General features: G+C 38.5%; 4 protein-coding genes and 1 long non-coding RNA gene across 9 annotated transcripts; 2 read left to right on the forward strand and 3 right to left on the reverse strand.

The window, feature by feature from the left end:
* The first annotated feature begins 350 nt into the window (after nt 1-350).
* E2F1 (E2F transcription factor 1) lies at nt 351-27,875 on the forward strand. Its single transcript, XM_034414044.3, has 7 exons — nt 351-1,292; nt 12,532-12,622; nt 13,805-14,024; nt 16,280-16,432; nt 17,553-17,667; nt 18,891-19,095; nt 22,461-27,875. Exons 1-7 carry the CDS (start codon nt 1,065-1,067, stop codon nt 22,709-22,711), a joined length of 1,263 nt encoding a protein of 420 aa, XP_034269935.1. The 5' UTR covers nt 351-1,064; the 3' UTR covers nt 22,712-27,875.
* Nucleotides 27,876-58,903: 31,028 nt separating this feature from the next.
* Nucleotides 58,904-154,520, forward strand: NECAB3 (N-terminal EF-hand calcium binding protein 3). Of its 2 annotated transcripts, none has more exons than XM_034414046.3 (13): nt 58,904-59,207; nt 91,038-91,062; nt 95,056-95,164; nt 116,128-116,153; nt 119,291-119,388; nt 144,574-144,710; nt 145,797-145,918; nt 147,676-147,755; nt 148,617-148,670; nt 149,608-149,720; nt 151,747-151,824; nt 152,068-152,159; nt 152,589-154,520. In XM_034414046.3, exons 1-13 carry the CDS (start codon nt 59,091-59,093, stop codon nt 152,615-152,617), a joined length of 1,080 nt encoding a protein of 359 aa, XP_034269937.1. In that variant the 5' UTR covers nt 58,904-59,090; the 3' UTR covers nt 152,618-154,520. The 2 variants fall into 2 exon arrangements, with proteins under 2 accessions (XP_034269937.1, XP_034269936.1); XM_034414045.3 differs by having other exon boundaries at nt 154,392-154,520.
* LOC148114542 (uncharacterized) lies at nt 132,818-138,123 on the reverse strand. The gene is made up of 2 exons (XR_015733005.1): nt 137,903-138,123; nt 132,818-133,241 (listed from the first exon to the last, which is right to left on the reverse strand). It is a non-coding gene; the product is annotated as an uncharacterized LOC148114542 (long non-coding RNA).
* Nucleotides 154,521-162,086: 7,566 nt separating the features above from the next.
* LOC117663686 (BPI fold-containing family B member 4-like) lies at nt 162,087-181,529 on the reverse strand. The gene is made up of 15 exons (XM_034414048.3): nt 181,444-181,529; nt 179,192-179,378; nt 178,601-178,705; nt 177,115-177,261; nt 176,026-176,086; nt 175,414-175,477; nt 174,461-174,552; nt 173,439-173,606; nt 172,498-172,542; nt 171,389-171,544; nt 169,008-169,075; nt 164,717-164,759; nt 163,898-163,961; nt 162,408-162,484; nt 162,087-162,192 (listed from the first exon to the last, which is right to left on the reverse strand). Exons 2-15 carry the CDS (start codon nt 179,323-179,325, stop codon nt 162,169-162,171), a joined length of 1,248 nt encoding a protein of 415 aa, XP_034269939.3. The 5' UTR covers nt 179,326-179,378; nt 181,444-181,529; the 3' UTR covers nt 162,087-162,168.
* A 14,599-nt stretch (nt 181,530-196,128) lies between these two features.
* Nucleotides 196,129-278,099, reverse strand: CBFA2T2 (CBFA2/RUNX1 partner transcriptional co-repressor 2). 4 transcript variants are annotated; one of them, XM_034414050.3, is made up of 11 exons: nt 277,757-278,099; nt 217,854-217,997; nt 215,925-216,166; nt 214,019-214,108; nt 211,781-211,962; nt 209,168-209,418; nt 207,858-207,943; nt 206,745-206,940; nt 204,389-204,460; nt 201,009-201,196; nt 196,129-199,343 (listed from the first exon to the last, which is right to left on the reverse strand). In XM_034414050.3, exons 1-11 carry the CDS (start codon nt 277,782-277,784, stop codon nt 199,053-199,055), a joined length of 1,770 nt encoding a protein of 589 aa, XP_034269941.1. In that variant the 5' UTR covers nt 277,785-278,099; the 3' UTR covers nt 196,129-199,052. The 4 variants fall into 4 exon arrangements, with proteins under 4 accessions (XP_034269941.1, XP_034269940.1, XP_087745358.1 ...); XM_034414049.3 differs by having other exon boundaries at nt 201,009-201,199; XM_087889232.1 differs by having other exon boundaries at nt 277,521-277,860.
* Between the last annotated feature and the right edge of the window lie 10,259 nt (nt 278,100-288,358).

A 288,358-nucleotide genomic window follows, 5' to 3' on the forward strand; every position in this document is an offset into this window, starting at 1 on the left:
GACGATCAAGTAGCTAATAAATAACCCGCCACTTTCGCTGGGCAGCCAGGCGTCCTTGCGAGACCTCCCACGCCACAATAACGCCTCCTTCCTCACATGCTCCCCGCGTCTTCCCTCCGATTGGTCAGCCTCCTTCCCCCTCTTCCGCAACCCGGGCCGCCGTCATTGGAAGGCTGTCAGAAGGTTTTGAGCCGTCACCGCCGCGCTCCGGCGGCCGCCCGCTCGTAACCCAACGACAGGGCGGCGTAAGGTATCAATCTCGGAGCGGCGACCAATAAGGGGGCGACTCTCCCCTGAAGCCGAATGTTGATGTGGCTGACTCAGCCAATGGGAGCGACGGTAGCCTGCTCGTGCTGCTTTCGCGGCAAAAAGGATTTGGCGCGCAAACGTGTGCGAGGCCGGGACCAGCTGGGAACAATAACAGTGCCTGAGTTGAGCGCGAGCGGATCGGCTGAGCTCGCTGGTTGGAAAAGACGGGCGGGAAAAAAAAGAAAGCTTCCGTTGATTTTTGGCCGGGGAGGGAGAGACCCGAGTGGGAACAAGGCTGGGCAGCTGGGAAGTCGGCGCTGGCCCCGGAGAGCGTGGATGGAAGAGCCCCCCGCGATGTGCTGCTGTCTGTAACCCCCCCACCCCACCCTCCCTTCCCCTTCCCCTTCCCTCCCGAGCGGCGCCCAGACAGGACTCGCCGATGTCCTCCTGCACAGCCGCCCTGGCGCTCTCCCTCCTCGCTCTCGCCTTTCAACTTCGGGCCTTGGCTGGATGCGACTCCTCCGGACACCATTTCCCGGGCCTCTGCTCTTAAAAGAGGATGGGGCGTGTTCCATCCTACCAGCCTCTGCCATCCGGTGTCTCCCTCCACCGCAGCGGCCGGGACGATGGGATTAGTCCGCTGAGGCGACTTTGATTCCGGGGTGGGGGGACTCAAGACGGGGGGACGGTTCTGACTTCCTGCGGTGTGCGGAGAGGAGGGGGGCAACCCGGGCTCCCACCCCCCCACCCCCACCCCACCCCCACCCTGCCTTCCTCCCAAGTTCTCGGGCATGTGAGTCCCCGCGCTTTGTGCCATGTCTCTGGAGGGGCTGGAAGTAACTCAGAATGTGGCAGACCTGGAAGCCTTGCTGAGGGGAGCGGAGGCCATCCATGTGATGGAACAGCAGATCGTGATCATTTCCACGCCAGACCAGCTCCCCGCTTCCGAAGGAGACACCGACACCGAGCTGCTGCTCTTTGCCACTCCGCAGCCCGCCAGATTGGAGACCGTACCGCAGAGGCCTGCTCTGGAACGGCCACCGGTAATGCCACCGCTTTTTCCTGTCGCTGCCTTCCAGGAAACCAGGCGTTTGGCCAGGGGCGAAACGTGCTGCTCAGTGTGCAAAGTGTGTCACGCGTGTAGCATGAATGCATTGGCGTGTTCGTGAATGTGTGCTCTGAATGGTATAGAGAGGTGGGTGGGGGGTTGTTTCTTTTCGTGCTAGCCAAATAATGTGCAGGCCATTTGTTCAGCGCTGGGTGGGACCTGATTCTGGAGCATTTCTCGAGCAAAGCTGCAGGAGGGCCTTGGTGGTGCTGGGTGTAGAAAGATATAAATTATTCTATCGGGACCTTAAAAACTGCGTTGGACTAGACGTAATGGACGTTCGATCGTGATCAAATGAGGATTATGGTTATTTTTAAATCCTATGTTGAGAATCCAGTGGTCCTAAATCCCTCTTGTCTGTTGCCATGTATAAGATTCAGCTTGTTCCTTCTGTGTGAATCTGAGCAATGAGGGAAGAAGGGCCATTGTATTAGGTTAGACCTCTTTCATGAGTTTTAAAGTTAGAGAATAGCAGGATATGCTGGCGGTTGTATCTGTGAGATGATATAATTGTTTTTAAAACACACATGCCTTTGTCAAAAGACTTTCTGGATGGCTATAATTATAGGAGAGTTTTCAAACTTGTGACTGAAATACTGCTGCTTAAACGTGGCATATGCAGCAAACTTGCAGGAAGGGCAGAGTGCTCATGAAAACATGCAAAGAAATGATTAACTAAAAGGCCTAGGCCTCAAAAAGTGAAATTGTAGAACTTAATCCCGCAAGATATTCCTCTCTAACCTACATAGTTAATATGTTTTTTAGTCTGATAGTTAATTTTCTTATTTATAATTGTTTGCAAGTTAACTGAATTATAGTTGGCCTCTTTCTTTATAGAGCAATAGCCTGCAAATGTTGTTAATGAGGCAGCTTCACTTCCTGTTACAGGATGTTAAGGGCTGTGTTCTGTGCAATTTGTTCTTGCAGTAACAAAAGCAAATGTTTCGCTTTGGTTGTGCTATATGTTGCTTTCTGAAGAGCAGCATACTGCTTGATGTTATACAAAAGAGAAGGGAATTCCAAAAGCAATGAGCTTGCCATGGCATGCAGAGGAAATAAGTGGCTTCAGCAATGCAAGTCTCATTGCTATTCTGTTCTGGAATTAAAGTGTTTAAACTGGAAAAAAACCTAAGGATGTTCCAGTGTTATTCACATACAAAGCTATATACACATCTTTATACAAGCATATAGGTATAGAATTAATGTCAACATTAACTTTTGTCTAGTACCTTTATACATGGCTAATGGTGCTGTACATTTTTTTCTTTAAAATACTTTGGAAGAAAAAAAACAAACCTGAAAAACACAAGATTTAAAAATATTTGTGCATACTATTGTGCACATAATGTGTATATAAAGAAATAACCAGGTCTTTCAAGGGTGCTGGAGGGAGAAGGGTTTTATAATACTAATCACAACATGGGAGTAAGTGCCATCTGGATTTTAGATTTCTCTACCACAGACCGTCTAATTTAAATGTGTGGATCCTTTGGGTACAACTTCTGAGAAGTTAGACTAAACATTTCTGTTTTACTGGACCAGTACTAGCTCTGTTTAAAGCTAAGCACACTCTTCATGTCTGCAACATGTTTCGGCTGTGGCCCAATGGTAGAGTGCCTTGTTTGTGTGCAGAAGGGGTCAAAGTTTAGGAAAGGAAAGTGGAAAAAACACCTACTGCTTGGAATCTTCCTGAAAGAGACAGTATAAGGCAATTTCTTTGTTCCTTCATGCTTTTAACCACCTATGCTACTGGTGGTGTATCTGTGACCCCTTTGTTGAAATGATGAGAATTTTATTGTAAAGCCTAGCCAAAGATGCTGGTGAGGAGTGAGAGTTCTTGTTTGTAATTGAAATGAAGGAATGATGTGAAAAAATAATGTGCTTGGCATTGAAGTTGCCTGCACTTGTTTTAAAAATGTTATCTGGCAAACTATTTCAGTCATATTCTTCCACATATTATGGTGATGGAGAAAGGGACTGTGTGCATTAATTCTATCTTTAGCACCCACGTGTTTATTATTATGTTTGCAATGGAGTCAGCAGTGTGCATGTGCAAACATGGCACTGAATATGTAATGTCAGGTATGAGATTAGGGCTTCTGATAACATACTGTAGCAGAGTGATAATAAGTGTACATATGTATGCATCTTTCACATATACAACTATATTCTGAATGTGGATGCAAACCCTTCAGAATTATATATGACCACCTACTGTCCCTATCTGTAAGTTTTTACCAGCATTTCAATTTTATTTTTAGGACTAGTTCTAAACTTTTAATTTTGTAATTTTTTGTTTTATTTTGTCAGCTGCTTTGAGCTTCTGTTGACTAGAAATATGGGCTGTATACCTTGAATTTATAAATAGGTGTTCAGGGTAAAACTGGCAGAATGCTATCTCTCTCTTCCATGGATTGGTAGAGAAATGGAGAATGACTGAAAAGATTTCAAATGAATTTTCTTAAGTTATTTTATACAAAACAAAATCATTTCAGCAGATCAGTTCGCTTCCTACAAAAAGTGTAATTTAACTTTCCTCCATTAACTATATAAATGGTTTTTTTCTGCCTTTTCATAAAAGAATGTTACAGCTTCCAAATGCCACATTGTAGTCATTCGATTTTAGTAATATTGCTTCTGTTTCCATGTCTCTGTATTAAGAAATACTGTTCCTGTTGAACTTTGGTCCATTGTGTAGAAGGTAAAAATGGCATTATCTTTCCATAGAAGAAAATGGAAGCTCTCCTGTAGCTCGTTTCCCTGCTTTCTCAATCAAGCTATTTTATTTAGCATCAAGCTATTTTATTTAGCAAACTTGCAGTCGTTATTCTGTTAAAACTACCATTTGCTGTATTGCTTAGGATTCTCTTCCTTAGTGGTCCACTGCTGGTGAACTCAAGCTTTTGGAGTTTCCTTGTGCAAGAGTTTGATGGACCAGAGTAGCAGACATTGTTGCTCTTTCTCAGCAGGCGGAACAAGGGAGGTGATGCCCACAATGCTTTTTTGCTGGCTTGACATCCTCCTCCCACAGAGGCCCTTTCTGTCAAGGAGCCTACAGTACATGGAAGCTTTACAGTTGATTCTTTGTTTTAACTGTGGGGGTCTACTGTTTGGGTCAAGAATCTGTAATGAACTTTCACTCTGTTGTCTCATGGGGTGCCGGTTATTCAGAGAAGGATTTAAAATATCTGATTTATCCATCATGTAAGCCATCGAGTAGTGGGCTTGAGGGCTTGACCTATAAGGAATGGAGGATGCCAGTGTCCTAGAACATTATTTACATGACTCTGTGGTTGACAAGAAGTTATATGGAGAATAAGGAAGGAAGTTTTCTTAAAAAAACAAGAGTATTTTTGGATTAAATCTGGAAATATATTTCTTATTCTAAAGTATTCAGTTTAAAGTTTTGGCATGTTAGTATTAGCTTTTTAGTTAAAGCATGTTCCTGTTCTTTACATTATTAAATGCTTTCTTTACATTAAGAGGTATATGTAAAATTTCACTGATGTTTCTCCTTTATAATGGACCTGCAGTAGAGTTCAGCTTTACTGAACTCTACCGGCTTTACTGATTGTTTGACATAGTTTTCTGCTACCTTTTCCCCCCATGTGCTCAGCATGGCTCAAAAACTGGAGATGCCAGGTTATGTAACAGCATAGCCAAATATATAGTGAACCCTCTCAAATCCAGATTCTACCTGAATCTTTATTATTCAGATTACCCTTGATGTTTTCAATCAATTTAGTAATGTGTAATCATTCATTAACATAATTTTGGGGGGGTTGGACACTGTTTTTAATGTATAAAAACAGCATCAGTACACTTTTGTACTTCATTTGATAGAACGGGGATATGCTACTGGAAGCACCCAATCAAACACCATTCAACAACTCTTTCCTTATGTAGGGATAAATAGAGCCATAGTTCTACATTGAAGGCTCACCTGGGATTAAAGATACATGTCTCCTGATTTGTTGAATGATGTTCATTGGGTGAAAAATATCCTCTTTAGCAAGACTGGCCACAGTGCAATAGGACATGAGGTTATTCTCCTAGCCGGTGCATTTTTGGCCACCGTTCATTCCTTTAAAATGAAGATATTAATGTCTTTTTCTCATTTCTTTGCAGTGATGATGCAGTGCTTGTATTTTTCACACAGATGTACTACTGTTTTGTGCTGGTAGAAATGCCATGCCTCCTGCAAGCTAGGAAGGAAGAAGCTGGTTGCAACATTTTATGGCATAAATGTGACAGGAAAAGACAAGCTCATAGACAGATTGTTCATATTAAACAGTAATACTTTTCATGACTAAATTAAAAATTATTGTCTTATTCATTATATAGTTCATTAACCATAGTTTCAAACCTCACTCCCATTTAGAAGGCATTCTTGGCATCAGTTTTCCAGTATCCATATCTATTCTGCAGATCCAAACTGGTTTAATTACTGCAGCTTTTCACCCAGGGCCTCTAGAAATTCTGGTTTTATGATGATGTGAAGTGTTTTTAATTTATGCTGGGTTCATGATTCCTTTTATTGTGGGAACTGCCTGTTTTCTAAGGTTTCATTCAGACATGTGTATAATTACTCCCTGAAGTATTTTTGTAATGCTTTGAGATCCTCTGAAATAATTCTAATATATTGTGAAAAACATCTACCAGTCAGATGTATAAGAATACATTTTATTAATGTTAAACCAAACCAATTTGTCCAGTTTATCAGTTATTGTCTCTTATTTTAGCTGCCTGAATTGTTAGGATTCCAGGTGTGTTATACACAAAGCAAGTAGGCATAGATCAGGGGTCTGCAACCTTAAACACTCAGAGTCATTTGGACTGATTTCCCATAGAAAAGAAAACACCAGGAACCAAAAAACCTGGGTAGGCGTGGCCAACTCGACATCACTCACTCCCACTCAGTCACATGACACCCCCTAGCCACGCCTACCCACGCTCTACGTCATTAGAGCAAAGGACTGGTTGTTTAAAAACTTATTCTCCATCCCCCGCCATCGCCTTTACATTCTCAGGCCAAGTGAGGAGTGACTGGGAGGGGAGGGCAAGGGGCGGGACTAGCCAGTGATGGGATAGGGAGCCGCAGCAGAGGGCCCAAAGAGCCGCATGCAGCTCCGGAACCGCAGGTTGCCGACACTCAGTATAGATATTCAAAGGGCTGAAGGCTCTCCTCACAGATGGGAAGGATGAGATTTAGTTTCATTACTTACCTCTTTAATTAAGATACTTCTGTAATACTCAATATTGTAAAATGAAACCAATTTTGCAATCTTAAAATATAGAAACTGGGTTCAATCCCAGCAATACCAATGAGAATTCCAATACCAATGCCAGTTCAGGGAAACAATTACATCTTTCTCTCTTAGCAATTATTTTAAGAATGCTCTGTATTAACCATTCAGTTATGTCTGACTCTTGGCAACTTTGTAGGCTCTCCATGCTACCTGCCAAGCACAGCTTCTTTCAGTTGTTGGATGTCCATCTTTGTATCAGCTTTGATGGTATCAAGCCAGCGAGTTCTTTGCTTGCCCCTTCTTGATCCATTAACCATTCCTAGCATCATTGATTTCTCCAATGAAGTTGCATGCGTGACATGGCCAAAGTAAATCAGATGTAGTCTTGTGATTTTGGCTTCTAATGAGGTGTCTGATTTTATGCCATTCAGCACTTCTCTGTTGGTAGTTCTGGTTGTCCATGGTAAATGCAATAATTTATGCCAGCACCACAGTTCAGAGGCATCAATTCTTTGATCAGCCATTCTCAGTGTCTAACTCTCACACCCATACATTATGATAGAGAAGACTATTGCTCTAACTGCCCTGCTTTTTGTACTTACTGTATATTACTATCTCTGTTTTTCCAGATCTGTGTTTCATGTTAATAATCATTGCTGTGTGACCTAAGGTTATCCTGCGTTTGATTTCAGGTGTAAGACTGCCATCTTGAACAATTTTTGATCCAAGGAAGATAAATTCTTGAACTACTTCAATTTCCAACTTGTTGATTTTAAAGATCTCACATCCATCTGTTTTAAGAATATGATGTTTAAAAATAAGGGGGGGGGGAAATGATGGTTGGGACTGTTTGCAAAGTTAACAATATGGTGAAGACAGGGCTAAAGGCAATGACACTACTTTAAAATTCTGGAATTGGGAGTAGGTACTTTTCTCTTTGATTTATCTTCACCATCTCACTTCATCTTGATATAAGCTTTAAATACATTCCTTGTGCCCAGATAATGTCTTTAAGAGAGCAGGACAATGCAAACAAAAGAAAAGAAAGTATAGAAACAATAGCAGTGTTCCTAGATTGAACATTTTGATGGGTGTCATTGGTCAAGAGACTAAGTCAGCAGTAAAAAAGAATAATGCATATTCCCAGTGCTTACTCACTGTTAAGTTCATAGGCAAGCTTTGAGAACTGTGAATAGGAAGAATTTCAAACAATGCATTCTTAGATCAAATGGAGGTCAACCTTAGCTGAGCTCCATCTGAGAGACCTGATTTCGGTGTGTCTTAAGTGGTAAAAGGACAAAAAGGAATTAGGTTGTCCTTTTCTAAAAGCATGGGTGGTTATGAGTAAAGCAAGAGAAAAATGAAAAGAGAAGTTTCTTCTTAAAGTTACAGAAGCAAGATTAACACATAGTACAACAAAATGTAACAGAAATAGAAATACAAAATTTCCATATCACACACTACCTGTACTAACTGTGATGATCACACTGTATTTTAAAAATCTTATTATCTGGCTGGGCTTGTCAAATATACCTACCTGTTCTATACAGTGTGTATGTGTGAAAGAGATTTGCTTTCCTATAGAAGCAAAGATGTCTTTAAAAAACAGTATTTCCAGCTGGTGATGGCTTTGTTGGCCATGTGTTGTGGTTATTGCAGATACTGGCTTATAATGTATTTACATAGTTGAATGATTCAGAAGAAAGCCTATTTCAATTTTGTGGGAAATTATATAAGCAAGAAAAAATGAGATAGTTTGGAAGTAGACATATAATTTATGTCTAAAGACATCAAACTCCATTTCATTTCCAATGTACCAGTTTATCAACAATTTGCTACTTTCCTGAATTGTCCTAGCCTCTATTTGCTTCTATTATCTGGATCAAGGTTTCCCCCCCAATTTTGGTACATACCTACCAAAGGCCATTAATTTCTAATTTTGTTAGCTAGTAATTTCTTGTAATTGTCATAAGAAAACAAAGTATCTTGCAACAATATGGTAATTATGGAAATTAAATGTCTGAAAAATTAACAGGAAAGAATAAGGTGATTTTATCCTAAGCTATTATTTTCATTCAGCAAACTTCCATTAATTGATGTGATGCATTGAAACAAGTCCGGAACTGTATCTTACAAAGGATATTCATCTCTTGTTGTGCTTCCCCAGAAAGGGCAGGTTCACTATCTGGGAGCGTCCTGGAATCCTGGCTCTTGGTCAAGTAACAGATAGAAGCTCCAACCAGGAGAGCCTTTGTCCAGCTTCAGCTGGTATGCCAGTTGCACCCTAAGCTTTAGTAATAATTGCTATTGAAGTTTAAAAGTACAAAGATAAAAAATTAATACAAAATAAAAAAAATGCATAAAAAAGTGCAGAGAGAAAAAAGATATTTTTATATAAAATACATAAAAGACTTTTCACTTCATTGTAACAGCGTTGCTTTTCTGGAAACATTGTATTGCTAACTAGAGCTTAAAAAAATAGGCTAGACCAATCTTAGAGTACTGTTCAACTCTTTGGAATCCCTACCATATATCTGATATTAGTACAATTGAGCGGGTTCAAAAGTACTTTACGAGAAAGGTTTTGCACGCTTCTGTACATAATAAAATTCCCTATGCTACTAGGGTTGAAATTCTTGGTTTGGATAAGTTGGAACTGCGTTGCTTGTGGTCAGACTCAGGTATTGCATACAAAATTGTACGTAGTAATGTTTTACCTGTAAATGACTTTTTCTGTTTTAATCACAATAATACACATGCGAACAACCACTTTAAACTCAATGTAAATCGTTCTAAACTTGACTGTAAAAAATACGATTTTTGTAATAGAGTTGTCAAAAACTGGAATGCTCTACCTGATTCAGTTGTCTCAGCTACAAATTTTCATAGTTTTAGTCGCAAATTGACTTCCGTGGACCTCACTTCATACTTAAGAGGTCCGTAGAGGGGGCGTGCATAAGTGCACTAAGATGCCTATCGTCCCTGTCATTGTATTTTTATATTATTCCTGTTTTCGTTTATGTTTGACAAATTACAATAAATAAAATAAAATAAGACGTTTCACTTCATCAACGTAAGTACAAACAATTTCAGTAACCTATCACATCCATCTCATTTCAACCTAGAATCTCTTATATATAAATTTATATATAACGTATATATTGGCAAATTTAATATATATTAACCTTAGACAAGTAAATTTTCATATTCCTTTCATTTACTTTGTACAATAACTTACTCTTTTTACTAGAAATACAAATATCTTCTCCCCATGTTTTGGAGCTATAAAATCTTTAAAGCTTCATCATTCAAAGTTAATCAGAAAAGATTTCATTAAGAACTACCAGAAACATCAACATACTGAAATGTAATCCCATTAAATATTGTTCCACAAATTAAATTTCTTCTCTTCATCTCCTTCTAGAAACTCCTTTGCAAGTGTCCCTTTAAACATTTTCTTTCAATTTTAATACCATAGCTGATAACTTTCTCTAACAATATAAGAATTTTTTTCCCCCATATCTTTATCTTATTTTTATCACATCTTTCAAGCTTCCTCATTCAGTTCTTATCCCACTAAAAGCTGCTAGAAAAAATAATAATATAATTTTAACCTTAGTTGAATGAGCCAACTTTTTAAATCTTGTTATTTTTAAAAGCCTTTATGTTTATTCCTTTTAAGTAGTGTCCCAGAAAAAGGTTTCTTTTCATTCTCTCTTTATCTTTTCTCAGGAACTCCTTCATAGGTATAGCACATCTCTTTTGTAAGTTCAAAATAAAAAGTATCCAAGTCACTCTTCTGAATTGAAATTCACACATTGAAGTCTCTGCCAATGTGTTATTTGTGTGTGCCTTTTGCTACTAAAATATCACGACTTTCATTTTTAATCTTTTATATAACATCCTTGTCAATGTCATTCTTGTATGCTGTCAATTTTAAATCCATATCCAAAGCAGCCTGATTCTGAATTGTTTCTCTTTTGAACCCATTTTTATAGAAATGGACAATTGTAAAAGAACTACATTTTTGCAAAATATCCTGGAATTCTTCCAGAGTTAAAGAACTTTTCTCCATTCTATATTAATGGGTCTCCTCACTTAGACTGAATATTCTAAGGACAGTGATGCCCATATCATTTGCAAATTAGATTTACTCTGCAATTAATTTGATCTACATACAGTAGGGCTGCATTTTAAGATCACTAAACACTTCAATTGGCCAGCATGCAATGGCCCTCTTGCTTCCAGTTCAGTCCTGCAGCACTCATTGCCAATCTGTTTCCAAGTAAAATTCGAAATGTTAATTACTGACTTTAAAGCAGTGGTCCCCAATCTTTCTGGACCGGTGGGGGGCAGTGGCAGTGAGGGGGAGAGGGAATGGTTCTGTGCAAGTGGCATGCAAGTGTGCAAAGGCTCTATTTGTGCAAATGAAGATTTTGCGCATGAGCACATGTGCCCCCCGCTTGTGCAAATGGAGTTTCCTCCGCTTGCCTGCTGCTTGTGTGGCCCAATTTTCAATGGCCCGCAGCCTCAGGATTGGGGATCCCTGCTTTAAAGCACATATGCTTTCCACCCTGCTTACCTAAGACAATAAGACATTGGCTTTTCTCTATAAATTCTGTTTATCTGACCTGGATGGCTAGGGACTGTCTACCATGTGTACTTCCCCAACTAGCGCATGCTATAGGAGGTGGTTTGATGGTAGATGTTCTTGGTGGCAGCTTGCTTCCTATGGAACATCCTTTTCCTTAGATGAGAATGATCCTAGGGCATACTAAAACGAAATGGTGGGAATGGTTTGCCCCAGATAGAGACAATGAGAGGATGTAAAATAGATTATCCAGAAGGTCAGAAGCTAGAATTGGTCACTGCTGCCATTGTGCTGGTCAGGTGTTTGGCAGTCAGTGATGTGGCAGCAATGACAGAGATGGAATCAGCAGAAGTTCCAGAACCTCATGGTACTATTTGATGAGTGGAAATAGTTGCTCTGGGTGTCAAATGTGCTAGATACACCCTCGGAATGGCCCCCACTCTCTTGTAGAGAGAGTATTAAAGTGACTGGATAATATCAGTTAAACTTCATAGACAATCTTTATGATAGTCATCTAAGTTTATAATCCAACCACTAGTGCAACAGAGGAGGGATTCTGGTCAGAGTTTTATCATCAGGTTCAATCTGAAACTGATTGAACAGAAGCAAGATGAGCTGCCTGTAGGTGGAAACTGGAAAACCAAAGCTGCTGCTAATTTTTGCCCTTAATGTGTTTTAAAATTAAGGAAATTAACATACCGTATTTTTCGGTCTATAAGACACTCCAGAGTATAAAATGCACCTCGCTTTTGGGGAGGAAAACAAGGGGAAAAAATCTGCCTTTGCCTTCCAGCAATTTACCTCCTTACAGCAAACAGCCTGGTCGGCTTCAGCACAACCTGATTTAGCACAAGCAGCTGATTGGCGGTTGGATCGGTCTCCCGGAATTCAGCCTATCAGCTGTTCCAGGCTGAGGGGATCACCACTGCCTGTCGCCGCCATTGCCACCCATCGCTGCCATTGCTATTGCTGCCTCCACACACCCCATTTTCAGCCTCCGCACACTCCATTTTTGCCCGTTCCAGGCGGCAGGAATCGCTGCCACCGCCTATCCCCACCACCTGGAACTGGCAAAAAATGGGGTGCGCAGAAGCAAAAAATGGGGTGCACAGAGGCTGCAATAGGCGGCAGCAGCAATGGGCGGCAACGGGCAGTGGCAATCCCTGCAGCCTGGAACAGCTGATAGGCGGTATCCCAGGAGGCTGATCCAATAAAGGCAGCCCTTACTCAATAAAAGTAAGATGTGTAGATATGCTCCTAGTTTTGCATGATTGCTTTTTGTTTCACTAGAGCTTAAGTGGTGTGGTTATTTACGAATCTCACTTATTTTCCAGGTAAAACGGAAATTGAATTTGGAGACTGACCATCAATACATTGCAGAGAACGTTCAGGTGTCTCGAGGAAAAGCAAAAAATCCTATAAAAGGTACTAGTATATAGATGGGAACTCTCTACAATTATTGAAATACACTGAAATTGATCCAAAAAATCTCAGAAATGACTGCTAGTACTGGGACCACTGGAATATTGATGCTTTTTCAGGCTCTCTTTGCTTTTGAATTCATGAGGGAAATGGCTTTTGTTTCTGAAATGACATATATTAACATAAATGACATTATAAGAGCCTGGTGGCGCAGTGGACTAAGTGCTGTTAAGTAGCACTTAGTTGCCAGCTGCCTGCAATTACTGCAAGTTCAAATCTCACCAGGCTCAAAGTTGACTCAGCCTTCCATCCTTTCGAGGTAGGTAAAATGAGGATCCTGTTTGTGGGGGCAATAAGCTGACTTTGTATAAATATATACAAAAGTATGAAGGCTATTGCTTAACGCATTGTAAGCCGCCCTGAGACTCCAGAGAAGGGCGGCATATAAACCGAACAAATAAATAAATAAATAAATAAATAAATAAATAAATAAATAAATAAATAAATAAATAAATAAATAAATAAATAAATAAATAAATAAATAAATAAATATTGTGCAAAGTTGCTTGGGGGTTTCAGAATTTAGCACCCTAAAATCCAGAGATTTCGTTTTTTAAAAGGTTAATTTCCTTGAAACACAGGCATTTGTTTTAACTCATTGCCGAAGTTGAAAGTCTTATCTGAGTTCACAGTTGGGTTTGGCAAATGGTGCTATCTTATCCACAATTGCCATTCATTCATTCATTCATTCATTCATTCATTCATTCATTCATTCATTCATTCAATTTATTTGCTGCCCATCTCGCACTTCAAGGAAACTTTGGGCAGTTTACAATATACAATCCATCCAAAATGTCTAACCAGATTCAGTTCCTTTGGTAGTACAATCCATTTTTCATATCCCCACAATGTTATCTTGGCAACATACTTGGTCAGTGGTGGGAAAGGTGAGTGGTGGTTCTTCCTTTCTTTCTGTTTCTAGAGTAGTCATTGCAGTTTTCAGGCTAGATGAGACTCTGAGAATGATAGAAACTCTGAGCCAGATGCCTATCTCCAACAACATTGCTTTCTTTCTTATCAAATGAATAGTGCAAGCTGAGCAAATTGATGGTTTAAGTTTGAGATTTATTTAAGAAGAATTGCAGCTACTTTGCTAGTTGGAATTAAGCCCTGATTTATCCCCAGGTTTAAAGTCTCCTGGAGAGAAATCCCGTTATGAAACTTCTCTCAACTTGACCACCAAGCGCTTCTTAGAGCTATTGAGTCAGTCTCCTGATGGTGTTGTGGATCTCAACTGGGCTGCTGAAGTACTAAAGGTGCAGAAGAGGCGTATTTATGACATAACAAATGTCCTGGAGGGCATCCAGCTCATCACTAAGAAATCCAAGAACCATATCCAATGGCTGTAAGTAGAATGTCACCTGCCAATCTCCCAGCTTGATGTTCTGATGATGTTTGTTTGGCTCCGTTATATTGTAACCCATAAGTAGAGCACCGTTTGTATAATAGTTACATATTAAGTTGCCACAGTTTCCATTTATGTTATTGGTACATTTATTTAACTATTTATAAGTAGTTATAGATTCTTTGTATTGACCTTTTTAGTCACACTAGATGCTGTTTTAGGACCTCTTTCCAGAGCACGATACCATAGCCTCTTGAGACTGAAGGATGCCAATGAAGATTCTTTGTATGTCTATATGTGCTTTCAATTTATATGTGCTTTCAATCAAGAGAACTAGAACATGATAATCTGAATTATCTTAAAACAAAACTACAAATGGTATATGTCTGTAAGATTACTCTGTTACAACCTCTTAGATAACTCTGTGCATTTGTGGAAGTATATTTAAAAAAATATTTGTCATTCGTCTTTATTTTAAAGCAATACTGCAGGGAAGAAATTTATTGCAAGGAAAATCACATTAATAACATTAGACTAGTGAGAATATCATGAATAAAAATTCATTAATCTGTGCTCAATTTAGTTAAAGATAAGATAATAATTGTATATGAAAATTTAATCAATTGTGTAAATAATTTTAACCTATCAGTTTCTCCATGAACATATAATTGTTGCTTTATTGTAAAGTTATGTTCTGAGAATTTAGTTATTTTGCTGCTTATTATCAGATAGAAATAAATACTGTTAAATATGAAAACTGAAGCTTTATGGGTTGGTGGCTACCCTGTTATGACAGTAATTCAACATTGTTGCAAAATGACAATATTATTGATTCCACAGTTTATACTATTGGTACTATGGCTTGTAGATAAGAGACTCAGGGCATTTTTAAGTTTGCAGATGTACAAGAAAACTGGTCACTGACAATATGATGTGATGGTTAAAATATTGGATTACAACTAAACAGTACTCTTATAAGCCATGGAAGCTCACTGAATTATTTTGGTCAGACATTACCTCTTATCCCAGTATATCTTACAGCTTTGTTGTTACGAAAAAAAGTTGGTAGTAGGAGTGGAATGTAATTCATACCATAATGAGATCTTGAAAGAAAGACAGAATATAATTCTAATAAATAAATGAGAAGTGAGCATGCTTGGTGACCACTAAATGTCGATGAGAAGAGAATGGAATAATTAAGATGGGAAAGGAATGACTTTAGGCAAATTCCTGAAGTTTCCTGGTGATATTATACACTACCAGTTCCAGAACATTTTACAGACAGAAACTAAGAATATAAAAGCCAAGCCTCAAATACCTTAAAATCTCTCAGGATTTATTAGGCATGGTCAATGGGAAGAAGATTGTGGCTTGGGTCACTACTTTCCAGGCATTTCTCACCGAAAGGTCCTAAGCAGATCCACTACAAAGGTCAATCAGATATATTTGAGGAACATTCTCATAAATCAACACTGATATAGGCTTGGAAGCAAACAGATAAGCTATATTGTCTCTTAATGACTTCGTATGACAATCAGTTACCCTAACGGTAACCAAGAAGTTGAATTCTGCACTTGCTAAAGTCTCTGAACGGTTTTCAAAGGCAACCCCATAAAAACTGTATAATCTTTGTTCAAACATGGGATTATTAAGACAACGATCACTTGGTCCAGAAAAAAATTAAAGACTTTTAGTTACTGTGACACGTGGGTCTTCAGTTACAAAATGCATCGCTTGGAGTTATTCCTTAATCCATCTGCTGCTTTGAAGGAGCTCAGAATTATCTAGAATCACCTGTCTTCCTAATTCATAGGCTGGAACTCCTTCTCAACAACATTTCAGTCTTGTTAGGATTCAGTCACAGTTTATTGGTTCCCATCTAGCCACCTACTCTCCTAGAACATATCCTTCATAGGCTCTTATGCCTATTGATGATACCGTGGCTAAATCTCAGAATGATTTCTCCCCAATGGCTTTATATAGATATTAAAGATTAAAGGGGACAACATGGAATCCTATAGCAGGCATAGGATTAGAATAGTAAGTGGCAAGAATATTTTCTCTAGGTAATTTGTTGAACTTTCCCTTTAAAAATTAACTAATTTACTTAATTGAGCATTCATCTGTCTTTTGCTGTGTTATTCTGACAATGTGAAAGCTCACACAATGCAGTTTACTTCTCATCTACCTTAATGCTAAGACTTGCCAAGTTATTAGTCACAGAGTATTTCATCTTGCCTTATTCTTTTTTCTAGGGGGAACCGGACTTCTGTGGCAGGCACCAATAAGAGTCAAGCGTTAATGAAGGAACTACAGGATCTTCAAGCAGCAGAACAGCATCTGGACAGCCTCATCCAGATGTGTACTACTCAATTCAAGATCCTTACGGAGGAACCTGAAAACAAGCAATATCCTTCTCTTCAAGATGAATGGGGATTGGATGGCTTTATCCAATCATAGAGCACAAAATAGGTTCATAGGAGCAAATCTTCTGCAGTAACCAGTAGCAGTAAAGTACCATATTCCAAAGAGGCAGCTGCACTCCCGACATTCCTAGATTGGGTGTTGGTACTTTAATTTGTACTTCCACACCCTGTGAGTTAATGGAAAATCCCTACCTGGCTGTTGGCTAAGGCTCTGAATTGTCAGTGAGGTGTGGAGGTGTACATGTGTGTATATATCTCAGAAAGGAAGCAAAAGAAGGGTGGTGGTGCATCTGTCAGATGTTTCTTGTTGATTTTTGCCTGGCAGTTCTGTAGCTGAACCTGTTCCTGATAATGATATCTGCAATCCACCCTTTCTGGTAAATGAACAGTCTTTAACATATGCATGTGAGAGAAAACTGCAGCTATCCTTTCTTCTCCCCCACCCCCATTTTTTCCCTTTGCAATAACGTTCCAATAAAATAGGTGTGCAAGTTGCATATCACAGGTAAGAAATATGTAGTAAGGTCTTAAGTGTACTGAATGAAATTAGTTAGATTAATCTCTTCAACGCCTCACTACCACAGGATTAAACTAATGAGTGTGCTCATAATTTTGAATAATTGAAATCAATTTTCTGACACACTACAAACTTGTGGAGAATTTCACAGATCTCAGAAATTGCAAGTCAGAAAACTGAGAGTAACAGTTAACAACTGTTAACTGTTTTCCAGTTAAAAGTGTGTGTCCAGAACAGATTATTTATTACACAGAAATTGTAGAGGGAAATAATTAAAATTTGAAATAGACTGGCATTGAAATATTAAAAAGAAAGAAATAGAAACAGGCATACAGACATGGTTATTTTGAATGAGATTAAATCTTCATGGCCAGATTAATTGCATCCTGAAATTAAGGAAGTAGCTAGTCTAAAGCTATTGTAACTCTGAATGGTTGTTAAATGACCGTTCATAAATCAAGGACTTCTTGTATGCCTCTTTCCCAATAAGTAGTGATTTGGGCCCGACAGTTGTATATTGCTATTCTAGTTTTGTATCTTGAAACATATATTGTGATATTTCTGACAAAACTTGACTGATCATACTTCAGCTTATGTGACTTGTCAAGATCTACGCAACATTGCAGACCCCTCAGAGCAGCTGGTGATGGTCATCAAAGCCCCCCCTGAGACACAGATGCAAGTCTCTGATCCTGCAGAGGTAACCTTCCTCCTTCCAAAAATTACAGAGGCCATTTGGGGCCTGTCATGGAATACTTACACACTTAAGTTTCAGAATCCAAATCCAATTTACTATGTTTATCCTTTCCATTCCTCATTAGGTAGGAAAGGTTTATGCAAGTCCGTTTAAGTGTACGGACTTGCACACAGTATCATGACTGTGTTGAAACAGTATCATGACTGAGAAATCTTGCCACCAGTATGATAGATCCAAGGAAGCTTGGTTTTTAAATGCAAGATTCTGTATATGTGATTGCTGATCTATTCATCCATCCATCCATCCAATTTCTATAGCTGCCTAACTCAACCAAATGACTGTTTGACATATTGAGCTTAGTCTCTTTGAACACAGTTTAGCTGTATGTCATTGGACTTCATACACTGTGTAATATTTTACAATAATAAACTGGCACAAAGTGTTATATCCTAGATTAGTTAAATGGTGGATAAGAATGAAATCCTATCCACTTAGTGTGCTGCCCTGTAAGAAAATGTCCTTTTGTAGGATAAGCCACCTGAACCAATGTTTTGTGCCTGATCTATCAAATATAACTGGTGAGCTAAGGAGAGAGATTTGTTGACATAGTGAGGAAAGTTTGGGGCATGTGAAATAGAGGTTATACATCTTGGGTTAGTCTAATAGAATAAGTTACTGTCTATTTAGGGCCAAGAATGATGCACAGAATAAAGGCTTTTGCAGCCCTTTGTTACCTAAGCAGTTAATGTCTAGGTAGATGCAGTGTCTTGTTAACTCCTGAATAGCAATGTTAAACCAAGGTATAACAAAATAGAATGCTTCAAGTGGAATTTTTCCTTTCTCATTTTATTATTTTTGATTTAATACAATTTTTCTACAAAGCATTAAAACTATGAGCGGAGATCATTACAAAATATAATGTTTTTCACTCAGATACTGAGATTTACTGGGCTTCTCAAAAATTTCCTTGCAGAATTTAGGAACTGTCTATTGTTATGAGCAATAGTTATCCCAGGCAGTGAAATAAGCCAAAAGAGTTAGATTTTTCAATTTTCTTTTGTCATCTGGTCACAAAGAGATAAAATTTTGAAGATTTTATAAAACTGATGTTCCCAAAATATTCTTCATAGAAAAGAACTACAGAGGCTTACCACTACCACCCTCACAACAAATGTTTATGCAGTCTTCTATGTCTCCTCAAATGTTCTTTTTTCCATCTCTGTTAGGCTTTCCAGATTGCTGTGAAAAGTACTCAGGGCCCTGTTGATGTGTTCCTGTGCCCAGAAGAGAGCTCTGGTGTCTGTAGTCCCACCAAGAGTCCGTTGAAAGTGGCTCCTGAGGAACCTTCTTCAGAACCTTCACAAACAACACCCTCTGTGCTTCTACACCCTTCTCAGGATACAAGTTTGCCATTGTTGAGTGGAGACCAAGGTATGTCAATTGTTGCCTTAAGAATTAGCATCCAAGAGTAACTGAGGCCAGCAAGTCTTTTCAGTCGATAATTCTGTGTCAACCTTGTGTTTTGACTATTGTAGCTATGTATTTCCAAAAATGTGGCCTTTCAGTAGAGAGTGTACATAAAACTGGGAAGAACACAAAAGCATATTCATAATTGTTTTATCTACACTGTTTTGATTTTGTAGATATAATGCATCATGATATCTGAATAGTTTTTCTGAAGCCTTCATTACCACCCTATCAAGGGGGGAAAAAATCTTGATTTCTGATTCTTTTATTGTTGATTTGTTGTTATTAGTCGCAAAGTTGTGTTTGACCCATCGCTTAAAAAGCAAAAAATAAATAAATAAAAACCCACCACTTCAATATCATCATTGTCAATTTTAAGGCCGATTGCTGTACCTGTTGTTAGTTTTGTCTTCTTTACATTTGATCATAGCCCTGTTTTTTCCATTGAACTTTTAACTTTCATTACTAGGGCTTCCAGATCATTTGCATTTTAGCTGTCAGAGTAGTACAGTGTAGGTGATTGATGTTTCTTCCTCCAGTGTTAAAACCATGCTCATATTTTTTCCAATCCAGCCTCTCTCAGTATATATATTCAGAATGTGGGTTGAATAAATAAGAAGATAGTACAGGTAGTCCTCGACTTACAACCCCAATTGAGCCCAAGTGAAACTTGGTTAGGTGAGTTTTGCCCCATTTTGTGACCTTTCTTGCCACAGTTGTTGAGTGAATCACTTCAGTTGTTAAGTTAGTAATACAGTTGTTAAGTGAATCTGGCTTCCCCATTGACTTTGCTTGTCAGAAGTTCACAAATGGTGACCACATGACCCTGGGACACTGCAACTGTCATAAATATGAGTCAGTTGCCAAGTGTCTGAATATTGGTCATGTGACTGCAGGCATGTTACAATTATTATAAATGTTAAAAATGGTCATAAGTCCCTTTTTTCAGTGCCGCTGTAACTTCGAACTGTCACTAAATGAACTGTTGTAAGTCAAGGATTACCTGCAGTTTGTTTCACTGTATTGCATCCAGGCTGGGGCTTTCTGTCCTGACTGTAAGTTTCTCAAAGGATACTGAAATGTATTGGGACTTCCATTTTCCTCAAAATATTCCACAGGTTGCCATGGCGGACACCATCAAAGGCTTTTCTGTAATCAGTGAAACACATATCGACTTTTTCACTCTTTAGCTTTCTCTGTTATCCAGCATGCATCCGAAATAGTATCTCTTATTCTCTATTTTTTTTCCTAAAACCAACTTAAATGGCTGGTATCTCCCTTTTCATGTCTTGTTCTAATATGCAATTGGATGATCTTCAGCATTATTTGCTAGGATATGAAATTAGGGATATTGTCCAGTAGTTTGTGAACTCTAAGTCTCACTTTTGTTGTTATTGATATTTAGACTGATCCCCTTCAATCTGTTGTTACTCTCTCATTCTTCAAATTTGCTGGCATAGTTTTGTTCAGGCTGAGATAATACTGCCAAAATTGAGTTGGAAATGACTGTGCTAAGCCTCTGTTAGGCAAAACAAATTCAGCCTTCAAATCTGTCCAACTTCCAAAACAAATAATTTCGCTCGGTAACAGTTGTAAATGTAAATTATGGCCCTAGTTTGAAGAATCATGCCCGTTTTTATCTTAAAAGAAAGGAATTCCGGTATCAAAATGCCATAAGGGAGGACTTTCTATTCTGTGTTTTTATTTCATAGCATTTGCAATATAGAAAATATATTAGATACAGAAAGGCTTCCACGTCTGATCTTAAATTATGAGCCAAGAGCAAGCCAGATTTTCAAATACCCTGGCTCTAAAGCAAATACATCCTTTTGCAATATGTATGCGAGTTGTTGTTGGTCTTGCATTGTTGGTTCTGCACTTCCGTGGAGATGATTATTTTGAATCTTTTTGACAAAGATGTGGAATAAAGAGAGGAGGCATAGAAACAGTTGGCATTAGGGGAGATGATATAGGAGAAATCAGATAGGAAACGCTAAGAGCACATCATGAGAAGGGCGGGGCTAAATGAATCAAAAGTTGGAATTAAGATTGCCGGGAGAAATATCAACAACCTCAGATATGCAGATGATACCACTTTAATGGCAGAAAGCGAAGAGGAACTAAAGAGCCTCTTGATGCGGGTAAAGAAGGAGAGTGCAAAAGTTGGTTTGAAACTCAACATTAAGAAAACAAAGATCATGGCATCTGGCCCTATCAATTCCTGGCAAATAGATGGGGAAGAAATGGAGGTAGTGACAGATTTTATTTTCCTGGGCTCCAAGATCACCACAAATGGGGACTGCAGCCAAGAAATTAAAAGATGCTTGCTCCTGAGGAGGAAAGCTATAGCAAATCTAGACAGCATACTAAAAAGCAGAGACATCACCCTTCCAACAAAAGTGCGTATAGTCAAGTATGGTTTTCCCAGTTGCAATGTATGGCTGTGAAAGTTGGACTATAAGAAAGGCTAAGTGCCAAAGAATTGAGGCCTTTGAATTATGGTGCTGGAGAAGACTCCTGCGAGTCCCTTGGATTGCAAGGCGATCAAACTGGTCAGTCCTAGAGGAGATCAATCCTGACTGCTCTTTAGAAGGCCAGATCCTGAAGATGAAACTCAAATATTTTGGCCATCTAATGAGAAGGAAGGACTCACTGGAGAAGAGCCTAATGCTGGGAAAGATTGAGGGCAAAAGAAGAACGGGATGACAGAGAATGAGGTGGCTGGATGGAGTGACTGAAGCAGTAGGTGTGAGCTTAAATGGACTCCAGAAATGGTAGAGGACAGGAAGGCCTGGAGGAACGTTGTCCATGGAGTCGCGATGGGTCGGACACGACTTCGCAACTAACAACAACAACAAATACCAATCTAGTGGGGTAGAGAAGCACTGAGAAAGGTGATAAAGCTGTGTTTTTATTTAACATACTTCTACAAAGGCTCTATGTAGAAAGGCTTGATGGGGAAAAACTACAAATGAGAAAGAAAGGCAATGCATTTCTTGGTACATTTCTGTACCAAGTGAATTTCTCTCTCTTACGAGTTTTTCTAAGAAAAGGTTTTTTTTTACATTTTGTTTCAAATTATATGTAATTTATTCCTAATTTGTGAGAAGAGACCAAGTCAGATATTTTTGTAGTTACAGCTGAGCCATGAAAACTGTTTATTCAATTTCGGAAGAAACATTGTATATTATATATACACCGTAATTGGAAGATTAAGCAACTTTGTTTTTGTGTACAGACAAGGCTTTATTTGGGATACTCATTTGGGATTAAAGGCACGGGTATATCTATTATGCTGGTTACTTAGTCTCTCCTTTATCTCTTGGCAGAACCTTTGTTATCTGGAGAGACTACGCTGCCTCTGAAGTGTCCCGGGGATGATGTAAACCTCTCACCACTGGCTTCCGTGGATGCCTTGCTTTTGCAGGGCAAGGATGACTTCTCAAGTTTTCTGCCCTCTGAATTCATTGCACTTTCACCACCCCAGACTCAGGACTATCATTTTGGACTCGAGGAGGGTGAAGGCATCAGTGAGCTCTTTGACTGTGACTTTGGAGATTTCACCTCCTTGGATTTCTGAATATCCTCGGGTTGGGGAAAGGGGAGCGCCACCTGGTCAACTCTACCCCATCACAGGGGAATCTTTTTGCAGCTGACATCTGAATATAATTCCAGGGCTAGTTGTCATCTTCAGGGCCAGTGTGCTGTAAATCAGATGCCAGGAAAGGAAAATGGCAGAATGTGGTCTGGCATCAGTGACAGTGAGAGCACTCAGCTCCTGGAAGGGCTGCCTTTTGCTGGCCATCTCCCTATAATTGAGGGAGATGGCTGTGAAGCTAATTGCTGCTGTGAATGTTGCAAGCTTGTTTTTGTGACCTGATTGAGAGACAGCAGGCATCACCTCAAGCCTGCTGTGCCCAGGCCCAGAGTAGTAATAGTACTTAGGAATAGGTGAGTAGGGTCACCTTGATCCTCTGGTGCCATGTTTGGAATCTATAGGGATAGCTTTAGAGATGCTGTTGCAGCAGCCTAGTTATTCTTGTTGAACCACTCCTTTCCCTGAATTTCACTTTAGATAATACTTGGCTGTGGGCAGGCCCCCTTTTTATCAGGTGCTTAATTTTCTATGTTGTGAGCAATTTCTCAACCTTGGCTTAGAAAAACACGATGGTCAGAAGCTATCCGTAGAAGAGGGGGCCCCTCCATTCCTTTTTCAGCAAACTGTTTGGGTTTTGTGGCAGAAGCACTGAGCACATTATTGTGAGGGACACCTTTCTGCCAGGCAGCGGTGGGAGAAGGTGACCAGAATGGTACTTCTCAGAGCAGTCATTGATCTGTCCTCTTGCAGTCCATCTCTACCTGGTTGGCTGGCATTTTTACCTTTACCTAGGTCTGGGAAATTCGGAAATGCTGGCAAATGATAAACCAGTGATTTGCAACTCAGTAGTTAAACAATGGTCAAGTAGAAGAAAGAAAACCAACTGGATGGATAGGGTGGGCGATACAATGGGAGCCTTTTGTTAAACATGCTGCTTAAACTAGTGAAAGGTAATGGGTAATTGGATACGTTAGAAAAGTGGGTGGGCATTTTTTATTTTTTATTTTTTGCTCTTTTAAAAAAAATGTTCTGGTTGAAAAGGAGAAACTGGCTTTCAAATATGAGGCGCTAAGAATGGTGGGGTGAATTGTTTCTGGATGCCGACGCAAACATATTTTTTCTTTTTCCTCATAAGCCTCACCATAAAGCTTTAAGGAGGGTCCTGTACAGATTATTTATTTATTTTGGGTGTTCCTCACCTCCCACTATGGATATTATTTTGTGGAAAGTCCATTCCCTGGTAGAATACATCTATATCTATCTGGGGATGTGATGGGTTTTTATTATGGTGATTTTTTTTGTAATAGTGAGGTGCTCAGTCTGCTCAGCTGTCTTTAGGTTTAGAGCAGACAGCCAACAAGGCAGAGGGGACACTGCTTATAGTAGGAAATGAAGTTACTGGAACGTTTTGCTTTGGCAGGAGGAAAGGGAAGGTTGCTGGCTATTCTCCATGATAGTAAGGGAGGTTAGCCCTACACAGTATTGTGAGACAGCAACCAACCAATGCCTTTGTTTGCCCCTTTCCTGTGAAGTGAAGGGAAAAACACTGACTCTTTCTCCTTATTATCCCAATCCCCATGCTAAGCATAAAGTGCGTCCAGAAATCATGGATTCATATTATTTATTTATTATTTATGTGGCTCCATCCAGTGTTCCTGGAAGATAAAGGATAGTGTCAGAGGAATATGGGTGCATGAACTCAACATGTCCAGGTATGTGGAAAGAGACCCTTTAGGGATCTAATTAGAATTGCTGACCTAGCAAGTGGCAGCAGAGAACCTGGGAACAAGTAGGTTGTAGTCAGAGAGCCTTGAATAGCAAAGAGATTCAATGTCTCATCAATATGTTGAGAGAGTATGACTGGTCAAGACAAGTGAACTGAAATGCTATTTATTCATAGAGGATGGACAGCAGGTTCATCTTGTAGAGTAGTATTTCTCCACTTCAGTAATTTTAAGGTGTGCGGACTTCAACTCCCAGAATTCCTCAGCCATTCAGCGCTGGGAAATTGAAGTCCACGCATCTTAAAGTTGCTGAGGTTGAGAAACACTGCTGTAGGGAAATATGTTGGTATGTTGAAAGGGAGGGTGGGGGAGGGACACACACACTGTGCTAGGATAAGAGTTTGTGGAAGGAATAGTTTTATTCCAGGTTTATCCATTTTGAGAAGTAGCTTTAGTTGAAGGAATGGGGCTTTAGCAGCAGATAAGATGCCATCAGCTTGACTAGGAGTTGTTCCTAGTGCATCACAAAGCAGTAATTGGTGCTGTCCCTGAGGTGCCTTCTTAGTCCTTTTAAGTATTATTTACTGGAACTCACCAAAGTGTGCTCCTACATGTTAGGAGCGTATTTTGCTTTATGGAAAGGTAACCATGACTTGGTGTGTGGCTTTGGATGGAGGTTATTCATTAGTGTTCTTAACAGATAAGAGAACTACTAATGTAAAGCGTTGTGACACCTAGTCCCAAATAATTCAAATTTTATTGGAGAAGGGTTGTTTTTTTTTTTTGACAAAGCCTGAACAAAAGCATCTCTTAAGTGGGTCTTCTTCAGGTAACACATATAAATATGCTTCCTCAAATCAAAATTCATCAGGCAGCAGGTGGCTGTATAAACATATACACACCGTGATTCCCGTCCTCTCTCCTCACCTTTCAACTCTTTCTCAGGTTGCCGGTTCCTAAAACTGAATCAAGTTAAAATTTATCCCTGTGTTGCTAGGCTCTGCATAAGGAGAAACAGCTAACTCTCTCCAAACATTGCATTTTCCAACTTGGACATTTGCAACTAGATTGTTCTCAAGAAACTTAATGCTGTGTCCTCTTAGACTGCACTACTTCAGAATAATAGCTGGCACAACATGTTCTCTGTAACCAAGGTACACTTTATTTCTTGTTTCAGATACAAACAGGAGAACAATTTGATCATATTCAGATTCATTACTGATCTCTCTAAGTAAGTCTTATCTGGATGTAATATTAAATGTTAGCCAAGTTGGCTGGGGCTAATGGCAGTTTTAATTCAATTTATCTACAGAGCACCAGGGTTACAAATCTGGATGGCATTTCTGTACATAGGTCATCTTACTGTTCTGACATGTTTATCTTTTTGTAATGTGGATATCTCCCTCTGCAGCAAACAGTGACAATCTGTTCCAAAGGACTCATTGTTAGATTTATATCTTTTGATATATTCATTCTGAGCACATCTTGCTTTTACAAGGGAAGACAAGTGCTGCTTTGGCCAACCTCTTTCTGATGCCGCTCATACAAAAGTCACTGTAATATGCCAGATATTTTTTCTCTTTAGCTTACCTAGTGCAGGTTATTAGCCCCTCCCCCCTTCAGAAGAAAAAAGTCTAGCCAGAAAACAAGGGAACAGATTCTCTAAAGATCGTGTTGATATTTGTCTACTGGAGTATTCCAATACTTTCCTGAATTGATGTTCCATTCTTACTGGTTGGGAAAAAATAATGCTATAATGCCAGGGCCCAGTTTTTTGATATATCAAAGCAATTAACTATGCTGTATTATTTATATTTTAGATAATTCTTGAATGTATTTCCTTTTTGATAGTTATTTAGAATGTAAGGAGTACAGCATAATTATCTGTGGTAGAATGACAAACACCCCATAATTGTTACTACAACGTTATCCTGCAAAAGTCCCTGAAGAGGCTTCAGCAAAATGCAGTACACTGTATGGTTCAATAAGCTGAACAGTATTTCCATAATAACAAGTCAGGATTTGAACCCTGTTCTGCTGTCTGCTTGGGATTGGGGGCAAAATTATGCACGATTCCATAACAACTTCCTATGGACCTCTCAAGTTCAACAGATAAGATGGCCACTATCTTCCCTGATAATCTCAATTTTCACTTCTACATTAAAATGCTGTTTAATGTTTTCATCCTTCAGTTTTAGCATCACCTGCAACAGAAAGCTATTCCATAATTTTTCAAGTCACGTTCTTCACATCTCACATCTGCCTTCTTACCTTACCTCAGTGTGGGTAACCCTCTTGGCTCAGATATCAGGATGTTGTTTGAAAGAAGGACGACCTTCATGCTATTTGAGGAACTCCAGCCCCTCTATTTAAAGCAGTGGATTGGAAGATCCTAAATAAACTGATGAGCACCACTGATAGCTGAGAAAATGGCCAATGGTCAAAAGCTTCAGTCTAAGAAAAGCAATCTAGATTTATTTAAAAAAAAAAAAACACACAACTTGAGTTAAGGATGGAATGGAGAAGTATGTTGCAGGCTACCTATGAGAAGAGCATGATTTATGCAAGTTGGCCTTGCACAGCAAAATTGAACATTTTGTAACGGATTGGAATGGTGACCTCCAGATGTTTAGCAAGAATTTTCAAGCACTTAAGAATAAAGATCTGAGATCATTTGCTGCTGTTGTGATTAAAATGATTTTTGGAGAATCAGGTACATGTATGAACAAGAATGCCTGTTGCACCAGAAGCCTATTACAAGAAAACCCATCCACCTTGCCCCCTTTCTTCTAACAAGTTATCTTGATCCTGAACCATATGCACCCCAGATAATGTTGCTGCTATCGACCTAAGAACCAGGGAGGATTGGAGCCAGAGAGCTCTGGTACCTTAATCCGAATGGGAAGCACTTATTATAGCTCATAATGCAAATAGTTCTACAAAGCCTTAAAATCTATTGGATCAAAGAAATAAGCCTAGAGTGCACATGATACTCCTTTCAGCAGACTTCTTTTAGTGAGGAGCATGAGAAGTCCAGTTGGGCAAGTTCATTTATTAAAATTGAAAGCACAGCAGAAGAGAAGGTGCTGTACCTGTACCCCAGCAAGATAACTAAGAGTGTCCGGTGTACGTGATGTGGATTCAAAGCATTATCTGTAAAAGTTGGGGGATCTTGTTGAGGTGACTAAAGGTTGCTGAGATATTGTTATAGTTCTTAAGGATTGCAACTTCTTTGGTAAGTTTCCAGGACAGACACCCAAGATCCTTTGGCAACTGAGTGACCAAATGTGTTGCAAAACCTGCAGCATTTTCCAGGTGCCTGAACATTGAGGGAAGTGCACGTTTTGTCTGTGCCTATTTTTAATAACAAGCCTTGTTCATGATTTGTGCCTTTAGTTTTAATAAACATTTCTAATAATTTCCTCTTGATTTACTGTCTTTTGAATATTGCATATTTAAATAATGGTAAGCACTTTGGACTGGTAGGCACTTATTTTAAGCATGTCCTGAGACAAAGCTTCTGTATTCACTTCTTTGTAGATAACTATTTGACTATTGGTTGCCTAGCAGTTGGGGAATTTACACATCAAAGTAGTAATAACAGCATCAGTTACCTAAGGCAGATCAAGGCTATAGCAAGTGTGCTGCAAGATATCAAAACTACATAATCCATCATTGTTTCTTGGATCAGTTTCTACAAAGCCCACATACAGCATAGTTCTCTAGAATCTGGTATAAGAGGTGAAATTACAAGATCTATTTATTGAATTTATTCACCAATTTGCGTGGTTGTCCTTTCAAAACAAGGATATTCATGTGATATGGAGCCAAAACCAATGAAATCTGATTGGGCATTCTAGAGGTTATACATAACCTCCAAAGCACTTAAATCACATTGACAAAATTTAGTGATTTGGGGGCAATGCAATTTTTGTTAGGAAGGTAAGCAGGTTATGGATCTACTATCTTAGCCCCTTCCCTGCACCATGTCTTCAGGATGCAAAATCCTGGTAATGTCAACATTAAACCTTCCAAAATAGGAAAGCCTGGTTCAACAAATGTTGGTCTTGCTCTTGTAGTGTCACCAGAATGATTTATACAATCCAGTAGGAGGCCTGGAGAGATTAAGTAGTAGCCCTCAACTCAGAAGAACTATTTTCTACAATAAACATGTTCTGCAAGGATTGGGGAGAAAATACCAAAGCTTCATAGAAACACATTGTAATAGGTGTTACTGCACCCCAATCCCAATACCTACCCTTTCTACTCTTGACTGTCTTGTTGAAAAAGGGCAAAGATTTCTTGTCAAAGATACAAAGCCAAGGCAACTGATAAAGGTTCTGGATATCTTGGGGGGGGAGGGGAGAATGGGGGTACTAAGCAAAATATTTTTGAATTCATATACTCTCTAATATAGATAATGGAAGACTGGATTATTTAGATGCTAATTATCTGAACAAACTATCCACCAAGGACTTTCCTCAATGATTGAGATTAATCATAATTATAAATAATCCTGCAACACAATCTTACCATGGGGACCCTTTGCAGGGGGACCCACTTGTAGATGGAAGGGAGGAGGATCTGTCTCAAGTCTGAATCCTCAAGGGTCCAGGTGATTGTCTGAAACGGCCTATGGTGGTCCCCTGAGATAGTTCACTGAGGGCTAAAAATTATAATTTAGTGGTCCAACAGCTGCTTAAGCAACCACATTTAATAGTTCTAATTAATAATAGCTTAAAGGGAATTTCCAATGTGTTTAACATTTTAATAAATTGGATAAGGGTGTATAAGGAAATTTTAATCAAACTTAACAAATGTCACAAAGCTGGAAGGGGTGATTGGCATACGAGATGACTGAATCAAAAGTTCCACAGGCTGAGTTATAACTAATCCATATTCTCAATATGGCACATCTAATAAAATGATTTTTAAAATCCATTTTAATTTTATTATACCACAAATATCTATGCCCTCCAAACCTCAGGTTGTTATCTTCTAACTCCAAAAGCCTTCTATTTCTTAGCAACACTCACTCATACAGACCAAACAAGCTGCAAAATTAAATTTCAAACTTAATAACCCCAGTTCTCCTCTTTTGCCTTTTGTCAGACTTTATATTTAACTCATTTCCCCCCACCCCCTTGCCATAGAAGTGATTCTCAAATAGTTAAAAGCTGTTATGGGGAAGGTGAGAGTCCTCTGTTTTAGCAACGGAGCAGAAAATAGCAGAAGTTGGCTGCATATTAAAACAATTGCAACAATTTGAAGTAGACCCACTGGAGTTAGTGGGACACTTGTTTGCAGGGAGTATTGCAGAAGCAAGCAGAAAGTGGGAATGAATTAATGTGTTGGGATATTATTGCAGGAACTATTTTTTCAGGTAAAATATATAGTAATTGTTATACCCTTTTGCAATAGACCAATGGTAAAGGCATCAGTATACATAGGCTACGCGGAATTTATAAACTGGAGCCTCTGAAAACACTCGCTGACTGACTGACTTTGAAAACTGTTGTGCAATGTAAGCTTGGACCTGTTCAGTATTTGAATTGAACATCATCAGGAAATAACAGAGCAGCATGCTAGACCCAGCAAGTCAAACAAACGTCTCTGAAGAAAGCGAGAAATGAATATGCCTCTGAATGATGAGCAGCTGAGCTTGACTAAGGAGACTTGGTCTTACTAGTTTTCCCAAACAGGTCAAGACATTTTTCTGATCACCTTTCTGTTGAGAAGAGAAGGAATTGCACCCTCAGTATTTTGTCACTGTTAAAGTGCCTGTTAACCAAAAAGAAATGTAATTAATTGATTATTTTAATTATACCTCCTTTCTTCGCTTCCTGGATGGAGAGTTCAAAGTTTTGAATGAATTATCATTCAGCTGCCTGCAATTACTGCTAGTTCGAATCTCCCCAGGCTCAAGGTTGACTCAGCCTTCCATCCTTTCTAAGGTAGGTAAATTGAGGACCCAGTTTGTGGGGGCAATAAGCTGACTTTGTATAAATATACAAAAGTATGAAAGCTATTGCTTAACGCATTGTAAGCTGCCCTGAGTCTCCGGAGAAGGGCGGCATATAAATCAAATTAAAAAAAAAAAAAGTTCAGTTGCCTTTCAGGATGCAACCTGGCTGTAAAGAGAAAAGCTCATTAGAGGAAGGTCTGTGTCTCTATGAGAAAAAAGTGTCTATGCAGTGAGCAAATAGTGCAAACTGAAATCTTAACAGATCTTGCTTCCAGTCTGGTTCTGAAGATCATCTAGATCAGGGGTCTCCAACCTTGGCAAATTTAAGACTTGTGGACTTCAACTCTCAAGAGTTCCTCAGCTAGCTTTGCTGGCTGAGGAATTCTGGGAGTTGAAGTCCACAAGTCTTAAAGTTGTCAAGGTTGGAGACCCCTGATCTAGATAGTAGCCAAGGAATTAGCAGTTGTCTCCTAAACCAATCTTATATTAACAACACGTACAATCTGGTTAATCCATACTAAGAACAAGAAAAGGTTGAGTCTTCTTAGAATTTTGGTATTAATTTTGTGTAGAACATTTATAGGCAGTCCTTCATGGGCTATGATTTTGGGAGACTTCACAATGCAAAGTAGGAAAAAAACAGATACATATAAGTACAAATCGTTAAAAAGCATTAAAGTAATACTAAGATACGGTATGCTATATAATAAAATGATTACAAGTATATTATGAGTAATTAAAATGTGCCAGAGAATACAGAATCCCCCCCCATTCCTAAAATATATAACCAAAGACTGGTCAGGCTCTTTTTACAAGAAAAAAAAGTCATTCTGCTAACCATCAACTCTAAGAGTCAATGAAGGTGATAATGTCTATTGTGGCATTATCTGGTGATCTGGTATCCTTGAGTTGAGTTGAGTTCCCTAAAACCCAAACATTATGGTCAACCTTTAAGTATTATGGGAGATGTGGGTTTCCACAGGGAGGATGGGTCAAAAAAATGAAGAGACCTCATTAGGTTGCCTAGTTTTGTATTATAAGAAAGCAGACACATTCAGTAATTTGCACAACAGTTTTATTCTGGTGAGAGTGGCAGAGCTGAAGTAAATGGTTATTTAACGCCATATTATAGCAATGGAGGCTTTCATATACTGTATTGCCTAATCAGTCTCTCTCCTCTAGTAGCCTAATGGTGGTATGATATTGATCAAACAAAAACGAGAGAGCACTGTCTTCTAGAGCAGAGGTGGAGAACAAGGGCCCCTTTATGACTTGTGAACATGTCTGTCTTAGGAATTCTGGGAGTTGAAGTTCACAAGTCATTCCTGTTCTAGGGGGATCGTTTGAGGAAAAATGCAACAAGCAATTCATTTGTCATGGAACTAAAGGTTACAACTTGTGTTCTTTTTATGTTTGAATATTATAATGCATGTATCAGAAAAAGAGAAGGGGGAAAACATACACCAAACCAATAGTCATAATGTTGACTAAGTGTCTCTGTGTTTTTTTTCAGCAATAGATTTTTTTTTCTGCTCAATTTATTTATTCAAAGAAAAGAAATGCAGGATAGGTGTAATTCCAGCAGGTGGCAGAAGAAGGAAGCAAGGAAAAGTTTTTGAAGAAAGAGAACAAAGTATTCCCTAACCCTGATCCCAATATTTGCAAAGTGGATTCAAAGCTCTAGTTTAATGTTTTGCTTCTTTTAACAAAATCCCCTAATGCAAGTTTCCTGTGTTAATTTTGAAATGTAAGTTGGGTTATCCGTTTAGCTCTGTTTTATTGTTTTACTGTAGTAGTTCTGGCATCTGACTTAGAAATCTTTCCTCTCTCCAGCCAACTGATTCTTTGATCTACGCACATAAAAACAATATAAACTAGTGAATTGTTTTTCCAAACTTGGCAACTTTAAGATTTGTGGACTTTATGCTGACTGGGGAATTCTGGGAGTTGAAGCTCACACATTTTAAAGTTGCCAAGTTTGAAAAAAATACTGATCTAGTACTTTTCATGTGCACTAGAAAATGCATCAACAATTAAGGATGGGAGTTTGCCTTTAGGAAGTGAGAATTTTCTGTGAATCTAACATGGACTGGGGATTTGAGGGCTCAGTGCCTACCACCATTGGAATCACAACATAATTATCTCTATAGAATCTCTGCAGGAAATGAACCTGCCTATCACTAAAAATAAAGTAACGGTTTCCTCTGTCCAGTCCAAGTCTAGGGGTCAGTGCTGATCTCCATTTCTTAGCCAAGGGTTCCAGTGTTGTCCAAAGACATTTCCCTGGTCATGTGGCCAACATGATTATACACCGAGGTGCATGGAATGCAGTTACCTTCCCACTGAAGTGGTACCTATCTATCTACTTGCATTTGCATGCTTTTGAAATGCTAGGTGGGCAGGAGCTGGGGTGAGTGACAGGAGCTTTCACCTCATCGCGCAGTGCTTGGGTCTTGAACACTGTTCGTCAGCTTCCCAGCTGACAAGCTCAACATCTTTAACCACTGAGCTATCATGCCCCCTGCTTATCACCAGCAAATAACAAATAATGTAAATAAATAAACCTTCCATGTTTATATCAAATGCTATTTTAAAGAGGACAGGCGAACTAGAACAGAATAGGATTAACTATTGAAAGAGCCATGGTGGTGCACTGGTTAGAATGCAGTACTACAGGCTACTTCTGCTGACTGCCGGCTGCCTGCAATTTGGCAGTTTGAATCTCACCAGGCTCAGAGTTGACTCAGCTTTCCATCCTTCCGAGATTCGTAAATTGAGGACCCAGATTGTTGGGGGCAATATGCTGACTGTAAACCGCTTAGAGAGTGCTGTAAAGCACTGTGAAGCGGTATATAAGTCTAAGTGCTATTGCTATTGGAGTGATGGTTTATTACAAATATTTTCTACTCTTTTCTCTCTGTTGGTTTTATAGCTTTTTGATAGTGCCAGACAACAAACTAATAAAGTTTCTTGTTGTTAAATTTCTGCCAAGAGAAGAGCATGCATACCAGAATTATTCTTTAGCATTGTGATTGTAAGACTTTAACATTTCCTTCTTTCTGCCTCTGCCAAGTCAAAAGCTGGTGAGCTTAGCTACTGGTAAGAAAAAGATTGGAGGCTGCTAGGTTTTATGTCTTCAGAGCTAGGGGGAATCATTTGATTGGCCCCACAATAAATGAAATCTGGCAACAGTTGCATCTAATGACAACAAATCATTCAGTTTGTGAACACCTTTAGAATGAATCTAAATTAGAGAGCAGGTAGCTACAACATCAAATTCATTTTTGTATTGTTTTCTTTCCCATTTCCTGCTGTTTGGAAAATCTTACCTGATAATGATGTATTCTAGAGCAACAGTCCCCAAACTTTCTGGCTTGGTGGCCTGGCAGGGAAGAGAGAGGGGATAGTTCCCTGTGAATGGTAGGTGGGTGCATGCAAGGACGCACAGCTCGATTTGTGTAACCTGTGGACCTGCGTGACCACAGCTCACACAATGGGAGCGTTGTGCATGAGGCAAGCAGCTGCAGCTCACATGAGGGGAGCGTCACACACTCTTGCAAGTGACCACTACTTGCAGGAGGGAAGTGTTGCGCGCTCACGCAACCGGCCACCACTTGCGCGGGGGGAGTTTCACATATGCACATTGGCTCATCCACTGCTTGAGCAGCCCACTTCCGAACAGGCCACAGCCCGACCTGGAGGTTAGGAACCCCTCTTCTAGAGAACTCAAAAGATTCACAAGATCCTCTGTGTAATTTTAGTTGATCATAATGTTGCCCTGAGTTCTTTGATCTAGACATGCTAGAGATTGAAACAGCTGCAAAACATACATTTTACCACCAAGTTATAGTTCTTCCGTGCCTACACTTTACAGCTATGCAACCATTTAGTAGCATATCCAGTTATTAAATTATGGCCTTCTCAATTAATTCCTCCCCATTTCTTGGAAACGTCAAAATAAAGAAAAACCAATTAGTGTAATATTGCTTAGTGTGGAGATGCAGAGATGAATACAGCTTTCTTTAATTCCGTGGCCGTCAATGCGATTGCTCATTATTGTTATTGTATTATTTGGCAAATCAGTTTTCTTGCTATCTCCTGGCATACATTCATGGAACATAAATTGATCGTCTGTTTACTAAAAATGTCAGAAGGAATGGAGAAATTTTAAGATATGCAAATGCTGGTAGAAAGGTAGAAAGTAGGACATGATACGTTGTGAGGAAAAGTGGTTTTGAAAGAAGTAAAAATAACTGTGTAAAGGCATATTTCTGTCCATATTGTTATATGGAAAGAGAGTTGGGTAGGTCAGACGAAACATCAAAGAAAGTTGAATAGAGTAAGATTGGATACTTAAAAGTATATGTGGTAAAACAAAAAGAGGTAAATGTAAGAATGAATAGATGCTGAATGGATGTGGACTGAATACAAAAATGAGCAATTTTTGAAGTGAGCAAGTGAAAGTGAGCAATCAGTATGAAAGAAGAGTTTGTGATAGTTAGGTTATGTAGAGAGATTGAATAACAAATTGTGAAACAAATATAGAAAGGAAGTGTGGGTCAAGAGAAAAAAAAAATCAAGGATTTTTTCCTTGGGTGGTGATGATGAAATCCACAGAGAAAAAGGTGAGAAATAACTTGGTAGCTTTATTTAGCAGTTTTCATAACTTTTGGAACTAACACATCTTATTTTGAAGTACATAATTTTTTTTGAGCTAAAAGCCACATTAGTCTTTGATTGGCAAGTACAAATAACAGAATATGGGCAGAACAATGAAATATTAATTCATTCAAATTACCTAAATTCTGTACTTCTCATGTAGTTCTCAAGACTTCCTTCTCTTGTATTAAAATTGTTTAATATAATTTTGTAATTATTATTTTATGACACTTACAACTATAAATTACTAAGTTGCAGATGGGGTTGAATTGATGAAGGCCATATTTATATTCCAGTTTATTGAAATAAACCGTTCCATGAAATTTCGGACCAAGACACTCCTTTTGTCACATAATTAGAAGGAAAACAGTTGTTTACCTTTTTGCCTGCATCAATTAATTCTTATAGTGGCAATATCCTCTAAGATTAACTCTAATTTTACATTTCCTTTCCTCTTCCTCAGAAAACCAAGGCCTGTGAGTTAGTAGTTTCCTATGTTTTGTGCAATGATTTTTAAAGACAGATCCTGTGGTATGTTCAAAAGATGCACTATGAAATGCAACCATAAATAATGAATACTAAGAGACAGATGAGATGATGAATAAACCACGAGTACTTTGTGATGTACATTCTTTGCTTCACTGCTCTGTCTGATATGCAGAATTGGGAGGGAGACGGAAAGAGTTCTCTATTGTAAGCATGTAGATAGTTCCAAAGGTTCTGGAAATATTTAACTTTGCATAGGAATGGGCTCATTTTACTAAATGCATAATTTAGAATGAAAGACATTTATGATTTGTCCTGGCACTCTCACAAAGTGGTTGGGTTCATACACTGCAGTAAGCATGGTTTATTAAGTATGCTATAGTGATCTAATTCATACATAATTCTAGATCATAAACTCAAGGTTATAAAGCTTGAATATGTTGCTATATATACCAATATATATTAATTCACACTGCACATGAACAGTTAAAAATAAAGAATCTCCACTTAATAAAGTAACCCATATTCTTCCTTTCCTGATATATGCTTAGTGATGGAAATTCCAGTCCCAGTTATTGTCATAACTGGAGAACTACCAGTATCTGTAACTCATTCAACCTCTTCCCAGAGCCCTGTCATTTCCATAAGACCTGCTCAGTCAGGTCCACCTCTGTGTGAAGATGTTTTTATTTGGCAGGTGTCAAGAATATTCCTCATAGGGGTCCAAGAAAAGCCCCCCCTGCCCCAATCTCTCCAGACCCCTCCATTTGCAGAAGGGACTGGGTTATCCTAAACAGAGCCAATTTTGCAAGGAGAGTCTGTCATCTGGTTGAGTCTGGGACAGAAGCCCTAAAGAAAACCAAAGACTCATAAAAGCCAAATGAACTCATTTCAGAAAGGGGAAAACCTGCCCCAGCGTGTCCCAAGTGTTTTATGGTCCACTCATCCATAATCAAATCATAGAGGAAGTGCTGTTTACAGTTGGGTTGGGTTTTTGTTGTTGTTTTTGTTTTGGCCTAGTGAACTGATTGTCAAACCAAATCACATTATATTCCAAAAGACTCACAAAAGTTTGTTCAAATAAATAGGCTTGGGTCCAGTCAAAGAATCCAGAGGTATTTCACGGGAAGAGTACTCCACTCCTCTGCTCGCAGTATAATACCTTATGCCACCAGGCTTGAAATTTTGGACGTGGACAACCTAGAACTATGCCGCCTAAGATCTGACCTAACCTTAGTACACAAAATTGTCTGCTACAACATCCTACATGTCAATGACTACTTCAGCTTCAACTGCAATAATATACGGGCAAAAAATAGATACAAACTCAAAGTAAACCGCTCCAAACTCGATTGCAGAAAATACGACTTCAGTAATAGAGTGGTCAATACCTGGAATGCACTACCTGACTCTGTTGTTACATCCTCAAACACCCAAAACTTTAACCTTAAACTGTCTACCGTGGACCTCACCCCATTCCTAAGAGGTCTGTAAGGGGCGTGCATAAGCACACCAGCGTGCCTACCGTCCCTGTCTACTGCCCCCATTTATTCGAACTCATTTCATATGTTTATACTTATACCTGTTTATACTTACCCTGTTTCCCCTAAAATAAGACATCCCCTGATAATAAGCCCAATTGGGCTTTTGAGCGCATGCACTAAAATAAGCCCCCCTGAAAATAAGCCCTTCCTGAAAATATTTAACCACATGGGCAGCCCGTCCCCGCCATTTCCTCTGGTTATGGTTAGGGAGACAGAGCTGGAAATCAGGTAAAATGGCAAGAGGAGCCCTATCTTGCTCCATGCGCCTGAAAATAATAAGACATCCCCGAAAATAAGGCCAAGTGCTTATTTTAGGGTTCAAAAAAATACAAAACAGGATCTTAATTTCAGGGAAATATGGTATATGTTTATATGTTATATTCATATTTATACTTGTTTTCTCATATATGCTTGACAAACTAAAATAAATAAATAAACAAAATGCCCAGATTAGAATTCCAAAATAGAAGAAAGATAAAATACCTATTATTTGATAAGTATATGAATTAATATTTGTTACAGTATGTCTCTAATTGGTTTTATAGGTGGTAAACTTTATTCTGAAGAAGGCTATTAGAAAAAGGCTATGAATATCTGAACACCCTCCAGATGACAACAAAGACCTGTCATTTTCTTATTTATTTATTTTTTTGTTTCCATCCAGTGGTCATCTGGATATCTTGCAAGCTCTGTCTGGCAGTTCTCTTCCACTATATCTATGATGTGAAAATGGCCTGCTATTGGGAACATATGGCAAGGCATATGTTCCATTAATGACTAATTTATCACAGGTATTAGCTTTCATACAATGAGATGTTGCATCCTTATATGCTTGCTGTACTTTGACCAAAGGAGAATTCAGACAGAAGGTGTCTTATTTCAGTTCCAAATGTATTGTGTATTGTATATCTTTTGGACAGTCTGTGTTCTACCAAGTTATAAAGCATACTTTATTCAACAAACTATTTTAGCCACAATGTTTTTTTTACTAAAGATACTGTAGACCATTGCTCAACCCCTGTCAATTGTCACTCATTCAGTGTTCTTAAAACTACACTTCATGAGTTCACAATGGCTGGAAGAGAAGCCTTCAAATTATTCATGAAAGAATAGATTATCCTGCCCTGAAAAAAAGGTGTAAGACTTGTCCCTTTTTTCAGAGCAGGATAATTCATTCTTTCACAAATCATTTGGGGCTTCCCTTCAAGCCTTCATAAGAGAATTAACCACAATTTATTTTAGATCAAAGTTTAATGCAAAGATAAAACATTCAGTGAAATGTGTATACAATTAATTCTTCAAATTCCCCTGCAAATATGCATAAACATGAGAATGACTACTGAGAAAGAAAGTAGCTCCTATTCTAATATTCAGGGCTTATTCCTGACTAAATGCAAATAGGATCTCTGTGAGATATTTGGAGGCCATCAAGTCTTACCTATGTGCAATACTGAGCTAGCTCATCCGCCCACAGGTATGGTCCAATCTCTGCTTTGAAGAGAGAATATGCCTCTTCCTTAGGCTACATAGTTTAGTTCACATGAACTTCATTAGAGTAGCGAAGTTCATTTGGATTCACCTGCTCTACACCACATTGTTCTGCACCAGCATAAAAATAGACAGGAGTCAAACAATGGAGAGTTTGCTAAAATTAACTAGGTGTACAGAAGTTGAAATCCATTATCAGCCATGGAAATAATTGATCTTCCTTTCTACCCATATCTGCCGACAGGGTTGTTGTAAGGACAGTGCATTGTCCTGATATACTTGAAGAACAGTCAAAAACTGAAGGCAGTGTCATGCTGCACAATCTTTTTAATTCTTGTAATTTAGGCTACATTTGATACATTAAGCCTGAAACAACATTCTCATACTTGATCCCCATGGATCAAGAAAATAAGGCCAACTCAGAACAGAAGAAAGGCAATGAGAATAATTAAGGTCCAGAGTGAACATCAAAAATAGCACCTGCACAATCAGAGGAGCAAACACACAGGGCATCGAAGGACAACTTGAGGTCCAGGTGAGCAAGATAGATCAGAGTCTGGATGCCAAGAAAAACACTAGCTCAGAGATTCCCAAGTTCTTTGAAACTTTCATGCCTCTCCATTCAATATCCGTTTAACAAAATAACAGAGTTGGAAGGGACCTTGGAGGTCTTCTAGTCCAGCCTCCTGCTCAAGCAGAAGACCCTATACCTACTGTATATTCCTATAGGAGGCAAATGGCTGTCCAATCTCTTCTTAAAAACCTGCAGTGATGAAGCACCCACAATTTCTTCATTCCACTGGTTAATTGTTCTCACTGTCAGAACAGTTCTTCTTAGTTACAAAAGTTGTAGAATATTTAAAGGGGCTGCCACAAAGAAGAGGCACTCAACCTATTCTCCAAAGCAGAAGAAAGCAGAACAAGAAGCCATAGATAGAAAACCAGAATTTCCTGACAGTGAGAACAATTAATCAGTGGAATGACTTGCCTCCAGAAGTGTGGGTGCTCCAATACTGCAGATTTTTAAGAAGAAATGGGAAAAGCATTTCTTTGAAATGGTATAGCATTTCCTACTGAAGCAAGCGGTTAGACTAGAAGACCTCTAAGGCCCCTTCCAGATGTAATTCTGTTATAATAAAAGACATCCCTCTCTTTAATGTGAGTCACCCTGTAACAAGCTTGCCCTTGAACAACCCACTCAAATTGGTATATTTGCCTCCTTCCCTTCATTAATCCATCCATTACGTATCCATCTTCTCAGTCCAAAAGTTCTTCATTTGAAAATTGCTAAATTTTTAATGCTGATGAATTTTCTACAAAATGCACGTTCTAGTGTCTCCTTGGAATTTCAGATCAGAACAAATTTCATTACAGTTGGTCATCTGGGCAAACAAAAGAGAGAAAGAGAGAAAATGCAGCAAAATAACTATATACACATAAATGAAAAGTAGGTAAATTTAAAACAGCATAAAAAATTATAGGCATATAACCTGTAAATCTGTTGAGCTGATACAGTTAAATAAGCCTATAAAACTATTCTCTGTAAAATGTATCTGTTTTATTTGCTACTTTATGATCCTTAATTGGGTGTACATAAGAACAAGTTAAAATTAAGTGCAGGAAGTAAATAATTTTATGGCATGCAATATTAAGGAGGATTAAACATAAAAAGTCTTGGTTAGTCTGATGGTTTTTTTCTTATCCATAAAGCCTTATGCTTTTGCATAGCTTCAGAGGAAAATCTCCCAACTTGTGCTGAAATAATTGGGCTTGTATCCTTCAGCAATAGATGAAGATCAAATTCTGTGGACCACTCTTTAAATCTTTTAATAAGTGGAGTTCCCCTTTGTGTCTGGCTTGTTCATAGCAAAGCAGTTTAGATCCGTGATGACATTCTATGGTATGCATGCCAGAGGTAGCACGCAGAGCCCTCTCTACTGGCACGCGTGCTGTCACCCCAGGTCGGATCTCTGGGCATTTCTTTCTTGAGCTTCTGTTTCCCTGAAAACAATGAAACAGAAGCTCACGAAAGAAAAAGATCTTACCTTTTGCCGCTCTGCTGGTGTTGGGATGCTCCTCCTCCAAAGGTGAAATGTAAAATTTGTTCCTACTGGTTTTGTGGGCATGGGTTGGTAGGGGGGGAATGTGACTGGATGGGCGTGGCCAACTTTTTTTTTACTTTTAAAAGCATTTTTTAAAAACCTATTCAGGCGAATAGGTTGTAAAAAAATGCTTTTAAAAGGTAAAAAAAAGGCTCTGATGATCACAGCTGTGGCTCACAATTGTCAGAGCCTTTTTTTTCCTTTAAAAACTTTTTTTACAACCTATTCAGGTGAATAGTTTGTAAAAAAATGCTTTTAAAAGTAAAAAAAAGGGCATGCACGCACACAGTTTGGGCACTCGGTGTCTAAAAGGTTCGCCATCACTGGCTTAAATGCATACGAGCCTTGGAGTTTTTTCATTCTTTCTTCCTCCAAGTTGTGTATTCCTGAACTAGCTGTGTTGTTTCTACTATCTGAAATCCTTCAATCTCAAGTTTTTTTATGAAAAGGCTGCTGTTGATTCTATCTAAGCTTCATCCATATTTTCAAACTTTTCAGGAAGATCTGCTTAGAATAAAATCTGTCTCAACAATGTCTTTTCCCAAGGAATGCAGCCAAGGTCTTGCATCTCTGCACCATTCCAGCAACACTGGTCTCATGGGCTGGGGGTTGGTGGAATATTTTTAGAAAGGGGAATGAGAGGAGGGGAGTGCAAGTGTCAAAAAGATGGGAGGATGTGGTTCTTCTGTCTCTAAATGCCCAGGTGGTTCTGAGACCTCAGGTCACCGAGTCACCGAAAAGGTCAGGGCAGGAAAAATGTACTTTTCACTTCTAGAGATTTTCCTGCTAGGGATGCTTTTAGAATGTAAATCAGCCATCTGGAACAGCAAACCAAAATGATTTTCACTCTCCAGATTCTCTGCCTTTTTATGATTTTTGCAATGTAGCGCTCAGCATCACAATATGTATATAATTATCTATTTGGGGCAGCTAAAATGTGATTTTTAAATAATGTGATATTTGGGCTTTTTCTTAAAGCTCTCAGATAGATGAAAAATGTAATCAAAGAAACTAATGAATGGACCCAGTATTGTCAGAGGCTAAGAAAATGATGGAAATCTGCTTACTTCCATTCCCTGCTGATATTTTCAAAACAACCAAGGATATTTAAATTAATGCAATGGCATTCATCTCCTTCGGTTTGGAGGGAAAATTATTTATCATGAACTGTGCAAAAATGCCTGAATGCAAATCATAGATAGTAGCAGTCCCATTGCCTAATCACCACTCGATGCTCAGCATTTAAATAGGTTACATCCTGTCCTATTAAACTCTTTAATCTGTTGGCTTTTTTTTTTTTGCTTTAATTTATATGCCGCCCTTCTCCGGAGACTCAGGGCGGTTTACAATGCGTTAAGCAATAGCCTTCATACTTTTGAATATTTATACAAAGTCATCTTATTGCCCCCACAATCTGGGTCCTCATTTCACCTACCTTTGAAAGGATGGAAGGCTGAGTCAACCTTGAGCCTGGTGAGATTTGAACTTGCAGTAATTGCAAGCAGCAGATGTTAATAACTGTGCTTTAGTCCACTGTACTACAGGCTCTTCCTGGGCAGACCTTCTTGCCCAGGCTTCATCCTGGGCAGACCTTCTTGGATACAATTGGGAAACAACTCTGCAACAGGATAAAATCTGGAATCCAATTCTCGTGTTACAGCATGAAAATATATGACCTGAGGATTCAGTGCTTTATTTATATTTAGTATTTTTATTTTATTTATTAGACTTTAAGCCAGTGATGAAATTCAAATTTTTTTACTAATGGTTCTGTGGGGGTGGCTTGGTGGATGTGGCGTGGCTTGGTGGGTGTGGCAGGGGAAGGATATTGCAAAATCCCCATTCCCTCCCCACTCCTGGGGCCAGCCAGAGGTGATATTTGCTGGTTCTCCAAACTACTCAAAATTTCTGCTACCAGTTCTCCAGAACCTGTCAGAACCTGCTGAATAGCACCCCTGCTTTATACCTCCCTTTATTACTTTATAGGTAACTCAAGGTAGTGAACATACCTAATGCTCCCTCCTACTCCTGTTTTCCCCGCAACAACTAAGCAGGTTGGGCTGAGAAAGAGTGATTGGCCCAGCCACCCAACCATGTTTCATGTGGACTAGAATTTACAATCTCCTGGTTTCTAAGCCAACACCCTAACATTACACTAAACATTTCAAGTCTTTCATGGTGCCGGTCGATGACTGCGGTTTCTGGCCCTTCCCAGCTTTCGTGAGAGGGCAGCTGGTGTTAACATCTGGCCTCGAAGCGGCCTAAGACTCCATCCACTGCTGTGAGAGAGCAGTGGAGTTTACTGACTTGGAATTGATTGAATATCCCTTTCCAGACTTTGGACTATCTTGATTACCCCCAGGCCGTTGATTTTCCCCCGATTGATTGATTAATTAATTGATTGATTAGATGTATTCGCCAACAGAACTTCTTATTCTGCGAGACTCCCCCCTCTCGCAGGTGTGGCCCTCCACTTTATCAAGGGCCTACCTTTATGACGGGCTTTGGCACCCCGAGAGGTGGCATGCTGCAAAAAGGGGATTAAGGGGTTTTTTAGGGAAACTTTTTGATAGATTTTTAAGGGATTTTAAGGGGCGGGAGGGTTGTGTGGGTTTGGGGGTTAACCCATGGGGGGAGGGGTCCGGCCCAGCTGTTAGTGGGGCCACGGAGGGTGTAGATTCCGGGGGTAAGGGGGACATCAGAGTCCATTCTGTCGAGGGCTTTTCTATCAATGTGTTGAGTGGGAGGGGCAGATATGGTGGGAGCAGGGGGCCGCATCATGTAGTGGGGGCGCGCACTCGCTATCTTCGAGCGGTGGCACGCCCCAGTCCCCATAGCCCTTCTCGTATCCCAGGCTGTTCAGACTCTCAGGGCCCGAGCCTTCGGCTGCTGTTGTGCAATGCCAGGTCCGTGGTAAATAAAGCCCCCCTCATTTGCGATCTTATTCAGGAGGGGGGAGCGGACCTGGCAGGTATTACGGAGACCTGGTTGGGCCATGAGGGGGGGGGTTCCCCTCGTGGATATGTGCCCACCAGGTTTCCGAGCATTCCATCAGCCGAGAGCTCAGGGCAGGGGCGGGGGGGTGGCGGTTATTATAAAGGAAAGTCTTGATCCGAGGGAGACCACTGTTCCACAGATAGCCGGATGTGAGTCCCTTTTTGTGAGGTGGGGTCGTGGAGTACAGATGGGCTTGTTGATCACGTACCTGGCTCCCTGCCGCGTGGCAACGGCCCTGCTCGAGCTGCTCAACGTCATAGCTGAGGTGGCGGTTGGTACCCCCAGACTTCTAGTCATGGGGGATTTCAACCTGCCATCTGTCGGCGAAACGTCTGAGGTGGCTCGAGAGTTCATGGCTTCCATGACGGCCATGGACCTTACTCAGTTAATTCATGACCCCACTCACATGGGTGGACACACTCTGGACTTAGTTTTTGTCTCTGGTCAGTGGTTGAGTGGCCTTGATACAGGGGATATAGTCATCGAACCCTTGTCATGGTCTGACCACTCGCTCCTTCGACTGGACTTTCTAACCGCTGCACCCCGCCGCAGGGAGGCGGGACCGACCAGGTGGTTCCGCCCCAGGCGCCTGATGGACCCTGATAGGTTCCAGATGGAGCTTGGGCCATTTCCTGAGACTCTGGCTCATGACTCGACTGAGGACCTGGTGGCCGCCTGGGATAGTGCGGCTGCCGGGGCCTTGGACCGTGTCGTGCCTTTGCGGCCTCTGACCCGGCACCGAACTCACCTAGCTCCTTGGTTCTCCGAGGAGCTCAGGGAGATGAAGCGCCGGAAAAGACGCCTGGAGAGTAGTTGGAGGACCAGTCGCTCCGAATCCGACCGAACACTGGTGAGGTCTCATATTAAGACCTACCTAGTGGCGATAAAAGCGGCGAAATCTAGTTATTTTGCCGCTCTTATCGCGTCATCAGATAATCGCCCGGCCGCCCTGTTTAGGGTGACCCGCTCCCTCCTCCATCTGGAAGCGCGGGATGACCCCTTGCAGGGCCGAGCCGAGGACTTTGTGCAGTATCTGTATGACAAAATCGCTCAGATTCGGGAAGGACTGGCCTCTGACTGGGTATGTCCGGACGGGATGACTGAGGCAGGTCTTGAGAGTGTTATCTGGGGGGAGTTCGATCCTGTGGCTCCCGAGGACATGGACAGGGTCCTGGGACAGCTGAACGCGACCACATGTTTATTGGACCCGTGTCCCTCCTGGTTGGTACTGGCTTCCCGGGAGGTGACACGAGGCTGGCTCCAGAAGATTGTTAACGCTTCTTTGAGTGAGGGGGTCCTGCCGGCCGCTTTGAAAGAAGCGGTTGTGAGGCCCCTCCTCAAGAAGCCCTCTCTGGATCCGGCTGTTTTGGCTAACTATCGTCCAGTCTCCAACCTTCGCTTTGTTGCGAAAGTTGTTGAGAGTGTGGTGGCGCAACAGCTTCCCCGGTACCTGGATGAAGCTGTCTATCTAGACCCGCTCCAGTCCGGCTTCCGGCCTGGGTACAGCACGGAAACGGCATTGGTCGCGTTGGTGGATGATCTCTGGAGGGCTCGGGATAGGGGTTGCTCCTCTATCCTGGTCCTGTTAGACCTCTCAGCGGCTTTTGATACCATCGACCATGGTATCATGTTGCACCGATTGGCGGGGTTGGGGGTGGGGGGCACCGTTCTGCGGTGGTTCTCCTCCTACCTCTCTGACCGGTCGCAATCTGTGTTGACGGGGGGGCAGCGGTCGACCCCGAGGCACCTTGCTTGTGGGGTGCCACAAGGGTCGGTCCTCTCGCCCCTTCTGTTCAACATTTATGTAAAGCCACTGGGTGAGATCATCCGTGGCTTTGGGGTGGAGTTCCATCAGTACGCTGATGACACCCAGCTGTACATCTCCACCCCAGGCCACCCCAACGATGCCCTTGAAGTGATGTCCCAGTGTCTGGAGGCCGTGCGGGCCTGGATGGGGAGAAACAGGCTCCGACTCAACCCCTCCAAGACCGAGTGGCTGTGGCTTCCAGCGTCCCGATATAGCCAGCTGACGCCATCGCTGGCTATTGGGGGCGAATCACTCGCCCCCACGGAGAGGGCTCGCAACTTGGGCGTCCTCCTGGACGCACGGCTGTCTTTAGAAGATCATTTGACGGCCGTGGCCAGGGGGGCTTTTTATCAGGTTCGCCTGATACGCCAGCTGCGCCCCTTTCTAGATCGGGACTCTCTACGCACAGTCACTCAGGCACTAGTCATTTCCCGCCTGGACTACTGCAACGCTCTCTACATGGGGCTCCCCCTGGGGTGCACCCGGAGGCTCCAGCTGGTCCAGAACGCGGCCGCGCGGGGGATTATGGGGGCGACGAGGCGCTCCCATGTGACACCTCTCCTGCGCGAGCTGCACTGGCTCCCAGTGGTCTTCCGGGTGCGCTTCAAGGTGTTGGTGACCACCTTTAAAGCGCTCCATGGCTTAGGGCCGGGGTATTTACGAGACCACCTTCTGCCACCAATAGCCTCCCACCGGCCAGTACGCTCGCACAGAGTGGGCCTCCTCAGGGTGCCGTCCGCCAGACAATGTCGGCTGGCGACCCCCAGGGGGAGAGCCTTCTCTGTGACGGCGCCCACCCTCTGGAACAACCTTCCCCCAGAGTTACGTATAATAACAGACCTCCGGATTTTTCGTCGGGCCCTGAAAACCTATTTATTTCAACAAGCTGGACTGGCCTGAGTTAAATTTTAAATTGATTTTAAATTGGGTTATCTTAATTTCGGCCAAAATATTTAATTATTTTAATACTGTTCTTAAATTTTGTATGCTTTGCTTTTATCTTGGCTGTGCACCGCCCTGAGTCCTATTGGAGAAGGGCGGTATAGAAATTTAATAAATAAATAAATAAATAAATAAATAAATAAATAAACTGGCTGTCATATCCTGTTATAATCTGCCTTTCTTTTGGAAATTCAAGATGGAATCCTTGGAGTAGCTCCTTATTTTATCCTCACGCTAAAGAAGTTTGGAGCCATGGTAGTCAGTGTTTCAAACATCACTTGGGACAAGGGGCAAGGAAGTCTTTCAGATTCCATCCAGAAAGTTAACCACTGTGTTACACTGGCTTGTTAGGATAACAAACAAAAAGAAGCATCTTTTGCCTCTTTTGTTTCGTTGATGTGCTTTGCAGTTTAGCAAATTAGGCAAAATCAACCCAACAATGGTGCTTAAGCAAGCCATTATTTAGAAAGATACGCAAACCACTCATTCTTTCTTTGGATACTTCCATATTACTTCCAGTCTTACCTTTCTTATCTTTGCAGCAGCTTCACAGTGTTGGAACCAACAGCCTTCATTGAGAAGTCCCCACCTCCCATCCTATTGTTGGAAGAAACATCCTTCTAGGTTCTGCTCCAAGTGGGGAAAAAGACACTGGAAACATGGAGACTGCTTGGAAAGATGGTTTAATGGTGGACAGGATCACATGGCTTGAGTTCCTGAACAGAAAAGGGGCAGATACAGAAAATCCTCAGGTTTTTATGCTCTCTCTCTGGCATTTCTTGGGGCCCCGAAAGAGTATCCTGATTGGTTGTCAGACTTCCAGGCGGTGGGGGCCTTGCTGGCTGATGGTCACATGTGCTTCCCAGGTCACATGTGGTGAGTTTCTGCTGCTATTGTGTAGAGGGCTAATCCTATCTTTGTTGGATTTTTGGCAATTCCTACTATGGCTCTGCCTGAAGGCGGTAGATCTTTGTTATGTAGAATAGACTGGCCCAGGCCTTAATGGCCCATTGACAAAGGGTGGGGGCAGGAAGGTGGGAGCTGCTTTGTCTGTAAAATATGCTTCTCCATTTCTTATCCAGGGAAATATAATATTCTGCCTTTTTCATATTTCCTAAAATATTTCACTCTTCCAGGAAAGGGGTGGGTGCTAACTTCCTACACTATCTTGCCAGGTATTGTTCTTCCAGCTGCCTAATGGAAGCTTGAAAACCTGGCAGCCAGACTATTTTTTTCCCCAAATCATTGTTTCCTTCTGAGGCAAAATAAATAAACAAATAAAATCTGCCCAGCCATTGTCTAAGGGGAGTGGCAAAGCTACCCTTTGATGTGATGTGGTAAACGGAGGCAAGTCATGATGGCATTGTGCCTCTTGGAGGGCTGGGAGTGGGGAGAGAGGGATTTTTACCCATGGGCAGAGGTGGGTTTCAGCAGGTTCTGACCAGTTCTGGAGAACTGGTAGCGGAAATTTTGAGTAGTTCGGAGAAACGGTAAATACCACCTCTGACTGGCCCCGCCCCCATCTATTCTCTGCCTCCCGAGTCCCAGCTGATCAGGAGGGAATGGAGATTTTGCAGTAACCTTCCTCTGCCACGCCCACCAAGCCACGCCCACCAAGCCACACCCACAGAACCGGTAGTAAAAAAATTTGAAACCCACCACTGTTCATGGGAAAATCTTTTCCCTGTGGCTGCAGCTCCGCAAGAAATATTGTAGAACTGTTAATCAGCTCTGCTTTCTAAGCCCCTCAGAAGCCCTACAATATCTGGACATAAGGAGTGAAAACAATCTCAGTTGACCCAGCTCCTGAATCTTCAAAGTTAGGCATAGATTAGGGATGGAGTGTTTCACTGCTTTTTTCTGCATTAACTTTCTCAGAAAAAAACATTATCTCATTTAAGGGGGACATGACTATAAAAATTCTCCCCTTCCTTTCTTATACCGGGATATCTACGAGACCGCCTTCTGCCGGGGTAACTATGAGACCGCCTTCTGCTGCCAATAGCCTCCCACTGGCCAGTTTGCTCACACAGAGAGGGTGCCGTTGGCCAGACAATGTTGGCTGGTGACCCCCAGGGGGAGAGCCTTCTCTGTGGCGGCACCTGCCCTCTGGAACGACCTACCCCCAGAGATACGCACGATACCAGACCTCCGGACTTTTCGTCGGGCCCTGAAAACTCATTTATTTCATCTAGCCGGGCTGGCTTGATCCTATCCTTTCGGTTTTAATTTGAATTGGTTTTAACTGGGTTGTTTTAAATTGAAGGCCAAAATTATTTAATGTCTTTTAAACTGTTTTTTAAATTTTATATGTTATGTTTTATCTCGGCTGTTCACCGCCCTGAGTCCTGTTGGAGAAAGGCGGTATAAAAATCAAATAAAATGAATAAATAAATTAAAAAAATACAAGTTTAAAACTTTGTGAAATGCCACTCAAATAATTCCTCCTTTCTTCTCCCTGAAATTGCTACATTTCACAGTTTTGTTTATATATGATACTAACTCTTAGCCGCTCAGGCTCATGAATTTGAGTTGTTAGCATGTAAATTGGAAAAATAAATACATAAATAAATAAATAAATAAATAAATAAATAAATAAAAAATATACAGTACATAGTCAAGTGGAAGAAGCTGAACAGAAGCTTGCAGTTCTTCTGTAGACATGTCTCTTTAGAAGTACTATTTCACACATGCAATTCCTCATTTCCCTATAATGGGAAATCGCAGCAAACGTGCTACAGATTCTTGTTTTCATTAGGAGAGAGAAATATCTAGCAGTTGTATTATTTATTTTATGTAATATATTTTATATGCAACACTTAGACCCCTCTTTGTTGGACAAACACTTTCTGTACAGTATACAAAGGTATTTAGGGTTTCCACACCCAGGATAAGAGCAAAAGAAAATTTGTCCACACGTTCCTATCTCATAAAACCATAGTTCAGTAAGGCTTTCTCCATTGCTTCTTTTGTTTCTCCTTCTGCCTTTAATCTCTTTCGTTCTTTCTTTTCTCTGAATACTTTCTCACGTCAACTAAACCCTCCTCCAGCATGCAATAATAAAAGTTGTTAAAAAGCTTTTATTGACATAATGGAAGCTTTTTATAAAGATCTTATCCTACAAATATGATTGGGTGTTTGGTTGTGGGAGTGGGAGGAGAGTCACAGCATGTGATCTGGGGAGGATGAATCCCCAGTTTCTCTCCCAGCTTCTGAAAAACTATATTTGTGACAATTTCTCTTTTAATCCTCCTTCCATTTTTGTGATCTTGCTCTTCCCCAAATCTACCTGTCAGCTCTGTGGTTAGAAATAGATTTTATTGTCCACTCCTGGGTGTTAAAGCAGCATCAGATCTTTACAAAAGCCATAAATATGCCAGGCTGATTACATTTTTGTGAACAGCTGCATGTTATAAAGATAACTGAAAATGAAACAAATCTAAGATAATGTTCTTTTTCTTGACAAGAAGCATTTTTCATTTTTTTTTCTTTCAGGATCGATTCTGGGAAATTTTTCCACAACAATTAGAATTTATGCAGTTTCAGAACGGGCAGCCCTAATCAGGGATGGATTCTACTTACCTTTACTACCGGTTCACATCGCGCCCGCATGCATTCTTCTGTGCACGCACAGAAGCTTCTGTGCATGTGCAGATCACCTATGATGACGTCCAGGTCAGTGTCCAGGTCACCGGCCTCCTGCCGGTTTTATTACCGGTTCTTGCGAACCGGTCTTAACCAGGGGCAACCCACCACTGGCCCTATTACCTCTCACATATGAGTTTGCACTGCCAATGCATCAGATTCAAAAGCCCCAAGATACCTTCCATTGAGATATGCTTTGCCTAATGCCACAGCAAATGCTGTTAGTCATAGCAATCAAAGTGGTGATTGGATTTCACTGAATAATAGAGCAATGTGACACAGCACAGTACTCTATGACGGGTTAAAGTACACGCACCACCTTCCTTAAAATAGAGTTTCTGTTCTCTTGTTCTTTCATCACTTTTTTTTTTATTCTGCCACTTTTAGCTGCCATTTCGCTTTACCTTCTGTTCGCATAAAATCTTCAGAACGCAGAGTTCTTGTCCTCAGAACTTTGCTGTCACAACAACCAAACTGCAACACTTCACTACACGCAGGGTCCAAGAGGCCTTCTTGCTGCACCCATCGAAACTATCCAACTTGTCATCACCTATGGGGAATATAGAACTTGGGTGGAGGCAGTGGTGGGTTGCTCCCGGTTTGGACTGGTTCACAAGAACCGGTAGTAAAACTAGCGTGAGGCCCCGCCCACTGCCCCGGATGTCATCATCAGCGATCTATGCATGCGATCCCATTGCAAACCGGTAGTCAAGGTAAGGAGAACCCACCCCTGGTTGGAGGTCACCGAAGAAAATTAGTAAATAAGGGAATTAATCCTCTTTCTCCAACCTTGTGATACCTCCCTGTGTCACAGCTATTTTTAAGAGATATATAAGGGGCAAAAAGCAATGAAGCATTTTTCCTCTTCTCTGTATATTGGCTCTTCCTTGCAGATTCTTTTGGATCACAAATCAAATATATTAATATTTTTGTAACTGCAAAATTGTGCTGTGGTAAAAAAACTGGCATCTATGGTCAATGATATCACTTTTGGAGATTCTGAAGAGACCTTTAAGTGAAAAGGTTTCATTTATGCACCATCACCTATCTCCACAAAGTCTCATTTCCATAATAAGTTTCCCTTATTGACTTATTTAGGCTACAGCAATTGAAGAACTGGGATGACTAGAACTTGTTCCTTGTAACTTCGATATGATCCTAACCTCTTTTGGATGACAGTTTTAAAAATGATCTTGCAAAGTACTATTTATCTGATGGATATTGTAGGATGATTATGAATATTAACCAGGAGCCATTTATTTATACATTTTCTCACTCTGGTTTGTGCATGTAACAGCGCCTACAAACTTCTCATTTGCATGAAGCAAGTTTTTAACTGTGGGGGATGATTGTTTTAGATGATCACATTTTGTTATTGTTTTGTACATAGACCCATGGAATATAACAATTCATGGGCAATATGTACTTTATGAAAATAATGCTATAAAGAAATATTTTTGCAAGGTTAGTAACTAAAGCCCCCCAGGACTCTGTGGCCAAGGCATACAGTATGTGTGGATTTTTTAATTTTTTTTTTAAATTTGATTTATATGCCGCCCTTCTCCGGAGACTCAGGGCGGCTTACAATGCGTTAAGCAATAGCCTTCATTCTTTTGTATATTTTTATACAAAGTCAGCTTATTGCCCCCACAAACTGGATCCTCATTTCACCTACCTTAGAAAGGATGGAAGGCTGAGTCAACCTTGAGCCTTGGAGAGATTCGAACCAGCAGAAATTGCAGGCAGCTGTGTTAATAACAGGGTGCATTAAACCACTGTACTATCAAGGCTCAAGGAATTGAGCTCATATAGTCTTCACTGAAAATCTTCCACATTTTTGTGAGTTCCAGGTTGTTATTCTACTATATATTCCTCACATCAGTAAAGAACTTAGATAAGTAGAGGCTTGCAAAAAGTGATAAGAACCTGGAACATTACTGAAAATATTGTGGAAAGTAGGTATTTCCTATTATTTGACCCTTCTTAGGATAAAGTTCAGATGGGTTAATTAAAAAGTAGCTTAGTGCAGAGCATCTGATTTCTCCAGTTATCTGAATAGATAGCCTTTAGGTGGGTCGACATAGATACTAACATGATCAGGCAGTTTGTCTGGAAGATTGTTTTCTGTGTGTGCAATTCTCAGAAGGGGCAGTGAAAGTGAATCAAAAGATGCAACTGCTCTTGTTATTACACTGTTTGCATGATGGGCTGCTGTAGCAATAGCAATAGCATTTAGACTTATATACTGCTTCACAGTGCTTTACAGTCCTCTCTAAGTGGTTTACAGAGTCAGCCTATTGCTCCCAACAATCTGGGTCCTCATTTTACCGACCTTTGAATGATGGAAGGTTGAGTCAACCTTGAGCCAGGGAGACTCAAACTGCTGAACTGCTGGCAGCCGGCAATCAGCAGAAGTAGCCTGCAGTACTGCATTCTAACCACTGCGCCACCACGGCTCTGGGAGTTCCCTGGGAATGATACAAAGAGAACCAACCAAAGAAGTTTCTAGTAATTCAAAGATACCTTTCTAAAAAGTTGTGCCAAGATAATGCACTGCAGCAAAATGGAAAGTCAATTAGATATTCTCAGCGAGCATTGAACAATCTGCTCCTGGAGCTGCCCAGCAGACTTCACCTAAATAAACTGGATGTGGTGGACTCTGATCACTCTCCCAAAGAGAGTTCTTGTCAGCAATATGCTTTGATTCTTCTGGAAGTAATCACTAATGGTTACCAGTTGGTGTTTTATTAAAAAGTTATGGCAATCAGCACAGCTCCTTAGGGCCAGTTGTTTTCCTGGATAAGTGACTGTGGGGAGGAAAAATGGGTCAGCTCAGCTCTCCTGGCAAGACTGCAACTGATGAAGAGGATGCTGCCATTTCATGTGCTCCAAATATTTTTAGCGCTGTTTTACATAAGGAAGCACAGCTTTTCTAGTGAATTGTTTCCAGGACATTCAGAGTAAATCAGAGGAGTTGGGTTGAGATCTGTCAGTTGTACATTCAGGACAGTGATGACATTCAAATTTTTTCCTACCGGATTCTGTGGGCGTGGCTTGGTGGAGGGTGTCCTGTGACTGAGTGGGCATGACCCACTTGATGTCACTCATGCCCACGCCCACTCAGTCATATGAAACCCCAAGCCATGCCCACAGAACCCGGTAGGAAAAAATGTGTGTATGAGCACAAGAAGGGCTCATAGTGAATGCTGTGGCAGAGAATCTGAACTTTTCTCCCTCCATTCGCAGTGAAGCTGTTGCTCCCTTTATGGTCCTCCCTGGCCCCCTCCTTGCCGGGGGTCAAAGTACCTTAAAGGGACAGGCTGCAGCAGCTCCACTGTGAATGGAGGGAGAAAAGTTCAGATTCTCTCTGCTGCATTTAATGTTGAATTCTGTGGAATATTGAGCGGCCAGAAGGGCCCAGAGTGGCTGGAAGAGGTGAGTGGTGACCAGGCGAGCGGGTGAGCGGGCAGGTGTGGGTGGGGCCAACCGGGGTGATTTTTACTGGTTTGACGAACTGGTTCAAATCGTCCCTACCGGTTCGTCCAAGCCAGTCCGATCTGGTTGAATTTTACCCCTGATTCAGGAGCCACTCACATATCACTTAAGGTAAAGATAAAACATGGAAACAGCTTCTGAATTTTGTGCTTGATGTGGAAAAGAATGTAATTTTGACTTTGGGTTTTACAGATTAGACTGATAGATCTTTATAGAAATGACTTATTCATATTACTATGAAAAACAAAAAGCTGTAATTTGATGCTAATGCCTTAGATGCTAATGCAACAGAGAGAGTCAGACGTCAATGCTTCTTTTTCTTTTCTTTTCCCTATCTTTCCTCACTTCTCTTTTCCCTCCCCCCTCCCCCCTCACTGCTCTTTTATTTACTTTTGTATTTTGCATTTTATAATACTTAATAACTTAAATTAAAAAATGTTTTTTAAAAAAGGTAAAGCCAAGCCATGTTTTCAAGAAATCAAAAACCTCAAGGTGACAGCCACAACTACGCAAAGCCCTCTCCCCATTTTGTGCAGGTAAGAAAATGAGAATGTGTTTTGCACATCCAAGTTTCATAATGAACACAAATCTGCTCTTAAAGATGGTGAAACATCATAGTAACTGCTTTGCCCCGAATTTCATTCCTAGCAGCCATTTTTTTTTAATCAACTGCAATTCATAATCTGTTCCTTATTATTAAAGAAACACCAGAAAATATTTTACTGTCCTAAAGTAAGCTGCCACCTGGTCAAGATCTATTTCAGCTGTTCCCAGGAGCTCTGTAGCAACTTAACACATAATGTTTACTTAGGTTCCGGAATTTTTCTTTACTCTTGATCCTTAGCAGAACTTGCTCTTTCTTTTGCAATAGGAGCTGAATTGTCCTAATTTTCTTCACCCTCTTTTGAGCTTTGCAATGCAGAAAAGAGCAAGATGACAGTGTTTCAATCATGGCCTAGATATGAGATAAGGCAAACATCATGGAGAGCATCGAGGCTGCCAAGTCGCTTTGGTGTCCTATGAAGCCCTAATGACAAAAAGATTTACTTGGGTGTATCCTGCCTTTCTTCTAGGAATTGCAAGCAGCATTCCTAGTATTCCTTCTACCTTTTTCCCCACATAAGAAATATTTGGTACATTGGACTGAAAGTGACAGACCCTAAGTCACCTAGAAAGCTTCTGTAACTGAGGATGGACTTGAATTTGGCTATCCCTACATATTATTTATTTATTTATTTATTTATTTATTTATTTATTTATTTATTTATTTATTTATTTATTTATTTATTTATTATATTTCTATACCGCCTTTCTCCCATAGGACTCAAGGCGGTGTACAGTCAAGAAAAATATAGACACACAAACATCATAAAATTGCTAATTAAAATTATTACTTAGTTTGGTCAATTAAATAAAACCCAGAATTAGATAACATTTAAATTAGATAACATTATGGCCCTCCTTTGCTAGCACATAAAGTGGCATAAAATTAACAAAGACATTTTGGAGATATAATTCATCCCTGAGTAGTAATACTTTACTACAGCCTTCCCTAAAGGTAAAGGTAAAGGTAAAGGTTTCCCTCGCACATATGTGCTAGTTGTTCTTGACTCTAGGGGATGGTGCTCATCTCCGTTTCAAAGCCAAAGAGCTAGAACTGTCCGAAGACGTTTCCGTGATCATGTGGCCAACAACGCTGTTACCTTCCCATAAAAGGTGGTCCCTATTTTTCTACTTGCATTTTTTATGTCCTTTCAAACTGCTAGGTTGGCAGAAGCTGGGACAAGTAACGGGAGCTTACCCCGTTATGCGGCAGTAGAGATTCGAACTGCCGAACTGCCAACCTTTCAATCGACAAGCTCAGCATCTTAGCCACTGAGCCACAAGCAATTCAGAAATTTTAAACATCTAGAGGTGTGATGGAATGATGGAAAGACCTTGGGAGACTGGGCCCAGAAATGATGGCAAGAGAATGGCCAGATAGGAGCCAGTACAGCCTGCAATTGCATAGTGGACATGGTAAGAGACTCAGAAGGGACCCCCTCTAATATTCCAGGCTGTCAAGGCCAGTGGAAGGGTGGGTGGGTGGAGAGGAAGAACTGCACTTTCAGACTTGCAAGGTCATTTTATATTGACAGTTGTCAATATAATTTTATACTGACAATGACCTAACTCCCAGTGGTTGTTCCTTTCAGGCAGCTTTGACTATTTCCAGAATATCGAGTTTGGGGAAGGATCTGATTGATACACATAAATCTGTTTAGATCAGTGTTTCTCAACCTTGGAAGCTTGAAGATGGGTGGACTTCAACTCCCAGAATCCCCCAGCCACCCATCTTCAAGCTACCAAGGTTGAGAGACACTGGGTTAGATGCTTCCAGAAATACAAAATATTGAATATTCCAGTTTTATTGGAATTTGTAAGTAACAGCCAGGCCCCCTGGTGGTGAAATATTTTTGTTTTCTCTACATTACTGGTTAAATAATCATGCTCTCTGATGTCAGGGCATTAGCTGTTCAGTCAGAAATATATTTAAAGTAGTTTAAATCACCATCTCACTTTGATTTACATCATAAGGAACCTGCCAGAATTTGACTAATTGATGCATTATAAAAAGGCTGAGAGAGAAATGAGTGTAATTTGAGTCCAAGTTTGTTGTAGTGGTAAAGGTGCTAGCTAGGGGTGGGTTCCACTTACTACCAGTTCCCAGTGGGAGTGCATGTGCAGATCACCCATGATGACATCGTGGTGGGTGGGCGGAGCCTCCCACCGGTTTTACTACCAGTTCTATAGAACTGGACTGAACCAGGAGCAACCCACCACTGGTGCTAGCCTAGAACCAGGTGACCGTGAATCTACTCCCACCTTAGGCATAAAAGCTGGCTGGGTGACTTTGGGCCAGTCAGTCTCTCTTATCCCAAGCACTGCACTGGCTGTTGTGCGGAAAAAGAGGATGAGAAAGGAGTATTATATGCGTTTGCCATCTTGACTTAAGATAGGAATTTCTTAAAGGTAACTGTAGCATCACAGAATCATGCAGTTGGAAGAGGTCATATAACTGAGTCCAACCCATGTTTCCATAAAGGAATCAAAATAAAGTAGTCCTTACGCATGGTTATTAAGCCTACACTTTTCATTGGGCAGCACGCCATCTCACTAGGAACTTGGTTCAACTCTGGAATTCCATCTACAGTTCACTGGAATCACATCTGCATTCTTGATCGCTACTGACTGCTATCCCGATTTTATGTAATAAAAATATTTATTCTCAGCTACGAATCTGGAGAAAGAACAAAACTCCCGCTCACTCAGACATGCCATGTTGGTTTGATATATTATTGGCAGTCTCAGCAATGAAAGAATATAAAAACAGCACACTTATCTCATACTCTTAGATGACCAAAAGAACTTAGACTGTATTTCAGAAGGCATTGTCTCCAAGAATGAACTTCAAAGCTCACCCAAAAGCAAATGTTTGCTTATAAGGGCAACTTCCTGGCAAACACAGATGCTCATAGTCCCTAAGGTTTTTGCATCTTCCACAGGATATAATTTTTTAGGCTGTTTTTCTTCTGGCATTATTGATTAAATGGCCTTATCTCTGCAATAGAAAGTGAAGTTTGACAAATTCTGTGCTAAGTGATATTTACTAACCCTTCAAAGATTGACAGGACTGAGTAAGTGACTGGGTAGAGTTGGGACTATGGTCATAAAAACATGTTAAAAACAAGGCATTTATTCTGGGTGTGAGATAAAGCAGGTACACATTAGGGCAGTGATAGCGAACCTTTTCGGCAGTGAGTGCCCAAACCAGAACGTGCATGCGCCAGAACCCAAGAAGCTCAAAGAGCTCATCTTCTGGTTTCTGGCATGCACATGTGACCCGGCCAACTGGTCTTCGTGCATGCCGGAGCCCCAGAAATCCGAAGACCAGCTGGCCATGTGCATATGCGCACCAGTCACCTGGTCTTCTGGTTTCTGGGGCTCCAGCATGCGCAAAGATCAGCTGGCTGGCACACATGTGCACGCCAGAAATCAGAAGAGTAGCTGAGATGGCATGCATGCCTACAGAGAGGGCTCTGCGTGCCACCTCTGGCACATGTGCCATAGGTTCACCATCATGGCATTAGGGAAACCATCCCCATGAATGTCTGAACCCAGTCCATAGACTTGCTGTAGTGACAAAATATACTGGAAGAACTGTGAAAAGTGTGAAGTGTTGATGCAGAGTCTCTGCTATACAGTAAAAAAAATATGTCCATCTAGTAAAGCATTTTGTCTTCCTTTCTTTCCGTTAGGTACAGTTATCTCAGAAGGACTATACTGTATAATGCAAAATAAAAGGATTTCATACTTCTAAGCAGACTTGAAGGACTGTTTTTATTTTATCTATAGTACTGATCTTGGAAATGTTCCAAGATAGTTTAACCATTTGTGGGTTATTCCGTGAGTAGGAAATCCCTTTCTTACTATTTTTATGATTAAAATAGGATGTGCGTATGTTGTATACACATTACTATTCATAACGTGGTTCTTTTTATTCAGGGTAAAAACAACGACAGGAAACAAAAAAGAAATAAAACTATAATAAACTAATAAAATTTAACTTATGAGTTAGAAGAAAAGAAAAACATCAGATGGATATCAACATTGAACACATGCATACCTCATTGCTCTTCATGGGTTTGGTCAGTCGAAGAGTTCACATAATGCTTTGTTGGATAGAAAAGATATATTTAGGTTACCTGCATTAGTCCTAGATATGCCCCATGTGGCATTCCCTGTCTCAAATTTGGCCAATAGGACACATTATCCAGCTGCATAAATTGATCTTTGCACAAATAGCCTTATCAGACATATTAGGAAGTAACTGTTCAGGACATAGTAATTAGCATCATCAACACAAGTTGGTTGCACATCTGTTATTTCCCCCTTCCCACTTCTTGCCTTTGTCATCCTTTTGTGTCTATGAATCTCTTGGTGCAGCACCCTTAATTTTCTTTCATGCTCAGCTTATTCAGTCTTTCCTCTTTTATCTGGTGTATTTATATCTGCTGCATAAATTGTTCTTCTCCTAATCTTTTCCTCTTCAATACTTTTCCAGCCGATTGGTGTATATGGGCATAGGTCCATTGCAGCAAACAGAAGCTCAGCCTGTAAATCCTTACACTAAACCCTCCTCTCTCTAAGGAGGAATCTCTTGCCGAGACTGCTGCTCCAGAGTGATGATGAGATTCTAAGAGGAAACTTGCCCGTCAGAAATCCTGACCAATCAGCACAATCTAGGGGAGGGGTTTTAAGCATACGCTGAAAGTTGCCTGGAGGCTGGCAAGAGCATCTCTTCAGTGTTCAGTTAGTTGCTGTTTCCAGCTCTTGCACAGCAGCTTCAGCGGCTAACCATCACTGAATCCAGGGCAACCAGTGGGGCCAGGCAACTTTCTGGAGGAGGAGAGAGATCAGAAAGATCAGTGTCAGTGTGAAAGAGTTGACAAATCTGTAGCACGAAGATGATGGCATGTACAGAGATGCTGACAATGTGTTTGCTCTCTGCCAAACATGCTTACCACATGAAAGCTACAGAGACCCCGCAGCACTATGACAAGGGATTAGCAATTTTTCACGATGTAAGTAGTTGCATAGTGCATGCTTTCTATATTTTGTTCATAGAGTGGTTTTAGCTTGGGCTGTCAACAATATCTGTATATATGTATATTTGACCTGACGTTCTTCTCCCCAGTAGTTCCCATTTGAGTTTTCTGAAATGTTGTAGCATAAAACTTGATTTTTTTAAAAGAACTTATTAAGCATCAAGAAAGAAAGCAAACAAAACTCTTACATTTCTGCTTAGAAACTCTCCATTCTATACTTTTGCAGCGAAATGTGTATCTGTATACACAGCACAGAGATTACAAGCCAGGAAAGTCAGAAATTGAATGTTAAAAAAGGGAGGAAAAAGAACTTAGTTCCCATCTTCCCTATAAATATAGTCTATGATTTTGAGTAACTGGTGGTTGATAGGAGGGCTTTCCTTCCTAAAATGGGACTATGAGTGCTCTGTGTCTTTTAGGTCTGTCCTCCTGAAATATTTCAGCTCCATTCATTTTTGCCCCTCATTGTCCTGAAACTAATTTATATTTCTTTCTGACCCTAGTTTTAAAATAGAAATGCTAAATAAAATCAGATTTATGCATTTTCTTTTATGCTGTAGCCCAGTATTAATAAATGTGATTAATAAGAGAAAATGGATAGACGTTGATAGAAAGTCATGAAGTATTCAGGTTTCATTTTTGACAAGTGGGATTGCAATTACAGCAACCAAAATATGTAAATTAATAAAGCATTATATCTACTTATACAAAAGTTAGAAAATCCAGATGTTTTAGAGAACTCCCAACATCTGTTGGCTGGAGATGATGAGTTGAAGTCCAAAATCTATCAAGGATATCAGCTTTCCACCAGGTATCAGCATTATAGGCAATGTAGATCCAAAGAAATCATGGCATGACTCCTTGTAGGCATAGCCATGTTGCAGCAAAGAATTTTGAAGCATTTTGAAGAATGTTAATATTTGTCTGGATATAATAAAAACATGCACTTGTTAACACCTGATATAAACTGCAATAGATTGAGATGTATTTTTTTTTAACCTAGTAGTTTTTAATTAGCTAAATGAGAACTTTTTTTTCAGGAGATAAACAAGAAGAGGAAGCACTAATTACTATAAAATTATACAATTATCAGTAGCAAATTGTGTTTGTGTATTGGGGAGTCACTGAATGTACCCAAGGACTAAATCATATGTTATATGAATGAAGGATGAAGAAAGAGACTAGTAGGATTCAGACTATATCAGAAGTGAGCAAGGCAGGGAGCTTACGACAAAGGTGCAAGGTGCCACTTCACAAAGTTTCCTGTCTTCATTTAAGAATAAAACACATTTCATTGTCAGTGAAAGAATGGCCTTTCTAAGGGCTGACATTCCAAATTTTAGACCATTTAAGGGAGAGAAGGGCCTATAAGGTTTAATTTTCAAGACTAGAATTACCTCAACCACTGCAGATAATTAATACATTAAAATTCCTTTCGTTCTGGAAGTTTCTGGCACACAAATCTGTGTTGCCTTGAGGTTCCATCTCAGATGTTGGCCAGTTTTTTTTTTCTGCACATTTTATGATCATTTCTGTGAGCTCTTTCATCCCTAGAACTGCTGGCACAGAAAAGGCAATAAAGACTTCGTAAAGCTTTCCAAATGTTGGAAGTGCTTTATGTGATAAATAACCAAGATGCTGTATTCCTAGTATTTGTAAATCACTTTTTGGTTACAAATGCTAATCTAGGTTTATAGTATCAAGCTAGGGAAAGCCTGCAAAGTATGGCTTCTGAATTCTTTCCAACATCTTTACCTGCAGTGATCATACAAAGTGTTAGAATATATGAGAGTTTATGTTTTTACTCTATTCATATACTGTATCTGTGCACGCTGTGGGTAGGTGTGCACTGGGAAGGACAGAGCAGGTTGTCTACACTTTACTCTAGATCAAGGCTGTCTAATCTCAGCCACTTTAAGATCTGTGGACTTCAATTCCCAGAATTCCTCAGCCAGCATGGCATGGCATGGCAAGCGTGGCTAGGGAATTTTGGGAATTGAGGTCCACAAGATGACAAATTTAGCATGAAGATGATGGCATCTACAGAGGCTGAGTGGGGATATCTGAGAGTTGAAGTCCACAAGTCTTAAAGTGGCCAAGGTTGGACACCCCAATCTAGATCATGTGACTAAGAAGAAGAGGAAATAGCAGCAGCAATCTTAAGATGCAGCCCCGCTTCCAAGAAATGCAGAAGAATGTTTTTCTTACAGCTGCCAACCAGATTCCCACCCCCCTTCCCTTGCCATTTTCAGAGATTGTCTTTCTTTTGCTGGCTTAATTCCTGTGACGGGCAGACAGATGGACAACCTCTTTTACACAATTTCATTCCAATAGTTTGGAAAGAATAAAAATGTGCATTACGATAAACGTAAAAACTGAACAACTACAAATCACCAAGTAATAGCAATTGTTGTTCTGTACGATGCTTTCAAGTCTGAAATACTATTTGGGAAAATAATGTAATGTGTTTTAGTTATGTACTCTTTATATCATCATCATCATCATCATCATCATCATCATCATCATCATCATCATTGATGATGTTTCTATGCTTGTGTGTTGCCCAGAATCTGCAGGTTACAAAACTGTAAGATACATACAGAAATAATACAGGTAATCCTCAATTTACAACCATTCATTTAGTGACCATTCAAAGTTAAAATGGCACTGAAGAAAGTGACTTACACCAGTGGTGGGATTCAATTTTTTTTACTACTGGTTCTGTGGGCGTGGCTTGGTGGGCGTGGCTTGGTGGGCGTGGCAGGGGGAGGTTACTGCAAAATCCCCATTCCTGATCAGCTGGGACTCGGGAGGCAGAGAATAGAGGGAGGTGGGGGCAGTCAGAGGTGGTACTTACCGGTTCTCCGAACTACTCAAAATTTCCGCTACTGGTTCTCCAGAACTGGTCAGAACCTGCTGATACCACCTTTACTTATGACCATTTTTCATACTTACGACCATTGCAGCATCACTAGTCATGTGATCAAAATTTGGACACATGGCAACTGGCATGTATTTAACTTAATAACTGCAGTAATTCACTTAACTGTGACAAGAAAGATCATAAAATGGGGCAAAACCCACTTAACAACCGTCTTGGGCTCAATTGTGGTTGTAAATTGAGGACTACCTGTAGTTGTCATGTATGATAAAATGAATAATGAAGTAAAAGGCTTTTATGCAGTTGATACATTTGCTCCATAATAGTGTAAGGATGGCTTCTTTTCCTAGCCCAGATATAGAAGAGTCTGCCTGTATTTCCCCAAACTTTTCTCCTAGCCTGTTTTATCCTCGACATTCATGATCGAGTAGACATTTCTGAAAAGATCAACTTTTATTAAAATTTGCATGAATTCATTTACAGTTCCATCCAGAATCAGAATTCTGTAATTGTGTGGATGTTTAGCCAAAGCTGGTAAAAATTTCACCAGAGAACTTTAATGGGGAAGTATCACAAATTGGATGAGAAGAACATGGTGGCACCCTCCATTTTCTCTTCCTTTAATATGCCATATTGTAACTTTAGATGGGAGTTAAAATGTTAAAATAAGAGCTCATTCTTTCATCAGTTAGTGATAATTATTAGTTGGACGCCTGTGAGCTTTGCCTAGGGTGAAAAAAATACTTTTTGCTAGGTGTTTAATTTTAAGCTCCTAATAAAATAAGATAAAAGATGTAAGCTTTAAAATTCTTCTGCACTCATATTTTTTAAAAAATATGGTGAACATTTGACAAATACATTTGCAGCTAAGTTGTTCAATTTATCACTGCATTGTTAAATTATTATGTTTCAAACACTTAAGACATTTTTCTATATAAATAAATGTAGGCTTGAAATTTGGTGCATATTTATCTTGGAGTTACGCTTCCTGTATACAACCGGAATTGCTTTCCAAGGGAAAAGTTCTAGCATTATACTTTTAAGAATTACAAGAATGTAGTGATTCTGACAGTTCCAAACTTTTGTTAGTACAGTATCTTCCCTACTTGTGAGTACAAGCGGGAATCAGTTTTTTGTGTTTGATTCCATGGTACAGGTAATAGCTTAAAGCCTATAACTACATAAATGCAAAGCTGGTAAAAGTCAGACATTTTACTCTAGTTGCATCAATGCTGTGAAGAATTGCCAGTTTTATTTTAGAATCTCTCTCTTTTAGAGACTGATTTAACTTTATAATCAAGAGGTATCAGTTGCAAAAATGTTGCTACCCATTGAAGCAAGTATATCAGATTTTGGTATTTGGAGAAAATTAAACACAGATTTCTCTTTGAGAAAGTGCATAGAATAGTTTCTTCTTTCATATAAGTGATTTAAAAGTTGCCTATGACCATAAATACTAGGCAATATCTATTGGAAAGAACTTAAGAAATGGCTCAATTTTAAAAAGAAAATAATTTTAAGGAAGCATAATAACATACTATTAGGAACTATATGCACCCACAGATAAAAGAGGCAACAGTACAATAAGCTACTTAATAAATAATTATTATTTCACCAAGCAGTATCCCATTGCAACAAAATTTAAGCTAAACATTTTTAGATGTATAGCAAATGGTCCCTATTGAGCAGTTTCATATTCTAGAAATGTCAGGATTGGAAAATGAGTGTATAATTCTATACAAACGTAAATAGAAGTAAGTTATCTGAATACATAGACATATTCTTGTAAAACACATTAAATTATCTTACTTGGCTAGAAGCAGAAGTAAAGTAGTGGTTATTAGTAACTGTTAATATAGTAGTTGATGTAGCATTTAGGGACAGAAGGTATTTAAAAAGATTTAAAGAATTTAAAAATATATGGCATTTAAAAATTAAAGTAATTTAAGTATTAGCTCAAATACAAAAATTTCAATATCTCAAAGTTATATTTTCTATGGTATAGAAAGATCTTGCAAAAACGTAATATAAATAAACTAACAAAAAGTTCATATACAAATTAAAACAATAACAAACCATTAATAAATAAAATTAACAAAACACACTGAAGCATCAGTGATGAATAAAGGTATGCTGTTGAGTCAAATGGAAATAACTGAGTATTTTTTTAAAATGGAAGACAATTTCTATAGAAAGCTCTTTAAATTATCTATGAGAAAGAATGATCTTCATTGACATAATGGAAGGGGAGCCATGTAAGTCTATGGTGGCTAAAAAAACTGAAGGAATCTCGTTGTACCATTTCAGACCAACAAATGTTATTTAAAAAGTTTTTTTCTTTTCTTTCTTTTCTTCTTTTTTTCTTTCTCTTTCTTTTTAATGAGCTGCAGTTCACTTAATCAGAAACAGAGTAGCTAGACCAATGAAGGATTTAAATTAGGATGCCTAGAGATGGGCAAGAAAATAGGTTAACCAGCCTTTTAACTTTTCTTGTCATAGTGACTGTGAGAATGCATTGTACTAAGCCATAATGAGATTTATTTTGGGTTGGGACTTTTGGGAGTTTCAGTCCAATACAGTATATCAACAGAGAGTTAGGCTATTTTATTATCTAAAACTGAAGAGATAGTAATGGCTACCAGAGGGATATTGTCTCTTGGATTAGGACTAATTAATCCATTCTCTCCATGGTGATGTTTGTAAGATAACAAGATAATTAATGATAATGGGGTTATACATAGCTCCTTTGTTGAGGCAAAAGTATAAGCGGGATGAAAATTAATAGAATAGCAGAGAGTTTATGATGATTTTAGGGCTTATAAGAGGTGTGTTTCCAAATGTTTGCACTCTCCTACATAGAAGTTATGGAGAAGGGAAATTCACTAGCTGTATATGTGAATTTTCCTTGGAATGGGAAAACTTTTTTTTGTGGACAATTTGTTTTTAGAAAGGTCCAGAAGCTATTTCATGTTATCATGTTGTATGTTATCACAAGGAAAATTCAAATGCTGCTGAATTCATATCCATTTCCATGATGTTTTCTTGGCAGTAAAACAGATACAGTGTGCTTCCTTCCAGGATGTCTTCTTAATTCTAATCTATAGCTCTGAAATTTCTTATAGTGATTATCTAAGTTCAAAAGAAGTCCAAGCACACTTAATTTTGGGGTCATTTACTGAGATTAGTTAGATGCTACAAAGTAGATGGGAATATTCTTCAAAGATGACAGCCTCTCCTAATATGGCTTTATTAATCTATTTTAGCCATTTATCAATAGTTAAAAAGATTATAATATAAAACAGAACCAGTTTGGTCTAGTGGTTAAGGCATCAGGCTAGAAAGCAGGAGTGAATGAATTCAGGTTTTGCCTTAGCTATGAAAGCCAGCTGGGTGACCTTGGGCTAGTCACTCTCTCTGAACCTTACCAACCTCACAGGGTTGTTGTTGTGGGGAAAAATATGGGGAGGGAGGTGTGTTGGATATATTCAAAATAAGAAAATTATGATTTTAGTATATTGAACAAATATATTCAAGTAATTTATTTAGGAAACGATTTCTATTTTCTTTTAAATTGGAAAGATCAAGAAGACATGTTAGAATAACAAGTAAAATCACACTGTAGAAATTAGAAGTACAAAAGACAAACAGAAGAAAACATTTAAGCCCTGGCTAGGGTTCTTGTGTTTTTAGTGGGGTTTTTTAAAATTTGTTTTGCATAGCTATCATAAGAAGAATTTGCTAGATAAAGAATGGATTTGTGCAAAGTGGATGTGGGAACACAAAAGGTTTTTAAATTAAAGTGGAGAAAGAGCTCTAAAGGGATTCTTGAAGACCTTGAAGATTTATTTCCTGTATACAACAATTGGAGAGAAAGAGTCAACAACAGATAAAAAGAAATAAAATGCATGCACTCCTACTTGACAAGGAAATTGCTCTGAATGCATAGGGAAGCTTCAGAGGCACACATTTCTCTAGAGATAGAAGAGAGGGTTCAAAAGATTAGTTTTCCGAAGGATCCTGTTCAATCAGCTTCTTGGAGCACTATATGGCTCTGCGCAGTCTGTGAAACTACTAAGGCTTCCATAGAAGGGCGTTTTTGTGGCATCTTTCTCTGGGAAGCTGGAAGAAAATAGAAAACAGAGCTTTGATCTCTGGGGCATCCATTTCTATTTGTCTAAGAAGATGGATTTGCCCAAAGAGAATCAGTGGATGATCGTCCAAATTGCTGGACTTGAGTGACTGCAGTTATAGAACTCACAGCAAATTGCAGCACAGATTGACTGGCTTCAGTCCACCCAAATAATGCGCTAGAATAATCATGTCAGTGTTGGGGGGAACAGTATTAGCTAGAGGTACTTGACCGACCCATTAACTAAATATTTCACTTTTGATCAAATTAATGCATGCTCACTTATACTGAGGAAGATGATCTGGTAGGCTCAGGACCCTGTCATGGACACATATTCAACCCAAATAAACCATTGCTGAAAGAATATTTTAAAATATCATCCAAAATCAAGATTAGAGGATAATACTCCTTGCACAATGTACAGCTCTTGTCTTTTAGAATACAGATAGTCACCTGTACCTTTTTACTTTCCTTTTACAGATTCAGAATGAGGGCAGGGCAGACTTATTTTTAAATTTAGGTCCAATAGTTTTACATGGAAAGTTACATAGAATGTAACCTTCATCAAGTGAGTGCTCTGTGACAGTAAGTTTGGGATCGTATTTTGTTTAACATAAACATATTGGCCATATGCTTTAATGCATGCATCTCTTTTCCTTTTAAAATGTGTTCCAAGTCACATTCTTAATGTTTTATATAAAAGGGCAGCTACAAAGTCCTGATCAAGAATATAATGTAATCTGGGAACTTGTCTCGTACAGAAAGACACTCAAATGTTTATTGGAAACCACAAATTTGGAGCCAACAGTAGCTCATGAGAGCAGATTTTGGAAAGAAATTATTGTGAGGTTGTAGCCCATATCATCTTCCCTTTAAATGCTCTTTTTTCATAAGGAGCATGGCTTTCAGGTTACAGGTAATATCTAGCTCTATAGCAATAGCACTTAGATTTATATAATGCTTTACAGTCCTCTCTAAGCAGTTTACGGAGTCAGCATATTGCTCCCAACAATTTGGGTCCTCATTTTAACCACCTCGGAAGGATGGAAGGCTGAGTCAACCTTGAGCCTGGTGAGATTTGAACTGCCAAATTGCAAGCAGATGGCAGTCAGCAGAAGTAGCCTGCATTACTGCACTCTAACCACTGCATCACCGCGGCTCACATATATATACCTGTGAATAGGAGGAAATGCTAAAGGTAGTAGAGTTGAAGCTGGCAGAGGAATAATCCTATGGGGTTTGTAGGAAAAAGGAGCTATAAATTTAATGGTTCTGTGCACTTTCTTCCAAGACAGGCCAGCATGATTCTACCATGGCCTTTGCTATCAGCGCTCAACTTGACTTTTATCTGTTAAGAATAATCTAGATGGGGGGGAGGGATAAAAGAAAAGGGGGCAGGTGATCATTGAGTAAGTGCCAACTTTAAGGGAATGACCTGTTTGCCCATATTGCACAGCACGTGATACAACGGGACATTGGCACGGCAAGTCTAGGTGAAGCAGGAGAGGAAAAGGTGGAAGAGTTGACAGGAAGATGAATGCGAGTGCTGTCCAATTGCACCAGTGTGCATCAGCATGACTCTGGTTTAGTTAATGAAGCTTGTACAAAGGAAGCACATTACTTCGTTGCAATTAATCAGTCTACATGACTATCTTGCTAATTAGCGCTGAACATCTTGAATTTTGGCTAACATCCCCGCTATAATGCAAATTATGTTTGTTTCTTAAGCAGGTAGATTCTAGAAAAGTAAACTCTGCTTTTTAGATTAAATGAAGATGGGGAAAGGTCATACCCAACCTATTGCACACATGCAAACATACAAATATACATGCATGTGTACATGTTTATGTACATGTGTATACATACATACACACACCAGACACACACATCTCATACTTAATGGTATGATTTTGCTATATGAAGTACTTTATAACAAAAAAATATGTAACTGTTAAAATAAATTTCAGTTGCAAGAGTACCTCTGCCCAATATCAAAGCCAAAGAGCTCCACTAAGGTTCTGGAATGAATGAAAGTCCTTTGCCTACTACTGTATTCATGAAATTCTTAATGTGGGGCAGTAAATCAGTCCTTCAGAAGACTCTAGTAGAACCATCAGGAAACTAATATGAAAATAGAATTTTCCAATTTTTGCTATTACGGTATTTACGTTTGATTCAATCTATAGTAATGATAGATACCAAATTTGCATCTATTTTATGTATGCTAATGTGATACCACATTTATGGTATACTGAAATGGAAGAATACAAATAATAGTTATATAGCTGAGTCTGATTTGAAAGAAATGTAGCTATTTGTAATGCTCATATTAATTCTCATAAGTGATAAGTAAAGTGGGCTTTTTGTATTGCTTCAAAAGTCTGCAAAGACAGTTTGGGTAGAGGAGAAAAACAATTATTGTGACAATTATTGATTCAAATAGTATTATTTAGATACATGGTACTTACCTTAAAAATAATACTTGCACAGAAAAATAAATCATACATTTTCTGCATACCAGCTTAATATATCATTTTCATTCTTTTCCTGAAAACAGACCTTGTGAAATAGGAATTCTGATATGTTCTTAAGAAGCACTAAACCATTTTTAGATAATGGTTTTAAAATGATTGAAAATTTAAAAATGGGCCCACCTGCCCTCCCTCCCCAAAGCAAACAAACAAAAGAAAGAAAAAATAAAGATAACTTGCCTTGATAGAAAACAACTCGCTAGCCAAAAGGATGGTGGGGGAATTGAACATAACCTATAACGGTGATGGCGAACATTTTAGACACCCAGTGCCCAAACTGCGTGCACATGCATGCCCAAACTGAAAGGTGCATGCGTGTGTAAATGTGTTCATGCATGGACATGCATGGGCGCATGCGTGCATGGACATGTGCATGAGCATGCGCGGATATGCGTGCATGCAAGGATATGCACGCATGCACAGCAGAGACCCGAAGACCAACTGGCCGGCAGGAGGAAGGGTATCTCAACATCGGCGGCGCAGCAAGAGGTAAGATTTTTTTCTTTCGTGAGCTTCTGTTTTATCGTTTTCCAGGGAAACAGAAGCTCATGAAAGAAACACCATGGAGATCTGACCTGGGGCCATGATGCACGTGTCAGCAGAGAGGGCTCTGTGTTCAGTGGTGGATTTCAAAATTTTTTATTACCGGTTCTGTGGGCGTGGCTTGATGTGTGGCATGGCTTGGTGGGCATGGTTTGGTGGGCATGGCAGGGGAAGGATACTGTAAAATCTCCATTTCCCTCCCCACTCCAGGGGAAGGTTTCCTCCCTATCAGCTGGGACTCGGGAGGTAGAGAATAGATGGGGGCGGGACCAGTTTTACTACCGGTTCTCCGAACTACTCAAAATTTCCACTACTGGTTCTCCAGAACTGGTCAGAATCTGCTGCAACCCACCTCTGCTCTGTGTGCCACCTCTGGCACCCGTGCCATGGATTAGCCGTCACGGACCTATAACATATTCTTAAAATTTTAACTGTACCCACCAGCTCAAAAATGTTGGAAACACATGCTGTTAGCCCTGAAAAGATTCACATAAAAGAATTAATCTCACAACTGTTGTTTCACTAAGCTATTTAAAAGTCCAAAGAACCATGGTTTTTTTTTTCCCCAGAAGGGCCCTGGAAATCAGAGCCAGAGCAAAACATTTTTTTAGTTAAGGTAGAAGAGCAGAAGGAACTTCTTACCAATCTAAGGCAGAGTGCTCTGTAGCCGAAGTCAGCCAAATTACTGAGCGCATTGAGAGGAAAATATCACAGCAGAAATTCCAAAAAATAAATAATCATTTGACTTCTCAAGATATCCAGATCAATTACCTGAGACAGTTACCTCACTCTACCAAAGGTTCAGCCAGCCTTGCTGAGAAATAACTAAACTCTTGTTGCATGTGTTTAACGTGATTAGGACATTATGACCTGGTAAGAAATTGAGCTGCCATATTCAAATAAAATCATCTCAAATTTTCAAGAACTTCCAGATGCAGACCTATTCTCATTACATTAGATACTGGAAGATTCCAGATTACTGAAAGTGACTTGATTTTGAACTGTATCTGCATTCAAGGCATCTAGTTGTGGTTATGCAGTATGGACATCTTTTTTTAAAAAAAAAAGAGTAAAAATTTAAGGAAATTGGAAATTCAAAACTTTTAGAAGAATCAGATCTTCAGAAGCCCCTTCCAGATTGGCTTTTCTTGCCTAAAATATCATCTAAATTAATCTGTAGTTTTATCAATACCCCTCTTTTCTTCTCTGCCTCACTCAGAAATACTGCTTAACAGATACAAATTCAAACAAATGCTAGACTTTAATACCTTTCAGATTTTTTTAGAACATATTCCATATATCAAACTTCCATATATCAAGTCAATGCTGATCCCTCTATCCTGGCCTTATCAAGTGACTGTTGGTGACTATCAAAGATTTCAGCTGCATTTTCCCAGCTGTATCTGGAGATGCCATAGATTAAATATAGAATATTTGACACTGAAAACATATACTCTACCAGAATAACAGAGATGGAAGGGACCTTGGAGATATTCTAGTTCAACCCTCTACTCAAGCAGGAAATCCTGTACCATTTCAGACAATTGGTTGCCCACTCTCTTCTTAAAAATCTCCAGTGTTGGGGCACCCACAACTTCTGGAGGAAAGTCATCCCACTGATTCATTGTTCTAACTGTCGGGAAATTTCTCTGTAGTTCTAGGTTGCTTCTCTTCTGGATTAGTTTCCACCCATTGCTTCTTGTCCTGCCCTCATGTGTTTTGGAGAATAGTTTGTCTCCTGCTTCTTTGTTGCAGCCCCTGAGATAATGGAACACTGATATCATGTCACACCTAGTCCTTCTATTCATTAATAAGTTAATAACTAAAAATTAATTCTTTTCATTCATAACTTGGCAGACCAGCAATAGAGCTGGCACAGTGTTTATTTTTAAGATCTGCCAAGAAGATTTGTATAGAAGAAACTCACATGCACACTTGCACATAGACAGACCTCTTCATCTATAAAGTGGTGAAATGTGCCAGTGTCGCTTTTTTTCCCCTTTGCAGATCCTTGAACCTATGTGACCTGGCTACTTCTATGGCAACTTCTTCTACTCTTTCCCGTAACTGTGAACATGATGCTTACTGTGCCCAGAAGGACATATTTGTTATCTCTAGATGTATTTTGTTTCTTTGCAAAGAACTACGAACATTGCAAAAGAAAACAGGCTTATAGCAGGCAGCAGGTGTTATTGCTAAGCAGCAGGAAGTTTTAGAGGAGGTAGTAGGGTTGCCAGGGGATAAAGGAATTGGCAGACCTGTTCTGTCTGATGTTCCTATTCCTATTATTACCAGAATATAAAATGCATCCTGTTCTTTATGTAATGAATGGGGGTAGGCTGGGGACAGGTAAATCAGATGTTACAAGAGACTGTTCTATAGAGGAGTTACTTGTTTTTACAGTTTCATCTTCTGCTCTTAAAATGTACTATTAGGAAAAAAAATCAGAAGTCAGAACTTCCTGTTCTTCATAACAATGAGACACAGTTGATTTAATCTGGTAGTTTGACGTTGATGTTTTGGTAAAAACCTGTATGCCATTATACAATGAACGCATTCTATTTAGCAATTGAATTATGCAGAGTTCAGAGGCTTTGCTGTTAAAGGGCACAAAAATTGAAAGACGGTATAAATAGACATAGTAGGAAACGGAAACCTACTAGGGATGGGAGAAGAGAGAGGAAGCTTATTTTTTTAATGGTAACCAGAATATGGAGACAGTTTATAGAAGTCCAAGTTATAGGGTAGGGATCATTATCATAGTGCCAATGAATCTTATAACATCTGTGACACTTAAGATGGTCTCTATCGATCCTATAATATAAAGTGTAGTTTTAATTAAAAATATTAAAAGTCTAAAATAAGAATTGCAACATTACATGAGAAGTCAGTATTTACACCAGAGATCAAGTGCCATTTCAGCCAAGAATGAAATGAATTAATTCCAGATTTTAGCAATCTAACTTCATAATGAATTGGCCTGTTGTTTGAATTTGATAGATTCACAACACAGGGCAATTTGTCATTAGTTTCCAAGATGGTTGTATGTCTTATTTTCTCATGATATTTGCCTTACCAACATTACTCAATTTGGGCATTAGCTGGGTCATTAATGAAATACATAAAGCAAAGCCTGCTTCAAATTAAGTTTAATATCCTAGTAACAACTCAGAAGTGCTGTGTGGTTGCCTTCTGGGATGTTGTTGAGGTTTCTCAGTTTAACCTAGAACTCTTGCTTTCCCAGGAGCTTTCCTATCCAAGTGCTAAACAGATTTTTAAAAATGGTAGAGCTTTAACCTTTTTTTTTGCTGGTGCAGATGGAACATAAATACTAAAAGCATTCAATTGGTGAGGAAATGAGGAACATGTAGGAGTGTAAGATTTCTGATTTCATGCTTTACCCTCTTTTTCATGGTTGAGGTTCAAACATAATGTCAAGCAATCCTATGAGATCTCGGGATCTTGCTCCTGAGAATCATACAATTTTGTGTAAGAATGCTGAAATTTCTCAAGTTGTGACTTTAAATCTGGGGCAGGAACTTAAGAGGAACAATGTTGGGTATATGATTTTGCATAGAATTGATATTCTAATCATTGTTACATTGTAAGGTCAGCCTTAGATGTTCATGGACTTTGCTTTGAAGCTCTGAACACCTTGAATTTGTACTAAAAAGATATGAGCATTTCCATTAGAATGATTACACTGCCACTTTCTCTTAAGGCTTTTAGATTTTCTGAAGTGTTTTGAACTGCAGGCAGAGATTTATAACTGAAAATAAAAATGGAAATAAATCTCTTTCAGCAATAGAGAATGGAGCTGCACTGTTGAATTTTGGTCGGACTGGATGACTGGAAAATATATTGTATAGGGCCATTTTGTGCTCATTCTATGATTGAGTTAGGGAAGCAGAAAAATTGGCATTATGAATCTGATACAAGAATTTGGATTTCTGAAAATTTCAATCAAGTAAAATGGGTTTTATAGTTAAGGCAGGACCTTGGGGGCTGAGAAGGTGAACCAAATAGAGCTTCAAACCCTTTGACCAATGTGTATGCCTTCATTCCCTATCCAGAATCATCTGTCCCAAATGGACAGATTTAAATTAATGAGTATAGAAAAAAATCCCTGAGTCTGAGAAACTGTCTGATAATATTCATGTAATTTTCATCTAACATGTCCAAACCTTAGGGGAAAAAAGAGGTATTTATATTTGTTTCTTGCTTGGAGACCAATAAATTAGGTTGGCAGTTTATTTCATGCACACTGATCTTGGATATTTCTAGATAGCTTTATGTTTTTTGCAAGCAACCGTTCTCATTTATTTTTATTTGTCTTTGCCTTGATTTCTGTGAATATAAATGAATATTTAAGAAATAAGAATTGCTCATAGGAGACTTGGTACTTACAGAACTTTGGTTAGGAATTAAAAAGTCTGTGGAGGATATCCATGAAACTGACAACAGGATCAGTATCAGTGATGCCTCATGAACAGGTTTAGCTATTTAGTTGAGATAATCTTTTTTTTTTAAGTTGATGATGATACTGTGAAAGTAACACTGCCCTTTGTATAAGCTATCACTACAAGTGAATCTTTTTTTAAAAAAAAAAACTTAAGTTTAGTTATTGTGTTAGACTGCTATAATATCATCTTACATATATCTGACCAGAAACCAATCACATTATTCAACTTAACAACTTTTGAAATACTTTTTCTGAATACTTTTCAGGAGATAGGAAGGGATAACTGGATAGCTGGATGGACAGGCAACCAGACAGACAACATAGAAAATAGGTAGGTAGATGATAGATAGATAGATAGATAGATAGATAGATAGATAGATAGATAGATAGATAGATAGATAGATAGATCAGGCGGGCAGGCAGGCAGGTAGGCAGATATGATTTTGGATCAGTCTTGTCCCTTGGTGGCTTCCTGAACTACTCCCTGCAGTTTTCTCGGCAACAATTTTAGAAATAGTTTACCATTGCCCTCTTTTTAGGGATGAGAGAAAGTGACTGATCCAAAATCACTCAAAAGTTTCTGAGGAACTTCTTTCTGTTCCTCAGAAAGTGTTCTTCTGGAAACACTGTTCTTTCCCTCAATGGTTCACGCTTATGCCACTTTGTACCTCATGCTCCTAAGGTTCCCCATCGCCCCCATCTCTGTGGTGATAAGGCCACAGTATATAGAGTTTGTCTTGCTGGCAAATTCAGGCTAGGAACGAAGAGCCATGCTGGGTTGATGCTGACTCACCCAGTATTATCTGAAACAATAATTCTGCCTTTTGAGCCATTCTAGTGGTGATGAAAGTTCTTGAATAAAATCCTGTTCATCATCACAGAGATGTGTTGGCTCCATGGGGAAGGAAAGGATGGATGGAGGCCAAGAGAAGGCTAAACAAGAATCACTTTTGCAGGCATGTCAAGCTGTCCTCCTTAACCCGTGAGCAAAAGATTAGCCCTGGGAAAACACAGGCATTCTAAAATATAGCAACAAATTAAAATAATATCATCTGCTAAAACATCTATTCATGCTCAGGCAGTGACAACAAAAGCGCTTTTTAAATGCAGAAGCAGCAGCAAAAGAAATGCTTAAGTCTTGCTTCTGCTTTTCTGTTGTTCCTTCAAATTGTTCATATCAATTGCTTCCTGCAGTTCTAGATGTATGTTTGAAGCAGATTCACAATGTAAAATCCTGATGGGTCAAAACAGTTTGAAGAAAATGTTGGAGTAGAAAAATATCCACCAGGGAAAACAGTTCAGTACTCCTTCTCCTTGCTACTTCTCTCCTCAAATATTCTGTTTTTAAAAAAGAAAGCAGGAACCCAGTGGTGGAGCCTTCAGCACACAGAAGGTTGCAAATTTAATCCCTGCTACTTTCAATATGGCTGAGAAGAAATCCTGTCTGAACACTTGAAAAACTGTTGCTATAGAGTCTCAAGCAAAATTGTTTGGACCAGCTATTTTACTGCAAAGCAACTTCTTATATTTATTCTGTTCCTTTGACTTTAAGAACATCCATTTTGCAGAGGCTTCCACCAATGAGGGCTTGCTGAAGAAAATAATTGCTTTCTTCTTCATAATGTAACAAAGCAAGAATAATTTTTTTATCTTGAATTGTTTTAGGAGGAGAGGTTATTTTGATGTGATGAGGCAAAACCCTATCATCTGGTTAAGCTAATTCTTTTCTTCTTTATTAAGACTGATGGGCTCTTACTACTAATGAACAGAAGTAATTCTAGGAAGAATTAGGAAGTGTCTCAACCTCTTATGTAACTCATTATGGGAAAATTAAAATGGGACCAGCACTACTGAGTCCATTTGACAAACACTGAATTTAATTGCTGGAGTCATCATTACTGGATTCATTTCCTACAAACTGTATTTCCCTGCTCTTAGAAACATGGACAGTGGTCCATCTAAACCAGGAGTGGTCAATATAAGATCCTTGACTCATGAACTTTTATCTTTTAGACCCCCTACCCTCTGCTGCTAAAATTCAGTGGCACAATCGCTGAAAATTGACAGAACAGTTTCTTAACATTTGGGTATGGAAAATTGGTAGGCTTAACATTTACAAAGAAAGAGAGCCACTTTCTGTTTTCCCCAATCCCAGAAAAAAGTATAAAAATCTGGCTCTGCTCATGTTCTTGATAAAAGCTCAGTCATTCAGTATTATTGCTTCTTCCACATTACCCTTGTTCCCAGGGGTGGGTTCTACTTACCTTTACTACCGGTTTGCATCGCGCCCATGCACACGCACTCTTCTGTGCATGCGCAGATCACCTATGATGACGTCTGGGTCAGTGGACGGAGCCTCCCACCGGTTTTACTTGCGAACCGGTCTGAACCGGGGGCAACCCACCACTGCTTGTTTCCCCAAAAGTTAAGCAATCACCAAAAGATGGGCTATTCCTGATTTAGCCCAGCAACATATATACATTTTGACAGGGGTGAAATCCAGCAGGTTCTGACAGGTTCTGGAGAACCAGTAGTGAAAATTTTGAGTAGTTCAGAGAACTGGCAAATACCACTCTGGCTGGCCCCGGAGTGGGGAGGAAATGGGGATTTTGCAGTATTCTTCCCCTGGAGTGGGGTGGGAATGGATATTTTGCAGTATCCTTCCCCTGCCATGCCCACCAAGCCATGCCCACCAAGCCACGCCCACAGAACCAGTTGTAAAAAAAATTGGATTTCACCACTGCATTTTGATATGAACTTTCCAATGTTTCAGGCAAAAAACCCTTCCAATTCTCTCTGGAGTTTTAAAGTGGAATCTTTGGTAGGCAAATGAATTCTATGCTGCATGGGGGGGAGGGGTGTCATTCCCCCATTTTACCCCATACACAAATTTTAGCCTTCAACATGTAAGCTGTCCATTTACTGTCCATTTATATACTGTCTTCAGCTCATCATATTTACAATTATGTGCTAATAAAGGAAGAGATGTTTTCAGTATTGCAGTGAGAAGAGGAATCTGTAGCCATATATTACTAAAACAATATGTTTGCTTGTTTATAACCTTCAATTGAGCAAAACGGTGTGTTATGGGAGTAACAAATTTTGAACCAAGGTACCTCAAATGCAAGAATGAAATTTGAAGAAGTTGTAGCTGTATCAGCACCATCACATGGCTGTGACTAGCTACGGTCATGTGATTGTCATTTCCAATTGTCCCTGAGAGCTTAATAACTCAATAAGCAGAAATAAGTCAATGGGGAAGCTGGCAAGAAATATAAACTTATTTGTGGTTGCTGATGCTCTCTGCCAGCTTCCCACAAGCCAAGCCTTGGTTTGTGGGAAGCTGGCAGGAAGCATTGGCAATGGGAAAGCTGGGAGAGAAGGTTGCAAATTACTCAGGTAATTCTCTCTTACTCGTGCAACACTTCCCAGCCCCTCTGCTCCAGGGGTGAAATCCAGCAGGTTCTGACAGGTTCTGGAGAACTGGTAGCGGAAATTTTGAGCAGTTCGGAGAACCAGCAAATACCACCTCTGGCTGGCCCCAGAGTGGGGTGGAAATGCGGATTTTGCAGTATCCTTTCCCTAGAGTGGGGTGGGAATGGAGATTTTGTAGTTTCCTTCCCCTACCATGCCCACCAAGCCAAGCCAAGCCAAGCCACGCCCACCAAACCACACCACACCTACAGAACCAGTAGTAGAAAAAATTGGATTTCACCAATTTTTTCCCCATGCTGCATAGCCACTCACGCACTCCTGATCTGCATTCCTGATCTGCGCTGCACTTGCAACTGACCTCCCTGACCAGTCCTGCACCTTTTGAACACCTTCTTCCCTAACTCTACAGCACCTCTCATGCCTCAAGGCGCATCCCATTCTTGATTCCTGCTGCATCAATGCATGTTCTCCATTACCTGTGTGCAGCACCTCTCATGTACCCCAATGCACCCTTCCCAACCTGTGCAGCACCTCTATGCACCCTCCTTTCCCAACCGGTGGGACTCCATTATTAATAAAGCTATGACATCCCCTCCTCCAGCAAAAATAAGATTGGTCGCTATTTCCTAGACATGAAATCAACAAACTTCTTTCTCAAGCCGAATCTTCTTGATTAAGTATGTATTAATGATGTGGCCAAAGATGCTCCTGCCCTTCCCCTTATGGAGATCATTTTTTTTTTACCTTTTAAAATCCAAGTCGGCAAATGGAGACTGGGGTCAGAAAAGGCACTAATGTGATATTGTTTCTGATCCTCTAATTAAAAGATTAGAACACTGCAAGAAACAGGAAGACCTAGACTTGTGGGATAGGATGCTTGAGACCCCCCACTCTTATTTTTCACGCTACAGGTTCAACCCTTCCACTACAGAAACTCAAAAAGTTGTTTGGCCAAAGATAAATGCACTTTAGCTGCACTGAACAAATTAAATTGCAAAGCTCTTGTACACAGTTGGGGAAAATGAAAAAGAATTTCCATTTTTACCAGAAGCATTATGGCTGGTGCGTGCTAGCTAGTAGTATGTGTAAGGGATCTTTCTCTTTCTCTCTCACACTCTCTTTTTTTTTCTTTCTCTCCCTCTCTGTCTTCCTCTCCCCTTTCTCTCTCCACTTCCATTCTCATCCCTATCTCAGTCAATTATGTTTATCTCACAAAATCCAAGAAGATGGAGGATACGTATAACAAAGAAATAAGAGATTATTCTGGCTGCATTCTGTATACAGATTTTATTTATACTGCTTTAGTGTTTAACAAAAACTTTCCATGCCAATTTCTTCTTTCTTCAAATTCTTTAAACATGGAAAGGCTGATCTTGGAGATGACTATGCAGACTTTCACATAATTGTGAATATCGGTAATTAATTTTTGCTTTTTCTCCATGTCATTCATATTTAAATTTAGAATAGAAAATTAAAAAGTCCCAAAAATGTAACTTAATTTTTATGAGAAAGACCTGCAGCTTTATGCAGAATAATTTAAAAAATGTTCTGTAAAAACTTGATTCTTAGCAGATATTGCCACTCTCTGCAAATACTCAATTGTTTAGCTGGGGGACATATACTGATTCCTAAAGGGAGGATTTCAGCTGTCACTTAATGACCAATTTAGTGATCCATTCTTACACATCAATTCTAGTTGAGATAACTATTATTAAGCAGACTTTGTTCTAAGGGAGGTAGTAGAATGACAAGTTATAATTTTCTAGTCAGAATTTATGCCTCTATTAAGAAGTGCAATGACAGCTTCCTTGTTGATTTTTCTACCGCCTTGTGACATTCAGTCTGTTATCTACTGAAAATCAGTCAGAAGGAAAGTAACAAAGAAAGAATCCCGCACATCTCATTGTTTGTGGACTAATGAAGCTCAGCAGGCAGTAATGTGCATCCACTAAGTATTTGTGGTTCTAAAGATGATTCTTGGGGGGGTCTAGAAGGTTTATGTTCCGCTTCTGCTGAACTCAGCCCCAGCTCTTATACAGTAGCAATAAAATGGCAGCATTGACATGCTAATTCCCCCCCCCCTAAGATTCTGGCTCTTGATCACAGTTCCAAAAATATAACAAAACTCCATCTTCCTTTTGTTTAGGACCAGTTGGGCCACTTATTGCAACATGTTTGAATGCCACACTACAGGGGCGGGTTCCAAATCCCGTCACTACCGATTTGCTCGTGCGTGTGCTTGCACATCTGCACATGCGCAAAAGTGTCTCGGCGGATGGGCAGATCCTCCCGCCGCTTTCGTACCGGTTCGTCCAATCCAGTGTGAACCAATAGCAACCCACCACTGCCACACCAGCCTCCTTCCATGAAAGAGTCAGGATATTTCACCTAGCCCTAGATCAGTGGTGGGATTCAATTTTTTTTACTACTGGTTCTGTAGGCTTGATGGGCGTGGCATGGTTTGGTGGGCATGGCTTGATGGGTGTGACAGGGGAAGGATACTGTAAAATCTCCATTCCCTCCCCACTCTAGGGAAAGGTTACTGCAAAATTCCCATTTCCTCCCGATCAGCTGGGACTCAGGAGGCAGAGAATAGATGGGGGCGGGGCCAATCAGAGGTGGCATTTACCAGTTCTCCGAACTACTCAAAATTTCCACTACCGGTTCTCCAGAACTGGTCAGAACCTACTGAAACCCACCTGTGCCCTAGATATCACTGGTTCCCTGAAATGCCTCTGATTCTAGAGTTGCCTTCTTTATCCAGAAGAACTAAATCTCTGATTCAGAAAGAAATCTTGGCAGCAAAAAGGCTGCCCGTTTATGTGCCAGGCCATAATTGTTGTTTTTTTCTGGCCCCACGACTGCATACTTTTATCCCATCCTCCCATCCCCATTAGCCTTCGCTATGGTCATCAAAGCTCTCCATAGGTTTTTACCAAATAAGTTAATGTGATAAAAACAACAACATGTAGAATAGATGATTTAAGACTACTTACATTATTTAAGGTTAAATGTAACTGAAACAAACACAATGTAGGTACACATCCTTCTTTTAAACTTAATCTGAACAAACCAAGTTGGCTTGATTTATACATGTAAAGCAGGGGTGGGTTCTACTTACCTTTACTACTGGTTCATAATAGGGCCACGCGCATGCGCAGAAGCGTTCTGATGACGTCGGGTCGGTGGGTGGAGGTTCCCGCCGTTTTTACTACCGGTTCTATAGAACCTGTGCGAACCGGGGGCAACCCACCATTGATGTAAAGCCATAAATCATGCATTGCAAACCACAAAACGGATTCACATATCACACTAGGCTGAAACCGAAGAAATGACATTATGCTTAGTGAAATGTATGAATCCAGTTTTCCTTAGATAGGAAGACTAGCTTTTAGTCCCTTACTCATTTCCTTTTCCTTTGTTCTTTGCAACCTATGAATGAATATCAGAATCATTCTCTGTATAGCCTCTTTGTGGAAGAATTAGAATCCCTGTAGTTAGATAGGCCGTGATTTTTCAGAAGTAGAAGAGAAAGTCACCTAGGCTCTTGACATGAGATATTCAGATGATGATTACGGAACATAATTTATAGCCTCACTATTTTGAAGACTGTAGATCAGAAGAAAGAACAATTGTCAAACCAATTCATGTTTAATAAAATATTATAAAATAATGTGTCTGTACGGGACAGATGAACATTTGTTAGGAAAATTGTCTGGTGCAGACAATTTGCAAGGCATCCTTTTTGTGTAGCAGTCTAGCTCTAAATCATTGCAGCTAGATGAGACAATGTACAATACTGAAGTTTTTGTTAGAAAAGGAGGGACAAATACATCCCCCCTGCAGCTTGACACCCTACCTGTCCCCACAGTGGGGACTCAAAATGCCAGCACACTGTGAGATGCTATTATAGACCTACCAACAGCTGTTCTTGCAGGGGAGAGGAAAAAAAAGATGAGCAGTAATTGTGCATCGCAAGAAAACAAAAATGCAAGAACCTGAAACATTTTTGTCAGGAATAATTATTGTTCTTTCCTTGTCTCCTGTTTTCTATCATGTGGGACTCTATTATATATTTTTTGCTGGCAGCATGGAAGTCTCATTGTATTGAGTCACTGAATTTCTGGGTTTGGAGATGTCTTTCTAAAGAGCCCTTCAATTACATTACCTTGAACTTTGGGTCACTTCAACTTCCTACCTTGTAGAAATATGTCAGCAAGGGGAAAACATGATCAGTGAGTACTCAATAATATAAGAGCTTATTAAAAGGGTGTTGGGTGATTTCTAAGACTGCAGTTTTGAATGTGTATCCTAAAGCGGGATTAAGGCCCACTGTAGCCTGTAGGGGTTTATCTCCTAATAAACAGCCATACTATATGGTCTGTATAAGATAACCATGCATCAGTGGTTTTAGTTGGCTTCCAACAATTGTAAAAACTGACACATTCACTGCAAGCATTAGGATAGAACTCCAGAATACCCATTTAGCATAATGTATCGTATATGAGCAGGTTCCACTTGAAAGCAATGAAACAATACTAGAATTGAAAGAAGAGCTTATTGTAAGGCCACTAATGTCAGAGTCTGAAATTAACCTAATTTGCTAAGATTGTAAAAAAAGACTCTCAAAGGATATCAAGCCATGTTTTCATATTATACCTGATAAGATTCTTGCAGAACTTTAGACACTAGTATACTTATTTTCATATGAGGGTTTGTGGATTATTTAAATAAGAGGGATCCATACAGGCTAATGGGAAAATAAATTTATTTGTTTTTAAGGTGCCATGAGAATCTTTTCTGTTTTCAGGGACTTACTCTGAAGAAATATTCTGTACTGCAGAGATGCTTTAATAATTCTATACATTTATAATCAATCCAATATTTCTCTTGGGAAGCAAAATACAAAACAACACTAACAGCTATTTACAGACAGGTACTGTGAAATTGTCCATAATTTATCTAACTATTTACCAGCTAGTTTTTCTATATTTGTTACAATTGACTAATATAGAAGACATCGTTCTTCTCATGGAATTAGTTATATATACATGAATACACAGAAACATTTGGCTATATAAATTGCATTTAGATCAATACAAGCTAAGCAGGAAATAGTTAATAGACCAGAAAAAGATGCTACCCAACAGGCAATTTTAGAGGAATATAAAATATATTTTAATGAATGTGGGTATGTAAGAGAGTATAAAATTGTAAGGAACATGAACGTTGGGGAAGATGTTGGTTGACATTAACATTTTCAGTTGGTAGGGTTAGAATTTCAGTTAGAAATTCCCAGGCAAACAATAACCTTAAAAGCTATGCAATTGTTAGTAGACACATTTATCATCTACCCACTCACTCACACACACCAGGCACATGTGAAACGGCAAAGCACAGCTGAGTCTTTACATAGCTTTTCACCAAAGGGAGGAATGTTTTGAAAAGATCAAACTCAATGAGAAGAACCTGTGCTGTATCCATGTTATTCTCTTACCCCTGCTTTGCACAGCCTCATTTTTTTTTAATGCAAGAGCTGTTTCCATTTATCTCAAGCTCAACAGGAGAAAAGACAAAAATCCACTATAATTCTTTTGTTCACAGAAATAAACAGGGTACCTATGAGCAATGCTATCATCCTTTCAATACTGCATTGTTTAAAGCGAGTATAAAAATGGCTGTTAAATGCATTGCTAGGTGCTGGTGTGCAGAATGGAAATGAACCTGGAGAAGAAGCACAAGATTGGAGATCACTATAGGTTGGGTTGATTGCCAGGAATGAGAAAAGAAGAGAAGATGATTCCTTGCATCATCCGTTTTTTACTAGCACGTGTATAGAGCTGTTGTTTGGACATAGTGTTTATCAAGATTAATTAACAATGAAAAAAAGATTTCATCCCCTCGAGAGTCATGCTGTGTAACAACATAATGATAAACCCGAGGAACTAAGGCATAGCCATTCTGAATGGGCATGAAAAAACACTCATTTTTTTGTAATGGAAAGCAAATCTACTACTGAAATACTCCATCATAAATAGAAATAGAACCATGAAACATTTCAAAGAATAAAATTTAAGCACTATATATCACACAGTATCAAGAGCACTAATTTATGTGCTGCTTGTGGCCTCTGATTTAATTGGGTTTCAAAAAGGAGTAAACGGTTTCATTGAAAATGATATATCTACCCTTGATGGCTATATTCTATCACAAGCAACTTATCTCAAATGCCATTTGCTAGGAAGCAGCAGTGGACTATGTTTATTGCCCTCAAATACTGTTTGTGAGCTTCCTAAATTTTGCAGCTTGGAATGGCTAGATCAGATGGTTATCTAATCTAACAGCCCTGTTATGTTCTTCTGATGTTTTTATGCTCTTTTAATTTACTCAGAAGTTTAGGCTCACTGTCTTTCTATTGGATGGAGTGAACCAATTTTCTTAAACTGTAAATCCCTGGGCTCCTTCTCCTAATACAGCTGCTGCTTTATATTGCTGTGTTTATTAGGTTTTGTATTGTTTCTAAATATTGTAAGCCACTCAGAGTTGCTGTTGAGAGATGGGCAGCCATATGAATGGATGGAAGAAAGGCAAGAGGGAAAAAAAGAAAGGACAAAGTAAAATAAATTCCTCAGCTGTTGTCTTTAAAATCCCTTTGCTATGTTTCAAGGAACTTATTCCAACTCCAGATTTTTGCCAATAGCAACATAGGTATATCTCTCTACTGATCACATATTATTTACACAGAAATACTAGGATCTGGTGATGGAAAATCATTAATATTTGAGCAAGATGGCCTAAAGACTGTGTGCCAAGCAATATCGGCAATACCTGCAGATGCTCCCTTTCTACCTATCTCTCTCTCATCTATCTATCTTTACACATTATACACATTGTATAGGAGCCGTGATTGCACAATGGTTAGAATGCAGTATTGCAGGCTAACTCACTGTTGACTGAGAGAGTTCGATTCTGACAGTGATGTTATGAGGTCAGGTAACAAGGAAATATGGCATACCACAATATTTCTCAAGAAGGAAGTATTATGGGGGGGAGGGAACAGTGTTAGGGGAAGAATATTAGAAACTCCTTTCTGTGGTGAGAGAGATTTTGACTTAACCTAAAAAAACTCTCAATTGATGATTCTTTAATTAAATGTAGAACTTTCTGAACTCTTTCTAATTGACATTTCAAAAATGCACAATTACATTTTAATAGTATGATAAAACATTGTTGCATGATTTACAGTCTGCTCCTACAGTTACCCATAACCTTGTATTAGTAAAACAACTAGATTAATTTCTTGCAGCAACTCTAGCAATTACATAGAGGTGTTCTGTTTCAGTAGAAAATTTTGTAATTGCCCATGAACTCTATAAGTCAGAGATGCCAAAACAGAAGATATTCAACGATGAGCATTTTTCAAGTGCATTCATTGTGACAATATATCTGAAACAAATAAATGAACAAATCAACCTTAGGGAGGCCAAGGCAGTTTCATGTGTAACTATTGTTCCTCTGTATCAGAAACAGTCATTATGTTATAGAATTGGATGAAGGGAGGTAAAATTTTGGGAACACTTTGACCTCCCATTCCAACCTAAAAGTATCTATGGCTTTTTTTTTTTTTTTTTGCACGTTAAAAAAAAAGAGTACAATTTGCATGAGCTGATTTCTGTGCTTGGAAACTTCAATTTGTTGTCACCTGGTGATATTGAATCCAGGGTAATTCTTGAATTCATGGCATAGAATAGAATAGAATAGAATAGAATAGAATAGAATAGAATAGAATAGAATAGAATAGAATAGAATAGAATAGAATTTTTTATTGGCCAAGTGTGATTGGACACACAAGGAATTTGTCTTGGTGCATATATTCTCAGTATATATAAAAGAAAAGATACATTCATCAAGAATCATAAGGTACAACACTTAATGATAGTCATAGGTTACAAATAAACAATCAGGAAACAATATCAATATAAATCATAAGGATACCAGCAACAAGGTTACAGTCATACAGTCATAAGTGGGAGGAGATGGGTGATGGGAACGATGAGAAGATTAATAGTAGTGCAGACTTAGTAAATAGTTTGACAGTGTTGAGGGAATTATTTGTTTAGCGGAGTGATGGCATTCGGGAAAAAAACTGTTCTTGTATCTAGTTGTTCTGGTGTGCAGTGCTCTATAGCGTCGTTTTGAGGATAGGAGTTGAAACAGTTTATGTCCAGGATGTGAGGGGTCTGTAAATATTTTCACAGCCCTCTTTTTGACTCGTGCAGTATACAGGTCCTCAATGGAAAGCAGGTTGGTAGCAATTGTTTTTTTTTTTGCAGTTCTAATTATCCTCTGAAGTCTGTGTCTGTTTTGTTGGCTTGCAGAACGAAACCAGACAGTTATAGTGGTGCAGATGACAGACTCAATAATTCCTCTGTGGGAATTTTTATATTTTATGTTTGCTTTGTTATTGGGTTGCCATTATGTGATTATATTGTAGGGTTTTGTGCACTGTTTGGGTTAATGTTGTGTTTATATTATATACTTTTGTGAGCCCTCCAGGGTTGGTTGGAGTAAGTATGCATATTGAATAAAACACACAAAATCTTATTTGGTAGGCAGGGATGGAAAAATTAACTTTTTCTCCCCTCCTGGGGTCTGTAGCAATAAGCAGAAGAAGAAAGGATTATTTGTTTCCCCCTACCTGTTAAGATTACCATATTTATATATTATTCAGTAGTAGCCATTACTTCCAGCAAAAGAATCTATTTGTAGCTCAGGGTTGAAAAAGGGAACAAAAAGAGCAAAGCACCTCCCCACCAGCAATCAGCACCCAGATAAGCATAGATTAACTCCAAGATTAATATCAGACCAACTGTCAAGAAGTAAACAATATCCCAATCAAGGAATGGCCAAACAAGCCAACAGTAAGCAGTCCAACCAAAGAATCTCTAAGACCACTTCCACCAGCACTGATAGGGCAAGTCACTAGAATATAAACTGAAAATAAACTCCACTTCTTATTAACACTGATAACGTCTGTGGAGATTCTCAATCATCCAGGTCATAGTTGTCTCAAAGGTGTTTTTTTCTTCAAAAGGCAACTGGACTGGTGTTTGTTTTTTGTTTTTGCTTTTGTTTTTGTTTTGAGGAAGAAGAAGAAAACATTTTGCTTCTCTTCCAAGACACTGATAATGTTACCAAGTTTGGGTAATCAAATGATTGCATGAGATCAACCAAGCTCAGAGAGCACCAAGGACCCACTATTATTTCCATTTTAAAAATGATCATGCTGGATCTATGGTAAATATTGTATTCCTGTGGAATGCTTGTCTATATGCGGCATCTCGGTTGATGTCCTCTAATTTATTGTGAGTGTATATGAAAGTAGGATTCATATGTTATTGATACCTGTGTGATATATTCTGATGAAGAGTGATAATAGAAGAACTAGATATGGGTTTTGAAGAAAAAAATATGCTATTTACTGAATTTATGGGGTCCAGAGAAGAAGAAAGAATATTCTGTTATATGGTGTGTATCATTGGTGGGTTGCTCCCAGTTCGGACCGGTTCGCAAGAACTGGTAGCAAAACCAGTGGTAGGCTCCGCCCACTGACCCAGATGTCATCAGAAGTGATCTGCGCATGCGCAGAAGCACAGGCACCATGCGAACTGGTAGTAAAGATAAGTAGAACCCACCCCTGGTATGTATGGGTCAAGTTGAGAGAATAATGAAAAAATATTTGGCCATTTGGAGGCTGAACAGTGAATGAGAATGGTAATTGTTTGGTGAACATTTGATTAGAAAAACGATTATTTGTTTCAAATATCTAATTGGAGTATTAATTTATTCATAAGTACAAACATTAAAGGAAGCAAAACTTGAGAATGTAAGAACTTTGAATGTGGGGCAAATCATGTTTGGGTAGTAGAAAGGGTGGATTTGGGCAGCAATGATGCAGAAAAAAGGGGAAGAAACAGAAAGAAATTAAAATATAACCACACAGAAATAGAATATAGGAGTTTTATATGGAACAGCATAAAAATAGATTAATTGCTCAACAGAATGAGTGGAAAGTGGATGTATGGAAAGAAGTTAGGAAAACTGCTTGCACCAGATTGAAAAAATTATGCACAGAAGTGTGCAGAATTGCACTCATGGGAAGTATGAAATCTGATTTTTGTAGAACACTGAAATGAAAAAGGCTCTGGATAATGCATGTAAAAAAGCGACTGTTCCAGAAGTGAAAAAGAGAAAAAGGCATTGTGTAATGCTTATACAGATAAAAAGATTGTGGCAAGGAATGTAACCAAAGATAGCAAGGAACTGTTAAAAGAGACAAAGAAAATGCAAATATGAAATAAAGAAGTAACGCATGAAAAATGAAAAAAAGAAATAAAGCATTTTTGAAGTGGATGAAGTAGGTTATACAAGAGAGCTAAACTATTCTCCAAAAGAAAGAGGTGAGAAGTGGTACTATATTTTTCGGAGTATAAGATGCACCTTTTTCCCCACAAAAAGAAGGTGAAAATCTGGGTGTGTCTTATACTCTGAATGTAGCCCCGCCTAGCTTCTCAAATTGAGGTTTCAGAGGCTGAAAAAAGCATCAGAAAAGAAGCTTCAGAAAAGAAGCTCCCAAACAGAGCTTCAGAGGCTTTTTTTCTAAAGCTGTTTTGGAGGCTTTCAGAGGCAGGAAAAAGTTTTTTCTGAAACAGAGTTTCAGAAGTTTCAGAGGCAGAAAAAAAAAGCAAAAAAAAAAAAAAAAAAAGCAAGGCACAGAGCTCACAACCAAGGAATCTGTTGCTAAAATTCACCTCTGGGAACAGCTGATTCACCTCTGGGTATTCCTGAAGGCGGATCCACCTGCCAATCAGCTTTTTTCTTATTTTCCTCCCCAAAAACTAAGGTGCGTCTTATACTCCAGTGCGTTTTATACTCCAAAATATACAGCATATATGGATATTTGCAAGGATGATTTGCAGGGATAGAAAAGCATGGAAAGGGATTGTGAATGGGATTGGTAGGAACTTGATTTACCAATATTTTCTTGCCTTTTCTTATATCATGTGTTTCATGTTCTTATTTTGCTATTTCTTATTCCCTGTCTTCATTGTTCATGCCACTGTTTGTGCAGAAAAGTGTATGCATGATGGCTATGTATAAATGTAACTTAAGTATTTATATCATGCTTAACTGTTAACTCAGCTTCCCTTAATCTCCCGAAGACAATCCTGTGCTGTACTGAATTAAAAGTATTGCTAGCTTCCATGCAATGAAACACACATTCATGAACACTATGGTGCCAGAGATTATAACCCTAATCCTTTTGCATACTGGTGAGATTAACTCTGTAACAATTGCATTGCCAGTACTGTATATATTTCAAATATGTAGTATCTTTACTCAGAAGAATTTGGTTTTTGGTAACAGAGAACAGGTAATTGCAGAGAAAATTCAGTGTTTGGCATTGACTTTCTATTGTGAAAATGTGGGTGTTAGAAACTTGCCTCTTTTTTCATCTGGGAAAAAAAACCTGTAGGTATTTCCACAAAGGGATGTCATAAAAAGTCACGAGGGTGGCCATAACTGTATAATTGGAGATGCCATCTTGGCAAGTTTTTTGACACACCTCTGCAGATCTCTCTGCAAAACTATGCCACCATAGAATTGTTGATCTTTAAAATGGGATATGAAGGTTTTCCTGATTTATTTCTGGTCAAGGAATTTATGTAGAAGTGAAATTGCATTTCTACTGCCAGATTCAAGGATTTTTTTCCCCAGTTGGTAGAAAAATACAGCTGTTAGTGTAGGTCAACTTTTATTATGGTATATTTGAAACCATATCTTCTTTGTTTAAAGTTATTTAGAATTTGAACTCAGTAAAATATTTGTGTAAAATCAGACTGAGTTTGCATAGGTGGCTATATAGTGTAGCTATACGACAAAATCTCTTCCATCCCAGTCCCTCTCCAATCCATGTCAAGGAAAGTGATTTGTGATATATTCTATCAGCTGCTGATATTTAGTCTGATAGAAGGGAAACAAAGCCAGGGAAATCCACCTTAATGTGGATAAATAGAGATAGCACCATGTTATTGTTATTATATCTTAGCACCAGTGATGGGTTGCCCCCAGTTCGCACCAGTTCTATAGAACTGGTAGTAAAACCAGTAGGAGGCCCCGCCCACCGACCCCGACGTCACCAAAATGCTTCTGCACATGCACAAGCAAAGCAAGCGTGCATGGCGGCCCCGTTGCGAACCGGTAGTAAAGATAAGTAGAACCCACCCCTGCTTAGCACGATAGGGATTGCCAGAAGGGAGTAGCAAATTTTATACCAAAATAGGTTTTGCCAACTCCAGGACTTGTGAATAGCACATTGAATTTGGTATGAGAAAGATCATTGTGTAACAAACAGTACAGTATAGGAAATCCTGATCTAATGTAGCATATGGACCACAGGTTCATGTAGTGAATATTCAACTGTTCTACAGCATAATTTGGAATTCTCTGTTGTAACTCCTACTTTGTAGAATGATATATCCATTGAGATCAGATAGGCTCACAATATGAGTATTCCTTCCAATGACTTGTTTGTTTATTTACTAGGATTTATCTGCCATTCCAGTTGAAACTGATTCTGAGTGCCTTATACTCCACATTACAGTCCTGTAATTAGATTAAAATACAATAGTAATCCAAAACATAACATAACATGACCAAGACAAAAGATATTCCTTATCATAAACTCAATAATCTAGTGCTACTTTTCAGCAGTGATTCAAAAATTTCCATCATCTGGAAAAGCCCTCCAGAAGTACAAGATCTTAACCACTGTGAGACACAAGCAAGAATGGGCTGCCTTGAACTCTGTGTATATGCTATTCTGAAGGAGGGATCTGCCCCAGAAAAGGTTCATCCTTGGGCTACTTGGTAGCAGGTTTCCCAAGGGTTCAGGATCCATTTTCTTGCTAGCTCTAACTAGACAGGCAAGTTCTACTTGGAGAAGTTGGTCTTGGAAATACCCAGGTCTTAAGGCACAAAAACTTATAAAGTATTAGTGTCACAGGGGCAAGCCAAACTGAATCTGGTACTAATCAAATTGTTGCAATATGGACCAACTGTAAATTACAAATGGTATCGAGGGCTGAGCTGTGTAAAATTAATTGCAGTAATCCATGGATTATAAGAGATGACAAAAGCACTTTTTGTACGTTCAGCATTTCTTCATGTACACTTTCATTTTAATGACTTTGAGATTTTGAGTACAAATGTAAAACTGTTACATATTATATTAAATGAAATGTAATAAAAATATGAGATCTTTGATGTACATCTGGGGTTTTGAGCCAACAAATAGTGCTCCATTTCTTTTCAAGAAGATATCCAAGTCAGAATTATCCACTCCTTGAAATTAAGCCTTCTAAATGGTCTTGTTAGGGAAATTTAATGTGGAGATATTTAGGTGCCAAACTCATCAAAGGAAATCAAAGAAACCAGAAAGACTGTGATGAGATGATACACGTGTTTTCAGTTCTGTTGGCTAAGCACTAATGGGCAACTTCTAGATCTTACTTCTAAACTAGATTTGGATTAGACTGTTCTTAATCTACAGAGCAGGGGGATGTCTTCTTTAAAAAGGACACAGTCTCCTGGCTTTATATGTACTATTCACATTGATGGAATTGGTTTACTCTGCAAATGCTATTTTATCTTGAATATGGATGGGTTTTATCTTGAATATGGATGGGTTTTGATTCATAGACATGCATATACGAAAGAAGGATTACCCATAAAGCTTGTTTTGAAAACATGTTTTTTTTTTCAGATTTTTCGAAGAGCTGACAAGAACGGTAAGTGAATGTGTGTGTGACTGTTTTTTAAGCAATGCCACTTGTTTATACAGCTTTTTGAATAGAAGATAATATGCATAGCTCAGGTAAAGTATTTGTGCTCTCTGAGCTTGGTTATTTGCTTGCAAAAGTTTTATTACCCAACATGTCCTATGAGTGCTGGGTTTGCCCCCTATTTATATAGGTAACTTGCACTGCCAGTATCGGTGGGGATGCAGGGGGGTGTTGGTGAGGATAAGTAATGAAATGTCAGCAAGCAAACAACTAAGCTCAGAGAGCCCCAGGGACTCCATGATGCAGCCTTTCCTATTTCAAAGACTGGAGATGGGCAATCAAGTCATCTAATAGAATCCTGGGTTCTCTAAAATATCCTTTTAAAAACAGAATAGGGGAAAAAAACCACATTTCTATTTTAACTCTCTTCTAAGAAACTCAAGCTGACAGATACAATTCTCCCAAACACCCCAATTTTTTCTCATCACAAGATTAAGCCGAGAGACAGTAACCGGCTGAAAATGATCCCGAAAATGTAATACTGGTTTGGTCCTTGATTTACGATCACAATTGGGAATGCAACTTTGATCACTAAGCAATGCAGTCATTAAATGAGTCACGGCCAATTTTGTGAACTTTTTGCCATGGTTGTTAAGTGAATCATGTGGTCATTAAGCAGATCAGGCTTTCCCCATTGACTTGTGGGAAGGCCTCTGGGAAGGTCGCAAATGATGATCACATGACTTTGGGATGCTGCATCTCTTGTAAATACCAAGCACCTGAATTTTGATACATGTGACCATATGGGTGAGTGTGAGAAGCACTCATAAGTCCCTTTTTTCCAGTGTTGTCGTAACTTTGAACAGTCATTAAACAAATGGTCATAGGACTATCTGTAGTTTTATGGGGATCTGATTTTTTCAGATCCCAGAATTATATCCTATACTAACCCTTACAGCTTCCAAAGTTTTCTCTCCAGTGTTAAAGGCTAGAAACTTCGTCATATATGAAAACTAAGTTTCACCAGTGCCTAAATTTATAATGATAAACAAACTCCAGCCTATGGGATGATATAGCATACCTATAGCCTTAGCAGCCTACTTTGTAACCCGTGGTGGACTTTTAATTCCTAGATGTTTTTTCATGCATTTCTCCACCGCTTATCACAATGACACTTGATCATATGATATCCCTTATTCATAAGAATATGATGTCTTGCCTGTCAATCATTCTTTCCACTTCAGTCAGTCCACTCATTACGTTTATCCTCTGCTGGCATTAGGTTATTTCTCTAGCTTTTAGGTTCCCTATATTTCCATACCTCTCTCTCCCAAGAAATTGCTCAGAACTTTATGATTTATATGTTGTTTTATGCAAAGTTGGTTGTGATGAGATCCATTTCACAATTCATGTTTGCTTCATTTTAAATATATTTTGCTTTTCTATTTTGTCCAACGCAACACTTGTCATGACAGCCCCAATTTTTAATTGGAAAACTGAGACCAATCTTATTTAACATGTTCAGGAGTGAATTTTAACCTAAGCTTCACAATCCTATGTTTGCACCAATTTGTTTAATTAACAGGAAGTTCCATTTTAAGAAGAAAACAGACCAAACTCAAGGAAATCAGTAACAAGCTACAAGGACCTCAAAATGACAACACATCATAACATCATAATGCAAATAATACCACTTAGTACATGTGACATGATGTCTGATGCAAATACATAAGTCACATGACTGGTGTGATGATATCGTGATGTACATATCAGCATTTGCCCAACTCTATAGACATCTCTGGCTGTACTGTAATCAGCTATGTTACCAAGATGTATTTTTAAAAAGTAGTGTTTACACTGATTTTATATTATTATTTTTTATTTTTGCATCTGCCCACCTGGCAGGTTGAAAGCATGAAAATGCGAGTAACAATAGCAATAGCACTTAGACTTATATACCACTTTACAGTGCTTTACAGCCCTCTCTAAGCAGTTTACAGGGTCGGCATATTGCCCCCAACAATTTGAGTCCTTATTCTACCCACCTCAGAAGGATGGAAGGCTGAGTCAACCTTGAGCCTGGTGAGATTTGAACTCCAAGATTTCAGGCAGCCAGCAGTCAGCAGAAGTAGCCTGCAGTACTGCACTCTGACCACTGCACCACCATGGCTCAAGTAGATTAATAGGTACCACTTCAGTGGGAAGGTAACAGGATTCCTTGTGCCTTTGATGTATAGCCATGTGGACCACATGACCACAGAAAATTTCTTCAGATAACGCTGGCTCCCTCCGCCAAGAAACGGAGATGAGCACCGCACCCTGGAGTCAGACATAACTGGACGGGGAAACCTTTATCTTTGTATAATAGTAGATTATAGCAGATAGTAGCATACACTTACATTTTATCTGCATTTGTTGTAAGCAATGCATCAACATTTTCAGAAATGTAAACATTGAAAGCGAACCACAGCTATGCTCAAGTTCATGGAGTAGTCCCAAAGCATAAACCAAATGATTTTTTCTCCCAATTCTAGACTCTTGCCAAAGTAGTGCTTCAGAATAGTAATCTAACTGATAAAACGTTTTGCTCTTCCTTTTGGCCCTGAATCACCTACATGTGCTACTGCCACTGTTGGTATGAATCAGGGTTGTCAAACTGGTGGTGTCATGGTGGCGTCACATGACATATCATGACTTTTTTCCCCCTTCATTAAACCGGGTATGGGTGTGGCCAGCGTATGATGCATCCGGCCCGCGGAGCATAAGATTGACAGCCCTGGTATGAATGATTTCCACACTCATACATTATGATGTAGAAGCTATGACTTGTGGATAATCCCGAATCACTGACATTTCCAAATGGATCTTTGTTGCTATTTATTATTTATTTAGGGTATAGCATATCATACATGGACTAGCAATATATATTACCATTTCAACTAGATCAGTAGAACCTAAAAAAATATAAATGTTAAAAAGATCTATGTTCAAATACCAATGTCTTGGTATGCCATCTAATTGCTGAAGTGCAGCATTACTTATACATGTAGTCCTTGACTTAGAGCAGTTCATTTAGTGATCATTCAGAGTTACAGCATCACTGAAGTAATTTATGAACTTTTTTCACACTTACGACTGTTGCAGTGTCCACATGGTCATGTGATCAAAATTTGGATGCTGAACAACTGGCTCATATTTATGACCATCACAGTATCTCGGGGTCATTTGATCTCCTTTTGTGACTTTTTGACAAGCAAAGTCAATGGAGAAACTAGATTCACTTAACAATTGGGTTACTAAATTAATAATTGGAGTGATTTACTTAACAACTGTTACAAGAATGATTGTAGAATGGGGCAAGACTCACTTAACAAATGTCTCACTTAGCAACAGAAATTTTGGGCTCAATTGTGATCATAAATTGAGGACTACCTGTATTAAAAGGGCCAAAGTTATATAATTCTTTTAAAAATTTTAAATTTTGTATTGGTATGTGTTTTAGTTCTGGCTGTGCACCACCCTGAGTCCACTAGGAGAAGGGCGGGATACAAATTGAATAATAATAAAAAAAAATTAAAAGAAATCAGATACCGGACTGATATATGTCCTCAGCTTATTGCCAGTCACGATGTGATCTGCAGTTTGACTTGGGACCTCTCAGTCACCCTGAAGGGAAGATACTTTGCCCCAATCATTGTTGCTAAATTATCATTGGCATCCTTCAGTCTCAAGAGACTATGGTATCGTGCTCTGGAAAGAGGTCCTAAAACAGCATCTAGTATGACTAAAAAAGCCAATTCGAGAGTGGCAATCCCTTCCACACTGAGGCAGAATATTGCTAAATAGAGGCCTATTAATTCTTACCTGATCTGGGGTTTCATAATGTTTTCCTGCCATAGAATATGTTGTATTAAATCATATATAGCATACTAGGTAGAGAGGTCATCCTGTTCTCTTTTCGGAAAAATATAATTATTCCATGTCTTTATTTAAATGTAGATGACGGGAAGCTGTCATTTGAAGAGTTTAAGAAGTGTTGTGCTGATGGCATCCTCAACTCTGAGGAATTGTGGAAACTGTTCAATGATATTGACAGGCATCATTCTGGGTAAGTAGTGGGATGGATAATCTAGAAGCTTAAAAAAATGAAATGTGTACTTAACCAAACTCCTTCTTAGAAACAGCCATAGCTTTATAGCAGATCACAGATTTTTCATGCAAAAAGTTCTTGGCTTAATCATTTGCATTCCCAGAAGGATTGCAAAGATACCTATTTGAAATTCTAAAAAGCAGCTGCCATTTACGAAAAGGAAAGAGGATGTAAATTTGGTGGATAGTATTTTTCCCTGGTTTGCTTTCAGTTGCTAGAAAAATCCTTAAGCAAACAATGGTATGTAGTTAGCAGAAATACAAGCATTTTATGATGAGCTGGATGATTTTGCATCTCATGCTTCACACAATGTTTTCATTGTATTTTAGTTGGTATAGTTTTATTTCATCTTGCCTTTTTTAAATTCCAAAATACAGTATATATTCATCAAAATATGCTGAAGAAACCGCTTTTGGTTTAGACTCAAGTTTTATGCTCAATGACCTTCTCTTTCCATCAGATTTATAATGGTACGATTTAATAATTCAGTAAACCTGCAATACATTTTTGTCTAAAGAATTCATATGGCTGTTTTATGAAAACAGAAGCACTACTGATTTTGAGGAAGGTGGACCTGGAAATTCATGTTGTTTTAAGAATAGTCCAGGCTGATCATAAGTAAAATAGCATGTTAACTTCACAGCAGTATGCCTGAATTCCATGAATCAAAATCAGATTTGCTATTTTTGTCCAAGGGCATATTAAAATAATATGTAAATTATCTATGGGATATGCAAGCAATGTAATTCTGCCTATCACAGCTATAGCATAACAAATGATTTAATCAACCTCAGTATGTCCCATATCTCATATGAGGGTTTTAAGATAAAATTGATTGCCTGTAACAGCTACTGAGTTCACAGCAGAAGGAAGACCTGAATTAAGAACTATCTAATTCACAGTTGCCTAGCCACTAGTCTTTCCAGCAATATATATTTACTTTTATTGTAGACAATAATTGAGAAATTTAAACATATTTCTCTGGCAGATCAAGAGATTGAAGGCAAATTAACCCATTCTTACAGTTGTTTTTTTAAAAATTGTGTTTGGATCCTTCTTAATGGTGATTGTTTTCTTATGCGTTGTTTCTCCATCTATGCATACTATCTAGTCTCTTTATTCTTTTCTGGATAATTTTTCTGTTTTTTTATTTCAATTTGATTTTGGCAATGTATTCCTATTTTTATCTTTTAAAATTTGATGTACACTCAGAAGATCTTTTTGACATATATCAGAAAAGGAAATAGGAAAGCTATTGTCAGTCAGCATAAAGTCAACCATACTCAGCCACATAGATCAAAGGCCTGCATTAAGCAGCATCTTATGTTTGCGAGGCCAAATGGAAAATAATAGGAGCTTCTGTTGGTTGAGTATTATATGCAACAACTAACAGTGCAGTTATTTACCTGGGTAACCTGTATGCAAATAATCCTCTGCAAATGACTGAGTACGCTTAATAGACAGGAAGGGGGAAAGAAACAGAAATCTGTTTTCCCACCCCAAACTCTATAGATCTGTGATGGCGAACCTATGGCATGTGTGCTGGATGTGGCACGCTGAGCCATCTCTCCAGGCATGCCAACCATCACCTGTTGCTCTTCTAGGTTCTGGCATGCAATGCGCGCTGGCCAGCTGGTCTTTGAATGTGCACGCTGGAAACCGGAAGCTCAGCTTCCCGGTGCATGCATGTGCACCAGGGAGCTGCTCTTTCGGTTTCTGGTGTTCCCCTGCATGCGTGCGCACCCTCCCGTTTTGGCACTTGGTGCTGAAAAGGTTCACCAACACTGCTATAGATAGATTATAGTTTAGCTTTAACTTGGTATTAGAGTTCCCAGTAGGAATGGATTTCCAGAGGAAAAATTGCAGACTCCAAGAATCAGGAGCACTACTCAGGTGACCCTGAGCACACAGATAAACCTCCAAGTGCTTCAACAACCTTTAAAAGGATGCAAATGACCAGCTGTGCAAGGAATATAAATCTTTCCATTCCCCACTATCCTGTCAGAGCTGAAGAAGTTTCTTGGATGAGAAGCAAAAGGTCTTCAAAAGAAAAAAACCAGAAAGTCCAGTTGCCTCCTGAAAAAGTATCATCAATAAAGAAAGAAAAGGGAAGTAGGATGCCCAAGGCAAGAAAACAGTAGCCATATTTTGGAGGGGAAAACACACTTTCAATATGAAATGTATATTTACATAATTAGTAAAGAAACAGTCAAGCTCTCAACAAGGGCATTGCTTGTCTTGTATGCTTCTCTCTTTTCCTTTTTTTTTCTTGCTGTTTCTTTGGTCTGGTTCATTTATGATTGGATATATTAGCAAGCATCCTCATTTCAAAACAAAAGCAGTTGCTGTACCAAATTTGCATCTCATACTAGTGGAGCAGTTCACAGCCAGATTATACATTAGGTTGATGATATGGCAATCTTCCCATTTGTTAGTACTGAAACAAAGTGAAAAACCATGCCTTCTCACTCTTTTTTGCATGGGTGAGAGAGATGCTTGCCCCACTCCCACTCCTTCTCATGGCCTGTTATAAAATTGTTGGGAATGATGGGCCTTTAATCCAACAAAGCTGGAGAGCACAGGTTGGTTTAGGGCAATGTTTCTCAACCTTGACCACTTTATATGTGAACTTCAACTCCCAAAATTCCCCAGCTGGCCATACCCTTTGGGGAATTGGGTGAGAGTTGAGAGAAGGTTGAAAAAAACTGCTTTAGAATAACCTTAAACATTCTATTCCATTTTATTCTGTTATTTTTACAAAAACTCTCAGGCTGCAACTGCATGCTTTTGTTGTCTCTGATCTTCTGTCTGCAAAGAAAAAAAAAAGATGTGTATAATTACCAAAATCAGAGTGGTCTCAAATTCAAAGATCTGAAAAATTACAGCCTGACTAAAATACAAAAGACTGTTTCGAATATCTAAAAAAGTCCCCCCCCTTCCCCTCTCACATTTTATTTATTCATTGGATTTTTAAGGTGCACAACTCAAAAAATGTTTTTTTTTAATTTTATCACTTATCAAATAGCTTCTCCAAAATGTCGTTGGGTGAAACTTCAATTATTACATCCTGCGGAGTTAATGTAAAGCTGGCCTTTAGAGGAGTAGGGTATGCTGCTGTCTCCATATATATCTCCATATAGATTTCAGGTACTGGTAAATTCTCAGATTCAGTGTGAATTCAGCCATCTCCTTGATATCAACATTACTGGCTGCTATACTATAATAACAAGCAATTTTGTCTCTTGGGTATCTGTTGTTGTGGAAAGGCCATCCACAGAACTGACTCGTTTAATTTTGGTGCCTATACATTGCAAACATTATTTGGAATCAGTCAGTTAGTTGTTACTGCCTTGGGAGCAAAAATTGCTACCGGTAGTAGTTCTGAAGAGAGCAGTTGTTTTGCTGAACAATCATATATGACCTTAACTAATGCCTATAAACATAAAGGCTTGAAATTTAAGCCTGGAATGGAAATTCTGCTTTTGACTCAGGGAACAGAAGTTTTTTGTTTGTTTTTTTGAGTTGCCTTTATTCAATTCATGCCAGAAAATTTATTTATCCTTTCTCACTGAATCATACTAAAACTCAGCTGGGAAATAAGAATCAATAAACAATGCCCATCCCAAGTCAATATCAAATAAGGAAAACATATTGAATCAGGCCAATAAAGTCCTGTAACTGCATGGCTAGCCAGATGCTCATCTGTAGAAAACCAGGACATTAGAATTCTCCTTCATATATTCATATTCCCAGCAACATGACTCTTATCCCAGAGGACATATTAAGCCATTATGATTAGTAGCCATTGAAAGTCCAATACAGTCTTATCTATACTGGCTGGCAGCAGCACACCTGTGTTTAGGAACTTAATTTCAAATTGTAACATTAAGGCTGGAATTCTGTCTCTAAGTCCCAGTAACTTTTCTCTTTATTAAGTGGTAGGGCTAGTAGATTCGGGCTGCAAAAATCCAGATGATCACAATGATCACGAGAATTAGAGCAGTTCCGTTCTGGTAGCTTATCAAGGAGTCATTTCTAGAAAACATAGCAGCAGGGGTGGGTTCTATTTACCTTTACTACCGGTTCGCAACGGGACCGCACATGCGCAGAAACTTCCTGATGACATCTGGGTCAGTGGGCAGAGCCTCCCACCGGTTTTACTACCAGTTCTTGTGAACCGGTTCGAACAGGGGGCAACCCACCACTGCATAGCAGCACTTTTCTTCCATTAAATATATGTTCATCGGTTAATTGGATAGTTCTAACGTAGTGGAATTTCAATGATTGGTTGTTCCATGTGTCAACTGCAGGCAGATATTTGTATATGTGAAGGAACAGTTTTGTTTTCCAAAACAAAAAAGTTAAATATATTTGTGGATGTTTGACTAAGAGTATGAGAAAAGATGCATTCTTGGTTTCTCACTTAAAGGAATGCCTCTTTTAAGATGGCATTGGCGATCTGCAGTATATTTAAACAGATGACCTACAAACAACTTATAGTGATGTTTGATGCATTATTGTTTGCTTCCTTTGTTGCTATTTTTAAAGAAAATGAAACATTAGGAGGAGGTTATATCATATGTGGTTTTATAGACCATTCATGTTTAGGGGAGCAATGTTTAGATACTAAAGTGTGTGAAATGTGGAAAATAAATAATCAAAAGATATTGCAATGCTTTAAAATCTGCTGAATTAGTGAATTACAGACACTATTTTAGTCTTTTAGAATGTTGGTAACATGAAAGCTCTCTAAGTTTGAGAACTCTCTAAGTTTGCTCTTTGAAAAATTTTGTTCTGTTATTTCAGAAATGAACCATGCATGTCATGTCTGAATTCAGTCTGAATTAAGGATTCAAGCACTCTTGTGCTGTAGAAGTCCTATCATCCTTAGCCAGCAATACAAGGGAGGTGGCTCTCAAGGGATTTCAAACCATCTCTACTCTGATAACAAACAGACAGGCCCTGGCAAGTCAGCTTAGCAAATATTCACTCTCTATTTCAATCATGCAACAATTAGCAGGAAAGTCATTAGAAAGAACGGCTACTTTCCTGGGTGTCAGATGTAAATCACATTGTTTTTGATAGCTCTACATCACCATCTTTTTCATCTTTTCAGTGTTTTCATCTTTTATGATTCCTGTAGGGTTTTTTTGTTTAAACCTAGATTTTATTAAGGTTCCTATTGAGAAAGAGCATTTAAGGAATCTGAGTAATGTGAAAGAAATTACCAGAAGAATTACCTGACTCAGCTTATGAAAATAATATTGAAATAATTTATTTTTATTTTATTTATTTTATATTGGATTTCTATACCGCCCTTCTCCCTGAGGACTCAGGGCGGTGTACAGCCAGATTAAAAAACATGCAGAACAAATATTAAAAACAATTAAAAGATATATAAATTTGGCCCAATTAAAACTCATTTACCAATTAAAAACGTTTAAAACATTTAAAAACAGTTAAAAATTTCATCTTAAGCCAGCCCGGCTTGTTTAAATAAATGGGTTTTAAGGGCGCGACGGAAGGCACTGAGGTCTTGGATTCTCCTTATCTCTGGGGGGAGCTGATTCCAGAGGGTAGGTGCCCCCACAGAGAAGGCTCTCCCCCTGGGGGTCACCAGCCTACATTGTCTGGCTGATGGCACCCCGAGGAGGCCCTCTCTGTGGGAGCGCACGGGTCGATGGGAGGTCGTTGGTAGCAGCAGGCGGTCTCGAAGATAGCTAGGCCCTATGCCATGGAGCGCTTTAAAGGTGATAACCAACACCTTGAAGCGCACTCGGAAGACAACTGGGAGCCAGTGCAGCTCGCGCAGGAGCGGTGTTACATGGGAGCGCCATGCTGCTCCCGTCACTACCCGCGCTGCTGCGTTCTGGACCAGCTGGAGCCTCCGGGTGCTCCTCAAGGGGAGCCCCATGTAGAGAGCGTTGCAATAGTCAAGGCGAGAGGTGACGAGGGCGTGAGTGACTGTGCACAGGGAATCCCGATCAAGAAAGGGCCGCAACTGGCGAATCAGGCGAACCTGACAAAAGGTCCCCCTGGTTACAGCCGTCAGATGTTCCTCCAAGGACAGCTGCATATCCAGGAGGACTCCCAGATTGCGAGCCCTCTCTGTGGGGGCCAAAGACTCGCCCCCAATAGTCAGTGATGGAGTCAACTGACTATATCGGGATGCTGGGAGCCACAGCCACTCAGTCTTGGAAGGGTTGAGCTTGAGCCTGTTCCTCCCCATCCAGACCCGTACAGCCTCCAGGCACTGGGACATCACTTCAAGGGCATCGTTGGGGTGGCCTGGGGTGGAGATGTACAGCTGGGTGTCATCAGCGTACTGGTGGTATCTCACCCCAAAGCCACGGATGATCTCACCCAGCGGCTTCACATAAATGTTGAACAGAAGGGGCGAGAGGACCGATCCCTGCGGCACTCCACAATTGACAGGGTTATTGAATATTGAAATTAACATTGAAATAATTGACATAGAATAAGATGAGGAGATGTGAAATTATGTAGTCCTGATACCTTATAAGAATAGCATATTCTATTCTGTGCATAAAGAAAGACTATATGGCATTATACATGCTCAAGATGGAGATATCAACAGGTGTGCAAGAACCTGAATGCTTTAAGATGTACTAAAAAGAGAGGGGGTTCATAAAAATCCCTGTTTTAATGCTACATAGTTACCTCTAATGCCAATCTACTGATGGGAATTGTAATAAAAAAACTAGATAGGAAAAGAAAGGAAATGGAGTATCTTGGATGATGAAATATGAACAGGAATGCTGCGTACCATAAAAGCCAATATCTTCAAGCCAGGGAGAAGCAGCTTGTAACCTCTGGTTAAATGCAGCTCCCCATTCCGTTTTTGTGACCCCAGAACCTCCACCAATTGGACCACAAAATTTTATCTGCATGATTTCCAAAATTTGATAACATAGTTTCCTACCACTTTGAATTGGGAAAGCTATAAATTCTATAACAAATTCCAAAATAAGCTTAACTTAACACACTTCAGGACTTTTTTTAAAAAAAAGTATCTGAACCTTAGCTTGTGTCATCTGCCACCCTCCTCCCACAACACATACAGCATTGTGCAAAGACATCATTTCTGTTTAATAGCAAGACAATTTATAAGGTTACACTCAGAAATAATTTTGCAGCTGTTGCATCTTTCTCTTTCTGATGACTTTTGAATGTATATGTGATAAGAAGAAATATTTTTTTTTAAAAAACCCATTATTATTATAGGTCAAAGATAACACATCTGTGCCCCTCTCCCTTAAAAAACAAAAACCATCTGGAAGCACCCTAGGATATCCTGACCTCAGAAAAGTAAAAAAAAACCCAAAAGATAAAAAGGAATGACAGAGGAACTTGAGAGAATCTGAATGATGGGGCAAAAATATCACTGCCTGTCATAATACAGATCTAAATTTAGGTGGCATAACAGCACCTAGGAGCAATGTACTTTTTCAGGTGAATAGAAAAAGGAAATAGACATCTCTAAAAATTCAGCATCTATTTAATAGCTCATAGGGATGTGGGCTTTTCAAAACAGTATATGTTCCATGCATACTGAGAGCTGGATTTCTCTGTCAATGGTGTCAACTCCAATATCTTCTGAAACATCACATCCCACGGAGCAGTAGCATAGCTTCCCCTTAATGATTCCTTAATCTTGGCTTGAAGCAATTTCTAGAAAAGTAATTAAGTTAACCCAGGGGTGAAATCCAGCAGGTTCTGACAGGTTCTGGAGAACCGGTAGCGGAAATTTTGAGCAGTTCAGAGAACCGGTAGCGGAAATTTTGAGTAGTTCGGAGAACCGGCAAATACCACCTCTGGCTGGCCCCAGAGTGGGGGGGGGAGTGGAGATTTTGCAATATCCTTCTCCCAGGAGTGGGGAGGGAATGGGGATTTTGCCATATCCTTCCCCTGGAGTGGGATGGGAGTGGAGATTTTGCAGTATCCTTCCCTGTCACCCCACCAAGCCACACCATGCCCCCCAAGCCATGCCCAGAGACCCGGTAGTAAAAAAAATGGATTTCTCCATTGATTAACCTCAATCTCTGGCAACAAGTAGTGGTCATCTGAAAAACAAATAAAGATATATGCCGACTCCAGGTTAGAGTCATTGCAGCCAGTCTGAGAGTTAAAGAGTATTCAATTATATTAGCATAATAAGATTGTTCCCAATGAATGATTGGTACTGACAGGCTGCTGATGTCCCTAGAAAAACAAGCTACTGTGACTGAGTGACTGTTTACTGTTGTTGGCTATGGAGAGCTGAACGAAGCAGAATGAAAGGTGTCACTTTCCTGACTAGATAGTCATGTCCAGAATTGGGAGCTGCTGTCTTACCTTGGATATTAATATTGGATATTGTGTGTATGAATATATGAGCATATGCATACAATTCCTGAGCATTCAAATCTATGCTCCTGCTGATATATCTATTTTCAAGAGCCTCTTAATTCTCCAGATGACTGAAAGACTCAAGACAGCTTTACCCAGTGATTAGGAACTGAATTCTAACTGAAAAGGTATAAGAGGTGGAAATAGAGTTTGGTGGAAATAGAGTTTGGGAAGTGCGTGCCAGCTTTATGCCGGGCAAGGATGTACAGACCAAATTGTTGCTCTTTTGCTAGACACTGAACATGTACATGTTTACTGTATAATACTTGATACGGATAATGCATATTATGAAACCAATAGGCTTGCATTATGGAATATTTTGTATAAATATAGTCTTGAAGGTTAATTGCTAGAAGTGATAGCTGTTTATGATAGCAATAGCACTTAGACTTATATACCATTTCATAGTGCTTTTACAGCCCTCTCTGTGGTTTATAGAATCAGCATATTGCCCCCAACAACCTGAGTCCTCGTTGTACCGACCTCGGAAAGATGGAAGGCTGAGTCAACCTTGAGCCGGTGAGATTTGAACTGCCAAACTGCAGCTAGCAGTCAGTTGAAGTAGCCTACAGTGCTGCACTCTAATTACTGTGACACCTCGGCTCATGATGATGTAAAGCATGCATCAGAATAAGTGAAAAGCATAGCTAAGCATTCAACACCAAGCGTACTATAAGCTGTGGATATAAAAGGGAGAATGAATAGGCTGAGAGGAAGTGTAAGACTGAGAAAGTCATGACTGAATGGAATTGATGAAATCCTGAAAAAGAGAAGTGAGACTTTAGAGATGATTGTCTCATTTCATTGCTTCCATTTCTTTGCTTATTTGTTTCTCATTCCTTTTCTGTATTCTACGTCACATAGCTTACCCCCAAAAAGGATAGTGTTGAATATGCAAGTAGGAGTGAGTCTTATATTAGCCTTCACTCATTGGTTCATTTTCCCCAGCGGGAAAATGAACAAGCGTCAGTGGCTGACAGGCTGGACAGCTCCCTGTAAAAGGAGCTGCAGCCTCGGGCAGTTCTCAGTTCGTAGTTATTTTTGTTGTTGTTCCTGTTGCCTGAAATAAACGGTTGTTTAACTTCACTACGATTGTCCTGCCTCTCTTTTCGTGTCCAGACTTAACAGATAGAGTAGGTATATAACTTATGCCTCGTTTCTCATATTAAGAAAATGATTTTAACTCAAAAAGATCTGACAAAGAAAGCATGCTATGCTACATATCATATGTGAATGATGGGTCCCAAGAGGTGGTTCTTTTCCACCATGACACCTACCTGATGAGACAGTTTGTGACCCTCTGTAAAAAATGGCCAGGCTGAGTCTGAGGGAGGGGGTCAAACACATCATCAGTCATGAGTTCCTTTGCACCCACAAAGATCTAGGTTCAGCCCACCTTGAATTCCTTCTACTCTTATCTTCTGCTGATTTTCCTTGACTGCAAGGAGTTCAAATTCTTGTAGAGAACTCAAGCTTATAATAAATCTTTATACCTGTTTGAACTGTCTGGATCTCCTGATTTTCATGGCACTTGTCACCCTCTCCCTCCAAAAGTTAGTTTCATCTCTGTTAACATTCAGGAAGTCCCTCAAGATCTGGTTATGTCACCAGGCCTGGGAATCCCAGGGAACCGATGATATTTGAAGATGGCTCCTCTATAGTGATTGCTATGCTTACTCTCTCAATTTGTAGTTTTCATACAGTATTCTAATTTTTTAAATAATATTTTAAGTTTTAATAACGATTATGCATATTTTATTGTTTTTATGACTGTTATATTGTTGTTTTATTTGATTGTTGTACACCAGCCAGAGTCACATCTGGTAAAATAGGTGACCATATAAATTTGACAAATAAGAGCAGAGCCTCCAAATAGAATACATTCTAATTTAGTATGAGGTTTGTAATATGAATGAAAAATAAGAAAAATAGCATGCTGGTTTCATTTTCGCTAGGAGATTGGTTTTCAAGAAATGCCAACTGCTGATTTGTTTTGAGACATAGCAAGAACGTTAGCTAAACAATGGGATGCAAAGAGTAAATAGCGACATTGAGATTATTATGGAAAGGCTGAGTCTCATATTTTCCAGTGTGTCTCCAATCCTTTGGGGAAAAGGCTGACATCTGGGAAGATAAATATTTTAGACTGCCTATTCATAATATTTCCTTCCATTCACGCCCCCGCAGAGACACACACCTTCCATCTTTGCTTTAATCCCACAGTGATGATTGCTGACTGAATATTCTAAGTAAATAGATTTTATCAAGTAGAAAAATATGCCAATTTATATTCTGAATCTGCCCCCAGAATATATTTCTGATTCTATTTGTTGTTAAAGCATGTCCCAGAAAACATGCCCTTGAGCACCTTAAAAATCTGAATTCTTTAGCAGTTATTGCATTAGACTAGAGCCGAAGAGCTCTTTAGTTCTACTCAATAGTAAAACATGATACCAAGGCCACCAATGTGTGTATGCATAATTTCCTGTTGTTGTTGTTGTTGTTGTTGTTGTTAATCACTACACAGTCAGCCAGATGTTCAGACTGGATTAGCATTTTTGTCTGCCTATCGAGTCTGTACCAAGGACCTGGAATAGGCAAATCTAGATGTTTGACGGTGTTACAGATATTGTCGCAGGATGGAAGCTGTTCCAAATAAAGCTGCCTTCTGCAATTGTCTGATGGCAAATTTGTCAATGCCTATGGCTTTCAAGTGGTGTTCCAGTTGTTCTGGGATTGCACCCAAGGTGCCTATTACTATTGGTACTACCCTTGCTTGCCTTTGCCATAGTCATTCTATTTCTATTTGTAGGTCTTTGTATTTTGCTAGCTTCTCCAGTTCTTTCTCTTCTATTCTGCTGTCTCCAGGCACTGCCACATCCACTATCCATTATTATTTTTGTTGTTGTTGTTGCTGCTGCTGCTATTGTTATTATTGATATTGTTGTTATTAAATCTAATTTTTGAGCTGATGAAATTCCAATAGTTTTGAGCTGCCCCCATAACTGAAACAATGAAAATACAATAATAACCAGATTTAAATAATAATTTATAATAAGAACAACACACCTGACAAGAAGAAAGCAAAGGGATTTTACTCTCCTTACCAAAGGACTGGGTGAAGAGCCAGGCTTTCAAAGGCCATTCTAAACAGCAGGATGGGGAACATCCAATCATCAGGTGAAACATTATTTGAGAGGGGAGGCACTGCTACAGGAATGGCATGCTTCCAGGGTTCTAATACATAACAGAATGTGCCAAGTTTAGAATAGAATAGAATAGAATTCTTTATTGGCCAAATGTGATTGTACACACAAGGAATTTGTCTTGGTGCATACGCTCTCAATGTACATAAAAGAAAAGATACATTTGTCAAGAATCATCAGATACAACACTTAATGATAGTCATAGGGAACAATAAGCAATCAAATCATATTAGGAAACAGTCAATATAAATCTTAAGGATACCAGCAACAAGGTTGCAGTCATACAGTCATAAGTGGGAGGAGATGGGTGATAGGATTAATAGTAATGCAGACTTAGTAACTAGTTTGACAGTGTTGAGGGAATTATTTGTTTAGCAGAGTGATGGCGTTCGGGAAAAAACTGTTCTTGTGTCTAGTTGTTCTGGTGTGCAGTGCTCTATAGTGTTGTTTGAGGGTAGGAGTTGAAACAGTTTATGTCCAGGATGCGAGGGGTCTGTAAATATTTTCACAGCCCTCTTTTTGGCAGTATACAGGTCCTCAATGGAAGGCAGGTTGGTAGCAATTGTTTTTTCTGCAGTTCTAATTATCCTCTGAAGTCTGTGTCTGTCTTGTTGGCTTGCAGAACCAAACCAGACAGTTATAGAGGTGCAGGTGACAGACTCAATAATTCTTCTGTAGAACTCTATCAGCAGCTCCTTGGGCAGTTTGAACTTTCTGAGTTGGTGCAGAAAGAACATTCTTTGTTGTGCTTTTTTGATGACGTTTTTGATGTTAGGTGTCCATTTTAGGTTTTGAGATATGGTAGAACCTAGAAATTTGAAGGTCTCTATGTTGATTACTGTGTTGTCTAGTATTGTAAGAGGTGGTAGTATGGGAGGTTTCTCTTAGAGTCCACCACCATTTCTATAGTTTTGAGTGTGTTCAGTTCCAGATTGTTCTGGTTGCACTACGAGGCTAGTTGTTCAACCTCCTGTCTGTATGCAGATTAATCATTGCAGGATCAAATTACTCAGATGCTACAGGAATTAGGATATCCCTCAAATAACCCAGCCATATGTCATGTAGGGCTTTATAAGTAATATCTAAACCTTGAATCACACTCAGAAACTGGCAACTAGTACAGCTTGCAAAGTAGAGGTGTTACATGAACATTCTGTCTGAAAGGCCCCTCCATCTAAGAGAGGGAGCAACCGATGTACCAGATTAAGTTGTTCATTTTTGTTCATTTTTGAGCCATTCAGTTTTGTTAGGATTGAGCTGGAGATGATTCCTTCCCATCCAAAGCCACACAGGCTCCAGGCACTAGTGTAACTTGGCCAGCCCACTGTAGAAATATATAACTGAGTATCATCAAACCAGCAAATAACTTCATCCAATGATTTATTGTAGAAGTTGAAAATTTGGGAGACAGAGTAGAATGACGCAGCACCCACAGAGGAGGGGCCTAGGGAACTACCTACCCCTCAACCAACACCAACTAAAAACCAGCCCTCTAGAAAGGAAGATAAGCATCATAAAATGGTGCCCCTAATCCAGGGTGGGTTCTACTTACCTTTACTACCGGTTCGCAACAGGAGCACATGTGCGCATGCGCAGATCGTCAATTATGACATCCAGGTGGGTGGGCAAATCGTCCCACCGCTTTTACTACTGGTTCTATAGAACTGGACAGAACCGGGAGCAACCTGCCAATGCCCTAATCCACACACATACAAGGGCAATATGAACCAAGGCTCTACCAATCTACCAATTCTAGGCAGTGACTAACCCCTCAGCTGAACTGCCCATTAGATCCTCAGGAAATATCCCAAGCTCTCCCTGAAAGCCCACTGAGTCATCATTAATATTTTCTTGCCTCTTGGACTTCCGGTTGGCACCGCAAGCTTCGTGGACGGTCTCCTTAGACCGCCAGCCCTGTGACTTCATAAAAGCCGCTTTGACAGCGTAAATCGGCTGTCTGGTGGCTGAAAAACCTCCCCTTCGGGAAAAGAAGGAGAGGAGAGCTGGTGGGCAAGAGTAGAACTCCCTGAAAGTCCTCTGGAATATTTCCAGAGGCTTGGAGGGTGAGAGCTCCCTAGTCAGCCCCCAAGAAGCTCCGAAGCCGGAACGACTCTGTGTAAGCAGAGCGAGAAGCTGCAATCCAATCCTGCTGTCAAAAGTGAGTCTGATTGATTACAAGCACAGGCAGAGCGGAAACAGGGAACAAGCCTTAAAAGTAACAGAGTGTAACTCCGGAGTTAGTTTGTTTCAAACTGAATTTCATTGAGCTGGAGGCTGAAGATGGCGTCTTTGTTATGGTTTTGAAAGTGAAAGCCAGAAATGAAAGTGCTTATTGAGAACTTTGCGCTGGGAGAGTGGATTAAAGCTGCGGGGAAGTGAGAGCTTGTGGAGAAAAGACTATTTTGCCTGATAAATTAGAGACTATAAATTACAAGCATTTTAAAGTTGTTCAAGGGACTTTGTGGCTTTGAAAAAAAAAGATCTTTTTAAAAGGTAAAAAAAAAATGGCTTCTAAACAAGTTAAACCAGGAGTTGTTAAAGGAGGGGGAGGTTTCCAGTTGTGTCAGTGGTGACACAGAAAGCACAGCTTCCGGCTGATTCATAGAGTCAGGAGGCTGCTCTTAATGATTTTAAAGAATTTATGAAAGAAGCCATGAACAGTCAAGCAACAGTAATGAAAGAAGCTATGAATAATCAAGCCACAGCAATGAATAACCTAACAGTACTTGTGGAAGGGAAATTAAAGAAAGTTGAGGAGGATATAAAGTCAATTAAAGAAGTGGTTGCAATAAAACACGATGAAATAAGAGATGATATTGTTTATGCTGTATCAGGATTGTCAAAACTTGTTATCCAGTTGGATGGGAAAGTGGAAGAAATTAATGAAGCCAATTTAAATTTGGAAAGCAAAATGGGAGATGTCATGACCAAAACAGAGAAAGTGGATGATGGCATTTTGGATAAAAATTTGGTGGGTGATGCAGAACATTTTGAAAAGAAGGTTGAAATTTACTCCTCAATTGTTCCTACTGGGTATAGCGATGGATTGTACAGTATTAGAGACTAAATTGATTTTGAACTTAATATCAGCAGCTAGGCTGTTGGTAGCGCAAAATTGGAAGAAGGACTCTTTGCCTACTATTGAAGAGTGGATACTGAAAGTAACGAATTTAGCAGAAATGGCGAAAATCTCAGCGTATTTGAAGGACTATACACAAGAAAGATACGTATCGGAATGGAGAAGATGGATTGATTATATTCAAAATAAGTATCAGACAAGAAAATATCAAATAGCTTATGAATGAACATTAAGTATTAGAAGTATTATGTTATCTATAGTGGAGTTAAGGTTTTGGGGGGAATTAGTAGTCTGAGAATAGGTAGGTTAATCTATTTTATGATTATTAAATGAAATACCTTGAATTTTGCTCTGGGAAGTCTGGGGGGGGGAGGGTGGGATGAAGGGAGGGAAAGGGTGGGGGGAATATTGGGGGGAATTTTTTTTTCTGTAAAACTTTTCAATAAAAAATATATATATATTCTCGCCTCTTAATTTTTAAGTGATTTTAATTAAAAATAAATATATAAGAAGAAGGCATCCTGCAGAGCAAAATATCAGCTTCTAGCATCATTTTTCTTTATTAGACTCTCTAGGGCTCACTTGTGTTTTATAAGCATTCGTTTAAACAATATTTTCTTTTAGAAATGCTTCCACTTGACCAGTAATTAGATCTCTGTCTTTCAGGCAATTTGTTGGTAAATATATGTTTTGTAGCTATCCACAGACACCATTCTAATTCATGAATAAGATGCTTCTATACCGTGGTAACTACTTTCTGAGATTATTTACAGTATACGTTCTCATTATCCTATGCTGAGTGAGAAGGTAAACTGCAGGGAGAAACAATTATACCTTCTTCATTTATTTTATTTATTTATTTTATTTGTCAAGCATATATAAGATAACAGGTAAAACTATAAACATAATTTGAATACATGAAAAGAGTAAGGGTAAAAATAAAAAGGAATATTAGGACAGGGACGGTAGGCACGCTGGTGCAGAGTTCCATAGAGGTGAGAGCCTCAGAGATAAATGAAATCAATACAACAAAGATTCATGTGTTACTAATTCAGTGCACAAATGCTCAGAATAAACTAATTGAATTTCTTAATCCTGCTCTCTTTTTCTCATTATCTCTCTGTAGTCTACAAAAATAAATATATCTATTGGAACACGTAATGAAAGGATTGTTAAATTTCTTTGGAAAATGTTCCAAATTACCTTTAAACACAAAAAAGTATTTCTGCAAACCTCAGCTCAAAAGGCCATTTAACTTCATGGGAAGTTGTGCCCATTTCCTTCTGCCTGACTTGCCAGCTTTCCTTTAAAAAAACAAAGCAGGGGAAAAAAAACCCTACACAAACAAGGGCCAGGAGGAGACCCTCTGTTGTGGACTGATGTGGGTGTTACTTTTGCTTGCCTCTTGTCTCAGTTCTGGAATCCTTCCAGGGCCCCTGATGGTATAGGGCAGGGGTCTGCAACCTTAAACACTCAAAGAGCCATTTGGATCCGTTTCCCACAGAAAAGAAATCACCGGAACCCACAAAACCTGGGTAGGCATGGCCAACTCGACATCACTCACTCCCACTCAGTCACATGAAACCCTTCCAACCATGCTTACCCAGGTTTTGTGCCTCCTGGTGTTACTTTAGGTCCCTGATGGCGAACCTATGGCATGCGTGCCACAGGTGGCACACGTAGCCATATCAGTGGGTATGCCAGCTCAGCTCTGGGTTGCCTGTGTGGTTTTCGGGAATTCTGGGCCCACCAGAAGTAGGAAAACAGGCTGTTTCCTGCCTCCAGAGGGCCTGGGGAGTGTGTGGGGAAGGCCTGTTTTTCTTTCTTACCTGGCTCCAGATCCTCTCTATGCATCTGTGGAGGGTGAAAACAGCCTTTCCCACTCCCTCGGAGGCCCTCTGGAGGCCTGAAACGGCTCATTTCCCAACTCCCAGTGGGACCGGAAGTGACATTTTTTGCTGTTCCCAGCCTCCAGAGCCTCTCTAGAAGTCTCTAGGAGCCTCTCTAGGAGTCTCTGGGGGCTGGGGACAGCAAAAAACGTCACTTCCTGTCCCACCGGGAGTTGGGAAATGGGCCCTTTCAGGGCTCCGAGAGAGTGGGAAAGGCTGTTTTCGCCTTTCCCAGATGCAAAGAGAGGATCTGGAGGCAGGTAAGAAAGAAAAATGGGCCTACCAGGCCATCATGTGCCAGGAGGCACATGTGCATGCACAGAGGGGGCGCATAGAATTATGGGTGTGGGCATATGCATGCGCGAACCTCCCCCACCCATGCCTCTCCTGGCACACAATGGTAAAAAGGTTAGCCATCACTGCCTTAGTAATCGCCCTTACCTTCTTAGGCCAAGCGAGGACTAACTGGGAGGGGAGGGTGAGGGGCGGGGCCAGCCAGTGGTGGGTTCAGCGGACAGGGAGCCACAACAGGGGGACGGAAGAGCCACATGCGGCTCCAGAGCTGCAGGTTGAAGACACCTGGTATAGGGGCAGATGGCAGGGGGTAAATATATTGCTGCTAATCCTACAAATCAGAAGGTCCATGATTCACATCTTACCCCAGTTCACAGTGATCTTATCCAGTCAATGTCATTCAGTCTTACAGCCTTTCATTGGAAATGCAAGAATAAAAAGCAAAGAATAACATTTTCTTGAAGAATTTTCAGTACTATTTTGTATGGATGCTAAATCATTATAAGCATCACAATGATGATTAGTACCATTATCCCACTGTATACTGCCATGTCTTCAAGAGGTTAAAAGAAGCACAATTGTTCGAATTTATTGAAATAGAAAAAGGCACTAGACAAGGATGTCCACTGTCCCCACTATTGTTTATATTGACATTGGAAGTCTTAAATAGAAATATTAGAGAAGAAAAGGAGATAAAAGATATGAAAATTCGAAAGGAAGAATACAAGCTATAAGCCTTTGCAGACGACCTGGTTTTTATTATGGAAGAACCATTAACATCAATAAAAGAAGCACAATTTGATGTTAGCAAAACAACTTGAAAATGCCATTACATTCTTTTTTGTATTTGCTCCTAGAGTTGTCCATAGAAAATTTGGTTGAGGAGAATTAATATACCATAAAGCACTTTGTACAAACAACGTACTACTGTAATTTATTACTCAAAGAACAATTAAAGCATAATATTTCTGTTCTGCAATCTACGCAGTCAGCATTCTGTTTTACAGCATCTTAGCAGCTTGTGTTTTCTTGAGGTTTGTCTTAGCAATAAATTATTCAGCATTTTAATTATTAATTGGTTAATGTTTGTTACAAATTCAGAAGATAAAAAGGGCTCAGTAAGTACAAAAATGCAGTTGGCTTCCTTGCAGAGACAGGAAGCAATATGTTTTTATGCAGTGTGGTCATTCACACACATACAGATCTTTAGCTGTAAAGAAGCCATCAAATACCTTAATTGCTTTTATTAAAATGGTGTCATAAATCCTGAAAGCCTAGCATCTAATGTTAAAAAACTAATAGTGTATTCAAAAACCATATGAAAAACCATCCGGAAACTGATTAATTACTAGATCCACTTCAGTCTCTGTCTACCACTATCTGCTTTAAAGCAGCTAATTTCCTTAATCATAGTGACTTTCCATGTTCTGATGCAATCAAACTAAGCATAACAGCACAACTGAATTGAACCAGGGGTGGGTTCTAAATTTTTTTTACTACCGGTTCTGTGGGTGTGGCTTATTTTGTGGGCATGGCTTGGTGGGGGAGGTAATATCACTGGGTGGGCGTGGCCAACTTTTTTTTTTTTTACTTTTAAAAGCATTTTTTCTGCAACCTTAAGAGGTTGCAGAAAAAAATGCTTTTAGAAGCCTCTGATGATCAGGCAACTCAGCTGGGATCGCCAGAGGCTTTTAAAGGCATATTTTTCCTACAACCTCTTCGGCCGAAGAAGTTGCAGAAAAAAATGCTTTTAGAAGCCTCTGATGATCCCAGCTGAGCCGCGTGGTCATCAGAGCCTCTTTTTTTTTAACTTTTAAAAGCATTTTTCGGCCGAAGAGGTTGTAGAAAAAATGTTTTTAAAAGTTAAAAAAAAAAAGCCTCTGATGAGGTGGGTGGGGTAAGCGAGCGGCGACCGGGCCGGGGACCGGTTTGGGGGTGTGGCCAGCCAAAGTTATTACCGGTTCTCCGAACTACTACAAATTTTTACTACCGGATCTTGCGAACTGGTGCGAATCAGGAGCAACCCACCACTGAATTGAACCTTCTTTGTAGTAACTACAGTATTCAAGGGAACTTACTCTCAGGTGACTGTGCATTAGGTTGTACCCATGGCCTGCAATTAACCTATTTTCAGTGTATATCATATAGACTGTATATTAGGGTACAATTGTGGTTGGAGCACACAATGGTGGTTAATCTCACCAAATTGAATCTCACCAGGCTCAAAGTTGACTCAGCCTTCCATCCTTCCGAGGTGGGTAAAATGAGGACCCAGATTGTTGGGGGCAATATGCTGACTCTGTAAACTGCTTAGAGAGGGCTGGAAAGCACTATGAAGCGCTATATAAATCTAAGTGCTATTGCTATTAATTAAATTAACTGTTTCCAGATATCTGGAGATATGGCTTGTCGAGTGCTGACGTGACTGACTTCATCATGACATCCCCGTGTCATATTAATCCCCAGATTGCTGTGGGGGATTTGTAGATCCTTGCTGGAGGCTGTCTACCTTGGCTGCGATTTCATTTAATTATTATAATATAAAAAATAACATTTCTGCAGGCAGAAGGCAATCCTCCTGGGAAGCTTTAGTGATATAATTATTAGGGGGGGTGGACACCAGGAGCTTATCTCCCTGTTCCAGGGGATGATTTGGGCAGAGTTGAGGAGAAATGTATTTGAATATATGGGTGCTGGGTGCTGCATTATTAGTGTCTTTGGAGGTGAAAGGGTTCCTGGGACTGTGGATCCTTTGCTCACATTTTAGTTGCTTCTACGGTAGGGAAGTAAGAGTCGACTCTCATCTGTTTTTGTACCTTATTAGATTTCAAGTTAGGTTCCAGTAATGTTGTAGGGGTCTGATCTGGGTTCTTTTCTTGGTCTTGTATGTGTTTTGGGATGTCGGGTTGAGCCAGAAGTAGTTGCCATCTTGGTTTGTCCATTATTTCTAGTTGTTTTTGCCAAAGGCACTGAAATATAATTCCTCTCTCATATTCTTTTTTCACCATTTTTTAAAAACAAAAGAAGCATCTATTTTCTGTGAAACAGATGGCACAGGGTTATTACTGGGACAGAAAGCCAAATGTGACACTGTGGGAAACTTACAATGTGGCCACTGAAAACTTAGAGAACTCTGAAACAGTATGCAAAATAAGAAAAAAAGAGTATCGTATGGAATCCTCTATTTACCTACCTAGCCAAAAAAAAAACAACCTCAGAGAACTCAATGAACTTTCTTTTAAGTAAATAGTTCCCCAACAGAGCACGTGTGTTTTACAGGCAAAGTTTCCCGATCATGAGAAGGCGGAGAAAAACCTGCCTTATGTCTTTAGAAAAGGGAATTTCAACATGACAGTCAGCCTCATTTGTTCGGCTTCCTTCCTATCTCTCCTCTATCTACTGATCCCATCTTATTTGCACAGAAATACTAGGATCTGGTCACTCACTGGTGATGGAAAATCATTAACATTAGAGTAAAATGGCCTAAAGAATGTGTGCCAAGCAATACCTGCAGATGCTCCGCTTCTACTATCTATCATCTCCCCCTCCCTCCCTCCCTCTCTCTCTTTCTCATCTCATTTTTTTAAACTGCCCCTCTCCCTTCTAGAAGCAGGACCTCTGCCCATGTGTTCCCCTGTCACTTCTCCTCTCAGAACTCTGGACCACAACTTTGATTGGCAGAGACAATGATGAATCAGATAACATAACAACAGGGCTTCCCCATGCCCCATTCAGACTTATCATATTTTGTAGTACAGCATTGTAATTGCAAGATACATTGTCTGAATAGAACCTCCATAAGACCAATGTTTAAAATTATATATTGCAGATTTTTATAGATTTAAACAGAATGATACCTAAGCCTACCATATGACAAATTTTGAAAGGCCTCAAATAAGGCTGGTTTCTATAACCTTGAAACGAAGATAAGTCAGCAACTTTAATTGTCAGTTTCCAGTTTGCTTCTTTCTGCAACTGTCTGCTTCAAGCTCTTATTAATCATCTCATACAAATATTTTTCCTTTTTTATGTGTGTTTCTACAGCAATTTAGAGACGGAGAAGTTGTGTGGTAAGTACTCAATAACTACTCTTGCTGTGGAATATATACTTTCTAACTTTCTTTTATATATTTGGGGGTGGGATGTTTTTTGCCCCCTTCTTAGATGTGATCTATTTTTCTTCCCAGAATACCAAATTGGACAAAAGCTTGTTCTTTCCTCCAATATGGTGCCCTAAAGATGTGCTTGGACCATTTCTGCCAAAATTCCCAAAGTTATTCTAGACCAGTGTTTCCCAACCTTGGAAGCTTGAAGATGGGTGGATTTCAACTCCCAGAATCCTGCAGCCAGCAGCGCTGGCTGGGGGTTTCTGGGAGTTGAAGTCCACCATCTTCAAGCTACCAAGGTTGAGAAACACTGGTCTAGGTCAAGGGTGTCAAACTCGCAGCCCATGGGCCACATGCATCACGCGGTGGCCACGCCCATGCCCGGTTTAGTGAAGGGGGAAAAAGTTGTGATATATCACATGAGCCACCATGACGATGCGAGTTTAACACTCCTATTCTAGACATTCAAAAAGTGCCATATTTATGATCCTGCCCTGTACTATTCTCTAATGCCACAGAAATTGATTGTGATCATGAAACACAGATTATCGAATAATAGAGCAGGAGTGGGCAATTGATGGGGCCACATGAGAAACTGGGACTGTTATGGAGGGCTGCTACCATAGCCCTGCCTCCAACATCCTACCCCCTGCCAATACCAATGCCAATATTGTGGGACAGACAACACTGTGGGACAGCTGAAGAGTGTGGCCTGTAGGCCATAAGATACCCAGGAATGCAATACAGGTAGTCCTTGACTTACAACACTTCATTTAGTGACCGTTTGAAGTTACAATGATAAGAAGGTGGGGAAGAAAGTAGGAAGGGATAGAGAAGAGGGAAAGGATGGGTTTGAGGAGAAAGATTGCTGTACAATAAAAAAGATGAAGTGGAAGAAAGGCAACTCTGAATCAACAAATATAAATATATTAAGATAAAGAATGAATTGTTTAAGAATAAAAGAGAATAAATGTGAATAAATAGTAAAGTAAGAATTTAGTGATAAATGAAGATGATGTTTATGTATGCAGGTATAGAAATATTGAGATAGGTTTTTTTAAGAAAAAAGGGGGAGAAAGAATAAGAAAATGGGGGAAGACGATTTTGGGAAAAAATGTAATTGAGTAAAAAGTATTTGAATTTGATTAATTGTATAAGATAAAAAACGGTCAAAACTTTGTTCAAAAAAAAAGATGTGGGTGAATGTGGAAGAGGTGAAAAAACCAATAAAACTTGTTTTTTTTAAAAAAGAAGTTACAATGATACTGAAAAAAAATGAGTTATGACCATTTTTCACACCTATTTACTGTTTCAGCATGACCAAAATTTAGATGCTTGGCAACTGGTTCATATTTAGGAGGGTTGCAGTGTGCCAGGATCATGTGATCTTCTGACAAGCAAAGTCAATGAGGAAGACAGATTCATTTCACAAGCTTGTTACTAAGTGACAACTGCAGTAATTCACTTAACAACTGTGGCAAGAAAGGTCGTAAAATAGGGCAAAACTCACTTAACAGATGTCTTATTTAACAATAGAAATGTTGGGCTTGATTGTGGGCATAAATCAAGGACTATCTATAGATGCTACGTTGCTATTTAAAATTGCTTTAAAGCCATGAGGATAAAATGGCAGGCTGTTTTCGAATTAAGGAGCCTTTCTACATGATCATTTTATTAAACAGGCTCTGCCGGTTGTAAACTGTTGACAGCCAACCAGGGGTAATGCAGTGCAAAATCTGAAACACTCCCCCCCTTACCATACTGTGAAAACCAGAGATATTTTTCCCTCGGTACTTTAATCCCTGATGAAACTTTCATTCTAACCAGGTTCACCCAGTGTTATTCAGATTCTGCTTTCTCACAGGATGGACTACAGATAGTTTGCCTCCTAGCTGTGTTTCACTCAGCACAGCTTAAAAAAAGAAGCCTTTAAATGCATCTGTAGTACTATCAGGATTTGTTGGGTAAACATATTTCATAGAGCCGTGATGACAAACCTATGTCACGCGTGCCGGAAGTGGCACACAGAGCCATCTCTCTGGGCATGCCAGCTGTCGCCTGTTGCTCTTCTGGGTTCCAGTGCGCACATGTGCACTGACCAGCTGGTCTTTGTGTGCACGGGAGCGTCGGAAACCGGAAGAGCAGTTCCCTGACGCGCATGTGCACGCCGGGAAGCTGAGCTTCTGGTTTCCGGCATGTTCATGCATGCTGGACAGCTGGTCTTCGTGCGCACATGCATGCCAGAAGCAGAAGACAAGGTGACCAGAGTGCATGCACATGCCGGAAACCAGCAGCTCAGCCAGGGAATTGCTCTTCCTGTTTCTGGTGCTCCCCTGTGCACGCGCTCCCATTTCAGCACTCGGTACCGAAAAGGTTCACCAACACTATCATAGGTAAAGGTAAAGGTTCCCCTTGCACATATGTGCTAGTTGTTCCTGACTCTAGGGGGCGGTGCTCATCTCCATTTCAAAGCCGAAGAGCCAGCGCTGTTCAAAGATGTCTCTGTGGTCATGTGGCTGGCATAACTAAACGCTAAAGGCGCATAGAACGCTGTTACTTTCCCACCAAAGGTGATCCCTATTTTTCTACTTGAATTTTTTATTTGCTTTCGAACTGCTATGTTGGCAGAAGCTGGGACAAGTAATGGAGCTCACCCCGTTATGCAGCACTAGGGATTCAAATTGCTGAACTGCCGACCTTTTGATCGACAAGCTCAGCGTCTTAGCCACTGAGCCACTGTGTCCCTCAACTATCACTGTCATAGAGTGTGCTAAATTTGTGCTATGCTGAAGAGAAAACTTTTTGCTTTATTTTTTCATGATGAGAGATGGATAGTTTGTTAATTCACAGGACTCTGGGAAAATCTCACAAGGGAGCCTTGGCTGTCATTTCTCAGTGCTCAGCTATTGGCTAAATTCAGCACTGCACTGATTGCTTGCCTGAAGGTGCTCCCTGAAAGCTCCAATTTTTGCTGAACTGGGAGGATGGAGTAAGAAAATTGTAGGTTGTATTTAAAATATTTTGAGAAGGACTTGCAAGTGGAATGGGAGGTTGTGTGGCAGAATACTGTAATCAAAGCATTTTCCTTCTTTCTGCTGCAGATTATTTCACAGAACATCTTGGAGAATACAGACATGTTTTGTCTGCACTGGAACAACTCAACATCGCTGTCTTATCAGCTATGGATAAAACCAAACTGGTAAGTGTGAGTTCATTTCCAATATTATTCTTATGGATGGCTTTAATTAGCTTCCTTTACCTTCTTTTGAATATACTTGGTGCAACGTAATGGACATCAAAGTAAGGTATATTCCAAGCCTTTATTGCGTTCATGGGAATGTGTATTTCAGAGATCAATTAAGGGGGAAATTAGTTTAATCAGTTCCAGCCTGGGACAGGGCTTCACAGAGGCAATTCGCTAAGTGCCTTTGGGTCATTTATAATATTCAAAGTCCCAAAAGTATATAAAATGGATCATTTTTCTATTTTAAATTGCTCTCATACACCTAAGGCCCAGGTTTCTTTTTGTAATCCTAAACACAACTATTAAAGTATAGGCTTATTTCAGAAACATGAATTGGATAGCAGAAGAGAGAGAATGGCTTTCAGAATGCTTGTAGAGAGTTACCTAATGATAGAAAAAGATAGGTGTGTGGGTTCCAGATAGTTTCTATTCAATGAAAAAAATAACCTGGCTCAATAAGACAGCAATAACACATACTGTATAGTTATGGACTCCAAATGGAAAGTTATTGTAGAATGTTAGCTTGCCACAAATTTGATCTTTCAGATGGACCTGGAAGAAGGAATGTACCACCTATGAATTCAGAACTCCATGTGGTTACTAAACCTGTTGATACAAATTCCATAATTCCTCTAAATGTTTCTACCTAGTCATAATTTATAATGTAATGAAAAAATGAAATTGTTACATAAATAAATAGCAATTACATTGGCAGCTTTCAGTTGTACTGATTCTATTTAAATTAAGTCAGTTTTAGGTTTTGGTCCTACACATCTTTTTTTCTTGGGCCTTACCATATTTTTGCTGCAGATACTGACACATGATTCAAAGTCCAAATGCAGTCTTGACCACATAAACAGAAATCAATCATAATGAGAGAGAGAGAAAAGAAAACTGTAGAATATGAAATACTTCTCTTTTTATCCATTGCCAGCAGCAGTTTTATTTGGTAAATGGAGTAGGAAAAATGTTCATAATTTACATACATTGCATTTGTTGGTAATGGATCACACTAGGTTTTACACAGCAAGCTGAAGTTTGTGTTTCCAAAGAAGAAGGGGCCAAAGTCTGAATTTTCTAAGTTTCTATTTTCCCAGGCATCTTAAGAATTCAGAAGCTGTCTTCTTAGAGAAGCTTCTGGGAATTGAAAAAAGGCTGTGGTGGGCCTGCTTTAAAGGACCAATTAAATAACAATTGTATTCTGTTCCAAAAATGACAGTGATATAAATTCAAACTTTGGTGGAAGATTATCTGATCTGATTATTCAATTGTTTAACATTCCTCCTCTTCTCTGGATCACAGATAAACTCAAAAGGAAGATGAAACAATTCCAATAATATTGTTTCACATAGGCTCAAAATAAATTGGAGAAGAAAGAATAACAGATTCCTGATGTTTCTTCTGATGAAATTCCTCTATAAAATAGGCATGATGCAAAAGTCATGTCTGAATAAAGTCTTTCCTATTTGAGTAGGATAATCATTTATTTGACCTGATTATGTATGAAAATATCCTGTTATTCTGAAAACAATCTTTTGAATGGACTGCAAACAGAATGAATCAGAAAGACTAAAGGATAAAACAGTGTTTCCCAAACTCTGCTATTTAGTGGCCTAAAGAATTGCTAGATATTGTGAGAATTGTAATCCAACATATCTGGATTGCAGTAGCCAATATTGCTGCTCTGGAACTTAAACTACCATATAATAAGAAATATTTAAACTAAGCTAAATCTATATCCTATATTAGTTTACATTAGTTCTATATCAATGTATGATTTCATAAAATTGTATTGATTTTTTTCTTTTTGAAATAATGAGAATGTGCTTTAAGTTTTTGTATTTACACTTTTGTATCCGAGGAACTTCCATTCAAATATGGAGCTAGCTAAGAGTTTTCTTTTGCAAGGAATATAGATCTTCCTTGCTTTTATGAAAGATCACTGTATTCAGGTAGCTTTTGGGTTTATAGTTCATTTCTTGTAGGATACTTCTTTTTCAGCTTTCAGAAAACAGTTATGAAAATATAATGTACGCCTCTACCTTGACTTTAGAATATATTAATACAGTAATATTGTAATAAATTGTACTTCTCTGAATATTAATAGGATAGAAGTTATTTTTGTCCACAGATTTCTCTCTTCTCAACTTCATATTTAGAATTACAATCAACAGGATGTTGGTTGAATAGAAAAAACAACCACAAGTAGAAAACAAACTCTGGTCTTTTTCTCTTCCCCATTAATGTCTTGCTATAGCTCCATTTTAATGAATGGGATGATAGTCTGAATATCACTGAACATATCTTAACTTATTTAAATTTCTTGTGCACATATGCTGCTCCATGCTCTTGATAGTCTTGTTTTCTCATCCACAAGCTTTGGAAAGAGCTGAGTGAAGCTGCCAAGGAACCCCCAAGCCAAACTGCTGTACTTCTTTTGGGGGAAGCCAGAATTTTAATAAAATACTCTCTCCCATGGAATAAAGCATTCAATTCCAAGCACATCCTCTCTGGAAAACCAGGAAACAATGAGGAACCTCCTGACAACACAACATTGTTAATGATTTCTCCTTTGAACTCATCTGGAACCTTCTGCAGACTTTGGAAAACCAAATGATGAAGCCCCGGAGAGCTTTGGCTGAGCAGATGGGGTTTGAACAATGGCTCTGGGCAGCAAAAGCGTTCTTTGTCTATAGTTAACAAGTGCCCATCAGGGGTCTCAATGCTCACAGGTTTATGGTACGTTTTCTCTTGCAGATCCCTTTTGTAGTCCATGGACACATAGCAGTAGTTTTTCTTAAGTTGTGTAACCATCTGTTTGTTCAAGGTGCTAAGAAGATATACATTGTTAGAACTATTGAGCAGCAAGTTATGCATGTATTTGCAGAGACCATTTCCAGCCACGTCCAAGCGATAGATACCTTCCATGCATGTTTGTCCAGAGTATATCGGAGTAACATGGGAAATCCCTGCCCCAGCTTCTACAGCCAGTCCAGTAATTCTACCACAGTAACAGAGTGATAGGAACCCTGTATTGGCCACATACAAAGCTGGGACACTAAACCCTTCAAAAAATACCTCTGCCATCTTCTCTCTGTTTGTGGTCGGACAGGAAGGGGAATCACTTGTCAATATGGGATGGTCCTCAGTGGAAACTTGCAACCCACAGTAAAAGAGATGGCTCCATAAGTTCTCCATGGCTTGCCAATCTATTATAATGCCATGCTTTAGTGGCTGAGTCTGCAATTTTTCACCACTGAGAGAACAGATAGGATGATAGATAGGAGGAAGAGATGCCGTTTTCATCACAATTCTTGGCTTTTCCTCGCCTGCAAAGCCTGATCGACAGAAACTGCTGCCATTGTCTACTACAAGTGCAATTTTCTCCATAATCTTGCACTATGCCTCTTTGATTTCCGAGATGAGAAAATAACTGGGAAATAAAAGAAAGGGAAAAGAAGCCAAACTTTTAAAAATGCACTTATTGTCTCAAATAAAAATGCACTTATTGTCTGGCAACTGCTTTTATTCACTATTTGAGAAAGAGACTAAATATATCTGATCAATCCTACAGAAGAAATACTCAACATTCAACATTGACGAAAAAGGGGGAACTTGTTTCTAGCCTCCCCCTCCCTCACCTCATTGGGACTGTTTTTATGTATGGTTAGATAAACAAAGAAGAACCTGCTTTGGAAATACTTTTGCTGGAAAGTAAGGTAGAAATGATATAAATAAAAGAACAGTAAAGCATGTCATTCCAGGACCAAATATAACAGCATAGAAAGTTTTTTTTAATGCAAAGTGATATGTTTCTTTATAGAGCAAAGAAACATTAACTGACATAAAATTTGTCAGCATTGTTCATAATGTGTAATCTTCCTATCACAGTTTAGACATTGATAATTCTTAGCAAAATTATGAGGGTTTTTTGGTCCTTTATATTAGGTTTTTTGACAAAATAGGATGTTCATTCAAATTACTGGTTGAAAATATAGTTCATATTTCAAGTTCTCAAGTGAATTTACATTTGGAGTAAATTACAGCTGTAATACATTTTTTATATAAATTACTGATACAACACCTAATACTATATGAGTGAGGGACATGTCACAGAAACATTTCTAACACTGCAAGGAATCCAGAGAAATGTGCTCTCATTTTATATTCATGATATAATATCACTGTACTCCATGACATAGTCCTTAATACGGTACTCTTAGAAAGTATTATGGTTTGCAGAGAATATGTAGGGAAACCCATGCCAAGAATCCTGCCTACTACTTCTCAGATACCCAGGAGATTTGCAAAAATGCAGATTGCATCTTGCCTATGTGTCTTGCATCCTGAATTTCCATCCAGATATTTTTGTGAGGTAAACAACTCTTGTATTATTTGTGGAAAATTAAAGTGCCCTATGGCAGTGTAACAGCATGCCATCTTATTTGTACAGTTCTGTCACAATCAGAATCTGAGAAAGTGGAGTCTATGAGGCCTCTTATTCTTAGGTCCTGTTTTAGCATGGGGCTTAAAGAAATCTTACCTCAGTTGCTAAATCCACATGGAGGTTACTGGAGGAGGGGCAAGTTGAACAGTTCAGGAGATCTAGATTATGAGGCCAGATTGTTTGGAACTGATACCTTCTTCAAGCTAGGGAAGGACTGATGAGTAGCATCTAAGTCAGTGGTGCGTTGCCCCCGGTTCGCACTGGTTCTATAGAACCGGTAGTAAAACTGGTGGGAGGCTCTGCCCACCGACCCTGACATCATCAGAATGCTTCTGCGCATGTGCAGAAGCTTCTGCGTTAGCGCAGAAGAGTATGTGAGCAAAGCAAGTGTGTCCGCGCGACCCCGTTGCGGACCGGTAGTAAAGGTAAGTAGAACCCACCCCTGGTCTAAGTTTAGGAGAGATTTGACCACTGGAATATACAAGTAGATATAACAGGCAACTAGGATTTTTGGAAACAATTTTTCATCCTACCTGACCTCCAGAACTCTCAGCCTTTAGTTTCTTACAGAGATTCCACAAAACTTGTTTATACCTATTGTATTGTATTATACCTTTGATACATGAACAGAGTTTTATTGTATCTTTCTAGAGCATCCTTGTTTGAATAGATTTATATATTTGCACTCTCAGCCGACCTCGTTACTCTCATTCTCTCTCTTAATATTGTTAATATTATTATCTTTTAATATTCAAGTCCCCAACTATTTTCACAGCATTTATAATGTAGTGATTGATAAGGGATAGAATCTGTTCTGACCCATGAAATCTGCTCACTAATCTTTAACAACACTTCTGGAAAGCTCTAGGTAAAAGAACCTTAGGAGAGATGCTGGCCAAACTGAGAATCAGTAGTTGATGGATGAAGATATTCAAGCTCGCTAGGAATTCTTAGATTCCACTGAATTTTTTTCCCCCCAAGAAGAATCCACTTTTATGATGTCATCAGATTCTATAATGCCTTCTATCCCCTCTCTTCATACATATTTCAAAAGTATTAGTCCTGTTTGATATCTGACTCAAAAGTGTTTGTTATTTTTATCCAACTAGTTTGCTCCCCATCTTTTCTCCACAAAGAACATTTTTCTTGGGATTTCCAGGTAGACTCCTATTCAAAAATTAGCAAGAGCAAGACCCAAGTGATGTAGTAACTAGACTAGGACAGGGGAGATCTAGATTCAAATTCATCTTCAGTCAAGGATTCAGTGAGTGAATCCTTGGCCAGTTTCTCTATCTCAGTCCAACTTATTCTACAGACGACTTCTTGTGGGAAAAATTCAGGAGTCTTATATCTATGCAAAGTTGAGCTCTTAATGGAAAGCCTGGATATAAAATAAATCCAATTTTTAGTTCCAATCTTAATATTTCATAATGAATAGTCAGATTTTTTATTTTTAAAAAGCCAGGTATAATATATTCAATCATATTGTAAATTGAAACAGTGGCAATATTATCAGTATGATCTAGATAATAACATGAAAACTGGTTACTTCCATGTGTCATAGTTGGCACAAACTGTCCCCCACTACTTTCTTATTTATTTCCATCTACTTATAAATTGTATAGGAGCAGCCCATAATGCAGTGAACTTCAGTCAGAAGAAAAAGCTTGAAAATTGTGTTAGAGAGAGGGGGAGGCAGGGCAGGAGAGAGGGAGGGAGGGAGATGTATGAGTTGGAAGGGAATCTTATAGGTCAAGAGATTATATTGTCACCATTGTCACCATTGAACATCATCCTGGTGGATTTGGTCCAGCATTCAAGCCTGCCAGAATCATTTGAAATCAAGATTTTGCCCTCTAAATTGCTAGCTGATCACCTTGCTTTAATATTTATTTATTTATTGTTTTATTTCGATTTAAATGCCGCCCTTCTCCGGGGACTCAGGGCGGCTTACAATGCATTAAGCAATAGCCTTCATACTTTTGTATATATCGTATTTTCCGGCGTATAAGACGACCCCCGAATTTTCCTGTTAAAATATAGGGTTTGGGCTATACTCGCCGTATAGGACTACCCCTCTTCCAATGCACACCAAATAAAAATTAAAAAACATCAACTGGCTCACCCACAATGTAAAAGCAGCTGTGCTAGACCCAAAATGGCCCCTGCAACAAGCAGGAACCTCACACAGCCACAAAAAGCCCCAAAACCCAACTTTCACACTTTACACACACAAAATTCCACATACAGCTTTGTGAGATTTTGTGTGTTTGTGTAGTTAGAGTGAAACACTACAGAAACACACTAAATCTCAGAAAGCTGCACAAATATTATTTTAATTTATTTTATTTTTATTTTTATATGAAAGCTAAATTTAAAACTTCCTAAACTTTAAATGGCTAGGTCTAAAAAAGAACAACTTAAAAAAAAAAAACCCCAATTAACTATTTTTTTTAAAGATCCCAAAGGGGGAAAAAACTTACCCAATAGAACAGGGGTCTCCAACCTTGGCAACTTTAAGACTTGTAGACTTCAACTCCCAGAATTCCTCAGCCAGCTTTGTTTTGCTGGCTGAGGAATTCTGGGAGTTGAAGTCCACAACTCCCTGCCTGCTTGATTGCAGGCAGGGAGTTGCTTGCTGATGGAATGGATTCAGGCAAGAGAAGCAAGGCAAGCGAAGCAAGGCAAGCAAGCTGGAGGGGGAAAACTTTTTTTCTTCTCCATGGCTCTGGCGATCCCAGCTGAGTTGCCTGATTAGCAGATCATCAGAGCTTGGATCGCCAGAGCCATGTGAAAGAAAAAAGTTTTTTTCTTCTCCATGGCTCTGGCAATCCCAGCTGCGTTGCCTAATTAGCAGATCATCAGAGCTTGGATCGCCAGAGCCATGTGAAATGAGAAATGTTTTTTTCCTTCTCCATGGCTCTGGCGATCCCAGCTGCATTGCCTGATTAGCAGATCGTCAGAGCTTGGATCGCCAGAGCCATTTAAGGCTCGTCAGAGCCTTTCGGGCTGGTCTGCCTGGTTACAGGAGAATGACACCCAGCGTATAAGATGACCCCCGACTTTTGAGAAGATTTTCATGTGTTAAAAAGTCATCTTATACACCGGAAAATATGGTACCTGCTTAGTAGGGCTTTCGGCCCACCCTAAGCAGTGTTCTTTTTTTATACAAAGTCATCTTATTGCCCCCACAATCCTCATTTTACCTACCTCGGAAGGATGGAAGGTTGAGTCAACCTTGAGCCTGGTCAGATTTGAACTCACAGTAATTGCAGGCAGCTGGCAGCTAAGTGCTACTTAACAGCACTTTAGTCCGCTGCACCACCAAGGCTCTTGGTGGTGCACCACCAATATCAACTGCAAATATAATAAGTATCCATTCCATTCCATCCCATCCCATCCCATTCTATCTTTATAATTTATAAACTTGTTGACTAGCACAGGCTGACAATGGAGCCCTGCAAGACTTCAATTGATACTTCGTTCTAAGATGATGCACATCTTTAACAAGCACAATTATTCAAACACTTGCAAATATTCTGGACCACAGTACTCTTTAGCTCATTTTATCCACACAAAAATATCATCAAAGGCTGGTGAAAAATTTTAGTGGCCCAGTCTCCATGTACCAGTTCTTGCCAAGTCCCAGGTGAGATCAAAGTACATTGCAGCTGTAGCCATGAGTCTTGAGAATTTTATGGCATAGATACTGCAGTGGTGGGATTCAAATTTTTTTACTACCGGTTTTGTGGGCGTGGTTTGGTGGGCGTGGCATGGCTTGGTGGGTGTGGCTTGGTGGGCATGATAGGGGAAGGATACTGTAAAATCTCCATTCTCACCCCATTCCAGGGGAAGGATACTGTAAAATCTCCATTCCCACCCCATTCCAGGGGAAGGATACTGTAAAATCTCCATTCCCTCCCCACTTCTGGGTGAAGGATATTGCAAAATCTCCATTCCCACCCAACTCTGGGGCCAGTCAGAGATGGTATTTGCCGGTTCTCCGAACTACTCAAAATTTCCTCTACCGGTTCTCCAGAACTGGTCAGAACCTGCTGAATACCACCTCTGATAGGTAGGCATATTTTTTTGGCCGAGGAGCCTTGTTTGTGGTTGGCTAATAAAATGTATGGGGAAAAAAGGAAGGCACAAATAGGTTCAGCAGTACATTGAGTTAGGCAAATATACTATTATCCTTTATATATATATTACGCATATATGCATTGCAGTTTTGAAGTATATATTCTGGAAGAGATACTGATGTCTTTTTCCCTCAGCATATACATGCCTATCTTTCCCTCTTTTGCACAAAAATGCACATAGATAAGTACATGCGTGTGCATAAACAATTTTCCCCCTGTCTTCTCTTTGCCAAATCATTTCTGCAGAACGGTTTCCTCACAGTCATTATTTCTGGTCTGTCCTTTCACTGTAGATGTGAGGAGATTTCTAGAAAAAATGTGTGGTGCTTGTAAAATTGGCATTAGATTTAAAAACAGTTAAAAATGAATAGAGAAGGCCATGAATTGATCAGGCCTGGTGTTACAATTACCTGTAAGTGAGTGAGGCAGTTGCCTAGAAGGCAGATATTGAATATCATGGAAGGACAACAAATTGTTATCTACAATATTTTTTTGGCTCTAGGTTTTTGCTGATACAAATAAAAAGTTATATTTTGAGGTAGGGTCCCCATGTGTGCCTAATTTAGGATAATGACCATCTTAACTTGGGGGAGAATAAGATAACATTTTCTACTGTGCCTCAGACAGCAAAATGTCTTGGCTGAACCTTAACCAAAGAAAAGACCCCCGTCAATTGATGGAATCTATTGGCTATTGTTTAGGCCACGGTCTTATTTTTTAAAAAAATCTCTCAGTGGTAGTAATGATATAATAAAGTCGGAAGGGACCTTGGAGGTCTTCTAATCCAATTCTCTGCTCAGGGTCTAGATCATAAAACACACACTGGCATCTTCAGATTCACCTCCTACTGTATAAAATTAAGAGCTTTATGTAAGAACTGTTGTAAAAGAATTGTGCTTGAGACTTAATATACCTGAAATAGATTAATCCAGCTGAGTATAAAATGCTTTAGATTCCAAAATGTCAAGTAAGGCACAACCTTTTAATCATCAGCTGTTCTTCGTCCCTAACAACAACATCCAGAAGAGGGGTGGGTTCTGAAATTTTTTACTACTGGTTCTGTGAGTGTGGCTTATTTTATGGTCGTGGCTTGATGGTCATGTGACAATTCTTTAGGATTTAGCAGAGGTACTGGTCTACCAGGCTTTTAACTGCTTGCAGAGCTGTACCGGTCTACTCATTTGTTTTTGGAGGCACCGGTCTACTCATTTATTTTTGCAGGTACTAATCTACTCATTTGTTTTTGGAGGGACTGGTCTACCCATTTATTTTTGCAGGCACTGGTCTACTCATTTGTTTTTGGAGGCACTGGTCTACCAGCACACTGCCTTTTAACACTGATCAGCTGTAGGGCGGCCCTTTGAAGCTCCGCGGCAAGAGTTTAAACAGCTTTTTTCCTTCTAGCAGATCAGCTGGGACTCAGGAGGCAGCAATAGATTGGGGGTGGGGCCAAATAAAAGGTAAGAATAACGCGGAGGGTGCGGGGGGTGCAGGGGGGCAGAACCAGTTCGGTGACGTCATATCATCACCGCTACCGGCTCGGCGGAACCAGGTAGAACCGGGAGGAACCCACCATTGATCCACAATATATAAATTTACAAATCAATTTCAAATTGCCTTTTGTTTTGACAAAAACTGAAATAAAATGTAAGAATCCTCCAGTCACAGTGGGTTGAAATGTGAATTTGTGTGTTAGGTAGTTTAGATAATTTATTGAAATATTAGATTTTGTACAAGTAGTCCTTGATTTACGAGCACAATTGAGCCCAAAAATTATGTTGTTAAGTGAGAAATTTGTTAAGTGAGTTTTGCCCCATTTTACAACTTTTGTCACATTTTTTAAAGTGAACCACTGCCATTGTTAAATTAGTAACATGGTTGTTAAGTGAATGTGGATTCCCCATTGACTTTGCTTATCAGAAGGTTGCAAAAGGTGATCCCAGGATCCAGGACATTGCAACCGTCATAAATATGAGTCAATTGTCAAACATCCGAATATAAATCATGTGACCATGGGGATGCTGCAATGGTCATAAGTGTGAAAAATGGTCATAAATCACTTTTTTCAGTGCTATTGTAACTTTGAACAGTCACTAAATGAACTGTTTTAAGTGGAGAACTACTTCTATTACTTGTATTCAATTTCTAATCAGGTGGATTGTGTTTCAATTAATGTAATAGTCTAGATCAGTGTTTCTCAACCTTGGAAGCTTGAAGATGGATGGACGTCAACTCCCAGAATCCCCCAGCCAGCGCTGCTGGCTGGGGGATTCTGGGAGTTGACGTCCATCCATCTTCAAGCTACCAAGGTTGAGAAACACTAGTCTAGATAGTGATTTCAGGGATATAAAAAAGTTAATCTAAGTGTATGCTAGAACTAGGAAGCTGTGATCACTGGAATTCGTTGAAAATTAATGGGCCACAAGGAAGCTATGATACTCTATACAGGATTCTTATATGGAATCTGCAGGAAGTCCTATAGTGTCTCAACAATAGGCCTGTACCTTCAAATGAAGTGGTTCAAAACATACTCTGGTACACATGAAGGTCCTCATGTATTATTAAAGCATCTGCATCTTTTGGTAGGCTCATGTAAATGACTCAGAAGGTCCTAACTATTTCTATCCTGCTTCAATCCAGAGGCTTTCAGCAGTTTAAGGTATAAAACTAAATAAAACATATATAATGCAACTGTGTAAACAATAAAACACTGCCATCTAAGCAGAAAACTGTGAACAAAATAGATGGCGTAATAAAATCAGGAGGAATTCTCTGGAACAACTCCATCTTTAAAAGTTTCTGAAATGTCAACAAGTAGGAAGGTACTCTGATTTCAGACGGGAAGCTGTTTCACTGCCCAGTGTTGCCACGGAAAAGCAGAGCCTCCTTGCTTTAATCCCTCTACCCCCAAAATCCCCCCAAATCAGTAATAGTTTCTCTATATCTGATGTAAGTGGTCAGAACAGTACTAGTTGGAGTAGGCAGTCTTGCAGCTATCTTTAGGCTTGTTTGGGTATATTCAGTCATTTCTTTCCGAATTTTACCCAAACACATGAGCCAGGAAAAAAGCATAGCTATCTTAACAAATCAAAAAGAGACTTCATAAAAAACGCCTACATATTTTGAAATATCCAATGGTTTGTGCAGCCACATCTCCAAAGACAGTGAACCTCTATTTGTTGATCCTCCTCATCCTGCCTTTGAAATCACTAATAGTTGATTGTCCCATGAGATGATATAAAATCTGGTAGAAGAGAATATTTGTAGCTCAGGGTTGAATTGTACGGTCCTCAGTGCTCTCTGAGCTTAGTAATTTCAAAAGAGGAAATTAAAAAGCCAAAAAAAAAGGAACAAGAAGACCAAACACTGCGATTAACATTAGAGCAACAATCAAGAAGTAAATACCTCAACCAAAAAGCTACCAAAAAGCAGACAAACAAGCTAATAGTAAACAATAGACTAACGAAGAACCATTAAGACCACTCCCACCAACAGTAACAGGACAAGCCACTAGTATATGAGAGCAAATCCCTCTCCTTTCTAACACTGATGATGCTACCTAGTTTGATAATAAAATACCTGCAAGAAAACAACCAAGCTCAGAGAGCACCAAGGACCACACAATATAAAATCCAATATGAAGGGACCTAAAGGAAATAAAATTCTCAAGAATTTTCCACCTTTTGTCACCTACTGTTTACCTCTAAGAGTGTTAACTGAACTGAAGCCCTTGAACCATAACCTCAATCAGTACTCTATCAATTTAACCTTTAGCATCTTTAATATCTCTAATATATGACTACGTAGTTGCAATAAGAGATTCAGTTTTCTCCCCTTTCAGTTTTTGTTTGTTTGTATTGTATTGTATTGTAGTGCATCAGTGACCACAATGAATGTTTTCCCAGCCCAAATAAAAGTATTAACCCCTTTCTGCCATTTTTTCAAGTTCCCATCTTTCTTAAGCACTGGTATCATTTGGAACAAAAATAAAAACCTAGGTAACACATTCATTTTAATTGCTGCTATTCTTCCTAGTAGGCATAATTGTAACTTTTTCCAATTCTCCATTTCTTTCTGCACTTTTTGCCAAAGAACTTCATAGTTATTCTTATATAATTTTGTATTTGAGGCTGCAATATATACTCCTAAATATTTAACCTTTTTAACTATTTCAAACCCCGTTAATCTTCCTAAGTCTTCTCTTTGAGATACAGACACATTTTTAGTTATTATCTTTGTCTTATGTTGGTTAACTTTAAATCCTGATACCTTTCCATATTGAGCTATTATATCCAATATATGTGGAACCGACTCTATAGGTTGAGATAAAGTAACAACCAAGTCATCTGCAAACGCTCTTAATCTGTAATCTTGCTGCCTAATTACAATTCCCTTCAATTTATTAGAATCACATATCTTATTCAACAACACTTCCAAAGTCAATATAAACAACAGTGGAGATAGAGGACAACCCTGCCTTGTTCCTTTCTCAATTTTAAAAGTCTCTGTTAAACCTCCGTTAACTATTATTTATGCTGTTTGCTCTTGGTATATTGCTCTAATTGATTGTATAAAGTGCTCCCCAAAGTGCATTTTTTCAATTATTTTAACAAAAATTGCCAATTCAGTCGATCAAATGCCTTCTCGATCACAATGATCACAATGAATGTTATGTCACTTTACTATTAACTGTCAACAAAATACAGGAATTTATGCATGTGAGGGGGGAAAAAATCCATGCATATTTTTTTTTTTTACCTATGTACCCCTTTAAGTCCATACAAAATACAACAAGGCTGCTCAAGATGGTTTATTGCCTTCCCTTGTTTTGGAGGTTTTCATTTCCAGCCATTGATTTGGCAACATCAGATGTTCATTCACAGGCCAGGTTGTCCCCTCATGCCTATTGGATGTATGGTGTACCAATGTTTGATTTTATTCTTGGCAATCGCCGAATCTCCATCCGCGGTTGATTTTTCCGCCTCAAGCAAGAAAAACAAAGTGAGTAGTCTCTGCATCTTCCGCATTTCACAGTCTCCTCCTCCTCGTCGTGCTGCTGAGGGAAATGGCAATGAGGGGCTGGTTTTGTCTCCACGGCAGCCCCTCAGCTCTGGTCGGCTGTAAATATTTACCCTGTTTCCCAGGGGAAAGGAGAACAGGGGGAGGACTTTTGAACCATGAGACAGTTTTCCAAGAGGAGGCAGCAGCACTACCTTGACCTGTAAGCAAAACAGAATCTTCCTAATAAATGGTGGCCTTCTTTTCCCAAATGTATTGAGCCTCTCTCTGATCCTGCGCTACAACTAAGATTGGGCACTTTTTTTGCACTAGGTAGAGTCTAACCCAGGGGTGTCAAACTCAAGGCTGTGGGCCGGATCCAGCCTGCAGGGTGCTTAGATCTAGCCTGTGGGGCTGCCCTGGAGACAGCGAAAGACTGGCCCGCAGTCCCTCTGCAAGCGAAAACTGAGTTTGGGAGAGCTGCGGGCGGCCCTCCCAAGTTCCGTTTTCACTGGCAGAGGGTTGTAGAAAGCCATCACAGCTGAAAACAGAGCTCGGGAGTCCATTTTCACTGGCAGAGCACTCAGAGTACCACAGGTGCCCAGGACACAAGTGACATTGAGCTGGCCATGCCCACCCAGCCACCCAACACAAACACTCAAACACAGCCCTGATGCAGCCTTCAATGAAATCAAGTTTGACACACACACACCGATCCAACCTGTTTTTTTTCTAACATGCTACTTTCACATTTTTTTGGGGGGGATACTCTGATTAACATCTGATTGCTCTGATTAACATCTGCCGGAAATAACTAGAAGATTTAGGACAGAGGTAGGCAGAAGGTAGATTATAATCTACAGTCTGAATTCTAGTTGTTTTACCAACAGACCTTTATTTACACATGCATGAGATTAATCTGTAATCGGCAGGATCACAGATGTGGATTTATGCATATACATGGCTCGTCTCCAGAAGATGACTTGGTGAAGTAAATTGTTTCTGCTGTATGAAATTCCATATAATATTTAATTCCTTCTTTACTAGTTTGCACTATAATCTGATCCTAGAAATTGGTAGGCATTTTTACATCTCATCTGGCATTTTTTTAGACCAGTAATTTAGTTCCAGTTACTGGTCACACATACTGTAAAAAGATAAGGATTCCTTAAATTGAGCTTTAATCTTGGTGACTTGGTGTTTCATCCAGACGGTTTTCTTGTTAAATTTATGGAAATGATTTATCATTGCTTTTTCTTGGATATTTTTTACTTCCCAATTAGTTTGTAGCCATAGGATTTCCATGTAATCTCTGTAATCCAGATCCAGCCCTATTTAACTTCTTGGGAATTAACTAAGGTAAACTAAATGCTACTACCTGCTGTGATTCAGAGAAATTTAGGGAGTGTTGAGGTGAGGAATTTATGGAAAATGTTTAGAATAGCTTTATAAAGGAAGAGTGAAATAATGCATAGGAAGAATAAAGCAGTGCAGATGTAGGATGACAGAATCTGTAATGCAAATCTGGACAAACTTTTTGTTGGAATGGGGAGTCTTGGTAAAGAGCCTTTAGATCTCTATTGCAGGAAAACAGGAATGTAATACAAGAAAACAGGTTTAAGCAATTGGTAAGATGTGATTTGATAGCATGAGTTTGACTGATTATATGCCATGAAGTTTTCAATTCCTAGCAAATTTCTATTTTATTTACTTTATTTTATTTTTACTCATCTTTCTTATTTTTACAAATAACTCAAGGCAGCAGACATAATCAAAATACCTTCCTCCTCATATTTTTCCAACAACAACCTTGTGGAGTGGGTTGGGCTGAGAGAGAATGACTGGTCCAAAGCCACCCAGCAGGCTTTCGTGCTAAGGAAGAACTTGAACTCATAGTCTCCTGTTTTCTAGCCAGATGCCTTAACCACTTGACCTAACCAATGGATGGGTAGATGGAGGGATGGATGGATAGATATATAATCTATCCCTAACCTATTCTTTTAGGTCTCCATAGAATGAGTATGACGTATTAAGATGTCATTTAACTGTTCCTATAGATAAAGGTCTAGATGGACATTATATTATATGAGCCTTGGGTGGCGCAGTGGACTAAGTGCTGTTAAAGTAGTACTTAGCTGCCAGCTGCCTGCAATTACTGCAAATTCAAATCTCACCAGGCTCAAGGTTGACTCAGCTTTCCATCCTTTCGAGGTAGGTAAAATGAGGACCCGGATTGTGGGGGCAATAAGCTGACTTTGTATAAAAAAAGAACACCGCTTAGAGGGGGCCGAAAGCCCTACTAAGCAGGTATATACAAGAGTATGAAGGCTATTGCTTAATGCATTGTAAGCCGCCCTGAGTCTCTGGAGAAGGGTGGCATATAAATCGAACTAATAAATAAATAAATAAATATTAAAGAGTTGCACCTATAGAACAGAACTCATGCTTTAGCCTGTTCTCCAGACAGTATTTTCTATTCAACCTCTACTTGTCTCCTTTCTTACTTTTATTATGACTTTCAGGAAACGTGTTTGTGATTTTGGGGTATTCTGAGCAAATACTATTCCAAGCAATTCTATCATTTGGGAAACTTCTACAGAAATATGTATATTGAATCAAGTTGGAGAGTTTTCTATTAAGATTATTCATTTGCGTATGAAATTGACAAAATCAGGCAAAGTATGAAAGATTGATGTAAGAGTGGAGCACTTGAGCTCAACTTTCTCCACCTTATTGGTGAACAGAAAAAGGCAGCTATTTTATAGAAACAGAAATAACAATTAAAATCAGACAAATTAAGAAATGATTTAAATTTTGTGCAGAAAAAACAAACAACTGAATAGTGTTTCACCCCCTTTTGATTACTATACCACGTGGCCTTTCATGCATCTTCAGTTTTGTCGATATATATGAAATATACATCTTAACGATATCATGTTACAGATATAGTTTGTGTTGTATATTGTTTGCTGAGCCGCCATTGATTTTAGAATATTTTGGTCTTTCACACACTTTACTTTGATCCTGCCAGAAACTTTGCAGCTATTTTTGTAAGATCATTTGATCCCTTCACTATTCATGAAAACAGACTGTGTGCCAGTGAACAAGAAATGTGAAAGTCCTGCCGTGTTAATTGTAATGTTTTAAGTAGGTTAAGCGTTGTATTTTCTGCAATTCTAGTCTTGGCAAGCCAGAAACACTGTTGCCTACTTCTTTAGGTCAATTCACCTTTTAAATTCATTCCTAAATACTATTTTTCTATATATCTTCTGAATAAATACAGCTGCTTCATTCTGTCTTGCCTTCCAATAATCAATATTTTTTTCATCTTCAGTATTTTCGTTCTTACTTAATCTTGTCTAGATTGTGTTTCATAATTTTTAAATATTCAAATTGATAGCTATTCCTTTGCTACATGATGTACTAATGATGCTGTTTCAAAGTTTGTTCTTTTTACTTCTGATTTATAAAAGTTTTGTTTTATGTTTTGGGGGCAGAGTATGAAATGTTAGGTAATGCTTACAACTGAAGTGATATTGAACATTGAAATATATTATTAACAACTGCTACCCTGTTTTCCCCCAAAGTAAGATATCGCCTGATTATAAGCCCAATCGGGGTTTTGAGCGCATGGCAATAAGTCCAAGCGCTTATTCAGGGTTCAAAAAATATAAGACAGGGTCTTATTTTCAGGGAAACACGGTATTTAGAAACTGCCATTTTTTTTACCTGTTGGAAGGGAAAAGAGGCAAAAGAGAATGCTCAGTGTTGAAAGGCCCTTCTGTGCTATTACAGTGTTTCTTTTTGGGCCTTCATTAAAGGAATAAACTTGCTGCACGTGGGGAAGGCTTGCATTGTAAAATATGCTGCATTGCTCAGGCTAAACCCTCCATTTTGAAGATGTTTCAAAAGCAATGTGCTTCTTTGTTTAACAGCAAAGTGGCCACACTGCTTCGCTTGGCGGCTTTCTCTAGCAGTTCCAGTAACCCAAAGAGACTTCTCCATATGTGCTTATAAAAGCAGAGAAGAATCTTCTGTTACTTCCAATTATTGGAAATGTCAGGCATGGTGTAAAGGTAACATAAGCAACAATATTGCTTCTTTGTTCAATCTTATGCCTCCTTGCCTTAGGAAAGGTGAATTGTATGGCTTCCACATCACAAGTGCCTTGATCAAGACAAAGATAATTTTTTTTGCAGAGGTTACAGTATGGATGCTTTGTTAAGTAAAACATGATCTGGGCTTATCTCATTTTCTGAACAACACAAATACACATCTTAATTATTTATTTTGCATATTCTATTCCACTGAAACTTCCAAGGGAAAGCTTAGTCTCAAAAAATTAAATATAGATAAGAGGCATGAAATGCAAAAGGCAACAAAACTTGCAAGCCAAGTGCAAACAATTAGAAAGATTAAAAATCAATCCAGACTAGGGTCACAAAACATGGGCTGCAACATTCTGGACAGTGGCTAAATGGCAGCATAGAGTTTTCTGTATTTCTGTTGGATCAATTGGTCATAGGCCCAAATCTTGTAGGCATAGTCTAAATAGCTTGGAAAAATGTACTTTCCTATGTAACTAAGTATATGTCTGATGGAGATATTTGGTCATCACTAAGAAGTTCTCAGCCACGGTACCCATCCACATCACCTCCAACAGCAGTGATAATTCTCTGCTCTGATTAGGCCAATGTTACAATGCTTTCTCAAGGTGCATGACTAGAAATAAAGACTTAACCTTTCAGAATTCTCAGTACAGACATCTTGGTTGGTGAATTCTGGGAGTTGAAATGTAGGGCATACAGGTAAAGGCTGACTTTGGAAAACTAGAATTAACAAGTCAAAAGAACCCTAAATAAATAGGTCAGCTAGTACTTACAGTGGCCTTGTCTTTTTTAAGGATAACAAAAAACCCTCTTTTTTCTTTGTTTTTTTCTTGGTCTATGTTCTTTTCAGGCTTAGTTCTTTTAACATTCCTGTGGGAGGTGTTATTTCCCATCATACCACCAAATTAGTGGTCTTTCCTCCTTGGGAAGCAGTTGCAGCAATGTTGCTACCAGCTCTATCTGAACCAGATGCTCTAACACCAGGAACAATTATGATGTCATGCAACTTCACTAGATGATCTTACAATGGTTGAGGTGTATATTATCAAGCCCTTTAAGGCTGTAATCATAGCAATAGCAAATGGACTTATATACAGCTTACAATGCTTTACAGCCCTCTCTAAACAGTTTACAGAGTCAGCATATTGCCCCCAACAACTTGGGTCCTCATTTTACTCACCACGGAAGGATGGAAGGCTGAGTCAACCTTGAGCCTGGTGAAATTTGAACTGCCAAATTTTAGGCAGCCAGCAGTCAGCAGAAGTAGCCTGCAGTACTGCACTCTAACCACTGTGCCACTGTGGCTCATAGCTAAACTATAGCTAAACTATACTAAATGGCCTTCTCAACATGATGGTCTTGATTAGTGTCGCAACATATCTGGAGGCTGAGGAAAGTTCCTTTTTGTTGAACAGCAGCAAAAAGTTGGATAGTTTAGAGCAAAATTGAACCAAGGTACCTAAAATGGGCCAACTTACAGAATGAGTCCAAAATCTGGAACCCATAGCTCCTGGAATTGAAATTTTGGCAATTTTTACATTAAAAAACATTGTTTGACATAAAAGTTATCATAAACCAGTTTATAACATAATACAAAATGTCATAAAACTTTTCCTGTGTTAATGTTTGACTGTGCTATGCTGTGCAACACAAGCTATATTCATGGTAGATACATCTCTGAATGTATCCTAACTTTTCCAGTAAATGCAGTAAATTAGAAGTTCTGTCATTGTTTGAAGGCATCGAAGAATCTAGCAAGAAAATAGCTCTAAAAGCATTACCCAATAGTCATAGGTTGTGTAGTGGTTAATAAATCTAATGCCTTAATGGATACATTCACAAATAAAACAATTGATCTACTAGTCTAATTATAACTAATCAATAGCTAATTATAGCTAATAACAGAAAACTGGAGTTCTTTTTAGTGCACAGTTATAGGTCTCTTCCAATAAGTCCATTTCTAAGAGAGAGTATCAGTTCTGGGCTTAATGTTATGAATCACATACACTAGAAATGGATAAGCTATAAACCTAAAGATATTGCGACATTTCCGTTCTTAGCCATTCCAGTCAACCTGGCCATTATTAAGGAGTGTTAGGGACTAATACACACATACATGCACAGACGTGCAAAGTGTTTATATCTTGCATTTTAGTGATATAGTTTTGTAACGTGGCACCTTGACGTCTCCAAATGGGGCTTTTGGCCTGTCAAGTATTTAAAAGTGAAATTTTTAAACATCTGTCTTTAATTTTCATTTTTCAGTGGTACTCACCATACAAAACAGTGTGTTAAAATTTAAAAAATTGATTTAGGATACTATACACAGCCTACCAAAATATATAGTGCTGATTGTCCTTGGGTTATGACCAGTTTTTCATAGGGGATTTATGACCAGTTGTTCATAGGGGAGGGAATTTATGATCAGGCTTGGAATTCCAGCCATCACATGATTATGATCTTGGCATGTGGTGCCTGGTTCGCAATTACATCACAGTGAGATGAGGTCACGTGATTGTGATTTTCAATAAAGCAAAGCCAATTGGAAAACCACAAGGGAGTTGGAAATTGCTCCTGCTTCCACTGGTTTTATTTTGCCAGCCTGTACTCCATGATGTCTGCCCACAGAAGCACTCACCCCCAGCATAATAAATATCCAAGTCAAATGCCACATTTCCAGACAATCACATTCTGTCATATGTATTCATATACCATTTTTGTGTTTTTTTATTTTTCATTAACTTCCCTGGACTTCTCCATTTCTTTACCACCAGCAATGAGAAAAATAAGAAGCAATTTCATAAATGCTTTAGGATTGTTATGTATCCATTGCTGGAATGTATGTTTATCCCATTTCCAACAAATAGAATTCTGAAAGCAGAGAGAAGGTGGAAGAAAGGATCAATTAGCATATTTATAAGGCTAAAAATAGCAGGACGGAAAGCTCCTGTGGTCACAGTTGAAGTTTGCTGGAGCTAGCCGTTTGCTGCTTGGCAGTGCATTGCCTTTAAATAAATCAAGAGACATCTTCCTCCTCTAGCTCTCTTTTTCCACTGAATATAAAGGAGTTCAGAACAATTAACATGTAAATGCTAATGATTGATGAAGATCTTCAAAGAAATTACATGGGGCAAAATTTCTTTGTGGAAATGCCTCCCTTTTTTCTTCTTGAAATTCATTGTGAGCACTTTGACATTTTCTCCATTCCTTAACTCAGAATACTTTTTGATATCTCATAATTCATCTGGTCCTTATCTTCTTTATTCATATTCATATTTATACACAAACACACACACACACACACACACACACACACACACCTTTCATGCAGGTATGCTACTTCTTATGTTTGGACTTCCCGTCAATCAACGTTTGTTTTCAGTACACAGAATAAAAAAAGAGACCATGAGTTCAAGTCCTTCATTACCCATGAAAGCCAGCTGAGTTACCTTGGGCCAGTCACTCTCTGTCAGCACAGTGTAACAGGAAGGAGGAAGGTGTGTTGAATCTGTTCATCCCTTGAGTTATTTGTAAAAGTAATAAAGATGGAATACAAACAGATGATAGATAGATAGATAGATAGATAGATAGATAGATAGATAGATAGACAGACAGACAGACAGACAGACAGACAGACAGACAGACAGACAGACTGACTGACTGACTGACTGACTGACTGACTGACTGACTTGATTTAGATTTGGTTTCAGGTCTTGAACTTGCTTATAATTAATTAAATATTTGCAAACAAGTATTCTAAAACTTTGACTAAGTGGCTGATTTATAGGGAATGTTTAATTCTAATTACAGTGCAGAGTCTATATTACATTCATTGTTGCTGTCTTGCCACTTATTTAGTCTTAAACTTAATATATAGTAATGCTCTTGGTTTATAGCATCTTAAAAAATTAAGAATGGTTATTGTGGCAAAAGGAAATACGTCAATGGTAGAATTGTTATGTTGCACAAATAAAATCATGGAGTTTTTTTTCTTCCTCGCTCACAGTTATGTGGAAGCATTTGGAACCTCCTTAGTTTTTATTAGGTCCAACTGTTATTTCTATTTTATCATTATCATCCTCAACTGTGGTATTTTCTAAAGATCCTGATCATTAATCTTGAGTGGCAGCCATGAAATTAGAGGGCAGCCAGTTTACATAGCCAACTACTTTTACTCTAGACATTTGCATAGGCTGATGGCATGATCAATATATTTTAGTCTCAGTCTGCCATTGAGAGCTGAAATATATTGCTCAAAAAAATAAAGGGAACACAAGCAGAAGACATCCCAGATCTGAATGAATGAAATAGCCTTATTAAATACTTTGTTCTTTACATACAGTAGTTTATACACTGCTCAAACAACTAAAGGGAACACAAAACTACTGTATGTAATGAACAAAGTATTTAATAAGGCTATTTCATTCATTCAGATCTCAGATGTCTTCTGCTTGTGTTCCCTTTATTTATTTGAGCAGTGTAGTATAGTGGTTAAAAGTCTTGATGAAAACTCAAGAAATATGCTTCCTCTGTTGCTGCTTCTATCCGTTGGAGGAACATTTTCTCCCAAGATTCAGCAACTTTAGTCCCTCTTTCCCATCTCAGTTTGCACGTCACAATCACAGTATTAGTCACTTCACACTGTGACTCAAAATGCTCTCCTCTGCCAGCCTAGGTTATATTATACTATTTTTCACCCAGATAAATACTAACCATTGGATATTAGTCTATTTAGCAGGGTTCTAGGTACTTTTCCATATGTACATTTTGGTCTGAGTTTCTGGCATTGATTCAGTTTTCAGTTGCTTCTGTTTTGTAAACTCTTGATTCTTTATTATTTTTCTTTGCAAACATGCACCAGCAGTGATTCCTTACTGTGTCTGATATAATAATTCAATCTACATTTCTCTTCTTCTTCATATTGGTTTACTCAAAGTAATCCCCTTCCCTTTTATTTCTGTAAAGCAGAGCCTGTCAACATCACTTCTTGGGTGGAAAACATGATTCATGGACATTAATTTCCTTAATATGCTATGTTCATTGATTGGACGTTTTCCCCCTTCCTTTTATTTCAGTGATGAAAATTAGCAACAGTAATAATAATATCCTCTGTAAAGATGCCATAATGGACTATTCCTTTTTTTCTATTATTCTTTTTATTCATTACTATCAATCCTTACTGTTATTACTGTATAGGTTGACTTACCGTAAGTGCAAGCAACAGCCATTTTGCAATTTTGTTATAGAAACTAAGTAGCTTTATGGATCCTGACCAAATTACAAATGCAGAATCTGCCTCATAGTTCATGATTAATCCAAAGAAATATATATACTTTGGCAGAGATAAAATTGAAAACTAAGTCTCCTGGATGACAGTCTCATTCTTTCTGAACTGACTTGTAATATCTCATTATTATCTCAGTATCTTTTTCCAAAACACAGTTATTAATATCAGTTTAGGAGATGAATGCATTGTGGTCTTGTTTAGATGAATTCATTTATTTGTTAAGAGCCCATCCTGTGATTTACGGTTTTTCCCATGTTCTGTGACTTACATAATATAACTCTTTAAAATTCAGAGCATACAGCAAATTTCTATTACATTAATATGTATTCCATTTAATAACTGAAAACAATTGCTATTCCTATTTAATTAGACATTAGGATTCATGTTATATCTTCAAGAATAGAAAATGGCAAATAAAAGTTTAATCATGTAGGAAAAATATAGTTGGGTACATTGTTGTCTATTTATTACTATTATAACATTCATGAATTAGGGAAGATAAAACATCAAAAGATTTATTGATGAATTAGATTCCTAAATTAGAAATGTAAACAATCTCTAGATTAATCAACTAATGTTATTCATTTTAATTTAAAAAAAGTTCCAAGAATATATTAAAAGGACATCTGTTTATTTTGGGTGTTTTAGTTTGTTTCCATAATTAGGATTCTCCAACCTGACTGGGAATTATGGAAGTTGCAAATAAGATTTTGACTGGCTTTGAATGAGGTTGACCTTGTATATGCTATATTTTATTTTTGCTGTTTTGGAAAGTTTTAACCTGAGTGTAGTCAATCAGATAAATAGACAGATAAGACTTCAACAGATCTGAAGATTCCTGGGATAGGAAACACTATTCTAAATGTTCTAGATATTTTTTTTCTTCTAAGAATGAGAGGTACTTTTGTTTTATTGAACTTTGAACAAATTTGCATGTCCTTCAAAAGTGGCAAAAATTTTTTTAGTTTTTAGTAATTGGCAACTAGTATTAAATTGTGTGTATTTTCTTTTACTTGTTTTGCAAATGTGGGGGGGAGTGGGAAAGCAAATTGAAAGCAGGCCAATGTAGATGTTTTTATAACCTGTTACAAAATAGTAGTAGTGATACTACTACTTCTTCTTCTTCTTCTTCTTCTTCTTCTTCTTCTTCTTCTTCTTCTTCTTCTTCTTCTTCTTCTTCTTCTTCTTCTTCTACTACTACTACTACTACTACTACTACTACTACTACTACTACTACTACTAAACTTCAAAGGTGGTTTTTACCTGTATGTGAAGATCTGAGCCTTTTCACTACAATTACACCAATCTTTAATAAAGCACTTTCTCATTTTATAAAAACTGAGACTTTGTACTTTGTACTCTACGTATCCCCAGATTTTGGGCCAAGTGTGGATATATAACCATATTTTAAACTTTGCTTAACATTATGAGTTGTTCTGAAGCAGACCTTAGCAATATGTTAATTTGCATCTTCCATTAACAAAAGGTTTATATTGTTATATTTTATTAAACATATAGCTAGATTGCACGGATGATTTCAGGACAGAAATAGTAATGCTAGATAAATTAATCCATAGTTATACAATGAGGCCAGTCTATTATGTCTAGGCTCATGATACGGTAGTAATTTATCTGGATGGATGAAAATTGAAGTAACTGTTTTATATAGATCATCCCTGTTGCTGATTCATAGTGGAGAAAAGCAGGGCAGCAGAAAAGCTTTCCACAATTCCTGTATATTATTGCCTAGGTTGTGGTTGTGTTGTTTAAAAAGATCTTTTGTTTCAATCTTCATGAAAGTAATGGCTCTTTGCTTATAGCATAGTTCAGTGTTAAGTACCTTTGTGCGCATCATCTCATTGCAGTAGAAAACTTCAGAAGAAGTCAATATAACAAATTGCCAAATGATATTTAGGTACTTTATAATATGAGCTCAGTTTATAGCACACGAAATCTGCATGTAAATTTCCTTCAAAAAACGTCAAAGGTAGAGTCTTTTGCAACAAAGCTAACAAAAAGTGTAGTACTTTTAGAGTAACTGTTGGTCCTTTGTTGAGTGGAATAAAATGACCTAAAAATATTCTCTTTCCCTACTCTGGCAGCCCTGGGAGAAATTAGTATTCTATTAGTACTCAGCTGCCTCTTTAACTCCTACAGGCGTATGAGAGTTCCTCCAAGATGGAACAGTTTGTGACCCGTTTCCTTCTGAGAGAGACGATGAACCAGATACAGTCTCTGCAAGTCTCCCTAGAGTGTGCAGCAGATACTATTGAAGAACAGAGTGGCCGAGAAAGGTAAAACAACCATCTGGGCAATATAGCAAATGCAAAAGGGAAGCCAAAGAATTAAGAGTGGGGTTGAACTCATTTCTATCATTTTCTAAGACTCCTCATCTAATCTACAAAGGTTAGTTCTACCATAGCTACAATTTTAGGGTGGGTTTTTTTTTCTCCCTGTTTGCTTATTTGTGTGGGATTTTTTACTATTCACAAGATAAGCATTCTCCAGATAAGTACACTGTTGAAGATGTAAAGCTTGTCCTCATTATAGTTGTATTGACTCAATAATGTTGGAATACACTAGAACCGTGATGGCGAACCTATGGCACGCATGCCCAAAGTGGCACATAGAGCCATGTTGCCTGGCACGCCAGCCATCGCCCCAGCCCAGCTCCACTGAGCATGGGCGCATGCCTCCCGCTGGCCAGCTGGTCTTTGGGTCTCTTTCACACATGCCCGGGTGGTGGGGTGCATGCATGGGGGGCTCTCGCATTGCATTTTGGGAGTTTGTGGGCGCCCCCCCGTGCCCTGTTTTGGGCCTAGAAAGCCTCCTTCACCAATCTGGAAGCCAAAATGGGGCACAGGGGGTAGGGCACATGCATGGAGACAGGGCTCATACATGGAGGGGGGCATGCTTGCATTGCATTCTGGGGGCCCAGACACACATGCATGCATTCACGTGTTTTGGTCACTCGGCACCAAAACGGTTAACCATCACTGTACTAGAAGATGCTGTAAATCACCAGTAGGAATCCTACCTTGTTATTTGTACAACTTGTTAATTGTAGCTGGGGAGAAACAGGTAAGTAGAATATCATTAGAATTGGACCTTAGTATTCCTGATCAATCTCCCTTAAGTAAAACCTCAGCTGGCAATATTTCTGCAGTAATGTTTTGCATTACTGGAGAATTAAACAGTTAAAAACAAAGGAAGATGAATGAAAGCCCCACATATTTTAGCTCACATGTATATTTAGATCATGCCTTTTATTTCTCAATTTGTATTAGCATGAAAAATGAGGAATCGTGCAAGCAGAATCAGAGATGACAAGCTAGTGATTATTCTTAGCGTATGTATTGTCTTGATGTTATGTTTCTTAGGAATAAAATGAACAAATCAGAAGCTTTAATTGGTCAACACTCTACAAAAAGATGTGGCCGAAGAATTCAGAAGAACATCTGCTATTCCCCTACAGATCCTTATTCTGGGATGCTGACAACAGGTATTGGCAGCTTTCGTCATTCTGATTCCCGGATTTGCATTAGTATGAGCATGCTTTGCTGCAGAGCATTAACTGTAAAAAAAAAAAAAAAGGCTCAACAATGTTTGAATAGAGAAAACAGTAACCTAATGTCTTACACAAATTATTCAATCATCATCATAGCTAGTTTACAGATAAGCTTCACAGGACAGCCATCATTTGAAGGCTAAAGGGAGCTTGTAATGGTCTACTGTGCTCAGGGTGGAGCTGCCCTTGTGCTTCATCTGAGAACTGGAACTAGTAGAGTGGGGTACCTGGTCATAACCATGTAGCACCATTGTAGAAGCAGTTGCATTGGCTGCCATCAGCTGAAGAGTTTTGCTTATGACATAGAAGACTCTAAGTAACTTAGGACCAGGTTACTTGACAGATTATCCTCACCACTTGATCAAGTTCATCAGGGAAGGTCCTGCTGCACGTCTGAAGATTGCCTGACTGCCATCTTGTGGTTAATAGTTGCCAGGCCTTCTCTGTGGTTGACCTGAACTCTGGAATGTTCCCCTAGATATTTTTGAGGTGCTTATTGGTTTTCTTCCTTCTCCCATACACTTTTATTTATGCATGCATGCATTCAAATCAGTCTTAACTCCTGCTGATTTCTTCCTCCTGGTTTTCAGCTGCCCAATGTTCGAATTACAATGCTTTTAGCTGTTGACTCGAGTGGCTTGATTTGATTGTTATAAAGGACTTTATTACATTTTGTGGTATGTAAATTGGAAGTGATTCACTTCCAGAAAGTTTTCCCATTCTATTGAGTCAGTGATACTGAAACTGTAAAATTGATTCAACTTTACTCTATGTAGTGAAGGACTGCCACACTTCAACACTTTGAGGGATCCCTTTTACTAAAGCTTTATTGAAGGAAATGTTTTCTTAAATTTCTGCAAAGCTGTAGTTATGTAAGACCCCGTAGACTTTTATTTCTAAAAATGTTTGGGATGATTTTTTAAGTAAACAAATGAGATGTCCTTTATCAAGGAACACACTGAGGGAGAGCTGATTAATCATTTGTTCCACATCACATCTAACTAGACAGTTAGGTGTAACTAGGTTCTTGAGAACAGGTTGAAAGAGCAGCATTTCTGATTTGTGAATAAGCAACATGCCAAGGCTTTCCCATATTACTGTTTTCATCACAAGAGTGGCATGAGAAAGGATGCTCACTAATGATAATATAATCCCTATAATGGTTTCGCACTTTCCAATCTAGGTTTTGGTTTCTGTTATGTAAAGCAGGAAATTATTTAATATTTGTTTTTTAAGGAAAGTATCAAAGAAAATGTAGTATCATGTTCCTTTGTGGACAGGGAGTTGAAGAGGAGTAAGATATAGATATGTCTGTGACAAAAAGAATGACAGTTTGTCACGTCTGATATTTAGCTCTCAGTCCTTTTTCTTTTAATTCAATCATATTGACTCTTGGAGACTGACTGGAGTCCCTGCAGCTTTCTTGGCAAGATTTTTCGGAAGTGGTTTGCCATATCCTCTTTCCTAGGACTGAGAGAAAGTACTCAGATGAGATTAACTATATGGTTTCATTCCTAAATCAAAATTATAACTCAAAGCCTTCTAGTTCCTAGCCTGATGCCTTAACCACTATACTGTACAAAAATTGACTCAATCCTACTAGAATGTTTTTTTCTATATGTCACTTGGCTGGGAAAGCTACTTGTCTATGATTTTGGCTGAGTCATCTTTCTCTTGGCATTAATATTCAGGTGTTTGTGTGGAAACTGATAGCCAATGGCCATCTGAAATTACCCAGCTTCAACAACTCATCGGCAAACTGGAATGTAAGGTGGGCCGGCAAATAAAACTGATAAAATGGAAACTTTATCTTGAAGCATTTTCCCATGACACTTATTATTGTTTAAAGTGTTTAGAATTGGATCTAAACAAGCTCAATAACTCATAACATAGTTAACATGCACATCTCTCATATTTCCGAGTCCTGATTTTCTCTTGATATACCAAAGGGGCCTTTGAGCATCAAATATAGTAAGATTGTCTCTAGTGACACTTGCCTAGTTTTATGTTATAAATTTTCTCACTACTGTGAAACTTAAAAAGTCCTCAGAGATGCTTGACAGTTTTATTAGTTCTCATGCTAAGATTCTATTCTTGACTAGAATTTAATGTCCTATTTCGATCAACTTTTAAGAATTACCTTCAATGCTGCAAACAGATTACAAAGAAATGTTCATGAATTTAAGTTTTCAAATAGGCTCAAAAGCAACAAAAATTAACCAGGGAAGTTTCAAACATCTGTGTATGTCTAATATGTTCAGACATAATTTCTGAGATATGCAAGAGATATACCGTACATAAAGAATGCCCATCTATCAGGTGGAGTACTGTATGTTTTAAGGAGAACTGGGAGTGAAATTTTAAAATCAGGTTGTATCAAAATAGCTTTTTTTTTCAATTGCCAGAATTGTCCACAGATGAAGAAATGTTGCTTGCAGAGTAGAGAATTATTTATGCAGTTCTTTGTCAGTAGTAATGTATAAACTGTACAGTGTATTCAGTGTGAAATAAGGAATAATGAAATGATTGTGAATTCCTAGTGAAGAGGATAGTTATGTGAAATCAATTATATATCTCAACCACTCTGTAACATATTTCCTTTCATAATAATTCTGCATTTCTGTAAACTTAGGATCCAAGGCTGGAACCTCTGAAATATAATATGGTCTGCAAAGGAACAGATTCTGTGAGTTTCTGGACTGTGCTTTGTGTTTATTTGATTGTGTATTGTGGTGGCGGCACTAGAAACAAGCCAATTCATATATTAGATCTGTATTAGTAGAAATAATGGTAGAAATGATGATAGATAGATTAGATAGATGATAGATAGATAGATAGATAGATAGATAGATAGATAGATAGATAGATAGATAGATAAATAGATAGATGTTAGGTAATTAAAATAATTCATATATTGGTGGCTATAAAGGAAAAAAAATCAGCAACCTTTGAGAATAAAAGAAAGGCTACTATAGATTAATTCACCAAAGTGCAAGAATTTTGAAAGCTGAAGCTTGTTTTATAGCAGTTTGACAAAGATGGGGAAATGTGTTTGCATTCTATCCCAACTTTCAAAACTCTTAAGTATTTTATCCATGAGTCCTGACTCCTGACCCTAATGCTTTTTCCACTGCATTGGCTTTGGAAGTGCAGAACATACGGCTGGCAATTGGCGAGAATTTCCACCTTGTCCTATGTGCTACTCCTGCCATTTCTTCCCTCTCTCCAGAAATAGAAACTCTAGCTGCCTTAGTTCTCTCCCCCACCAACTTTCCTGATCAATTCTATTAATAGTTCTGATATCCAGTGTGGATATAGTCTATTCCCCCACCCCTTTGAGGTAGTCCAGTAGATTGGGCAAAGGGGGAGAATTCTAAGTGTGATTCCACTTTTTTGAGTCTTCCATTGGAATTCTGAGGAGAGGGTGGGATAGCTGGCCAATTGGCAGCCAGAGATGCTACTAATAAAATATGATTGTGAGGCTGGATACGGGTCAAGAATACATGCTTTTAGTGGGTGTACCTTTAGCGTTATCTCTGACTTGCATAGCATTTCTAAATCCATATTAATAGAAATTGCAATTTTCCCCTCCTTTGGCTCATTCCCATTTCCCATTTTGGCAGCACATCTTGGTGGCACAGAGACAGATCTCAGTGGCAGAAAGTGGATTAGTGGCATTTTGCCAAATTCTCCAAACCTACACAGAAACCACAGCTGGACAGAGCAGTTGCCTACAGTAAGTCTCCAAGACACTGATTTTTTTTATAAGTTGTTTGGATGAGATAGCAAAGCTCCCTTACTTCAGCATTATGAACCTTACTTTTCTCTCAGTAATTGAAGGAAATTATTTATGTTTATGGAGTGTTGTTTTATATGCTAACCCCGATATCATGAAGTTCACTTTCCAGCAAACAGCTCCATAAAGTAGATGGATACTGAAATACAAGAGGCAGACTCTTTAAAAGATGGACTCTTGCTTCTTCTATATAGTTGAAATAAAAACTCGGAAAACAAATATATGATTCATAAGGGTGGCTTTGAGTTCAGTCCCATCCTGTTCTTCCCAATGCCCATCATTATAAGAGCTGCTCAGGAGTATTCTTGGTAATTGAAACATGCTACTAACTGCCTGAAATGTAGCTGCAAATAGAGTGTGACCTTACCAAAAAAAAAAAAAAAGCAAGAAAGAATCAACCTTAATTAATGCTTCATTTAGTACCATTTAAACACACACACAAGGGATACAGAGGCTCAGTGGCTAAGACGCTGAGCTTGTCGATCGAAAGGTCGGCAGTTCAGCAGTTCAAATCCCTAGTGCTGCGTAACAGAGTGAGCTCCCATTACTTGTCCCAGCTTCTGCCAACCTAGCAGTTTGAAAGCACGTAAAAAATGCAAGTAGAAAAATAGGGACCACCTTTGGTGGGAAGGTAACAGCGTTCCATGCGCCTTTGGCATTTAGTCATGCTGGCCACATGACCACGGAGACGTCTTCGGACAGTGCTACACTTCGGCTTTGAAACGGAGATGAGCACCACCCCCTAGAGTCGAGAACAACTAGCACATATGTGCAAGGGGAACCTTTACCTTTACCTTAAAACACACACACACACATTGATATGAAGAAAAATAATGTGATTTCAAACTAGAATATTACCCTATCTTTATAGTTTATTTGAATGTTCAGACTACGGTTAGCAACTGTAGGACAAAATAAATTCTGGAACTCAAGAGTCTCTACGCATGCTGAAGAAACTAAATTAAATGCTGAATTTCACTCAGTATGGAAATGGTGAATAAAAATAAAATTTATTATGCATGATGTTTGCTTTGTTGTTGGGCTGCTATCTTATGATTATTTTGAGCATTTTCTGTGCTTGTTTTTGATTCATTTTGTATATGCTGTGAGCCACCCAGAGACAGCTGGAATGAAGCAGAACTCAAACTGAATAAATAAATAAAATGTATAACTTCTACAGTAGAAGTTACATCTGCACTCAACATTAAACTACTGCACAAAACACCAGCGCAGTATCATATTCTGTCCCCTCAATCTTTTCCCATGTTAGGTACATTTGCCAGTCTCCTGGGGACATCAAAGTATGCATTTCTCCAAATCACTCTCTGCCCATCTCTAGGACACTATAAGAAAAATGGATAAACATTATCAGGAGACGGGGGGCGATGGGGACAATGTGATGGGTAGCATTTTTAGCAATAGTCTTGGGACAAATATAATAATTCGGTGATCCATTTGTTTAATAGGTCATACTAAGTTAAGCTTCAGAATAATAGATTACTCATAATGAAGAATATTATTATATCTATTCATTTTCTTAGAGACCAAGTGAAGGGCAGCCTTTCAGATTAAAACTTCAGATTCTGTTGCTTATCACACCTTTGTATCATGACCTGGATGACTGAGTATCTCCATAGACACACCTCTGTATCAGTTTCATGCCCCCATGATTCCATGCCATGCCATCCCATGCCAATTTCTTTCTGGTTCAGTTATGGCAAAAGAGAAACTGCTCCAGTGTGAGTTTTCAAGCAGAAGACTTGGAGTTCAGTGTTCCAAAGGCAACTGCAGTGAGGACAGCTTTGAGGGCGGTAGAAGAAATTCATTCATGAATCATTTAGGAGGAGGCGTTATGATGGAAGAGCCAGCTGATTGTAGACACTGGCATCCTATGTACATACACAGCATGGTTTATGATATATAGTAATAATATTTTTCCTAATATCTTCCCTTTTTTTGCTTACAGTGTGTCTGCCCATAAACTGGCGAGTAATACCTCCTTCATCCTCTATGAATTATGGCAAGATGTAGTATCTTGGAGAAGGTGAGTCCTAAAAATTATCAACAACTTAAATCAAGGCTAAAAGTACAATTCCACAAAAGTGATTTGCATTTTTATGAGCAAAATAGGGGATGTGCATGTGAAAGATTCCTGTTAGGTTTAGCAAAGTTCAGACATTCAAATATATAAAAACTGCTACTTGTTGTCCTTAGTTGAAGAGAGTGCCTGAGTCACTCTGTTCTAATTTTTCTTTCTTTTTTCCTTTTTTTGTTTGTTTGTTTCTAGCCATCTACAGTCAGATAATAGTAAGAAGTTCCAGCATGCCATTACTGATCTTCTGGATGCTCCAGAGCTTTTGACCACTATGCTGTTCCCGGGTAAGATAATGCTTAGTGATTGATTATGTGCCATCAAGTCCATGTCAACTCTTAGCAACCACATAGATAGATTTTCTCCATGAAATGCTTAATAGACAGCTGATTTTCTGTTTCTTCTGGTGAGCAAAACACAAGTTTCAACACTGTGACCATTCTCAGTTTCATACCCATATTTTAAGAATTAGCAACTGGTCAGGCTATGGTCACAATTGTGCAATTTTACACCTTTGGTGAGATGGGCAAAATAATAAATGTAATAACCAAATAAAAATACAGCCAGATTGTAAAACATAATTATGCCTATGTGGAATAAGGCTTACGTTAAGTCTAAAATCTGTAAATTATGAGGTCAAGAATCATTTTTTACAACATTTGTTTAATCTGGTTTGCCTCTTTAAAGTTTGTAAATGTTTTCATTTCTTTGCTTAGCTTCCTGGTGGATTATGAATAATAATTGAAAGCGCCCCATAATATTATTTCAATGCGACCAGCATGTGATGGATCAAGCACCATCTTTCCAATACAGCCTGCCTTCCATGGGTGCCCATTCTCATCCTAACTTCTGCAATGTTGTTTTCTTTTTCTGTATAAGTGTGGAATGCTTCCTTTCTTCTGCAGACATGCAAACAAGATGGCCTTGTCATCTTTCTTGAACATGACTTACACCCTCCTTTCATTCTAACATACAGACTTGTATTATAGCTCTTTTTATTCAGACCTTTATTATAGCCCTACTTGCCCTTTTGACTATAAGAAGAGACTATCCCTAAATTATGATAGTGATGCAAAAATTTTGGCCACAAGTGCTGGTGCACAAAGGGAACAAACTTAGAACATTTGGGCATGGTAATTGTAAAGGCTGAAGGAAGAAGTCTTCTACTGGGCATACATCATTATGTGTTTTTGGCATCAGAAGAAGATATAGCAGGATCTGCTTCCCACATCATTGAATTTCATTAGAAATGGACCTATCAGTTAATATAGAGCCTAAATAATCCTGTCTGGAATTTGAATTTTTCCAGATCTCTTACCAGATTTGAATTCTAGATGCTATAGTTGGGTTTACACAAGTTTCAAAATTCAGAATTTGAATTTGAATTTAGAAATGTGTATGAATTCAGAAGCAAAACAGACAATAAGTTTCAGTAATGATGTTTGAAGTTAGATCCTTTGGTGCAGTGTTAGTCTGGAAGTTTTGCAATCCAGATGTGAATTCTAGCCTATTAGTTGAAATCTTTTCCATTTTCCATTTTATCTTTAAAAGCAACTCCTTTTGGTTCCTGGGTGGTTTTTTTTTCCATAGTTTTAAAAGTTTTAATTGGCATAATATTAAAATCTTAGAATACTTTTCTATTTATCTTTTTATGATCTCTCTCCCAGAGTCTCATTGGGGAAATGGGTGGTGAATAAATTTAATAAATAAAATAAAAACAAAAGCAATTATAATGAACACAAATGTAGGCAGAATGTAGGAATGCTTTCATTTTACAGTCTGACAGAGCAGTCTGACTGAGCGTGTTAAGCAGAATAATATTACGTTACATATTTTTGCCAGCAAAAGTATACCAAATATTAGCTGAGATATATGAAATTGGAAATTTAAGGAAATATAACATGGAATATAAATTTGAAGGAATAAACAGATGGTAAGAATTTGACAAGCAAGGAGTCTTGCACAGATTAAAACTATTTCGATTTATTCCCTTTTCTAAGAACTGTAGCTTTTTGAGATGAAAGTTATGAGCCTCCAACAAAATATCCAGCACCTTCTTTAAATTTTAATTTGTAGGTAAAGTTGGGAAAGAGATTAATTTTGTGGAATACGTTCATGATCTCAGACTGCCTGATCTGTAATGTGCAATCGAGCACCGCCTGTACTATTATAAATAGTTTATTATATATATTTATTATAAATAAAATGGAGCTAAAAATAAGAAATTTGCATGCTATCTTAAAAAAAGGAAGAAATTGCCTTCTCAGAAATGGTACTTGGATGCTGTGCCATTTGTAAATGGTTTTATATTTTATGAGTGTTTCTTCTGTAAGTATGGGAAAATTGTTCATTTTCAAACAAAATAAGTTGCAATTCAAGGACATAAAACAGCTTTGTAAAAATAATAAAGTCCTGATTATTTAACCTTATTTTTGTGCATATGTAATTGGTAATCAAAATACAGTTGTATCCTCCACTTTCCTTGTCTCTTAATAAACAATTCTGTATTCCTTTTATAGACTGGCTAAATTGTAGTCTGTTCCTTCCTAAATTTCTTCATGTGAAAATAACAGCTAGAGAAAGTCTAATGAAATTTCTTCCCAAAAAAATACTGTTTCCTATTCTGTAATAAAGGCTGATGTGCTTGAGGGTTGTTCTTTTGTTTTAATTTTTGTAAACTATTTCTCTTGAAAACATATTGCTTTTCTCTATAGGGGTCAAAAAGAGAGATGGGCAAACATTTGATTTCTTAAGATCTGCACTAAATATTTTTATTCCAACCAATTTTCAATATTTAAGATAGTTTGAATAGATAATGAATTGAATAGATGCTGTCTATTGTGTTAATAGATCTTTATGTTTCTGTGGGCAAACATCCTTCAAACTGTGTTCACCTATCGGATTTCCCACGCACTAATTAAATCCAAGAAAAATTATTGTGACACATTTTCTCCCATTAGGGAACAATAGCAGCACTCTCCAACAGCTCCAATAACAATAAATTACAAATCTCCACCACAAGTAAGTCAAAAAAATGTTCTTCAATATCCTGGGATTAGGTAGGAGAATTGAAGACTTTTACAAAAGATTGTTTTACAAAGCAGATTACAATATACTATTAATACATTATGCAAAATTTATTAGGGAACATAGAAAAGAATATCCCCTTCTATTTGGCCTTGAAGCATTCTCTCATTGACAAATGATTTTTCTTTTCAACCATAGTGAATCTGTTGTTCTACAACTTAGTAGCACTAATGTTTGCAATTAAATATCACCCAAGCTTTATCTTTTTAGGAGATGCCTTGTCTGTTCTGTGTCCTGGTTCTAAGACAGGTAGAAAAATCAATGGCTATTAAATTAACATCCATCATCTGTCCTCTGGGATCTGCCTGGTTAGACTAGGATGCAGCTGCGCAGTCATTCTTCATGAGATAAGGCAGCCAAACAATGCTTCATCCTTAAGCTCTCAAGTGCTATACACAAAGTCAGAAGCAGGTTGTCCAGTTATCAACACATCCCTATATCTTTCCAGAATTCACGTGCCAACTGAGGAAAGGGACTTATTTTTCTATTGCAAGTAAAATCAACCCACATTGAATTGCAAAATTGCTGCAAGAAAATGAATTTATGTTGATAAACTGACAGCAATCTAGCAACACACATGAAAGCTTAGATTCTGATTTTTTTTAAACTCAGAATTCCAGGTGGAAGAAACTTTGGAGTTCATCTTTCAAAAAGACGAGTGAAGATTAATTTATTTATTTATTTATTTATTAATCAAATTTCTATACCGCCCTACTCCCGAAGGACTCAGGGCGGTGAACAGCCAAGATAAAATACAGACAATACAAATATTAAAAATCCCTTAAAATTATTAAATATTTCGGCCGAAACACAGATTAAAACACCCAATTTATAAAATCACGAATTAAAAAATTTAAAATTTAAGAATTTAAAAGAGGGGAGTTAGGCCAGGCCAGCTTGTTGAAATAGAAAAGTTTTGAGAGCACGGCGAAACGTGCGCAGGTCCGGGATCTTCCGTATCTCTGGGGGGAGCTCGTTCCAGATGGTAGGTGCCCCCACAGAGAAGGCTCTCCCCCTGGGGGCCGCCAGTCGACACTGTTTGGCCGACGGCACCCTGAGGAGCCCCTCTCTATGGGAGCGTACTGGTCGGTGAGAGGCTATTGGTAGCAGAAGGCGGTCTCGTAGATACCCCGGTCCGATGCCATGGAGCGCTCTAAAGGTGGTAACCAAAACCTTGAAGCGCACCCGGAAGACCACCGGGAGCCAGTGCAGCTCGCGCAGGAGGGGGGTCACATGGGAGCGCCACGTCGCTCCCATAACCACCCGCGCGGCCGCATTCTGGACCAGCTGGAGCCTCCGGGTGCTCCTCAAGGGGAGCCCCATGTAGAGAGCATTGCAGTAGTCCAAGCGGGAAGTGACAAGAGCATGAGTGACCGTATTTAACGAGTCCCGATCCAGAAAGGGACGCAACTGGCGAATCAGGCGGACCTGATAAAAAGTCCCCCTGGCCACGGCCGTCATATGCTCTTCTAAAGACAGCCGTGAGTCCAGGAGGACACCCAAGTTGCGAGCCCTCTCCGTGGGGGGCAATGACTCGGCCCCAATAGTCAGTGATGGCGCCAACTGACTATATCGGGATGTCGGAAACCACAGCCACTCGGTCTTGGATGGGTTGAGCCTGAGTCTGTTTCTCCCCATCCAGATCCGCACGGCCTCCAGGCACCGGGACATCACTTCAAGGGCATCATTGGGGTGGTCCGGGGTGGAGATGTACAGCTGAGTATCGTCAGCGTACTGGTGGTACTTCACCCCGAAACCACGGATGATCTCACCCAGCGGCTTCACATAAATGTTGAACAGAAGGGGCGAGAGGACCGACCCTTGTGGCACCCCACATACAAGGGGCCTCGGGGTCGACCTCTGCCCCCCTGTCAACACAGACTGCGACCGGTCAGAGAGAAAGGAGGAGAACCACCGTAGGACGGTGCCCCCCACCCCTAACTCCTCTAGCCGGTGCAGCATGATACCATGGTCGATGGTATCAAAAGCCGCTGAGAGGTCTAATAGGACCAGGACAGAGGAACAACCCCTGTCCCGAGCCCTCCAGAGATCATCAACCAACGCGACCAATGCCGTTTCCGTGCTGTACCCAGGCCTGAAGCCCGACTGGAACGGATCCAGATACGACGATTCATCCAGGTACTGGGGGAGCTGTCGCGCTACCACACTCTCAACAACCTTCGCAATGAAGCGAAGGTTGGAGACTGGACGATAATTTGCCAACACTGCCGGGTCCAGGGAAGGTTTCTTGAGGAGAGGCCTCACCACCGCCTCTTTCAAGGCGGCAGGGAAGACACCCTCACTCAAGGAAGCATTTATAATCCCCTGGAGCCAGCCTCGTGTAACCTCCCGAGAGGCCAGCACCAACCAGGAGGGACACGGGTCCAGTAAACATGTGGCTGCGCTCAGTCTGCCCAGTATCCTGTCCACGTCTTCGGGCGTCACAGAATCAAACTCTTCCCAGATAATACTCACAAGACCTGCCTCTGTCCTCCCCGCTGAATCTACCCAGTCAGAGTCCAGATGTTCCCGAATCTGAGCGATTTTGTCATACAGATACTGTACAAAATCCTCGGCTCTACCCTCCAAGGGGTCCTCCCGCGCTTCCTGGTGGAGCAGGGAGCGGGTCACCCTAAACAGGGCAGCCGGGCAATTATCTGATGACGCAATAAGAGTGGCAAAATAGTTATACTTCGCCACTTTTATCGCCACCAGGTAGGTCCTAATATGAGACCTTACCAGTGTTCGGTCAGATTCAGAATGGCTGGCCCTCCAACCACTCTCCAGGCGTCTTTTCCGGCGCTTCATCTCCCTCAGCTCCTCGGTGAACCAAGGAGCCAGGCAAGATCGACGCCGGGTCAGAGGCCGCAAAGGCACGACCCGATCCAAAGCTCCAGCGGCCGCCCTATCCCAGGCGGCCACCAGCTCCTCAGTCGAGCCGTGTGCCAGAGCCTCAGGAAATGGCCCAAGCTCCGTCTGGAACCTATCAGGATCCATCAGGCGCCTGGGGCGGTACCACCTCAGTGGTTCCGCCTCCCTGCGGCTGGGTGCGGCGGTTCGAAGGTCAAAGCGAAGGAGGGAGTGATCTGACCATGACAAGGGCTCGATCACTATATCCCCTATCTCAAGATCACTCAACCACTGACCAGAGACAAAAACCAGGTCTAGCGTGTTTCCCCCCGTGTGAGTAGGGCCATGAACTAACTGGGTCAGGTCCATGGCCGTCATGGAAGCCATGAACTCCCGAGCCACCTCAGACGCCTCACCGACGGATGGCAGGTTAAAATCCCCCATGACCATAAGCCTGGGGGTGTCAACCGCCACCGCGGCTATAACGTTGAGCAGCTCGGGCAGGGCTGCCGTCACGTGGCAGGGAGCCAGGTACGTAACCAGCACACCCATCTGCACCCCATGACCCCACTTCACAAGGAGGGACTCACAACCAGCCGTCTGAGGAACAGTGACCTCCCTCGGACCAAGACCTTCTCTAATGACAACCGCCACCCCCCCGCCCCTCCCCTGTGTCCTCGGCTGATGGAATGCGCGGAAACCGGGTGGGCACATCTCAACGAGGGGAACCCCCCCCTCCTGGCCCAACCAGGTCTCCGTAATACCCGCCAGGTCCGCTCCCCCCTCCTGAACAAGATCACAAATGAGGGGGGCTTTATTTACCACGGACCGGGCGTTGCACAGCATCAGCCGAAGGCCCAGGGCCTGAGGGTCTGTGCAACCTGGGGAACGAGAGGAGCATTGGAGGCCGGAGCGCGCCACCGCTTGGAGCCAGCGGGCGCGTGCTCCCACAACCTGATGTGGCCCCCTGCTCCCGCCATATCTGCCCCTCCCACCCACAGTACTGATGTAATGACCATCCATAACACAAGCTCTAACCCCCACCTTGACCCCGGTTCCCGCATCTCTAGTGCCGTGCTCTTCAGCCGGCTCTGGCCTACTCCCCGACAGGTTCTCCCCCAAACCCACCGAACCCACCCCCCTCCCAGAAACCTTTAAAACCTTATCTAAAAATTTCCCTAAAAAACCCCACAACCCCCTCCTCGCCGCATGCCACCTCTCGGGATTCCAAAATCCGTCATCAAGGTAGGCCCTCGATAGTGAGGAGGGCCAAACCTGCGAGAGGGGGGAGTCTCGCAGCGCAAGCAGGTCAGCAGCCGTAAACATCGCACAAAAACAGAGATGGAGAGTCAATTGGTCAGGGCTTCACCAGATCGTCCAATAATACTGGGTCAAAGTAGATCTTCATATCAGGAGCTGGTTCACTGCCCTCTCACGACAGTGAAAGGGGCCAGTGACATCCCCCCACGTCTGGAGGATAATTATCCCAGTCACCCTCTCACAGTGACTGGGGCAGATGACACTGACAATAAAGTCACAATAGTCCATCCTTTCATCTGGCGGATGACAAACAGCCCCCTCAGCACCTGCACACCATTTTGCCCAGTTCTCCTCCAGTTTGGGGTCGCACAAGAAGCCAGCAATTTGTAAAGTTATTAGAAACAATGTTGATAATCCCACAGGCACAAGTTCTTCCCTGGGGCGAAAGTAGGGATAGCAGACAAAAAAAAATAATAAAATAAGGTATTGTCATAAAGCAAAACACAGCCATTTCAAAGACAAATGCACTAATATACTGTCCCAAAATAAATGGAAAGGGCTTAGCAAGATTATGCCTTGTCATTTGGTAACCATGAGGGGGGAGGGGGAAGAGAGACAGGGTCCCTTCACAAAGTAATCCCGTACGTTCCAGAACATTCCAATAGAGTTCTGTGTGGCTCATAACCCATGTATATGAATAACAAAAACCAAGATGAAGAACTTTGTCCACTTTGTTCTCTATATAGTTGAGGATCCTCATTTTCCAGTCCCTGCAATCACACTGAAAGCCCTCAGGAGGCTTATCATTACTGACACTCAGTCAGTAATGTTCGCATTCCCACTACAGTTCAGGAACCTCAATTCATAGTTAGCTCAACACATACCTAAAAGAATCCAGTAACTAAATCATTGTTTTAGAAATGATCTTGGGTCTTCCATTGATTTCCATTTCCCAGAGTGTGTCAAAAGCTATGATGTCAGAGAAATGTTCGTGTGAGTATGACTGCCAAAGAAAAGCCACTCCCCACTCACCCATAGTATCTTCTGGACCCTGCCCCCCTCCTCCTGTTTGATTGTCAAGGATTCTGGGAAGGGTTCTGGGTCAGACATCCAATTTCTGTAATAATTCTGAATAGAGCAGTAAAGTCTCACTATTGCTTCTTGTGAATGTCGACTGCACCTTATAATGCATCAATCTTTTAGAGAAAGAATATTAATAATTATTCTGTTGGAATCAAATAACGAGTTAATTGACTTACAAAGAGGAGTGCTAACTACTAATCCTTTCTCAACACAAATATATTGATAAACTCACTCAGCATCCCATTTAATGGTCCCTTTCTTTGAGCATAGCAGCTCCGCTTCCATTATACATTGAATTACAACCTAGGGAACCACATTTCAGCCTATTGTGTTCTATGAACCCATCATTGTTTTATAGTTCAATATCTTGGGCAAACCCAGGCAATTCAGCTAATTAATAAATTAGGGCTATCCATAGGTAAACATCCTTCCTATAGGTTTACCATTTGTATAACTAGAGTATTAACAGTACCTGGCATTATTATTTCAGTAGACCATGGATTTCATATGATGGACTGCTTCCTTATCTGGTGATTTAGCTAATTCCTTTGCAACTGCTCCTTTGACTCTTTATTAGCATTATGTTTGCATAAATCTACATATCTCTTTCTTTAAATCTCTGGTTTCTGACTCTACAGCCAAATAAAGTTAGTGCACAGATGCTCACAGCAGGGAGAGGGAGGAAACCAAAGTAAAGAAAGTCTTACTGCTTCTCTGTGTTGTGAGCTTGACACTTATCTCTCACTCTACAAATCTTGTTATGTCCTTTGAATAATAAATAAACCAAGCCTTCACCTTAGAGTACAGGGAGCTACTCCCTTCTTTCTCTCAGCATAGCATTAGGGTAAAATGTCAATTCAGAGATGATGGGGAAAATATTTGGCATGTTTAATAAGCAACACATGTCACACTGCTTATCAATCTGGGTTACTGATTTATGGTGAAGTCAAACAACTCTGGAAACTGGGTAATGCACTGCCATTAAACCCTGGCACTATCGAAGCATTAGAGAAACAGAATCTTGAGTTCAAATTCCCAACGCAGAGGGAGTTGGTGAGATTATGCATATGTAGCAACAGAATTGAGATTTGAGAGCCAGTTTGGTATAATGGTTGAGATACCAGCCATGAAACCAGGAAGCTATGAATTCTAGGCCTCCTTTAGGCAAGAAGGTCAGCTAGGGGTCAGTCATTGTTTCTCTCAGCCTGATCCACTTCACTGTTGTTGTGGGTAGGAGTAGTAGATAGGTTTGCCACCTTGGGACAGATAGATGATAGCTAGCTAGCTAGCTAGCTAGCTAGCTAGCTAGATATTAAAATTTAGTAATAATAACAACAGACTTTGCTTTTATATTTATAATTAGAGGCTACTGGATCATTGTCAATCATCATCACTGCTATAATTCAGAATAAAAACAGTATTTCATATGCAAGTGTATACATACAGATGCATGTATAGAAAAAGGGAATATGAAAGTTTCCAACTCAAACAGGAACAACGAGACTGGGTGAACTTACATTGCATCAGACAATCATGGAAGTTTTCAACCTACCAGTTTCATGTTGCCATAAACCTGGTAATATGGTTAAAGTACAGCCATCCCTAGATGGATATACTCCAACAACATTCAGACCACTAATTTAAACCTGACTGTGTAATTTTCAGTATTCAGTTTGGTATGAATTTTTGTACATTGCCTACTTGGCTTGTTTCTCTACATACAAAACTTCAATGATAAAATAACATTTCATACAAGCAACAAGATATTTTAAAGATGACTCTCCCACCAAGAGGTGAAGTTCTCAATTTTTGCATATTTGGGAATCACATGAACAATCTATTATGGTATACTGGATATGCAATTACAACAGTCTGCATTAAGAGCCTTCACTTTCTAAAGATTAGAAGCTGAAAATGACGATGTGTTAAGAGTTACTATTATCAACATGAATTTTGATCTCTTTTAATGTTTTCTGATTACTGGATGATGTTGATATTGCAGTTTCATTGGATTGATCACATTGATATCACCAGGCCACCCTACAAAAGAAAAGTCATAAGTAAATGTGCAATTTTGTGGCATACCATGTTTCAGCCTAATGGCATACATGGAATTTGATTAACAGGAGGAAGTATGACATACATAATGTCTGTCAAGAACAATAACTTCCTCCTCTTAGAAATGTGTTATATCTGCAACACCAAGATGACTACTTCTGTGTCAATGGAGAATGGATGTGTACGTCTGTGCTTACCTCAGAAAGGGCAATATTGAGTTTTGTCCATTTGATGTTTAGAACAGAAGGCAATATAATCCCTCTGCGAAGCATTCCTAAAAGATAAAATAACCAATTTTCAGAATTAACTGGGTATTACTTTGCTAACCAGTTCGAAATATGCTAAAATTATATTGAAATCCTCCAGATGATTGGGGATGTTAAACCAAATTAGGATGAGCCATATTATTTTCTTCATCACTGAAGTGATGAAGAAAATTCATGCTTTAGTCACTGAAGCAGTAGGTGTGAGCTTAAATGGACTCCAGAGGATGGTAGAGGACAGGAAGGCCTGGAGGAATGTTGTCCATGGGGTCGCGATGGGTCGGACATGACTTTGCAACTAACAACAACAAATATTATTTTCTTAAACTGAAACTTATATAAATCTCCTGGTTTTATTTTTATTTATTCATATTGGAAAGTCATACAGTATAAAATGAGTAGTCATGATTAATCTTGTAGAGCATGTCAGGAGGCATATGGGAAAAGTATATGAGGTGGAAAATAAATCTTTCTTCTAATCTATAAATAGATTGATTTTTTTTAGTCCATTTTCTACAGTGTATTAAATAAATTGCCCAATATTGCCTCTCTGACCAGTACCACTACAGTCATGTTAGAAGCACCAAAGTGCTTCTGGGTTGAAATGTTTGAACAGTGACATCACCTGGGGGGATGCCCAGATGGGGGCTCCTTTTAATGTCACCTGGAGCTTCCTGTTCTATTCCAACAATTAAATACTATATCACACCTGACTGGATGAGCTACTCTGGTCCATGGCAAAAAGCCATATGTACAAAACAGTGGTGGGATTCAATTTTTTTTTACTACTGGTTCTGTGGGTTTGGCTTGGTGGGCGTGGCATGGCATGGCATGGCATGGCATGGCATGGCTTGGTGGGCATGGCTTGGTGGGCGTGCAGGGGAAGGATACTATAAAATCTCCATTCCCACCCCACTCCAGGGGAAGGTTACTGCAAAATCCTAATTTCCTCCCGATCAGCTGGAACTTGGGAGGCAGAGAATAAATGGGGGTGGGGCCAGTCAGAGGTGGCATTTACCGGTTCTCTGAACTACTCCAAATCTCCACTATCGGTTCTCCAGAACTGGTCAGAACCTGCTGAATACCACCTCTGGTGCAAAAGCCCTTTTATCAGCTGCACTGAAGGCTACATTATGACTTCTCCAAATTGGTCCTTTGACAAGAAGTACTGGTGTTTTTTAAGGGGGAGGGGCATGTCTAGAAAGGATTCCTTTGATAGTCTGTTCAGCCCTATAGAAAACCTAATCACCATCCTAATAACCCAAGACAAAATAAAGCAACTGGAACAGGCTCAGAAATGTGACTATATGTTAATCTAATTAGCAACAGTTGGGGGCTTTTTTCTGAACATATTTTCTCTGTGATATAAACATTAATGAGAGCTTTCTCAAATGAAGTCCTATTTTTCTGTAGACTGTCCTTACCATTCATAACTGGTAGAAACCTGTTTGTGTAAACATCATTGATGTAGTCATAGAGCTTCTGCATCTGGAATGTATGATAGTTTCTAATTAGAATCAGAAAGGGAAAGGAATCCCATATCTAAGAAAAACTATATAAGTTTTTCAGTAGGTGGTAGCCTCTTTTGTGTGCTACTGTAAGCTTGAATATCTTCCAAGCAACCTTGGAGGATATAAGAAAACTGACAGGGTTGCATCTATTAATATTTGGATGGCCAACAAGTAGGACATCCCAAGGTTGTAGACTACACTGAGACGGGAAAAGATGGTGGCAAACCATTTCTATATTACTGCTCAGAAAACAATATACCTGTGATGACCAGGAGTCAATTCATACATTGATTACTGTTTATATAATGTCTAAATGCATTCAGTTTTAGTTCTTGCATTAAAACCATAATGCTGTTTCTGAACCAGATAGAAATAAATACATACACAATCATGGGAATAAGAAGGCATATAAATATAGAGATGAAGAGTTCTTCATCTAGGGCAATCTGCCGCATCCTAATGTCCTGCAATTGTGTTGGAACCCCAATGTTCTGTCAACGTAGTATTGACAGCCCCAAAATAATTTAGTGGCACCAAGGTAGTGAGGAGAGTATTAGTAACTGAGTATAAAAGTTGCAGTCAGTGTACCCAGGTCCTTTTCATCAGATTCTCAATTTCCATGATCTACGTGTTACTATGGTATTAGGATGCCATGCAGGGTTCATTATACCATGAATAAAGTTTAATGTAAAACCATTTGATTTGCCTGTGACATAACTCAAGGAAACTTACATTGGTAGGGCCAACAGAAGAAGATGCTTGAAGAATGTCAAAACTGTAAAGAAAAAAATCAGGTGCATCTAATTAGAGGGAGGAAGCATGCTATGAATTGAGTGAAAGTGGAAAAGAGAAGTAGCTTGGTAGCTGCACCAATTTTCCAGACTGCCAAACTATTTCAGACACGAAATTGACAGGTCTTTTATTTTGAATCCATCTGCTAAATATAGGGGCATTGTTCTCCAGAATTTCTGAAACACAATTCCCAGCAGCCTTATCAGTCAATTCAGCAACATCTGGAGGACAACCAGATGTTTTATTACTTCCTTAAATATATAGAGAAAGAGTGTGTTTTTCCTATCCAGTTAGAGGGTTTTTTTTAATTTAAGTTTTATTTATTTATTTAAGTTTTTAAACAGCCAAATAGCTGACACAACCTGGGAAATTACAATAATACACCAAAATATACAATTTGAATAGGAACACATAGACATAAAATGTAATCATTATATAAAACTAAGCAGCTGCAAGGCCATCATTGCAAAACTAAAACAATATGAATTAAAATGCAATTGAAATACAATTAAAAGCCAGTTAGAAATCATGGGGAAAAAGAAAAGTCTTCACATGGTACCAAAATGCTGCTAGTGTGGTTGAATCTCTTGGGGAGATGCTCTCATTAAATACTCTTAAACTCCAGGTAGGTACACGCTGGAGAAGCTGCTACTTAGCCTGGACCTAAACCATTTTATGCCTGTAAAGGCCAAACACATAATTATGAATTGAGTCTGGAAATAGACTACCAATTGATTAGATAGTAAAGAAGTTTACAGACCATTCTAGATTGGGTTTTTTTCTATCCTGCTTTCCAGACTGTATCACATATATACTCCCACGTGTTTAAAAAAATAAATGGGGAAAGAAGATGAAAAGAACTCCAACCCAGCCAAATTTGCATTACTTATGTGTGACAATATTGTGGCCTTGTGCCATCTTCTTAATTGGAAATGATACTCTAACTTTCCTTTCCAGCTCCAGTGTGGAAGATCATAAGAAAAACCGTGATAATCAGATTAAAATCCTATCTAGTCTGAGAATTCTGTCCACAGTGACTAATCAAGTGATCCATTCATACAGACTCAAATCCATTCTTTCCCCCAGCTATTTCTGTGAAGAGATACTACTGAAGAAATTGAAGGTAATATATGTAATATATTTTTAATATTTGGATTTTGTAAGCCTCCCAGAGCCTAATGGAGTGGGTAGCCATAACAAATTTGATATATTAAATGAATATATAAATTTGAAAACTTTATCTTTCACAAATGTTTTAGTCTGTGTCTAAAGTTCTAAAAAAAGATTAAAGCAATCTGGTTCCCTTATGTTTGGATCAACTCCCATCAGACATAAAGAATTAATTCAGCTTCTAAGCAGTCTCCCTATTTTAGACCTTTATTATTTCCTACATTATTAAGTTCTACAACTGCTTACCCATGTAGTTTCCTATTTCTGACTAATTTACTGCCTTCTTGCAGCTCTACTCCAACAACTCTCCTGACATCTCTGTACTATAAAACTCTCATTGTTATGACCTTTAACTGTTGAAAAGGTGCTTCATAGGGAAACACTTTTTGAACCGAGGTACCTCAAATGAGCTAATTTACAGAATGAGTCCAAAATCCAGGACCCATGACTCCTGAGGGAATGAGATTTGGGTGAGTTGTGGCTGCTTCAGAACTACTGGCTGCTGCTGCACAGCTAGGCTATTGCTATGGTCACTTAGCCATCATTTTCAACATTCCATGAGTTTTCTAGCCAGTTTCTCCATCCCTTATTCTCTCCCTCATCCAGCAGCAGCCTGTTGTGGCCCACCAGTGGAGCTGGCAGCAGATTCAGACAGTGAGGAGGTTGAGGAGGAACATGGGCCAGTCCTGGAGTCTGGGGAAGGCTCTGATGAGCGCTCTGCATTGGAGGTAGAGAGGGGGCCAGGGCTGTATGCCAGTGATCAGTTGCCTTCAGAGGCAGATATCAGTGAGGCAGACGAACAGCTGGAGCCTGTTCCCAATGTGCGCATGCACAGAGTTGCCAGACGAAGGGAACAGCTAAAGAACAAGGGTCAACTTGAGAGTGAGGCCACAGCAGTGGTGGATTTCTCCTGGTTCGGCCCAGTTCGGCCCAGTTCAGCCAAGCCGGTAGCGGTGATGATATGACGTCACCGAACCGGTTCTCTTTGTTTGGAGGCTGCCCGCCACCATGTTATTCTTACCTTTTATTTGGCCCCGCCCCCAATCTATTTGCTGCCTCCCGAGCCCCAGCTGATCTGCTAGAAGGAAAAAAACTGTTTAAACTTTTGCCGCGGGGCTTCAAAGGGCCGCCCTACAGCTGATCAGTGTTAAAAGGCAGTGTGGTGGTGGACCGGTGCCTCCAAAAACAAATGAGTAGACTGGTGCCTCCAAAAATAAATGGGTAGACTAGTGCCTCCAAAAACAAATGGGTAGACCGGTACAGCTCTGCAAGCAGTTAAAAGTCTGGTAGACCAGTACCTCTGCTAAATCCTAAAGAATTGTCACATGACCATCAAACCACACCCACAAAATAAGCCACGCCCACAGAACCGGTAGTAAAAAAATTTAGAACCCACCCCTGGGCCACAGGGGGACAATGAATGGCCCCTCCCAGAGGGAATAAAAGAGGAACAAAAGGGGAGTGGAGTTTGCACGAGACAATTAGTTCATTTAATTGGTTCGTGACTCTCAGAGATTTCTTGCCAAGTTTTGAAGATATTGGCCTGGCAGTTCTCCAAGCCAGATAAAGTTTGTGACTGTAAATTCTCCCTTGAAAGACTTTGCTGTATGTGAATGAGAGGAATTCACATTAACTTAATAAAAAGGGTTTTTTGTCAGGACAAGGAGTCTGCTTCATGCTCTTGGGAAGCCTAGGTCAGAACACAGCCATTTACCTGCCTGCTGAAAAGGGGAGGGAGGGATGGAGAAAAAAAGGGAGGAAGGAACCCCCATGCATCATTCCTGATCCATGCTAACCTCCTACCCATGTGGTCCAGCAACCTATGCTGTCCTGCCACACATCTTCCCTGATTCATACAGCACCACTTGTGCATCTCCACACACCTTCTGTGACCCACGTGGCACCTTTTGCACGGACCTTTCCCAATCCACAAGGCCTATCTTCATTCCCTGAACTGCACAGAATGTCCTGCACAACCCCATGCACCCTCCCCGATTCATACCATCTTCTATGTACCATTCCCGACCAGCATGGCACCTCTGATGCACCCCACATATTCTTTATCTGCACCCCTGTGTACCTTCTTACTCCCTCCCCCACTCAGCAGCAGTCATTTATCTGGCCTTGAACTTGCTGCATCCTGCTGGTTTCCCCACTGACTTTCTCCCTCCAGGCTTCCCACAAGCCAAGTAAATGGGGAAGTCAGCAAGAATTTGAGGGAGGGAGGGAGGGAGGGAGGGAGGGAGGGAGGGAAGGAAGGAAGGAAGGAAGGAAGGAAGGAAGGAAGGAAGGAAGGAAGGAAGGAAGGAAGGAAGGAAGGAAGGAAGGAAGGAAGGATGCTCCATGTCAGCTTTCCATAATGGGGAAGCCAGCAGAAAGTCAGAAGTTGCTCCATTTCCCACTGCTTTTTTGCCATCTGTGGCCCTTCTGTTTCTCTGATTGGGTAAGAAAATGTCTCTGAAATGATGACCCAGCAGGCCATGGATTATTTCAGTGTAAATAACACTATTGATCCTCTGGCAGCTATTATAACCCTGGTTTGGAAAAAAGTTCTGGCAAGTTTTAGCCCAACCAATCCACATGTGCAGATTGTCAAAAATGGGACGTGATTATGTCCGGGTGAGTGGGTGGAGCCTCTGGCTGCCGCCCCACTACTGGTTTGCCTGAATCGGATAGAACCGGCTGAATACCACCACTGCCAGATGTCTGTTAAGGAATATACATAAATTCTTCCATTCTCCATCATTCAGTCAGAACTGAAAAAAATTCTTGGATAAGAACCTTCTTGGATGAGAAGCAAAGCATTTTCAAGGAAAAAAAACAAGAAAGTAATTTTGAAAAGCACCTTTGGGACAAGGAAGAAGAGGAGTTAAAGAGGAAATCTCCCTTATATTCCCAAATAAGATTAAAGAATGCTTAAATTAACTCCCATTGATTCTAAAAAGCGAGCTATATTTTCTAGTTCTAACATTTACCATTGCCAGGGATTTACAATATCTTATTATTCCAACACATATTTCTTGATATTAAAAGAAGGGAAAACTAGAAGAAATATCCATACCTGTTTTGTGACAATATAATGAATAATTTGCCATTAGAAGCTGAAAGCTTTGCTTGGAAGGTTATGCTCTACAATGAAAAAAGGGGAAATCATTTCACAGTTTGAAATGCTGTATTTTTAATGATAGCATTAATTTGGTGGTGCATCTTATAATAAGATATTACCATGAAAGAAAATCTACAATTTGCTGCCACCATTAATCTATGTTTCAGTGAAAAATTCAGTTTATAAGATGACCAAATCAATGTTTAGGCACATGAAATCAAATAATATTTGTTTGTTTGTTTGTTTGTTTATTTGTTTGTTTTTTTATCCCAGTTTTATTATTTTTGTAAATAACTCAAGACAGCATACGCACATAATACTCCTTTGTCCCAACTGGGTGATTATTTTCCCCACAATAACCCTGTAAAGTGGGTTGGACTGAGAGAGTGACTGGCCAAAAGTCACCCAGCCAGCTTTCCTGCCTAAGGTAGGACTAGAACTCACAGTCTCCTAGTTTTTAGACCAGCACCTTAGCCACTATACCAAACTGCCTCAATATCACATAGAGCCAGTTCTTCTCGTCAAAAAAATCTAGCCAATGAGTTATAGGTAGTCATCTCAATAAGAAATTCCTTAAAATTCTTGCATCCAACAAAAGCTCTCATTAACAGGATAAAGAAAATCCTCTTGCAGCTTCCCTAAAACTATTCTAGAGCTTTGGAGTGTTTTTCAAACTAACAGGGAAAAATAGCACAGGGTCCTGTAAGGAAGAATAAAAATTTCCAAAAACTCTCTTCATAAGAATAGAAGCCACTGGTGAAGAGCCTCTCTGATCCATTCTGTGTCACTCAGTGGCCAAATAATTGCATTTGGGAAGCACCCTGCTACCATGGATAGTAGGGGACATTGTGGTCCTCTCCCTCTTCCAGGAATTGGTATGTAAGACTGTGTAAGTAGTAAGCATACATCGAGATTGATAACCAGTTTTATCTAAAGGTAAAGGTAAAGGTTCCCCTCGCATATATGTGCTAGTCATTCCTGACTCTAGGGGGCGGTGCTCATCTCTGTTTCAAAGCCGAAGAGCCAGCGCTGTCCGAAGACGTCTCCATGGTCATGTGGCCAGCATGACTAAACACCAAAGGTGCACGGAAAACTGTTACCTTCCCACCAAAGGTGGTTCCTATTTTTCTACTTGCAATTTTTACATGCTTTCAAACTGCTAGGTTGGCAGAAGCTGGGACAAGTAACGGGAGTTCACCGATTATGTGGCACTAGGGATTCAAACCACTGAACTGCCGACCTTTTGATCGACAAACTCAGTGTCTTAGCCACTCAGACACCACCACATCCCTTGTTTTATCTAGTTTTCCATAATTATCGAGTGCCTTAAAAAAGTGTTCACCATTACCCTGATGGCATCATAGTTTAACTATCAGTTTAATTTTCTCACTCTTATTTCACTTATTGAAATTCTTGTATCAGTAGATACAAGAATTTCAGTAGTCAGGCTTTGGATCAGTAGACAGATATCTATTGGCTGTAACCCCAAATATATTATATACTCATACATATTAATATATTATGAGTATATATCAGGGTGAAATCTAAAATGTGTTACTATCAATTCTGTGGGCGTGGCTTGGTGGGGAAGGTAATGTGACTGGGTGGGCATTGTCAACTTTTTTTTTTTTACTTTTAAAAGCATTTTTTCTACAACCTTAAGAAAAAAATGCTTTTAGAAGCCTCTGACGATCAGGGAAGTCAGCTGGGATCGCCAGAGGCTTTTAAAGGCATTTTTTTCCTACAACCTCTTCGGCTGAAGAGGTTGCAGGAAAAAATGCTTTGAAAAGCCTCTGACGATCCCAGCTGAGCCATGCGATCATCAGAGGCTTTTTTTTTTACTTTTAAAAGCATTTTTTCGGCTAAAGAAGTTGTAGAAAAAAATGCTTTTAAAAGTTAAAAAAAACAGCCTCTGATAATTGCGTGGCTCAGCTGGGCATTGGGGGGGGGGGCGTGCAGGGATTTTTGCTACCGGTTCTCCGAACCACCCGCCGACATCACTACCGGATCGGGTGATCCGGTCCGAACCGGGAGCATTTCACCCCTGGTATATATACACCCATGTATCAAAGATGTACGTTGGAAAATTAATTAAGGTGAACTAAATTCATTCAAAAGTCAACACTAACATAGGTACATAAACAGTCTAGTGGCTAATATTGTTTGAAGTAGGATCATTCAAGTCAAAATCCCCAGGAAAATAGTAAACCTTAGTACTAAATAATTGCAGTGGAGCCAGTAATGAACTTAGGATCAAAGTAATGTGGTGAGGGCTTCACAAGTAATTGGGCCATTGGTAGAGATTGTGACTGGTAGAAATCAAGTTATGTACTTACAACTTCCAAGTGTAGAACAGACTGACCACGTACAAGCACCTCAGTGAAAAGACCTTGTTCCACTTTAATGTTCTGATTATCCATAGAAACAAGCGGGAATGTTGAGCCTCTTGTCTGTATTACCACAGGCTGTGGAGCTGGAAAACACTTAGATATCTGGAAACAAAACATGAGTTCGCTTATATAAAGGATTTCTACTTCACCAGGATAATAAATCTATTGTATTTCTTGCAACTAGTGAGATACAAGTTTTATTTTGTGTTTCTAGTGTCCTTTATTACATAAGCATTTGTGTGATGTAAATAAATAAACAAATTCTGACCTACTACTTTGTATTTTATAGATTCTGTAATTTTTAGAGAGATTATATAAAAAGATTTTTATATAGACTTGTTCATAGTTAAGAAAGAATTACAATGGATTTAGAATCAAATTACAGTCATTTTGGCTATGGTAAACCAATCATATTTTGCAATGGTGAATTGCTTGCGTTATCATAATTGTACACCATGTCATTCTACCAATGTTTTGAAGGCTTTGTAATGGCTGTATGAATTTGTCTTTGAGAATTAATTTCTTTATTTCACCTCTCTACAATTAAGCAAATTATTGGATTATATTGCTTCATTTTACTTATAATAACAGGATCAGGTTTATATTTTTCCAAAAATATATAATAAACCTAACAAAATTCTTATAGCATGAGGTTTTGAGTGCAGGCTCAGTAGTTGTTGGGGCTGACAAAAGAACTGTGATTATGAATAATTCATATTCAACAGAATTCAAATCTGACAAGTGAATTTGCAGACATGCAACATGTTAATGCAAATTCAAATATGTCAGTGCACATAAAAAGTAATAATTTAAAATGAATATGTAGTAATAGCCAATGGATAATGATAGCTTTATTTTCTTATAAGCAAACAAAACTCAGTTTTGAGATGTTGGACCCAAAGAAGTTCAACTTTCCAATCTTAGAAAGATCTTTAAGCCCCATCCAATTCACTGGAATTTAACTACTAAATGTAAAAATACACTATTACATAGTGAATATAAAGCAATTGATTTAGACTGCATAAAACAATGGCCCAAAAAGGAAATTCACTGACCTTAGGAATTGCATTTGCTAATGCAGTTGTCATGAGCCATTTCTCCTGTCAAAAAGTATTGATAAGTGAATTAAATTTGAACATCTGTCGCTGGCTTAATTTCTGAAATGCTTTCATGGATTTGCCTAAAGTCAGTTTCTCTTTCAGCTGCTGTTGATTTTAATACCCAGACAAATGGGAACAATAGATCCAAAAGTGAGGTAAGAATCCAAAATCCATGTGGTCTATTTTCCAGAATGGCCAAAAAGACAATCTTAAGAAAAACAAGTAATACAATATATGAAATTCTTTGCTACATAACAGTTGGTGCATTAACTAGTCCTGAAACACAGAATTGCATAATCTATTCAATCATTAGTCTTGTGTCTTTGAATAACAATGATTAGGGGACTGGAGGCTAAAACATACGAACGGTTGCAGGAACTGGATATGTTTAATGAAAAGAAGGGCTAGGGCAGGGATCTGCAACCTTGGCGGTTGTGACATTTTGAGTGACAGGGAGCCGCAGCAGAGCAGTGAAAGAGCCACATGTGGCTCCAAAGCCACAGGTTTCTGACCTCTGGACTAGGGGAAACATGATAGCAGTGGTCCAATATCTCAGGGGCTGCACAAAGAAGAGGGAGTCAAGCTATTCTCCAAAGCACCTGAGGGCAAAACAAGAAGCAATGGGTAGAAACTAATCAAGGAGAGAAGCAACTTAGAATTAAGGAGAACTTTCCTGACAGTTAGAACAATTAATCAGTGGAACAACTTGCCTCCAGAAGTTATGAATACTCCAACACTGGAAGTTTTTAAGAAGATGCTGGATAACCATTTGTCTGAAGTGGTGTAGGGTTTGCTGCCTAAGTAGTGGTTGGACTAGAAGACCTCCAAGGCCCCTTCCAACTCTGTTATTCTATTCTAACATGGAAGCTCAATGGCAGTTGCAATTATGACCTCACCCCTGCTTCTTTGTTAAGTGTGGCACTGCTTCCACCTGTCATAGCAGCAATCCCATAGCTAATAAAATCCTTGCTGAAGACCATGTGCAGGTTAGTTCCAGAATGTGGCATCACAAGGAATGGTGTGGTTGTGGGTGGTCTTCCTGGTAGAGAAATCTTGAATGTTGCCTGATGAGAATTACATGAAAATACAGAAGTATTCATTAACCTTTAAAGGCAGGATCAGTGGTGCTACCATCTCCCTATAATTTTAATTGAGTCTGTAGATGGTTCTGATAAAGTTGAGCCTTTCTTCCCCATCTTTTGGCTTTTAACACTGAAAAGCTAAGTCTACCTCCTTGTCTTTCATTCGTTTTGAGATCAATAAGCTTGTAGACAGTAGGGCATGATTTTAGACCTATATGTGGGGTTACATGTGTTGAAACTATTTGTTTTTAGATAAAACACATCTGAAGGATAGGAAGAAAGCCAAGCTCTCTCCTTCAGGTTTCTGTTGATCCATTTTTGATGGGAAACTATTTGTTTTGATCCCACTATTCAAAATGGGATTGGAGCAAAACTCTGAAACATGCACCTTAGAGGAGTTGGAGCACTTTTGAGAAGGTGGGTCTTTGAAAAACCGATAAAGGAGAAAGGGCCTTATTGAGAACAAAAAAGAATTAAGGATGCATGTAATGCATGTAAGAATCAATTGATAGTTTCAATGCAGGAATTGGAAGTATAAAATCTTGAGGACACCTATAGCAATCTCCAACCCTAGTTTATTAAGGTAGAATGTTTTGAATTTCTTTTTTCTGGTCTTTTTGCAGCCTGCACTTTAAACATAAATTCAGCCCTTTTGATATATATATGCAGAAATGGAATCTAAAAGGTTGTCAAAATTATCTTTAAACAGCAGACCTTCTTAATAATAAAGGCAGAAAAGAAGCTTATTGAAATTCAAGACTTGAGGATTAACAGTAATTTCATAACACAGCCAGTTCTTATCAGATTCTGAACCAAAAGTCAAAAGTAATACCTGCCTGATATGGGACCAGGAAATGTTTTGCAGTTACCGTGGGGGAACCTGTTAGATCATACTGGATGGCCTCAAATGCCCCAACTGGAGCTGCAGCTGCAAAAACATTAAAAGAAATCGTTCACTTAAGTATGACTGCCTATAATAGTGCTTCTCAACCTTGACATCTCTAAGATGTATGGACTTCAGCTCCCAGAATTCCCCAGCCAATTAAAGTTCACACATCTTAGAGTTCCTAAGGCTAAAAACCATGATCTACAATCTTATCAATTCATGGGAAATGGCTACTTATGCATTTCCAAGTGCCAAATTCAATAATTGAGACAAATTTCTGCAAAAACTGCTCACATTAATTTTTATAGAGAGAAATATAGAGCTCTTTTACTAAGGGCTAATACACTGCATTCCACCCTGGAGTAGGACATTGCAGTCAGCTATATACCTATACCATCTGCTGATTAGAGGCTAACTGATTCAAACAAATTCACCAGCTCTGCTCCACTTTCTTATAACTCTATTTTAAAGTATGATTTACAGTAAACTGGACCAGCCCTTCAAATTCAGGATGTCTTGAAACAAATGACTGCCCTCTGTGAAGTGAGATAAGTATCCAATTTGCATGTAGGTAATGAAATATGGGCCATTTTTTTTTCATGCAATAAGGCAATTAATTGCTATTTGTTATTGAAAACTATGCTGCTCCAAGATTTGTGTAGAAGCAATTCCTAGAAGCAGTGGATGTTCCAGAACAAATACTGTTTTGAGTTATCTTTAATAAAACTCTGTGAAACTGAACACCAGCTGTCCTCCTTGGAGAGTAGAGTATTTGGATAATCAGTTGATTTTCCTTCCCAGATATGTTTTTCAATTAGCCCCTCGGTGCTGTTCTCCAGAATGTTTTTCTTCCTCAGAAGCATGATAAAGACTGATGTTTAGTATATATCATCTGCAACTTACAATTGAGCATACTCGTAAATGAGACGTTAAGAAGATCAGCCACCAGTTGAGTGCACTGATGGATCTTAAAGAGAAAGACAGGATAAAAATAAAATAAATTTGAATTATATTCAAAATATACTTGAAAATCAAGGAAAGGTGTTTGTCATATGAAAACCTCTGTAACTATTCTGCACTTGTAAATCAAAAGCAAGGGGGAAAAACCCATCATGTATCTAAATGACACAGTATTGCAAGTCATTACTAATCTCCTCCCTTGTATTGCTTTTCAATTTTGGAGTGATTAAATCTCATTTAAGTACTCTACATATATCTATCAATTGAAACTTACTCTTTTAGTTTAATATAAATTGGCATTCTCTAGTAGGGTATCATCCAGATGTTTTGGGAATACTACTCTTGATACTGCTATCCAGCATGGTGGGGTAGAGCACCTCATGACCACACCAGATGGGGAAAGCTAGTATAAACTGAAGGTAGTAAGATATGTTCTGCATTCAATATATATTGCCTAGCTTTCAACCTATACTGAGGTACTATTTATCACTTTCATTAAAGCAAAATTGTTAATATTTGTGTGTACTTTACGTGGCAGTACATTGGCCAACTTACCACATCAATCAAAATTGTCCCGAGCATAAACTGCATGTTCTTTTTAACTGGATCAGCTAGACTGAGTAAGATAAATTATTTTTGCCGTTATTTTGATTGTGTTATTATGCATGTAAGACCTTTAATGTTAAAATAAATGTTCAGTCTCTACTTTATATTGTAATCTTGGTCTTAAACCTACATTGACTAAATAGGATTAGGATGAGAACTAGAATTGTCCAGGCAAATGGTTCTCAACATTTTCTTCACCATGGACCCCATGGACCTTTTGCAGCCACAGACCATGACCACGGACAACCAAGTTTTAATTCAAGAATTAAATCATAACATAAAATCATAAGCCTTCACAGACCACTTGGGATGACATTGGACACCCCCCCCAGGAGTCTGCAGACCACAGGCTGAAAACCACTGGTCTATGCATTGTCATCTCTTTTATCCCTTTGACTATGTCATAGGTTTAATCAAAGGTTCTCCTAACTGTAAACAATCTATCCTGATAGAAATAACTTGGACCTCAAAGCTAAAACTAATGAGATTGGCTGTAACTATAGAATCCTGCAAGTCTAATTATGCTGAATTTCCTCCTCTTTCATACTCTTGTGAATTAGGGAAGTGTCTGACCTGCTTAGTAATACTATCTGGCTGTCATAGATTTAACATATATTTTCCCTCTTGTCACTTTGGCAGTAGAGCAGTAGAGCTTACATATGTCCTCACTCCTTACAACTTTAGAAAAGAGCCATGATTAGGCCACTAATATAGCTCCATATTTCCATCATTAGCTTCATTAATTTTAAGCCCTGATGGCACAGTGGTTAGAATGTTAGTTCAGGCTAACTCTACCTCCAATCTGGAGTTTGATTCTGACCGGCTCAAGGTTGACTTAGCCTTCCATCCTTCCATGGGCAGTAAAATGAGGACCCAGATTGTTGGAGGAAAGATGCTGACACTGTAAACTGCTCAGAGAGTGGTGTAAAGCACTATAAGTCTCAGTGCTACTGCTATTGCTAATATCCTTATCTGGAAGCAGAATTTTTTGGACATATATCTTTGTCAAGTAGCCTATGAATAATAATAATTACTCACCTTTTCTGTGGTTTGATTTGAATTTCATTCATGGAAATTTTGGAAACTTCAGCGGTGAATATTTGTTCTTTGGAAGGATCCCATAGAAGCTTAGATATAACATCTACCTTGACTTTCACTGATGCTCCAAATAAACCATTCCCAGTGCTAAACCCCAAGAATAAAGGGAAAGGAAACAAATATCAGCTACAGGAATTGTGGATTTTGGCAGAAAATAAACTTGTCACTGAATGCACCTGTGTCATTCTAAAAGCCATCACAATCTCTTTCCTGATGTTAATAATATTATGGGGGTGGGTGGGTGTCATTTTAGTATAATTAGGTCTGCATCACAGCCAAATTTCCAGACCATGGAAAAGTCCGTGTATGTCTGATCCAAGTCAAACGTTTCAATCTATAATTCTATTGTTCCACATCTATATTTGTCATTTATATGCATATTTAAAGGTGTACTTTGTCTCAAAGTATTATATTAATCAAAATATATGTCTCAAAATACACGTTAACAAAAAGTACTGTATGTTTATGGCTATTTATTTCTGGATATTGTGTTACGACATTTGAAAAAAAAATGTAGGACAGTCAATAAATGGCAAAAAAAATGGGGATGAACTAAATTTTAGTTTTATGAGATTTGTGCACATTTGGACCACAATACTATGCTCATTTTCCAAAAATAAAGTCCCATTGATTTCAGTGGACCTTACTCCTAGTTCAGTATTCCCCAACCTTTCCAGGTTTGCAGCCTGGCATGGGGGGGCAGAGGGGATGATTTTGTGTGAGAGGCAGGTGCACATGCATGTCCATGTGCACATCTTCATTTGTGGGGCTGCGAGCACTGGCAGCCACCGCCCATGCGAGTGCAGCTGCATGCACATATGCGTGCGCTCATACCAGCCCACCATTCACATGGCTCAATTATGAATAGGCCATGGCCGAGTAGCAGCCCATGGCCCACAGGCTGGGGACCCCTGTCCTAGATAAAAGTTGAAGATTTATGACAATTGAACATTTAATCAAATTATAGTTTTATTGGAAATCAACATAGTTATCTTGGATTGATTGTCCCCCTGGAAACATGGACATCTCTTAATTGTTTAGGTGCATTTGCTCTTATTAGAAAACAGATATTTACTCTGTGGATAGAAATCAGTTGTTGGGAATTTGTTGCACTGAATTCATTGAGTCAATAGATTTAAGATACAGATGGAAGAGCTTAACCAAAGGAAAGCTTCATCTAGATCTGGCAAACTGGCTGGTGAATTCTGAGAGTTGAAGTCCACCTCTGTTAAATTGGCCAAGAATGAGAAACACTGATCTATAGAGATGAGACACAAAGTACTCCTACTAAGAGATTAAATTCTGCTGCTGACAGAACCATATTGTCCAAACAGACTATTCAAAATGGATGGGAAAATGTCCTTGATGGTAGCCTAGGGTAATATGTGCCTTTCTTTTTGTCTATGCACGATCCTTGGCTAATTACCTTTTACCTTCTATGCCAATTTCAACTGGGAGAGAAAGATAGACCACATCATCAGGTGAAAATCTCATCAACGTTGGAAGAAATATAATTTTTTCAATAGCCAAACTGGGAGAAAAAGGTGAGAGAAAGTGAAAAGAGGGAGATATTCAGATTTTTTTCTAACAAAAATCTCCACTGGGTTTTCCTATTATAAAAAAAAAAAGTAAATTTAAGAATTGGTTAATTCTTTACAATCTGAAATGCAAACTATTGTTCATTGTTATATCAGTTGGTTTCATTTGTTATTAACATTCTTATGTTAATACAAAAGTTACAAAATTTTGACCTTAATGATGGGATGAGGAATGTTGTAGTGTAGTAGAACTAAATAATACAAGTTGGGCACAGTTGTTCCAGAAATGCAACACTATTACAAAAAAAGTTGGAAAGGCCAGGATCATGAAAAAATGTAACATACTTAACTTTGTCAGTTGAAGACCTAGCTAATTTAGTAACATGTGTGGTAATAATCATGGACATTAGCATTAGTTAAAATCATGCTATGCTCTTCCAAGCTTTACATGTGAGCAGTCTCATGATGGATATACTTACCGTGTCATACTTTGCATCAGTTTGAGCATATCATTGTTGTCAACCTTGTTTTCCAAGTGTCCAATTATATGTGGGTCTTCTCTGCTTTTTAAAAGCTTGTTTATGCCTTTGATTGTCTTAGGTAGAGACTTCATTAAGTCCAGTGGCAACAGTTGCTTGATTACCTCTGACAGTAAGTCTTGGATATCTAAAAATGGGTGATGTATTAAAAATAAGGAAATCAGACAACATGCCCAAGATCGGTTCTTTCAAAGACTCAGTGCTATGATTCATCAAAGTTAATAAGCTGACACACTTCCAAAGAAACAGCTGAATGTGATTTGAGGCATCTGTTACTTTTCTTAAACAAAGTCTCTTTCTAAATAGGGTGTGTGTGGATAAAGCAGAAGATGAGCAGCTTGTGTACTTAATGTTTTCCCCAGCACCATTATTGTCAAAAAGCTGTCGGAATAGAGGAGAAATACCTGCTCAGTCTTTTGGAAAAAGAACCTAGATCCAAAATCTAGGATAGTGGAGATAATTAATATGTAAAAAAAGGGTATTCTCTTCTGCATTTTTTATTAAAACGATAACACATGGGAAGAAAGAATTATACTAATATGAATTGAGAAGAAGCACTTTCTTTCCATAGCAGAGGTGAAGTAGTACCTACCAGTCTTTGTGTTGGCAGAAAATTACATATGTATTCTTTCTGTTGGCAATCTCTGGCCCACTAAAGTCACAATGTCAGTAAAAGGTCTTGTCCTTTTTATAGCGAACAGGGCATGTAAACAAACATGGGGGTGGTGTCTCCTGGCTTTATCTCTCCTATTCTACAAAAGACCATTAGCCAACAGGAAAACAACATCCATCAATAATGCGTCTTCAATGTGGAATGGAAGTAGAGTTGGGAAAGAAGTGAGTTTTGACAGATGTCTAGAATGGCAGCTATACCCTGCTGACAAAGGTGCTGATTTGACACTAGTTTTTCCTGGAACAATTCTAAATTAATGACCATAAGAAACTGAGTGTTCACCTGATATCACTTGATTATTGGATCCCCTTTGACCATACCCATGCAAAACATTTGTGCCAGATTTGTCCACTTTCTCTGTCAGCAATCCTTTAGGATATGGGTTTGGTGCTAGTCCAGCAGACTCCTAACTCTGAAGTCCAAGCAACCCAAACAACAGTTGGTATGTGCAGCAGAATTGCAAAAGAACAGCTATGAGAACTGGAAGGCTTGAAAGAATCACTATCTCCATTCTGCCCAAACCTAATCGGTTCTGAAAGACAGTGCTCTGAAGCAGGAAAATCTTACAGAATACAGGGAATTAGAGTTGATGACATCCCCCCCCAACCCCCCCCCCCCGGGATATTTATGTAGCAGAAGAAGAAGAAAACTCAAAGAAAATACTATTTCTATTAGGTGAGCATTAGGGTGAAGAAATTTATTTTATTCACATCCTGATTTGGTCCAGTTGTCCTGCATGGGAGATGAACAAATGGGACCTTGCTCCAAATGATTCTTAAAATAAGATTTTTGAAATGTCTTAAAATAAAACAAGCAACTAAAACAAACACATAGGCTATTATGATTAAATATTACTTCCAGTTTGGGAACCAGAATGTGTTGCCATATTAGTTATTATCGTGACCAGCGTATAAAGAGAATGCTGTGTTATCTGGACTTATATTTCATCTAGTGCAGCTAGTCCTAAAGAGTTAAACCTGTGAAGTTATAGTTATATAATCAGCTGGATTAGCAGTAATCACAGAGAACTGCTTATCCCAGTCATTTATTGAATTTGGCACTGAAAAATGTAATGATGGTAGACATTGATTTAGGTGAACTGAAATAGGATTAAATAAAATCTATCAATGGTTATTAACTGCAACTTTCATCTATAAAATAAAAGTTTATCTGGAACACTAGAAGAAAACAACTACAAACAAAAGTATTTCACTCACATGCCTTTTTTATGGCCATATAATGCTGTCAGAAAGCAGGACTAAGTGAACATTAGTTTGTTCCATTGAGACAATTTGTGTGAGCTTTATACATGCTGACTACAAAGACTACATTTAGGATTTTTTTTTTAAAAAAGAAGCTTTTGTTATAAAGAAATGTCTGGGGAGAAAATGATTTCCTAGAATGGTTTTCTTCTTTCTTCCATTTCCTACCCCTCTAAGAGTCTTTCTGATAGAACTGTTCCAAGTAATTACTCTGTACTGTGTGAAGTATTGTACTCTGTGTTGTGCTATTTACTTACAGGCATTTAATGTGGTATCACCGATGCCAATAGTGACAGAGGCACAAAATGCTCTACTTGAAGCTGAACCACCTTGACTCTTGGCAGCTCTGATGGACCTCTCCCCTTGACCATCGAATACATGGGCTGTATTTCCAAGCAGACTGACTTCCTGTTCTACCTTGCTGATTGAATCCATTCTGCTGCCTCGGCTTTTGCAGAGAAAGGAGATCAAAACCAGGTACCAGAGTCCTGGCATCCTTGGCTCTGAAGAAGGAAGGACCTTTGCAAAGAGAGAATCAAAATGAAGAGAGAATCAATGAAGAATGATCTAATCCAAAAATAGTTCCAATACCTTGAAAACTCAAGAAAAAAAACAACAACACAGCATCAACACATTGAATTGTCATTTTTCAAATGCTTCAATGAATGAATATGAAACCATTCCCTTCTTTACCAATTCACTGTGAAATTACAACATTTTTACCCATCTTTTATCAATGTGGCACTAGAGACAGCAAGAAACTTCTGGAACAATGCCTAGAAAAAGAAAGGGGACATAAAATAATGAGTGTTGCTTTGTGCTATGTTGTGTTCACTTTTTGGAAGATATTATCCTGGCATGCTGTTCACAGGTCAAATGCCACTTTCAGGTTCTTTCCCCAAGAGGTATTCTGCACCTAAATGCCCCTCTGTGCGTTACCTCAGATCCTCCAACCTTTCAGCCTAATATAGATTGCCCAGTTTATGTTAATTCCTGTAACCATATGCTTCTCTGATACTAAAAGTGAATTGCAAGTCTGGGGGCAACTCAATCCTTCATGAAATATTTATTTTTTTTATTTATAGCCATACTAACATTACTATTTAGCTCCTTTCCTCTTCATTTCTTTTTTCTTCTTTTTCTACCACTTTTTAACTTTCTTTTTCTTTTAAATGTCTTTATTCTGTAAAGATTTTTTTAAATAAAAAAGTATCTTTTTTTAAAAAAAAGGGAGATTTGCCAGGAATTGACAGCTGCCTGAACCAGCTACGCCACAGCTTCTTTTTACCTTATCATTTATTATCATTTTACCATCTTTATTAGCCTCCTCATCTGAAGGAACTTGCATCTGTGAACTGAGAAGATTTGCATTTCTACTCTTGTGTGAATCAAAAAAATCTCTTGCCTGTCTCTTTTGATCAGTAAAACGTATCCTGGATATTAAGATAATTTTTGAACAATGTAAGTGCAATGCTCATTGATAAGTGAGATGAAATCTGTATCTCCATAGTTGTCCAGTATTCTTGGAAGGCAAATGTTCATACAAAACTAGCTATCAGATTTTATTATCTTTTGCTTGGTTCCTGCACCATCCAAGAGATTCATTTGGTTTTGGCTTAGTGTGATGCCTAAACCAAATTTCCATTATAGTGTTAGCTGAGTTTACCTAATACAAATCAAATTTTGTAACTAACACCATAATGAAAATAAAGATGAACATCTAGGAAAGTTATAAGGAAGTTTCAAAATTCAAGAAGCTAAGAAAGTATATACTAAATTCTATCTTTTTTTTTTTTTTAAAAAAGGTCCTACTGACCTCCATTCTTCATGGTCGCCCATCTAGGTGGCAGTATCTAACTGACTTTGATTCGTTTTGAAAGCTAAGTTTATTAATATTTGAATGGGAGATTTCCAGAGAATATTGGAGTTGAAAGCTAGACTGAGAAATTAAAAAAAGTACTGGAAGTAGACAGCAGTAAACCATTTTCATATTGTTGTCAAGACAACTATATGGAGATATCGATGAAGTCACCAGAAGCCAAGCTTGACTAGAAGAAGAAAAAAAATGTACCTTTATTTGAAATGGCTTGCTCTGCTTTGTAGAGGAGTTTCCTTGTACCAATTCACTTGAAGATTCTCCCAAAAGTCCTCCTCACTTGTCTTTCACAATCCATCATTGTCCTTATCCTTTATTATGTAGATTAATTTTCTTATCAGAACCCTCCTGCCTTCTTTTCTCTTAGAGTTTGATGATGCTGTTCTTGCACAAAGTCACAACATACCCAATTTCATATAATTCTGGAATACAGATTCAGCCCTTGGTTATTCCTTCTATGCACACTTTTCATAGATGAGTTAAAATGTAGTTCGGTGGTTCGAATCCCTAGTACAAGGTCTCTTGTGTGAGCAGGGGCTTGGATTAGATGACCTCCAAGGTCCCTTCCAACTCTGTTACTGTTACTGTAGTGAAGTAACAGTATGGCAAATTAAATATTATGAATACTATAGAAAAGAAAAGACTGAGATGCCATTGTGATTCAGCAGATTTCACATTCTTAAGATATTTATTCTTGAATACCCCATCCTCAATAACTGCATGATAGGTGGCTCTTACCTGGAGGCAATTTCTCACCAATGAGTCTCAAGCTTCCTTTATCATCTGTTCTTACTGTTATATATAAAATAAATTGTATTATATCTTAATGAAGGGGTTGCATGCCCAGATAATTGTAGGTAAGCAAATCTATGTTTCTACCAACCTTCCAAGGTAAATAATTGCAGAAAACACAATATTTTGAACTGTGGGTTTACTTGTTTCCTGAATTACTTTGGGTATTGATGCTGATAAACCAAAATATAGGTATTAAAAGGACTTGAAGAATAGATGTAGATTGTACACATCTCTAATATTCGCTTTTTCCAGATATAGTTACATAAGACCCAGGTAGAACATAAGACCCAGGTTTTCAAAGAAGTCTAAGTATATTAAGGCTGGATTCATAATTCACATTAAAATATTATTTGACTTAACGTTATAGGAAAACCTATAATGGGTTGTATTCCCGTGTTAACTGAGGTCAGACATTGCACTAAGTCATAAAGAAATGTTCAATGAACTCAGATCCTACATTATGGCTAGCAAACCATGCTAGATTTAGTTTGAGGTAGGCAGAAGCATGTTCACACAATGGACATCATGGAGGGCTGATATTTCCATAAAATGGTTTCTAGGCACAAAATGCCCATTTATCAAAAGGCTGTCTCTGCAAATTATTGCAACTAAATCTGATACCAAATTCTGGTTCTTCACTCTATGGTATGTCAGTTTAATATCTACTTTTTTATTTTTTTCAATGCTTTTTTAAAAAAAATACAAAGACAGAGAATCCGATGAACATCAAAGAAAGGACCTGAGGACACTCTGGAACCCATGACAATGTTCCTCAGTATATTGAGCCAATTCAATCATTATGACCATTCTTTATGGCTAAATGCAATACATGAGCCACCATTAGCTGTGTACACACAACAAATTATGCTACTGTTTGCATAACCATCATTTATTGTCTAAAATATAGTTGGCCAGAATTGCATAGTATGCATTTTTTTTTATTCCTAGCATTTTCCTGCCAAACAATATATTACAATTAATAACCATCATTATTAGGGTTAGTGTGTATGTGTGTGTGTGTGTGTGCGCGCACATGCACATGTGTGTGTGTGTGTGTGTGTGTGTGTGTGTGTGACAAGTCCATGCAGTTTTCTTGGCAAGAGTTTGGAAATGGCTTGCCATTGCCTCCATCTTAGGGCTAGAGAGAGTGACTGGTCCAAAGCCTCTCAGTTGGTTTAATGCTAAGGCCTAAGGCCTAGAACTCAGTTTCACACTTTCTAGCCCATTGCCTTATTGATTTCTGACTCTCACTGAGGTTTCTATCAAGTCACAAATAAACAAGCAAACAAAGAACATTAGGGCTTAGCATTTTGTGCTAACATGGTCACTGTAACCTCAGCACTATTTATATGCATGGGTGACTTCTCTGTCAGAGTTAAGAATAACTAATTTCTATGTATTAAGAGAGTGGGTGCATCTTGAAAAAATTTTTTAGCATGTGTGAATTTAAACAATATGAAGAGATTGAAAAAGGACCATTTTCTTTTTCAAAACCTATTTGTTGGTTGGTTGGTTTGTTTCAGTAGTGAAATCCAAATTTTTTTACTAACGTAGTGGGCATGGTATGGCTTGGTGGGCGTGGCAGGGGAAGGATACTGCAAAATCTCCATTCCCACCCCATTCCAGGGGAAGGTTACTGCAAAATCTCCATTCCCAACCCACTCGGGGGCCAGCTAGAGGTGGTATTTACCGGTTCTCCGAACTACTCAAAATTTCCACTACCGGTTCTCCAGAATCTGTCAGAACCTGCTGGATTTCACCCCTGGTTTGTTTGTTTATTGTGACTGCCCATCTCAAATCCATGATTCTGGCCAGCAAAAAATGAATACATAGATCTATATATAAAAACCACACAAATACAATCAGCTGCTAAAGTCAAAAGTATCACCAAATTAACACAACCACTGCACAGGTTCTGCCACACCTTCAGATCCCTCAGTTCAATCCAAAACCATGTTTATAAGCCTTGTGAAAAGCTAGTGATGTTGTGGCCAATCTAATCTCAGGGTAGGGGGAATAATGTTGTAGAACATAGTGCTAATTATTGATATATGGATTGCATGCACACATTGTACTAAGGCTCAGTACTGCTTGATTTTTTTTTTAGCTGAGCCAAATATAGTGATAATGATCTATAAATCCCAATTTACAGCTTTGTGTTTTGTATGTTTCCAGTTCAGTCAGCAGACTGAATTGACTGTGGGAATCAATTCATGCACTGTTTTGAATTGCAGTGGGTGATCTTCCTTAAAATTGGTTCAGAAAAAAAAAATACTGTACTTTTATTTGGAGATTCTGCATGCATCAATAAGCCCTTAGGGAATTATCTTTGATTACATTTCCTTTTAACTTGCAAATTATTTTTAACTAGCAATCACTACACTGATTTTCAGCAATCCTTCTATCTCCTGCTTCATTTATCTGGCTTTAAAAAACTGTTCGTTTGAAAGAGTAATTTTAAGTTATTAAGAGGACATTAGATATGGCAGAAATTTCTTGGTTTTTTTTTTTTTTTAAAATAGTTTTTATTAAACAGTTTTCTTCATTTTATATCACAATTTCGATCTTTACAGTGCTCCAGTATCAGTATAGATATGGCAGAAATTTCTTATCTCTAACACAATGAAACTAAATTCAGTCCACATACATGATTAACTGAACCAATGCTTACTGAATTAAACAATGCCATAACATGCTGAGCCATGAACTAGCTAGTTACATTTTAGATTAATCTGCTGTTTGAACCCAGTCCTTCCATGAAAGCCAGTGAGATATGTTGGACTTCAGCTCCCACCACCTCCACACATATTTTAGCAGTTAATCTCCAGCACATTAGGAAGGTATTAGATTGGGGAAAGGCTACAGTCATGCTCTGTTTCACAAAATCATCAACAGACTTACAAATAACAGGCATTGTTTTTGAGCCATCTGCTTTCTGTGCTGTGCCAGAGTTGAGAGCGGAAAACACCTTAAAAATAATTCTGATAAATACTAGCTGAGATTCTAAATTTGCTCCTGCCAGAAGGGGGATGGGGTGTGGGGAAAACAACTTTAATCATCTTCTCCCTGGAAACCTTTGCTCCCCCGAAATCTCTTCCCAAAGGTTGTGGGGGGGGCATCTGCACCAAAGCTGCAGGGGAGCAGGAACACAATAAAAAGTTCTTTCTTATCCTGCATTAGTAGAATTATTTCCTGAATCTTAGGTCAAACAGGAAACTACAAATGCCCATTTGTTCAAGACAGGATTCAAGACACTGTTTTCATCCACCAAAAAAAAAAAAAAAAAAAAGAGATATCAGCTTTTTGCATTCTATAATGTTGCTGTAAAATACCAGGAACCCAGAGAGTGATGGGGAAAAAATGAATGTAATGGATATAAAAAAATTGAACTGCCTATATCCTGCTGGTTTTATATCCGTTTTCTTTGTCCTGCATATGGAGCAGTTTGTGGAAATGCAACCTATTTGTTGGCATTATTGGGATTCTATAATTAAGCCTCTAGAGCTTCAGATCATTTTCAGACGTTGATTCCAATCTAGAACACGTGACATAGTTTTTATTGGAAAATATATACAAATTGTTTTCACATCGCCCTCCTTTAAAAAAAAAAACATCTCTTCAAGAAAAGATTGTGGCATCAAAGAAGGAGCAACCTAAGGCCTTGGTTAAGGGTGGTTTTTCCAGTAAAAAAACCATATCTCTTCCAAATGTTTGCTTAAGAGCAATGTCTCTGTGAATACACATTTGTGTTTCTTAATGCTTTCATAAGAAGAACAAGATCACTGTTAAATCTTTAAATTGGATCTTTAAACTGAGTATTCCTTGCTACTTAGCTGAATCCTCTTTAACATCTCCGTGAGGATTGCAGTTATAATATTTCCGAGAGAAACCGATCTCCCAGGAAATATCAAAAAGGAAAAACAGATCCTGGGGAGATCCATCAGGACTCAAAATTTTATGACACTATTGTCAGACATTGATATGATTTTCAGTCAATATACAGTCTTTTTTCTATTTCTAGGTAGTGAGGAGATTCAGCAGTCAAATGTCTCCTTGATCTTTAGACTATTTTTTTTTTAGTTTTTAAAAGAACGATTAGTCACCTTTGCTAAGAATGATCACAAGCTATTTTTCACCATAATCACAAAGGCTCCTCAGTAAATATTTGAAACAAATAGATGAAGCCTCAGTGCAGTGTACAGATTGACCTATCAGCCAACACAATACAGTGTAGGAAGTCTGTTAAAATAACAACAACAGCCAAGCCATTTATTTCTGTAAACCTGAAAAATTTTAAGGGATTTCATCCCACCCTTGGTATGTATATCTGTCCCATGAAAAGTATTAAGAAAGGTACAGAGGCGATATTTTTCCTGGAAAAGGGATATCTTTAGTTGCATTGACTCATGACTCTCCTTATTTTTCCTACTCAGAACTGTCTATAGTCTAGGTTTATTCCACCCTGTACTATCGCTTGTTTTACCATATTTGTTGAACAGCTCATAGTAACCATAGCTAAGGCTAAGATATAACTCATCGTTTATACAGTATATCACAATTGATGGGTATACACCAGTGGTGGGTTGCCCCCAGTTCGAACCGGTTTGCAAGAACTGGTAGTAAAACCGAAGGGAGGCTCTGCCCACCGCCCCAGATGTCATCATCAGCGATCTGCGAACCTCGCCTCCCGCCGGTTTTACTACCGGTTCTTGAGAACCGGTCTGAACTGGGGGCTACCCACCACTGACCGGTAGTAAAGATAAGTAGAACCCACCCCGGTATACATATACTGTACATCAAGCTAAAAGTAAACAATTCATGTTAGATTGGCATTAAGGTGTCAGTTGTACATTTGCTAGTTCTCTGACAATTAAGGCATGTAGGCATCTTAAGCAGTGGTATAGAATCTGTGTATATTTGCTTTAACTATTATAATTCACACTACTACTATTGATTTGGGACCCTACTTGGAACAGTTAGAAGAAGTGAAATTCAGATATTGAAAATAACTTTTTGGGAACTGTGGGGGTACCTATATCCTTTTGGGGGTTGAATAAAGACATAGGAATATGATACAAAATAAGCTGTATCAAACAAAAAGTTTGACCTATCAAAACCCCTGTTAATGCCTAGGTTTTATGCTAGGTTTTATGATTCCCCATCCCACCCTTTTCCTAACAAAGTTAAACTTATTTAGAACTTATACCAGAGTTGCTAGGATGTTACGTTCCCATTTTCAACAATTTGGAAGTAGGTCTGGCAGCAACAAACAGCTTTGAGGGTTCAGGTTGCACACCCCATTTTGTTTGGTCATACATAGACTAGTAAATTTAATAATAAATAATAAAAATAAAAGAAATTAATAACATTATTAAATTGATATGCTGTCCGGAGTCCCTGGGAATCAGGCAGCATATCAATTTGATGAATTATTATTAATTATAGAATTAGGTCTATTCATTTCTGCATGCCTAGATTGCATGGATGCCATCTCTGGACTGCAAAAATCCAGATGATAGAATAACAGAGTTGGAAGGGACCTTGGAGGTCTTCTAGTCCAACCCTCTACTCAGCAGGAAACTCTATATACCATTTCAGACAATGATTTTCCAATCTCCTTAAAAACCTCCAGTGTTAGAACACCCACAACTTCTGAAGGCAAGTTGTTCTACTGGTTAATTGTTCTCACTGTTAGGAAATTTCACCTAAATTCTAGGTTGGCTCTCTCCTTTATCAGTTTCCATCCATCGTTTCTTGTCTTGCCTTTTGGTGCTTTGGAAAAAAAAGTTGACTTCCTCTTCTTTGTGGCAGCCCCTTAGATATTGGAACATTGCTGTTCCAATATGACAAATCAGTTTAACTCTTTGCTGCCATTTGGTGGTAATCTAGACATTTCAACCCAGTTCTCTTAATTCTAAAATATAATCTGGACAAATAATTGACTTTAAGATATTTTTGTCATTGTTTTTATAACAAAGCTACTAACAGCTTTAAGTTGTTGATGTCTATACTTCAATAGTTACTCATCTCATCTTTTGCAGAGAAAAACAGTATTTAATTCTATCTATGTCCAGCTTCCTTTCATCTCCCTCTGGGAGCTGACCATGCAGCTATGAGGTGTCCTCAAATCCCTTGAATTCATTGGTCAAAACATTTTCCTAAGCGCTCAGGGGATAAGTGGTCAATTTCAGTTTGGAATACTTAACTTGCAACGTAAGTTGATCCAAGAAACTCTTTTATAGTGAGTCAACTCTTGACTAGAAGAATAGGCTGCATTATGTTGAAGTGTCTCCCATGGACTGAGTGAAGCAAATGGGCCTTAAAGAACTGCTCAAACACTCCTGGGCAGATGACATGTTTTAGCACACCTGAAAATGTGGCACAGCAGGAAAGGCTTGACAATAGTAAGGGAGGATGTCCTGCCAATGGAAATAATTAGAGCTACTATGGCAGAAAAGAAGTACTTTGAAATCATTCATTCATTCATTCATTCATTCATTCATTCATTCATTCATTCATTCAATAGTCCAAGGACTTTCCATTCTCTGAATGCTGAAAACAGTTAAAATATATATTTAAAATATTGTATAAAATAAAATACAATCTGGTGCCATAGGTTTTTGGACCCCAATTTCCAAAATCCCTAGCCAGTGTAGCATCTAAGAAATTTGGGGAACTAGAATCTGATATTTCAAGATTCTAGTTAGATTCCACATTGAGAGAAATGCTTTTAAAAGGAATTTCCCAGTTCCTATAATCAGGATATTATAAAGAAGGACAGTTTTTGAAGTACTTAATTCCTAGGACTATAGTAAATTGCATTTCATGAAAGAATGTCAGTAAACACTATTTTGACTTGTGTTGAATTTAGCGTTGCTCAAAAAAAAAAAAATCTGCACCTGGTTATATGTTTATCTCAGGCTGCTAATTTTTTATATAAATAATAAGCATATCAAAGACTGTTTTCTGTGGAATTCTGACTACCCAACACAATTTGAAAAGAATTTCTTGAAAAAAGCTGGAGTACCTCTAAGATAAATATCTAATCAACAAAGAATGTCAAATATGCTTTACTGGAATCTAATATTTATGTAATCAAAAGAGATGTTATTTATTCCTTAAATCTGAATCAGGCAGGTGGCAACATAAATTTTTCAGAGATGTGTAATAAATTCTGATAATCAGTTGTTAAGTAGGACATACTCCACAGTTCCAAGGATAATCACATTTCCAGTTACCATAAATGAAGGATATTTTTTTAATATCCGGATTTAATTATTTATTCTAGGACTGCTAAATCTGGGCAACAAACTTCTAGATGATCTTTAAATGGCAGCAGAGATTTAGAATTTGTTTTATCTCTTTTCTTTCATCTACTGATCATCCGGACTTTTGCAGCCCAGAATTGGTAGCACTATTGATTATCAAATGAGTCAAAGTATGATAGATTAAAATTTGGCTGATTGTGGCTTAATGTTTATACGAATCCATCTAGCCCTTGAGGTTATTTTAGGGTTCAATGAGTTGTATGAATCCAGACAACTGACTTACCGGTAATTCAGTTAATCACAAGTGAATGTCTCATGATCTTTAAAACAATGAAATCGACAAAAATCAGCTGACTGAAATGCCTTTAGTTAAGAAAGTAAAAAACATCGTAAGAAGTTCTGTTATCCTAAAAGAAAATAAGGATCCAGATTAGTGCATAGTGGATTAGCATATTGCATTGAGCCATTTTTGGACTGGGTTGCCTCATGTGAACTTATTCATTGTGGATTGGAAGCCATGGTTTGGACTTAGTGAAATGTGTTAACCAGATATGGCTTAGTCTACAAGTCATATTAAACAAACTACAGATTAACAGGATATGCAATCTTAGCTTGTCAGTAAAGTTGCTGAGCTATATTATACAGGCCTGATAAATATTAACTTTTATTATTTAAATTTAATTTGTAATTTGTAATTGGTTTTAATCCGGGTTGTTTTAAATGGATAGCCAAAATTATTTAATGTTTTTAAACTGCTTTTAAATTTTATATGTTATGTTTTACCATGGCTGTTCATCGCCCTGAGTCCTGTTGGAGAAGGGCGGTATACAAATTAAATAAATAAAATAAATAAATATATCATAGTAACAATAATCATTAAATTGCTCACATATTTATTAAGAGAACAAAGGGACAAACAGTGAACAGATTGTGAATAGAGTATTCCAGAGTTGCCCTTCTTTTTAAATTTTGCTGTGCTGAAGTTCACAATGTGAGATTACTAGGACAAAAAGTTTAATCACAATCTGCTAACATCTTTCTTCATCTGCAAGTTAAAACTATAGAAAGTTTAGATTTCTTTGAGTGGTCTCTAGGCTCTACTGAAATTCTACTAATTAACAACAGTAATGAATATTTAGCAATCAGGAAATTAAGTCATTAACAAATGTATGTTTAAGAGGGTTTCTGTTTATTGATGAAATGAAGCCAACAGTTCATTGAAACTCTATAGTTTTGATCAGGCTGAGATTTCTGAAAGATCTCAAATAGCAACAAAAGCTTTTAAAATGAAATGAGAATGCATGCTTCAAAGGTGATATCCTGCTTAGAGTTTTAATTAGGCTCCCTGTTTTATATTGAAAAAAGGTAGTGATTTTTTACATTTTTAATGGAATTTTTCATGCTACTGGATTTTTAAAAATGCATTGGTTTCTTCCTGTAGAAATCTTTCTAAATGAAATACACACACACACACACACACACACACACACACACACACACACACACAGAGAGAGAGAGAGAGAGAGAGAGAGAGAGAGAGAGAGAGAGAGAGAGAGAGAGAGAGAGAGAGAGAGAGAGAGAGAGAGAAATTGTTATAAAATTAGTAATATTTCAACTTCTAAACATTTTAACTTTTTCCAGTCAGATTCTAAATAAGTAGTCTACTGCCAGTTAAGTTCTACATTTTACAATGTCAAGTTTTAGATGCTGAAAGCAATTCTTTATTTAGTCAGATGTCATTTTGGCTTTTGTTTGAGCTATCAAGATATATGGAAATTAAGCACACACTCAGTAAGAAAGAGAAATAATTATTAAACAAACAAAAGCCGTAAAGGTTCACTCAAGATGGACTTCAGACGCCACACTGTGGTACAAACAGGATATGATATTAAGTGATTTTGACTTTGTGGTGGATAAAGGTTTTTAAAAGTTTCCTCGCACCTCTTCTTCATTTAGCAAAAGCAAATTCACTGGACAGACAGAAGAGGGGCTCAGGTAGCAATCCAGAGGCTGTCTGGATTTTGCTGTATTATAAATGCAAATTGCTTCCAGATAATGCTGAAACCCCAAGTATTCTTATAGTATTAAACATTTTGTTCAGCATAGTGGATTACCTATTTCAATAATTATGGGAAGGAGCTTTCTGGATCAGATCAGGGATGAAGCTGTTATGACATCTTATTCTAACCTAGTGATCTAGATGCTGCTAAATTAGACAGCATGCAGATAACAATGGCTTAAATGCAGGAGTGGGTTCTACTTACCTTTACTACCGGTTCGCAACGGGATCGTGTGCGCGCGCTCGCTTCGCTCACGCACACACCTTGCTTCTGCACATGCGCAGATCGCTTCTCATGATGTCAGGGTCAGTCGGCGGAACCTCCCGCCGGTTTTACTACCGGTTCTATAGAACCGCTCCGAACCGGGGGCAACCCACCACTGCTTAAATGTAGTCATCTGAACCTAAGCTCAATATGCCAATATGAAATGTGTGCTATGATATCATTATTCAACCTTTGCCATTTTGTACTTGTGTCACATCACTCACAGGCTGGGGTAGGAGCGGGGAATTGTACCACAGTATACTTTTTTTTACTTTCCTCTTGTGCAGATGCCTGTGGCTTTATTTCATTATGCGATCCTTTTCCAACCACATCTTCTGTGAAAGCATGCCTCTCTGAAGCAAAAACAACCCTTCCATTTATGGTTAAAACCAGATGATAAGCACATTCTACAAGAAATGGCCATGAATATGCTTTTAAAGCTATCTTAGCCAAACTAGAAAAAAAAAGAGAGCAGGGTTGCCAAAACATTTTCAGCTGATGACAACAATGATGCATGTGTATATTTGTGTATGTGGAATGATTTATCTATACATCTACAGAACATTATGAATTCTGTAAGACTTCTTTGCAATGTATGCATTTACAAACCTTACTTTTTTATTGTGCCTTTTATTTTTTTATAGTTGAAGGCTACAATTGCTTTACCTTTTCATGTACTAAAGATACTTAATTGTTTCGTCACTTTATTTTCTGAACAGTTTAATATACTTTACAGAATACTCTGGACTGTATCTAGTACGTATATGCAGCTACAATCCAAAAATTATTTTCTGTTTTTCTTCTGCTAATCTCAAATATTACTCATGGAATTTTGGAATTACCAGTGAGAATTTCCTTGCCTTTTGGAGTTTGGTGCCATGTAGTAGTGATGGGACTTTAATGCCCAAATTCACATAACAAGTTATGAATTTGAGAAATGAATTGCTGCCTGGTAATTTTGAAAACCTCCAAATTTCCAACACCTCTGGGATGTTCCCACAGCTAGGAGCATATAACATCTCATACCAATCCCATTGATCAAAGGGATTCTGTACCTTCCTACATTTACAGCGTAGGACAAGGATACACATATGATTTCCAGGACATTAAATGTCCACATTAGAGTACTAATTTTAGGGTGTACCGCGGCACTAATATGCCCATACCCACAGTCCCTTGGCACTGAGAGCCATTCTCTGCTCAAATTATTGAAACAAGTTTATTGAAATAAAAATTACATGGGAGTTGCACATTGCAAATGTTGTCCTTCCTTCCTCCCTCCCTCTCTCCCACCCTCCCATCCATCCTGATTTGCTTTGAATTGTGACCACTTACTCAAAAATGAAGTAAACTGAGATGGTAGATGTTAGCAGGGGTGGCTGAGAATAATCTCAATTTTTTCCATTAACAAAGATTCTTTCACTGAACATATACAGAATAGCTCTTTTGTAAAAGCACACAACTGTGCTACTGGATCAACAAACTTGCTTAATTATGGGCTATTAAAATATTTCTTTACAATTTCTTAAATACTCCTGGATTGTTAAATTAAGTAAATCAGTTATATCAGGTAATTTACATGCTTTCTTTCCTCTTTGTGCCCACTTAAAAGATTCATTCCTGAAACACTGCCTAATAAAATGTGCAATAAAGCACCTTATTAGTATTGAAGGCACATCATAATAGTATATCTTGACAAATCATATACAGTCTATCCATGATGAAGCAATAATGTGAAGATTAAATTAATCTTGAGTTTTCTGTGTGTAAGGATGAATAAAATGTCTATTCAAATATATATAACTACTATTTTGGGCTTGATTTATATATGTATTATTTTAGAGTCAGCATTAGTTGTTTCAAATTGTTCCAAAGATAATTTCTTAATATAATGAAATAATTTCTTAATCATGAGCCTACTCAAAACGTCCATAACCAATTACATACATAAATCTGGGGATGTTCTAGATAGGGCTATATTTCAGGCTTAAAACAATACATTAAATACATCTCTCTTTCATAAATCTCAATCTGCCTTTTTTCACATTATATTGAGGGTTTCTGATACTGTTCTCAGTAATTCTGTTCTCAGTATATATTCCGTTTTTCTTCCTGATTTATAAAACCTCATAATCTATCCTTCCAAATTTGGTTTCGAAAACATAACAGCAATTAAACATGCTTTCAGACTTTTGACTGCAGTAATCTCTGCATTTTATGCATGCAAAATCGTTAACAGTTGTCATTGGTTAGGTTTAAATTATACTGGTTTTTTAAAATCCTGATTTGTGGAATCTATTGTAACTTAGTTTACATGATTCGCAAAGCTCCAAGCATGGTTTACAAGCCAGTGACTGGATTCACACAACAAGCTGATCCAAAACCAAGGCATAGCTACTGCTTATGATCTAGTAGTGGTTTAATAGTTAAGGTGTTGGAATAATATCAGAGGGATTCAGGTTCAAATCTAGCTTCAACAATGGAAGTTGACTGAGATATTTAGACCATTCTCTGCTCAAACTACCTAACAGGATGCTTATGAGGATGAAACAAAAGAAGATCCTCATATCTTGATTTCCTAGAGAAAAAGTGGGATAGGATTTAAATAATATTAATGATGTGTCAATCCAGCCTTTAGCTGAAATTATATTCTATAAAACAAGGTAAATCAACATGTTATAAGGTGAACATAGTCTTTATTGACTGCTATGAGTAGAACAAACTAAATACATCTGTAACGGTTTGGGTTCTTTTATACAGTATATTAAATAAGTTATGCACATGAAATTGGTAACAAAAATTCCTAATATAGAATCAAATGACAAAAATATATAGAAAACAGAATCCACAAAGTATTCCCATAGTAGCATTTCATATTTTTCATTTCCATTTTCAAAAAATCATTTTAAAATTATGACCGGTAATATTGTAACCTATGTACATTGATGTATTTTTCACTTAATACACAGCAAACTATTGTAGTTGCATGTTAAATTATGGAAGACTGTCTATTTACATATACTCTTAGAATGCCAATGAATGTTTTACCTCACACACACATATAGTTTTTCTCTCTCTCAGACAAACATACATTCATACTTTTCTTTGGAGCTGATCTTGTATCATTCTGTTCTATGGAAAGAATCAGGTGGCAATCAGTTTTGGAACAAATAAGTAATGTTAGCACCACAGCTTTAATTCGTATTTTCACATTCGCTGAAAAATCTTGGAAACAGTTTGAACTTGGTAGTTCCTCGGAGTACTACAAACCTTTACTTAAAATGAACACTGCAAATGTATCTATAAACATGTGTGAACTCATGACTTTGGATTTTCATTCTTATTAAACAGCATGAATTTAAAAAAAAGTCCCTCTTTGGTAAATCATCACTTAAGGATGAGTTCCAGGTGTAAATCAAATATTTTTTTCCAAGCAATGCATATGCATAGAATTAATGGAAATATGCAACCCAAGAATCTGAAAAAAAAAAAAAAACCCAAAGAAGCACCAAATAATACTTTAGAGCAGGGGTGTCAAACTGGCCGCCCGTGGGCTGGATGCATCACGCACAGGCCACGCCCATCCCAGCTCTGCAAAGGGGAAAAACATCGCAATACATCATGTGATGGCAACGTGATGCCACAAGTTTGACATCTGTGCTTTAGAGTATCTCATACATCCCAAAAACTATTTTGCTACAATGACTTTGTTCAGACATGACATCAAACCATGAGATTTTGGCAACATATGAATAAAGTCTTTCCTTACATATAAATGCCTTCTGTACTGTACGGTACTGTATATTGATTATCTCAATTTAATAGTAAGACACTACTACTATATCTGAGTACGGCAAAACAGATGTTTGTGGTAAACCACATGTAGGGGATTAGAAGTTCGCGTACTGGATTTTCATAAACATGAATCTGAATAAATTCTGATAACCCTTCAAAAATGAAAGCTTTTATATGAAGCCACTCCTCTGAGATTCATACTAGATGCATAAATATATCTCCCAATAATTTCTGATGTTAGTGTTGGCAAAAAGCAGCTGTGTTACTAGGGTTAATTGTAAGAGTGTAACCCTTTTCAACCATCCTCACATTAACTCTAGTTTTCTAGGAATTTGCATCTTAAAGCTAACAAAACCTGCTTTCTCTCTGTGGTTGTGGTTTGCCTACTGTCTGCTGATCTTGATTTCTATCAATCTGGCATGTGGAAGATGGAAAAAAATCACAAAAAGTCCTTCTTAAATGCAGCAAAAGAACTAGATACATTATAAAAACACAGTGGATAGATCTTGAAATCTTGGAACCTACAAATTTCATGACTTACATTGGAAAGATGACATGATATTTTAATACATGAAATTCTTCAATAGAGTCAACAATTTTAGTTTGCTTACAGAAAAAGAGAATTAAATACATTAGCCTTGCCTGCTCATGAATGTTATTAAATGACATGAATCTTCTATAATTTAACCAACATGTTCTGAGATAATAGCTTTATCTTCTCCAACACAATACTTTCCACAGGTATTGGACTTCAATTGTCCCATAGACAATTATGTCACTGGTTATCTAATCTGGGGAAATATGAAAACTGAAAACCAATGTACCTTGAGGGCACCTGAACATGAAAGTATGGACTAGGATATAACTGTTTGAGTCATGAGTGGTATGTGCCAGTTCATTTATTCACTAATGCACCTTCAAAACAAAATATATAAAGCCAACAACATTTATGCAGAGAAGAGAGTGTCAGAGTTGGGATAACAAAATTAAACAATCTGATTTATTAAAAGATCCAATAAGATGTTTTGAAAAAAATCTTTGGACAGAACATTTTAATCTCTTTAGGCCCTCCAACCAATTCGTAAACATTCTGCTCTGTATCCATAAATTACCAAAATTGGTAAGTGAAAAAGCCAATGAGTCATTATATGAACAAATTTGGGATCTTCCTTTTACAGCCCAAGAGCAACATGTTTCAGTCATTTGTCCATTTCAGAAATGATGGAAAAAAATGAAAATGAAAACACAAAAAAATGTTCAGTGCTAAAGTACGAAGGGTAAAAAGAACAGTCAGGTTGCTTATATTATATTTTATTTACATAGTTCTGCCTGATAATGAAATGGTCCACTTATTCTGTCACAATATGTAAAAAGCCTAGAGGTACTCAAATAATAATGGTCAGTGGTAGTGAAAACCCAATTGTTCAGATTATACAGAGGAAGAATGGGAACATTAAATGGAGAGAAAAGGCTTTCCAAGCAGCTTTGCTTCATGATAAAAAGAAAGAACAATCTGCTAGTTAGAAGCTTAAAATTATATCAATATAGAGTATCTTTTGAGAAAGTTCCATTAAAACAAAGTTCTCCATATTCCAGGAAACATTGAGATCATTCTGAGATCCCAAATTGGAAGGGCTAACATAGGTTTCTAAAAATGTCACTGTAATAGTGTGGAAAAGCCACCCTGCCCAACAAATAGCCAAAACTGAATTCCAAAGTGCGGGAATATAAATTTTGAATAATGTATTGAGGTTTCTGTTTTCCAAAGTACAATATAACAAAAAATGTATTGAATGCAGAGTTCCCTTTTAGAGTGCATTTGTATCTACTGCTGTTACAGAGGCTGGAGTGGAGGATCGAGAAGTAGCCGTGGATGTTTTTTCCAGAGCCGGACTTGCTATTCCATCAACTGCATTGAGGGTGGCAGCTGAAGACCGACTGGCTGATAAGGACACCGGCTTGACTTGGCTATGCAGGCCTTGCCCACAGATTCGATGATGTCTCTCCCAATCTTTGTGCTGGCAGAAGGAGCCACAATAACGAGCAATGTTACATCCACTGCATGTCTCACTGGCTTTGCGGCCACAATTCCAGCAGCTCTGAAAAACCAAAGAACAAACTTCTCCTTTAAGTATACTGCCAAATAAACAGTTTGAAGATGGTTTATTATTTCAAGGAAGCAAAAGGCCTTGAGGGAGGGAGGGAGGTGCTATTAAGATAGTGCTTCAATACCGCTAGGAAGAAAATTCCTTGTATAATCAAATTCAAATGTTGTCCAGAATAACATAGAACAGTTTGCCAAACTCTATCAAATGACAACCTAGCTATAATTACATCAGCTGTAACTGTCATATGATATGTTCATAATTTGTGAATTTACATTTCTATGAAGGTGTTCCTAGCAATCCCAACAAGGTTTTTCCTTGGCACAAATATAAGAGGAATAACTTAATTAGCAACCGTCAGTGAGCCATGTAACAGGCTCAAATAGCATGTTTCTGAAGAGCACGTTTTCCTTTACCAGGTGGATTTTAACAATGATAAATGAATGTAATTATTCAAGATGGAAAAAAAAAAGCTGCTGGAATAGTATTTACTTACACTGGCTTTGAGACTGCAATCTTCCCAACAAGGATTTACAGTATATTCCTTCCATTTTCCGGATAGCTGGAAGGAATATACCGCGTTTCCCCAAAAATACAACCTACCCTGAAAACAAGCCCTAGCCCGATTTTCACGCCTGTGCCTAATATAAGCCCTACCCCCAAAATAAGCCCTAGTTAAACCCTGCCCAACATCTGGTTGTAGAGGTGGGGCAAGGCGCAGGCATTGAAATCAAGCTAGGGGGGTGGAGTTGCCCCACGCACCCCACACCCAAATCATTTACCTTAGGACCACTGCAGCCAGGTCTCCCACGTCCTGACACCTGTTGCGCCGGTGCCCGACTTCTTCTGTAGCTGCATTGTGCTGGTGCCGCCGCTCAAGGTGGAACCCTGCAAGGCTTGTTGCACCTGTGTCGCCGCTCACGCAATGGCACAATGTGCCACGCAACCTCCTGCTGTGAGAGGCAGCACCACAGTGGTGGGTTGCCCCCGGTTCGAACTGATTCTATAGAACCGGTAGTAAAACTGGTGAGAGGCTCTGCCCACCGACCCCAACGTCATCAGAACGCTTCTGTACATTCGCAGAAGAGCACGCATACCCCCATTGCGAACCGGTAGTAAAGGTAGGTAGAACCCACCCCTGCAGCACCAGCATGACAAGCCTCGCTGAGAAGGCTGCAGTAGAAGTTGGGCAGCAACATAACAGGTGTCAGGGCATGGTAGGCATGGCTGTGGTGGTCCTAAGGTAAGCGGGTAAGACATCCCCCCAAAATAAGACCTGGTGCTTATTTTGGGAGCGAAAAGAAAATAAGACCAGTCTTATTTTCGGGAAAACATGGTAATTCTTTCTATTCTCCACCATTTGGTCAGAACTGAAGAAGCTTCTTGGATAAGAAGTGAAATGTCTTCAAGGAAAAACAAAGAAAGTCCAGTTGCCTTTTCAAAAAAAGCACCTTTGGGATAATCATAACCCGGATGATTGAGAATCTCCATAGATAAATTAGATTAATTTATAACATAAAAAGGAATGATGAAATTCTAAAAAATCCCAGGCAACTTCCCCCCCCCCAAACCAACACAAAGTTACTTCATCTTTAAGGTGATGTCCAAGAGTTTCCCTAGGCCCTCCCAAAACACCAGATATTTCTGCTTAGTCCTCACCTCTGTAGACTCTTCTTGCTCATTAATCACTAGGAAAGCATCTTCAGTAGCCTGGCGTTTGGCATCAGCAATGGTCTGCTCCATTCTAGCCCTTTCTGATGCAATCATTTCAAATGCTTTCTGCTCAGCCTCTGCTACTGCTTTTTGGACTTCAGACATAGCCTGGCGTTTGACTTCATTCACAGCTTCTTCTGAAAGAAAACAAAGGTTGTACATCAAACAGCTTCATGATAGAAAGTAAAATAGAATCTTTGAAGAAGACACTTCCAATCAACTCCAAAGGCCAAAGTCACACATAAATTTAGTTTCCCCTGAAGCACTCCTGAACTTAAGGATGATTTTCATTTTACTATTTAGAATATTTTGAGCTATTTGGAAACTGAGGTGAAAATGTTTTACACAGGTTGCTGGAAAACAAGTAAAACAGGGCAGGGAAGTCAAGCTCAGGGAAAGAAAAATAACACAACAGTACCTCAATACTCATCATTAATTGGTTCCAGGAGGCACGATGAGTACAAAAAATGATGAGGATAAAACAATTTGTTCCATAAGGAATAATGTAGTGAGTCACAGGCCAGTTGACCGACAAGTTCTAGCTTGTGTTGAGTATCAAACAAAACAATGAGTAACTGTGGGTTATGCAAAATGTTTTGAAGAAAAAACTTCAGTTTTCTCCACAATTGTTTTTATTGGGTATAGTTAAAGGTTTTACATTGGGTGAAACAAAGCTGATATTGTATATGGTGACAGCAGCGAGATTATTGATAGGTCAATATTGGAAAAACGAAGTTATGCCTACTATTGAAGAATGGACTTTGAAGATGACCAGTTTTGCAGAGATGGCGAAGATCTCAGCGTATCTAAAAGATTGGACTCAAGAGATTTGTTTGGGAGTGGAAGAAGTGGATAGATTATGTGCAGAATAAATATCAAACTAAGAAATATCAGATAGCTTTTAGCTGAATGTATTATGCAGGGATAGATTAACTGAATTTTATGAAGATATAAACAGTACACAGGGGGTGGAGGGGTTTAAGTTTTATAAAATGTGATTTTGATTTGGATTTCATATTGAGGAAGTCTTGGGGGGAGGGGAGGGTTAGGGAGGGCTTGGGGGGGTGGAACTGGGGAGAAAATGTATTTGTAAAACTTTTTAAATAAATTAAAAAAAAAACAATGAGTAACTACCAGGACAAAATTTTCATGTCAAAATGAGTTAAATACAATATTGGATGAGTTTCAAAGCAGTTGAGGTACCAAGGTACCACTGTAATTTAAAAACGTTCTGCTAAGGATAGAACCAGCAACCTCCTATTTGCAAGGCAAATACTCATAGAATTATTGTGGTTTTATAGTTATTCATGGTAAATGGGCAGCTTTAAAAATGAGAAGTTCTGACCCAATTGAACAGGCATTGATTCTTTCTTTTGTAAAGTAGCTGATCAACTGCTGGATTGACCTGCAATCAATGGAAGCACGCTTTCCCAAATGAACAGAGCGCTCAAGTTGACAAGACAATGTACTTGCAGAGTGGAGCAGAAAAAGACACCCTGAAACCATTTTGATCAAGAGGGGGGGGGGGGCGGGGCGGTGGTAGGGAGTGAACAAAGGGCAAAATCATCCAACAAAGACTCTGTAGAGATTCTCAGCCATCCAGGTCATGGTTGTCCCAAAGGTGCTTTTTCAGGAGGCAACTGGACTTTCTTGTTTTTTCTTTGAAGACATTTCGCTTCTCATCCAAGAAGTTTCTTCAGCTCTGACAGGATAGTGGGGAACGGAAGGATTTGAATGCAAGGAGTATAAATCCTTCCATTCCCCACCATCCAGTCAGAGCTGAAGAAGCTTCTTGGATAAGAAGCAAAATGTCATCAAAGAAAAAACAAGAAAGTCCAGTTGCCTCCTGAAAAAGCGCCTCTGGGACATCCAGCACATGACATTTGCCTGCCTGTTTTGAAGACAAGACAAGTAGGCAATATATAGACAAGATCTTTCCAGAGCTGCAAAATTTTTATGCTTAACTTCAAACTAATTAGAGCAAATGACTCAGGCTTGATATATGAAAGGAGAGGAGTCTGTTCACTTATCAGAGAGGGAAGGTATGGAAAGGTTCTTACAATAAATGAATTAATTTATAAAACTTCATTCCCTCCTTATAAAAAGCTTGGAAGAGCAATAGTAATAGCACTTAGACTTCTATGCCACTCCATAGTCTCTAAGTGGTTTACAATGTCAGCATATTGCCCCAAACAATCTGGGTCCTCGTTTTACCAACCACAGAAGGATGGAAGGCTGAGTCAACCTTCAGCCAACTCCTGACTTTAGGCAATTAGCCTGCAATACTGCATCCTAACCACTGTGCCACCACAACTCTTGGAAAGTAATCATGTCTGAAAAATGCCAAATTGTCCAAAGTTATACAAATATCTTTGTAGAAATTGAAACTCAAGCCTTTTCAAGGCTTCTACTTTTTCTTGGTATCAATATTCTACTTCTCTTTCACTTACAGGATTCATAACTACATTATCCATGTTACAGTTTTCATGTTAATGTCACTGTCCAGGAGAAATATTGTACTTGTGGCCTATGTATCTTCATTTTGACTGAGCTTTCTTTTATTTAAAGATAAATTAGTTATTAATTATATATAATTCATGTCTCTCCCAAAAGATAAAGGCAAACCAATCGTACCTACACATACCTTTTCAGTCAACACCTGAATTAGTTGTGAAACTATTTATATAATTTAAAGCAAAGTTTTCCTAAACTACTTGATATATTTAGCTAGATAAACCTTACTGCCTGACAGAATGCTGCGAAGACATTTGCAAAAAGCGTTTAGAAAAATTATACCTTTAACGTAAACCAAGACGTATTGATTGTTGTTTTCCATTTGTCCTCTCTCCTTTGCCCCTTCAGGATAGGACCACTTCCTTTTTTGTTTCCTCACAATTCTGCTATGTCTTTTCTGAAACAGAGTGGATGTTGCCACTGCCACCAGTTGCCCAGAAAATCTCCAGTCTGAATATGCTAGCATGAATCTTAAGACCTCATGCTAGCTTCTCAGAGCAGCTGCTTGCCTGTTTAGTTTTAATTCAGATCCACCTCTGCTATTTATCTGGAATTTTTGATTGGCTCTCCAGATATTCACTCTTTAGGTCAGTGATAGGAATTTGTGCTTTCTAGAAACTTCTAAACCAGGGCTCTCCAACCTTGGCAACTTTAAGACTTGTGGACTTCAACTCCCAGAATTCTTTGCATTGTTATCTGAGGAATTCTGGGAGTTGAAGCCCACAAATCTTAAAGTTGCCAAGGTTGGAGACCCCTGTTCTAAGCAAAATAATGTCTCATAGCAATGTATTGAAACAGGCTTCCTTACTTACCAGCCTTTTTCCATATCTCTTCTGTGACATAACCTGCTGTTCCTGGCCTGCTACTGCTCTCCCGCTGAGATTCTGAAGAAGGAAGAAGGATGGCAATAATATTAAGTATTAAAATCTAGCCCTGCCAAGCTAAAAAATTTATATTCAGCATCTGTGTAGCAAAGAGAGCAGGAGGGTTAATCGCTAAAACCAAACCAAGAGATATCTGCAGTTAAAACAGTGTTCAACAATGTCAAAAACGATAGATGATCACTTTTAATTCTAAATTTAATTTAATTTAGATTACTGCATAATTTTTTGCATAGCATAATTTCCATCTTTAAATCCCACAACATAATCATTGCTAATAGTGCCTTGTATTTTAAAGAGTCAGTTGAAAAATGAAATATTCACAAAGTTTCATACAGATTACTGTATATTCCCAATCCCCAATAATATGGTAATTAGATGTAAAAATTGCATATTTTAAATTGAAAATAATGCTTTTGTTTTACCCATACTTCACCTCTAATTTATCTCTCATGTTTCTTTTCCCTGAGAGTCTGTATACTACAAGGTAGAATACAAACTTAAAAGTTCCAGCTTCAAAAATAGTATAAAGTAAAGGCAGCATTGTGGAAGGGTTTTTTTTTGTTTGTCTGTAGCTCAAAATATTAGAATTCAACTCATATCAATCCTTATTAGCCAAAGTAGGAGAAATCGCATTTATTCAGAAACAACATACATTACCAAATGCTATGAGGACAATCAAAAGGCGTATTTGGCTCAGTGTTGTAGAAAGAATGGAATGGATTTTTAGTTTAGCAAAGCAATTTAAAAGTTCAATTAAACCTACACATTATGCTCAAGAACTGCACAGATGCCGTTGATAGAAAATCTGGCCTCCAGATTACCATTCATCAAATATAGAATGCATTCAATATGTATACTAATAGCAAACTCATTTCCTAAGTGTGGATTTTTACACAGCCAAAATGCTTAAATGCTCAGAGAAACCCCCAAGCTTGAACTGACCCAACTCAATGCTAGCAAAATTATGACAAAGTACTGGCAAACTGAAAAAGGAAGCACAGCGGAAATGGAAATGGAGAATCTTGAAAACTGTTATAGCTAATGGGTTGGAAACCTAAACAAAAGCCCAATGCAGAACATTGTATTGCAAACCCAACTTGGTTGATTATTTATTTATTCAATGTATAGCCTACCTTTCTGTATTCAAGGCAGCCAACAGAATTAACTGACATTTTAAACAGTGAGGGAAAAAAATAGAATATTCATTTTTATCATTGGAAAATTTACTCTGAATCTAAAGCCAAGAAGTAGCTTGGAATATGAAATACACGTTACTTTCTTTTTTTTTCAATCTGGATGCAATGTGCTAATTCAGGCACCAATACTTAAACTAAGTATTCATTCCAAAGAAATGGCCAGCTGGAAACAATTCAGAGGGAAAAGGAATTTAATGAAGCAGGTCTCCCTACAAGGTTGATGAATGACAGCTGCTTTCCATCACCACTTCCTCAGAGGCTACCTGGTTCCCACCCCTGCTGTATCTTATCTTTTAGATTATTAACCTCTGGCACCGACTATATGCAAGTCACTTTGAAAACCTTTTTGGATGAAAGTTACATCCAAACCTCTGCAACGATGCAAATGTTGCAAATAAATTAGGTATTATGTCCTTCACAAAATATCAAGTAATATCCTTTCCAACTTCATTATGTTTATGGTTTTGAAGGGAGAGTAAGATTTAAAAAAAAAAAATACATGTCAGTTCTGGATTCAGTTCCCAGGGCTAATTTGTACTTGCATTTGGGAAAGTGAAACTGAAGCCAAACTGCATCAATATGCAGTTTGATGTTCTGCATCAAACTGCAGAACATCCATGATTGAATTCATAGTAAGGTGGTGCAAATCAATGGGGAAGATTAAAAAGCACTGTTATGCTTAAAATGCTGCTGAAATAGCAGTAGAGAGTGCAGAGCATTTCATTCTACTTCAGAATGTTGAAGAAGTTTAGAATCATAACTGATTCATTGTTTTTGCATTACGTTTTGTCAATATTAGCTTGAGATCTGCTCTTTAATCTTAAGAAATAGAGTCCAAAAAGGGAGGCCAAAGATACTTTATGTTGTTATATATTTATTGGTAACAGTGCACTCTTTAACTCCTTTAAATGTGCTGAAGCTTACAGATGGTGCGCTGTAAAGGAATAAAAAATATATAATAGGTCGGTGTTTCTCAACCTTGGCAACAGTAAGACCCATGGACATCAACCAGTTTAAAGTGGAGAAATACTGATCTGGAGTATACTAATACAAAGCCACTGTCTTAAATTCAGGGCGCCCATGCATACCACTGTTGATTGTGTCTGAGCTCGCAGGACTATGCTGACGCATGGCTGAATCGTTCCCTCCTTTCCGTGGCTCGGTGGGCTCACTGCATCGTCTTTTCCAGTAATTGAGCTCTTCCCTGTCAGCTTCTTGACAACGGCGGAGGACTGCCATGGAACGCCTGGTCTTTTCTACCATTTCCATAATACAATTCAATGCCTTCAATAGGGAAAAGAAGAGCACATTTTGAAACATGTCGGCTTCATAACATGTGAACTGTGCAGGTAAGCAGAGTTTTCCTGCACAGTTGCCTATATAAGAGTTTTTCTTATGCTTTTCTGTAACAGAGCTATCCTGCAGGAACAGGTTCTGGAGTATCTGATGGGCTACTTCCCAATAATTAATTTAGTCTATATAAAAATAAATGGTGCTAGAAATGAGGCTCTTCTCTATAAAACAGATATTATACAGGAGCATTTGAAATATAGGCAAGATAATACGGTATCAATCAATCAGAATAGAGCTGGAAGTCCTGCTCAGGCAGGAGGCCTATAGAATTTGAGATAAGTAGCTATCCAGTCTTTCTTAAAAACCTCCACTGATTAAGCAGCCACAACTTCAGAAGGCAAGCTATTCCACTGGTTAAATCTTCTCACTGTTAGGAAGTTTCTCCTTAATTCCAGGTTGCTTCTCTCCTTCTCCCCCTGCCCCGCCCTGCCCCGCACAGTTAATCAGCATGCAGGAGTCAAACTTAGAACCATGTATATGCCTCACCCATGCTCTACCAGTAAGTTAAATCCTCCCTAGACTAAACAATCACCTAATCATACAGACATGTAGTTGGCTGTGTGCATACACATAATGCCACAACTCAAAGATACAACACATTCTTTTTATGTCAAGAATCCAGATTTAATTCCAAATAAAAGTGTCAAGTAGAAAGTGACAAGGTGGACTTCTGCCCAAGATGCTGAAGAGCCACTGCCAGAAATTTATCAGGTTACACGAACAACCTGAGTTATTAGAAGATTGGTCCCTGTGTATATAATTTTAATAGAACGTTATGACGCTCATGCTTAGAAGAACAGTAGGACAGTCATATTTGTACACTGCTTTTTTTCATCCCAGGCTCTTACATGATCCAGATGCTTCCATTCATCAGCCCATTCCCTCTCTGTTAGGCGATGATCCACCAGTTCATCCTGGTAACCTCCATTTAATCCTGTTAGGAAATGCAAGGAAATATTGAGCCTTGGTAGTACAGTAGTCTAAAGCACCTTGTTATTAAGACCAGCTGCCTGCAATTACTGCAGGTTCGAATCTCGCCAGGCTCAAGGTTGACTCAGCCTTCCATCCTTTCTAAGGTAGGTAAATTGAGGACCCAGTTGTGGGGGCAATAAGATGACTTTGTATAAATATACAAAAGGATGAAGGCTATTGCTTAGCGCTTTGTAAGCCGCCCTGAGTCTCCGGAGAAGGGCGGCATATAAATCAAATTAAAAAAAAAAAAATTACAATCTGAAAATTGTATAGTCTAGAATCCTGACAGTGCGATACAAAAAAAAGAGGAAGGGGGGTGAAAGAGATTATTTCTATCAACACATATTTACAATACATGTATGTATACATACATACATACATACATACATACATACATACATACATACATATTGGATTTACAAATCCTCGGCCATCTGTGAGATCAGTAAAGAACATCAAATTTTGCTATGAAATAACAGAAACTACTATATGATATTTAGTTCTTCATCCTGAGATGCTTAACCTCTGCTAAAATTTGTCAAAATTTATATCTTATATTAGAATAGGAACAACAGAATAATAGAGTTGGAAGGGACCTTGGAGGTCTTCTAGTCCAACAACTTCTCTGGCAGGAAACCATATACCATTTAAGTCAAATGGTTGTCCAATCTCTTCTTAAAAACTTCCAGTGTTGCAGCATTCACAACTTCTGGAGGCAAGTTGTTCCACTGATTAATTGTTCTGTCAGGAAATTTCACCTTAATTCTAGGTTGCTTCTCTCCTTGAATAGTTTCCACCCATTGCTTCTTGTCCTGTCTTCAGGTGCTTTGGAGAATAGTTTGACTCCCTCTTCTTTGTGGTAACCCCTGAGATATTGGAACACTGCTATCATGTCACCCCATTCCTTGTTTTCATTAAAGTAGACATACCCAATTCCAGCAACCGTTCTTTATATGTTTTAGCCTCCAGTCCCCTAATCATCCTTGTTGTTCTTCTCTGTACTCTTTCTAGAGTTTCAACATTGTTTTTATATTGTGGCAATCAAAACTGGATGCAGTATTTTGAGTGTGATCTTACCAAGGCATTATAAAATTAGAAAACAAATGCTGGCAATCAGCATTTGGACTGGAATTAGAGTACATTGGAAAATATAGGCATAACTGTCTCACAGGGCAGATTTCATTACCTATACTATGTCTTTCTCGCAAATCCCTGTGTTCCAGCATCTTGCTTGCATCTCTATATAAATGGGATGTTGCAATGTCTTCTAGGGTATAATGCTGGAGTGGAGGAGGTGTAGGATGAAATTGCCCAGCTGCGTTTATGATGGGCAACATGAGGGATGGACTGTGTCGAGGTGCTGGGCTAATGGTGCAAACCCTTTTGGCAGGAGGCTCTGAAGGGATCGGCTCTCTCTCAAAGTTATTCTCTTCCCTTCTGTAAGCAAGACAAGAAAAGAAAGAAAGGTGTCCATTAGCATTCAGGGAATTATTACATTATTCTATCCACTTGCAGAGTTTCATGTATTGCCCATGTTACAACGAAGAAAACTAGTAGCAAGATACAAACTCAGTAAAAGAAGAAAAAGAAAAAGTTCCCATATATTGATGGCATACCAAAATATGACATCCAAACTCTGCTACAAACATAGTTTTATTTATTTGGGTATTCTAGTTCAGTGCTTTTCATACTTGGCTACTTTAAAATGTGTGGACTTCAGTATGCTGGTTGGGGAATTCTGGGAGTTGAAGTTTCCGCATGTTAAAGTGGCCAAGTTTGAAAAACAATGCCCTAATAGTAACATGATAGCATAGAGACAATAATAGTCAATTGTGTTCAGCATTTCCAATCATTCTGAAGGTGTGTAAAGCCAATGCAAAACACAATTACTACATTTTTATATAATTTCTTGTTGGAATCAGGAGGGTGGTAAATTATGAGGTACCCTTTTGTTTCATCTTGCAGCATTGAATCCAGTCCACTGCTTTAATTCAGTTCCCACAGAATAGTATTTGCTGATTGCCAGCATTTATTTTCTAAAATCACCTGAATAGCCTCTTTACTATTACCCATGCAAATATAAAAAGTGTTAAATGGGGTGGGGTAGAAAAACTCTTCTTATTAAACAACCTTTCTAGAGAGTTGCCTGAAAACAAAGACTGTGCAAAGCTCATCCAACATTACTACAAAGCCTCTTTTGTTGTGTCCGATATGCCCAATTCCTTCCAAACATTGGTAAAAGGGGGGAGTTGAAAAAAAGTCCAAAGGGACAGTAACGAAAAACTTTATTAATCAACTTGTTTCAGATAAGACAGCCTTTTCAAAAGCATAAGCCAGAACAAAATATATCGTAAAATCATAGGACTGGGAGGGACCGTGGAAGACTTCTAGTCCAACCCCCTGCCCTAGGCAGGAATCCTTATGCCATGCTGGACAAATGATTGTCCATCTTTTCCTGAAAACCATCAGCGATGGAGAATCCACAACTCTGGAAGGGAAGCTATTTCATTGACTAAATGTTCTCATTATCAGAAAGTTTCTTCTTTATTCCAAGTTGGATCTCTCTCTGACTAGCTTGTTCCTTGTCCTGTCCTCAGATGCTTTGGAAAATAAATCAACCCCCTCTTCTCTGTGAAAGCCCTCCAAGTATTGGAAGATGGCTAACATGTCACCCCTGAGCCTTCTCTTCATTAGGCTAAATATACCATACCTCTTATAATTTCTGCTGCTCTTCTCTGCACATTTTCTAGAGACACAATACGTCTGTTTTGTATCGTGGTGACCAGAACTGGATTCAGTATTCCTAGTGTGGTCTTACTTGTGCAGTATACTATGAGATGGCTATTTACAACAAATGGGTCAAAATTATCAACTCAGGTGTTACTTGGTTACAATGACTAACAGTAAAAAAATAATAATCAGAAAACCACCACTGCATTAAATTTATTATAGTATCAAAAGCTTGTAACGTATGTTTAACATATATTGCTTATTCTGGTATTTTTAAAAGTCCAAAAAAAGATGTATAGTCTCAGGAAAACACTAATACATATTCACATTGTTCAACAATAAAAGTGAAACACTAGAATAACCAATTAACCCACTGATTAAATCACTTAAGATAAATTGGTTTAATTATAATTATCAAAAATATATATTTTTTATTTAGAAAACTGTACAGAGAGGCCTGTGTTTATACTGATGAAAAATCCTCTCCTCAGAGCAGATAAAATGCTTATATAGAAAGTTTCATGATCTCTAGACAATATGGTGTCTTGTAGATAAGGGCATTTACATAATCTAGCTAAAAACTGTCTATCTAAAATATGTTCGGCCTGATAAAAATTTCCCCATCGGCACCTGGATTTTTCTGTCTTTAAAAAAAAAAAAAATTATGGTTTTCAGTGCATGTCTTCTGCATACATATTCATTTCCACCATTCCCATCTTATAGGTCCCATTCTCTCATTGGGACATTTGGTTTATCTCCAGATCTTAATTCCCAACTCTTACCAAGCTTTAAGCATTTTTTTTCTTCCCATTATTTTTCCTTTCTCACTACTTCCTTTTTTCTGAAAAAGGTAACAGAAAAGGAGGAGAGAAGTGGTGGGCAAGTGGTGGACTTCTAAACATATAGCAACAAGCTTTTAAGAGAGGACATAGGGGGAAAAAAAACCTTCCAAAAGAAAGCATAAGGATTTTTTATTTGTTTTATTTTTATAGCTGCTCATCTCAACAAGTGGCTCTGTATACCTTGATATCTCCAGTGGCCGATTTCTGAGTTACTTGAATCCTCTTACCTGTCTGGACTATGCCTCTTTCCATTTCCATTTACTTCCATTAGCAATTCTGAAGAGTCAGCTGGGGATGCTGTGTTTGTATTCAGCAGAATATGCTCATGTTGGGCCAAGTACTGAGAAGGGGTTTGCTTGGCGGCTCGAGCACAGTGCAATAATTCCCTCTGGAGGAGAGGAAGGTTGGCCTACAAAACAATGGTACAGTTACCCATTTAGGTTCTGAAGCTATGGAGAAGTTGATGTTACTCTTTAGGTCAGGGGTCAGCAACCTGCGGCTCCGGAGCTGCATGAGGCTCTTTGGACCCTCTGCTGTGGCTCCCTGTCAGGTGATCCCACCACTGGCTGGCCCCACCCCTTGCCCTCCCCGTCACTCCTCGCCTGGCCTGAGAAGGTAAGGGTGAGAGTGGGGGATGGAGAAGCGGCCAGGGCAGAGACAGAGAGATACAGAGAGAGGGCGAGAGAGAGAGAGACATAGAGAGATACAGAGAGGGAGGGAGAGGGGAGGGAGGGGAGAGAGAGAGATGTCAAAAGGATTTTGTGGTTCCCGGTGTTTTTTTAAACACGGGTTCTCTGCCCTAATGACCTGCTGGGTAGGCGTGGCTAGGGGGGGTCATGTGACTGGTAGAAGTGAGTGACATTGAGTTGGCCATGCCCATCCAGGTTCTGTGGCTCCCAGTGTTTTCTTTTCTGTGGGAAACGGGTCTAAATGGCTCTTTGAGTATTTAAGGTTGCAGACCCCTGCTTTAGGTAAAACAGCAAGCCAAGTGTTTGAAACAGAGGTTCTCTGAATACAAGCAACATTCAGCTATAAATGGTATTAATCTTCCTAAGGACTACTATGACAAAATAATGTGACTTCCATTAGCACAGATAACACTTGTCATCAATTGAATGATAATTAGCAGCCATCCTGTTCTAGACAGGATGGCTTGGAGAAAGAGGCTAAACCTCACGTAGCTCTATGGAAAAATAAACAAGATATTCTGTTCCTTGGGGACAGATGACCAAATAGGCTCCAATGAACAACCTTATCAGATACAAGAGAAGTTTGAATTTCAGTTTGTTTTCCTTTTCTGCTTTCCTTAAAGGAGAAATGTGCAGGAGTATAGTATGTTCAGCCATGATCCTATGTAAGAAATGGGAACAATGCTGAAATAAGTAAGGAACCAGAACTCAAATCGGTATTGAGCATGCAATAATATTCCATATTTCAATATACACGAATCATCTGTACATTGGGGGGGAAAGGAAAACATATGCATTGACCGCTCCTTAACTTAGATAAGAAAAGTGACACCCGGTGAAATATTGCAGGCAAAAAGTAGATACATAATTTATTTTTTGATCTGGGCACAATCAATTATTTGGCTTTAATGGAGAGGATTAACAGAACAGAATAAAAGAATAACAGAGTTGGAAAGAATCTTGGAAGTCTTATAGTCCAACCCACTGCTCAAACAGGAGACCCTAGACCGTTTCAGACAAGTGGCTGTCCAGTCTCTTCTCAAAAGCCTCCTTATTTTGTCCTCATATCAGGGATCTAGAAGAAACTGATTTTTTATATTTTCTAATGAATCTTTCTGGGGATGTGGCAATTCTCACTTTTTTCATTAACTATCAGTTTTTAAAAATATTAACCTTCATCCAATCTTTGCAAATGCTTCCTCTGCAACACTAGTTTTTATAACACATTAGAAGATTATGATTTAGAACAGTCTAACACATTTAGTTTACAGATTCCACTATAATTTTTCTGCCAGTGATTTTGACTAAGCTGAACAAAATCTGGCTCAGAGCAAGAAAACACTTTTCTATCATTTTAGCAATGGCTATCCAGAGGACATTTCCTTTTTTTCCTAATTTTGTTATATAAAATTGTGGCAAACCTTTTTATTATCTCTGCAATTTCAAATCTTCTCAAATCAAGCAACAACAAAACTTAGGGGAACACTACTAATTCAGCCATAACAAAATATATAATTTATATAATAATATAATTTATTTAGCTTATGTTTTGATTTGCCACAAAGAAATCAGATCTCGTGAACATTTTCCTGTTTACTTGTTAAAACAGGTTCTGTTGAAGACAGTAAGGTCGTAGGTGTGTGTGTATGTGAGCGAGAGCGAGAGACAGAGAGACAGAGAGAGACAGAGAGAGAGAGTGCATAAGCATCCTTTGGGAGATATTATAAAATCATTCTAATGTGTCATGAAAATTTACCAACAGGGTACAATAATTACCTTTAGGAATGGAATTACAAATGGACGCAAAGGAAAATTTGTAGCCTCCTGAAGCTTGCAATGAAATTCCTCTATTGTCACTGTTGAATTCTGCAAAAAGAAAGGAAATTGATCAGAATTAAATGACAAATGGCAACTCTGTTTGTTTATCAACACATGACCATAATATACTTATGACTTCATTCCTGCTGTGATCATTAAATAAAACTTCATGTGACCTTGACTTGCAATTATATTGCCAGCTTCTCCACTGGCTCTGCTTGTTGGGAGTCAACTTTGAAGCATGCAAATAGTGATCATCTGGAACGCTAAGATCGTTGTAAATGCCCACAGTCTTGCAGTACCCTAATCCTGATCAGACGACTATAGGGATGCTGTAACAGTCATAAATGCCAGGACCAGTCATAAAATCGCCTTTCCAGTGCCATGGTAACGTCAAACAGTTGCTAAGCAGAATAGTTGTTAAGTGACGTCTATCTGTAGTCCCCCCTGTTTTTAAATTTATTTTCCTGAACCTATATTTGCATCAGAAGCTAGATTTACATATTTTATGGAAGAACTAGTAACCTTTATCACCCTCATCACTGTTAAGTAACAAAACATTTTCATCTGAAAATACAAATTATACTTAACCTCAGGATTTAAAAAAAAATCAACTGGATATAAAGTAAAAGCTAAAGACAGAATCGTAGGGCTGCAAAGTACATTATGGGATCTTCTAGACCAGGAGTGTCAAACTCAATTTCATTGAGGGCCGCATCAGAGTTGTGTCTGATCTCAGGAGGACGGTGTAGGCATGGCCAGGGTGGGCATGGCCATCACTCATGTTGGTACCTGTGGTGGCCTGAGAACTCTGCCAGCGAAAACAGAGCTCGGGAGGGCTGCCCGCAGCCCTTGTGAGCTCCATTTTCACTGGCAGAGGCACCGTAGGCCAGTCCTTCACTGTTTCCAGGGTGGCCCCGCAGGCTTTGAGTGTGACACCCCTGTTCTAGACCAACTTACTTCTCAAAATTGGATACAACTATAAAATTTCCTAAAAAATGGATAAGTCTGACCTCCGCCTTTAATACTTCCCACAAAGGGAAACTTTCTATTCTGCAACCTTAAAGAAAAAAGTTTTATCATTAAAAAAAACCCCTTATCCTAATGCTTAACTAAAATCTGCCTCCTTGCAATTTCTGAACCTGTCCTCTGAAGTGTCAAAGAATAAAACAAATCCGTTCCATTTTCATCTTTTACATGTTTTTAACTTCTACCAAATGTCTCCTTTATCTTCTCTCTTGCAGGCTGAATATACTTTGCTCTTTCTATAATTCTCATAAGTCTTGTTTTCCAATTTATTCTCATTCCTTCTTATAATTTTCTAGACATACTACAATTTGTTAATGTCTATCTTTAAACATGACACCCTGAACTATGATTAGTTACAGTGATTTGGATCACTGGGATCGAGATGCAAGAGCCTGCCAACACAGTACAGATCTATACATTACGATTTTATGAAAGGAGGCCAAGAGTCATTGGCATTTTTAGCAACCAGATCCCACTGCTGGCACTATATTGCTGCAAACCCAGGTTTCACCATGCTCCAAATGATAACAGCAGTTATTGGAAACCGAACACCTCAAAATTGCAAAGATAAATAATAGAGCAGAGTTGGTAATATAAGTAAGCCACAATAGTTTCCTACCAACCCTAATGCCATAATTTAGTGCTTGACAACCTCAGCTACTTTAAGATGCGTGGATTTCAACTCCCAGAATTCTCCAGCTAGTCTGCTGGCTGGGAATTCTGGGAGTTGCAGTCTCCTCCTTTTAAAGTAGCTGAGGTTGACAAACACTGCCATAACCAAACATAAATCCACTGTTTCTGCAGTTTGGGCTGACTTTGGTGCTTTAATACTCACCACTAGTGCCAAAACAAGAGTCCGGACTTTTTCTCCAATTTCTGGTGAAATATCATTGCCAAACTGTTGAAGGGTGGTAAGAAAGCGTTTCAGTTTGCTCAGCTGACGAGCCCCACAGGTAGCTGGGAGCTGTTGATTCGTCAATGAAGATGAGGAAGATGACGCAGGACCATTGCTGAACCTCTGGGGAGGTGACGGGGCTCCATTCAAAGTCGGGGGGGAATGATTCATCCCGTTAGATACTACAGTGAGGAAATGAAGATGCACGATGAAGAAGAAATATGCTATATTCACCAATGAGCTGCAAAAAGCTTCTGAGATGGCGGGACAAATGTATTGTAAGGAAGACAATCTGGGGTGTGTATGTGTGTCACATTTAACATTTTAAAATAAACCTTTTCGACAGGATACCTTAGCTCAATAATGGTAGGAACATATGAAATTCCAGGATTTAGAATTCTTGGTCTCTAATTAGCCAAATGCTTAAGAATTTTTTTCCCTAAGACCCTGGACAATACCAAGTACAGATAGTCCTCACTAATGACCATTTGTTCAGCAATCATTCAAAACTGTAACAGTGCTGAATGAAGGGACTTATTCTCTGGCCAAATTTAAGGCTACTCTGACTGTGACACTGTACTCACAGTGACGTGATGAAAATTTGGGTGCTTGTCAGTCCAACCTGCCCTTACAATTGCAGGGCTGCTGCAACACCCCACTCATTTATCTCTTCCTCCATCAACTAGGTGCCCAGCTCACCAACATGCACAAACCTGCCCGCTGCCACAGAAACCTGTGATTGCTCCCCATCTGATCAGGCCTGAGAGGCCTCAGCATATGAAGCACCCCAATTACTTTCACTCTTTTTCTGCAGCTTCTGACAGGCAGCTTCTGTCTGATGACAGAGGGCTTCTGTATCTTCTCCCATTCATTCAGAAAGCTTCGTCTAGCTTTCCAAGTGATGCCTAGAATGGCATCTGCTCTTGCAGTGCTTCAAAAGTTTCCTTCTCAGAGGATGCTATTCTCACAATTGTTTAGAAGGCTTCCAAAGTACTGCAAGAGTGGACACCATTCTCATGGTTTTTTGGAAGGCTTCCAAAACATTGCAAGGGTGGGTGCCATTCCTGTGAACATTAAGAAAGCTAGAAGGAGTATTCTGAAAAATGGTGAATGGAGAATGGATCAGAAGCCACCTGTCAGCAGCTGCCAAAAAGAATGAAGGTTGGAACACACTGGTGGGATCTGTAACTGGATGAGGACTCCTGGGCCAGGTGAGGCGGGGAGCAGGTCTGGTCCTCCTAGGCCTGATGGGGTGGGGAGCAAGATCAGCACTTGAGATTTTAGTCATCATGTGAGAACTACCTGTTCTTAGAATTAGCAATGCTTGACTATATGAACCAATGCTCATTTAGTTCAAAATTAAACACACACAAAAGTTACTTTACTTTTACTTAGTTTGGGGAAATTTATTATTTGACAATTATGAGTTCTGTCCTCCAAAAATGATGAAATATCTCATATCTGAATGTCACCAGTAGAAAACCTTCTACTGATCTTCTTACTGTCCCTTTCTCCAGGCAATGAGTATGACAAAATGACACAAAGGCATGGCCTTTTCCCCAAAGTTATTTCGCTGGAGAAAAATGTTTCTACTCATTATTGATTAAAAATAAAAAGACAATTTCAAAAAGCTCTTTCCAACCTCTGGCCATCAGTATTTGTGGTGGGAGAGATCAACATCTGCAGTCATATACATGGGGCAGAGCATGGATTGCAACACTGCATCTGTCATCTTGCCATTTTTGACATTTGACAGTTGTAGGCATTAAAATGAAAAGGCCTGTAGTAAGTTTCTTAAAAGCATTTATTTTCATAGAAAAAAACAAAAAAGACATTTGGGGATAATGGTCTCAAATACAACTTTCTTACATGCTGCTGGGGTAAACGAAACAGGCCGGGGGCCACTGGGGTTGATAGGTGGTAACGGTGGCATGCTGGATGGAGAAGATCTTGACTGTATCTTGACTTCCACAGGGGATCCTGGCATTACTGATATTCTCTTCTCACCAGCAACTAAAGTGGAATGTGGGGGGGAAAAAACACAAGAATACAGTAAAAAAAAAACCCTCTGCCTGAAATGGATATTCTGGGGAGTCTTGGCAAAAAATACAAAAGTAGGGCACAGAAAAAAAGCAAGTTTGAATCATATTAATTTTTTATACAGTGCTTCAGAAAGTTCAAAACACTTCTATACATTATATTTCAATAATCTTTACATAACAACTCTTTGAGGAATCTGATCTCCAAGCCAGTGTGTATGTCTCTCTCTGTCTCCATGTAAGAGAGAGAGAGAGAGAGAGAGAGAATAACAAAGGCAAAGAGACTAAGTTCAACTAATTGGTTCAGGTCAAACACAGTACAGAATATAAAACTGGGCGGGCCATTGAAGCTCATCTAGTCCACCCCCCGATCAGCAGGATTCACTAGTCATGGTCCTTTCTTAGTTAATGGAATATATAGGCAGACCAACTTGATGAAAATTATTAGAATTCACCTTATAGAAATGAATGTAGTCTGCAGTTAGATGAATTTCAATAGCATCCAACAAATCCACCATTTCTAGCATATCTATGTGCAAGGCTCTTAACAACATAATCATATGTAAGTCTGTTAATAAAAAGTGTCCCAATGAGTTCAAAAGACAGTTTAAAAAAACAATGATCTATTTCCTCCTATTGCCAAATAGGAAAACATCATAAATGGATGGAAACAAACTAAATGTTTCCATAGATCCAGGTTACTAACAATAAGGTTAATTTCGAACATTCCCAATTCAATATTATATTAGAGATGTTAAGATAGAATAAAGGAGGGAATTACTCTCAGGTGGTTATGAAGAGTATAACAGGCTGGCAAAGGAGTATTTATCTATAAAGCATTCTTTACAAAACACAGAAGAGAATACTGGTATTTTATACTTACAATAAAGTAAAGGAATCTAGAATTGTATTTGAAACTGTGAAGAATTCAACTGAAACATTTATTTCTAAAATGACAAAAGGACCTAACACCTGTAGCTATTTTGATCATGCCAAATCCATTGTGCTAACCAACCTGTTGCAAGAAGTATTCTTATACTGTTGCCTATCAAAATGTATGCTCCTTATCTGCTTAAACACACCCACGCATTATTTGTTCAATAAACAAATGGTTGTCTGTCTCATTTAATTACTTCCCAAGCAATCTGGGACCCTGTACAGCATCTCCTTATATTGACAGATTTCCAACATATCCATCTGTGTTCAACTTCTCTGCCCCCTCCCTGTTCCCCCATTGTTAAGGGGGGAACTCAGGATGGACAGAACGGATGGTTGTCTTTCACTTTTGCATGTTGTGCATGGAGTGTGAAACCCCAGAGGGAGCCCTCACTTCAAACCACCTGCTTTTTCAGCATTGGGTGTGAAAAGGCCCACAGGAAATCTTAGCAGTTAGTCACATTGCAACCAACCTTCAACACTTGGCACAATGTTGGAATTCAGCAATACTCACTAGCAGACAGACTGGATCACCCAATCAGAAGTTTAGACATGAAGTTATAGATTCTATTTCTTGTCATTAGTAACTATCATTCAAAATTCTACACAACAACCTGCACAGAAACTACGAATAAGAATAAACCAAAATTTGAATTTGAATGCAAAGAGAGAGGTTTAATCATATTTTAGTATGGGTGGAAATTGTAGTCTTTATTGGTATTTATAAACAAGTTAAATGTTTATTTAGTAACTATACAGGAAAAGATATTTCTTCCTAGAACACTAGACCTTACTTCTAATTCTAATTTAATTAGAATAAGATACACTTGCAAGCCATAACTCTTCTGCAATAATACGTACTGCATACATACTAGCCTGATGGAATTATGGTAAGATAAAGAAATGTTTCCATGTAGTAGCCAATTTCTTGGTTTTACAGATTTCTGCATCTCTACCAACTAATGCAATGTTTGATCAGGACTGTTGACTAATTAATTTGTTTTAAAACAATTAGTCTGTTTGAGTATCCCTGTCAACTTGCAAAGTTTTCAAGTTGCCATGAGCAGGAGGGAGGGAATCATGAATTAAGATTCCCTCCCTCCTGCTCATGAATTATGGCTCATGAATTAATTAGGGCATTTTTCGGAAACTTCACAATCCCAATATCCCACTCTGTTTGAACTCTTTAATACAATATTACAAAAAATCACAATAAAAAGAATTCATCATTACATTCATACCAAAGTCCAGAACAGATTATTCAATCAGAGTTTAAATCACTGCTATCTCAATTTCCAAACTTGGTCTTCTTTTGCCTACCACGAGTGTTAAAATCTCAGGTTTGAAAAGCTTTTGCCTGCCAAAAAGCTAATGTGTGCAAAATCCTTTATGATTACAGTATAGATGCATACATAAAGTATGTGGAAGTCAATAATCAATCAATAACCATAAAGTTTTGTAGCTTTCTAGAAACTCCTATACAATTGATAGTCAAGAAAACGTTGATATGGAGATGTTCTTGTCCTTGTGTTATTACTTTAGGTTTAATGGACAACTTATCTAGAACAGAGTTCCACAACCTTTCTAGATTTGTGGACCGGGGGAGAGGAGGGGATGGTTCTGCATGAGCAGTCAGCAAGCACGCAAGTGAGAATGTGCCTGTTCACTTGCCTGGTGCTTCTACGGACTGGTTCCAAATGGCTCACGGCCCAGTAGTGGGCCACAGCCTGGGCGTTGGGGACTCCTGATCTAGAACATGAGGTCATCCCAGAATCATGAACTAATATAACTTTAAGAATGGGTAATACAGCAAAAGCAGATAAGAAAGCAATTGTGCTTTCTATTAAAGTTAAAGAAGGCATTTATTAGCAACCTGAGATATTTTGGTTGCTATATCAGGAAAATTTCTCCAGAGAGAAACAAGAACTGCTTAGCCAGGAAAATGGAAGACCCAAAGTCAAGAAAAATGGAATCTCAGGATTTCAATGAATGACCAAAATGCAAATACAAAAGAATTTTAACTGAATTTTAAATGTATGGTCTTTTATTGTTTTAATGTTTTACATGACATTTTATTGAAAGACTGTAAGCTGCCTAGATTTGCCTTGGTGAGATGAGTAGCATAGAAGTTAAACAAACAAATAAACAAAGTACTATTGTACAATTTCTGTTGGCAATCTGTTCATTGGATTTAAAAAATAGGAAGAAGTGTCAAGAGTGCGAAAATAGGTGAGGATCTTAACTAGCAAAAGAACTCTTCTGTATACAGTGCTGACTTTTACTGTCCTTCACCTAAAAACCCCGTGAAAATTCAAAACACCTGCTTAAGTCACACATTCTGCCAAAGTTGGCAGACCCTATTTCTGAGAAGAAGTAAAACAGCAAATGAAGGGGTGGTGGTGGTTTGGGTTCTCTCCAATAGTAATAGACATGATAGCAGTTCTGCATTAAAAAGTTTTGTCACATAATAGACAAAAGATATGAAGCAACCTGTTATTTACAAAACCACAGTGGAAAAGGTCTCTTTTATAACACATTAGGAGAGATGCTCAACCCATTGACTGTTGGCCACATGCGGGGTCAATGTTTTGAATCCCACCCTTTCCAATGATGCCACTGGAAAATCTCCTGCAGCCCACCAACTGATGAGTTGTGGCCCCCCCAACCCAGATGTTTGCCCTCCCCTGTATTAGGACAACTGCCACTGATACCCTTTATGTTTTCTGCTTAACATTATGCATTAAGAACTTGAGAACGTTATTCACAAAGTTCCCTATCATTCCATTCAATGCAGAAAAATTAATTCTATTAATGTGGATGAACATTAATAGAATCAAGAGCTACTGTACTGCTCCTTTAAAAAAAGAGCTTGTTGGGCAAGATTCATATTCTATAGGTGCATACACAACTGTGAAACAGAATTCTAACATACAATTCCATGTATTTAAATGATTTGAATGCAGACTGCAGCACCTGGCAGACCTTTGTCTGGATACAAAAACTAACAAGGGTAGACTTCGTTAGAATTTTTTTCTGGGAAACCACCAGGGGGTTTCAGGATTATGGACTGGAAAGTCAAATCAAATCAAAACCAGAAGAAACAATGGCAAAACCCATCCCTACAACTGCCAAGAAAGCTGCACGGATGTGTTCAAGTGCATTTAGTCCTTGCTTACTGACCATTTATTCAGACTGTTCAAAGTTACACTGCAGGAGAATTTAAATCAAATCCAATTTGAGGCCATCACTGCATCTCTGTGGTCACATAGTTGTGATTCGTGTGTTTGGCATGCATTTACAACGGATTTATGTGATGTTTCATTTTATTACTGTACCACCTAGCAACAGAGCTGCTGGTCCCAAATGCCCTCATAAGTGAGGGCTATGCTAGACCTCAGAAGTTGAGCTCAACCTATTAGAATATAAAATGGCCGAAGAACAAGTGAAGGAAACTATGGTAAGATGGGCCCAAAATTTTGGTTATAATATTGATACGGATAGTTGGCAGGATCTATGGGAGAGAAACAGAAAACTAACATTAGCAACCGCTTACAAAGAAAATTTATATAAAATGTTTTACAGGTGGCACCTCCCGCCCACAAGATTAGCAAAGATGAACAGGAACTTATGACCACAATGTTGGAAATGTAATTTAGTGTCAGGATCTTTCTATCACATGTGGTGGTTATGTAAGAAAGTCAGGGAGTTTTGGCGCCAGATTAAGATATAGTTGGAGGAGATATTAGACCAAAACATAGATCTGAAGCCTGAATTATTCCTATTAGGAATCACAAAAGAGAAATATAGGAAAGAATTGATATACTTAATACAGCAGCAAGGCTGGTTTATGCGCAATACTGGAAAAAGGAAGAAACTCCCCCGGAAGAAGAAATAATAAAGAAAATCTTGACATGCAGAAATGGATAAGCTGACACTAGAACTCAAAAACAAGGACGAGACAGAATACTATAAAATTTGGAACAAAGTATACCAATGGTTGGAAAGGAGAAAACAAAACAAAAAAAGTGGAACAAAAAAGAATTCGGGTTTGTAAAATGGATACTGGATAATATTTAGACAATTATGTAAATGAGGGCAAGGGATATCTATAAAAAAACAAAATAGTAATGTATGTTAAATAGTAATTATATTTGTTGTTATGTAAAAATATGTATGGATATGACAACACTGGGATGGTCACACTATGTCCAATGTTTTTAATGTTTGTTTAATAAAAAAACTTTTTAAAATAATAATAATAATAAAAAGTTGAGCTCAACTTCAGGACTTCTTTATTTCAAGTACTTGGGCAAGAACTATAATTTAGTTCTACTAGTATAAAAAGCAAGGCAGGAAAATAATAGATCCTTCTCTTACTATAGCATAAGCAAGAGAAGCCTACTTTATTCAGGGGGCAGCAGGAGATAAATTAAGGTTGACTATTTTTAATCTACCCTCTTAAATTCACGGCTAGGATTCAGGGCAAGAAGATTTATAAGTGAACTCTGAGAGAAATGGATTGCAGGATGAATAATTAGTTTAATAATAGTGGCCATTCACAAAATAATTGTTTGAAGACAACATGCCATTCTAGCATTAATGAACCGATTAACACCTACTATTATCAAGCCACAATGAACAGCTCAATAACTTTCTTATGCTAATCCAGAGTATATAAATTACTACAACAGTTTTAAGTCTACCTCTGTTGCTCTTTATTTACTAATAGATATATAATACTGAATCATACTCTGGAAAAGCAATTTCTAAATCTGTATTCTAAAAGAGGGGGCACCTCAAATTAACCTGAAAATGAAAATGACACATAAAAACAAATCTACTCAACGATTTTAACGAACATGAATTTCTCCATTTTATGCATATTATGCATATTCCATGTTCTCAGGCTTCTAATTGCAGTGCTTTACTCACTTCACTTCTAGTAAAACAGAATGCAGGGAGACTACAGGTTTCTAAGCTGGTGGTCAGAGGGACTATGCTTTAATACAAAAAGAAAAAAACCCTCACATGATTGCAATGTTGAAATTCAAAGCAAGTCACAGACTTCACTTTGAATTCCAAAGAGAAATTTTCTTATTAACCTATTGTTACCAGTTCATTTAAAAATTTTTCTTTAAAAAAAACATGCAACTATCCTAATATAATAAATTATATTTTAAGGCAAGATATTCCAGGAAGACAATTTAGGAAAAGAGAACAGAAGATTCACTTAGAGTCTGAAAAAGGCTAGACATTTGTGTTGCTTTTTCAACATTATAAGGACCCTTCATACCACAACATCAATCTGTTGTGTTTCCCAGGTAGTTGATGTGTTAAGTACCGTATTTTTCAGAGTATAAGATGCACCGGAGTATAAGACGCACCTTAGTTTTTGGGGAGGAAAATAGGAAAATAAGAAAAAAGCTGACTGGTGGTTGGATCGGCCTCCCTGAATACCCCCAATCAGCTGTTCCCAGAGGTGAATTTTAGCAACAGGTTCATTGGTTGTGAGCCCGTGCCTTGCTTTTTTTTTCTGCCTCTGAAACTTCTGAAACTGTTTCAGAAAAAACTTTTTTTTCTGCCTCTGAAAGCCTCCGAAACAGAGCTTCAGAAAAAAAGGCTTTTTTTCCCTGAAGCTTCTTCAGAGGCTTTTATTCTGAAGGACTATTTGTATTCTGTTCAATCTCCTTTCTTTGGTATTGGTATGTAGATTAACCTCTTCCGATCTGTTGGTTATTGTGTCATTCTCCAGATTTGTTAGCATAGTTTGGTTAGAACCTTTACTGATTCTTCTTTTGTTGCTTGCCATATTATTTTAGATAAAAGCCTTTCAGAGGCTTTTTTTCTGAAACTCTGTTTGGAGGCTTTTTTTCTGAAGCTTCATTTCTAAGACTTTTTTTCTGAAGCTTCTTTCAGAGGCTTCTTTCAGCCTCTGAAATCTCCATTTGCGAGGCTGGGTAGGGCTACATTCAGAGTATAAGACCCACCCAGATTTTCATCCTCTTTTTTGGGGGGAAAAAGGTACGTCTTATACTCCAAAAAATACGGTATTTTAAAACAACTAAAAGAAGGTATTACTGAGTGGATAAGAAAGTAAATATGGCTTGTCACCTCCCCAGCCTAAATGCTTATTTTGAACAACACACTTATGTACTTCAGCTGCTCACCATCTGTTTTCAGCTTCCCATCAAGATATTTTTTCACATTGGAAAGGAGAGGAATTATCTTGAAAAAGAAATAATACATATAGGTTAGTTCTTTAACTCAGCTCTTTCTGTTTAAAGAAAATGGACATTTGCCAGTAAGTTTCTGATTTAAGTAAAATAACAGTTCCAAATTGTGAGACATGGATCCTTGGAGAACTCAAGTTATTGCAAGATGAAATACATAAAATATGGAAAATCAAATAGTCCCCTCATACTATTGACCACAAAATAGTTCGTTGCCTGGGGTGATGAAAGAAATACAGAAATAGCTTAGGAGAGAAATGGAAAGGACCAGCCCCACCAATAGCATCTTCACAGCTGAAGGTTTCATTGCATGTCCAGTGGATGCACCATAAACACATCTGTGGCGCAAAGACAAAGGGCTCTTGGGAGCCCCAGCCTTGACCACGTCCAGGTGTGAAACACAAAGGACTGGTGGTACTGAGGTTAAAACTGACAGTCATATAAATGCTTGACAACCTAAGTGTTCAAGGCTACCAACACTAAACAGTTTGTTAATAAGTCAGAAGAAAAAGCTATGTGTTTGAGCTCCCATATGTATAAGAGGTACTTAACACAATCAAATGTCTCTATGGCTTCCTTCTTATCTGCACTAATGATTTTTATTTAGCCAAGCTGGATATATCACACTTCTGTTAAATCCAGAATTTAGCTGTGGAAAATCAGGAGTTCTATAATTTTTTTGCCAAGTCCTTGATTGGGTGACATGACACCACTTGCCTGATGAAGCCTGTCATTCTGATAACAAAAGAGAGTGGCTGTTTTGACTGAAACCAATGGTTTCTTCAACCATGAAAAATGGATTTCTCCACCTGAACAGAAATAATGAGGGACAGGAGGAAAGAATACATTAAAAAAAATCTTTTTGATCTGTTTTGAACTTTTATTTATTTATTTATTTTATTTTTTGAACAGGTTTGTGTGAGAAGAGAATTGGAAGGAGCAGTTTGTTGCCATCTTATAGGATCATTTTACTGGGGTTTCAATGGGCTCTCACCCCTAGAAGAAAATAATAATTGTACATAGGGGCTGTTTTAATCAATATACACAAATTCACTTACTCATGGAATGTGTATAGATAAGTACTCTTTTGTCACTGAATTTATTTCAGACAACAGAAATAATTACTACCATGAAGGAATCCACAACATCTTTGACATTAAAAGTGGGTTTTCCTTCTCAAAAAAGAAAAGAAACCCAGGAAGCACCAAGTACCAAAACAATTAAAATTGTTTTCAGAAAGAAATGCTTTATAGAAAACATCTGGATTTTTCAAGATTAAAAGCCATACAAATCATTCTTTTCAGATAACTGATTTCCATCAACTCCTTTTACATATTTCAATAAACACTTATTGAATAGAAGTATTTTCAATATAGATAGTTTCACCAATCTCTATATCCCTCTGCAGTTTAGCTTCATCATTTCCTCTAAAATTTGTTGAAGCTAAGGAGGAGTAAATGACAAAAACAAAGTGGAACATGAAGAAAACATCCTTCACTGTTCTCAAATCCAAGCAGGGAGAGAGAACATTTGGATGGTTTGCCTAATCTATTCTTCTAGAATTGATCTGATCTGGATTTATTCAGAGATAGAATATAACAGGGTGAGGATACCTTGTGCTCATAGCTGGTAAAATGAGTTGGACTGGTGCCTGTTACTTGGGATGGGCAGAAGATATATTTAGATTTACAATCTGTTGATAGATATTTTTATACTCTTAACCAGAATGATAGACTCGAAAAAGTACATGTAGCATTTTGGAAACAGGCTTCTTTACTGAAACAATCTTAATATCTATAACATTTTTAATCATATTGCTGTTTTCTTCCATGCTGCTCACAGAAAGCCGTACATGATCATAATGTTTAGAGAAGTGGATGTCAGAACACTGATGGAAAGGGATCCCTTGGCATTCAGATTTCACAGGATGTAGTGGGAGGGGAAGGGATTTAACACCTCTTGTGAGCTCTCAGCAGCTTGTAGCATTCAACCCTTGAAGCATGGACAAGATACTAGATAATTCAAAAACAAATACATGTCTCTCCCACACACAGCTGCTTCATTTTATATTCAATTCAGCAATAAAAATATGTGCAAAGGTTAATAGAGCAGAAGACTCCATTATTTAAAAACATATATATATTATACATACAGTGTGTGTGTGTGTGTGTGTGTGTGTGTGTGTGTGTGTGTGTGTCTGTGTGTGTGTACGTACACCACATTCTGGTAGAGAGACGTTCCCTGAGGATGGGCTCCAGCACAAGTCCAAAAGCTCAGAAGACTAAACCTTTTGTCTCAGTGACCAACCAGATTGGATGCTGCAACATTATTCTGGGACAGGTATATTTGTTTTCATTCATGAGAACTAAGAGCTTTCTGTATCTATAAAGATATTAATTACTAATTATCTTATTTATCAAATTAAGAGACTGTCCATCTCTCAGAGCAACTCTGGGTGATTACAATTAAAAACATTAAAAACTTCATAAAAATACCAGATTTCAATAAAAGGAGCCGGGTAAAACAAGGATAGAATGAATTAAAAGTTAAAAAGGCAGGGGGAGTATCTTCAAAGCACTAACCAATCCCAAGGTTGATTACTGCTCCGTAAGCACCATGCAAGTCAGCGGAGCCAGATCCTCAAATTCTTTTGCATCTATCTGCCAATATTTATTGGAGAAATGTCACATGCCCATAAAATGTATCTTTTACAATAGTTTCTTATCCCATCTTTTCTATAACAACAAAATGTTCAGATACAGAAGCAATCAACAAGCAAAGCAAGCTACTTGTGATTATATAAGGATTTTTGCAACAAACAGTGGTGGGAAATGTCTGCAATTTTAGACTCTTACTGCAAGAGCATCTTTTCAACAACGTTCTGCATTGATAATAGGGTTATCCACAAGTCTGATACAATCCCATCAAAATTGTTGTGTTATCAACTTTCTTCTATGCATGTAAGCCACTGATTTATTTATCTCCTGAGTAACAATCTCTCTATATAAAACAATCTAAAATAAAGCCTAATCCTTTCACAGCTCCATATATCATGCAAGTTAAGATTGAACCTGAGAGATACCACCCCAAAAGGAGAAAATTAAGATAGCACAATGGTATTTTCAATTACATATACTGCTTAATCTTTGTTGATTGATTAAGTCAAGATAGGGAATGATACTAACAGGTTATGCCAAAGTCTTTGTGGAAAGAGATGTTAAAGAGGGATTTTGAATGAAGTCAGAAAAATAATACTGCAAAGTGTTCTTTAAGTATACAGGGAAGCAAAGAATATAAAAAAAATAATGTTTGTTTTCAAATGAGCACAGCAAAATCTTTGGGCAACTGAAAAGGGTAGAATAAAGATCATAGGCAGCAGTGTACTGAGTTATACAATCAAACACGTAGTTTGGAGAGGATCGGGAAATAAACATGCCAATATAGAGATCACAAGGGGATGAAATATTATGGTAGCAGAGGGCTGGATTGATATGAAAGATGTAAAGTGACATAAAAGAATGCCAAGAAGATTGTAAGCATGAGATGACCAAGAAGTGAGGCAAAGTTTTACAACGTAAGAACATTATTTGCCTATTTCATGCTAATTTAATACTTGGTCAAAAGTGTGTACATTATGAGAAACCACAGTTTCTTACAGAAACCCTGAAAGAGAAGTTACTATTATATCCAAATTAAAGATTGTGGTAAAAGCTAACCTAAGCAAATCACAACCTTGTTAAAAAACAACTATATGAGTTCATGATTGTGGCAAAGCATACCAAGGACTCAAGCGTTCACAGCTGAGGCTGGTGAAACTAAGATGATCAAAGGCCTGGAGACTAAAACATATGAAAAACTGTTGTAGGATTTGGGTTTGGCTAGTCTAGAGAAAAAAAGGACTAGGTGGGGCATGATAGCAGTATTCCAGGATTTGAGAGGCTGCCACAAAGAGGAAGGGGGTCAATTTATTTTCCAACGCACCAGAGAGCAGGATAAAAAACAATGGATGTCAACTGATCAAGGAGAGAAGCAACCTGGAATTAAGGAGAAACTGATTAGTGAGGACAATTAATCAGTGGAACAGTTTGCCTTCAGAAGTTGTGGTTGCTTCATCACTGGAGATTTTTAAGAAGAGATTAGACAATCACTTGTTTGAAATGATATAAGGTCTCCTGCTTGAGCAGGGGGCTGGACTAGAAGACCTCCAAGGTCCCTTCCAGCTCTATTCTGATTGTCTGACTGACTTGTCCAATAATTTATTCTTAGTAGAGTTAATTGTACATACATTTTCCAGAAACATCCATAATTCAATGGTGTAGAATAGAGATCTGCAAAAAGTTGCCTAACTCAGCAGTCGAACAAATTGTTAGTGGAACTGGCTGCTAAAATTCAGAAGAGCTAATTGTAGAGTAGTTATATAAAGGACAATAGTCTTTAGGAAATTTTTACAAATCTAATAAAAGGTGCATTAATCTCCATCCCTATGCTTTAAATATTGACAGAAGTTGAATATGACAAAAGTGTAATAATGTGGCAAATAAGTTTCATGTATTGAGAAAAATACAGTACAAGCTTTGTTTTTTCCTCCAGCAATCTCTGTTACAATTTAAACTATTTTATTTCAACAAAGAAGCCCAGCACAAACTTTCCAGATGTGAACATCTGTTTCGCATATGCTACAGCCAAGAAAACATGAGAAAGATTAATGACTCCAAGCACAGAACTGGTCAGTCATAACAAGGAAATTTTAAGAATACTCTGGAGTGATAGTTCCTATTCTTAAGTCTCCTTTAAATTCCAGACCCAGGACATCTTCTGACCCTTCAACATGAAATACATATTTATCTTTATCCTAAAGTGAAATCTAATTGTGCTGTCTTTGAAAAGTAGGGAGAGGAGCAAAATTCTTCACATACTTTTTTTATAACTTAGGATCTGTAAGAATTACAAGAGTAATTCCAGGCCACCCACAAATCAAAGATTTGGCAAGCAAGTAAACCCTAAACTCTGAAATGATTAGAATCATCATCCAAAATAGACATTTGGCGCATAACTATCATTCAAAACTAAGGACGTGTATTTACCTCATAAGCATTTTCTCCAGCTCAGAAACCAAATTGTGAATAGGAGCATATGATACTTTTAAGAACTCACACTTGAGAGTAAGGCATGGCTTATCTCTCAGTGACTGTTAGGAAAATTTGCTCAGCTTCTGGGCAAGATGTCCTGCCTTTTCCCTACTTTGGGCCTCTTCTAATGCATTGGATTAAATGCCCCAGGATTCACAGCTACTCTGCCGGAAGTATCACAGTGTGGAAGATTGACTGATTTTTAAAAACCCATCACCGTATATAAAGGAAACTGAAGTAGCACCATATGCCTGACAACAAAATTTAGAAGGATTACAGAAATTCTTCTTGCAGTCTGAGATGACAAGGTCGCACTATTCCCTGCTGCATCCTTGAAAGGCCATAAAATATGGATTGCAAAAAAATGCACCCACTCCCATTGCACAGGGCCATCAGACAGCATGCATCAGAAATAGGTGGTGATCTACGAAACAATACAGCAATTCTGAGAGCTTTTTGAGAGCAGTGGCATTTGGTACTGGTGCTCAGTGTTAAGCTCAAATAATGTGATGTGTTGCTTCACAGTTCACTGGCACAATGCATACTTAGCATGAGGTCTGGGGTTCAATCCCTAGTTAAAAGGAAAGCTCTTAGTTTGTGCCTTGGAGCACTAATGTAAGGGAGAATAAATTGAGACAGGCAACCTGCACACTCAACCTAAATTTTTATGCAGCCCACAGTCAAATTTCAATAGTCCTCAACAAGCAGCCAGGTCAGATTTCTGGCTAGAATAATCTGATCTGTTTTGTTATGAGGAACTAAAGAGGAGAATGGGGGAAAAATCAATGATCTGCCTAGTAGTTGTTTGTGATCTATACCCACTGAAGGCTTCAGCCTTTCTATGTGGCTGGTTGGTGAATGCACTGTTGAAGGGAAAGGGGATTCACCATCTCTGCAACTGAAAATACTTCATTTTGTTACATTATGAATTCATACACCCAGGCAAATTAACCCATGTACTGTTTCACCTGAGCAGTAAGTAATGCACACGAGCAGGATGCATTTACAGGTAGTCCTCAACCTATGACCATGTGACTATATGTCAACCTATGACTATGTTCAGCAACCGTTAAGTTACAAAGGTACTGAATGAATGGAGGTTATGACTGATCTTTAGAGTTCCAGCCATCTCATGCAATCGCAATTTGGCAACCAGTTTACACTTATAACCCATTGCAGGGACCTGCAATCATGTGATCTCATCATTTGCAACCTTGAAAATCAATGGCAAAGCTGGTAGGAAAGGTCTTCAGTTACTGGGATAAGTCTTCCCCACCTACATATCCTCCCCCAGCCCCTCTGTGCTTGCTCTGTGTTGATCACTTGAACACCTCAGTGTACCCTCATGCAACCTTCCCTGACCCTCAACATAACCTCCCCAACGCACACTGCACCCTTGCACATTCTACCTTACCCTCATTGGATCTCTTGAGCATCCCCACACTCCCTCTCCCACATTGGCAGGAGTCAGTTACCTGCCTGCTGGCCTGGAATTTGCAACTTCCTACTGACTTTCTCACTAAATTTGGCTGTGGGAAGGCAGCAGGAAGTTGCCTCTTCTAACAACCATAGGATTCTGTTAACATGGCAACCCTTGATCTGACATCATAAATCTTTGGCTTGACATTGGACTGCTCAGTTTGGAAACTTGCCTTGCTCAGCTACGTCTTATCTACAATTAATCTAATTAATAGTTTCTCGCCACCTTGCTGTTAGGATTTACACATGCAAGTCTCCCCCTTAACACTACATATGCCTAGGAATTGTACCTGGCTTCTGAAGAAGTATTATAAAAGCCAGGATATGAAAATGGCTGAGCAAATCCTTTGGAATGAGGGTCCTCCTATCTCCCATAATAGCTGCCCAACCAGTTTGATCTAACAAGGTTCGCACATTCCAGGTTCCATGAACTAAACAATGCCACCTTAACAAGAGCCTAGAAGTGGACCTTCTCCGTAGCAGTGCCTGACCTCTAGAAGGAAGTCTCTTCTCCCCCCCCCCAAATTTGAACAGCTGGGATTCAAAAGCTTTAAAGACATGGTGCTTGAGAACTTGGCCTTTGGAGTGGAAGACTGATTCCTCTTTCTTCTTTTATTTCCCCTCTACCATTATTGTCTTTTGTCTGGTGCTCTTTTATGTTTTTGGTATTCTTTGTTTTTTTAAATGTTTTAACAATTGTAAACCACCCAGAGTTGCTTTATAAAATGCATGGGAGATGCTCAGAAAAATGCAAAGTAGCTTTGCATACAAACTAGGAGCAGCTTTGAAAGGATGTGAGCTTGGAAACAGATGTGAGCAAGAACCAAATCTTACAAAATCACATGCAAACAGTCTGGCAGTAGGGCTAGTCTGCTAGCCAAACAAGATACATGTGAAAATAATTTCTGTGCCCAAAACAGAATAACTTCAAGACTGTTATATCATGCAGGCAGAAAAAAGAAGTCAAGAATCTGAACTAGAAATAGCACTTGCATTTACTACACAGCACTAACTGGAATTCCTTTGGAGCCATTCTATATAAATCTCCATAAATCTTTAAATCAAATCAAATATTTATTTCAATCATAGACTAGCATACATAAAGTGGGTACAGTCATTAACGAAGCATAAAGAATAACTAAAAATTTAAAACAATTATGAAAAGTTAGAAGATATAAAAGATATGTGAATTAAAAATTGACAGTATATATAAGAATCTAAAAGAAGGGATAGGAGCAGTAGCCTGGTGTAAGGAAGCCCAAAATGTGGAAATTACAAAATACCCTAATATGGCAAACCAGTTATTCATTAAATCTAATTTATAGCATAGGTATCATCTGATGAATTTTAAGTGGTGCTGCTACATAGAACCTGGTAACACAGTATGTTGCGACAGGGTTGGTATCTGAAAGCTGCAGGATGATGTAGAAGTGACTTATTAAACTCTGGTATGATAAAATTAGCCACAGATAAAATTGGCACATCAAACAATGTACTGTAATTACAATGCAATGTAAAATGGTCTCTAAAGGATATGCTATCTTAATTCAATGTGTGGGAAATCTTGCCTGCTTAATTTAAAAAATACCTCAAATCCAAAAATTTAAATTATTAAGGGGAGGGAGGGGATGTCTGATATTAAAAAATGCAAAAATAAAAATAAAGTCTTTTACTCCCAGAAATATATTTCAAGCTGTGGCACATGTTGACAGCTTCAGTTCAAGGCATAATTTTTTACACATCACATATTTCCATTTGCATTCCAAGAATTACATTGATTTTCCCTTCCATTGCTTAAGAATCATGCTTTTGTAGCCAAAGCTCCACCTCATTCCTGCCAAGGGCAGCAATCAGCCAATTTTCCTTCAGTTGGCCTTGCAAGTGCAAGCACACTGTATTACCATATGTTAACTATTGATAATCTCATAAATCATTACATCTCCCACCCAACATGGGAAAGTTCTAGCTTTTTCAGCACTTGATGTTCTTACACACCTCAGGAGAGCGAACAAGAATTCCATTAATTCACAATTGTTTTCATTACCAGTCCATCTTTTCCTCTACCCATGATCAGATCACATGCTTGTAGATTCAAGGCTCTACTTGCCAATCAGTACATTTTATTATTATATTTTCCAATCAATATGCACACTTGTTAGAACATAAGAAGTTAAGCAGTGCCCTGCTGGATTAGATTAGGTCTATGTAGCTGAGCAATTCCTTATCACGGTGGTCCACTAAGTACACAAGGAAACCCACAACTTCCCCAGCATATGGATCTCAGTGGCAGTCATACTGCCACCAAATACCGCTGGTCCCCATTAATTTTATGAATTGGTCCATTTTGTTTTTAATCAGGTAAGCTGGTAGCCAGAACCATATCTCATGATAGTGAAGTCCAAAGTTTAATAACATGTTGTGGAAAAAGATCCCTTTTGTCTGTCCTCATTTTTCCAGATTCGATTTCATTGGGTGACTTCTGATTCTAGTATTTTGGTTAGGGAACATAGTGTATCCTTGTCTGCTTTATACACACAATGCATAATTCTGTACACCTCAATCAGGTCCCCCATTCATTCACCACCTTTCTAAACTAAAGCACCCCAATTGTCAAAACCTTTCCTCATATGGAAGTCCCCCAGCTATTGATCATCTTAACTGTCCTCCTCTGAACTTTCTCTAGCTCCATTACATCCTATGGCAAAATTCAGAAAAGTTCAGGAAATGCACCAAACAGGATAAAATAATGTAAACCAGATCCCAAAGGTGCTTTTTCAAGAGGCAACTGGACTTTCTGGGGGTTGTTTTTTTTTTTTTTGGTTCTGTTTTGATCCTTCAGGATTTGAGCCATTGTTTAAATTATCTTAAAATTTGCTGCTTCCAATAAAAAAGATTGTATTTATAGCCTACTGAAATAAATGAGTTAATTTAATGCAGAGACCAATGTAACTATTATCAATTTCAATGGAAATCGACTTCAATTAACTTTCTTCATATCAGGGATATTTTATTGTTTCTTCTATATTGTGATTAGCAAGCCTTCCAAAATGGGGATAGGTACAAACGTTTTTGTGTGATTTCTTATATATACTTTTTAAATTTAATTCAGTGTATAATTAATAATAATTCTTTTGTATGGTATGTACCTTTGAAAAATAAAACCTGCATCTATTTCTGAGTACTGAAGAATATACATTCAGGAAAAATGCACTTTCATTACTAATGATAACATTTTCCCGACTAATAAATTATGATTTGAATCATTATATTAAATCTTCCTCAGCATTGATTTAAATAAATTTGATTTAAATCAAATTCATCTCAATGTGATCATTTTAGAAAATGGATTATTGAGCTACTTGGCATTTAATAAATAGGATGATATGTGCGATTTTCGATCAAATAAGCTGCAAAAATTGTTTCTTGGTCCTTAATACAGTCCATTTCCATTAACAATTAATAATACATAACAAATATAAAATTAACTCTTGGACCACATCATTATTTTATAAACTTCTTTTAAAAATTACACTGGAAGGAAGGAGCTGAGCAACTTGGAAGATATAAAAAGTTCATTATAATTTATGTGTAATTATTAGAGTATGTAATATCATTCTTGTTTCTCTTTTATAGATTGAACTGGCAGAAGGATTGTGATGTAAAAAAAAAAAAGCTAAAACACAACTATATTTCCATTTTTCTCTACGTTTCAGAGTTTGAGATAAAGTTAAAATTGTAAATACAATCCTTTCTTCCGCTTAGAATATATTAGTTTAAATCCAGCTTCATACAAATGTAGGTGGCATCAGGTTTCTATAGTTTTCTCTTAACACAGACACAGGAAGGGTCAAAATTACTTCCTCATCAACAAACTGAGTTAAATAAGACCTCTTTCTCACATCCTCTTTCTCACATGTAAGTGGCAAGCTTACATGTGAGGCTTAATTAAAGCATACTTATAAAAGAATTTTATAACCTTTCCCCAGAATTATAGGTGGTCCTCCCCCTAGGCAAACATCTTTAGTCACAGTCACCTCAATCCAACAATCCTTTCCTTTTGCAGAATCTCTAATACTCAGGGAATCACTTCATGGAGAGCTAAGTACGAAGAGAAATAGCCACACAGGTTGATTGGTTTCTTCTGTTGAAAGGAATGCAAAGCCCCCAGACTTCCATTTCATCAAATACATGCCTCTAAATCACAATGTACAGAATTAAAGTCTCAATCTCCTGGTATTACTGTGCTCATCCTAGGCATACTTACATTTATCAATACTCGACACTCTTGGACTGCATAGATTCATTAAGGCAGTGCTACCCAATTTTTTTCCTCCATCCACCCTTTTGGGGATTTGGCAAAAACTTTTGTATAGTGCTCTTTATGAAGGTAAGAGTGGAAAATCCTATTTCACAGATGTAACTTGCTTGGAAATAGCAATAATTGCATCATGGCATCACCAGCTCCCACAGGGAATTCATCATGAATTTTTTTAAAATAACATTTTGCATTGACTGCTTGACCTCAGGTCAGTCATTTGCTCTGTAAAACCATTTATGGGTTCATGTGTCATAACTGAAAGAAAAATCACTTTTAATCATTTTGGATAGTTTATCTAGGTTTGGGAAGCACAGATCTTGGCTAATTTGGTTCCCAACAGGAAACCAATTCAGAGAAAAGAATACAAACACAAAACTAGGAAAGGAATATTGTAATTAAAATACGAAGTCACAAATAACAATTTATTTGTTTCATATTCATTTCTATACTGAAGTAGTTGATACTGAAGCAATAACAACTACTCTTCACCCTTTAAACAATATGCCAACATCCTTAGAGATAATGTAGAACATGTCCACTCTTGCCACTCAAATTTTTTTTCTTTCCATCACATTGCTCAATGATATCTAGGCAAGTGATTTTAGTGAAAAGTCATTATGACTCCAACCACCTATCCAATATCAGTTGAAGGTTTGACCAAGCTATGCAACAGGTTCTGAATATCTCTGGGAAACTGAGCAACAGTTACATAAGACTAATTTATAAAAGAAGCCAATTAAATGCTATAAGTCCAGCTTATACATCTCACTAAAGAAAATAAATGAAATATAATAATTAATAAAGGTAGTATTATTATATTTCATAACATTCCAAAAAGTAGGGATTGGCAGACTTGCAATCACACAAAAATTATTCAAGTTTTGGAATATTTAAATAGGTTTGCAAGCAGAAAAAGAGATAAATAAGAAAGCAATCTGTGCAAAATTAACTTTTCTTGATGTCTAATAAGTGAATTCTCCTTGTGTAGTAATTCTGAAAACTAAAGTCCTATCCACTCCAGCAACTTAAAAGGCATTTGCTTAAGTACTATACATGTCATTATTAATGGCGTATGAAACCATTACAGCTAAAACACTCTCTCTGAATCTGAAGATGTCAAAATCCAACCTGAGTGAAAGGCTTTATGATTAGTGACTGGTAAATGTTTATTTTATTTCTAGGAAATGGGGAAAACCATGGTCATCGGGGTGAATAGTTTGCAATCCCCAACTCTCCCCCAATTTTATTTTATTTTTTGCAGACAAAGTGACTAGCACAATTAGTGATATTAAAATGAAGCTGCATTATTTGTCCAAGTTTTTCTTTAATAAAGGCCAATCAAAGTCACTAAGCACAAAGGTAAATTAGAGTCGTTGAAAAATCTCAGATGCAAACCAGAGTTCTGTTTCCAAGATACTGGATGAGCCATCAAGGCAACCTTCACTATGAAAAAGACAAAAGGAAATATGAAGACAAAAAGAATTTAGCTCAAGCATCCCAATAATAATGAACTCAAGTGATTAAAAAAAGGCTATTCAGAAAAGCAAAGGAGATATTTAGGGCCAGGAGACTCTAAGAGTTGCAAATTTAATAGTTGTCATTGTAGTAACAACCAGTAAATTTAAGGAAAAATTTAGAAAATGTAGTTTATTCCTAAAACAGTTTAGGAATAAACTGTTGTGGTGAAACTGATTACTGCAAGTGAAAAACAGAACAATTGTTGAATTTACAAAAAAAAAACAAAAAACAGCCTACAACATATTCGATTATGGCTTATGTATATCAACTTATTTTTGAGCTTGTTTACATGCTTATTATTTGGGAATAAACAATTTTGATTTCATATTTCTTATGTTGATACTGATTTTATTAACGGTTTAATAAAATCACAAAAAATAGGTAAAACGCACTCCTATAACAGCGCTTAAAAGCTGCAGTCACAAGGACCGGACAAAAAGAAATAAACGTTCCTCATTTTTCAAACAGGCAGTTGGTAACATGGGGCCAGTAATACCCTTAACAACGCAGATGAAGCCATATCAGAGCTCAGACACAGGTGAGTTTCCACACAATTACTTAGGACAAAAAGTCTTTCAATTACATTTACAAGGCTATTAAGCAAATTGGGTTTGCACAGGCGAAGGTAAGCATCACAAGAAAAAGAGGCCTTAAGAAAAATAGATACAATATGTCCATGAATTATGTAAGCAGATGCTGGAAATTATTTTCCTGCTGAAAGCTGGACTCTCTTCATGTCTGCTACTATGGAGCAAAACAGTCCAAGCAACCAGTTTAACCTTCAGCTAAATCATTAATTTATCTAATAGCTAACGCTTCGTGGTGTTACAAACTTTACACTTATATGAATCAACTATAGAACACTTGATACAAAATTAAAAGAAAATGTTGACAGAATGAAATATGTGAACACAGTGAAATCTGAAATAGACAATGAAAGGGAGACTTCATAAACAAGAGAATCTTGGGAATGACACATGAGAGTTATTGTCCAGAGTTGAACAATAATAAGGTGGTAAATGATCATGAAGACTTGAATGCAAGCAAATTGTCAAGCCTAGGCAAATCCTTCAAAGGGATACCATGATCAATAGCATTCTGACCTTATAAAGGTAAAGGTTCCCCTTGCACATATGTGCTAGTCATTCCTGACTCTAGGGGGCAGTGCTCATCTCTGTTTCAAAGCCAAAGAGCCAGCACTGTCCGGAGACGTCTCCATGGTCATGTGGCCGGCATGACTAAATGCCAAAGGCGCATGAAATGCTGTTACCTTCCCACCAAAGGTGGTCCCTATTTTTCTACTTGCATTTTTTACGTGTTTTTGAACTGCTAGGTTGGCAGAAGCTGGGACAAGTAACGGGAGCTCACCCCGTTATGCGGCACTAGGGATTCGAACTGCTGAACTGCCGACCTTTTGATCGACAAGTTCAGCGTCTTAGCCACTGAGCCACTGCATCCCTCTCTGACCTTATGCTTTGTTGTTAATCCTGATGGAAACTATTTCCTATATATCTACACCTATCCAATCTGGGAAACCCTGAAAGCAGCCATACCAAACTTTCAGAAGGGACAGCCATCTCAACAGTTTGAGCAGTTCTTCATCTGTGACAGTAAAGGATTTACACAGCCCTAAGTGTCAGAGTATATTCATCAACTGGAATAGGAAATGGTAACAAGGTCAGCCAATGTACAGGCATAGCAACTAAATCAGCCAATGAGGGCTGTTTGGGAGCTGAGACAGACTGGAGCCTTAGTGTGTCTTAGTCTGCAGCTTCTGAGTCTGTGCAGAGAAACTGAAACTAAGAACTGTTCTCTCCTCTTGCTTGTAACTGCTACCAGATAAGAAGAATCTATATTGGTATTGTAAATTTACTTCCTGTATTACTATATATATAAAGAAGTTAATGAATCCTGCTGCATCAGTCTGCCTGTGTGTGCTTTCTGGATTTAATTTTTTGCAACAAACTCTGACACTAAGGTTATTCCTAGGCCATGTCACCATATGGGACACTGAACAGACAGCAGACACAACAGGAGGTTTGCTGCTGGACAATGCTAACACAGCTACAGAGTATATTTGTAACAGATGCCTCAAGGAGTTAGAAATAACTATGATGAAAAAGAAATTTTAGCTGAATTACAAATACAAATTCATTTTTCTCATAGCAGCATTGGGAAAAACACCGGATAGATTTTATAGATATCATGAGCTATTTTGTATCTGTTAAAAACAATATCTGTGGGAAAATTCAAATGTTACAATTAGAGCATAATATAACACAAGTGATTCGTACTTTCTGTGAACATGACAGGAGGAAATTGAGCAATACTACTATGGTATCCTATACATACTTTTAATGTTAACCTCTTGCTTATGGTGCTACAGACGCAGCACAGAAAACAGAGGTAAAATCACCTGCAAATTCTCTTTTGACAGTATTTTGAATCCTAGCATTCTATGACTTCCCCTGGTTACTCCTCAAACAAAAGAAGGTTCTGCAGCCATTTTTAGTTAAAAGATTATGTCAACAACTGGAAGCAAACAACTTTCTCAATTACTACCGGCTAGGAAGATTTTCATGTCAATTTAAAAAATACGGCAGGAAAAATTAATTCTGCCCCACTCACACATTCACCAACAATGGATAGAGAACCCTGACTCTGTTTCTCCCCCCCCCACCTCAAAGAATCAGAGATATAAACAAAGGAGAAAATGGTGGGAAAATGTAAAAAAGAAAAGAAAAGAAAAAATTAAACTATTGGAGGATTCGGTGTTTTGTATTTGGAAATGTTGAACAAGAGGCTTAATGCAATTAACTGGGCTAGATGAATTCCAAGGTTCTGGAGGACCCAAGTGTATTCTTTTAGCTCTAATTCAGAAGTTATGAAAAGATAAAATTAGAATGCGATCTGCTAGGAACTGGTGGAAACCAAGCTATTAATTGCCCAGACCCTTATAAACTGGCAGCAGGAACTAACAGTGCTAAACAGGTTGGGCAAAGTGAGTAATTATAGTATTTACCGATGCTTACACATTATGAGTGCTATTCTGTGGCAATATAATACCTACATTTTCTCACACAGACAGGTTAACCAGCAGGCAACAATATTATATTAATATAACGTTACTGTATGTTCAAAACACATAAACCACCTAGTTTTTCTGAGAGGCCACTATACCATATAATATGCTATTAAATACAATTCATGAGAAATAGATTGCTAAGCATTACACTACATGAGGAAACTGATAATCTGTATATTTAATTCTTGATTAGTATTTTGAAATATTACAGTCGATGGTTGAGTTCTATAATGGTTGTGTTCTATATCAATGTTTCTCAAGAGTGGCTAGAGAATTCTGAGAATTGAAATACACACATTTTAAGGTTGCTGAGGTTGAGAAACATTGTTCTACAGGTCGTCCTTGACTGATGACTATAACTGAGCCCAGATTTAAGTTATGCTGATTAAGTGGATCATCAGGGTTTTTACAACCTTTTTCAAGCAGTTAAGCAAACACTAATGTCGTTAAATAAATGCCACAATCATTAAGCTACATTCAGTACTTTCTAAAACACTGAGGTAAAAGCTATTTCAACTTATTTATTATTAGGCAACATTCATTTTATTTCAATTACTTTTAAAATTCTGCATATTTTGTAATTTAAAAAATTACAAGGGTTTGGATCTATCCATCCGTCTTTCTGTATGTATGTGTATGTATCTATGAATACACAAACATACACATTCATTCATTCATTCATTCAATTTGTATGCCACCCCTCTCCGAAGACTCAGGGCAGCTCACAATGCATTTAAAATCATTATAAAAACATTTAAAAATTAAAAACATCGAAAATATTAAAACTCATTCACACCATTCATGGCTGGATCTCGCCGGATTGCAAGAGCGAGATCAATGGCCTCAGGCCTGCCGGAAAAGCCAGGTCTTCACTGCTTTTCGGAAGGCCAATAGGGTGGGGATGGTCCGGACTTCAGGAGGTAACTGGTTCCAGAGAGCTGGGACAGCCACAGAGAAGGCTCTCCCCCGCGGGCCCGCCAGCCGGCATTATTTAGCTGTCGGGACCCGGAGGAGACCAACTCTGTGGGATCTTACCGGTCATTGGGAGTTATGCGGTAGAAGGTGGTCTCGAAGATACCCTGGCCCTGAGCCATGTAGGGCTTTAAAGGTAATAACCAACACCTTGAATTGTGACCGGAGACCAATAGGGAGCCAGTGCAGCTCGCGGAGAATTGGTGTAATGTGGGTGTATCTAGGTGCATCCACGACAGCTCACCAACTGTAGTCTCCGAACACTTTTCAAGGGTAGCCCCATGTAGAGCGCGTTGCAATAATCTAACCATGAGGTGACAAGAGCATGAGTATAGAACAGCCTGCATTACAACAGCTTTGACCACGTCAAACATATTCCCATAAACTCCCTAAACATCTGATAGCAGAATAAGAAGCAGTTGTCATTACTTTTATGGGGATATACTTTCTAGAAAGGAATACTCATCCATTTTCATTCATCTGTGACAGCATTATGCAGTTCCCTGGGAAAAACTGCAAAATGATAGCTGCCATATTTCTCCTGTATGGAGACAATTTAAGTAGAAACCTTTGACCCACTGCAGTCACATTGTGAGCATTTAGGGTTTTTTTTTAAACTACAAAGATTAAGAGTTCAATACTAATATCCATTACATACGCCTATCGTTGTCCGAAATGGCTACTCTTATGTGTGTTTAAATATTATTCTTGTCACCATTGCAGAAAAAAAAAATCCTTGTACAATAAAATTAATCCACTTCTCAACACTTATTCGATTTTGGTTTAGAGAAAATTGCGAGGTTATACTACAGTACTATAAGAATGCTATAAGAATAAAAGAAAGATTTTACTCATGAGTTCATAGCATTTTGTGGGATATATGCCCAGCAATCACAGCATGTCCTAAGATGGAAATATTTGATATGTAAGTACCCAGAAGTCCTGATTGGTTCTACAAATACACACATGTAGTATTCCACATTACTTTGGTAATACACATGATCCACCCTCAAGCACTCTGAATTGGTGGATATAAAAATATTTCCTTCAGAATGAAAAAGTATGTTGAACTTGCTTATTATTTTAAAATGAGCATCAAAGACACATTATATGTATATCATTTATTACTTCAGGGCAACAGACTATAAAGACAGATATCAATATTTCCATTCATCAACTCCAGACAGTTTTTAAAGATTGGAATGAAAATACACATACTAGAAGCCACATTTCTTTTTCTTATTTTTAAAGAGACCATTCATTAATGTAGGACATTATTTTCCATTTGGAAGTCTGGGAAGGTGCCACAAGCTGTCACTCTCTCTATCTTTACTCCATTAATTACTAGACTCTAATATTCGCTTTTCTTGTTTATGTAAGTCATATTTTGCCAACTGCAAGCGAAGTCTAGCTCAAAACATGGAAATAAGTGAATCAGAGGAATGATCTGGGTTAAAAACAAAATAAGACGGGCAGGGTTGAGAACAGTATGCTTCAAACCAACTTTTGGATCAGGGACAGATTTTGTGTTACAATATGGCAAAGTGCTTTGAAGGAATACTGTGAGAACGTCTACTGGAAGACATCTGGTGGAAGAGTTGACAGAGCTACTTTCCCAAGTTTTCTCATGGGCAAAAACATATTCAAATGCAAGTAGGGCTACTTAAGTTTTCTGTCAGTTCCATGATAGCACTATTTATGACTGCTTATGCACATGGACTCAGCTCGGGACCTTACACCTTTCAGCAGCAGGACTGAAGTTTCCAAAGGATGAAGCTCATCATTGATGGTGGGGAGGGCTTTGATCACAACCATGAACTTCATACACCTACCTTTTCAAATGCTTTGCTCAAATCTAGATAGCTTACATATCTTTCGGTCAAAAATAACAACTGACAACACTTAATGTGCCACATTAATTAAACTCAAGCCTCTTAATGGATCCAGAAACAAAACCAGATTCCATTAAATAATCTTCTATCTCACCATATCACTCAAAAGACCCCTCCCCAAAGCTTTCCTAGTTATTTAATTATTTTCATATAATTTTACATTATGCATCATGCTCATACAGTATCTCAAATTATGTTTATTTATGACATATTTAGCATTGGGAGAAATATTCTATCCAGAAGGTTAGCATATAAGCTCTTCGAATTGTCGATTTTAATCATCTAGTTCTGGCTATTTAAATCATCTAGCCATGAGGAATTCTCTGAGGAATTCTCGGAGTTGGTCCACCCATCTTAAGGTTGCAAAGGCTGATTAACAAGGGCTAAGCACATGGATAGATAACAACTCATTATTCTCACAGCATATATAGTTTCATACCAGAAAAAAACCTTAAAAGCCTGGTTTGAACTAAACAAACGGTAGCATCTTTGATAATATTAACCAAATGTGCAACTGGGCAAGACTTGAATGTGATAAAATCTGAGAACCCATCTTACATGTGCCAATTAAACTCATTAATGCACATTAAATATGCAATCACACATTTTGAAATAATTAAAGTAGCTCTATTTCTACAAACACTAGGATAATCACGTTGTTATAGGAAGTATTAACATGCATATATATTTTGGAATTCACAGGGTAAATGATTTCACCTGGGAAACTATTTAAAATCCATCTTTCATAGCAATTTATATTATGCTACGCGGGACTTCAGCAATCTTGATTTCAATAAATATTCTCAGAAATGTATTTCAAAGACATTCTGAAATGCTACTTGTGCTGAATAGATTTAAGATATTTACACCTTCTATTTTCCTTGATTTTAAAACAGAACCTTTCAAAAATATAACCTTACACATTTGTTCCTAAAAAGTAAGGATTCTTCCTTCTGCCCTGCCTAATGTTAGACAACTTTAAGGAAATACACAGAGACATATATGGTAGTTATGCTCCAATTATGAAAGCTACTTCTGAAGATACATTAACATCTTTGGTGAAACATCTTTCAGAAGTCTTGCAAGTGTGTTTCTTCAAGTTTATATTTTAAGGATAACAATGATGCATTTACTAAAAGTACACAAAACATTAAATTCAATTTCATATTTTTAGGAAAGGTAGAAATCTAAATTTTCCCAGGAAATTTAGACAATGATAAGATGGATTCATTGTTTCAATTTTTTATAGGAAAACTTTAAATTTGTAAAAAAAAAAAAAAAAAAGTCCCAATTTTGTGGAACAGCAGAAATTAGTTTATTTGTATTTATAAGAAAATTGACTTCTATATATGGACCAATTACATAAAAAATTTAAAAAATTATGCTGTACTGCCCTGAAAAACATGTTAATTGTTAAATACAACAAAACAATCTCACTATTGCCTGTAAAAACTAATGGAAGGGTGAGCAACTCATGAGATGCATGCAACCCCAAGAAACTTTTTATGGACCTCATAGGCCATGGGTGTCAAACTCGCGCCATCACGTTGCCGTCATGTGATGTATTGTGACTTTTTTTCCCTTCCGGAGCTGGGGTGAGTATGACCTCCGTGTGACACATCCTGCCCACAGGCTGCCAATTTGACACCCCTGTCATAGGTCATCAAAGTTATGCTCAAATTTAACAGAAATCTGATAAGTAACAACATATTTTTTCAAAATTGAGGAGAAAGTCTTTATGTACCTGTAAGGGAAAGAAATTGGTCTTAAGTCTTAATGCTGCATTCAGTTACTTCATTATATTACTCCATCTCAGGTGATCTCAAGACACCGTTATTTTAAGAACAGCTTTTGGTCTAAAATTTAGCCTACCCTTGTCCTAAATTTACAGCATTCTCTTGTTCAGATTACACTGCTATCTTCTAGCTTTTTAAAAAATAAAATGTCCTCTTAGTTATTCAAAATAGTATTTCCACCAGCTTAGAAATGTTTTGATATAAATACAAAAAAAACTCATATTTCTGCTTATGCTTTAGTAACATCCACTGATATTAAATCATAGTCAACAAGTTATTATTCCTCTGTAGGTTTGCAGAAGAATGTGTCGATTGTGATTTAATTTCTTTCAGTGGATGTTACTAAAGCATAAACTGAAATAAGCTACTATTCACTTACCACAATACTTATATAGGAAAACATTTGGTCAGCGTTTGAATCACAGAATCAAAGGGGTTAGAAGAGACCTAGGCCTACTGACTCTAAAAGAAAAACTATAAATTTTGCCTATATTCAACCAGATTTAGCAAAGTAATGTGCAACATGCTATCACTTTAATCTTGTGGCATCATTCTGTTCATCTCATTTATAGGAGTGGTTCAACTGGATTAAGACTTCATTGACTAAATATTTTCCACTAGAGATCATTGAAATCCTGGCAGACTCTTTCAAGTCAGCAAGAATCCTCACAGAACATTATTTCAGAGCATTCATTCACTAGCCAATTTTATTGCCCATTTGGGAAGAAAAAAATAGGGCAGAAGAGGGCATAATTAGCTTCACTTGTAATGGATTCACTATAGTTATAATATGGGCTGATAGGAAGCCTATGGGGTAGTCTAATTGATTTCAGGATATTATTCTTTGCAGATAAAAAAAAGTGTATGTGTTGCAGATTGGAGTAACTGGTAAGGGGATACTACAAGCCCATATGGAAGTAATCAAGCGCAAGAGTAGCAGCTGGGGCCAATAACAGTCACCTGCAGTTGAGAGACATGGAGGTTTAGGATTGGTTTTTAATGCTAATTTCCCCTCCAAAACAATGCACTAGAAAGAGCAGAAAAACAGACGAGACGGGATGAATAGAGACCTACCAGAACAATGGTTGCACCTGGTGTTAGGAGCAGAGGAACAGAGCTGGCACGCGTTAACAGCGTAGGACACATCTGTTACCCTCCACAAGTTGCCCATCCCCCTTTCCTTCCCCACCAGCCATACAAGATCTTTAAACATTCACGGTTTCTGCTGTTCAGCAACAAGTTTGAGTTCTTTCAAAGCTCCTTTAGCCTGTTACAGCTCCCTAGAAGGAGTTGAAGCTGTCACAATCAGTCTCATAGAGCAGGAAAAAAACCCTAGTGAAACCATGAAGGTCAAATAGTAAAAGTGCCTGAAAGTCTGCAAATGAAGAGCCTACTGCTTTTCAGGACAGATGAGCCTTTTAGTATTATGCAGGTTCTAGCTTGCAAAAGTAACCATGGTTTGTGCAGCTGCCCTCCTGAGAACTATTTATTTTGTCCAATATTTGTATCTTATTTAGGATTTTAAATGTAGCTCAGAGCAGAGGGTTTGGAATTCTGATACCAAAACATCTAAGGCAGGCCTATCAAACTGGCAGCCTGCGGGCCGGAGGCATCATGTGCAGGCCACGCCCACCCTGCAAAGGCAAAAAACATCACAATACGTCATGATATGTCATGTGAGTTTGAGTTTGACACCCATGACCTAAGGTATACAGCCAGTAATACATCATAACAAGTGGTGAAATTTCCCAAAATAAATTCTTAATTTGGTTGTATTTGTAGAAACCTTATTAGCACTGTGAGGAAAAAATTCATGAGTAGCAGCATAAATATTCTAAGCACTAGTGCATCCCAGAACTGGAAGTTTTCCAAGACTATGGATGTATGGTTTCAAAATTTCTTACTGTGACAGCTATGACAACAATATCAAAACAGAATTCAATCTATTACTCCATGTTTATCCTCTCATTTTCTCAAATGGTCTAGAATATTCTGCAAAATAATGTATGAAATGCCTTGAATTTAAAAAAGATTCACATAATAGAATAGAATAGAATTTTTTTATTGGCCAAATGTGATTGGACACACAAGGAATTGGTCTTGGTGCATATGCTCTCAGTGTACATAAAATAAAAGATTAATGAAAATGTCTAAAAAGGAACAGGTTGGTTAAATATGATTATGATCAGAATATCTTTCGTTTTTAAGGTACTATCTTTGCAAGATATAATTACACTAAAGATGGTGAATATTTTGGAATTCTGATACCAAAACATCACTGTACAGATACTGAAAGCATTCAGGTCTATTCTAAATTTATATAGGTAGCTTTTAACTTACAGTATTATCAACTGGGAGCAGAACTTTCATCACTAAGCAACGTGGTTGTTGACCACATTGGCTCTGAGTAGCTTTTATTACCACTGTTGTTAAGCAAATTTGGGTTCCCTGTTGACTTTGCTTGTCAGAAGTCAGATTGGAATGTTGCAAATACATGCCAGTTGTCAATCACCTGACCATGGGGATGCTGCAAATCACAACTGTGAGAGCTGGAGATCCGTCATTTTTTCAGTGCTGTTGTAAATTCAAACAGTCACTAAATGAATAGTTGTAAATTGTAAATGATCAGAATATACCATAATTTTGGGATTTTATAGGATCTCTTCTGGTGGTCAACAAAGTGTTCAATATAAGTCAGAATTAAAGTTCTTTATGCCACTTCAAATGTACTTACATATGTAAAATCGTTTAATAAAAACTATTTTTTTTAAAAAAACTTTTCAGAGATTATTTACTGCTCCAGAAAGGCTACTATGCTATTCATGACCCTAAACTGGTAAAGAATACTCTCACACCAACCTGTTTCCTGAAGTTGAGGAAAACTACCAAACTGCATATTTGAGTCTTAAAATTGTAGTTTTTTCTGCTGGTATCATTAGAAGGGGAGGAAACCTCTGGCAAATCTAGATAGCATACTAAAAAGCAGAGATATCACCCTTCCAACAAAAGTGCATATAGTCAAGGCTTTGGTTTTCCCAGTTGCAATGTATGGCTGTGAAAGTTGGACCATAAGAAAGGGTGAGCACCAAAGAATTGAGGCCTTTGAACTATGGTGCTGGAGAAGACTCCTGCGAGTCCCTTGGACTGCAAGGCGATCAAACTTGTCAGTCCTAGAAGAGATTTAACCCTGACTGCTCTTTAGAAGGCCAGATCCTGAAGATTAAATTCAAATACTTTGGCCACCTAATGAGAAGGAAGGACTCACTGGAGAAGAGCCGAATGCTGGGAAAGATTGAGGCCAAAAGAAGAACGGAACGACTGAGAATGAGGTGGCTGGATGGCAGAGGACACGAAGGCCTGGAGGAACGTTGCCCATGGGGACGTGATGGGTCGGACACGACTTTGTAACAACAACAATAAATAGAAAAGCAACCAATAAGAGTCAATGAAACTGCTTAAATGTCACTGTCCTCTATGAATAAAGTGCAAGAGAAAGCAAAAAAGAAACGTTTTCATCCTGACATTTGAGTAACTGAATTGTTTTTAATCAGGTTTAAGAAGTAACAGCTAAGCATTTGGTTATTCCAGAATTCCCTAAATTTTTTATAAACACTTTTTCATCCTACCTGTTTGCATACCTTGGCAGAGATACTTGTTTCCACGAACTCAATGGGACATAGCACTTTGAGCAGAATTGCTAATTGAAGTCTTGTGTTGCGGTTTGTCTTTTACTAATTTGTAGTGTATCTTGTACTATACCACAAAATCAGTTTGGTTCTCTAATAAACCTGCTTCTTTCTATTTACATAGAATACAGTAATAATATTCCCTATTTATTTATATATTGAATATAGGTTGGTATATTCATCATTAGACATTAGACGATGGTTATTTCCTTTTATTATATATATTTGTTGTCTATTTGTGGTCCCCCCCCACACACACACACCAATTTTTGCACAGCCCATCAAATCTGGAAACATTGAAGCTGGGAAAAAAGAACAAATATGCATGAACATACATGTTTTGCTTTAACCTTAGCCAAGAATCACTGCTGGCTAAATATCTTAGTATCACTATTAAATAACAACTTCCTCTCCCTACATCCAGTCGATCACTCTCTTCAAGACAAGCTCTATCATTTATCATGGCAATTCATACTCACATTCTCCTCTCAAATTCAGCTGATATTGTAATTTGTTGGTTTTTTGGTGCTCCTTTGAAATCAAATGTTTTCTTATGTTATGTACAAGAATGTTCAAAAGCTCTACATTCTTTCTCAACATTCTACAGTTATTAATCTTGTGATATTAAATTAGTGATAGTTCCCCTTTTCAGGTATTTTTCCCTTCTGTCCTCATCTGTATTTACTTCTTGTTCTCTGTCTCCTGTCTCATCTAGTATTTCTACTTTTTTGTGGTATCTCAGACTCTGAAATCCTATTTAAAAAACATATATTGGACATTATAATGGCTGCTCCCAAGTCTGCCCTTCTTTAATGCTTGTTTTTATCTTTGATGTTTACTTTGTTTCTATTAAAAAAACAAGCTTTAATTGTATTTTAACCATAGTATTATATAGAACTAAAACTGAATAGATTCTAGGAATTCTGAAAAAGAGGTATATAACCTAGAATATGATGAATTATGGCATAATAACTGACAATTTGAGGGGGGGAATAACTGCTTTAACTGGACCACTTAGAAGAAATAATAATGCCTAGCTGTTGCATTTGTTTTGCATCGGTATGTTACTGCAAATTGAAAAAGACATCCTTCCCCCAAAGGATAAGCAACAGAAAATATGCACATAGGTGGAGTCATCTCTGAATAACTTTAAGTAAGGTGAAAGTAACCCTTACACAATCCTAATGTTTTTGGTTCAAGAAAGCAAATACTATCTCGGTTGTTAAAGATGACATTATACTACTATAATAAGATGTTTCAAATTGAGAAAATTGACCATAAGCAACTAAAAGTATCAAAGTCTTCAATTCATCATTTTTCATCTAAGGAAAGACTCATTATTTTTCTAGAAAACATAGAGAAGAATGAAACAGAATAAACTTGTCTTGGGTGTTTCTGCATGTATGTGTATGTACACACACACACACAGGTGTACCATAAATATCATGGGCAATTCTATCAGTTGCCTTTTAAATCCAATATGCACAAAGTCAGTAACATAAGCATAACAACCTGTAAAGGTTGTTACAATCAGGGGTGGGATTCAGCCGGTTCTCTCCGAATCGGGTGAACCTGTAGCAGTGACTGTGGGAGGCTCCGCCCACCCGCCCGGACATAATGCGCTAGCACTGCATATGCACAGAAGGCTGTATGCGTGTGCAGACAAGGTGTGTGAGCTCACATTTGCGAACCGGTAGGGAAGGTAAGTGAATCCCACCACTGGTTACAATTACTTTTAATAAAAGCCAACTCACTGGATTTCAAAGTTAATACAGCATATGAGCCCTGCCTGCCTGCCTGCCTGCCTGCCTAACTATATAGAATAACAATCACTTCTTATTGTGAAATACACACAGACACATATCCGAGGGAGATGGGTGGTTAAGAAATATGAAATATTAATAAATATATCACAAAATGATCAAACAGTTTTGAAGACAATTAGAGTTTGGAAAGCTAGCATCCCTCCAAGCTACAATAAAAGAAAAATGGACCTTTAGTGCCGTTAGCTATTTTTGCAACCGCAAAAATTCCATGTAAGCATTCAGCTCTTCTAATGAAGTTTTGACATACCAAGCAACATTGCACTCAAACTGAGGGTGGTTAAAAAGAAAAAGAGGATGAAGGATTTTAACGTACATCATCTGTTAACATTTTATTTTTTTGCCTACACGGGCACAGTCACATCACAGCAAGAAAATTAGGCTTCTAATTTAAGCTTGTACACACACACATAACTAGCAATCCTGACATCTACAACCTTTGGATAAATATCCAGAGCAGTTTGCTTATCGTATATACTCAAATGCTACAACAAACCAGGCTGCTGTTGGAAAAGGCTTTTTAAAAATATGAATAAAAATGGTCCCCCTTTTGTGGCTCTTAATCTTCAAGCTCAGTCTGCAACTAGCCTTCCTTCTCTTTTCATTAGCTGGACATGTGTCAACTCCCTCACATCTGCGATTTTTCACTGGCTAGAGCTGCCTGTCCGATTACAGAGAAACACAGATGGATCCCAGATGGGGAAGTCCTGCCAAACAGACCAGCTCTTTACCTTGCCAGAATCTCTAGATATGTGTATCTATGTATAGATGTATACATACATACAAACACAAATGCACACAAATACACACACACACACACACACCTTCTAACTAGCTCTCTTTTGCTTCCCCGCTGCTTGCTCTCTCTGTTACCAGGGATCTTTGCCAACTGATGTCACTAAATCCACACCTACCAGCAGCTTTCATTTAATCTGACATTAATGTGTTAAAGACACGTAATTTGTTTTTGGCCAACAGTACAAATTATATTGTGCTAGAACTATTCAGCATCCCAAGTAAGCAAGAGCTTCAAAGACTAGGACAGCACCTTGTGGACAATGGACTGACCCCTTTCAAAAGCCTTTGTTTTTTGTTTGCTTTGGAGCCTTTTTTGGAGGGGGCAGGGCATTTTCTGAGAGTTTTGTAAATAAAAAGTAACTTTCATAAAACCTCTTAAGCAAAAAACCACATAATCTTGGCAAACTAACAAAACATGAGATGTGTTTCATATAAACCTTCATAGATCTCATCTGACTTTGCAAATATAAATATATATATGTGTCTGTGTCTATAAATACTTTAATGGACAAATATATATCATGTTTCCCCGAAAATAAGACAGGGTCTTATTTTCTTTTGACCCCCCCCAAAAAAATAAGGGCTTGGCCTTATAATCGGAAGTCTTATTATTTTGGGGGTGCAGGAGGAGGCAAGCATGGGACTGGATGTCCCGTCGCTGCAGTCGCTTCCCCTCCCTGTTCTTTGTGCCGGCCGAGCAGCCCAACATGTCCCACCCCACCCCAATGGCAACAGCTGCTTCCCTTTCCCGCCGTCTCTTTATCGAGAGGGGTGGCAGGGGAGGCAGGGGAGAAGCAAGATGCATGAAGCGAGACCTGGCTCCCCTTGCCATCTCTTCTCCCCGCCCCCTCGCTGGGAATGACAGGGCTCCTGCCCCTTGCTTAGCCACCCACCCCCTTTAGGGATGAAATTTGGGGGTGATAGATGGGACAGGTGAGAAGCGGGATGCAGGTCTTACCTTTCAAGAGCCGTCACTTTCCTCCCCGTTGTGTCCAGGGAAACAGGCTGTAAAAGAAAGCCTTTTCACGAGTTCAATCAAACTTCTCAAACTCGCGAGAAGGCTTTCTTTTACAGTGTGTTTCCCTGGACACAACGGTGAGGAAAGGTAAAACCTGCATCCTGCTTCTTGCCCGCCCCACCTGCCATCCCCAAATTGCATCCCTAAAGGGGGAGGGTGGCTAAGCAAGGGGCAGGAGCCCTGCCATGCCCGGTGGATGGGGGGAGAAGAGACGGCAAGGGGAGTTACGTCTTACTCCACGCGTCTTGCTTCTCCTCCGCCGCACCTGCCACCCCTTTGAATAAAGAGATGGCAGGAAAGGGAAGCAGCCAGGCTGCTGTTGCCATTGGGGTGGGGTGGGACGTGTTGGGCCACTCGGCCGGCGCGAAGAACAGGGAGGGGAGGGCATGTCCCCCCCTTCTCCCTCTCCGGCCTCGCCTCAACTCATTTTGGTTGCATGGCAAGCAACCAGAGGAAATGGCAGGACCGGCTGCACATGCGTGTAAGTAGTTGGTGGGGATGCTTATTTTGCGGGGGTGGCTTATATTATCACATGCGCTGAAAAGCCCGATTGGGCTTATTATCCAGACATGTCTTATTTTTGGGGAAACATGGTAAGATATTCATTAGTTTTGTTTTTATAATAATTCCAGAGCCAATCCATCAGAGTGGTATAGCTCACTCCAGCTAGAAGCCATAAATTGGCATAGCAAAATAACTAAAAGAAGGGAAACTGCTTTTGTAATATATTTCCATTCTATATGGAATCCAAATTCCAAGAGTTTTAAAGCTTTCTTTCTTCATTTGATTTACCAACTGTGTAAGTTAAAACCTGTTGCCATAATTTATGCTGAAATCACTTCCATGTTTGATTTCCATAAAACTCTATCCTTAAAGGGTGTTCAGAAACTTCCAAGTCTTTAATAATAAGATCATAATAATATACTCTTATAGCTTCCACTTTCATGTTGGCATCTCATGAAGCTACTTGTGACTGAAGATGCTGTTCTATGTGCTTAACTGATCAGCAATGTCTGATCCTATTATTTCCATCAACTAATCTTTTAAGAGCAGGATCCCCTTCTAATGATCCCCACACTATAAAACAAGAGGTGGGCAACTTTTCGATGGCTGAAGCCATGCTTACTGAGAAGGAGGAGGACCTGAGACCTATATGTCCCAAAGGTGCTTTTTCAAGAGGCAACTGGACTTTCTAGTTTTTCTTTGAAGACGTTCTGCTTCTCAGAAGCAGAAGAAGCTTTTGCAGCTCTCTTCTTCAGTCAGAGCTGAAGAAGCTTCTTGGATAACAAGCAGAATGTTTTCAAAGAAAAACCAGAAAGTCCAGTTGCCTCTTGATAAAGCACCTTTGGGACAACCATGACCTGAATGACTGAGAATCTCCACAGACATTGAGAGCTGTATGTTAAGTTAATTCTTATTAAAATGGATGCTTTATGAAAGAATTCAAACCTATGCATTTTCAGTTTTTGTGGGCTAAAGCAGAAAATAAATACACCTGCTTATACAGTAGACCAATATATGGAAGCTCTCTGAAACTGCCACCAGATCTGGTAGAACAGTTTTGTAAGTTAGCACATTCATTCTCGGTACATCTTTCCTGAAAAATTGCCTCCCCTATCTTGGCCACAATATCTGCAACAATTCAAATGTGACATATGCAGCAATTAGCAGGCAGGGTGTGGGGAAGGGGAAGGAACGATTGGCTTTTGATGTTGGGGGAGAAATACTAAACACAGGAATTGCATGCTTACAGAAGACCCCCCTCCCTGATAGGAAGTCCCAGTGGTTTGAGTTAAGAAAATATGCTTCAGAGCATAGCCACGTATTAATGGCTTAGTACTTCTGGGATTTTTGAGCCATCACAGCAAACACAGCATAAATTAAGAAGGCTTGGTTCCCATTAATTATACATCTAAAGATGGGTGCCAATGATTAAAGCAGGCTTTTAAAATTCCTGGAGTCAAAATGACACCATTGTGCCCCCAAAGGCAGTTCCAATAAACTTCTTAAAAACCCTGTGCTTAACAATAATGGATGAAGGCAACACAATTCAGAATTCAACAAGATAACGGGTATCTTAACAGCCCTGAATTTTTTAGTTTTTCATGTCTAGAATATACATGTAGACATATTAACACTTTGGATATGTAACCCCCACCAAAATCAGTATTTATTTATTTATTTATTAGTTCAATTTATATGCCGCCCTTCTCCGAAGACTCAGGGCGGCTTACAATGCACTTATAGCAATAGCCTTCATTCTTTTGTATATACCTGCTTATTAGGGCTTTTGGCCCCCCCATAAGCGGTGTTTCTACAAAGTCAGTTTATTGCCTCCATAATCCGGGTCCTCAATTTACCTACCTCGGAAGGATGAAAGACTGAGTCAACCTTGAGCCTGGTGAAATCTGAACTCGCACTAATTGCAGGCAGCTGACAGCTAAGTGCTACATAACAGCACTTAGTCCGCTGCACCACCAAGGCAGTAGGACATATAGAAAGTACAAATGAGAAAAATTATGTTTCAATTTTTATCTGACGAGAATATCCCACTAATAACAAGCACCATTTAAATCCAGTCTATCCAGAACAATGTACAAACACATATTTGAAGCGGCATAACCATTCAATTACTTTTGCTATAGTGGTTTTCATCTGAATTAAAAAAGAACTGTAAGAAAATTGTTCCAGCAATGGGAAATATACTAATTTCCTGACAGAAAGAATAGAAATTTCAAATAAAACATAGAGGATGGATAGTAGAATGGTTTGCTTGATTTGGCCTAGAAACAATTTATAGCTTAGCATAATGCAACAATTTTTTAAAAATAAATATTACATCATTAAGATTAATCCTTTGATTAGGCATGAAAGCCGACAGGTGATTTTGGGCCAGTCACTCTCTCTCTCAGCCCAGTTCACCCCACAGGGTTGTTGTGGACGAAATAGGAAGCAGAAGTATTTTATATATTCACCATCTTGAGTTGGCCAAAGTATATAAAAAGTGGGATAAAAATATAATACCGTAGTAATAATAAAACAATAGGTTTAATCACAGTTTAATGATTGGATTTAGATAGCACACAATGCTTTGTGTATAGGAATCCAAAACCAAATAAGCCACATTATAGTTTAATCTATTATGTGAATCCAGCCAATCAACAGGATAAGGATCACAGAACCAGTAAAATCAACCTCCATGAGTTGCGAAGCCACGTCCTTCGTAAGTACTAAGTTCACAAGATCTAAACAAAGCATTTTTACAACACCTGAACAATAGCAATAGCATTTAGACCTATATACCACTTCACAGTGCTTTACAACCCTCTGTAAGCAGTTTACAGAGTCAGCAGATTGCCCCCAACAAGCTGTTGGAAACATTACAAGCCACAGTGTATATGCTTAATTATTTTATTACAGTACTTGCCATAAAATAACAAATCTGGTATGCAGAAAATAGACTACGTTATAGCCTCAAATCTGCCAGGACACCAACAAGGAGAGCTGAGAAGTTCATTGACATATGCACAAGTTCCCTGCCTTTGCAGTATTTAAAAGTTAGGTTTTCTCTCATGTGACCATCAGGATTATTGCATGCTTTTGGTTTCTCGACAGCATGGCAAATTCCATTTTGTCCATTTGAGGGCTGATGGACAGTTATTTCTCCATGCCCCCCCCCAAAAAAAACTCTATAGTTCTCAAGCTGCTTTGGAGTGCTGGGGAATCTTCTGGGACATTTTTTTCAGAAAAGGCACATTATGTAGGTAGTTCAGCACAGCCCATAAATTCTAGGATAAGAGGTACGACCTATCTTCCCCACTAGCAGAAATCGTGTGTAGAAATCCAAGAGAAGTCACACAGACACACCCACACCCACCCGTATAATAAAGCACTTTGATCTGCTACAAGTCTGCATGTCATACAGCTGTCAAAAGGCACTTGAGGTCTAACAGAAGGAAATGACAACTGCCATGACAGTGAGCATATGATTGTCCTCTTCATCTCAGATAACTTTTAGAACGGCTACAAAGGTAGTTTTTTAAAAGTTTACGCATGCTATTTTTGATTTAATGAATGAATTCCGAATTCTCACATGAACTACAAATGCATGTACAAAATCACAGAAAGGCAACATTTATATTATCTAGTCCATCTGCCTGCTCAGCACAAGAACATACCAGACAGACAGACATCTAATCTTGAAATCATCCTCTTCATTAACCTTGGATAACTAAGTACCAAGCTACCTGACTGCAAATTGAGTATTTATTTATTATTCATATTTCTATGCCGCCCACTCTCCGAGGACTCAGAGTAAAGTGATAAATAGCTTATGGTCTGCAAGTTAGCTAACCTTGCCTTTAAATGTTTTCATGAATTCAATTACCTCACTATTTTCAGGAATATCAACTTTGTCTATGACAGTTTGGTGACCTCAGCCAAACTGGTAAAATGGCAGTAGTTTACTTGTCTTTTATGAAATCTAACCTTAAAACTTTAAAAGTGTTGCCTATTCAAATTTGCCCAATCAACTATTCACAAATTCATATAGAAAATAAAATAAGTGTGCCAAAAATGGCATAATATAATACATTTTGGGCATCAATAAATAAATTCTAGCTCAATGAGTTTATTAGAGACCGCCAGCAATTTTGTAATGTAGACAGCAAAAATTCTATGAAAATAAATAGGGCTGCCTCAAATGAATAGGAAAATCACTTGAATTTGGTTTTCAGTTTTTTCACACACTTTCCAAGCAGCTTATTAAGAAACCAATATCTGAGGACAGAAGGCTATTCATGCTTGTACTTTAGAGAGGCTTATAAGGAAACACAAGTAAATCTGGAAAAATATGGTATATCACGTTTTGAGCCAAAAATTCTGTGCCTATCATAGTACATTTCCTGAACTCCGACAAAGCTGAACTTGTACTGATTTGTATTAATGTTCATGATGTGACATCATTAGGTTTGTTTTCACAGATTTGCTGCCTCCACTAAAAGTAATTGATTATTTAAGGCAACCATAGGCTTGGCATGCTTTAATGAAGCTTTTAGGAAACCTGAGGTACACACTTCCGAGACTAATTCCAGCTGAAGGTTGTTTCCCTGCTCATTTCTAAAAGGAACAAGAGACATGCAACAACTTTTACCACATTTGATCATACAGTGATACTTCAAAAGGCTGCAGTACCAGGGGTGAAATGCTCCCACATCGGACCGGGCAAGTAGGCAGTGATGGCAGCAGGCAGTTCAGAGAACCGGTAGCAAAAATCCCTGCCCCCGCCCCCCATGCCCAGCTGAGCTGGATGATCATCAGAGGCTTTTTTTTTCTTTTAAATGCCTCTGACAAGCCAAGCTCTGACGATCCCAGCTGAGTTGCCTGCCGATCAGGCAACTCAGCTGGGATCGTCAGAGCCATTTAAAAGAAAAAAACTTTTTTCCTTTTAAATGGCTGTGATGATCCAAGCTCTGATGATCCCAGCTGAGTTGCCTGATCGGCAGAGGGTTTTTTAAAAACCCTCTGACAATCAGGCAACTCAGCTGGGATTGTCAGAGCCTTTTGAAAGCATTTTTTACATGGTTTTATATGTAAAAAATGGTTTTAAAAGTAAAAAAAAAAAATTGGCCACGCCCACCCTGTCACATTACACCCCCCACTAAGCCACGCCCACAGAACCGGTAGTAACAAATTTTAGATTTCACCACTGTGCAATACATATATAAGTAATTTATACAGGATCGCAATTTATAGTTGACATTGCAATAAAAAATTGACGATTTAAACTTTGTGAAACCATTGTTTTTCAGGATTGAGTTTTGTAGCAAATGGAAGGAGCAAACTGCACACCCTAAGCTAATTTTCATGCTTATCTTACATTCTTTTCATTAGAGATTTGGGAACTAAAATGAAACAAACTTGCAGAGATACTCAATACAACTGACTACTCATCCTGTTGCCAATAATGTGGGGAGTGTTTTCACAGCAGCAATTTTACTATTATAATGAGAAAAAACAGTTCGGAAATAAAAATACCAACCAATACTTTTTTTTAAAGGAAAGGTACAGTCTATCTTTGCACCCAACAAGGATTCTCAAATATAAAGCCATCACCAATTAAATAAAAAGGTATACCAAAGTAAAATAGAAGCAGACCAAGCAAAACAAAACATGACTGGCCCATAAAAATTAAGGACAAATATACAATCTTGATTAGCACCAGACATTATGCAAAATGGCAGGGTTTTTATTTAATGTCCAATGTCAAGCCCAGAAGAAAACCAGAGCACTTCCTGGGAATATATTTCAGGGTACTAGCAAAAGAATTCTCACTTCAGATTCCAGGAGGACACATAAACAGTTCCTCTTTTGATGACCCAAGAAAGGAGCTTGGTGTTTTGGAGAACATATACTTTCATGCAAAAATTCCTAAATTGCTGGACTAACTTTTGCATCAGAAGCAGAATATATAGTAGTAGGTAAGCAAGCAACATAAAAGGTGGGATATTAGTAATGAATGAGAGGCTCGAGAGAGAGTGATTCCAATATAGTACCGTATTTTTTGGTGTTTAAGATGGACTTTCCCCCGCCCAAAAAAATGTGGGTGGAAATGTGTGTGTGTCTTATACAGCGAATGTTGCCGAAGCCCCGCCCACCCACTGGCCCCCACCCTTCAGCCTCTGCCTCCCAGCAATTTGTCCCCTTGCAGCAAACAGCAAACAGCCTAGTCAGCTTCAGCACAGCTGATTTAGCACAAGCAGCTAATTGGCAGTTGGATCTGCCTCCCAGAATACTGCCTATCAGCTATTCCAGGCTGCGGGGATTGTCATTTCCCATCACTGCTGTCACTGCCCATTGCCGCTGCCGCCTATTGCCACCTCTGCGCACCCCATTTTTAGCCTCCGTGTATCCCATTTTCAGCCTCTGCATGCCCCATTTTTGACCTCCATGTGCCCCATTTTCAGCCCATTCCAGCCCACAGCTTTTCTCCATTACCTGGGATGGGCTGAAAATCAGGTGCACAGAGGCTGAAAATGGGACGCGCAGAGGCTGAAAATGGGGTGCGCTGCTGCAGCAGCTGCAATGGGCAGCGATGGGAAGCAGCGATCCCCGCAGCATGGAACAGCTGATAGTTGCTATTCCGGGAGGCAGATACAACCGCCAATCAGCTGCTCATGCTAAATCAGGCTGTGCTGAAGCTGACCAGGCTGTTTGCTGTAAGGAGGCAAATTGCTGGAAGGCAGAGGCAGATTTTTTTTTTCTTGTTTTCCTCCCCAAAAGCTAGGCGCGCCTTATAGTCTGGAGCATCTTATAGTCTGAAAAATACGGTAATTTGCAATGCATGACAATAGTACTTTAACTCTTTTTTTAAATTGCAAAATAGGCAGCAAGGGCAATGCTTTAGGAAGGGCTGGCATGAGGTAAGGATTTCATTTATGTTAAATAATAAACTCCAGAACTGCCTATGCAAGAAAAATTGGCTCATTTGGTAATTAGCAAACCTCTTGATCTAAAACGTATTTTAAGTTTTAGACATGTTTTCACTCCCAGTAAGAAAAGTCCACTCTTTCCATAGTTTTTGTGTGACTGAGAAGGAGGTACACACAAACATATATATTGCAATATTTTTAGATAGCTCCCTGAAATATTTATATAGAGGAATTCCCACTATAGTCAGAATTGCATGACTGCAGACACAAGAGTATTTCCATCTCTTTCTTCCCCTAAACCATCCTAGTATTCTATAAAGGCCAAAAGATGAATGCACATGTACATTTATATGTGTTTTCTCAATAGTATTAACATTTGCTCATATCATTGAATAGATTATTAGTATGGAGGAAAAAACATGGCCAGGATCAGAAAAAAGACAGACCTTTTGTGCCTGCCCTAACATTCCAAGCTCCCTGCTCCTGGCTCCACAAAGTCTGATTCTGCAGCAGTTCTGGAAGTGATTAGTTTATGAAAAGACCAGCCCGCCCACCCAAGCACAGACGGACTGAGAGGGTCTCCTCTTACACCATCACCATGTGCCTTTCATTCTCTCCTAGAGAAACTCGAAAGGTTGTGGTTTTCACTTAAGACAGGAAACCCATAAAAAAGAGAAGAGTCAGGAGAGAAGAGACCAGAAGTCAAAAGAACAGCAAGATTTCTTCCAGACTGGCCCAGGAAATATGAATTAATGTACAGCTTATTGGACAATTTTGGCACATTACTATCCATTAGCCTATTCAGCGGGAACTAATGCGTTCTTTGCATTTCATCCTTCCCTCTCTGCTTTTATTCCACTACTCCCTCTTTTCCCGTTTTTCTTTCCTCATAGAGAATAGGCACTGCTAACTGCATTTCAGAATATCTCAGTGATTCTTCATTTCCTGTTTTAATTCTATAATTTTAGACACATTTTGAATGGAATGTATGTGAAACTATCTACCAAAAGAACTGTAACCCCTAAGAAGTGGATTTCTCTTCCCTTGTTGTCTAAATTCAGAAGTTAAACACAGATAATTCTGGGTAGACCTCAGTCAGAGACCAGCAGAGAGTTCAGAGCTATATGCTATACTAGGAAGTTTAAAAATCCTTTCGGAAAGCAATGGCAAAACATTTTCAGATTGTTGAAAACTACGTCATTTTGACCATCTAGGCAACAGGAGCCAAAGCCTGATTTGAGGGAAACTACCCTTTTTTAATATTCAAATAACTATGGAGGACTACATCATTTGGCTGTACTTCTGTAAACACTTATTTCAAAATTGCAAATCAATTAATACAGTGGGAATTACTTCTCTGCGGGTCAGAGAGTATGTCTATGCTTATAAATTCAGGGTCTACAAATAAATAGCCTACATAGTATGTTAGGATATTGCTTGCAACACAGCAATGAAAAAGCAGACAAGATTGAAAAATGGATTGAGAAGATTCTGGGATTCTCAGTATTCAAAGATGTATTTTAGATTAATTCCATCTTGATGAGAACAATTCACTTGTTGATTTTCCTTAACTATGACCAGGTGAATTTTGCTTGCTATTTTAAACATCTCCATCTGTTCTACAGCTGCTACATTTCTAGGCAAACACCTGGCTTTTCCCATTTACACAATGAGTACCGTATTTTTCGGAGTATAAGACGCACCGGAGTATGCGGTGTGCGGAGTATGCGGAGTACGCACCTTAATTTTGGGGGAGGAAAACAAGAAAAAAAGAATTCTATCTCTGCCTACCAGCATTTAAGATGGCGCTGCTTTACGCTGCCCTCTCCTCCTCCTGCAAGCGAGAGGTGCCTCAGAGACTCGGCTGAGAAAGAGGGCGTCGATTACTGAGAAGTTCTTTTCCAGAAAACTAATCTGGGTATTCCTGCGATCCGCAGGAACTACTCGCTTTCCCCTGAGGAGACCCTTTGCATGCTCTGGCGGGAGGGTCAGAACATAGCCTGAGGAACAAAGGAGAGGGCTTAGGTGGTGGTGGCTCCTCACATTGCTGGGGAGTGAAGTCATCGTGACCATTGTCTGCCCTGAGGTGCCTGCTGGGCGGCAGAGGGGTGACCAGCTGCAAACCGTGGGGCCCGCCTTGTTCCCCGAAGCTGCTGGGCAGATTCCCCCCCCAAAACTGTCCCAAAGAGGTTTGTTCCTCAGGCTGTGCCGCAACCCAGATCCCCGCCGCCTGGAACTGCCAGAAAATGTCCGAAGGTGGGGGCCGGTGGGTGGGCGGGCCTACATTCGGACTATAAGATGCACCCAGATTTTCACCCTCTTTTGGGGGGTAAAAAGGTGCATCTTATACTCCAAAAAATATGGTATTTATAAGAGATGAAGATTTAGCAGAAATGCAGACAATTTTACCTAGGTAGTAGCTGACTGGAAAATAGACAATATGCCCTGGTTTAATATTTAGCATTTCAGCTATTTAATTTTGGTACTGCAAAGTTTTCTTTAAGGAAAAAAAAATACACCAACACAAGAACTGGTCCTGTTTCACTGATTTGTATTGTCTCCCATGTCAACTATGTACTTGGTAATTTCAATGAACTGTCATATAACTAATATTAGCAATTACAAAACTGAAGATATATGAGATGTGAATGTTCTAAATAAGAAGAAATTAATGACCATGTAGCCCTTTGGAGGACCTAACTTTAGCAAAGTCATTGAAACAAATGAATACTTGAACACAACCTAAAGTTTTCACTTGAAGAATAAATGACCAGCTCAAATCATATTTTTGCGTCATCATGTGAAGATCTAATATCACACTAAGCTAAAATAAATTAATCCACATTACTGAGTAATTTTAAGTAAATATTGTCCCATCATAAACACATATTCAAAAGAATAGAAGAATCTTCTTGTAAATCATTCTTCAAACATTTAAATCAAACACAGAAAAACAGTTGAAGACTAGAAATAGTTTTATATTCAAAAGATCCCGGATTTACTCCTTGGCATTTCAGGTTTGTCCTGAGAAAGATTCCAATCTTAATATCTGACAAACCACAAACAGACATTGTAAATATAATAATGGCCTGATTTGGGACAAGCAACCATCTATGTACTTCATACATCCAAGCTTGAGATTTTCATGCATACACATACATATGGAACCAGACAGAATTAAAAGTGCTTGCTTCTTCTTCCTTTCTCCCTCCCCCCATAAATTTCACACTTTCATATTGATTTTCATAGGCAGCAATCTAAAAGTTCAGCTTCTTTTAGCGTGGACCCAGCTAAAATGTTAAGGATTACTTTAATGGGTTCACACATCGTGTTCAGCCATAGTAATAATTCCCTACACTGGCCAGAGGATTGTACGAGTCAATATCTGAGGTATGTGCCAATTCAATGATACTATGATAATGTAGGTTGTTTAATTTTTAATTGATGTTATGTAAGCCAAGCTAGTACAATGAGATAAACCATGATTATTGGCTTAGACAGTATTAAAGTCAACCAATTTCAGCTTATTTAATCAGACCAGTTTTATTTGCTGAATGACTCCTATGCCTACAAACATTCCAGAAGAGAACCAATAATGTTTTTTAATTCTTTTGCACCTAGAAAAATCAAATATACATGCAGCTCAACTTCATATTATCTAAGTACACAGACATCACACATTATGCTTTACTAGTTTCTTTTCTATTAAGTTACAGTTATGTACTATTATGGGTTATGGAACTATTAATGGTATAGGCCAGAGGTGGGTTTCAGCAGATTCTGACCAGTTCTGGAAAACTGGTAGTGGAAATTTTGAGTAGTTCCGAGAACCTTTGACATCTCAGAACTAGAAGGCAGAAACAATGCTACAGCTAAGAAAGAGCTGTACCTCAACCAAGTTTAGGCAATGCCATTAGGTTAAAGATCTGGATACGGCTGCATAGAAGAATCAATTATGGCGGAAAATTTGTCCAATAGGAAATGGACAAATACTATAATAACAGGATTCATTGCATATATAGCCCAACGAACAACTGACAGATGATAACTTTGTCAGTACCAACCTAGGATGCAGCTGATCTAATGAATTCCAAGCAAAAGGCTCCATGTGCTATTTCTAATTAATGTTTAGATTTTGCAATGAATTTATTGAGCTTTTCCTAATTTTTCACAAAATTAGAATTTAAATATAGTGAAAAACAAATAGCAACTTACTGAGTCATTATTATACAAGAGTAGCATTGCCCTAATTAAAAGGCATTCCACCCAAAAAGGGAGCCAGATCTAAAGCAGTGGGCAGAAAAAGTGGGAAAGAGAAGAGAGCGATGCTGCTGGAATTGCCATTAACATGCTTGATTCATCAATATAAAGTTAATAAATTGGTATGCTAAAAAAGCTGAGTAAGTGAGACATAATCTTTTCCTTTAACAAGCCTATTTACTTTATTACTTATCTCAAAGCCAAGCCCCTCTCCCCCATTCCCTCATCTTTCCAAATACATGTGTGTCTTCCAGTATAGCAGTACCTTTACAAAAAGAATATCAAAAAGGGAAGAAGCCCTAAATTTATGCATAGGTACCTTTCTCAGTAAGACTCACCGTTATTTAATGCTATTTTAAGAGGCAAACTTGCTCCCCAGGAAAATGTACAGCCAAATACAGCCTGTTTTCTATCAGTGTATTCAATTTCTTTCCTTGAAGCCACTGACAATCAAATGTTTTCATTAATTGTAACTTGCTGAATTTAGTCTGGCAGTAGAATCAAAAGAGGGGAGATCATCATATGTGAATGCTGCGGATTCTTATTGTTTGCCTGGCTCAGTATACTTCCAGACTTTCTGGATAAAAGCAGTGACTTCTACATGGCCTTGTTAAAAACTTAAAAACTGACACACGCTGAGTGTGTTAGCCAGTATGTCAGGAGAACATGTGGCAGCTCCAGGCGGCCTCAGGCAAAAGCCGACTGCCTACAAAGAAGTTCAACAGCTTTATCTCATCTTCCTCCCTACAGTTCCCAGCAAAAGATGGTTAACATTTACTATATTAATGCTGATGTTTCTGTACCTCCAAAGGAAACTGGGTGCAGGAGGAACCCCTTTCATAAGCCTGGGGCTCTCAGATGTAGCAGACATAAACAAAAATAGTAAGGCTTTGTTAGATATTTGCCTTAAAGATTACTAGGTTTTGGATATACATATTGGATGAGATGACTATAACTCCAAGTATGAGGATTAAAAAAAGCACTTGTTTGTTCTTTCAGCCTAGTAACTGATCTCTATAATGAAGAAAATTAGATTTATCTCTATCAAAAACTGTTATGTCTGTAAAACTCCAGTCATCAATTAGATGCCAGGAGAATCCATCATTCATTAGTCCTGCATTAAATTTGTAGGAATACAGCGAATACAGTAGCACCAAATCACCAGCTTCATTCCAAAAGCAAAAGAACATACAACACTGAGGTCTATAATTTGTATCAGAATTAGGGATATCATATTTGCACTGCAAAAAATCCAGATGACCTAATACATAACAGCAACTTGTGTCTTTTTCCTGCCACCTAATGTGTCTGGAGTTTTGCAACCCATACCATAGATGTGAAAACAGTAAAACAAACGTTTCATCTGAATTCATCTGAATCCAAGTCGAAGTGTTTCTATACTGAGCTACAGACTTGAGTTAGAATGATAAAGCTATGTAACTTTAGACTCGAGATATCTTGTAAGCCATATCTATGATGACTAAATGTTTTTGGGATATATAGCTGTTGCGCACAGCCTACAACATCATGTCACATAATACAGTATATCAGGGAAGACTTTTTTTAAAAAAAGTGGATACAACTATAAGGATAGAATTTTTGAAATATCAAATCCAACATTTAATGTATGACACACTTGCATCATACACTGATGTAGGAATGCTCAGATGCACAGCCATCTAAATAGCTATACAGCAGTTGACATGAAGTGTTTTCAGGCCCTAAACCAAGTTTCCATAAGGATTTACAGTATTTTAATCCTTTTAAAAATTCATAATTCTGACAACTCTCAGTGATCTTTAAAAGTGTTATTTCAATGCCAAGTAGATTTTAGTGGTAAGCATCCAGCAGAACATATTACATAGTTTCTATTTTGCTAAACCCATCCCTCTAACATTAAAGGATTTGCCAATAAATATAATTTTCATAAAATACATTTCAGACATTTAAGAAATATTACAAACACAGATCACATGTCCCCATTAGAAGTAAAGATGGTTTCAAATGGTGACATAGCATCAACATTGTCTTCCTGTGAATTATGAAATTTAATCTTTCTCTAAGATAGTCTTCTGATAGGTGAAAAAGATGGACTAACAATGGTATATCCCAAAAGAATCCAGAGAGATACACTTCTCCTGCAGTGAGTGACATCAATAGTATATGAAATCCACTTTATCAGAGTCTGACTGTTTTGTAAAATAGGACACACACACACACACACACACACACACACAGAGAGAGACACACACACACACACACACACACACACACACACACACACACACACGGAACAAGGATCTTGTTTTGCTTAGGACAAATTTGCTGTTCAACACATGGCCAAACTCACACAATAAATTAACTGTTTGGCAGCCCCTGAACTCCTTCTGGAGCCAAACCAATTAAGGCTTTAATATGATCCCAATTTCCTTTTTCTGAGGAAAAAGAAAAAAGAAATGGAGGGGAAAAAAGGAGGGGAGGGGGTCAGTAAGAAAATCCCTCTTTGCTTTTTAAATCCTTGCCAATCATCCCAGATAAACCTATCACCCAAAGTTCTCAGATCTGCATTAGCACTCCTAAGCTCAAAGATGAGGCTACAGCTGAACACACATGGTGTTCAGTGTGTCTGACTCCTGCCATATGTTTTCTATAGCTTCGACATTCAATCATTTAAAAAATATTTACAGAGCTTTGCCTTTAATCAAAAAAACATGGCTGAAGATAAAGCAAGCTTAGTGCAAGTTACTGTTTCTGTAACTGAAATGCCAGAATGATGTCATCAGATAAATTTAGTTTCCAACCCTGGAAAGTTTTATATGCCTTATGCTCCATGTTAACAACTGAAGAGGGACAAGACTCTTATAGGGAGTCGAAGTACAGGAAACACAGAAAAGTTATTCTGAGAAAATGACAGCCAAAAGAAAATATTAACGAAATTGCTCTAAGAGTGATGAAGAAATGAAAAGATAGAAGAAAAACTAATTCCATTATTGCTTGCTCTTTAAAACAAAAAACAAAAGCATACAGTAATTCAGTTTGCATGAGGGGATACAATTATTTCTATCCAAGAGTTAAGAAGGCCCAATTTTGCTTCAATTGTGTAATATCATTAAGTATTGAAAGGCTGTTTGCTTGGATACTTAAATATCTCTACATAATAAAGACTGAAGTCAATTGTTTAGAGGAAGGAATTATCTAGAATATTTCGTACTCAATAGATCAATCCTCTTTCTCTTATAAAGGCTTAATTAATGCAAAGCTAAATTTAAATTACTGGATGTAATGACTTGAGTACAGTATCAATTTTTGTTGGGGGTAATATACTGACTCTGTAAACCGCTTAGAGAGGGCTGTAAAGCGGTAAATAAGTCTAAGTGCTATTGCTATTTCATATGTGGCGGAGTAGTTTCCTATGTGGAGACTGATGGAAGAAGTACAACATGACTGTAGCTCTTTTAATCATTCTTTTAGTAAAGTTTAAATAATCAGTCCCATAACTGACAATAGCAAGAACAACAAAGTATCTCATATCAACAATGGGAAAGTGTGGCTGTTATTGCATAAATCTCCAATATTTGTAAATAGTGATGGTTCAAAGCTTAGTTCAAATATCATAGCTTGTTCCGATGTCGTTTAATTTCAGATTAGTCTGTTGTAAACCAGTTTAGGACTTAGCATGTTTGAACATAGCCAATTGCAGCTGATACAAACCATGGTTAGGCCATACTTACTGAGAAACCTGACTGTACCCAGTAATATGAAAAATAAAAATATTTTATAAGATACATCAGCTACAAATGAGAAGTGGACTTGTTCTTAAGAACATGAGCATAAGGAAAGAGCAAAAAGAAACACTAATGATTTATAAATGTGTCAGTACACATATGCAACTTAAATAAAGTCCAAACTTTAAATTATTCTGCTGAGATCATTGCTGACATTTAAACAAATAACATGATTCTTCAGCAGTGTTATTTCAAACGAATTAAAGATTAAGTAAAAAGTAAAGGACACTAAATATTTACTTTAGTTAGCTACTTATGAAGGAACCAGCAAAGCAATGGAAAGTATTAAAATTCTAAAACATTGATTGAATTTTAGATCTGGCACCTTGTGAGATAATCTTATGATGGCAATCACTAATTTCAAAAACAGGATGATTGTTCCTCATTGAGCCCTTTCTAAAAGTTCAACTCTGGTCACAGCTATTTAATGAGGGTAGAAGCAACAAGTAAATCATGCTCAAGGAAAGATCAAAAGCATCCTTCCCGTCCTGGATTAGGAATTTTCTGAATTTAAATAATAGAGTTCAATGGCAGAAATAACTAGCAAAAAGAAACAAGATAACCAGTGAACTGAATGAAAGAAACTCAACAATAGATTCAAGGGCAATTTGGGCATTATCCATAAGTAAAACAGGTTTCAGAGGACATCTATAACTAGTTGCTCTTCCGGATAAAACCAAAAGCTCATCTGATATGGTATCCAGTTTCTAAGAGGCCAATTAAGATGTTTTCACTGTAGCTGCTAGTCCACAGTTCTAGAATATAAGGCAATAACTTTCTTCTGATGATGATGTCAAGACTTTGTTTTGGAATTAAATCTCTTTCTGATCCTGGATGTGATATATGACAGTACTTGAAGAAGTGTGTCAGAAGCCCCTCCCCACTTCAGGTTAGACTGGAACATGCATATGAGTTGTGAGGTAAGCCGCTACATAAGACATGAAACTATAAAATAAATCAAACCACCACTGAAACTGTACTATTTAGAAAAGGGACTTATGTTCAAAGGATATACAGAGCACACAACAACCTTAGTTTGGGTTTTCTAATTCAAACGTACATAAAATATGAATTTCAACTTACTAAATTTACATCATTATCTGAGAGTTCCACATGGGTTTCATATTCTAAATTCCTTTAGCTGTTTATAATACTGAACACAGTAGATACTACCTTGAGAATTTAGATTAATGGATATAATTTAAATATAAATAACACATTCAATGATAATTCACTAATGAAAATTGTAATGCTTTTATTACTGGGTTGCTATGGTTCCCTTTTCATACTAGGTGCTGACTAAGGCTGTACATGGTTTGAAAATTATTTGGGAGAAGTCATTAAAAGAGCTTACCTAAATTGTGGCTCACTAAAGCCGTCATGTCTTTTTTCACACTCATAAGTGAATAAATATTTTAGCATTCATAAAATATATTTTGAATATGGATTCAGTTCAAAAATTAAGTTTATATATACTTCAAGAAGTAAACTAGCACTTGACTAAAGAAAGACACGAAAACAAACCTGTGGAGAAAAAGACAATTGATGACTACTTAATTATTAAGTATTACTTCTGCAGAGCAATCTAAAGAGGAGAACACTACTGCTTTCATACTCTGATATGGACTTCCCATAGGTCCGTCCTATCTACCTATCTATCCATCCATCCATCCAATTTATATGGTCATCCATGTATCCAAGAAGCTCTGGATGTGAAGGATTACATTTAAAAAACAACTAAACTGCCTCAGTAAAATCACAAATTATAAAATACATGCACCCATGCTGGGGTTCCAACTAACAGAACAGAATAACAGAGTTGGAAGAGACTTGGAGGTCTTCTAGTCCAAACTCCTGCTCAGATAAGAAATCTATACCATTTCAGACAAATGGTTGTCCAATCTCTTCTTAAAAACTTCCAGTGTTGGAGCATCCACAACTTGTGGAGGCAAGTTGTTCCACCAATTAATTGTTCTGTTAGGAAATTTCTTTTTAGTTCCAGGTTGCTTCTCTCCTTGATTAGTTTCTATCCATTGCTTCTTGTCCTGCCTTCAGATGTTTTGAAGAATACCTTAACTCCCTCTTCTAATATTCCATCCACATTGTCTGGAAGAAATGAATGCTGTCTTTGGGTCAATTGATACCTTTCTGTATGTATTTTGTTCTTACATAATAGATTATCTCTAATTAACAAAATTTATTATGCCAATGTGGCTATAGCCATCAGTTTAGTCAACTTTCAAAATAATATTGATCAAAGTTTATTGAAAAAAGGATATCATACATCTTCAACAAAACGTATTAGAAATTAATTGTTAGAGACTACTACCTACTGTGGTAGGTATAAGCCTCTTGATGATCTTGGCTTGGCTTGCGAGTTAAGTATGGTCAAGCCAATTCAGAATCTGTATGTAAAGCCAGGAGTACAAACCAAAACCGGGAAATCAAAACATATTTCAGAAGAAAGCAATGAAAAACTACTTCTATACTGTTGCCAAGAAAACTACATGGGTGTCTCCATGAAATCAAGAGTCAGACTTGCCTAGGAGATTTGAATTTACATTTTAGACACATAGCTTTCCTTAATATCCACTTTAATTTTATTTCCATCTGTTTCTTTCCAAAGCTACTAGGTTGCTCATTTTTTCTTATTACAAATAATAATCTGAAAAGACCAGAACAAAAGGGCCTTATGATATCCCAATTTAATTTTACAATAGAGATATTTTACCAAATTGCTAAATCACCAATTTCAAGTTAGACAATGAAGCAGAATAATTATGAAATATTGCCTAAATATTAGGCAATAATATTGCCTAGTATTAGAAGCATATAAAAACAACATATTCTTTCAATGTACCAGTAATATCATGAGATGACCTATTTGCTAAAAGCTTGACTATTAATTAAACAGTAATGGAGAAAGTGGACAGGCCTGGTTTTACACTAGAACTCAATTTGTCCATAAATTAATTTGCCAACTTGCCATTACTCTTGTTGTTGGTTGTGAATAGTAAATTGCAATCCATTTAATAAAATGGAGTTTAATAAGATCAATGTAATAAAATAGGCAAAATCCACACCTGCACGTGACTTGCTTTAGAAAGTTAATCTGAACTACTGCAAAAGCTTTTTTCAGCATCCAATAGTTAAAACAGCAGAATCCAATCAATCTTGAGCTGTATCCAAAATATCTATTAATGTATATTATCTAATGCTTATCTGTTTTTAATAGCCAGGGTGTCTTAAAAGACTAACTTATTTATTTTCACATAAACTTTCACAGATCAGGTGTATAGAGTACAGTCCTGGGATGGGGATATTATTATATATGTAAACATCTGTTGGGGAAGATTCCCACAGCTGTGTCAAATCTTTTCCATGGTGTTGCCAAGAAAACAACTTGGACATGTCCATGAAGTCATCAGTAGTAGAGTTCAGGAGATTTACTATATATTACCTACTGTGAATATCCAGAGGCATTTGGCTGGCTGCTATTGGAAACAAGGAGTAGGGTTAAATGGACTTTGGTCTGATCCAGCAAAGCAAATTACAGTGTATATGTTGTTAAGAGCTGTCTGGCAGCACTCACAAATGGATAATTATGTCAGAACTAATACTAAGAAAGCCTCATTTCCAGGAACAGGAAGATACCACTGGGATGCTTCACTAAGAATCTTGATGCCCCCAGGATGGTAATGAAATACAGATACTGAATTTTTCTTCTGTGTATTTCCCTGCACTAGTTTGGGAATCATTATTATTAGTTTCCCAACCTGAGATATTCACAGGTACAGAAAAAGTTTAAACACAGTATGCAAATATTAAAAACATGCAAGTGTTCCTTTTATTTGTTTTTATGCTCAAACAATTGAGTAAAAGAATCCTATAGTATTAGCCTCCAATAAAGGAAAACAAAAGGTACCAAACCTCAAGAATATAAGTAAATTCTTATTCAATTGCCAGACAAACAAACTCTGCACAACCATCACAAAGAGAAACAGTTTTTATTTACTCTCATTGGGTCTTTTATCAATGGTAGGAGGTTTTTTTAGGTTGATTTCAAGCCCAGAGGCAGTATCTTTTTAAGCGCCAACTGCATCACATCAGCATTGACTATAATGAATATTCAAGTATTAAAGGAAAACTACTTAAATGCTCTTGAACCTTTATTGTCATCTTTAGAGAGGACCTTTCTTTTTTTATAGCTATCAATAGTAAGCAGTCAAAGTGGTACAGAGAATAGAATGCTGAATGTAGATTTGAGCAATCCAGCTTTAATTTATTGCACAGATCAGAAACCCATTTGGTAACTATGTGTCTATCATATTTTTCTCAATTGACTTTAGTACAATTAAGATCAACTGTGAATCTAGGATTCTCAAAGAAAGAGCACAATACAAATACAATAACTTTTGCATTAAAATCTAACAAAATTCTCTATTTGATCCCCCATGGGAGTATATTTCATTTATGAAAGATTTATGGTAGCATCATACTACTACTGCTAATCAAAATTAACAAAATCACAATAGTCACTTGACTAAGATCAGGACTAGAGAGTAGGCAAGCCTCAAATGACTTGTCTTTTTTAATACCAAAAAATACTTTTGAAGTTACATTAACAGAGATGGAGGTAACATCTAGGAAGTGGAAATTGTTTCAAATCCAGTCTCTTGTGTCCAATTTCTTCAGAAGACAGATTATTAACGACAGAAATGTTATTTAATCAAACATTTCTAGCTTTTAGTCACTGAATCATGAAAGAAGGAGAGAATAGTTTTAAATAAAAAATAAAGCTACTATGAAAACTATTACTGTAATAGGAAAATAATATAGAAATATTATTAAGATTACTTTAAAGTATCTTCTTTGGGGGAAGGGAGAAGATACGAATACTGGACAAAAAAGGAACTCTCCTACAATGCCACAAGCAACAACAAAAATGGGAACATTTCTACAGATGTTGGGCAACCCTAACAAAAGGGAGGGACAAACAGATGTGGTTTCATTTAAAAGAAAATAGGATGCAGAAAGCCAAGATGGTGTGTGTTTTGAACTTTCAGGAACGTATATAAGAATTTCCAGAGGGAGAGCTCTGTTACTTTGCTGCATCAAACAAAGAATTTAGTGCATATCCCAAATGCAAGCAGATTTGTTGAGGCATTTATGGAATAAAAGCTACTTTATAAGATGCATGACATGTTACATGAAATTGGCAGATCATGATAAATAAGACATGCATGAATGATGTGGGTGAGGAGGGGAAGAGAGAATTAAACAATAGGACTAAATTTACCTAAATGCATGGAATTGTAATTGTTTTTAATAATATGATTTCATTGCTTAAATGTACAAAAAAGCAAACACAGTGCCCATTCAAAAGAGCTGTAATAGACAATCTTAATTAGTTCTATACTTCTTAACATCTGTAGTGAGAAAAGATGGCCAATGGTCATCTAACTGAACAGAAACACACCTGCTGATAAATTCTATTCAGGAATTTCATGTCAAAAAAAAGATACCGGTATGTAACTTTGTACTGAATCCTCCTAATGGCATATTAAGTAGGTTTTTTTTTTTTTTATGAAACCCTTATCCTTTTGGTCATAGTAAAATAAACTTTAAGTTTAAAGCAGAAAACATTCAATTTCTTATTTCAAAGAGTTGCCTCAATTATAAAATAGGTTGTTTGTACCTGTCCAGAAATGTTTTAAACTCAAAGCTGTTTTTGAAATATTTTTAGAATGGGTCAGAATGTCAAATAGAGTACTACAATGTCTCTGTACTCTTAATAGTTTTTATAACAGATGGGCATATACTACAATATAGGAATGAGCTGTTCTTCAGCACAACCTTTGCTATAACCATGACTTAAGTGCATTGGAGAATCACTTGAAGAAGTGTCCACTAAAGGAAGTGGAAGGAAGGAAGTACTACTGACATGCAAGTTAGGAAAAATTGAAAAGAAAAGGGAAAAAAACACCAAATCACTAATATGTGGGAAGTGGATCTTACAAAACATACAGATAAGTTAACTCTGCCTAAATTGCTATGTTCAGGAAGTAAATCAAGGTAAATAGTGATAACAGAATTATAGGATGACATTTATCTGAGAACTTTTCTAGAATTAAAACGTAAAATCCCTAATTATCTAATAACAGATCAACTAGATCATTAACCTTTTCGAATGTTGAGTATAATATATGTTTGGAATCATCTAAATCTTGGACTTTTAAAGACTTCTGATAAAGGCTCCCACATTGTAAACAAATTTAATAACCTTGGGAAATGCCTAAGAGGTTTGATAGATCAAAAATTGACCCATAAATAGAGTGTAGTGATAGGAAGCAGAAACCAAGATTACTCATCAAACTAGTACAGGAATTAAGTCTGAGCAAATTTCTCAGTGGTGTATAGGAGTAACAAAAAATCTCTAAGAATTCAGTAAATGGGAAAATGAGCATCACTGCAGGAAGCAATATATACGGTATCCATATATAATATCATGCATAATGGGAAAACAATCTCTCACACATGTGTTAGTGGAATAAGGAAAATGATCCTAGGATAAAATGGGTTGTGTACCAAACATCTAGCCTATATATGCCTATTCCACACTGGCAAACATATATGGGACATCAATAGAAAATTATATTTTTAGAAAATCACTAGTATCATAATACTTTTATTTAACTTCAGTTAATAGTATTTGAATCTCATTGCAATTCTGGCCACATCCCCCCCAAAAAATAGAGCTCAAACATGCTGATGATTCGTGTTACAAGTAACAAGTAACAACAAGTAACCTTGTTACTTGTATCCTTAGGATTTATATTGACTGTTTCCTAATATGATTTGACTGCTTATTTTTCTTAAAATAAAGCATAGATGTAAAATTAAGCACAGAATTAAAATGTAGAATGTAACAATGGCCATTCATTTTGACACCTTTAAAGTTATATCTATGATAGTGCTAGCAATTGCTACTAATCATAATGGCTCAGTATCACTTACGGTACATTATTGAAGGTATTGTGCTTTTCAATGTAGCTACCAGAATGCTACTCCTCCCATATTTTACTTATGTATTACTCAAAAACATGTGGTTAGCCCCTGTGTAAACAGAATGCTGAATTGTATGTACAGACTTGGTTTGATCTAGCAAGGATTATCTAATGTTGTATATTTATAGATTACTGGGTTGCAACATAGATATTGCAGTCTCTTAACATTTTCATAAAATGCAAGCATAATTGTGAACCCAATTATAACATGCTATACTGATTATTTATGCAATTTTCCAGGCCAAATTTAAATTTCTGAAATTGACTTCCTATATATTACAAGATCAAGTAATGACAGCTTTTCAGTTCATAAGGCAATCTTTGTATCAAATGAAAAGACTGGTAGGCACAAGAGAAAGCAAGCCAATATCCCCCATATTTGAGGGATATATGTGGGGCTATTCTGCTGACACTTAATGAGTAATTTCAGCACTGTTTCAAAAGTAATATCCAATTTAGACTGCAGGATTATTGATACTTGATGTATTATGACATGCTGTTTTATGCTGCCTTAAGAGTTTTGCCTTAAAATGCAACATACAAATGTCTGAATTGAACAAATAAAATTAGCAAAATAGTCCGCTATTTTGATTCGCTCAGTCTTGCATAAATAAAAATTGCTGTCTCAGAGCACCACAAAGGATTGTGACACTATACATGTTGTAAGATCAAAACTTCGGTATAAATCATTTTCCTTTAGCCAGGCATCTTCCAACAATCTTAGGCTACAAAATTCATCATCCTCAACCAGTTGGCAACAAGAACAGCTTTGAACACTGAATGAGTCTAAATGAATGGTTATAATGCTGGAATAAATCATGCTATGGAACAATGATGGATACATTTTACAATCATTTGAGCATAATGCTGTTAAAGATTACTGAATATAAGATGATTAACAAGTTTGTTTTTAAAATAAATGTTAAAGCTATCTGGGTTGAATAGCACAATAGTACAATCTCTCCTCCCTCAAAAAAAAAAAACACATTAATTTTTCTTTCTACTATGGTTTCACTGGAGTAACATGCCGATTCTAATCTATGGTGCTAATAAAGAATTGTTAATAACCAGGCTTCTGTTTGATTTATGTACAATCCAATTTAAAATATGGACATTTATTCATGATTTATTTTCCATTCTTAAAATGTACAAAAACTCACAACTTCCATCCACTGAGAAAATAGCATGGAAAAAGATAAATTTGAAACACATATACCCACACATGACACAATGCCATGATTAAAGAGGAAACATGTAAGTCTAAATCTGAGGACAGGCAATGTTTTTAAAGTTTCAACATGCTATCATTCTCAAAAAACAAGATGGGAATATTTAAGATCACATTTACCTGAGTTGGTCAAAACTAGTAACCCTGGACCCAACAGCAAGATTTCTCTAATGGAAATGAAGAATTTTTTAATGTTTCAAGGCATTCCTAATAGCGATCTCTGTTCCAAAAGGAATACAGGTCTGTAATGCTAATAAAAATGCTTCTTACATATTTATTTAATAAAGCTGATTATTCCACAAAGCAGGCATCCTTTTACTATTCCAGCACTATTGAGGAGAAACAATTGCAGAGTTATTTAACTGTCAAGAGTGAAAAATGCAGGGTCAATGAATGCCTGGTATATATTTTAGCAAATCAGTTCTAAATATCAGTTCTTCATTGACCTAGTTTCTTTCTGATTTCCAAATGCTGTCACAGAAACCTATACCAGCACAATCCAAAATATTAGGCAACCCAATCTACAGACAAAACAAGAAAATAAAGACGTCTACAAAAAAACTGTTCTTGGTGAAAGAATGGAGGAGGAAAGGGTTCCTCCGATGAGAAGTACCAAAAAGCAAAACCCTAAATGGGTTTGCAGAAAATAAATATGAAACTACCGTTTAGAAGAGAAGGCGCCGCCACCTCCGCTTACCTGATACAAACTGGGTCCTACAGACCAGACTTCCCTAACTAAATAGCTCCCACATGGGTTGAACTACAAAGCCCATTATCCCCAGTTGAGGATGAAGGGAAGTATAGTGCACGCCTCCACAGGCCACCAAGTTGGGAAAGGCTGTTATAAATGAACGTGGAAACTATTCGGAAGGCAGGGGAGGGAAGAAGTAACAAGAGAAGGGAGGACGCGACGAAAAGAGAAGGTCCAGGAGTAAGGACAACGTTATTCCAGCCACAGAGGTAAAAATGTAGCAAAGGAAAAGGGGTGGGGGGAATGAAAACCCAAGACCGGGTAAAAGCGCAATAGAGGGACGAAGGTGCGCGTACATTGCCTGGGGAATGCCAGAGAGGGACAAGCACCCCAGCCTGCCGCAGCCACGTCTACGGAGAATTAAGCCCCTTCCTGGGACTGCAGCCTTCCAAGCCTTCACAGAGCTCGGCGTCGCTCTGCCTTGCGGTCCTAAGGACGTGGGAAGCGCTAAGTGAGAGGATAAACGGGAGAGGTGGAAGGGAAGGGTCAAGAAAGGAGGCAGCATCGCTACTAGAGCGGAGGAGGATCTTACACTGAGAAGCTCCCGGAATGCCCACCATCGCCGATCCGGGCAAGGAGTTCTTCCTTTTGTTTCGTCCTCTCCAGCCGAGCCGACGGACACGAGCGCCAGCCAAGAAAGCAGGGGCGCTCCCGGCCCCGCGCTAGGCCTTTGCCTAGACCCCACCCCCTCCCGTGACGCCACTTTGCTCCTCCCACCGCGGTCTGTCTCGGGTGGGGAGCAGGGGGAGTTGCGCTATGGCAAGGTTTTATTTATGGGGGGGCGGGTTGAGGCGGGGGTGGGCTTCGCAGCTGCAAAAGGGGCGACGGATTCATGTCCCTGGACCCGCATTTTGTTTGGTTGTCTTGAGTTCAGTGGAACTTTCCTCCTCAGGAAGGATTACGAACTTTAGGCGTCGAGGTTAACTCCTAATGAAACGAAATTAACTCCTAACACGGCCATGAAAGCTAAATGTTTAATATTTTGTTACTGGTTATGCTTTTGACTATTTGCTGTTCTGTTATTTTTAACTTACGTCACATATGTGAGATAGGTGGCTATATAAATTTGCCAAAAATAAATAAATAAAACACAACAGGTTGGGACTTGGTTAGTACTTGGATAGGAGACCACAAGGAAATATCAGGACTGTTGGCTAGACTGGAAAGAGAGTGGGGGGGGGAGATAAAGGGATAGGCAAGCTAAAAGGACAGGTCCATAAAGTCAGCAGGAATACAGCTTGACTCAAAGAGGTCTACCCCTGTTATTTCTATATTATTTCTGCCTCTGTTCCTCTACTGATCTCTCATTTCATTGGTTTTTCATTATTATAAGGAAAAATGTAAAAAGGTTTATCTTTAAAATATATTATTTAATTTTGTCATAAAGATTAACCATGTTTATTATCACAAGCTTTTGCAGATAACAGGCCATGAGATGCCTGAACAGAGTCCAGAGAAAGGAATATATAAACAACTGTTATGTGAAAAAAAAAGTCTTCCTTCCCTTAATTCCCAGTAGTAGGGAATTATTGAAATTCAATCCTTTTCTGAAAGTCACCGGTCTTTGAAATGATAATAGAATTCTGCTTTATTATGGCTACTTACAGTATACAGTACAACATAGTTTTAAAAATATGACATACTGATTGGGTATGAAATTGATATTCATATGTGGATACAAGAAAAATAAAAGCTGGTCGGGTGACTTAGGGCCAGTCACTCTCTCCTAGCCTACAACATCAGGCTTAGATGACAAGCCTGTAAGTCAATTCACGTTGCAATCAATGGATCAACAGTGAGCCACAAGGGTTGCACTTGAAAAAAATGCTAAGAAGGAAAAAGTGGGTATATAACGTATTATAGAGAAATGCTATGTATTTTTACTGGATGGGTGACTTTAGGCCAGTCACTGTGTCTCAGCCCAACCCACTTCACAGGCTGGTTGTTGTGGAGAAAATAGGAAGAGGAAGGAGGAGTACTCAACCACCTTGAGTTATTTATAAAAATAATAAAGATTATATGTATTCATACATCATACATACATACATAAATGTAATTTTTACTGTGTTGAAACAGTTCATGCTTTGCTAAATGATATGACATCTGCCTCTTTAAATTTAAAAATGCTGAAGCATGTTGATATAGAAGAGATAATCTTGAAGCATGCTTGTCCTAAAGGTGCTCTTTCAAAAAGGCAAATTGACTTTGTTTTAAAAATAAAGTCCAGTTGCCTTTTGAAAAAGCACTTTTGGGATAACCATGACCTGGATGACAGAATCTCCATAGACACTTGAAGCATGCTTATTTTCTTATCAGCATTAAAAGAAATACTGTATTCTAATGCACAAATAATTTGGTTTAGAAGGTAGGAAGACTAGCCTGAAATTTGCATGGTATCTTCTGAGCACTTAAAATGGAATTCCAAGGAAACATAGATAGATAGATTGGCAAACTCCTCCTCCCGCCCATTCTTTGTAACAAATCTCCTTTCACTTATCCTTAACCATAATGGAAGAAATACTTAGATCAGGGACTTAAGAATTGTATGGCTAGGATTTGCTTTCAGAAATAGCTCAAAATTCTTAACACATTTTTCAGTCGTCAAATGGTTTAACTCATATGGTTTACACTCTGAGGGGCCCTTGGTGCTATCTGAGCGTGCTTGTTTTCTTGGAGACCTTTCATTACCCTAACTAGGTAACATTATCAATGCAGCACCAAGGAGCCCTCATTTCAACTCTGAGCTACAAATATTCTCCTTTATTGGTTTACATTCTCCTGGATAAAATTAAAGGGTTTAAACAGGAAAGAGCTTTGTGACACCTTAAACAAAAAAATATCTGTCTCTACTGTGCTCTTTCAGGTCTTCTAATAGTGTATTCATCACCACTGTAACTGACTCTAGCCATCTTGTTGCTGATCATTCCCTACTCTTCCACCTTTTCCAGCATTAGAGCCTTCTTTAGAGAGCTAGGTCCTTCACATAATGTATCTGAAGTAGGATAATTTGAACCTGGTCATTTGTTCCTCAGATGAGAATTTGTCTTCTTAACTGTTCGTTGTATTCTCAAGTGTCTTCTCCAATACCAAAGTGGATGCGCATCAACCCAGAAAGACTGTTCGAATAGAATGTGGAAGTTAAGTATTTAACTTAATTTAGAAGGCAGTTTGAAAAGTCATCAATTGTCAATTTGAGCTTCCTGATCGAAACTAAAGATAAGGATAGTGATCTATCTCAGAGAGATAGCTTTTAGAAACACTTTAAAAATGTTTTGTCCTTGAAATTACATGATGAGGTAAATGGGATGGACTTGAGGATTAGTAAGGTTTTTATTCTGCCTGATTAATTTCAAACTTTATTAGTTCCAATATCACCCTCCAATGTGTACTTAAAATGTAAAATTAGAAAAAACATTTTAAAAGGATAAAAGACAAAGCTTTAAAAAGCATGGAGTTTCACCTCTCTCATAAAATCTCCCAAATTTCCTGGGGAGTTTGGATTAGTGGTTAAGACTCCAAGCTATAAATCAGAAGACCGTGATCTCTAGTTCCATTTTAGGCATGAAAGCTGGCTGGGTGACTTTTGGCCAGTCTCTCAAGCTTGGGTGACACCCGGATCAGTCAATTTATCTTGCAACCAGAAACATGCATCTGTGGGAAAACCGCTAGGACAGGGCTCTTTGGGCCCTCTAATGTGGCTCCCTGTCAGGTGATCCCACCACTGGCTGGCCCCGCTCCTCAACCTCCCCTCCTAGTCACTCCTTGCCTGGCCTGAGAAGGTAAGGGCGGCGGCGGGGGATGGAGAAGCGGCCAGGGCAGAGACAGAGACATACAGAGAAAGGGAGAGAGAGAGAGACATAGAGAGATACAGAAAGAGAGGGAGATGGGGGGGGAGGGAGGGAGGAGAGAGATATATATGTCAAAAGGATTTTGTGGCTTCTGGTGTTTTTCTGGTGTTTTTTAACAACTGGTTCTCTGCCCTAATGACCGGCTGGGTAGGCGTGGCTGGGGGGGGTCATGTGACAGGTTTTGTGGCTCCTGGTGTTTTCTTTTCTGTGGGATATGGGTCCAAATGGCTCCTTGAGTATTTAAAGTTGCAGACCCCTGCGCTAGGAAGAAAATTATTGAGATCTTTCAAAATTTCAGTCATTTAGTATGTATGCTTGTATGTATATTTGGCCCATTGATCATACTCAAGGCAGTCATATCAGTAGTGGAGAAATTCTTTCCTGAGGGCTGGATCCAGATTTATAGGTTTCTCTGTCCAGCAAAATGTACTTCCTCTCCCCTCCTTTTTCCACCTTGGGATGCAAAAGGATATCATTATACTTCTTGAAGCCTCTAGTAGTTAGTAAGAAAGGATTCTTCACAGTGAGTTCCTCTGCATTCCCTAAGCAAGGGCACAGAGCCATGTTTTTGCACCTTTCTGGAATGTCAGGAGAGTGGGGAGTGGCTCTTCTCTGGGGAGGGGGAGGATGTTCCAAAGGATGGGGGCAATGGCAGAGAAAGTTCTCTTCCGGGACCCACCAGTTGGAATTCTTTAACTGATGGGGTCCACAACATTTGTTCCCAGAAGCAAAGTGGCATTCAATGCAGCTCACGCAACAAAGGTGTTATATGTGCCATTCTTTGGGCACTCAAGATCACTCACACAGTAACATTCTTTACCAGCTGAAGCTTCCAAATACTTTTCAAGGATAGTTCCATGTAGAACGCATTGCAATAGTCCAGATGGGAGGTGACCAAGACATGAGTAACCAAGCGGAGAGCCTCTCTATTCTGGAAGGGCGTAACTGGTACACAATAGGAAGTTGAGCAAAAGGCTCTCCTAGCTGCAGCTGCCACCTGCTGTTTTAGCAGGAGCTGTGAGCCCAGTGCAACCCCATCCAAAACCACTCCTGCATGCCAAGGAACCCATCCATAGCCACTCCATCTTACTAGAGTTCAGCTGAAGTCTGTTGTTCCCCATCCAAGCCCCCACAGCCTCCAGGCACCATGAAAAAATGTCCAGAGCATCATTCATTTCACCCAGGTTGGAGATACATAAATGAGTATCATGAGCATACTATACTGGTGATATCCCATAGTGACGGATGATTGTCAAATAAATCTAAAACAAAGTAGGTAAAGTCTCTGACCTAACTGATGTTTTTGTTTTTACGGTAGTATCACTAATATGCTGCCCTGGCCTGCCTAAAATACATGTTTTCCCAAAGATGGATTATTAAAACATTGATAGAATTAATATGAAATCCATATAAATCCACATAGATCGTTTTGATTTTTAGCTTCCATCCAAAATACATTTCAAGAAAAGAATGGCAAATAAATGCATGCACACATAAAGACTATGGTCATATAAAGTTGATCCCAAAGACTGGTGTAGGGTGATATTTTTGCTTACAGCCAGTATTTGAAAGTCAGTCATAGGACAAATTTACCTTTAATTTCTCTTTCAGTGCCCCAATCAGCAGTTTTCAAGTATCTTTCCTCAAATTTTCACATATGTTGTTCAAAAACTTTTCTGTCCTGTATTTTACAAACTTCTCACTTTCTCACTTGCAGAATAGCAGGAACCTATCTCAGTGCCTAGCCTAGCAGACTGCCTGCCATCTGCCATTAGCAAAACAACATACAGTAAAATGTTAAATACACAGCAATGCCATGTGACACCTAGAAAAAGGCAATGGCTTAAAGCTATATGCGCTTTGTTACGTAAACAGCATCCTGAAATTAGTATTTGCTTTTTGAAAAGTAAATAGACATTGGGAGCATTCTGCCTAGCAGATGCTAGGAACAACAGCTCTTTCCTGAGGGGAAATTTGCTTGATGACCCTAGGGGAACTGAAGTCCCACTGTGCTCCAGATTGAGATCCATAGACAATTTGTTTCATTAATCAGGTGATAAGTTTGTATATTCTTAACATCTTTGCTTGCTGGCTGATACTTTCAAAGAGGAATCAAAGAGTGTGGCTGAAGAATTAGCCCACTAAACAAGTCACAAAATCAGAAAATCAGTGACCAAAATAACTCTTTAACTATGTTTAAAATGTGTAATTCAAGGTCAAAATAAATTTGGCAAACCAATTCTATCAATGCAGTATAATAGTACAGGGTTATTAATTTGATTCTATAAAAATGTCTTTCAGAAGTAAAGCTGGAGAATGCTAAATTAGTAAATTATGCTGAGGTTTATGAAATTATGTGATCATATTAATAAATCGACCAGTTATATTTTTATTATAATCTGTTAGATACTACTGTCCTAAAGATATGAATAATTGAGATTAAATATTTTTTTTAATCTGTATTATCCTCTTCATTACAGGTTACTATATATCAGTTACGGACTTTTCCACCCATATTCTATATGAATTGGAGCATAACAGGATTTATCTCGCTATCTGGTTAATTTATATGTCATGAAATATTTTGAATTTGGAATTATTTTATCTCATCCAGATATACTAATACTGCTCTTTGCCATGATGTTTCAGAGGGATTAGTCTGCTTTGAAAAGAGTCTTTCCAGTTGCTTTTGATTGCATTACAAAGAGTTCAAGAAATTCTTTTTTAGCTTGGGTATATCTGATTTTTCTCTTCTAGATATTCAAAATGACTATTAAAAAGCATAATGTTACAATAAGCATGCTCATTTGTTCAGAAATTGTACTAAAATCAATGGGTTTACCATCAGGTATAGGCCTACGACCAAATATATTCAACTCATAACCTGCCATTTTCCTTTTGCGGCTAGATTTTGTGTTGTAAAATTGATTATTTGTAATAATCTTATATTTTCAATTTGTGTGCATGCCATATATAGCTTAAGAATCTTTAGACCAATATCTGTATATTAATATTGAAATCATCAATTTGAAATTATTGGCTTTATTTTTCCTTTTAAAAAGTATTTATATTTTAGGAATTAGTATATGGCTTGAAGTTTGCCAAATCATCTAACTCCTTTCTAAGCACATTTGTTCTGGTGTTAATCTAAATGGTTCTGGAAAGCCAGCATCTTTTGCAGTTGGATATTAATGAGTACAAATGAATGGGAAATATTAAGCAAACACAATTATTTGATGCAGTAACATTTTTAAATCAACTGAAAACAAGATAAAAAGTCAAAACTTGAATTATCAAAAGAAGAATTTGGGTAGTTTATTTCATGTGAGGATCAATAATTTGATTGATTATTTCTACATATATTTCATTCTTTTGCTGTTTCTGAATTGAAATTGAAACACTTCTTCTCATTGTCCATTCAAAGCCTGCCAATATGAGCTTAGGCTCTAACATTTATGGAAGAGGACTCCAACATATAATTTGCAATTTTCAACTCATTATTGTATTCCCAAGCTTCTTTTTAAAGAAAGAGTGAGAAACAATAGATCAGGAAATTAGAGCAAAAAAACTTGGCAACAGCTGAAGCATCAAAGAACTTATCTGGAAGTAAAGACTGGTTAATAGTAAATCTTGGGAAGTGGGGAATATGCATATGAAACAGAATAAATAGACTTGGCGTGAATCCAAAGTCTGATGTCACAAGATGCTTAATCCATCAATACAGGACATGGTGAACTTCTGAGTAACCTTCTCCTCTCCTAGGCTGCCCCCTCCCACTTCTCCCCAGTGACTGCTAGGCTGCCACCTGCTCTTTCAAACCCACCACACAGCTGCTGGTTTAGAATAACAAATTAACATCCACTTGCCAAGACCATTACCTTCTAGGCATGATAAAGTAAACCCATTAACCTAGGAGCTGGTACTGTATGTGGGCTCGGAGGCTGAGGAAAAGGCAAGCCAACAAGAAATGGGCAATTTTGGTGGCTCTTTCTTCCCACTATAACCCAGTATAGTAAAAAAAAGTTGGGTAGAGCCCACAAGGAAAAAAGTAAGTGTGGAATTCAATGCCTATGTAAGGCAAAAGGTTCTGAGGGAGGAGAAGGAAAAGAAGCATTTTTCATGGCAAAATGCAGGCATGTCCAGCCCAGTCTATTCACAAGGCAAAATTAATCAAGGTAATTTCTACAGGCAGGCTATCCAAATAAAAAAAGAACTTACCTGGCCACTTTTCTAACTTTGAAATTACAATTACAAAATACCAGACCATTTTTTCCTTCTTTCCTTAACCCTTATAATTTTGTAACTTTACAAAATGATTGTTTTTATGCCAGGCTTCATTCTTACTTAGTGAATTCCACCGGGCTGAAGTGGGGAAGAGAAATCTTAGCTGTTCAAAGCTCATTTGTATGGTTTCCAGAAGGATCCAGGGATTTGTCAGCAAAATTAACAGGAAAATGATCCTGTTTTGCTTTGTTTTTAAACAATTTATGTTAAAACACAAACATATTAGCCTACAGGAGGCTTAGAACATCTATTTTTTTGTTAGAATCCTTCTCCCAAGCCACCCACCCTACAAAAACAAATCAAAAATGGACTGAAGATTTCAGCATGTCACTTGACAGTCCTAAGAGACCCATTTAGATGTGTGGCTCTAGGAGGAAAAAAGATGACATCCCTTCATTAATTGCTGCAGATAACCTGGACTAGTAGTCAAAGTCAATAAGAAGGTGCAATTGACATTCAAAAATTGTATAATCATACTTGAACCTGCACAGTATGCATCAATTGAAGTCAGAGAGATCAACACAAAAATGGTAGGAGAAAGTGCAAGCTAATCAACCCTTTTTAACAACTTGAGAATTTTGTCCATCTTGCTTTTTTGAGAGGCATCATCTGCAGATGTCTAAATAGTTTTTAATGCTGTGATAATAGATCCTTCAGAATCCAGGTATTTGAAAATGTACTCAACATGATTGAAGGAGTTGGTTGCTGTATTTTGGTAGGTTCTCTCTAGAATTTCCATTTTAGGAGATTAGGTATCCATCCTTTCCACTCAAGATTTTAGTTTTCCAGGGAAAATTTTATTCTCTAATTTTGCACTGACAGATTCTCAAGACTGACCCCCCCCACCTTCAGATTACATGAACCTTGTATATACACACAGCTGAGAAATTCTTCAAAACTGCATTGGATTAGAAAAAAATACTGCTGTGCACAGTAAGCTTCATAATGATTTTACAATGTTCAACTAACCCGAGCTATATTCAGTGAAAACAGTTAACCCAGCTGCTCCATAATTTGTATTTGCCATCCTGAGTTCATTTCATTCAGAAGGGCCATCTGTGTATAGTTCTCTTCAGAAATTACTCTTCAATGCCTTAAGCCAGCATTTGTGCACCTCTTGGTATGCACAAAGATGTTTTTCTTCTCATTTAAAGTTTTGAAAAAATCCTCCCAACTTGACTGGAAACATTTCAAAGCAAAATTACATCCCCCAACCACCATTCATGCCCCTGGAGACCCATGCAAGTGCTGCTACGAAAAGATGACAGACAGTTGCAAGTAAGGACAAAATTCAGTGTGCCCAACCACCCAACACAACAAAGCCTGGTTGTGCCAAGGAGATGATGAAGCCATAGCAAGAAAGAGTCATGTGCAGAGGCAGGGTGGACTTTAGACAAAAAAGGGGGATAAAGAAACAGCAGAGAGAGAGAGAGAGAGAGAGAGAGAGAGAGAGAGAGAGAGAGAGAGAGAGAGAGAGAGAGAGAGAGCCAGATAAACAGACTACAGTGCTGGAAGAAGGCAAGGAGGGAACAGGCAAATAGTGCTGCAAATCAGTTCATGTCAAGACTATCGGCCTTATCATTGTTTGACATGTTTTGAGACTATATTGCCAGAGAACATAATCAATAGAACAGTAACGGTGCAGAATATTGGCAGGGTAAGGAAAACTTTTCATTATTATTGATCAGATAGCCTTTGATAAGATCCAAGAAACCCCAGGGTTTCCAGAACACAGTTTGTTAAATCACTAAATTCAATGGAAAATCATAACTGCAACAGACTGAGTTCTAGCTTTTCTCTCCAGAAACAGGAAGCAGAAAGAACTTCAGCCATAATGGACACAGAGACTGGGTGGCGATGAAGATGCCAGACAACAAGGCAACAATTCCACTAATCTGTGTTCTCTCCTGGTTCCTGGCAGTTGTCAGAATACATGTTCCAGGTTCTCCCCTCCAGAGGGAGGGGCAGGAGGAGCTGCAGATGGTGGACTTGGGGTCAGGGTGCTGGTGATTATTATGCCAACCCCATAGCAGCAGGCCTTCTGTCAATTTGTAGTATTTCTGCTTCTGGCAGTGGATGATACAGTCCAGGTTCTTTCCTCATACGGGAGTAGGCAGAAGGAGTTGCAGATGGCTGGCTGATGGTAGAGATGCCAACCTACACAAGCAGACATTCTGTCAATCTGTAGAGATTCTTTGGATCTGGACCAGTACAATTGGGGTCATAGTTTCAGCCACCCTGCCCTTTTAGTTAGCATTTAAAGTGACAAATACATGGAAGCTAGATATTATTATGTGCTTTCTTGCCTCATATGTAGACAGGATGCTGCTTATCCTGAAACAGAAAATGAGGAAATATTAAAAAATAAAACACAACTATGAAGCAATCCATTCTGTATTTTATCTTCATTGTTTATTCATTCTTCTTTTGCTTGTTTGGAATTGGGAAAAGATACAGCTGCTTCAGAGTACTGCAAATAGGAATTACATTTGTACATCCATGTACTTTGAGATGAAATAAACGGGAGTTGAGCACATTATTCTGATCAAGAGGATTCCAAATAACATAAAGCAACTCTGAGAAAAAGAAGTTATATTTAAGTATACCTATTGTTATTTCTTCACTTGGCTACTTCTACATCTCAAGGCTATTTTTATTCCTTAACTTGTGTACACAGCTCTCAAGAAGACCCTCTTTCATCCAAACCTCACTACCAAATAAGACAGCTGGCTAGTATACATGCTGGGGTGTGACATCAATACACAAATAATATTTCAAGGAGTCACAGGTGAGAGCTGTATGTTGGAATGGTTCCAAATTCAATTATATTACATGGGCAGAGGGCAGCCCTATAGACAAATATCCTGCTAGCCAATTCTAACAATTAGGAAGGCAAGAAACATGCAAGAATGACATGCTCTCTCTCTGAAAACCTTAGAGAATTGAATCCCATAACTTCTGTATATATTTGAAAGAAAAGAGAACTGAATCCTATATATAAT

This window comes from Pantherophis guttatus, chromosome 3 (genome assembly GCF_059756535.1).
Source record: "Pantherophis guttatus breed Tessera chromosome 3, ASM5975653v1, whole genome shotgun sequence".
Taxonomy (NCBI): domain Eukaryota; kingdom Metazoa; phylum Chordata; class Lepidosauria; order Squamata; family Colubridae; genus Pantherophis; species Pantherophis guttatus.

Bases quoted from the DNA above. Each gene is read 5' to 3' on its own strand.
- CBFA2T2 (XM_034414049.3), bottom strand. From the start codon at position 277,784: ATGGTGGGCATTCCGGGAGCTTCTCAGT. The intron at 211,963-214,018 runs GTAATTATTGTA...ATTGTTTTGTAG, and splicing joins TTGTAATTCCATTCCTAAAG to GCCAACCTTCCTCTCCTCCA. The intron at 206,941-207,857 runs GTAAGAGCCTGG...TCCCTATTGAAG, and splicing joins AATGGAAGCATCTGGATCAT to GCATTGAATTGTATTATGGA.
- LOC117663686 (XM_034414048.3), bottom strand. From the start codon at position 179,325: ATGAAGTCTCTACCTAAGACAATCAAAGGCATAAACAAGCTTTTAAAA. The intron at 164,760-169,007 runs GTATGGATATTT...TTTTCTTTACAG, and splicing joins ATTATATTGTCACAAAACAG to TTTTGACATTCTTCAAGCAT. The intron at 162,193-162,407 runs GTAAGCACAGAC...TTTCTTTTGTAG, and splicing joins TCAATATTGCCCTTTCTGAG to GGTGGCCTGGTGATATCAAT.
- E2F1 (XM_034414044.3), top strand. From the start codon at position 1,065: ATGTCTCTGGAGGGGCTGGAAGTAACTCAGAATGTGGCAGACCTGGAA. The intron at 1,293-12,531 runs GTAATGCCACCG...CTTATTTTCCAG, and splicing joins CTGCTCTGGAACGGCCACCG to GTAAAACGGAAATTGAATTT. The intron at 14,025-16,279 runs GTAAGTAGAATG...TCTTTTTTCTAG, and splicing joins AAGAACCATATCCAATGGCT to GGGGAACCGGACTTCTGTGG.
- NECAB3 (XM_034414045.3), top strand. From the start codon at position 59,091: ATGATGGCATGTACAGAGATGCTGACAATGTGTTTGCTCTCTGCCAAA. The intron at 145,919-147,675 runs GTATTGGCAGCT...ATTAATATTCAG, and splicing joins TTCTGGGATGCTGACAACAG to GTGTTTGTGTGGAAACTGAT. The intron at 151,825-152,067 runs GTGAGTCCTAAA...GTTTGTTTCTAG, and splicing joins GATGTAGTATCTTGGAGAAG to CCATCTACAGTCAGATAATA.